The sequence below is a fragment of the Petromyzon marinus genome, chromosome 4, assembly GCF_048934315.1.
Source record: "Petromyzon marinus isolate PM22_M1 ecotype Great Lakes invasive population chromosome 4, UKy_Petmar_22M1.pri1.0, whole genome shotgun sequence".
NCBI classification, from domain to species: Eukaryota; Metazoa; Chordata; class Hyperoartia; order Petromyzontiformes; family Petromyzontidae; genus Petromyzon; species Petromyzon marinus.
In genome coordinates this window covers 22,653,037-22,879,081 of record NC_133670.1, presented here as the reverse complement: position 1 = coordinate 22,879,081, position 226,045 = coordinate 22,653,037, and the positions used below count along the sequence as shown (strand labels likewise).

At 46.2% G+C, this 226,045-nt stretch overlaps 2 protein-coding genes across 12 annotated transcripts; one reads left to right on the top strand and one right to left on the bottom strand.

Annotated features, from left to right (window-relative positions):
• Nucleotides 1-16,084: 16,084 nt before the first annotated feature.
• Nucleotides 16,085-157,510, top strand: LOC116938011 (tensin-3-like). Of its 7 annotated transcripts, none has more exons than XM_032945227.2 (34): nucleotides 16,085-16,371; nucleotides 19,283-19,362; nucleotides 43,269-43,401; nucleotides 48,095-48,135; nucleotides 69,153-69,191; nucleotides 80,503-80,544; nucleotides 84,216-84,271; nucleotides 85,681-85,846; nucleotides 87,073-87,123; nucleotides 89,007-89,129; nucleotides 90,728-90,792; nucleotides 93,617-93,700; nucleotides 95,151-95,254; nucleotides 98,450-98,510; nucleotides 100,205-100,286; nucleotides 102,078-102,201; nucleotides 108,404-108,469; nucleotides 110,648-110,749; nucleotides 123,138-123,715; nucleotides 125,000-126,257; nucleotides 136,372-136,589; nucleotides 137,284-137,362; nucleotides 138,166-138,258; nucleotides 139,962-140,000; nucleotides 141,198-142,802; nucleotides 143,919-144,017; nucleotides 145,236-145,364; nucleotides 145,515-145,607; nucleotides 146,939-147,016; nucleotides 147,425-147,481; nucleotides 148,046-148,214; nucleotides 152,120-152,188; nucleotides 154,457-154,489; nucleotides 155,100-157,510. In XM_032945227.2, exons 6-34 carry the CDS (start codon nucleotides 80,527-80,529, stop codon nucleotides 155,239-155,241), a joined length of 5,841 nt encoding a protein of 1,946 aa, XP_032801118.1. In that variant the 5' UTR covers nucleotides 16,085-16,371; nucleotides 19,283-19,362; nucleotides 43,269-43,401; nucleotides 48,095-48,135; nucleotides 69,153-69,191; nucleotides 80,503-80,526; the 3' UTR covers nucleotides 155,242-157,510. The 7 variants fall into 7 exon arrangements, with proteins under 7 accessions (XP_032801118.1, XP_032801113.1, XP_032801125.1 ...); XM_032945222.2 differs by having other exon boundaries at nucleotides 19,283-19,379; XM_032945234.2 differs by lacking the exon at nucleotides 48,095-48,135 and having other exon boundaries at nucleotides 19,283-19,379.
• Nucleotides 157,511-173,892: 16,382 nt separating this feature from the next.
• Nucleotides 173,893-214,610, bottom strand: LOC116938083 (SH3 and cysteine-rich domain-containing protein-like). 5 transcript variants are annotated; one of them, XM_032945268.2, is made up of 12 exons: nucleotides 213,720-214,610; nucleotides 202,263-202,683; nucleotides 198,875-198,981; nucleotides 197,097-197,178; nucleotides 194,711-194,776; nucleotides 191,082-191,203; nucleotides 189,275-189,449; nucleotides 188,412-188,482; nucleotides 186,220-186,323; nucleotides 184,425-184,476; nucleotides 183,127-183,264; nucleotides 173,893-181,632 (listed from the first exon to the last, which is right to left on the bottom strand). In XM_032945268.2, the coding sequence occupies exons 1-12, from the start codon at nucleotides 213,903-213,905 to the stop codon at nucleotides 181,531-181,533; spliced, it is 1,626 nt and encodes a 541-aa protein (XP_032801159.2). In that variant the 5' UTR covers nucleotides 213,906-214,610; the 3' UTR covers nucleotides 173,893-181,530. The 5 variants fall into 5 exon arrangements, with proteins under 5 accessions (XP_032801159.2, XP_032801168.2, XP_032801151.2 ...); XM_032945277.2 differs by having other exon boundaries at nucleotides 194,711-194,779; nucleotides 198,875-198,975; XM_032945260.2 differs by having other exon boundaries at nucleotides 194,711-194,779; nucleotides 213,720-214,609.
• Between the last annotated feature and the right edge of the window lie 11,435 nt (nucleotides 214,611-226,045).

Sequence of the window (226,045 nt, the reverse complement as noted above, 5' to 3'; positions counted from 1 at the left end):
GACTGAGTAATAAGACATCACGGTCAACACTAAAAAAGCCCAGTGTATATGAAGTCCTTCGGTTAAGAGGGACATCGGTTAACGGGGTTTTTTTGCGGTTAACGTTTCGCCACTCATAGGGGTTTTGACGAACGGGAATGTTTACGTTTTTGCACGCGGAGCGCCAATTTCGGCCAATCCGAGCGCTCGCATGTGGGCTGAGCGTGCCTCAGCCAATCAGCGATGCCCATTTATGAGCGTTTAGACCTCGACTGGCTTCGTTAACAACGTGTTTTGAAAGTTTCGGGAGTGGAAACAGCTCTCTTGCAGACGCAGTGATTTTTACTTGTTTTTCAACGTTGAAATTCGATAATCGGTTATTTCGGTTAACAGTGGTTTTTGTGGAACGGATTAAAAACGTTAACCGAGGGACGACTGGATTGTGACTGACACATACACCGACAATTACACTGTGTGCTTTCACACAAAAATACATTTGGATACATTTGCACGATGTTTATTCCTTGAAGCCCTTATTTGATTGGCAATTTTATATCCGTCTACGAAAATAAGTTGGCAATCGTAACACGCTGTTTCAGCGTATATTAAACCAGTGGAATGTGGAGGCTGTAAAACAACGAGGCAGGCTGAGGATAAGCTCTCTGAGGCTTGGTTTGTGATGGGATTGTTAATCTCAGTCACTATTCTCTCCGCTAATCAATACGACACTAGAATGATTAACTTGTGCTGGTGATCAGAGCACAGTCTGTTATTTTAGTAAATACTAACCAGCTGCAGCAGCTGTACACTTTGGGTGCTCCAAGTAATACGTGAACTGAATATTCAAATGCTACAGAATCTGTTACTGCTGCTCCGTTGTCTGGAATTCCCTTCCACTGACCAGCTGCACTGCTGAGACGCTTCCCCTGTTCAAGTCCAATCTCAAGACTCGGCATGACTTGTCAGTCCCTACGAAGCATCTTCATTTGCACTCCTTCCCTACCTCTGCGCCCATCAAACACTCTCATAAATGTCACACGGTGAGGAAGGTTCCAGCATTTCACAATTTCAAATAGGGCCTTACATAAAATAAAACCATTAAATGTACTTTTTTCTGGTAAAATTCAATGAAACACCAATTTCCGGGGTCTCCAGGTGAAGGTGGGGGGGGGGGTGTAATTTCCCCCATCGCCCCCCACTTTGGATCTGCTTCTGAGCATTCCACACCTCTTTCCCTGCTAAAATGAAAATCTTAAAAAAGGTCCTCTTATTGATATTCAGTAGACGCACGTTCCCACCAATTTATACATCTTGAGATAGTTCACTTAGAAAGGTAATAAATCCATATTGTGTACAAAGTAAATTACCTTTATATTACCATTGCGCTGCAGTATTATTTTGGTAATTTCATCATAAGATTTGGTTTGTGTACACATAATAGGGATTTAAATGCTAGGCATATTATTGTGTTGGCCTTTTGGCCTTGAATAAATAAGAAAATATCTGCCCATTTTAACACAGTAATGCAATTTGTAACGCCGCACAATATTTCACTGACATGATTGAGCGTGACTCTGAGGGGCAGAGCTAAGCTCAGTGTCACTTGAAATCCAGGCGAACGAGGCGGGGCCTTTCAGTGTCTCTTAATAGTCAGCGTGGATTGATTGCTGCGAACGTGCAGCAGCTGGATGATGATGATGGGCTTCCAGATGTTGGGGGCCGCCATGGAGAAACGTCGTCCAGCAGTGATGGCCTCGGTCCACATTAGAGAGATTGTGAGTCACACTGTGGGATATCTACTATGATCTGTTGTGCAGGGTGACAGGAGCGAAGAAAGGTACGTTAGTTGAACAAAAGTAGATGCATGCTGGCAGGTGATCTTGGTTGGAGATATGGATAGAGGAGCCAACGATAAACATGCTAGAACGGAGCGTGGACATGGTACAATGTCCATGCTCAGTGAGCTTAATAAAAAAAAAGTGAGCAGGTAATTTTGTTCCAAAAACGGGTCCTGGTTCTTTAATGATGTCGACAATTGTAACCATCTAGTTAAGTAATTTTCCACGTTGTCATTCTGCATATGAAGAATATTTAACTTTTTCAAGTGTGAAATATGGAATTCCCTTTCTCTGAAAAATGGTTTGATTCCTGGTATGATTGTCTTCTATGACGCCTTCAGTCATTCTTTTGTTTACTTCTCCGATTTATTTTCCAAATCTTGTCCTTAACATTTTTAAACGAGATGTGTTCAGAAGAAATATTAGAATTGAGAGATATTAAAGAGTTGTATTGAATTAAAAGTACGTTACAACACCACAAGCCCACATTCACTAGGCCCACGCCTCTCCTGGCTCCCACCCTCACGTGTTGTGGCTATGGAGCCTACAAGCTGACCAAACAGTTATTCCACTCTGACTTATTAAATGATTAAGCACATTTTCATTGAATTTTAAAGCCACTGAGGTTGATTTTAATATAGTTGGGTTTATTGATACTAGAGGCTCTATAGAATGAGCCAGCAGGTAGGATTTGGCCTATCCATGGGCCATAGTTTGTACAGCCCTGTTTATATACATATTTCGCAAATGACTCAACTGGGATTATCCACAGCAATTATCGCCCTTTTTTGGCAGACTTATGTCCCAGGTTACGCTTGCAAGTGCGACATTGCTGGTCTCGAGTTATCACCTGGTCTAAATGTGACACCGCGTCGTATTTAGCAAGTTTGAGCGTAAGCAGTCGCACAAACTTGATCATAATGCTGCCCTCTGGCGGTAATCTTTTATCTCCACTCGGGGACAATAACAAAAGTAAAGGTGCACACCCGTCACAGAACAAAGTGGTCCAGATGTCGCGTGACCCCAACCATGTTTTGTCCCTTTGCTTATAAATTTCTGTTTTCACACTCATTGGTATACAACAAAAAATGTATACTCTTTGGTTCTTTCGGTAAAGTCACGTAGGTATAAAATGAAATAAATCACGACGTTTCGGGCCATGCTTTCCCACCTGATGACGGATGCTTATGTTGCGCCCGAAATGTGATTTATTTTATTTTCTACCTACGTGACTTTACCGAAAGAATCAAAGAGTATGGATTCCTGCAGTCACGAAAGCTTCAAATCAATATTGAAAAAAAATGAAGTTTTGAGATAATTAAATGAAGGTCACAAGACATCTGGGACCACCCTGTATTGAAATTGCTTATTCAAGCCACTGTTCTCGGAAAGGGCCTTGACCCCTATGTATGGTGTGAAATAAGTTCAACATACATCCGTGTTATAAGAATAGGTGTTTCCCTTTTTCTGGCAACAAAACAGTTGTGTTAAGATGTTAAAACACCAAACTGAAACCTTTTACAAGGAATCATGTCTGTATGAACCACATATACTTGTGGTGAAAATACAAACAAAAAACATGCTCTGACAGTACATGCATTGTCTTTGAAACTGATTGGTCCACACCAGAGACAGCTTTCTTTAGAGCCTAGCCTCAAAACAGTGATAGACCAGAGGACGCCAAAAGGCGAACAGTACAAAGACAATGCCACTATCAGGGCATTCATAGCTCGGGGTGAGCAGCTACATCATGGGACCTCCTTTGCCAGTGTCAAGTATGTGTGGTTAATGCAGACATGATTCCTTGAAAAAGGTTTCAGTTTGGTGTTTTAACATCTTAACACCTGTTTTGTTGCCAGATAAAAGGGGAAACCTATTATTATATGTTGACACTGGCAAAGGAGGTCCCATGATAGATACGTGTTGCTATGTGTACTTCCAATTGAGTCATTTGTGGATTTTTTTGGTTTTGGGACGTATGGCCAACACCAATCTACTGTACATAGTTTTTTTAGCTATGGGAGGAAACCAATATGCCTGGAAGCAAGCCACGCAGAAGAGGTGAACATACCAATTCAAGACAGGAAAAATATTGGTTCGATAACTAAGTTAGGCATCGATTCCAATTTCTGAATCGAACCCATATTTTTCTTGCTGTCAGGTGAAAGGATCACCACTAACTTATTGTTGTCACTAGGAGGACTATATAATATTGTAGTAAAAATACTAATGTCAATTTAAGAGTGGATGACCAGTGATGCACTACCTTTCTTGATGCTGTAAATGGCTTTTAGGTCCTGCATTATGAACAATACATAACCGTGGTATGTTTTCTATACTGTATAGAAACGTGACATTTTATGACTTAAAACTTTTGTGACTGCAGGAATTCATATTCTTTGGTTCTTTCGGTAAAGTCACGTAGATAGAAAAAATAAAATAAAATTCTAGATTTAAAGCTTTCGTGACTGCAAGGATCCATACACTTTGGTTCTATTGGGTAAAGTCACGTAGGTAAAAAATAAAATAACAAAAATCACGACGTTTCGGCCACAACACAAGCGGCCACGACGTTTCGATCGCAACACAAGCGGTCGTCATCAGGAAAAGGGGGTTTGCCTCTCAAGGCAAGCTGTTTATAAAGGTTTAATATGGGCGTGTGCCTGAGCGTAAAAAAACGGCGACCCAGAAGCCGGGCAATTATACACTCTGGTGGCGGTGGAGGTTGCTGCTAGAGGTGCTGGTAGTAGTGGGCAGTGATGGTCCTGGAAGTGGGCTTCCACCAATTAATTGGTGGCCCACTACATGCTGCTGGGTCACCGTTTTTTAACACTTAGGCTACACCCATTTTAAACCTTCATAAACAGCTTGCCTTGAGAGGCTAACCCCCGTTTTCCTGATGGCGACCGCTTGTGTTCCGATCGAAACGTCGTGGTTGTAAAATATTTTATTTAATTATTTTTCCTATCTACGTGACTTTACCGTGTAAAGTGTGTAGACGTGAATGGGTTTGTGAGGCTCGGGATGTATTTATGGGGTTGTGTGTTTGTTGCAACATTTGCCACTTTTTGGATGTGCATATGTGTGGGGAAGTGTGCAAGCTTATGGTGGTGGCTTTGGGCACTTTTTCTTGTAAAAAAAGGTCTAAGTGATTTCGGTAAAGTCACGTAGAAGGGAAATAATAAAGTAATACAAATAAAACATATTTTTTCTTATTTTATTATTTCCCTTCTACGTGACTTTACCGAAAGACGATGAATCCCTGCAGTCACGAAAGCTTTAAGTATAAATCTAAGTGATTTATTTCTAAAATGAGTCTCAACGCGATGCTCATCTCCACTTTACAGCCCGAATCTAGTGGTGGATATTCCACATTCCTATGGCAGGGGCGAGTTAATGCATTTATAAACCACTCTCTCATTGCCACTCAACATCCCTGTTTTTGATTTATGAATTTGACTATGAACAGTCATATGCATTTACACTCAGGAATGCAATTTATGATTGCCCATGGTGTAGCTTTAAAATTGAATTTTTCTCAAAATTAATTTAAGCTTCGTATTAGTTTCACAGCAAGCCCAGCCACAAGCTCAGTTTGCCAATATAACAGTTGCATACAAAATATTTCAACTCCCTTTGTTTTTTGGACGTGACTATCCGCCGGCAAGTCTTTTGAAAGTCACCGTCCGTCCTTCCCCGCTAGCCAGCCAGCCAGCCAGCAAAACTTAAAAAAAAATCATATATAGAGCCCTGTCTCTCTCCACCTTTCTCTTACCTTTTCTGTACCGTAATATCCCAATACGTCACCATGTCTAGCTATGTCTCTCTCTTCCTCTGTCCCCTCTTCAGCGTGAGGCACAAACCCGGCTCAGCGCTCTGGGACACGGGCGACGTCATCACGCAGACCGACGCGGCGATGTCACTGTCGCGCACTTCGTTTGCGAGTCAACCAGGTATCCGGGCAGGAAGCCAGCCAGCAAAACTTTCTTCTAATAAGGCTTGGGCAGGGCATGTTCGGAGAAGGGAGTTTGACCGACGGTCAAGAATAATATTGGAGTGGCAGGCAGGGAGTGCTGTGCATCCGAGGGTACATGCACCAAGCAGACGGAGCAATGGCTCATGATGACGACGATGTCCCACACATTACATGATGATTGTGATTTGAAATGTCGACCATGCGCATATTGGTTCAGTGGCAAGTGTGCTAATGCACTGGACCCTTCCAGCCCTCTGTATAGCTTATCTTCGGCTCCAAATCAAGGCCCCATGAACTATGCTATTCTTGGGCCATTCTTATAATTGCAGCAATATACATAATGCAATGCGTCATAAACCAGCCAAACTCCATTTGCGTATCTCACATGTTATGAAACAAACTGTTCACTTTAACCCTTGGACTATAAAGATATATTTTAGTACGTTTAACAGGTTTCTGTGTATCCCTAACTGTAACATCAGCGTACACTGAAATCTTACCTATATCTCATGCACTGCCATCTATTCTCTTAGCATCATTTCATAGGAAGTTATGCCATTAGCTCTATGATAATGTCCACTTCTTGATATTGCTAACAATCTAGAGGGAATTTGGCCTGCTCTTCCAAGCTAGCCCTGACATCTTTGGATAAGTAGAGGGGCACGATGATACACAACACTTCACTGAAATGTAAACACATCGGGCCAAGCGGTACAGTATTACAGAGGCATCTGCTTATAATCACTGGCGTCGCAACAACGCAACAAATTGCGTACAAGGTTAAAACCAAAACAAACTCATTTTTGTTGGTCCACCAAAATGTTAATAAAAACTGGAGAGCCTGTACTGTTATTGTATTACCTCACTTGAAACTCTATCCACGATGTAATCAAATTGCCACTCCGCCTGTTCGATCGAGTCACCTCAAAATCCCAACGGTTGCAAAACCACCGCCACCGCCCAAACCCGAACATCGCCCTTGGCCCATCATCCTCGGCCACGTTCCCTCGCTGCCCACCAATCCCTCCACTGGCTTCCCGCCATCGCCAGCAGGGTCAGCCACGAGATGGCCCGGGCCTCTGCCCCATTGCGCCTCTCTTCGCTCCCGCCGCCCTGCGCTGCATTAGTAGCAGCAGCAGCAGCAGTAGCAGCCCAACTCACAAACTCCTTCTCTACACCAAGTGCCACGGACCATCACTGCCAGGTGTCGTTTCTCCGGGGCAACCGCGGACCGTCTGGACGCCCATCATCATCATCATCATCCCACTGATGCACGTTCGCAGCGTTCGATCTACACCAACTGTGAAGAGACACTTAAATGCCCCCACGTCTTTCCCCTGGCTTTCGAGTGACACTGAGCTTGGCTCAACGCCTCCGAGTCACTGCCATTTTCGCCTGTGAAATATTGTGCGCATTTCAAATTGCATTGTTATTAAATAAAGATGCCACTTTATTGTACAGGTCAAATCTACGGAACACACTACGGCATTTTATACATTGTCAGGGACGTATGAATGTTGAACTTCTTTCGCACCGTACGTAGCCAAGTTTGGTAATCGGAGGTGCGGGGATGAGTTTCGAGTAAAAAGAAAACCTTTAGGGATATTTCTGTATGTATAACAATGTACATGTCTTAACATGCGTGATGAAGTACAGTCAAACAGCCTTGACAACCCGCATGGCTTTCTTCTCTCGTATGGAAATGGACACATTGATAAGGGGCCGTCCATGAATGACGTCACGCGATTTTGGATAATTTTTGAGCCCCCCCCCCGCCCCATCGTCACACGGCGTCACAAAAAGTCAGACCCCCCCCCCCCTCAAATATGACGTCACAAAGCTCTGCCCCCCCCCAAAAAAATAAAACATACTTCAAATCGCCGCTGCACTCTGATGTTGTAGGAGAAAACATTTATTAAAAAGTCTATTTAATAAAGTAGAACGTGTTGTCTATATTTATTAAAAGTTGCGCATTTTGATGTGACGTCACATTTCTCAACCCCCCCCCCTCGTCACACATCGTCACAAATGTCTGCCCCCCCCCAAGTGCGTGACGTCATTTATGGACGGCCCCTAACGGTAGATCGATTTTAGATATTTAGTTAAGAATGATCTTTTGTCATCCCACAGGGCAGTGAATATAATGGTCAGCAGTTGACGATGTGTTCCATTGTTTGAAGTTCACCACAGCTGCGATGCCGGATTATGTTTTGATCGCCCCTTGCGCATAAGATATCCACGTTAGCCATGATCTTCAACTAGGCTCGTGTTTTTGTTGGCATCTACCCTGCCCCAATGATGCCGCCGCTTTTCCTCCGGAGTGACGTCCGATTCCAGAAGGGCCTCTGCTATTGTCCGTGATTTTAGCCTCGTGGGTGGCGCCGTGTTTTGTGACGGTTTTTTTTGTACTCTTGGGCACGGGGATTAAAGGAGTAGAAAGTAAATGTCAGAGGCAATGAAATTTTGGGTGCCTCAGTGTGTGCTCATCCACTACCATTCCAGGTCCTGACTGCAGAGGGCGATGGTGGCCCATGTCAGCAGCCTCGCCAGATTCACGGTTGCCACGCCTCGCCGTAGCTTACGAACGAGTGAGATGGTATCACGACCTACCCAGATCCCAGTGTTTGGGATTGAGACGTCAGCTTTATGAAATCAATATTTGATATATTTCCGGTTGTTCGAATAACTTCAAAGTTGGGAATCTGTTACCTTCTGAACAGGCATATATATTGTGCCACCTCTAATATGGTCAAATGTGCAGCATTCCTAAGAGGTTATATAACACAAGGTTTAGGGGCCTGCTATGACTCTGCTTTGGGTCTCCAACTCTGCTTGCCAGAATGATCATGAGGACAGGACTGGACGAATACATTGTGACACGATTTAAAGCTTTCGTGACTGCAGGGATTCATATTCTTGGTTCTTTCGGCAAAGTCACGTAGAAGGGAAATAATAAAATAACCAAAAATATTGTGACACGAATTACTCAGCAGCAACCACGATCTATCCACTGCTGGATAAGTCTTCGCCATCAACAATCCACGTGGCTCCTGCACATGAGCTGATGTCATCGCTTCATCGCCACAGTGGTCACCGTCTTGGGCGTGTTCCCTCTTCTTTTGGTTGTCACGCCATCGTCCGTCCTGACCATCAGCCAAAAATCCCGTCCAGCGATAAGTACTGCCCAAGCCGATTCACCAGAGTAGAGAATGTCCCTTACTGCCATTCGATATCTGATTCACGTGTTCCCACTGTCCGTCTCTCAGTTTAACTCCAAACATGTCTCTTCCCGTGCTTTGTTGTGCACTTTTCAGCTGTATTCTTTGTCAGTGACCATAGTTCTGATGCGTCTGTCAAAGCAGGAAAGCTTTCAATGGATTGAATTTGTAATTTTAAAAAACCCATAGATGTTGCTTTCTATATAGTTAATGCACACAAGTAAAGTTTTCCCCGAGCAAAGCAGTGAAGCGTGGAATATTCATCAAAGGGCATTTATTTTAGTTGTATTTTTCTCACTTTTCCAGCGGAGCAAATTACCATGGCAACCCATGGACACAACGGTCTTGTCACCACGGATGACACCCAGCCAATTCGCTCACCACTTCCCACGCAAGTCATCCCGAGGAGATGCTTTGACTGGCGTGAGAACGGTCAGCAAACGCTGGGCAGGCCGAAATGAATGTGCGCAAATAACTCCCACCGCGTTCCTGATAACACTCACCACATATTAATTCGAGTAAAGCCAAGGTATGAAGGAAGCAATTGGCTGAGCAAAGGTCCCATATCTGGGTTAAAGGAACATTTTTAAGTCCTTGTGTATATATGTACGTGCGCTTGTTTGTGTTGCTAAGGCTGCAAAAAGAGTTACCTATCAACCTATCAAGTGATGTAATGCATAAATGGTTAGGTTCGCAGTTAAATTAAACTAAAACAAATTGCAGACGTTTTAGATTTGTATGTTTTAGGAGGAACTGAATTTTAATAGGTGAAGAAAAATAGTAATGCCTCTCTGAATGTAACTGTAATTGTGGCTGTTTTGTATTTATTTGGTGTGGATATTAAAACAATCGAAAACTCTTATTCTACGTTATTAAATATTTAATTATCAAAATGGGAACACTGTACCAAACTGTGCAAACAGTCCACAAATTAATCAATGCGCCCGAGTCTTAACATCGTGCTAGCCATTGGCTGCTGCTTATCGAGGTACATTATAGCATGGCAATTAGTACAATTAACAACTCTAATGCATCTACTTCTGAACAAACCATGCCCCCACACAGCCATTGCTGACAGTTCTCTCTGATTAGCATGCGTAATTTGTGTTCAAATGGCTTCTAGGAGATGTCATTATGGTGACTGTCCATAACCTCAATTAGCCTTACTGGGTTGCAATGAGTGCTTATTAAGCTAGGCCTTAATTACAAGTTATCCCAAGGGCCTCAATGTGGTCCTTTAAGAGTGCAGTACATGTATCAAACAACACCGTGGCATGAACAAGTAAAATAAGTTGAAGTCGAGAAGTTCTCACAGAGATAAGTTACGGCTCACTTCGTTTGTGCACGTGTGTTACAACCAAAAAACTTGACAAAAAGGCACAACGGCCGGTACATTCGCCACAGCAACAGCTCTGAACTCTGACCCACAACTCTATGGCTGCCCTTGGCTGTGTACCGAAGGTGGCTTATCCAACCTGGTGGTGTCAGGCCATGTGCCTTGTTACCACGCCTAGCCAGTAACACATACATGCGCACGTACACACGCGTTCTCGTGGACTAAAGTCCAACTGTATTAATAACCTGCAATGGTTAGACTGTGCCGGTGAGTACAGCTATGTGCTAGCAGTCATCCTTGTAAAGTCAAGTAAATAAATAAGTCCACAAGTACCGTAGTTATTAGGCACTGCCCTCATGCATGCCTCATGAATGCCTCGCCTCTGCAGGGACTTCGGTCGGCCATGCTTTTCTTTTCTATCTGACACAGGGCAGAGTCCGCTGGCATTGGCATGCGGCGTGGGCTGCTACTCGTTCCATATTTATCCTTCCTCATGGGGGCAGTGATATAGCCCAGCAGCAGCAGCGCATTCGCCACTTGTTGCAGAGATCCACGGTTCGAATCCAGAGGTCAACCTGGTTATTACTGCTGGTGTGTAATAACCGTAATAAAACCCGGCGCCTGCTTTACAGTGGACGTTAAAGATCTTGTGGTGTCATTCGCAAGAGAGCATGCGTGCGTGTGTGTGTGTGCTGGCGTGCGGTAGTGTAGCGGTTAGCTCGCTGCGGTACGTGCCCGGCGACCCGAGTTCGATTCCCGCTCATGGCCAACACCGGCGACAGTCACGGTCAACCGGTTGTGGGCCTCCCCTAGGTCGACTCAGCCTCAAATGAGTACCTGGTGTGGTGTGTAAACATCACCACTGGGGAGACAAAGGCGGCTCGGGTGTGGTCATGGTCACCCACCCCCTCGTGTGCCGTGGCGGCCTTCATAGGCGCTCGCTAACAGCACTTGCCTCAACGTTTAGTTCAGGCTATGTGGGGGATCTTTGTCTGTTTTTGTGCTGCCATTATGTCGTATCTGCAAATTACTTAAATTCCTTGGAATATACATCACAATCATCGCAGGACCCTCCTGACAAAGATTCATGAGACTCGGTGAGTCCTGAATAAACAAGCATAATAAATCAATAAATATGCTGCCAACTTTAGATTCTAATCTTACGTGCAACTAATAATCATGAATAAATGTATACGAATAATTTACCCATGCATTGTGTTATAGTGAATATATATTCACATTGTGTGTTGGTTTTTAAGTTAATGGTGAAATGTAAAGCTTAGGCATCCAATGTGTTGCGTGTAATGTTGCGAAAAAAAAAAAAACCCACCAACTCTGGATTTTATTCATATTTCCAAACTGGTATCTGTCTTTGGGGAGTGGCGGAACAGCGGTTAGCACACTGCGCTTCAAACCCTGCGACGTTAGTTTGATTGACTGTTCGCGCTGGTGGCGAGGGATATCTGAACTCGTCCAGGGCCCTGCCTTTAACGCGAATTGGCATCGGGGAGGTCTTCATCAAGCAGTGGATTTACAAAGAGCTAAACACATTTAATTACAGTATATCTCATTGAGTTGGGCCAAATTTCACAAAGTTATCACTGTGAAGACGGTGCAGTGGTCGTACCAAAGTGGTGGATGTGCATTTTTGAGACAATCCGTCGGAGAGATGCAATGGTAGAAGGGTGTTGAAGCACACTGCAGTATCACTTGGTCGATCTGAGTACGACTCCAAACCCCCTTCACCATTCTGCACTGGCGAGCCTGGTTAAGTGTGGCAAAACAACCTCCACAACGGATATTGTATGGGTAGGCCTTCATCCAACGGTGGAATGCCACGAACTGTAAATTATTATGCTTATCATCTGTACCTCCTGAGGGCAGATACATTTCTCAGGCTATATATGGCCATCTTGAAAATGCTTTTTGGCTCAGGGAAACCCCATGTCTTGTTATTCCACTTTAAACCAGATGCCTCGGTTTGGCCTCTCCGAGTTAGCCTCAGGCAAGTGTCTCTTTAAACTCACGATTTCTTAAGACAAAGAAGGGCCCGCACATATAGCAGACTCTTGTTGAGAATATAGTCCTGTTTTCTTGGTGTATCGTTATAAAATGCATTACCAACATCAGGTGTAGCTCATTCATCGTACATTAAGGCGTAATTTACAACAAGTACCGCTTTCATCATTTGTTACACCCAAATGTAAGCCACAAATAAAGCACAGAGACGACTTTGCCTGTTTAAACAGGGGTCGGCTATTGGTTACTGTTTAACTTAGAAAGGGCGACCTGAATAATAAAGACTCACGTGGCCAGGATTTGACAAAATCCGTGTTTTTCTGGAACACAGCGAAGACATTATGCGGAACAGATATGCATAATTGGTTGCTTTTGGGTTAGATCATGTTGGTGCAATGTCAATGTGAGCTATAACCTTCCCATCACCCGACAAGGCCAAATAAATCAAGTCACGTGGGCAAATGTGCCAGTGATTGTGTTATTCAGCAAACCGGTTACATTGAAAAGCGAGCAACATGTTGACGATTTGATTATGACGTTTCGATGGAGATTACAACCAGCATCATCAGGTGTGAGCAAGAGCTCAACTCTCGAGTGAATGCGCTTCCTCATCTGGGTCCTTAAGATTTAAGATTGGCATGGGAATAAAAAACAGTTCACTACTCTTGGAAACTATGTGTAGTTGAAGCTGACTAGTATTTGGATGGGTATGCCAGGCACGCTGTAGACTGTGAGGTAACCATAAGGGCAGAGCTTTGAGTGTTTCCCCCGCGTACGTATGGGATAACTTCGGATAGTCTGGCTTCCTCCCACATGCCAAACACTCATTAGTGGCATTGGCTAAACAGCCTGATGTAGGATCTTCCAAAAGTAGTCTTGAGTCTTGTGCGCTCCTAAGTAAATAAAGAGCAAGTATCTAACATAAAAAGAAAGAACTGTACATGCGAAACATTTTCAGCTGACATTTGTTCTGGCTCAGATTATCAATGCAAACATTTTTTTTTGCCGTTAGTGAGGACAACAGTCAGGCCACCCATGGCTCCCAATCAAGGCCACGGACAGAGGTAAACAGGCAGCATAGTCAACGTGCGTGCACGCTCTCTGTGTGTGTGTGTGCACAAGCGTGTAATTTATGCCTGTGTTTGGGGGTGGTTGCATGTGTATGCAAGTTCTGTGCACCTGTGTAATGTACATGCCTAAACACTTATTATCACATGCAACGTGTGTTTGTGCCATGCGACACTTTCTGCGCATAATATGAATCAGCAATGTATTTGCGTATTTGTATTGTAAAACCTAATTGCATCTCCTGCAATAGAACAATGTCCTTTTCCCAGAGACTAGTTCAGAGCCATTTCTTAGGCATATGTGTGGTTGTGTAATGTTTTGACCTGCCCTTCCTGGACATCTGTGAAAAAGAGCTTTGTAGCTCATTTGATTCCTCCAAACATCCACCCAGAACCTGCACACGAGCTGATCTCATCGCACCGTCTCTGTAGTAGAAGCCCTCTCGGGTCACCCTCCGTCCTTGGGCTGTCGCTCAGTCGCTCATCTCGCCCATCGGCCGTCATCTCCTCGAGCAGCGCGTCCTGCCAAAGCCAAATTTTTCTAAAAAGTATCAAATGTGTCTTTAACATGCGCATTGTCTCTAATCCACGTGTTCTTCCGGCTGTTTCTCAGTGTATTCCCACCATGCAGCTCTCCACGCTTCTTTGCACACTTTGGAGCTGTTCTGCCATATTATTCGTCAGTGTCCACGTTTCTGTCCAAGCAGGTATTATACACTGATTGAAAACACCTTCCTCTACACACACCTTGGTATGTTTTTTTCATTCTTTTCGCCTTTACAAAATGTGTCCAACCTGCCTCTTCCTGTTTCTTTAATCATTTTGATCTTGGTCCACTTTTCTATAACCGGCATTGGTATACATTTTACTTCTGTGTTTTCCAGTTTGTTTTCCTTTGGCACATATTTCTGATTCGTTTCGCGAAGCTGTTGTCAGTGATTTTTTATTTGCTCATTCATCCCGAGTAGAAACTCGCAGCCCTTTTTTCGTTACGTTTCTTCGAACACATTTGTTGTATTCTTAGTTCTTTCGGTAAAGTCACGTAGAAGGGAACCAATAAAATAATAAATATATAACAATAAAATTCTCACGACGTTTCGACTGCAACACAAGCAATCATCATCCGGTGTGAAAACCACGGCAAGAAAATTTGAAAAAGTGGCGGTTATTTTTTTTCACATTTTCTTGTTGTGGTTTTCACACCTGGCGAAGATTGCTTGTGTTGCAGTCAAAACGTTGTGAGAATTGGATTGTTTTATATATTTTTTATTATTTAATTGTTTCCCTTCTACGTGACTTTACCGAAAGAACCAAGAATATGATTCCCTGCAGTCACGAAAGTTTTAAATCAAAACATTTGTTGTAGTTCATTTCTCATAGGATATTATAATGACTGTGCAATCAGCAAATCTGAGACTGTTAAAGCGTTCTCGCTTTTAATTTTTCTCTTTTTTTTGTGTGGCCAAATCGTGTTTCATTAAACATCTTCGAACGTCACCGTGAATGTTTCCAAAAGTGTGTGATAGTGCCTTGTGTCTACGGGACCTTTTTGCCAGTATCAAAATGATGAAAAATAAGAATAAGTTTTACCCTTTCTGGCAATCAAACAGGTGTGAAGATTAAAAATTTGATTTAAAGCTTTCGCGACTGCAGGGATTCATATTCTTGGTTCTTTCGGTAAAGTCACGTAGAAGGGAAACACCAAATAGATACATTTTGCAAGGCATCAAATCTGCATTAACCACACATGCTTGTGGCAAACCATGCAAACAAACATGCTGTGATAATTTATGTATTGTCCAGGACAAATCTATTCTAATTTTTCAACAGTGCCTTGTCTGATTCCCCTTTCACAGTAATGTGGCTGGTTCATTATATATTAAAACAAAATCTAAATATATTTTTTATTCAGGCCTTGATTTGTGAGAACCTCGTAACGGAGTTAATTTCTACCGAGTCAAATCGGCTTTCGTAGCCTAGAAAGGGTAGTCAAAATGGTATTTGAAATTCATTGGTATTTTTTCTTTCTTGAATATGACTTATGGAATGTGCAGGTCTCTAGTTGAGAAACCTTTCGTAAAGTTTTCGCTTGCTTACCCGCGTGATTGGTTGGTCTCTCAAGCTGTTGTGATTCTGTTTCTAGTGACATTCGTGAACAGTTTATAAGTGTGCGATAAGAGGATAATGCGTCTGCAGTTCAAGTCAGTTGTATCGCCCCCTTTGTTTTCTGAATAGAAGAATGATTGAGGTGCCATTCCGTTCTTGTGGTTTCTCCCCCTCTGTGCGAAGGAAGCGCTGCATTTGTATTTTCACTCAAATTCACGCTTTGTTTCTACGGCTACAACATCTCTGGACGTTACCATTCAACGCACGTCGTTTGTTGTGCTGGAGTACAAATCCACACGTGGTTTCGCGGTTATTTTCTGACGTTGCGTTTATTGTCACTTTGGTTTGTGTGTGTGTGTGTACGGCCTGCAGGTGCATTTGCGTTGGGATGTTGCGCAGTCAATGCAGCGATAGGGGAGAAAAGGAGGGGGGGGGGGGTAGGTCACTGGGCGGGAGTGGGAGCCTATGTGGGAGGGGGAAGGTGTAGGGTGGCCGCCTGACCTCAGCGAGTGAGTGTGTGTGTGCAGAGGGAGGGGGTGTGTCCCATTGATCACGTATGCGCTCGGCGGTGCGTGTACGTGAGTGTGAGCGATGCCACGTTGGTCGGGGTTCACACTCGGCAGGTGCGCTCGCTCAGTGAAAGTATTTGCGTTGGGACGTATGCAGGTGTGCCTGTGTAGCCCTCTGTGTACGCGTACGCACCGTACACCTCGAGTGGACACAGAGCAGAGGGTTTAAAAAGAGAGAGAGATAGCCGTAGAGAAAGCTTTGCAACGGAGCTACCCAAGCGCTGGATTACCTTTCGACCAAAGTGCTCACGTGTCTGCCAAAGGTAAGGCTTTGTTGACTCAATGCTTTGTCCACATTCACAGACATTCACAGAGAAACCTCACACATTTACCCACATATACGCTTCCGCATACACGAATTCCCAGACAAATTGTGAAATATGTGGACATATGTGCGTGTGGCCACCTTCACGTATATTGCTTTTGTGAATGGCATCTGGAAAATGTGGCCCATGATGTTATTGGTGACCGCTGTGCTAGGCAGCGCCATGTGTCTTAAGGATCCCATTATGCGCTCGTGCAGCGCAAAACTATTCCATGCTGACGACACTCAAAGAGCCCCATCCATTCCTTGCCTTTGCTGTTGTGAGATAAACACACAAAGTTATGATTCCATGCGTAAATGTTGTCTAACTTATTTGTATAATTTACCACTGTTCTAATTTACATTGCTCGTAATATCATTACATGCCATCGTCACATCTTAGACTGGTTAATAGTTTATCCATTTATATTTCTGACTTTCTTCACTTTTCAGAAAACGTTTGAATAACCTTGGCAAGAGCACGTCTGGCTCCCATTCTGATATGTATACATCGATACTTTCATTGTGCAGTCTTAGTGTAGCTGTTCCCTATATTGTGTAAGGTCTTTTTTTACGTGATCTAGCCTTTGGCTTGTGAGCGCTTGGATAAATGCATCAATTCCCGTTGCAACGCGGCGCTCAAGGTAAATCCTCAATGTGCAAAACAAGTCATGTGCAAGAAAAAAAATTCAACAATCGAGGATGCTGGTGGCTTGGGTAGGTCTTCATCCAGCACTGGATAAATCATGGCTGCTGATGGTGTTTGCGTCAGCAGTGCATATTTGGCTACTTCCATTGTTGTTCACGTCGGTGAACAAGCACGTTCTTTACTGCTTGACAAAATTATGCTGCTGTTCTGTCTCCTCCGGACAAGTGTGGCGTTTCACCCAAACGCGCTATTGACTCCCTGACAACCTGTTAAAGTCCAGGCCCTGCCTGTGGTCGTCTCTATCCATCCATCTTTTCTGTGCGACGTCGTGATATTCCGGTGGATGTATAACGCTAATACAAATCCCATTTGTATTGTATTTCACAGTTCCATTTTAAATAACAAAACAGTCAGCAGCGGTGCTCAAACTCATTAGTTAGCACATACGGCGATGCTCCAGCAAAGTGCTGGTGCGTTGGCATGCCGCTGTGTGAACACGCAGGCAAGCTCACGCGTCATGTGATGTTTGCTGGAACACTAAAGTAGTTCATGTGTGGCGTCATAAAACTCCTTTCATGTCACCGGAGGATGGTGGCTACGCACGCCTGTAAATTGGTGGCTACGCACGCCTGTAACCCAGCACTGTTGAAGCAAGGGTTGGTGGACCACACGCATATTGTGACGACAAAAAAAAATCCCTTCCTGTGGCCGTCGCTGAGGTGCCATACCCTGGCTCGTCAGGAGAAGGCAGTACAGCAAGCGGACTAATCGCCATCTGTTTCCATCTCTCCGGGGATAGAGCGTTGCCCCCTCGCCTACGTCGGTTTTCCCCGGGTGCTTCGGCCTCCTCCCACTTGTATGAACACTCATTGAATTGGCTAACATCTTAAAATAAAGGGCCCAATGCAGGACCCCTCCTGAAAATGTAGTTCTGGATTTTAGTGCTGGATTTTAACGACCAATTATTTGTTTTTATCTCATGTTTTCTCCTATTAACGTTTAATTCGCAATGCATTGGTCAGTTGCCAAAATGATGCCAATGACATCACTGCAGTGTAAACCATTTCACTGACAGCAGAACAATTCCAGCTAACAGGAAAAAATTATGAGACTAAACGGTCAGGCTGCCCTCTTCCAATATTTACGTGTTCACTTGACTCCGGCTTGCACAAAATTGGTGTCGTTGTGGTCAATGTCTTGCCTATGGATTAAAAAATTTGTACCCTCTTTTATATACACGAAAAGCTGCCATAAACATCTCCACCACAATCTTCATCGAGACTTCTTCATAGCGGAAAAAGACACCGTGAATGATAATTATCGCGGTGAGCGTGTGTTTTTGTAACCTCTCGTAAAGCCCATGGTAGGGCAAGTCCCTTAAGTTTAATGTAGGGAATTACATATATATTTCATAGATATATTATTATAATAAAAAAGGCACTACTCTAGTTTGTAACTGTTGATCACTCCAGTGCTGGATGAAGGCCGAATCACACCATGTCGGCTCGGTATGTCCAATGCAGTAAATCGTCATATATAAATACCGTAAAGCTAAACATATACAACCCTCTATTTTATTTTAAAATAAATGCTGTAAACACACTGGACTGTGTACAGCATCGGACTGTTGCGTTTCGCGAGTGCTACATTTCTTATTGAATTACGAGTGGAAACGTTGCCCTGGTGAATAGTTCACCACCACAAAGGCAATGTGCTTTTTGGCTGCAGTCGTGGCCTTATTCGCTTGAACCGTGACCATCAGTGCACAATTTTACATTTGTCAGAAAGACCTTGAGCTCTGGCAGGACTAAGTTGACGTATCACTTGACGTTGGTGAATGGCGGGAGTGGAACTTGAGTTGTCAGGTTCGTAGCGCCGGACACAAACGGCAGTGCCATCGCCGCAACGCCGAAGTTGTAAACAAAAGCTGAGGTTTATTACTGAAACGAATATGTTTAATTTCGAGAGGAGGACAGGCGAAAAGGAGCTCATAAACAGAGCCCTTACAACAAGGGGAGATAAGAGCCCTTTACAATCATCCGAGATTACAAATATTTTGGGGTGGTCAAGCGTGTGGAACGGTGAAATTCCTTGAGCCGCACATTATGAATCTTTTATTTGAGTTTAATCCGTTGGGTTTTTAAAGCATGTGCCACATAACCAATGTTGTGCTCTCATGCTGTGGCGTGTGTGTGCCGTGTCCTATTTCCAACATGTGCAGGGATCGGATCTAAAGTGCCCTGTTGTTGAAGTGGCTGAACGTCCGGATATGACCAGTACACCTCGGTCCTGAAGCCCTAGGTGAGCTTTGCCTTTGGGTAAGTTTTTTTGCACGTGACTCCGACTAATGGTGCAGCTTTTACACTTTGAAACTGCACTTTGAAACTTGCCCTTTAAGGTGTGACCCATGTGGTGCTGAGATCAGGAGTTGTGCAGGTTCACATTGAGTGGATGTTTTTTTTTTTAAACCAGACAGTCGCAAGGAAGCAGATTTGCAAACTTTGACAGAAGGGATCGGCATTAGGTAGGGTTTCCTGAAAATTCAGCACCATGTTACTGTTCAAATGTTTATATTAATATGTGTACCCAAGTTTAATTAGCAAACGTGTACGTGACGAGATAATACATATTCATAAGTTATCGAGGATATTTAAGTGTTTTTGGACTTCAATAGCGATTAAGAAGTTATGTTGCTTCAATGCTCATTTCAAAAGAAGCCCCTATCGTAATTTTTATTTACCCATTTGAGAATCCCTTGATAAATTAAGATTGCACTGGAGTAGCGGTAGTCATGTATGAAACATGGTTATGGCAAAAACAAACAAATATATGTCTTTGCTAAATGATCGTAAGAGGAACGGTAATCTATAGAACTCACGTCTGACAAATACGCATCAGCTACAATGTTGACCATTCTCATGGCAGTGATCTGACTGTGCCAGAATTTGCATTCGCTTTCGACTGACGTTATTATTGTCTTGGACCAGTCTTGACATTGCATTCACAGTAAATCATTTGGAAGTGTAGTATTCACATCTTGGGGCTTGACATCCCTTTCGCCTTGCTTTTGGAGTGTGTGTGTGTGTTCGTGGCTGTAAAAGGTGCACTGCGCTCCAAACCCAGCGACCCGAGTTCGATTCCCGCTCACGGCCACCAACACCAGTGACTATTATCTGAATCGGTCCTGGGCCTCCCCTAGGTCGACTCAGCCTCAAATGAGTATCTGGTGCGGTGTGTACAAACATCGCCACTCGGGAGACAAAGGCGGCCGGGAGTTGTTGCTGGCCACCCCACCCCCTCGTGTGCCGTGCCGTCCTTCGTAGATTTCTGCTCGCTAACAGCACGTGCCCCAAAAGTTTGTAAAGGCTGTACGGGGGATCTTTGTCTTTGTAAAAAGTCCCAGGGGGCTTCAGCTGAATTCCACTTTTCACTACCAGTCCCATTCCATACAATGTTAATTGAGCTCACGTGTGTGTATGTGGCCGAAGTCAATGAAGATTACGTGTAGACAAAAGTACACGTAAAAAAATACTCCCCGGGTTCTCTGTATCAACAAGCCACGGAGGGGATATGTCTGGTTGACGCACCGCCACGTACACTTTAGTGACGCGAGTTGGATTCCTGGCCGGAGTTGACGTCACTGGTGAGTGGTTTCTGAACTGAGTTTTGGGAACCCCCCCCCCATTCACCGACCCGCATTGACCAACAAAGGTGACCAACATCGCGTGGGAGAGGCCTTCATCGAGCAGTGACAGAGTGCTGAGAATTAACAAGCCATAGACAAGTCTTCATTATTATTTTGATGACCTACAAAGTAGCTTCTTCCCAGGTCTCTCGTCAGCCGGGTCACTTCTCACTGCTCCGCACAGTAATTCTGTAACACAGTCCACGACTATAATTCACTTGTCACCTGTAAATCTTGTTTCTGACAATCTGCCCACGGGAATGCATGACCTATGCAAGCAGTGTAAATGTGTTTTTTTAAAGAAAGTAAAAAGTGAGTCTAAAACTAGAATCAATGACTTCAAGCCGCTCGAACACAAGTTAGGGTACACTGTATTTCTAAAAGTGTTGTATTTTGTTTTGTTCCACAACGGAGATCTGAGGTTATAAACGACCTCTATAACAACAACAACTGAGCTGGCGGCTGTAATGGCTACAGATTAACCGAGGGTGGAGCCGATGCAAAGGCCAGCTCTTGGCCCACGACCCCCAGCCCTCAGCCCGCCGAGTCAGTTCCATCCCCCCCCGCCCCCCACCACCTCAATAACCCCTTGGGATCAGATTCAGGGGCAGACCCTTCACCCTGACCCCCAGTGTCATGGAGGTAGGCCCTAAACATCCCCCGAGAAGAAAGGGAACGCAAGTTACAGGGGGTGCTGCCCCCGTTCGTTCCTCCCTTTGTGTGCTTAATTCTGGATTCCGCACTTGCAATTCAGCGGGCGACTGTTGGATTTGATTTCCCTTGCGCCTCAAAGTGCCGCCTACGGGGCTTGACAAAAGCAAAGTTGCTCTTCCTTTTTTGAGCATTGTTTTGTTTTTGTTTGTAACTTCGTTTGTTCGGCGCGAGTGTGACCACGCGTAAGCGTTCATGTGTCGCCACTTACTCCAAACTCGCACGTGATACGGAAGAGTCCATCGCTCGTGTGCTACGGGGCAGTGGCGCGCGACGTGCATTTTTTGCTTCCCGGAAAATCAGTTCCCCGTGTCCTGACAGATGCAAACCACAGTTCATGAATCTAAAGCTGCGCTTAGTACGAAACAACATTGCTTAAAACAACATGTCGGGAGATAGAGCATGCCGAGTGTATCCCAGTGGCCGATGTGCCATTCTGGTTGTGAGTAGACACTCTGAGCTAGATTTCATCGACACTTTGGATGCAATTCGAGGCTGGCTCTAAATGAGCCGCGGTGATTTCTCCACCATGTAATCGTGAGTGTCCTGTGTTTGTGCCGTCTGCACTCGACGTGTTGAGTGGGATCAACTGCACGGAGCTTCATCTGCTCCTCCCTCATTTGGAATGCCCTTGAAGAGCCAGTGCCGATACAAATGGGCCTTTTAAAAAAACGTATTTTTTTTACAATGTCATTTTTTATTCACAAATAAAATAGGGCGGAATGTTGGTCCATTGTTTCAGTAACTGTGCATATGTGTAGAATCCTCTACGACTCTCAAAACCGAGCTCTAAAAGTTCGCGATTGTCTCATTTCATGAATCCATTTCTGCCTTCTCCTGATCTTCAAATGATCTTTTTTGAGATCAATGTTTTTGCTTCATCAGATATTTATAAAGGGCTCCATCCTCTTGCACACATCGCAGCTGTCACATACTCATCTCAACTCCCCAGAACATAGTTACAAACTTTACTTGTGCATCTCGTCTTCACAGAACCCATTACTAATAGTCTTGAAACACCAGTGAACCATTATTGATGTACGTACATACGTATGCATGTTGCACTTCTTTTGCACCGTTACGCAGCCAACCGTGCTGGTCGGAGGTGCCGGGGGGGGGAGAGAGTTCTGGTCTTGAAGGTACAGTCACAACGTGGGTGTATTATTTGTCCCAGATGCCATTGCTTGATTTTTTTGCAATGTACACCCTCCCCCATTTTATATCCTTCTATCACAATGTCCTGCTTCTCTTGAGACTGCTGTTGGCTCGTACGAAACCCACTCTGCCGTTATGGACAGCACTTCAGTTGTTCAGGGCAGCACTTTAATGCATTTATTTTATTTATTTTTCTCTAAAATTACTTTATAACCCAACTCGGAGTGTGTGTGTGTTGTTATCGCAGCTGATGATTTCGTGAGGAGGGCGAGTGCAGGGTCGATACTGGGGCCAGGCTACATTGGTGGGCTTGGCGTCTATGGATGGGAGGTGAAGAGGGTCTGGGTGGAATGAGGGTTTGTGGGAGAGTGGAGGATATAGTGTGGGGTGGGAGCAGGATTGTCTAGGGGTGCACACGAGGCTGAGAAAGAGGGATTAGAGCAGTGGTTCTTAACCTGGGGTGCAGCGTGCATCCCCTGGGGGTACGCGATGCCCTTTCTGGGGGTGCGAGACTCGTCCATATATTTTTAGAATGCTAATAATCGAACTAAAAATTGACCACGGGCACTAAAGTACAAGTTACTTTGTTTCATCATACCTGTGTATTTATTAAGATACGTTTTTTTACGATTGAGAACCAAGGCGGTGCAAGGCTGTAGTAAAGGTTAGGAACCACTGGATTAAAGGCAGGGGTGGGCCCTCTCGAGTTTGTCATTTCAGATGCCCAACCCTCCCTCGATGTGGCCCAGGTATTGGCACGGAGAGACTTTATAAGTTGAGCTATTGGAGTGATGTCGCAGTTCGCGTCGACATGCAGCTATCAAAATGAAGCTCTGCCCACTTCACTTAGTGGCTCGCAATATCTCCCAGAATGCATCCTGCACCCCACAGAGTATGCTACACAAAATCACACTGAGCACATGCCACACAACAGAGAGCACGCGTCACACCACAGAGAGCACGGGTCGCACCATACCGATCACGCATCATACCACAAGCAGGCATCACATCAGAACACACATCACACTGAGCATATGCCACACAACACAGAGCACGTGTCACACCACACAGAGGACACATCACACCAGAGCACACATCACACCACACTAAACATATGTCACAGTACAGAGTGCACACACCACTGCACAGAACAGATAGCACCACATTGAAGATGCGCTGCACATTATAGAACACTCAAACCATACAATTACACCACACCACACAGATCATAGTTGACAACACACTGCAATTCTAAAAGCTGAATTGGCACTGAGAAACTCTTTGCTCGCTAAGATGTTTCTGGCTGCATTCTCTGGCAAATGTAGCATTTACAAAAGTTATGACTGATGGCATTAATGTGTCCAGCAGCAAAAATGCATTATTGAGCACAGAGGGAAATGTAAAGATGATATTTCTGGCAATGGCCATTCTTCAGACAAGTTTGCTCGCCAGTGATGAAGGGCAGACGGCAAACACGTTTGTACTAGATCTTCCCAATGTACACTTTCGTGGTAGAATTTACAAATGAGATGAATATATGATTAAGCATGCGAGTTAAATCAGCAGGACAGTGTGGGATGTGAACAGACTGCAAAAGCGTGGAGGAATTGACAAAAAGAAGGAGAGTGGGAGGGAATGAGCGAGTGAGAGGGAGATTGAGAAGCAGAAGGAGTGAGATCGTGCAGCAGAAGGAGTGAGATTGTGCAGCATAGGGAGTGAGATTGTGCAGCAGAGGGAGTGAGATTGTGCAGCAGAAGGAGTGAGATTGTGCAGCAGAGGGAGTGAGATTGTGCAGCAGAGGGAGTGAGATTGTGCAGCAGAGGGAGTGAGATTGTGCAGCAGAGGGAGTGAGAATGTGCAGTAGAGTGGAACTTGCAACAAAGGGAGTGAGATTGTGCAGCAGAGGGAGTGAGATTGTGCAGCAGAAGGAGTGAGATTGTGCAGCAGAGGGAGTGAGATTGTGCAGCAGAGGGAGTGAGATTGTGCAGCAGAGGGAGTGAGATGGTGCAGCAGAGGGAGTGAGAATGTGCAGTAGAGTGGAACTTGCAACAAAGGGAGTGAGATGTGCAGCAGAGGGAGTGAGATGGTGCAGCAGAGGGAATGAGATTGTGCAGCAGAGTGAGATTGTGCAGCAGAGGGAGTGAGAAATGTGCAGCAGAGTGGAACTTGCAATTGAGGGAGTGAGATTGTGCAGCAGAGGCAGTGAGATTGTAAAGCAGGAGTGAGATGGTGCAGCAGAGGGAGTGAGATGGTGCAACAGAGGGAGGGAGATGGTGCAGCAGAGGGAGATGGTGCACCAGAGTGAGATCGTGCAGCAGAAGGAGTGAGATGGTGCAACTGAGGGAGTGAGATTGTGCAGCAGAGTGAGATGGTGCAGCAGAGGGAGTAAGATTGTGCAGCAGAGGCAGTGAGATTGTATAGCAGAAGGAGTGAGATGGTGCAGCAGAGGGAGTGAGATTGTGCAGCAGAGGGAGGGCGATTGTGCAGCAGAGGGAGTGAGAGGCAGGAAGCAGATCGTGAGAGACAATGAGGGGAGAGTGAGTGTCCAAAGTGGAGAGTGTGGAATTTAAGTTTGGGATGGAGAGAGTGAGGAGAGAGAGTAAATATTTTCCACTCTAAATAAAGTTAATGTTGAGTTGTTTTCAATATTTTTTCTCTCCCGAGTTTTGGTTTTAAGTAAAAGCTCCAGTAAGGTAAGCACACTGGAATGTTGAAGGAGGGTGGTTGGGTGTATGAAGTTGAAGATTCAGAGTGGCCCGCTGTGCTTTACCTTATTTGGTGAGTTGAAGGCTTCGTAAAGGCAGTGGTGTGCATGGCTTACTGTTATGCAACCACCGACTTTGCAAGAAATGAAAGCGTATCTCTATTAATTAAATAATAGCATACGACGTTTCGATTGCAACACAAGCAATCGTCATCAAGTACTAATGAAAACGAAAACAAACCCAGTAAACTTAGAAATATAATGCAATACAACACAGAGAGTCGGCCAACATAACAGTTCAACACTCTACCTGGTTGATTACGTTCTTCCAAAGATTGCTAAATTTGAGAGAGAGAGAGAAAACACAGACATGGAAACACATAGACATACACATACGCAGAGAGAGATAACACAGACACACAGAGAGAGAGACACACACATAGGCACACATTTTTTATTTCTACGTGACTTTACCGAAACAACCAAAGAGTAATTCCTGCAGTCACGAAAGCTCCAAATCAAGTTGGTGTCTCTATGACTGTCTTCCGCACTCGAAAATAATTCTCCACGCAGAACACTGGATTAATGTGCACCGTGTCATCCACGACACCAGGGTGTGGGATCTGAAGATCAAATAATAATTCTATTCATTTGATCTTCTCTTTGAAACCCAGTTCCGTCATATGTGGCCAACTTCTCGACCTTAAATATGCTTTGTACCCCAATAGAATCAATAGAATTAATTAAAAAAAGTTTTATTACACTTTTCACTGGACTGCTCAAATGTGTAGAAGAAGGAACGCGAATACGTTAAGCCATGAATAGTGAATAGGCAAGAATGACTTGATGAAAAAAATACTTAAGAGAATGTCAAATTTAGCATGGAAGATGCCTCTTGATAATCTGTAGACTAGAAAGGATGGATGGCTTTAATCAGTGAACAGCATATTGCTAAAGTTACGTGAACTATTGTAGCCACAAACTCGATTCAGCGAGAAAGGGAGCAGGGTAGAATTATATATTTTTCTGTCACACTGTATAATGCCTTATACAAACATTGAAGGCTTGCGATCCAGAGGTCGCCGGTTCGATTCGATCTCCCGCCTCTGTCCACGCAGGAATATTACATTGGTTCACCGCAGTAAGTTGATCAGTAGGTCTCACGTTGCATGGTAGAGCGTGGGAAACTCCCACCTCTTGAGCGAGCAGGCCAAACAGCCTCTTGGTGCGGTGTTTCTCGAACTTGTTTGGCCCGTGGACGACTCACTCAGCCGATGCAAACGTTTACACCCAGCCCCTCACCCCTGGAGACAAAAAATAACCCCCCATTAACTTCTAATTAGATTCGAAGCTTTCGTGACTGCAGGAATTAATCTTTGGTTCTATCGGTAAAGTCACGTAGAAAATCAAATCAAATAATGCTAGAATACGACGTTTCGGTTGCAACACAAGCAACCATCATCAGGTAAGAATGAATGATAAAACACAGAAACGGAAACAGAATATTTAAGGCCTCGGCACAGATTCGTTGTCCATCTGTTTGTCTTGGTGTGTGTCTCGCTCTGTGTGTCTTTGTGTGTCTCTCTCTGCATGTGTGCCTGCCTATGCTGTTCCCGTGTCTGTGTTTTATCATTCATTCTGACCTTACGATGGTTGCTTGTGTTGCAACCGAAACGTCGTATTTATATTACTATTTGGTTTTATTTTCTACGTCACTTTACCGAAAGAACCCAAATACCCATTCACTTCTCTCTCCGAATACCAGTTGATGGCATTTGGATCGGGGTAGTTTACCCAACTTCATTTTATAAATTAAACGTGATGAGTAAAATATTCATCAATATCCGAAACAGCGCCACTGTTGTCCGGCGGACCAAACTGCATTTGCATCGCAGCCCCGCGAACCAACCTGGACGGGCGTCCCGGACGACCCCGGCGGTTACCGGGGACCACACGCTGAGAACCACTGCAGGCGAAGGGGCAGGCCCTTCCAGCGGCAGCGGCACGAGCAAGCGATTGCCAGTGCTGCACCTTCACTCGGTCATTCCCCGTGGGAGTCTTTAATCGGCAACGGGTTCGGAATGCGTTTGGTGGCGGGAAACCTCCAGGCGAGGGCCAGGTGCGAGTGACGCTACCGAAGTCGTTTCGCCTGCTCACACACACACACACTCCCTCTGGCCCTCGTGGCTCTCGACAGCAAACGTTACGGCGTGTGAACGATGAGCGTGGCAGTCACACGGAACGCGCAGCGACCCGGCCCCCGCGGCTGGGGCACGCGGACACCGCGCCGTCGCGATCGGAGCTGTCGCCGCGTCGGTACGCAACGTCAAGGGGTGCCTCCCCACAATTTGTTCGTTCCAAAGTAGCTTTGTGCGACAATAATTTTACATCTTCTTTGGTTCTTTCGGTAAAGTCACGTAGAATGAGAATAAAATAATAAATTGATAAAATAAAATAACAATAATATTCTCACGACGTTTCGGCCACAACACAAGCGGCCTTCATCAGGTGAAGGGAGCGAGACTGTCTGGTAGGACAGCGCTGGAGTGAGAGAGCCACGTTCAGATCACGGCTTTTAAGCTGTGTGAGAGGAACAAAGAGCCTTGACGAAGGAATTAGCATAAAATTTAGCATTGAAAAGGCTGAATGATTAGCTTGTGACTGGTCACAGAAATAGCTATGTTAAAAGTTAAAGCATACACATCCGCAGAGGCACCCATTGTTAAAAGCAATTAGCATAGAATTTAGCATTGAAATAGCTAAATTAAGGCATTCGCTTGTAACTGCTACAGAAATAGTTACGTTGAAGTCAGAGCATACACATTCACCGAGGCACTTAGTACAAATCAAAACAGGAGAATTTAGCATTGAAATAACTAGGCGAATTTAGCATTGAAATAACTGGGTGATTTGCTGGTGACTGGTCACAGAAATGACTACACATCTGAGCTATTCACAGTACTATATAGTGAATCAATAAAAACTAAAATATAAATTACCTTCATGTTATCAATAAACTCTATATTCTCCAATCAGCTAAGAGTTTATTGATAACATGAAGGTAATTTATATTTTAGTTTTTATTGATTCACTATATAGTACTGTGAATAGCTCAGATGTGTAGTCATTTCTGTGACCAGTCACCAGCAAATCACCCAGTTATTTCAATGCTAAATTCGCCTAGTTATTTCAATGCTAAATTCTCCTGTTTTGATTTGTACTAAGTGCCTCGGTGAATGTGTATGCTCTGACTTCAACGTAACTATTTCTGTAGCAGTTACAAGCGAATGCCTTAATTTAGCTATTTCAATGCTAAATTCTATGCTAATTGCTTTTAACAATGGGTGCCTCTGCGGATGTGTATGCTTTAACTTTTAACATAGCTATTTCTGTGACCAGTCACAAGCTAATCATTCAGCCTTTTCAATGCTAAATTTTATGCTAATTCCTTCGTCAAGGCTCTTTGTTCCTCTCACACAGCTTAAAAGCCGTGATCTGAACGTGGCTCTCTCACTCCAGCGCTGTCCTACCAGACAGTCTCGCTCCCTTCACCTGATGAAGGCCGCTTGTGTTGTGGCCGAAACGTCGTGAGAATATTATTGTTATTTTATTTTATCAATTTATTATTTTATTCTCATTCTACGTGACTTTACCGAAAGAACCAAAGAAGATGAATCATTGCAGTCACGAAAGCTTTAAATCGAAAAATAATTTTACAATTTACACACGTGTGTTACACGAGCAGGTGGTGTTTCAGAATTTTCCAGCATTTTCTGTTTAACGATGCCTTGTTTTGATTTAAAGCTTTCGTGACTGCAGTAATTCATATTCTTAGTTTTTTCGGTAAAGTCACGTTGAAGGGAAACAACAAAATAATTAAATATATATAAAACAATAAAAATAAAAAAATAAATTTTACGTATATATTTAATTATTTTGTTGTTTCCCTTCAACGTGACTTTACCGAAAAAACTAAGAGGATGCCTTGTTTGTTTTGTGGTGGTATGATCATTTAACAAAAAAAATATTTTTTTAAATGTATGTTATCTAAGGAAGTGGGTGGTGTATGACCTCCGCTGTGTTCCATCTTGGCAAAGTAGTTGGCTGCATTCTGTGATTTTTTTGTTGTTGTTGCACTCGGGCTGTGCTCGGCACACCGTCCTTGAGGTGAACTGAAATGAAATGGACTCCCTTACAATCTCAGCGACTTCATCTGGGAAATGACAGAAGCTGAAATGAAGCAACACTGAAACTGAAGACTAAGCCCCAGTGAAAACCGGAAGTTGCGTCACCTCTTTTTTTAATGCAATCTCGTGTCATTGTTGGCCACTGTTATTTTGGAGTGTGTGTCATCTATTCAAACATTTGCCCTCCCAGGTTGTTACAGGGTGACATGGTGCACGAAACACGGTGGTTTTATGTATTGGCGCGCATGCAGGCACACAGACACAGGTGTATGCACAGGTGCAAGCACAGGTGCGTTTGGCATGCTGGCGCCGTTGTTGCGTGAGAGTGGATTGAATGATGCACTGTTTCTTCAGCTCATGATGCGTGCAACAAAGTGTGTGTAAATGAATCAACATTTTTTAAATATATATTTGACATGTCATTTGTCTCAGCTCATCATCTCTCCAGGGTTGATAACATTAGTACCCATTCTTGGAAAAGTGAACGTTGTTTCTCCTGATAGATGGACTCACCTCTGCCATCGAAACATGGAATTTCCACCACTGGCTCAGGGCAGTAAACGAGATACATTCACTGCCTCACCGATCATTTGAACGGGAAATAACATTGACTTTGGCTATGTCATGTGTGATATGTTAATGTCACCCCTATAGCCACCACAGGTGCTCTCACCACTGTTAAAGAAGAGACGTGATTCTGTATGTAAATCGGTCACCCTGAATCAAGAAAACTCAACATCACTTTGCCTCTACTGTGTAAGGGTGCAGGCAATATCCAGTGCTTTGAGCGGTTGACCAATCACATTGAGGAAAGTTTGTAAGTAACTGCTGTTGTGCCGCATGATTTACAGATGGATACCCTCCATGGGCTTTGTGTGACACTTCCACATCTTCTGCTATGACTTTAAATTCCTCGCTGCCTTTCCGTTTTGCTTCATTCCACATGGCACAAATTGAAGTACTGCAGTATGCTAAATTGCACACGCCACAAGCATTCTGTTGTGACTTTTCGTTAAAATTAACGGTATATTGTGAACGTCTATTCACGATGAAGCATACGCGTGGCATTCTGTCTTACTAGAAGTGCAACAATTAATCCCACGTGGTGATTCAAGACATTGTCATTAATGCAGGGGTCACATTTCTATGCAAGAGGTGATTATTTTGTTGTGACATTACAGTACATGGCAGCACCTCGTCTGGCTGTAGTGGTGATGTAAACCCATTGCGTGCATTTCATATGAATCGAAAAGCATGTTGCTTCGTACACATGTAATTCGATGCACATATTGCAAGCTTAAGAATGTATCCTGTTTAAGGTGGCTGAATTGGCACAAAGACTAGACTTTCGAGCTGGCACCGTTCAGATACTAGGTTTTAATTCCTGGTAGCCTCCTGTGATTAAACTGCATTCTCAAGTATGGTGAGTTGATGGTCGTTGCCTGGTTACCAACGACTTTACAACAACAAAAACACATCATATTAAATGTCGTTCTGCGCTTGAAATGAATACATTTAATCTGTGAGAACAAAACAATATTCAGCTCGTCTTGCAACAGACATTACACTCTCGTATTGCCAATGGGAACGTGCTGGCCCCCGGTGTGCAGAACAGAGGTCACTTGCAGAGATCTCATAAGTAGTTCTTTGACATCTGCTTCTGTGGGATGTTCTAAAACAAGGGATTGTGCTCTGCTCTCTGTTAAAATGCCCGAATGGATGCTTTGAACCATGGCACGACGCCGATAACACGTCGGAATAACTTCGGGGAAAAGACCACAAAGTTGTCCCTCCAATCCGTGTTATATTTAAGGGTGCGTGCGATACCTGGTGAGTTTGTTTTATATGTTGTATAGCATGAACTAACACACATTTAGATGCTGCAATGAACAGTGATGGGTAACAAACGGTAATTTATGTTAACAAAAAAAAGTGGGTAAAATACGATTAATATACGAGGACAATGCTTTATACAATCTGAAGATATGTAAATGTCATTACAAAATGCACATTTGTCAAGTAACATAACGAGCAATTGAGACTTATTGAAAGAAGGCTTCATGAAATCAGTAATGTGCAATCACGCAGATGTAGGTAATTATCCAAATTATTTTATTCTCAGAGCCATTTCCACTTCTTGTCATGTGTCAGCTTTGTTGCCTGATTTTGCATCCGAGTGGGAGCCACTTTCACAAATGAGGCACTCCAACCTCAATGCTCACATCCCAGTCGGCCGCTTCTTTAAATGAATGAACGAATGCCGTTGATGGTTGTGTTTCTCACAGCATTTTTCCGAACTCTTAGAAATGCCACTGGGGCTGCGAATGCCTTTGTGTGCTGACACTCCAGTGCCGCATCAAGAATGTGGCATTTTGAAGGTATTGGTGCCTTCCTCGGCCACCCCGCTACGAGTCACTTTGTGAGGAGCTCCTTTAATAGCAAAAGCAGAGAAAGGGGGCTTCCTTCACAGGCCATGACTGAGAAGAGCTCTCGGAGAGATGTGTGCCCTCGGTATTTCTGTACAAGCCGTACCCTTCTGCTGCATATCTAACCTCCATGTGATTGTAGGTGACTGTGTTGGACAGGATGTCCGTAAAGCCATAGTCTGTTATGAAAGAATCATAGTTTTACAACAGTTACAACCGCGTGGTTAAATACTCGGATTATGTGAAATTTTTAGTGCATGCCATGAAACTAAACATTTGAGTGACCTTCAACAGACTAATTTAAATTAACAGTTCAGAGCAATTCACAACACGTACATGTGATATGCTTGTAATTACCTGATACTTATAAATCTCGATCCGATGTGTGTTGCCAACGGCATGGCAGAAAATGTGGAGGCTAAGAGGGATGAGGCTCACACAATAAAACATTCTTACGAACATATTACCAAGTACTGCAACGATAATGTTGAACATTCTTGCTGCATCGTTGCTTTTGGCCAATTGAGGAGGAATTAAGTGGAGGTGAATAAAGGCCCTGGCAGTCAGTGTTCCTTACAACCATATCGACCACATTTTTTTTTTAAATAGCATATCGGCATTGCTGGATTGAGAATCCTCTGTATAGTATAGGCCTGAAGAGGCACTGGAGAGACGAATTGAGATGGAGAAATAGGTGGAGTGAAGGGCGAAAAGGAAGCGATGGGGATGTGTGGAGAGAAAGTCTGAGGAGTGAGAGTGATGGTGACAGGGTGGCTTTTAAGGCGGTTGATGCACGATGATTACAGACACGGGCTCTAGTGGGTGTACTTTAGACATGCGCTCAATCTCGGTTGTTTGCTGCCATTTGTGGCTTCTTGAGTTCAAATCCCGGTCAGGGTCAACTTTGCCCATAATCCTTCTTTGGTTTGAGCAAAATTAGACTTTTCTGCTGGGTCGGAAGTAAATAGTGGGTGTCTAATGGTTTAAACGGGTCCCTGCCGTAATAATATGGAATTATATTTAAAAAATAGAGATGACTATTGTTCATGAGTGCTCAAAAATAATCTTGGGGGAAAAAAGGCGGTCCTATGTCCAGCAAAGGCTTAAAATCGAGAGTACATGAATGAAGCAAAATGCACCAAAATAATCAAAAATCCACAGAGATATACCATGACTACGATTCACCGAACATACATGTATGTATTTACATTAGACATGTCAGCAGACATACCAGCTACACGGAGATAACTGAAAAGCAGCCACGACAAGAAGTCCACAATCACATGCTAAATAAGAAGCAACCATTTTGCTCGGCTTTATATTTTTTGTTACCATTGCATAAAACGATTTCAAAATGAAAACATTAAATTATGATTCACTTGCCTCGTGAAGAACATTCTTGACAGGGCATTTAAAAAGGTATTCAACCTTGTATGGATAATAGGTCTTATGAATCGAATTCAGGAGTTGTTTTGTGGCTTCATGCTTCTCATTGAAGAATGTTATATTTTTTTTTACAAACAAGCAAATTAATGTTAGTGGTCAGTATTTTGTTAAATGCAGTGTGAAGTGAGCGTTATTGTGCCTCTTTAGTACGCCATGATCAAAACAACACCCCTGATCTACATATATACTGTACGAACTTGCATACCTATTCAATTGTTCAGCGTATGTTACATATTACATGCAGTATTTAAAATAGGCCAGTATACGATATGGACATATTCCGTGTCCGGCACTTCCCACAACACCAAACATGTGTACCGGGCACTTCTCAAAATGTTTCCTGTTCCTACTCAACGATGTTTCTTCAGCGAGAAATCGGCTGTTAACATGGGCTACAGGACAAAAATATGTCGCACTCATAAATACTGCTTGTATGTATGTACATGTACTCAGCAGAGCTATTTCACGCACGACTCGTACGCCCATTCCACAGAACATGACAAAAAAAAAGATACATTTTCATCTGTTCTTCCAATACGACTGACAAAAATAAGGCATTATGTTGTTCAACTTGGGGCAATAAGATATCACGGGGAGTGATGGTTGGAGGGTGGGGGGGGAGTCGAGGGGGGCGGGGGGAACTTGGAAGCTGCTGCGGAATCCCACACACCCGGGGCTTCTTATTGGACTCATAACTTCTTTACAACCGGACGCTTATTATGGCACGTCGTCATAACGCCGGTAAACAATCCTTGCAAAATAAAAACATATTTGCAGCAAAGTAAACTCTTTATATGACCGTGCACAGAGCTATTGCGCTTGCAGCAGCACGGGGAGTGGCGTGTGTTACTCCACGTGCCAAGACGAGATGTCTGTGTGTGTGCATGTGCGCGCGTGTGTTGGTATGTGTGTGAACATCCTACATGCAAATTATCTGCTTTGGAAATGTCTCCACTCTGAGGTCCCACCGTTAGAATTAAAAAAAAACAATATCCCACCCGTGAGAAGCGGGCAAAGTGTTAGGGGCAAAATGTGACAGTTCACATTGGTGTTTATAATTAACCAGACGGTTGATCAAAATGCTGCTCCTTAACAAAGGGCATCACGAGAAGGACAGCCATTGATAATTGGCAGGGCTCCCCTAATGAATGGGTAACTTGAGGGCTGCCTTATGCATTGTCGGGACCAGCCCATTGCTCCTATCCCCCACCTCGTGTTTTGCTCCCCCCCCCACCCAAACCTTTCCCCTCTCTCATCCTCCTCTTTCTCCAACTCCCCCCTCCTCTGTCTCCATCGGTCCCCGTCTCCCCACCTTCCCACACATGTGGGATGAGTGGTACAGCCCCACAGGGCTCCCAGTGGCCACTTGTTTGGTGGGCTGTGAGTGGCACCCCTCTAAATGTGGCCCATTGGTATCGGCTGCTCTGGCGGGAGTTTGGGGGGTGAAGAGAGAGATATACAGAGAGAGAGATGATGCCATCCGTTCGGGATGAACATGTGTGATGGGAAGTGCAATGTGCTGTGGTCTGTCATAGTGTAGAGCGCTGTGGTCTGTACTCAAGTTAGTGGTTTCAGCCCTGCATGGTGCAGTGTGGAACGAATGGTGTTGCTGCTATCTTGGCATGGTGTTGAATCTGGCTTGGGACTGCTGCTGCTGCTGACAACGCAGCGTTTTTAGTGTGGTGCAACTGTGTGTGGCGTCGCGCGTCGTGCTGTGCAACGTCACTTTTCGAGTCGTCTGGCGTGTTCCTCGATTGGGTCGTGCCGTTACCGCGGCGTGGAGGCGGTGGGTGACTGAGAGTGTCGCAGCTCGCTCCGTCCTATCCTCCACCGTGCTCGCGCCTCGTGGCCTGCCTCCTCGCCGGGATGCCCTCCGTCTCTGTGCGCCTGCCGTGCCGGCGTAGAGGCCGCCGCGTCTCCTGGGTGTGCGTCTCCTGCAGGCTCGTGGTAAGCTCCCCCAGGATAGCGTAGCCAGTCTCGTTAGGTAGGACTCGCATGGGGGGGGGGGTGTACACAAGTGCACGGTCAATATCTTGACTCGCCGGGCGACGGCGGGGGAAGCATTGGGCGCGTGCCACATCCAGCACGAGTCAGACACCCACGATGATCACGACGTCAAATTTGCGGGCCGGCTGATCGTTCAGCGGCTGCGAACACGGAGCCGCAGAAAGTGATTCTTTGTGTTTGTCACACGCATTTCGCTCGCTCGGCAAATTGTGTTTTCACTGCAATGCTAATGCTGAGCAGTTTTGTCGTACTGTGTATAGGAAGGGCATGTTCTGTTTTTTTTTCTTCTTCTTCTATATTCTGGTGGTGATAGAGTGCGTCATCCTGCTGTCATTGAACTTACAACTGCTTTACAAGTGTAACGATGCTGGTGTTTTATTCCGCATTCTTTACGATTTGTTACCAATCGCTCCTGGTTGATATATTTATTTTAACGCAATGACAACATGTGCATCACGTACATTAAAAAAAAACATCTCACGTGTAATTGTCGTTCCCCTTACAATGGCTCAGGTCTCACTTGAAAACACATTTTGCATATCTGTTGGAAAATGACGATGTCAAGTTAAAACATAATTATTATTATTATTATTGTACACAGCAACGGTCTTTATTTAGCCAAGAGAGAATCCCAAGACTATTTTTCACTAGGGCTCAATTGGGGAATTGTGCTGTCCAACTTCACAACCAGGACCCTTAGTTTTACCATCAGCAGATGCGATTTCTAAACATGGGATACAATCTCAATATCTCCTTTACAAGGCCCTAAATAAAACGGCTGATTGATCGGTTGACCGCCGCATTCATCTCGTTCGGCGTTGGTCGCGAAGCGTGCGTCGTTGGAATTCAGCTGAGACCAAGTTTGTGTTGATGTGCCACATGTTTGTGAATGAATGCCGTGGCACTGGATGGAGCGGGTCTTGGTGGACAATCGTCAAGTTCCTGTACAGACCCTAGGCGCCTTCATGCCTCTTGTTTAACTTTGACATCAGCCATTTGCTTCGAACAAAGCTGCTGAGCTTAATCGTATGCCATTTACTAATATTGCTTTGCAATTTCTGCTGTCCTGTGATATGCTGTTGTGTTGCATGTGCTGTTCTATTTATATATTTAGTGTTGCTCAGGTGTTCGTTTTTATGGATTTGCTTTAGTTTGTTAAAAGTTGCATTGCACGTGTGTCTTGTGCTGTGCGGCCGCTGTGTTGTGCTTTATCACAGTCAATGTAATTGTGTTTGCACCGTCTTTTGTTGGAGTCTATTAGAGCGCATTGCATTTCTCTGACATTGTATGTTGTCAATTTGTGTCGTATTACTTTCCCTTGAACTGTGTTGCGTTTTATTGCCTTGCCTTTTATCTCCCCGGGTAGTTGTGCTGCACCCATCAACAATCGTGGGGTTGGGTTTCTCTCTTGGGGGGACCGTGCAATCTCTCTCTGCATCCCAGAATAACATTTGTATACGTGCGCGTGTGTTTGCGCACGTGTACGCGCTTGGGCACTCACTGACCCCAGTCTGCATTGCCCCGGTGTGTGTGTGTGCCGTACGTGAGTGTGCACACGCGCATGCGTGCGTGCGTGCACACCACCACATCAAGTGCACACGGAATGTCGATGTCAGCCGCGTGGTAGCGAGTGGAGAGGAGGGTGGAGCAATCTTCATGCGCAATGCATCTTCCGTCGCGAACTTAAGCCAACCACGGGCACCGTTCGTTGCCTCTGATTGTTGTTCATTCAAACGGAACCCTGTGAGCGCAGAAACCCGCGTGGTTCACTTGCAAACGCAAGGAGCGCGACTCGCTCGCTCGCTCAGCTGACCGCTAGGATGTAAAGTCACGTGGAGAGGACACGCTGCAACTCTCAAACGTCCTCTGGCGCGTGTGCTAAACCATCAATACGTTATCCTCTGTACGTTGTATGTTGAGCACAACAACCAGTGCCCCACAACCCACCTGCCCGCACTCTCGAAATACACATTTTTGGTTTCACTCGCCGATTCGGACGCTTGCCCACCTCTGCAGGCTCCGCGAGTTTGGCCGTCGTGTTCAAGCCTCGCCCATTGCAGCGGGTTAACAAAAATGTGTCCAATTAAGGCCTTAGAATGGAATCTTCTGGGCTTTTCTCTTTGGCGTGTGTACGTGTGTGCAATGTGCTCGGCCAATCCAACTTTGAGCCATTATGCAGAGTCACAGAGCAAGAGACTGTGTGACTTGCACGGGGGGGTCTATGATCCTCGGCTCGCACTCGGTGCCTTGATATCTGCAGTCTTCGTTCCGCATGCCCTCATTCGTGTGGGGACGATGTCCCTTCGCATGCATCCGTGTGACATCTGTGATTGTATTAACACCCTCACGCGATGTCTGTTATCCTCGTGCCACGCTAATGCGAGGTCTATAACCTTTTGCTTCACACTGACTCATGCGGCATATTTGGTACTCGTTTCGCATTCGTGTGTGATCTATGATCATTGTGCAAAGCTCAGCTTATGCGTGGCTCGACATGACTCGTTTCTGACTCTTTCGCATATATCTACGACATGTGGTCTGAGACCCCCTTGCGTGACGCGAATAACCTCTTGTCCCACGCTGTCACACGATGTGCCTTTCTCCGTGGAAAGATCTGGGACGCTGTTCGCATGAAAGACGCTATATAAAGCGGAAGTATGTATTATTATTATCAGTGTGTATTATTATTATTATCAGTGTGGGCCAATGATCCCAGGAGGCACGTGCGCGACTCCGCGCACTCCGCATGTAGATTCATGTGGAGCGACTGACCTCGGTTGGGGTTCACTGGACGGGCGATGGCCCTTTTGAAGGCGATCCAGAACTTTGGGCTGCTTCTTTTTGTGTTTGTTTGGGGGCGTGGGGGCGCCACTGGGCCCATGCTTCATGTCAGAATGTAACTTCGGCTTGTTCATCCGTAGCCGCTCGATCTGTGATAAAGGAAACAAACACAAATAATTGCAGCTGTCTTTGCTTCATTTTACAATTGGGAATGGCAAATGCAAACGCTGAGTTGTGTATTTATCCATTAAAACACGAATGTACTCACAACACCTTGTTTATAAGCTACACTATACTGTACTAAATACACTTATTGTAAGCACCTGGAAATACCCATACCTAAATATGCATGCTCAAGCTATTGTAATGTTACCACACTTACTAGGTACACGTACATCTTTACACTGATATTTATATACGAGATATGTCGCAAATATATTCATCAGTTAATATTAATTTTGAGACTAATGGTACTTGTATCAAATAGTGTTTGCGATAATATATTGTTTATATTTAGTGTCAATTATATATTTATGTTGAATTGAGATCGTTGAACTGAACAAAAAACTGTAAATATGAGACAAATGAATGAGACAATACAAATGCGATATTAAAATGACATTTGCTGGGAGTTGGAGAGTGGTGGTGCAGTGGTTAGCGCACTGCACTATGAACCCCACGATCTTGAGTTGAATTCCCAATGTTAAATTGAGGCTCAAGTCATTGGTGAGTGACATCCCGACTATTCGTGGAGCTTTTATTCACCAACCCTAACTGACCAGCGTGGTGAAGTATGGTCAAACAACCCCCACAGCGGACATGGCACAGAATGGCCTTTGCTCAGCAGCGGATGACAAATTGATGTAATACTTATAATTACAGCCACCATAATCAGCATCGCGATCCATGGGCAGATAGCCCGTAGGTGTCCACTGCACATGCCGTCATTTGTTTACACTTCTCTCTTGTGCCAGTGTGATCAAGTAGTGCACATCTTTCTGGCACCAATATTACAGGACAACCCAAATAAATAAATGTATAGCCATGAAGGCACAAAAAATCCAGTATGTATATTGTTTTGGTTTTTCGGTAAAGCCAAGCAGATATAAAAATTAAGAATAATAAAAATAATATCACGACGTTTCTATCGCAGCACCAGCAATCATCATCAGGTGAAAATATAGCGGGGGAGCTGCTGAGGCAAGAAAAAATATATGGTGGGAGCGCTGCTAAGGCAGGGAGTGATACAAACCAAATGGATTCATATTTTGAGGCCATGGATATTTTACTTGATGTTTGGCTATTTCCAATTTGAACGTTTATATATTGCTCGAGAAATTGGTTTATGAGTATTTCTCTTCAACTACCGCTGAGCTCGAACAATAATAATTGGCACGTTAAAATTCTCGTACACGTGACTGTTAAAATAGTTTGACTGTGTCGGGTGGAGGAGAGTTTGATGACACACATTTGGTCGGATAATGACATGGCCTCACCCACAAATCTATTTGGAATCAAACTCCCTCATTTCCCTTCACACCAACCCTTGCATGCTACTTACAACGACAAAGCTCCCCCCGTAGTCTGGACAAGTTGTTGGGACAAGTGCTGTTAGCGAGCACCTATGAAGGCCAGCACAGCACACGAAGGGGTGGGTGGCCAGCAACACGCCCGGCCGCCTTTGTCTCCCCAGTGGCGATGTTCACACACTGCACCAGGAACTCACTTAAAGCTGAGTTGACCTACACACACAACCGCACACACATGCTCCAGCCCCAGGCCCATCCGTCAGGCTGTGGTGTGTAATCAGTAATTGCCACTGCGCTTACCATGATCCTATCAATTGCTGTCAGGCAGGGCTAATCTCAGCTCATGTGGGTCTGATGGCCTAACTCTGCCTTCAGGGAGGCATGGGTAGGTGACTTCAAAGTGTTTCGCTGTGCTTTTTAAAGCGTTGGAATTTAATTAAGAGATTTCACGTTCGGGGTGTCAGCTTATTGTCCGAGTACACAGCTCAAAGCCTCAGCACCAGAGAGCCAAGCGTTGACGAATTCGTTTGCTGTTACAAGACAATAAAAGACAGGGTGGTGGGACGTAGCCCTTTGTGGATGAAATTATATAAAATAAAAACCTGTCTAGTTCAACGATTGCCCAAAAGTTCCGTTTAATTTTCTCATGTAGAAAAGGTATGCTGCCGTGATATACCGTATTGGTTTGCACGCTGGACTTGCAATCCAGAGGTTGCTGGTTCAACCTCTTGGCAAGGCAGTTGGAGACAATGGAGCAGGTATCTAAAATCCCCAAGCCTCCATCCACCCAGCAGTATAAATAGGTGTCCCACAGTTAGTCAATCGGTAAGCCGTTTGAGGTAGCGCGATGTGAAGTCCCTCAGCTGGTATGGAGGAGGTCGTGGGCTCGATCCTGACCCTGATGCATGTATATTTGGAGTTTGCATGTTCTCTTCCCGTGGTCGTGTGGATTTTTCTCTGTGTCCTTACGGATTTTCTCTCCACATTTAGAATCAACATGCGTTATTTGAGTATTTGGCTGCTATAAATTTACACGTGACAAGCCACTTCGTTGAGCTATCATTTGTGGTCAGGTCGTTTCTGAAAAAAAGCTATATAGCTCAGCTAGACCTTAACTGGTAAAATAAATAATAATTTAACAGTTAATTTCTTCAAACATATATAGCTAGCGTGGAAGAGTAGGCCAAATGCCTCCTATAGCGGCTCTCTAGAGCTCGTCGCAGTGGAGGCCCTTCCGCCAGCAGTCGCATGAGCAAGTGATTGCAGGGTTGCACCTTTTTAAAATAAATGTTGGAATATATTTTTTGACGTAAAGAAGGGAATTAACTGTTTATTTACGCATGCAGCACAAGGGTCTTGGTGACTTGATTGTTTCCAAGTGTTCTTTCAACTTTTTTCCAGGTTTTTTGTTGTTGTAAAAACACCTAAGTGGTGGGAGAGAAGACATTGCATAATGTTTAAACATTACAAACAAACAATGCTGGATAGGATCTCCATTATCCTCTTCCCCATGGGGAATGACCGCCTCCTGGATATGGTTCAAGAAAACTTGGCCAGGAAAAGAATGGAATCATGGAGAGCTTGATGCAAACAATGGGAAGGCATAGAGGCGGAAGACATGCTTGTGATCAGGGAACGTTTATGTATCAAGTGGTGGGGAGACTGGAACAAAAATAATGCTTTTTTTATCACGTCAAAGTGTATATGTTTTCAACTAGGCAGATACAGACGGTGGGTTCTAGTCACACGCGCAATTGGCCTGTTTCAAAGCAGGATTTAACCACGAATCAGTGATCTGTAATTTTTAATGACACTCAATAGATTAATTACAGATCAAAGCAGAATTTAACCACAAATCAGTGATCTGTAATTTTTTATTACACTCAATAGATTATTTCACCAGTAATCTGGTTTATGATAATAAAAAAAACTATGTCCTACTCGTTTGGAATGAATCGGCATTTGTTTTGTATATTTGTGAACCTACATTGCTCGGATTTATATTTTGTTTCATGATGACTGGAGGTCCTCTGGCCTTGCACTGGGTCTGTTGTGCACTGATAGCTGATGTACTGCAGCTGACAGTCAATTGATAACAACAGTCATGGGGTGAACTCTGCAGTGCTTACATGTGTGGATTAGCTGTGGTTGTGTGAGCTGAGCAGTGCGGGTAAGTATACTGTGACAGTACATGTGATTCAAGATGTTGGCGTAAATGTGCGTTTATATGTACGCGATCTAAACCAAACACCTTTATTTTGGATCTCGCATTATATATTTGCGTGGGTCATAGTCCAACAAACCCCAACCAGATATTTCACCTGTCGCCACCAGAGGTGGCATGACTTTAGTGGTTCTGATTTATTTATGTAGCCAACGACAGTAACTTACGTGATAACCATTTGAAATGAGTGGGTTACCAAATCGTCTACTCGTATTAGCCATATACATTTCTGCTGTGGCCCATGGACTATTAGTGAAGTTGTGTGTTCCAATAAACTTAAAGTAGGTGTTAGAAAATGTTTCTCAGGAAATATGAGTAAAATACTTAAAGCATCACCCTTTTATAACCTACCAACCTCTCTCGTATTTTAATGGCCTCAATTGCCACCTCCCAATTTCACCCACCAGAAACTTGTTTTACTATAATTTATTGACGTCTCTCATCATCTACAAGCCTTGGCCACCAACTATCAACCCTACCAACTACCGAGTGTCACCACCACCCACCTGTCTGTCTGACCAACCACTTCCTATCCTCATAATTAACCTACCATACGCAGAGTCACCCCGCGTGAGATAACTGCCACCTACAAAGCCCACACCACGAGCCACCAATCCTCCATCCTCAATCACAGCCGATCGCCCATGCCACTGCCCGCCAACTTAAATCCAAATTGTAAAGAGTATCAAAATTTCACATTCATTCCATACCAACTATCAGACCAACGTGATATATGAACCAAAATATAATATATTTGGGGGGGGGGAGAGGGGAGGAGTGTTTTTTTTTCTGGTAGGAACGAAGTTGTAAACTGAGTGTACCAGCCTGCAATAGATGAATGTGTCCGTCCGTCCGTCCCCTTTCAATACTTTAACGAAGTGAAATCTCGTGCTGTTGGGTGTAAAATCAGCAATAGACAGCGCAGAGACTTGTCCTACCAGCCCACCCTGCAGGGACCTGTTCACTATTTTTGGGCTCCACTCATTTGAGATGTCCACGTTATAAGCCACTTCGTTGAGCTATCTAAAAACGAGCTATATAGATCAGCGGGCTTTAATCTGCTTATAATAAAAAAAAAACAGTACAAATATTTCACACATTGTGCACTGAGTTCGATTCCTTCCAAATCAGCGCTGAGGGATATCTGAACCAGTCCTACCTAGTTCAGCTTCCCACTTCGCAACTCGTACTGACCACCGTGGCAAAGTATGGTCAAACAACCCCTGACCAACACAGCACAGGGGTGGGTGAGGGGGAAGGCTTTGGATTGACAAAGGGGTGAATTAATTATCATTCCTATATTATTTCATAAAGTGATTGTCGTTGTATGTGTGTGTGTGTGTGCCACACAGCCAGAAGAGACAGAGGAGGACCTCAGCTCACAGGGGCTGCTCAGCGAGCAGGCGACCCGCACGCGCCCGCACACGACAGATCGGTGCCGCGTGTGCTCCAGACCCCTGCACAAGCCAGGCAGTTGCTGCCCAGGTGGGATGCATATGGCTGACACGCACACATGCACGCAACGTGCTCACTTAACAAACAGCATCACACCACTGGGTCACAGTGATGTGGCCACAGTGCTCGTGCCAGGCTACGTGCACTTTGAGACGCCCTTGAAAGTGGCGAAGGTTCGCTGGCCGGTGACAGGACAGACCCAGATGGTATGGGTTGACTGGCTGAGATGACTGAGTGATGCACGACCCGTGATCCCTACTGTTCCAACACATTAACTAATACACCATGAAGTTGTATACTCACAAGTGCATGCCCCCTACATGCTTGGCACACACAGCACAAATCGCTTGCGCGTGAAGGAAAGAAAATAAGGAACTCGGAACAGCTGCTCGTGTAAGGACATAGCAGTCACACTGCGATTTCGGATTTAAAATTAGCATACATTCGTTATGTCACACACGCATGAACTCCACCCTGACCTAGCCCTCTCTAACCAGAACGACGAGATTAAAAGGAGCTCCCCACTTATTGTCATCTTTTCCTTTTAGCCGTCTTTTCTCGGTTCCCATGCACGGCGAATGCGTACACATTAATTACGCCTCCCAAAAGCTTACGAGCCCCTGAGCAAAAATCCTGCGCACATGCTGATACGGCCGTAGTGTGTGTGTGCGTGCGCTCGCATGTAGCCCCGCACGTGCGTTGGTTCCGAGCCAGCCGAACGACGAGGGATCAAAGGTGGCTCATGGTGAGGCTGCAGACACCGGGCAACTTTGATGCACAACGCGAGCGTTTAACGCTCCGCACGTTTGGTGCACAGGATCGTGTGCACGTAGTGGTGCACACTCACTCCAGCTTACGAAGAAAGCGCGCCTGCTCGTGTTACACACTTGCACGAATGGGCGTGCGCACGTACATGCGAGGTCTAAAACAATCCACGCTCACTCATCGATGGATGACACCAGTGATACTATAAATACATTCTGAATGGATTTACAGAATTTTTTTGAAAAATACTGAACCCCACATACTGCCGCCACTCTATGGCCCCACAACTTTGTCAATTCTCCCTTCTTAAACCCATTTTTAAATCCCCCAGGCCCCCCCCCACCCCACACCCCCACTACCTCATCCCACAATCACCGCCACCACCACTCCAGCCTCACCCGTGTCCTTTTGTGCATTGCCACAATGCTCGGAGTAAAGAGTGGCAGTGTGAGGTTGGCGGGGTGTGTGTGTGTGGGGGGCATGTGGGCCCCCCCCCCCCACCGTTCCCCGAGCTGTCACTCTCCGCCTTTGTGTCGTGATGCATTGAGGGACCCGCCGTTGCCCCAGCTCCTCCGCGACCCGCTCGTGTGACTGTCCGCACACGCGCCCGCCCGCCCGCTCGCTCGCCCGCCCGCCCGCCCATGAAGACGTGGCATGCCACCATCTCCATCTGTCGCTGCAGCGGCGCTCGCAGGAGACGCTGCGTTCGCTCAGTTAGGGGGGAGGGGAGGGTTGCCTTGCCCGTGGGACACGAGTCGGTGAGTTAGTGCCACGGCCGTGCTACTGGCACAGGCGTCATCGCGCGGCTGATTAACGGCGCAGTGGCAAAAATTCGGGCACGCTCCAGATTGGGATTCTGGGGTTGCGATTCGTATTCCGAGATAAGGCTACACGTGAGCTTATTTATCTGGCCAACCCACACTGTCCATCGTGGATAATGATGGTCAAAAAAACCCTCATGACCGCCACGTCGTGAGAACGCCTCTGTCCAGCGATGGATTCAGAAAGCGCAATTTTTTTTTTATTGGTTGAAGTTGTATGCCACATACTTGAGATTTGTTGATGGTGGTGACCGATGCACACTCCTTTACACAGATGAGCACTGGTGATCGATGAACTCCCATGCTGTTTCCAGAGTGCCACTTCGTGCCAGGATGTCACTCTTTTGCACGGTCGCACCAGCAGTCTGAGCACTTTACAAGTCACTGACGGCATTTGCACATATTAAGCCACAGATAATTTGAATGACCGTATGATTTTATGTTTCATCATCATCATCATTGTCACGATCCATGGGCAGAGAGTCTGTAGGTGTCTACTGCACATATCGTCAGTTGTTTCCACTTCCCTCTGTATTGTATGCTCAAGTAGTGCGCGCATCTTTCTGGCACCAATCTGTCATGTCGTCGAGCCATTCTCTGCGAGGTCTTCTTCCTCTCTTTCCGGTTCCTTACATTTTTCCGAACAACACACTTTGAATTTTCCTGTTGATGTCCCATCCTTACACGTGTGTCCAAATAGTGCCAGTTTCCATCTCATGGCTGCCTGCATCAGGTCTTCTTCTGTTCTATGTTTAGGCTAATAATAATAATCGTGATAAATTGAGTGAATATATATCATGTTATATAACGACTGTACTTCGGAGACACATGCACAAATACTCACGATGCAACTCGTAGAAATAATAAATATATATAGGAAAATAAATACTGTGAAGACATTATACTACAAACACAAAGTTTAAAAAATATATATACGCACACATTTTAATAACCCTTACGAAACATTGTCAGGGTTACGTTCTTTTATACGTGTGCTTGACAGAAAATAAATAACAAACTCTGGCATGGTTAGCATCGCTCTGTTCACCAAACGGCGCGGTGCGCATTGGTTTACAATTGATATTAAATTGCAGCAAAAAATGTGTGCGCACTGATAAACACATTAAAAAATTAACACGACGTGTTTTACATTCGCTAAATACATTAACAGGAAGAGTGCGTGAAGACGAATACAATTCAACGTAGAAGTTAGTGAATATCGATTTAAGCGGCGTGAGTATGCAGTATGTTATAAATCCTGAGCGTTTATAATTGCACGGAACTTTAAGGGCCAATACAGCTAACCACACGTCCTCCACCGAGCTTGCACCATGGCAACGCCACGTAGTACGTGGCAATGCCTTTAGTTTTTCATGGCGATTATCAATGATTGAGTGATTATGAAATGTAAATGACTAAACGCAAACAACTTCCTGGCAACCTATACAGCAAGCGTAATCAAAAATGTGTAGCAATGGCGGCATTCCAGAGCTTCCAAAGTGCGCGCCACCCACGTGGTATTCACTTTGGGCACAGTGCGAGAGTATGGATTAGCACAGGCTGGGATGGTATGCATCATTTGTAGTGATGCAAACATTGTAGCGGGTTTGTAGTGATGCGCACACTGCTAATGATGATAGATATCTGTGTAGTGCAATTGGAAATGATAATTCCTGTTCATGCTAACATGAAAACGTGATTTAAAAACAAAAACACACGAATTTCCACCCCTTAGCCTCAATGACTGTCTATGTAAGTTGTGTTTGCAATCACCTATTTAGGGCTGGAACAACACACAAAAGTGGCACTGCGTGACACACATCAAATCCCCTTTGTCTCCCCAATGTGGATGATGACACCACACTCGGTACTCACTTGAGATCGCGCCGCCCTAGGGAATGCGCTCAGTCCCGGTTCAGAGTATTATCGCACGCTCCCGCTCGCTTTTCTCTCGAATGGCATTTGAAACTCGGCGGAGGAATTTGTAACGTATCTGTTAAGTTTGGAAAACCGTTCTACGGAAGAAGACGACAACCCTCTTGTGGTGCTCTCTGTTGCACATTAAAACACAACGAATGTCATCTTGTCGGTGACCAAATGCCCTTCATGCAACACTCAATCGTGTACATTTCATTGCAATTGTACGTGGACAGTGAGGAGTGAGAGCGATACAACTATCTTGGATTGAGTCAAATCAGAGCCAACATGTCAAGTGGACATTGAAGAGACTGAGTATTGAACCTTGAGGACAACCGAGATTTGTTACCGTATTTGTGCACTGCTTTATTTGGTCAACGCTACTTTCAAACTAGTCCACCGCCTTACTAAGACCACAAGCCCGATACTCTAGGAGGCTGGGATGTGATAGTCAACTGTCAAACACTTGATACATCAATAAATAAAGACAAAATCTTGGATCAGAGTGGCAGCAATCTCTCAGCCACCATTCGCTACGAAGCGGCGCTGACGTGATCACTGCGCTTGTGCCAGGCTAGGTGCATTTCGAGGCCACGTGAAATGACGGATGGCTCGCTGACAGGAGGTCACGGGAGAGATCCACGTACGCGCACGCACACGCGCGAGCAAATAAGCACATGCACTGCAAGCGAATAAGGCCATGACTATGAAGACACATGGTATGGCTCCCAAGAACACACACTGCTGCTAGGCAGTGGGGAAACAGTGGAGAAACGAGAGAGTTGATTTGTGCATTGTTGTGAACATAATATATGTTGGGGCATTGGTTATAGTGGTGCTGTTACGTGTGTATGATGATAATTTTTGTGTGTGAGTAGTTGTCACTTGACATGCTCACATGCAGCCCTCCGCATTCATGGCCAAATATGGCACATACAGTAATGCACATGTGATGCGATTGCACTTGAAAATGTTTGGCACGTACACAAACACCACATGAATGCATAGGTAAGTTAAGCTTCATGTGGAGTGCTCTGCTCGATTTTGCTTCTTAATTGTGTGAGGTGTGTTATCAAGTAGCAAATTATAATGATGATGATAATAATAATGACTTAACGCTAGAATGTTATGACATTCACAATTCCTGCACAACAACATAACCGTGTCACTTATCCTCGGTAACTGTGTAAACCATTAACATTATCTCCTCCATATTTCAGTTTGCAAGTATGCCGGCCACACGAAGGCAAGCCGTCCTCAAGTAAGGGGGCGTGGGAGCGGGCAAGGGTTCAAGGGGGTCAGATCACGGGTGCTGAGGTGGAAAGATGAGGACCCAATAATTGACCATCTCAGTGGGTAATTGATTACCTGATAAAAAAAAATCCCTTTGGGACTATGGGCACAGATGCTTCCTAATCTGTAGGGCTGGCTGACCAGCTGGTAATTACCTTCACATATGCCTGCAAATACAAGGGAACTCTTTCTTTTGAGCCCAAAAGGGACTCGCACAACGTTCGCGACGGCCTCTCACGGCCTCTCACGGCACCACTGAGGGAGTGGTGGAGGTAGCGAGGGGCACACGAAGCAACTATTGTCTCCCCCCTCCTGCCCCCCCCCCCCCACCATTGTTGGTGTTCGCTGACACTGCACCTCGCAAGGCCGATCTGACCTGGGGAAGTGCCATTTGATATGCGGAGGTGGGGGGGGGGGACCTCACCGATTGTGCCAAATCTTTAGACGTCCAGTCGAGAGACGACAGAGCAGCGCAGGAGCGCTCGCTTGGTCAATTCCCGCGGCTGAAATCAAAGTCGCGACAAGTGACAGCAGAATGAAGGAGGCTGTCAGTGGGCGGAGAGGGCCTGCAACTGGGGTGAGGAGCAGCAGTGATGGGGCATAATGAGTGCACCATTGTGCGGGTTTCGTGAGCTGTGCACCCTCATGGGCCACTTCGGTCTTGCACCGCGTGAGCGCTCATGCGTGCACCCGTGCGTTGCTGTACGTGTCGTGCCTCGGTGTGTGTGTATATGTGGGTTTGTGGGGGAGTGATGGTGCGAGTGATTAGCTCACTTGCGCGATGAGCCCGACGACCCGAGTTTGATTTCTGGCCACGCGAGTGGCATCACCAGTGACTCTGGGCCTCTCCTAGGGCGATTTAAACGCGTGTGGAAACGCCAGCACCGAGTGTGGAAACGTCAGCAAAGGTGGCCGGAAAATATTTGCTTTCACACTTGCTGCTTGTGCACAAGTCTGTCCTTGTTAGGTGGTCACGAATGCCACTTTCCCAAACAGCCCATTCTATGTTCATCGTAAAGGTTTTTGGGTGAGATCGCGTGATTAATTATTAATGTGTCGTGAAACCACCTCCACCCGACATAGCCAATTCGTAAGTTTTATAACTAATTGACACCTTTTGTTCACGTGGCAAAACTTATTAATTGGCGGTTTCTGGGGGAGGTGGGTTAACGATTCATTTCTATTTCAGAATTCGAATCTTTATAGAGACTGGAGGAATCCGATAAGTTATTTTTGCACAGATACCCAGTCGTTACGCGATCTAGCCCAAAATCCTTTATTACGAATAATATTTGTCACGGAAGCCTACGTGTTAAAGTCTATTCAAGGCTATATACTGGTACTCTGTGGTGTCCTGTGTGTGCACATGAATGAGTCGATAGGCTCATGCATGCACGTTTGTGGTTGTGCTCGTGCATGTATTACCAGTCTTCAGCCAGGAGAGGGATCCCGCGTCTCAAGATGGTCAATTGAGGCACAAAAAAATGTAAATATACAGGGTGATCCTTTTATAGATACCCAACGGATTATAATCACCCCGATTACTTTCGTCTCAAAAGGTGATTAGATACTGTATTGCGAAAGCGATGACTTCAGTATATTCGAGACGAGAGTGTTAAACGATTTAACAGGTGTGTTGAGATCGGTTGGACACATGGAGAGGCTTGCAAGTAAAATATTGTTTTCCCGATAATGTAGTCCCAAATATTTTAGTGGGGTATCGATAAATGGATCACTGTGTATTACACAAGTACTGCTGAAATATGTGTGTGAGTATTTTGTTAGTTGATTTGTTCATGCATTTAATCCCTCATGCACATTTTAATCGTATCCCTCGTGTGTGTATACAACATCAAACATTCTGGATGTAGTATGTTGAACTTCTTTAGCACCGTACGTAGCCAATCCTGCTAATATATCCAATGTTATATTTATAAAAGTATTACATCTACAATTATTTGCCATAGAACATAAGAATGTTATATTAGCACTCACAAGGTTGAATGCACCTGTGCATCTTGTAAAAGCAAGTAAAACATTCCATGGTTTACCCGGGTAAGGGACCGCCCATAAATGACGTCACGCACCTTGGGGGGGGGGGGGGTCAGACATTTGTGACGATGTGTGACGAGGGGGGGGGGGTTGAGAAATGTGACGTCACATCAAAATGCGCAACTTTAAATAAATATAGACAACACGTTCCACTTAATAAAATTGACTTTTTAATAAATGTTTTCTCCTACAACATCAGAGTGCAGCGCCACGTAAAATACGCACTACAATGACAATAGTTTAAAGCGATTTGAAGCATGTTTTATATATATTTTTTTTGGGGGGGCAGAGCTTTGTGACGTCATATTTGAGGGGGGGGGGGGGTCTGACTTTTTGTGACGCCGTGTGACGAGGGAGGGGGGGTCAAAAATCGTCCAAAATCGCGTGACGTCATTTATGGACGGCCCCTAAGGGGAAGAATGAACATGACCAGCAGCAACAATTAACATTTATGTAGCATCTACATTTTATTCCAGATGCTTGTTAAATATGAACAAAACATCAATAAATATTGATTTATCTAGCGGCGTACTTTGATGACACAGAATGCAAGCAACTGGAGCTGAAGAGGCAATTCTGAAGGAGCAAAAAATAATATATCAAAACAAATTTTTTTAAATGCCACGAGTTCTCTGCTATTTTAAGCGCGTGGCAATCACAAGGCCGTGTGCAGAATATGTAAAGGAACGGTGGTGTCAACTTGAGATGGAAAGCATCCTGGAATCCCCGTTATTTTCCGTTGGTGAAGACACCTGGCACATATTTGAATTAACATATGCTGAGAGTTTCATGTGACCTTAGTGGGTGACATTGGGCAATGAACGTCTACTCAGTGGCAAGCACGCTGAAGCGACGAGGCAGTGTAGCTGTCAAGTCAAAGAGGCCGACCATCAAAAGTTAGGTTGATGATATCTTCATATCACTTTTCACAATGGTTTTGTTATTTAAGTTTTTTTTGTTCTTCATTTAAAACAAATATTTGTTAAGTGGGTCTATGAAGTTTTCATGAGTACATCTTGGACATATTTGATTTTGCCACTGCAATTATCAATTGAAAAAAAAATATTCAAGTTCTGCAAAAAATGGCTTTAAATTGTCTTCAAGAAGACCTCCATGTAGTTGTAACTAATAGCAGGGATGCACTCACTTGTGTCTTTCCAGTTGTGTCCCTCAAACAATGACTTTTATTTGCTCGATGAACTTGTTGTACATGTGTAGTGTAGTAGAACGACACTACTGTATTGGCTCGGTATGGGGGCTGTAGGCGGGTGTCACGGGGGTGTCGTGTCGGGCCGTGACACTCTGCGTGAACCCAACAGGACACGTGACCGGATAAATGGGGGCCAGGGGCCCCAGGGGGGTCACGTGGTTGGGGTTTGGGCCTTCCCGAAGGATCGGGAAGGGGGGCGTGGCCTGGGGCGGAGCCGGCCACGCCGGAGTGGTTATAAGCGGGGCGTGAACGGAGAGCTGGGCTGGTCAGTACTGTTCTGCTGGGTCAACTCTGGGATGAAGCGCTCTGCTCTCCGCTAGTGGACCAGGCAGCGTGTTGGGCTGTCCTGGTCCAGTGATGTAGTAACCCACGTGTGTTAGCTAAGTTAGGAACGGTAGCTACCACCTTAAGTCGTTATGTGAAGTGTTACCTGTTGTGTTGGCTAACAAACAGTGTTGCCTCCAGAGTCCAGTGTGCGCCTGAATTTAACCCACTACACATGGTAAAGTCACGTCGATAGGATGACGACCACTTGTGTTGCGATCGAAACGTCGTGATATTATGAATCACTTTATGTTTATTTTTTTAATTATTATTACTATTCTTTTTTTCTATCTACGTGACTTTAGCGAAAGAACCATACACTATTTAATTCCTGCAGTCACGAAAGTTTTAAGTCACAATTTGTTGTACATGTCATTAGTTTTACGAATATTCACTGTAGCCCAACTTTGCAACCTTCTTTGTGAAGTGATCCAGATGTTTCCTGTAGGTCATTTTCAAGTACAATGACATTCGGAAAGACTTTGCCATCATCATAAAACGAAATAATCTAAAATAAATAAAGATGATAATGCTTTTGTATGAATGCATTTTAATCCTAGTATCTGCCTGCCAAAAACCTTCAATGTTTTTGCTTCTTCAGCATGTCGCTTCTTTATTTTTTTTAGATCACCACACATTGTGCAATTGACGAACACGATAAGTCACAGTTCTCTAACCTGCCCTGTCTGCCTTCTTTTGAAGAAGGGTCATTGTCCTGAAATGTGAACTCATTGCAAAACTTTCATTTCTGAGGCACCGTTTGTTAATGGCTGTGAGATATATTTTCAACGAGACGATTGCGCAACCGCATAACGACAACAGCACGTTAGCACGTTGTGAGCAAGTGGCCGCGAGGCACTCCCGTGATGCCGTGGCTTCTGTGAGGAGCCCCCGAGCACAGCTTGTTATTGCCTCATTAGCTCCTTGGGGGGGCTGGAGCAAGGGGCGGGCCTTGGAACTGACTTGGCTTGTCCTTTTCATTAAGCGTCCATTCATTAAAGTGCTGCCTGCACACGTATGCCCTCGCGTCCCTGCCTTCTGCTGTATCAGTGGGGAAAGTTGGACGTCGGGGATGGGAGCGGAGAATCACAGCTTCACGTCTCCTCGGTATTTACTTTCACAAGTGGCTGGAATATGGGACTTGGGGGAGGGGTTGGCGGGGAGAGAGGTGAGGATCATCGGCTCAGACCGGGGGGCGGGGGGGGAATGGCAAACGGGTGATGGTTTACATTGATGCACAACAAGAGCTCACAAATCCCAATTAAATGGAACCATTTGAGAGCCCATTATGATAGACCATCTAGATTGCAAAGATCATGAGGAACAAGTCTATCGTAAAGACAAAAGGTCTCATTACATTATAATAAATCATAAACTACAATCTGCATAGTTCTACATTTTTGACAGAGCATTTCCAAAAGTTGCAGCAAATTTTAAGTGAATGTTATGTGACTTTAAACAAATGACTTGGAAATTAGGTTGACTGTACCTGCCAACTCTGATGTATACATACATATAAACTTTTACTTCATATAGGTTAGTTTCATGCCATCGTGGCCATTAGTTTCTTGCATGAGGCACATACTGAAATGTGCTATAAATGTGGTATGGCGTGGATCTGTTAAAATCTCGTAGGAACTCTAGTTGAAACTGCGTAAAAATAGGTGTCTGATCTAAATGTGCTTTTTTTCTGAGTAGCTGACCCTTTACCTCACCTGTTTGCTTCCTCACGGATTCTTTCATCTTACTGCAACTTCACTGAGTCGAGCTGCACCAGCTTTTCGCAAGTGGAATCGCCCGAATTCTTATCACCCTTGCGACACTTGGCATTCAACTCATTTTGCCCATTGCGTATATATTTATTTTCAATTGAAATGTGCAAGGGACCTGGGTCATGTATGAATGCCTTGCATAGTTTACAAGCTGACAAGTGTGCGTGCCTCCTCGGAGTGGCAGTGTTTACAGCTTTTAAGGAGCCAGGCTCAGCTGCAGGGACCCTTGGGTTATAGTCACTTAGTCTGTCCCGCAGGACCAATTAAACCAGATTGTTTTGCTTTCCACCTTCAATCTCACCCTCCCTATTTAACATTTCAATTTCGCTACAGCATGCACTGGCACATACGTGGTGCTACCTTTTTTAGAGGATGCAGGCTTCAGAACATATCATGGAGGGCCTTTTGTTACCACCACAATACATCACCTCTGCTTTTCCCCCCAAAAAACCCCATGGCAGCCTTGTCTTTCAGCACACTGTTCGGTGAGGCCTGTCATCATGGAATCTGAATTTACTCATGCTCCCAGACAACCTGATTGCCTCTGTACAACCCAATAAATTAAGATAAATTGCTTTATATATTCTTCCGGCTCTTTAATTCAATTTTCATTATACAATACATGGTCAGGTCAGAATCGAATGCCATGCTAATATTTTTTTGCAAAGAAGACTCGGAAAGCAATGTCGTGAAGGAAAATAAATTGTGTACATTTTTACCACGTTTAATAGTGGGTTGCTTTAGAATTCGTGACTTAATTCTCTGGCACCAGTATGTAATGGCCTAATTTGATTAATGGTGTCACGGCGTCTTGAATTTCCACATCAGGAATTTGCTGGCGTAATACCTCGTACCGTTATTGGGTGAGTTGAACTGTCTACACCATGTGAATTAGCTCAGAGGCAAGCAGAGCGATCCACAAAGCCAGACTCTTTGGCAAAAATGAACAGTGAGCGAGATCATGGAGAAACTAAAACTATTTTGCGTGGCGTCTGTCCATGTGGTGACATTTTTCGCGTTATCAGTTGCAAAGCTGCAATTATATGAACTATGTTATGAATAATAGACTAAACATGAGCGAAATTGCAAAATGTACAAGCGAAACATTCAAATGCTGCCAAGTGAACTGAAGAAAATGTTTCATCATGTAAACATATGCATCATTGCTCCAAATGTACGTGAGCTGAAGAAGCCAAACTGGGCCCTTTATCCCTCATGTTTACTTGAGCACCTCAAGTGCTCCCTCATTCTCTCTTCCTCAATTCGCCCCCCCCCCCAACCACGAATACATGATGAGGTCGCGCTCATTACACACAAAGTGCTTGCCACAATGAACCACCACAACACCTCGCTGATCTCGTCAAGGAGCACAAACCATCACGCGAATTCTGGTCATCCTCGCAGCAGCGGCGGCCTTTGGCTGCTGGCCATCGAACAAAAACACATCGCGCACTTTCAGATGCGCTTTTGCGGCCATCTGGAACGCTCTACCTTCCGATAATAGGAAATCACTGCAGGAGCTATGCACTGTTAAATCTAAATTGAAAACTCATTTCTTAAAAATTGCTCTTTGTGTTTAGTTTGTTGTCCTTCCTCCGCACCTCTGATGAGCACGGCTGGGTACGTATGGTGAGAAAAAAGTTCAACGTACAACCAACAATTTGAAAATCCATGCCAACCCTCCAACCCATCTCTCCCTCAACAACCATACCTTCACCGACCATCCTCCCTGTTTTTAACGAGAGCCCAGCAACCCACACTCCGCCCTCTGTGCAGGGAATGCAGGGCAGCTGGTCTGACCGCTGGCCCATGTAGCGTAACCCCTGTTCCTCTCTCCACTGGTCTCCCTTTATAGCCGTGCCACTTATTGAGAAACTGTACATCATTTTCTGCTCTTTGTAATTATATTGCCTTCCCTTTCCCCATGCTGCCGCCTCGGTCTTCTAGCTGGGGGGAGCTCAGGACCGGTGTAGGTGATTTGACGTGGAGACGAATCGATGCGATTTCGGGCAGCACTGAGTGTGAGGGACTGGGGAGCAACTGCTGTTATCCTCACAGCGCCTTGCAGCATGCATGACCATCGGCGTGTAAAACTCGTGGCTGTGTGCATGTGGGGTATTAATGCGTGAATTGTGTTCGATGCTTTGTCGTGGCCATAGTGACTTTGTTATAATCGACAAATGAATTTAGAAAAGTCATCACCATCATTAACACTTTTCTTAAAACATAGAAACATCCATGAGGCCAATGTTACTTACAATGGCCTTCATTTAGAGCAGATATATTGACTGACTTACGGTTGGTGTGTGCATGCCTATATTTTTTTTTTAACAAACCACTGCATCATTATTCCCTTACTCAAGCACACGCTCAATAATAAAGATGATGAGGGTGGTGAGTTTGCTATGCTTGTGTGTGTGCTCCACTGCTACTGCACCCCCTGCGTGTGTGGCACGTTTGAATTTGTTTTAAAACATGTTCGATAAATACATAAAATCATCATTAACAATAATTTCATCACATAATTAAACGAAAAAATCCAAAGAATATAATTAAACGATTTATACGTACAGTTCGTTCATTAAGAGAATGGTTACTTTGTTTTGTTTTAGTCAAGCAATTAGTTTGGCATAGTCGACTTGGAGAATTGTTACAGTCAGTGGCCTGTAGCCCACATCACACGGCATTTCGAGCTCTTGTCCTAACCGGTGCATTACCACGAATGGCAGTTGCCATGTCTTACACGTGTTCTATTTTCTCAGTTGCGGACATCATTAACGGCGCGAGAAAATTAATATTCAAGTTGTTTTTTGTTGTTGTCCTTCGTTCATGTACAGTTCAGAGGGAAATTAAAAAAATAGATGTCATTTGCGTGCAAGACAATCGATCCAGGCACCAGCGAAACGTCGTACTCAATTTGTAAATGTTTTGGGGTTACTCTCCAACACACTGGTGTGCTGAAGTAATAACTAATTGGCACGTCTTGTTTTGCGTGAGAAACATTACTCATTGGCCGTGTCTGGTGGTGGTGGGATAACGAGACATGTATATGTATGCGATATAACCCAACAAAACAACTTTACTATGGATATTGGTCGCGAAAGCCTACGTGTTAAACCGATCCAGGCAGCCTGAGCTTATGGGTCCAGAGTTGTCCTCTGCCAGGTAGTATTTCTCTGCTGTCAGCAAGAGGATTTCCGGTGGCGGCAAAATGCGTAAACGTAAACACAGCTACATATATCGTTTCGCGCACGCAACCTTATGTGGGTTAGGGAGTGCGGTTTCTGTTCAAAGGGCCCTTTGTGTTCTCCTGACCCAGGTCACCCGCCCTGCCTGTGCCCTCTCTGTCTACTTAGCGCTGCGGTACATTAACACAACCGGCCCCAGGGAGTGGTGTTCACTTTGATTTCATTGGCGGTACTGGATGCTCGGCGGGACACTTCAGATGCTCGCCCACCGGTTTTCACATTGACACTCGACCGTGATTGCAATGGCCTGCACATCATCGTGCGCACAACGTGACACGCAGGTCGTTACGCCACTGCTCTTGCGTAATTTCCATTCGCAATCTCGCGTGCGATTCCTACGCTATGGTCCCGATTTCATGTGCATTCCCACGCATAATCCGCAAACTCGGTCTGACGGACAATTGCAAGTTCTCACGGGCAATGCCACGTGTAGTTTGATGAGAAATCCCACACCTAATTCCATTCACAGTCGTCAATTCCACTCACACCATCCTATGTACAATTTCGCGCAAAAACTTCACGTCTCATAATATACTAAAATACAGCCCTTTGTCATTCCACTACTGGACGAAGCCCTTTCCACGTTGGTCACGGGAGCTATTTGTACATACTTCACCATGCCGGTCCATGCGCGTGGTGAAGAGGGAGCAGGCCCAGGACCGATTCAGATATCACGGCGTCACTAGGGATCAAATTCACTACTGTGCCACCACTCGACATCATAATAAACTTAAAACTTAACTTTTTAAAATTTTACTAGGTAAGGGTCACTGACCTATATAGCTCTTTTTCAGAATCGACTTGGCCACAAATGATAACTCAACGAAGTGGCTTATCACGTGGACATGTATAGCAGCCAAATACCCTGAAACGCATGTTTGTAATTGTGGAGGAAAAAGCCGGAGGACCCAGTGAAAATTCCATGCCACGAAACTCCAAATATACACTCGTCAGGGTCAGGATCGAACCCACAACCTCTTTCATACCAGGCAAACTCCTTAACGTCACGCCACCGTGGTGCCCGTAATCCCATGTACAGTCCAATATACAAATCTACGCACGAATCCCACACCAAGTCCCATACACGACTCCACGCGTAATCTCAAATACAATCCTATAGTTGATGCCACGCACAATTCCGCATGTAATCCCCCATTCAATCCCATGTGCAATCTCGTGCACAAATTCACATACAACCCCGAACACAGTCCCATGCCCAATTCACCCACTATAATCTGCAAACCCTTGGTTAAGTGCCGACTTCCCCCTTGGGATGCCGGGTTCCTTTGCAAGTCACCCTGTGGTCAGAATCCGGAATACTTTTCCTTGTTTTGTACACACACACACCTACCACCGTGGGGATGCAGCCTTCACATTCCTGTGGCATTCTGCCACGTGGCGCCACCAGGGACCCTGTGGTAAAAGAGGATTTTTTTCACGTTTTGCCCATTACAACGTTTACAAAAAAATTTTTTGTAAGTCTGGAGAAATTATACACAAACAAGGGCTCTTTTGTTCCATGTCCCGGCACCACCAAAGGCAGCGCGCATGGGAAGAGGGGGTGGAAGTGTTATGCTTGTGCGTGTGTTTCAGTTCCTATGTGCATGCGTCTATTAACTTAATGGTGTGGATGTAAGCGTACGTGCCCGTGTTTGTGTGTGGAGGGGTATGTGGGGAGTGGTGATGCAGCTGTTAGGGCGCCGTGCTACGAATCCAGTCACTCGAGTTCGATTCCCGCTTGCGGCCAAAAACAACGGTGACGATAATCTGATCCGGTACTGGCCGACCCTGGGTCGACTCAGCCTCAAATGGGTTCCTCGTGTGATGTGTAAACATCGCCACCAGACAGACATAGGCAGCCGGGTATGGTCCTTGCCACCTACCTTCATAGGTGCTCGTTGACAGCACTTTCCACAGCAGTCTGTTGAGGCTAGACGGAGAATATCTGCCTTCGTTGTGTGTTTTCCTACACTCGTATATGAACACTGCAGTGCAGCGGCGAGTGTACGCCACTGCACTACCATGAACACCCTTAATGCAGTCCTCCACTAACGTTTGATTTAGCTTAAATTTAATCAACGATGCAGAGGTGTAGTCGGGGAGTTGGGGGGGCGGGTAGAGATAGCCTGGTACAAGTGACAGGACCGCCTTCTGTGCTGTCCTGGCTACAATAGGGAATGGTACCTGCCCTACCAGTACAAATAACTACACGGAGGGATCGTTTTGTCTTTTGTGAATGCATTACTAAGTATGGTGTACATAAGTCATCCACGTGTAATTTGCACATGCATTTGTCCATGAGGCTGTTCGCTCTTGCGCGTCCCCATATGTATGCATCTGTTCATGTACACACGTACAAATTAACGTTACCGCTGTATGTGTGTGTGAGGAGTAGTTGGCACAGTAGGAGGTACAGCTGGTGCATCTACCAGTCATCTCAGCCAGACAACGCATGGAATCTGGGTCTGCCCCCTGACCTCTTGTCAGCGAACCTTCGACACTTCACGTGGCCTCAAAGTGCACCTGGCCTGGCACAGGCGATGTGCTGACGTCACCGTCACTGGATGGCGAATTGCGGGAATTGGTGTTGGTTAGTAGTGGCACAATGGTTCATGGACTGTGCTATGAACCCTGTGATTCAATTACGACTTCCGACCATCGCTAGATATCAGTGGCGAGTGATATTGGAACCTGTCCAAGGGCTCCCATTGATTGGCTCGGCATTAAATGAGTAGCTGGTGTTGTGCATAAACATCAGCACTGGGGAGACAAACGCAGAAGGGCATGGTGCTTGTCACATCACCCAGTGGTGTGTCATATCAGCTGTGAGAGATGTTCGCTATCAGCAATTGCCCCAACAATCTATCTTGTCTTCACGTGTATATGTGCATGCTGTGTGTGTGTGTGCTTGTATTCGCCCACGTGTGTTTGTGTCTAAATGTCTACCACCTGCTGTGCCAGACATTTGGTATCAAGGGACCCCACAGTCCATTCTTCCCCTCTTTTTCTCAAAATCCCTGTCCAAACAGCACAGGTGCAGACACCAATTCCAGAGTGAGTGCTAAATTCCCCGTGTTTATTGTGCTTCTGCCTAAATTTAAACTAAAATGTCAACAAAATGTTTTTTTGTGCCAAAAGTAGCTCATTCTTTTGCAGAGTTTATGTTGGCATTTTACTGCTCAGATAGACACGTGGTCGCAAAAGCAGCTGTGGCTTTAGTGAAACGGGGCGGTATATAATGACGTCTCTATGAATTCAGAATGCAATATATTAGTGAAGGAGATGGGACATGTAGAGAATGAGGCAGATAGGATCAGAGAGAGAGAGAGAGACAGCCTGTCAAACGTGATGGTAGTTGGAAATGTTGTAACATATACAATGGGTGAAGTAGACACCAGGGATGTAGAGTTTATTGAAACACATGGTAAAGACAGGTTAAAATTATAAAACGTTGGTAATAATCATTGTACTTCGCATTGTGTTTATAGTGGTATCAATTCCCGGATAAGGCGTCTGTGTGTACCTGAATCCTGTGTTCAATAAAATACTTTTGGGGAAAAAAAGATATACAATGGGAGGCCAGGAGAGTGGCTGTTGTCCTTCCCCCGCATCTTCGATGAGCATGGTTGGCTACGTACGGTGTGAAATAAGTTCAACATACATACTAAAGAGAAATACAATAAACAGAAGGGAATGAGAAATGTAACTAATAAAAAGACTACATTAGAGATATACTACGAATGGTACAAAGAGAATCAGTGAGAGCAACATGGCACCAGCGGTGGTTTGGGGGAGAGAAAGGGTCTGTATAGGGGAAGGTAAGGAAGCAGATTAAAATGACAAAAGCGAGGTGGGGATCAGAGATGGAAGTGGGAGAAATTATTGAGATGGGAGAGCAGAGCTAAGGATGTGGAGGCAAGGGGGTGAGACGGGTGACGACAGAAACAGACATTTATAAAGAAAATAATTTTCAACATCTGTTAACGACTCATCAAAGAAAATCCTTAACGGTATAAACAGCAGACTCCAGTATGTGCGGGTGAATGTATGTGTGCGCACGCGCGCGTGTGCATGTGTTTATCTGTCAGTGTTTATCTGTGTGTGGGTGTGCCATATTAGCTTATGAGAGCCCTTTGAAACAAAACAGATCCCAGGTCTGGTAATGGATCACGCAGGTCCACGTGGTGACGCACAGGCCCAGTGGGGGTCACTCCTTGGCACTCCCTTCTGATATCCATCATGAGCACAACTCCTATATCTCCGTTAGGGTCAATGGCTTTGAGTGGCTCGTACAGCGAGACACACCTCACTGCCAGCCACGCATGACACAACCCACTATTGACTTTAGCACATGTAGAGTGGCACTGTCAATGTATAGTGATACAGCAGTATCCGCTGATAAATCCATGCCTAAAATCTAGCGGTTTGGAGGCAGGGGTTAGGAGTGCGGCAAATAGACGTATGGATCTGTCTGTGCGGACCTTTGTTTTACCCTGTATATGTTTGGTTATTCTCCAGGTGTTAAAATTTTGCAAAATTACCATTAAAAAGGAATTGACTAAACATCCCAATGCAGGACCATTCGAGAGAAAAAAATCCTGAGATTGAATGAGGCTTTCCTGGATAAATGAAATTAAAATTTCAGTCACAAGTACAATTTTGTTCATGATAAATATTAGCAGACTTGAGATGAACAACTCTGGAATGTAATAATTTCATTTTAGTTATATTACAGCAATAGAGACTCAATTACACAGCTACAAAATTGTTGCAAATAATAAGGGGAAACACTTTGCAACAGTAATAGTGATTTTGATTTAGAGCTTTCGTGACTGCAGGGATTCCTATTCATATACCGAAAGAACCAAGAATAGTAATAGTGATGTGTTTTTTTAGGCAAAGTCAGGTTCGAGGGAAACTTAACACGTGTTTTTTTTTCATAGCCAATATTATGATTCAAACTTGTTTTTTGGGTTAGGCCATGTATTGTAATGTTACATGGCCATGTAATGTAATGTTACATAGCGTAACCCATCATAAAATCAACAATGAATGAGGGAAGTTTGTTGTAAAACAGAACTTTAAAAGCATGGACAGACTCACATTAATTTGCATCAGTTATGGTTCTGAGGGAGCGGTGCTGCATTGCGTTATGAACCTTGGCGACCTTATTTCCATTCCCGGCCATGGCTTATGTGTACTGACCAGCGTGGTGAAGTATGGTCAAACAATCCCCATGACTGACACGGTGTGGGCAGGCCTTCATCCAACAGTCGATTGACAATAGGCTGTAAATTATTACATTTATTATGCTTCTATAAATACATCCGTAACAAAATCCACTTCAATAATAACTTAATTTAATACTTAATAGGGCGTCTCACTTTAGGCTCGTGCAAACAATGTTTGTTTAGGATCCTAAGTGCAAAACTTTGAACCCAGTCTGGATGGTGGTCCTCTGGATAAACCTGTCCCCGACATAGCAACATGGAATGTACACCTTCGGGCAGAGCTACCAATGAAGATATGAGTCCTGTTACTTTAATAATATCACTTGCCCATTTCCACAATTCGTAGGACGTTCAGTCTGCCATATGGTGCTTTGTGTATCATTTTTGTGGCTTTCGCCCTCCTTGTTATTTCTCCCTTGATGGGTTCCTCCTCTTCGGCTGCCAGAAAGAATGTTATTTCATGCGTCCATTCTAGGAACACCTCAATGGAGCGCCCTCATGATGGTGGTTGTGTTTTGGGAGATTTTTAAGAAGCTGGGAGGGCCGGGTGACTCTGATGGCCATGAGGTTGTTTTTTTACTATCGAGAAAGATGTGTGTGTCTACGGGTAAAATATTTATAAAGCATGGCAAGGTGGGGGTGGACATCCAGGGAAAAACTAAAAAAAAGTTGGAGCTCATTGTGAGACCGAGATTCAGCATTTCAAGCAAAGCCACACTGGTGGTGGTGGTGGCGTCAGACCGAACTTGCAGACAGGAAGTGGGAGGCCCTCTGCACGCAGCCACACCCCACCCCCAGCCAGCCAGCCACCCACCCACCCACACTCAGGCTCGAGGGGAGAGGGGTAGGAGGGGTGGGTGGCTCGTGGTTTATTTGGTCAATCATTATACCGCGGGGGCTTAGACGAGGAGAAGGGAGAGCAAGAGACAGACGGGCGGGCGGGCAGACGGGCAAAGAGCATGCGTCTGCAGGTGTGTGCATATGTGTGAGTGCGCGCGTGGGTGAGAGGTATGGTGAAGTCTCAGTAGTAGATTGTCGCACCAGAGCACTTTGTTCACCCGTTGACGTTTGCATTTTGTGTGAGAAAATGTGTATACGGGTGAGCAAGTATGTAGGTACGTATGACTCTTTACGTGTGCATCGATGTGCGTATGTGCATGCGTGTACGTGTGACTTATTCTTATAAGTGCAAGTTAACGGGGTTCTGCGTGTGTACGTATTCGTGAGCACGTGCAAGCGAATTTTTTTTCTCAACAGCGACCATGTGTCATACATTCACAGGAATGTGCGCGCGCGCGTGTGTGTGCGCGCGCGCGCGCTCAATCTACGCGTTCAAATTCATGTTCTTGAATTAAAAATAAATCTGGGTGCTGGAGCATTGTGTGTGATCGCGAGTCGCTATGCTGATATCCCACAGAGGCAACGCGTGCCAAATTGGGGCTGGCGTGATTGTAACAAAAAATGTTTTTTGTTGTTGCCGTAATGAGACGACGGCTCGATTTGCTACCCACCCCACCACCCACTGCGCTTGGGCCATAGCTGGCCACAGATTATGTCATTAAAATCCCTCTTGATTCAAATATACCCTCGTTTCACTCTTAAGTTTATCCGTGCATTTCTACGCGCTTTTATTTGTCATCATCCCGGTACATCTAGTCATAGTTCCCCCGTCTGTATAAAATGTGTAACCCTCTGGCCGCATGAATCAGATACCGTTTCTCGACATTGTACATAGATCCATAGAAGCTTTGATATTTTCAAATAGTATCGAAGTAAAACTAAATTACACATGAGGAATCTTAAACGCTGACATTTGCCAACTAACAAACTTAATAACACAACCTCATCGGTGCTCAAATACTTAAGCATGCACACTTACTCTCACCCTAATAAACACCCAGCAACCTATGTTCACATAACCATGGCACTAGTGCCAGGATAGGTGCGCATTGAGACCATGCATAAATATATATGCACACACTCACACAACCTTGACCACATTCAATGCATACACAAGCTAAGACGATGCGTCGATTAATCGATCAATATAAACAAAAAATTAAGTTAACAATAAATACATTGGATGGCTTGTGAGAATCAATGGCTTTTGGTTCACCTATGTTGGACGATGTGTTCACTGGAAGCCTTATTGTCGTCTGCTACGTTTTACAAGGTATCGATGTTAAAATTGAATTTCCACCCCTGAATCGTGACAATGTGTTGAACCGACGGGGGTGTGTAAGTAGTTTTATACCTATCATGGCATAAAATTCTGAACAAAGACAACAATTCCCCGTATAGCATTTAAAAGACTGTTCGGGCAAGTGCTGTTAGCAAGCACCTATTAAGGCCAGCACAGCACATGAGGGGGTGGGTCGCCAGCACAACACCCGGCCGCCTTTGTCTCCCCAATGCGAATGTTTGCACACTGTACCAGCTACTAATTTAGGGCCGAGTCGACCTAGGGTTGCCCCAGGACCGGTTCAGATATTCATCACTGATGTTGGCTGTAAGCGGGAATCAAACTTGGGATTCGTAGAGCAGGGTGAAAATCACGACACTTTTGCTCTCTACACAACTCCTCGACCATACGAAACAAACGCACACACACACGCACAAAACAATTGTCCCCCATATCAATTATTTCCACTTTACCCCATCCCCATCATGTACCTCCCTTTCCCTCCCAAACTCCATGGACACCTACCTCACTTGCACTCCCTGGCACTCTCGCTCTTCCGCACGCCGGCTGCCGCTTACACTCGCTCACTCTCTCTCTCTCGCCTCGCGCACATTTACGCCTTCCGAATGTTCGTGAGCACCCGTTTCGCTCTCCCTCGCAGACGCTCCAGCGTGGGATGAGTGCTGTGCCCCACTCTCCCGACGCGTGACACGCTGCAGCTGGGCAGGCACAACCCTGGAGACGGCCGGCACTCGGCTGTGTTTTTTCTTCTTCTTCCCACTTTCACGACGCCTTAATGCGTCGCCGTTCCGACGATGGGGATCCGTGGCCACGTGAGAGGGGAGCACTTGAACCTGGCCAATCTATAGAACTCTGCTGGGAACTTGCGCAGTTTCCACAGGGATACGCGATGCTCTGCCTAGTCGCTGGGAACTGTGAAAAAGAGGTGCCCTCTGATTTCGTGGGGGGTATTTACAGTTACACACTTGGTCAGATATACAATGCGCAATGATAGTAACTAGCGCGTTTGGTCTTTGTGCCATTCTCATAGCTAAATGCTATCGCGAAGGCACGATGTTTCACAGACGGTTATGGTCTGCCAGTAGGGGGTGATGTTGCTAAGTAATTTTACCCAATTGGATAATCAGGTAATTTTCGGGTAACCTTGCAATTTTGACAAATTTGGACCGTGACGCCAAGTAACAACACATAACCAAATATTTTGTCAAACGACGTCATGGGATCTTGAATGTCCACTGTGAAGCAGAAGCTGGCAAGGTTTTGTTGTTGTTGCTTAATGCACCCAAACCGTGTAAAGCAGGTGACGCAGACGCACGGCCACTCGGGCACCTCAACAAGCACATCCACCCAGTGGCGGCGGTCCCTGCACGAGCGTCTGACTTGCGCGTGGTGGCAGATGCGGCATGGAATTAATTACGCTTTGTCTAAACAGTTCAGAGATTAATAGCGACCATAGCGGTCGTTACCAATGGGACCTCCACAGCAACATTGTGACTGCCTGCAGAACATTTCCTTTCTGAGCCCAAGTGTTTGTTTCGCAACCGTCCGTGTATTGAGGCTATCTCGCCAGGGACGCCATACAGGGACAACATCATAACAATTGCTCCATCTTTGGAGGTAAACGCTTGCTCAAAGTCCATCATCTTTACAGCCACTGTTTTCGGGAATTCTAAACATTTCCCCCATCATTTGTCTCGGGGGTAAATATCATGTCTTTTCAAATCCCTTCAAAATCTACGCCATTATATTTTCATCAATAGAATCCCCTGGCAGTGCTGAAATGTCCAATTAAACTCTTGGTTGCATTGCTAATTTTACGGAAAATTAATGACAGCCCTTTGTCATTCATCGCTGGATGAAAGCCATGCAATGCATTGTCGGTTATGGGGTTGTTTGACAGCACTTCACCGTGATGGTCAGTGCGGGTTGGTGAAGCGGTGGCCCAGAACTGTTTCAGATCTCACTCGCCACTGATGTTAATCATGGCTGGGGAATTAACTCAGGTCACTGGGTTCACAGCATATACAAAAATAATGGAAACACTTTAGTTGATAATGACTCAAAGCTATATATCCAGCCCAAAGGTTGTGAGTTCATACACTTTCCTGGTACGGGTGTTGACTAATTCCATGATTACGCCAGCATACAAATAACACGAGGCACAATTTTTGAGAAGTATACTGTTTGTTCTTTTGAGACGCTGGTTGCTATAATATAAATGGGTAATTTACACTACGAGCTCAGGACCTCAAACAAAGATTAATGCAGGACAATGCTCATTTGAGTAAGGGGACACGTTTGCATTTTGATAATTTAATAGATGAACTGATCTCATGCATTAGAGTCCTTATTCGTTACACGGTGTTCTGAATCCTGATGATGTAGCTACACAGTTACCCCCCCCCCCCCCCCCCCCGATGTACGAGCTTTCTCCAGATACTCTGCTTTAATCCCACATGCAAAAATGTTCAAGCACGATTAGGCCAAACATATTATTGAGTGTGACTTCACTTTAACAAAGAACATAAGACCAGTTACAAACGAGAGAGGGCCATTCAGTCCGTTAGCTCGTTTGGTTGTCATCAGCAGATCAATTCTAAAATCTCATCAAGGTGTATCTTGGATCTGTGAGCAGCCTTTTCCAGACTCCCACCACACTTTGCATCGTAAACAAATCAATCACCTACCCTAGCCTCGGTTGTGAACTTTCCTGCATGCAGGTTTCCAACCATGGCCTCTAGTTCTCTTCTCTGTGTTGAGCTTAAAGTAGTCATCTGGATAACCTTATTATTTATGATTTTGTTGACATGCAATAAGTCCCCACGTAATCTTATCTGTACAAGACTATGATGACACACAGGTGTTTAAGAAGTTTACAATGCAATTTGGATTTACAAAGCGTCTAGTTGCAACCACATCGTACAGTGGTATGCCTATGGGGGGTACACGTGCATCTTGGGAGCAGGTAAAAGCATTTATTGGGGTGTTTTCTTTTCTATCTAATTCTATATAAATTATGCCACCAATGGCAGTTACATTTCAGCTCTAAGCTACCAGGAACTCCTAACGGATTAGCAGAGCAGTCCAGTTATGATAGAACCATCATTTGATACGCGCGTTAATTCATCATTATTTGGGCTCTGTTGTTTTCCCTTCAGACTGCAGTTTGTAAACATGCAGACGAATGTGTGTTTTATTATGTATTCATATATACATCCTCAGATATGGTTATCACCAAATTCAGTACTATGAGCAAATTTAAAGATGGCATATTTGTTGTGACTATCACATCAGTGGCTATAATAACACTGTCTTACGACAAGTCAAAGGTAAAAGTGATTTCCTGCTCAAATGAGCATTGAGGCAATGCTTATCTATTGAAACCACTAAACCAGTGGTGGAAATCCACATGCCTTTGGCTGGGGCAAGTATGTCCATAGGACGAATACTGCTGAATTACCCACTAAATGGTACTTATTGTATCACCACCAGAGGAAATGGTGGGGTGAGTCAACTGCAAACCAGGAATTGAACTAACGTGGGTATCAGAAATATTGGCTTAATACTCCTGCTTGGATCTTTGTCCTTTAACAACCCACTCAGATGTGTTTTCAGTAGCATTCTTAAATGGGGCCTCGTGATCGTTGACAATCAGAGATGGTGTTAATTGCGCCTCACATGACCACGGCCCCTTTTGAAATGCCCTCGCCTCGTATCTACGCCCGTCACTCAGACTCACGTTAGCCAGACCCCCCGCTTCTCTGTATTGTTCCGGGCGGCCCTAGAGCTCAGGGGCAATGGATGCTCTGTAAGATGCGCTTCTCTGCTCCGGGCCAGAGTTCAATCAACATCCCAGCATGGCAGCATGGCACTACCGGACACCGTGCAGCGGGAGGTGCCATCGCCGTCTCTCAGACGATACATTTAACCAAGGCCCCATCTGCCCTGAAGACACAGCAGACCCCATGGTGCTCTTCATTAAAGATCGCTGGACCTGAACCTTGGGTTCCCAGATACAATCCTGGTATCGCTGAAGAGTATCTCTCAGGTGGAAACAACTATATTCTGTATGATAATACGTCTACCACAAACAAATAATAAAAACATGTGTTTAAGTAATTATATTCTTCTTCCATGGGAGCAGGACAGCCATGTTTATGAGATCTGTGCATCAACGCGGCTAAATACGGTGTACGAATCGGGAAAATTACTGAATTTCTATGAATATCACGTCTATATATCGGAGGCATTGCTCGAGCCTCGTGTTAGCGGCTGTACTGGTCACTAATCAATGAATCACTTCCTTGCTTGAGAGCCACCTGAGAACCTGTTGAGATGAGACAACCTCTCATTTTGTAAGAAGGTCCTCAGTGTGCACACATTATAGGAGCATCGCAGAAACCTAGCAAGGGCAGTCAGCAGGTTGTAATTCTAGCCTCCGATTAAATTTTTATACACTTAAAAAACACACAAATGTTATAAAAGTGTGAAAGATTGGAGCTTTTTGACTCTCCTTGTTTATTTATCCTCACACACTTATGACCTCCGACTGCAGCTGTTTGTTTAGGTCTCCCCTTTGAGTACACAACATTTATACACGCATGTGCACACGCAGTATGCCGTATATAAACCTGAGACCATCCCTGTTGGCCTGCTTCTAAGAATCCCATGCGTACCCCCTGAGGTTTGTGCAATTCATAAACGCAAACTGGCAGTTCGTGAACGTTGCAAAATGTTAAACACAACAGCACATGTTTATAGTGAGGATTGAGGAAGCCATATTCCGTTACTCGCATGCCTCTGCTCACATGCTATGTGTTTGCCCGCTTTATTTTTGCCAGTGGTAGAATTTTGTTTTTCTCGGGGAAAAAACCTACGTGATATAATTTCCTGTTTGTGCCACCCAAACTCCAAGCAGTTGATGCCCTGGCTTTGTCACTCACAGGGGCAGATTGCTGTGGAGCCTCCTGTGAGCTGTACCCAGGTAAGGAGCTTTATTCCTTGTTCATTTACACACTTTTATGATACGTAAAAAATAATAATGGTTCAGCCCTTAATTTATTTGTTCACATGCTACTGCTTGCAGTTTGGTCTTCACAAGGGGGAGCTTCAGAGAGCCATTCTGGAGGGTTTATTAAAATGTTAGCCTTTTCTTCTACACAGGCCAGATGTCTTAAAAGAGGTGGAAACACCCACACTTTACTCCACCGTGTGTAAGCTGCCGATGATCTAACCGTGGTTTACGATTTATACTGCTGGAATGGACAGAGGTAGGGGGATTAAGAAACATGCCCATTTCAACGGCTGTACCGGGGGATCGGATCGGCAACTTATGGGTTGCTGTATATTGATTTGTCCGATGATATATTCATGATATATTCATTAAGCTCTATGGAGAGGTGGTGCAGCAGTTTTTAACATTCTTTAAAAAATGTAATAAGTGAAGGGTGATGGGGCATCGAACCGCAATACCCTGGCTTGCCAGCAGAATGCAGTACAGAAAGTGTGGACTGATATCATCTGTCCCTTCTGTTTGGGATAGCATGTTGCCCCCTCGCATATGCGGGTTTTCTCTAGGTGCTCCGGTTTCCTCCCACATGTACAAACACTCGCGAATTGGCTGAAAACATCTGAATATATAGAGAACTGCAGACCAATTATTGGTGCCTGCTCCCTGCCTGGCAACCTTGCAGCTTATTGTGATTGTGAGATGCAATTTGCATGAACGCCGATGCGATATAAAATGAATCATTATATTACTGGGCGGCAAGTGGCAAGGATTATGCATAAACCTGTACTGGGCTCCCTCACAAACTCACAGTGATGAACATGGTGAATGAAGTATGGTGAAATTATATTTAAGACAGACATGGAATGGGGAGGGCTTGATCCAGCTGAGTGAATTGACAAAGTGTTTAACTTTAAAATAAATAAATGTATTGGGCACGTTAAACATATTTAATGTTATTTTCTTTTGAAACCAGATGTTTTAAATTTGCTCGTAAAAATAATTCACCACAATGATTAAGACAGAAAGAATAATTCTTTTGCAAATGTGTGTTGCAATGTGTTGACAAACTAGGCACGGAGAATCAGTAAAGTTACTAGCACTATAGACATCCATCGGTGAAACTCTACAGACATTGGGTAGAGGTCATCTGTAAAATGGCTCATGGTGCACACGAGACAGAAATCATAAAAAATAACAGATAGTAGAATTCGGATCATCACCAATGGCCTGTGCGGGATTTTCCTCTGACGTTTTCCATGAGTCACAGGATGCATTTTCTATTGGAGCTCTGGATGAACGTGCCTGTGGTTCCATTTTCCAGTCGCAATGGATTTGCCAGAAAAATCGACCTGGAATAAAGTGGCTTGGACGATCCAGGTTGAACAAAGTCGGCCAAAGGCAAACTGGCTGGAACAGAAGAACGTCTCCGACAAATTGACCCAGGCAAACAGGCCGCAATCCTCGGTAGCTGGAAAACATCCGAGCACGTTCAAAGTAGTTATTTATGCCCGAGATGGAAAATTCGATAAGAGCCGTTACACGTACGGTAATTCATCTACGGACTAGACACAGACACACACGAGACATACCACGCACATACGCGCGCGTGCGCACTTTCAACGGGAATAAAAGTTAATGCCGTAAATTACGTTTTTTGAGAAGGGATGAAGTACCATTAAGACCGTGTGACTCGTGTGTCGCCTTGTGCTGTGAATCTCGGGCTCTGGCAGGACCGTGCCATAATCTGCGCCCTTGTCATTAAACTCCGAATGGCCTCTCGAGAGCGACCGTAAATTCTTCAACGAGTTTCAATTGTAAATGGCTGACGTTATACTATTTTCACACGGCCGCGTTGTTAGCGCGGCGCTGCAAGCAGCCCAATTTGGTGGCGTCACGTCGGCCTCTCGTTACGAGCGAGGTCCGTCCGCGCTCCCCGTTCCATTTGGCCGCTCAGTGCCCATAAAAGGCCGCCTTTTAGGTCGACTGTTTCGTTTTTTTCCTTTCCCCCCCCCCCTTCACTTTCCCCACCACCCCCCCTCCCCGCTATCCCCCGTAAACGATCACTTTTCAAATATTTTTTTGCAACATGCACGCCTTTGCCAGCGCAGTGCGTGCGTGCTCGCGTGGGGCGGTTTGTTTAGCAAATGAGCCGTGCGTGTGAGAGAGTGAATATCGACCACGTGAAGGCCACAAATGGGTGGCGTTGGAGCTGGGGCGAATTTTGATGGGGGGCTCAGGGTGTAGGGAGTGTTGGAGGGGGGGGTAAAGAGGCGTATTCCTCGTGAGGCTGAAACAACACTTCGAGCTGCATGAAGCCGCCAGTCCCTTCCTGTTTGGCTCACGTCTGCCTTCTCCACTCCGGTTCCGTACATAGAACTTATGCCACAACACAAGGCTCAGGAGCTCATGAGGGAAAAGCAGGGAGCCTTTCGGATGAGAGATGACGGCATGTCGGGAGTGTATGTGTATGTAAGCAGATGTACGTATGCACTACGAACCCGGCAACCTGAGTTCGATTCCTGCTCACAGCCACCACCAACACCAGTGATAGTGACTTATCCGAACCGGTCATAAACCTCCCCTAGGTAGACTCAGCCCCAAATAAGTACCTGGTGCAGTGTGTAAACATCGTCACTGGGGAGACAAAGGCGGTCAGGCGTGGTGTTGGCCACTCATCCCATTGTGTGCCGTGCCGGCCTTCGTAGGTGCTCGCTAACAGCACTTGCCGCAATAGTCTGTCGAGGCTATAAGGGGGATATTTGTCTTTGTATTTAATCATATGCTTTATGTATGTGCATACATTGAATGTATCTGTGTAGGGGTTAGGGCGCGGGAGAAGCAGTGCATTGCGCCACTAATCTGGCAATCTGGGTTTGATTCCCAGGCATGGATAATATCAATAGCAGTGGTATCTAAAACTGTCCTAGACCTCCCCAAGATTGGCTCAACTATAAATAACGACCTGGTGTTGTGTTGTATAAATCAGCACAGGGGAGACAAAGGTGGCAATACTTGGTTCTGGCCACACCACCTCCTCTTGCACTATATAGGCCTTAATATGTGTTCACTAACAACACTTGACCCAGAAGTTTATAGGGCTGTATGGTGGAGTTTTTGTATGTTTGTGATTATACTCTTACACATATGTACGTATGTGTTTTAGATTTGTGTGTTTTTTCTACTCTTCTAGCGTATGGCAAGTATGTGTAAATTATACGTCCAGGTTTAGCTATCTGTAGTTTGTTTCTGATTTTGTCCACTGGGTCATCATCTTTATTGTTTTCCGCTTGTGGAAAAGGCGTGCGCAGCAAGCGACCTCGGTCGCCGCCCCAAAGCGGCCGATGGAGCCGCCGCAGTTTTTCTTGGGCACGAGCGAAGCCATGCGGAGCGGCGGTGGGGACCCCTCGACGAGGTCCCAGATTAGTTTGTGGCATCTCAGACGAGTTTTAGAGCAGCTCTTGGTGTCACTTGGTTTAGATGTCGCGGCATCCCCGCCGGAGGTCTGCTGGCAATAATGTTGGCCAGAAATGGGTGGCCACTCAGTGGGAGCGCGTTTTATTGTGCCCATTATTGTCTGAAGGACGCCGTTGATCTGGACGTCCAATTTATTCGTGTGGGCGCATGATCCCCAACTTGACATACGGATACTTAGCACTGGGGTACACGAGGGCAAGGGTGGCCGTACGTAGAGTTTTGTTGACGGCTGATAGATGCCATGCAGAGATCCCACTGGAGTCAAGATGCTACACTGTGCTCTGGGAGTATATCTATCGAAAAGCCTGATCATACAAACGTAAGATATATATTCACTCAGAGTGTAGGTGTCCACTCTTCCGTTGTTTTGGTTTATCAGATGCAGCTGATCCTTCATCGGCAATATGTGCACTGTTCACAAGGAAAACTGAGCTCATTCAAAATAGATCCGAGCAGCTCATTGTTAAAAATTGTATCCAGACGACACTGGACAACAACTAATTTCCGTAATACTATTCATATTTATCCTATGGAAATTCTTCTCTGCTAAACGACAACAGCTATTGCATTTGATTTATTAGGTCGTCAGTGGGACAGTGACATTCATGAACGCATAGTTGAATTTCTCATGGTCAACAATTGGAACGCAACCAAATATCATACTGTAGAAATCATTCTCCTTACCCAGCAAAGCCTCACCGAGTCCCAGGACTCTTTGATCGGAGGGTCCCGCATTTGTATGCTTAGCCAATACCCATACAGACTGTTTAGCATGTGGGAGGAAACCAGAGAACCCAGAGAAACCCACACATATAAGAGGGTAACACTCAAAGCTCTGCGCAGATATATTTAAGCATCCTTTGATGTACTGACCACCATTGCAGCCCAATTCTCCAACCCCTGATAATCCTAGACAGTCTCCATCCTGGTGACAACTGCGCTCAGCCCTGCCTAGCTCGCAGGATCTGAAGTTGTGAGTGGCTGGACACAGAAATACAGAGGGGTAACTTGCACGGGGTTATTCCTGAGGATGTTGCTATGTTTATGGACAGCGAGTGGTAAATACTAGGGGTGCAGATAGACCCACAGCACGTGGATTGGAATGTGAATGGATCAAGATCATATCATATTCTTATCAGTTGATCAGCTTACAGGATTGTGAAGTACACTTTAAAACGAGCTTAACAGCCAGCAACTACCGCCTAAGCGTAGGTGGTGAGACGCCCCCTGTTGAATTTCTAGGGCTCTGGTTTGATAATTATTAAGTCGGAATACATTTTTCACGCATTTTTTTGCAGTATATATTTTTTTAAATCCATCCTCATGTGCTGTAATGAATATCATCACATTTTAACTTCCTGTATTCTCGTTTTGAAGCCTGAATATATTTTTTTGTCCGTAATGATGTTTGCCATATTTGCAAACAAAACGTCATCTTGTTTACTGCTACATTTTTGCTTGTGAGAATTACCCTCCAATTTGCCGGTGAGATGAAAAACAACAACAATAATAATCGGAGAAGAATGAATACGCATGTGCACCATGTGATGGTTTAATTTGTTTGGCCACGTCGAGATGGTGGAGAGTTTCAGGACACATATTTGGTCAAAACATGACGTTTCCTAACCCAAACATCAGTATTAAATCATAATGAATATGTAACGATATTAAATATGAAAATAAATGTCAAAACACGTAAACAATATAATACGTTCATATGCATCAATTACGAAATGTAAAAAAAAATGTTTTACAGCTGAAGAAAAACTTACAGCGCATTCTCCATGAGGAGAATTGAAATGGGGGCCTTGTGTTTCAGCAGGGAGTGAGGGTGCCTTACCCCCCCACGTGATAGTGATGCTGGCCATAAGGGGCTACCTTTAAGTATTTGCTATTCCACAGTAACAGAATTATGACATGAGACACAGATCTTGACAAAATATATTGTTAGACTTTCCTAATTTCTAAATGTTGTTAGTGTTTAATGTGCCCATATTGTTCTTATTGTAGTTGCATAACAGTGAATATGCTCAAATATTAATTGTACAATCAGATTTTGCTGCCAAGTGGTTAAATTTTAATGAACTCTTGAGTGGATGTTGATTGGCTCAGGATGGAATATGTGTTGTGAACAGACCAAACCCAAAGCATGCATGCCCTTAGTAAACACCTAGAGATGGAATGTTGGAGGCAGGGGCACCAGTGTTTGAAAACCTTGTGGCTTGGCATTCATCATTCAAGCCACCAAGGCTAACACACTAAGGGCAGTGATCCCAGTTTCAATCACTTTCTCATTCCTCATCATAGTGTTACTTGACTATGACTACAATCATGGTTCCTTCGAAAATGCGTAATCGTTATATTAACCAGACCTGAAATTAAAATGAAATGAAGACGATTAAGCCAAAACTGAACATTCTGATACTAAATCTTATATTTTTTCGTGCAATATCAAATGGCTGATAAATCTAAACACTGTGAATCTAAACATGGTCTGTACCACGTGATGCATTTCACTAAGGTAGGATTTGTTTCTGTAGCCAGAAGTTGTCTCTGGGAGCAGGTTTTAGATGCAGGATGGATTTCAACCTTGCCAATGATTGATTTAATTAAATTATATTTAACAATTTTTTTGTATCAAACTGACAAGCTGTGAAATAAATATTACTATAAGCTGAAACATTAAACGATTACAAGACTGCAAAAAGAAACCAAAATTACAAGTGAAACTGACACATAATTTAAAACAAATAAATTTTCCCTACAGAAATAAAAAGCACAGTTAGAAAACTAGCAGTAAACATTATGGTCTCTCAAGCCATGGACATAAGAGATCCATCGCATTATGCCCTAAGCCATGCACGCTGCATGCCAGCCACGTGGCCATGGTTCGCTCTGGAAAAATGGACCAATTATTGCTATATTAGTCCAGTACGGACACTGCAAGGCCATCTGTCATACGAGACACACGGAGCGCAACTGAGCTACCCTGTATCAAGAAAGGAAGAAAGAAAAAAAAGATGAAAAGCTCTCCACTGTGTATTCCCTTAACAGCCGAACATCTGCCAGTGGGTCTTACTGGCCCAGAGGTGGTCGGTCTGGGAGGGTAGCATGAGAGGAGTGGGGTGACTCTGAATTCCCTACCAAACATGGAGCCCTTTGCACTTCAACACCAAACCGTTCCTCCACAGCCCCTTTAGATTTGACTCAAGAGACACCAGCCCCTCGAGGCCCTAGTGGATCCATAGTCAAGCCCGCATCAACTTGAACAAATCTCTCTTTAAGCTCCTTGCTGTTTTTTGTTTAGTGAAAACAGCTTTTCCCGTGCCATAGTTACATAGCTGCATATCTCAAATATGTTTCCATTTTGATGCTAGATTTTCACTTTGCTTTCACGCCCTTCCCAGCCCTATGACATCGAGTGACAAAGAGTTTACTTCCTAGAGTCGCCTTCAGAATGTTTTAACAAGTAACCTGAGCTTGAACACAAATAAACATGATATTATTGCAGAATTGACCTGAAATGCTCTGCGTCAGATCCTTTCCCCCCAACACATGTTATCTACTAAGATGTTATTTAATTTGAGTCACCATGGTAATGCATATTTGCAGAGGCACGTGATGCTATACAGGCTCTTGCTGCTGGGGCAGAATTTAGCATTTCAGCTGTGCTTCCTGGAAAAATGTTTAAAAATTGTATTTAGAGTCGATGACAAAATGCGAAAAACACGAGTGCGGTGATGTGGTTCACCTAACAAGAGCCGTCCACGCTACACAGGTTTGTCCTTAGGAGAAACAGTTTTTTATTCGTCCCTGGTCCCTGGAAGATGCATTTTATTTTAAGAGAAAGTGGTCCTTCAGAATGTTGAGAGTGGGTTGGATGAGGGATTTTTGTAAATCAAAGCAGTATTATTATTTATGTATTATACCGGCTGCCTTTGTCTCCCTCGTGGTATTGTTTATGCACTGCACCAGGTACTCATTTAAGGCTGAGGTTGAGGGGAGGACCAGGACAGGCTTAGATAATTGTCACTGGTGTTGTCCGTGAGCGGGAATCAAAATAGGGTCACTGGGTTTGTAGCGGAGCGCGCTAACCGCGGCACTTACCGCTCCCCACACAACAAAGATCCCCCGTATAGCCTTAAAAGACTGTAGGCGCAAATGCTGCTGTTAGCGAGCACCTATGAAGGATGGTACGGCACACGAGGGGGTGGGTGGCCAGAACCATGCCTGGCTGCCTTTGTCTTCCAAGTGGTGATGTTTATGCACCACCCACCAGGTACTCATACAAATGTTGTGCACAGCCACACGAATATCTCCACATTTAATCGAACCTATAAAAGAGGTGTAAGTGCAGTTAGGGAGCCCTTGATGAAAACCGGCACAGCAAATGAGTGTCTCACAACTGGCCACTTTCATCTCCTCCTTTGTGAATATTCACACCGTGCGGCTATTCTCAGAAGCCCTGCACAGATATAGATGCCACTTGCCGCTGGCGAACATGGCAGAAAATCAAACCTAGATTCAGATGCTCAGAGGGCAAGTTAAATGCGGTTCATGAGCACCGATTTAGGCCAGAACTGTTCACAAGGGTGCGGCGTGACCAGCATCTGCCTTTGTCTCGCCACTACTCACGTCGACACATCGCACAAGGTACTCATTTAAGACCGAGTCAATATAGGGTAGGCCCATGACAGGTTTAGATATCACTAGTGGAGGGGAGGCCACACACACACGGACAAAAAAACATAATGTCCACAAAGACACGTGCAATAATAGCACAAGGCCCCTCCCTGCTACACTGCGTGTGGGGTGTGGTGAGTTATAACTGAACCTAATGCATTCAGATGTATGTGCACACACGTTTAACTGATTACTGGAAATGCCACCTTATAATAGGTCACACGGCTCACGTTTTTTTTTTCACCACCATAAAGTTGGTGCCTGCGTTGTCAACAGGGATGTTTGCTTTTCTATTCTTTCTCTTTGATTTATTATTTCGTTCCTATTTGTAAAAAAACATTTTAGTCGCACGAGCTGTTACTCCCAAAATTTAAGGGACAGCCTGTTTTATCACGTGTCCAACGGACAACTCGTATATTACATCAAGAGTTTGTTTTTGCTGCATTCATTGAAATGTCCACAAATGTTTGAAAGCACCTGTGACATCTGAGCAGCCCACAGAAGAAATTCCCCACACGAAGCATCTACGAGTAAGCAAACTAGCCCTCTCAAGTGTTGTGAGGTTGTACTGCGAGTTACTTGATGTGATGTCCAATGTTTCCCTCCGCTGGCTGGCAATATCTTCAGTCAACCAGATAAAAAAAAGATTGCCCATCAATTCCTGAAGAAGCACGTGGAGCGGAACGACTAACATCCTGTCGAACAACAACGTGCGGTAGAACTCCGGCTGCAATGTCGGAGAGCTGTACAGCAAAACCGTGAATACCGACTCAGAAGTAAAATCATGATTTACCACCACGTGAGAGCACATTGGTTATTTTTTTGTATTCAAGGGAAGTCTTGAGTTCCAAGAGTAATAGTGTACAGAATAGAAAGTACAATTATTGTAATAAAACTTAATTCGAAAAAAATTTCTTTACATTCTAAGCAATATCAGTTAAACATTTACAGTGGAACACATTTTTTTTTAACCAAAATCTATACTGACAATTAAGATGCACACTGAATGAGAGTAGAACGTCATGATTGAAACTATTTACTTTCAGGTTGTTCAAGCAATGAATCTAGTGCATCATAAAAAAAAACAGATTGAGATGGGTTAGCCATTAAATGTAAAGAGATGCAATAATTGTTCCAGTTTCGTGGAGTGTAAAAGGTGCAGGAACATTCTCCAAATCTAGTATTGGCGCAAGACGTGGGACGCTTGGGATGTGTTTTACGTAATCAGGGATTCAATGCATGGCCTGTGTAAGTAAATCTGATAAAACGTTATGATAATATCTTCGTAAATGCTTTCAAGGCAAACCTTGACCAGTGTGAAACGTAAAGGTTCAGCCCTGCAATTGCTTGCTCACACCGCTGCTTGGCATAAGGGCCTCCGCTGAAAGGGTGTCTTAAGAGAGCTCACGAGAGCTCCTGCCGATGATCAACGCTTCCACGCTGACCAGACGGCTTGGAAGATGTGACTCATTCATTCGAGCCCTTCCGTATTGATGGCGGATGCATTAAGAGGTCGCATTGATGGACAGAGTGGCTCCCGTTTATAATAAAAGCACAAGGCTGAATGGAAGACTGCGTCTAGACTCTTTTAAAGCCGTGATGCGTGTGGATTTATAAATCACGTGACCAGAATCAATAAACGTGCATGAAGGTGGATGCGACAAGCTGGTAGCACGTGGATAACGAGACACGATTTATTTCACTTGAATATAACCTTCATGATTCTTCAGGTACACCTTGTAGAGTTTTGATGAAATGATATGTTCAAGGCACATCTTGGTGTTTTTTTTCCTCCTATTCCTGTTACTGGGCCTCATACCTTGTCATTACGTTCAGGTCCTCAATGCAGACAAAAACTGAAATCGTCTTGAAGTTACTGAGCTGCTCCCAGTCTCATGTTCATGGTGTTGTCACAGCCAGTGACCCTATCTTACCTGCCCTGCCGAAGGTGCTTTTTAGTCATAGTACCGAGGTCATGTTGTTTCATTACACTTATTTCCATGCCTTCAAAACCGGAGGCATGACGGTGAGAGAGAGAGAGAGAAAAAAAAACCCCACCGAACATAAAACCTGTGAGAATTGAAACCCTGCATTGTTCAACATTTCTCGTCGCGATCAACTCATTTGCACGGATTTCGCCGTGCACCAACGCACGGCGGTGTTTTTTTTTGCGCGAGGGCATGCACGGCACGCTTTGTGGGAATGCAACTCGAGTCTGCCAATCACGGGGAATGAATCCACAACAAAATGTCACGTGTTGCTCGCTGCTGGCTCGTCGCCCGGGGATGTGTCACATCTGAGAGCCGCTTTACGGATCATTAGCAGCAGATCGCACTAAACACCGTAGGGTCCAGGACAGATTCCCTCATTGCAGCAACTGCAATGAGCCAGGGCACTCCTGCTTCGCCAAGCATGTGCCCTTGCTGATTACAGGAATGCCACGAGGCCGCGTTTGTTGATGGACGCGCGCCGACAGCTCGATGCAGGAGCTGACCGTGGTGGTTCACAGGCGTGCATTTGATACTGGAGCCACGTGCGGGGTCGCTCACGCTTGATGTGAGAAGGAACGCGCGATGTGCCAGCGTTGACGTATAAATGACCGTTATATCTCCATCGGTATTGTTTATGGGGCTTTTGTTGTTGTTGTTGTTGCTGCTGTTTTATGGTGTTGAGTATTCTCAAGATGTATTTTTTATTCGTATAAATCGGGTCTTTTGTCAGATTCTCCTGGAAATCGTACCTCTACATAGACCAAAAGATGATGCATCTGAACAATTATATATCATTCTATTTCAAATATATATATATATTTTTGAAAAAATTGCTTGATTGAGTCATTTACATTTTGTTACGTTTTTATATTTTGCGAGATGCAGTCTCGTATTAACCCTTGCATACACCACTCCCAATACACGTGAGATGTGTACGACGCTAAAGCACTCGCTCGGTTATATTGTGTATCGTGGGTCTCAATGGGTTTATATCATCTTCTGCTTTGATAATGGATACGGACTGTATTTTAAATTTGAAATATATATTCTCTCCTACTTGTCCCATATTCTGTACCCCCCCCCCCACACCCTGCCCCCCCCCCCCCTCTCCGTTTGTCCATCTCACCCAAAACCAGCCGAGCAGTGCCAAGCTGCCTCTGATGCAGGCAGAGAGGACGGTAAGCATTGACAGGTTTCTCTTGGGTATGCAGAGAACGTTCGCACATTCGGAACTGGCATGCACGAGGCAAGAAACAGCAATATCCCCGCTATGTCGATGTTCCACTCCCACACCGCTGTCACGGCTCCGCATGATGGTTTGCAGCACCGTTCGGAGGCTAATTCCTCGTCTCGGCCATAACCCCCCAGTAAGGCCGTCCCCGCGCAAAACCACGGCAGTAAAGTAGAGTGCCGTTCAGTGAAATGAAAGGCAAGCCTTTAAAGAACAGAGGACATTTTCCAATTTGGACAGATTTACTGCGGTCCCCATTCTTTCCCTGAAGTAACACCTTTCATCTGTGCGTAAGTATCCTGCCAATGGGTCCAGCGAGCTCCAAGTGAGTCTGGATGTGCACGGACAACGTCCAGCTCTTGTCTCCCTGTAATGTTTGTTGAGATGTTTTTCCGACTGAACACATTTTTTTTTATTCCGCACATATGTAATGGGCGACGTTCAAACATCTTGTTTTGCGGGAAAGTCCACGCATCCCAAATAGCCGAACAAGGTATTTAGTATAAAATTAGGCAAGGGAGCCGAACAATGTGTTTTTGATGCACTGCATGTATTGGGCCTATTCTGCCCTTGAACTCAACCGTGGTTCAGAGCCAAAGGCAACTTGACACTTGAGCCTTCCTTCTGCTTCTAACCCTCCCTCATTATCTCCTGCCCTTCTCCTCTGGCCTCTTTCGCTTTAATAGCTCGTTATATTTATTCCGGTCTATTTAAAAGCGGGAAGGAACTCGATGAGGCAACAGTGGCGCCTAGAAAAAGTGTAAGCCGGGCACATTCAAAATCGACCGAATCGCGCGGCGCGAATTTCACGCCGGACACAAAACGCCGCAAAGGAAAACAACAAAGCTTACGGGTAAAATGGTGGCTATAAAACTTTTCCTGCCCTGTTCCGGTCTGCTCGCCCTGGGGCCGTGTCTGTCAGTTGACCCCAGGAGAGGAACTGTATCAGGGACCCAAGTTGACTCAAGAATTTGTGGAATTTGAGAAAAAAAGCCTTCCAACTGACCATGCATTTTGTCTAAACCACTCCATTCCCAGACTCTCCTGCGCTTAAAAAAAAAATGTCTGTCCCCCTGCTGATTTATCCGTTGGACCTTTAAAATCCCCTGATTAATGCCATTCGGCTGCTTTTGAATTCATGCCACTGGGATCTCTAACACTTTGTCTATGCTCTTCCTTGCAATGTGCCTTATAAAATACGTGAATGCACGCTCATGCACAGTCTTAAATTATACCGCTATTCTTTTTTAAGGAAGTGTCGCATTATGTGATTATTAGGCATGATTAGTGAATATTCAGAGGAGACCGGGACAACCATTTTTTACAGTATTTGATGTTGAATTTCATGCCCAGGTATTTCAGCTGCACATCTACTGCTGCCTTTGCAATCTCCCTGTGGCCAATTGCACAAGACTGTTTGTGAATTTCACATAGCTCTCGTTGCGTTTGAGCGACACACGTTAGGGGGATCTCTGCTTACTATGTATCATAGAACCACTCTCTGTACGTTTCAAATTGTTTTGCGTATACCATAGCCTAAATGTTAATACATATAGACAGACCTCATGAATCAGAGATATAAACTGTCGTGCAACTGCAGTGTAAAAATGTTAGCATTAACGTACGTATACTGCTCTGGATTATCTTCTGTCAAAGTGTTCTCATGCACAAATGGGCACCAGCCAATACTCATTTCCATTGTGGTCTTGTTCGAGTGTTGAAAAGCCCGCATACCTACGGCTGTGTTTAGTTTATCAAAGTTCAATGTTGATTTTTCATTCGTGTTGCTCGCCATGTCGTGCTAATTTTAACTTAGCATGGAGAATGATTGGCTGAGCCGAGCGTTACCGAAATGTGAATCAGTGACTGTGATTTGTAGTCTGTTGCTCTATAAAGTGAACTATCCTGACCTGATCTTAATGGGCAAGCAATTAAGATAGCGTGTTTTGGAACTCCACTGGTTTGTTTTACAAAAATATATTAACGACCAACACGCCACTAACATAACACTTAATCACCCTTGAAGAAATATGCAGCAAAAGAAAGCACAAAGCTGGTAACGCTTGCTCAGTAACACAAAGTGAGGGTTGCATTTTTTAGATTAATCATGAACAGTTCTTGGAAGTTGACCGCTGGATTAACTAAGCCTCCTGCCTCTTCCACTGTAAACATAGCGTGTACAAATGCCCCTACTCATGGACCAAAGGTTACATGAATTGGCATTTGCATGTTTTAGAATTCTCTGTTTTTAACGCAGCCATAAATGTGCTGCAGTGAACCCTTAGCCTGAATGGGTAACTGCTAACGATCTCAACAAGAGTGCTAAGTATTACTATGCTAAATTAATTATTAAACCATGGATTTCCTGAGCAATATTGGCAAATAAGAGCAAGCACACACACATAAAAAATGAAGATATCAACAACATGAATGTAAAAAATATATAAACATATGTTTTGTCATTCAGATAACATCTTGCCTTGGTGGCGAGATGTTACATGCCTCGCCTGGTATGCAGGAGGTCGTGGGTTCGATCCCGACCCTGATGCCTGTATAATTGTAGTTTGCATGTGCTCCCCGTGGTTGCGTGGATTTTTTTTCCGGTCCTCCGGTTTTTCCCTCCATATTTAGAATCAACACACGCTTAGAGTAGTTGGCTGCTCTAAATTTCCACGTGATAAGCCACTTCGTTGAGCTATGATTTGTGGCCAGGTCGCTTCTGAAAAAGAGCTATATAGCTCAGTGGGCCTTAGCTGCTAAAATAAAATATAGTTTAGTTTAAAAAGTAAATCATAATAAATCGTTTATTCCTACATGAGGTTTTTCACACAGGACTTATCTGAAAACATCCTCCAGGCGGTGTCCCACATCCCCACACTGTTACGAGAGTGTTTGTTTTCCTAACAAAGCAATATATGTAATTCTCACAGCTTGAATTAAGTTCAAATTTAGTATGATGGATTTTTTTTTGCGTGCAATTATTGGTTGCCAGTCTGAACCCAGTTTGATCACGGTTGACTGCCTGTATTTGAACCCAGCATCTCAGCCATGCCAGCTCAGTGCTCTGATCTCTGAGCCACCTGGCCATTAATTCTTAAATAACCCTGAATCGTGACACTTGATTTAATAATTAATTGGTAGAGTGGATTGATACATGCCTAGCTGACAAGCCCCAGTGGTACTGAATCTCATCTCACTGTTAAGCACGCTGAAGGTCATCCTGACTTTGTCACTCTGTCGCTAGTTTCGTCATCCGTTGTCATCAATGCTCGTGACTGACGCATCTTTCAAAAGTGCCATTTGTTTTCATTCATAGCGGTTATGATGTCCCAGCTACTCACGTTCTCCCTAAACCACGTGTTTCTTCTATTGTATTTTTAAGCTATTCCGAGTGCGCAAATGTGTTGTTTAGCTTTTCAATTTAATAGGGATGATATTGTAGGAAATCCACAGTGGGAAGGAGGGACACGTATCAGCATTGTGGAATTTTCTACCAGTGGATCGCACTATCTCACGCTCGTTCAAGCAAATGGTCAATATGGCTCGACTTTGACTCAGGCAGCATTTTGTCAAATTGTAAAAGTGTGACGGCTGTGTTGTTTTTTTTTTTAAATTCAGACTCCCCAGGCTTCATCGAGCGCCGGGGCCTACGAGCTGGTGAATCTGTCCAAGACGTGAGTGAGGCCACCCACTCCCCACTGCCACTCTCTCCCCACACTGCGTCTCCACCTCCCCTCTTCCTGTTTTCTCAGTAAACTGCACGTCCGTTAACATTTAAGGCACGTTAATTGCAGAGTAGTAGTAAGCTTGCAGTGTACAGCCTACGCTGTGGGTGAGTGGGGCCTGTTGGCTCGTACTGCACAAGCCCCCGCCAAAGGGGAGGCATCGTTTAGAAAGAAGCTCGTTTGTTCAAATGCTTTAAACACGGCCTCAAAGTCTGGTAAAGGCCTCCCTCGGGGTCAGCTTAGGGCATAGAATCAGCCCTCATTGAGAATTTTACAGGTTGGCTTGGCCTCAAATGAGCTAAAATAGTGTCTGTTCGCTCGTTTATATATTGCTCACATTGCCTGCTGTATGGCCTTTGCCTGCAAAAAAAATGACAAGAATGACAACCATCCCTGGGTTCTCACATTCCTCAACATGCACTGCATACGCTCATAGTTTCCAGTTAATTAATACTATGCAGTGTAAATTTAGCATGTGCCAAAGATACGTATACAAATGCCATGTGCAGTGACTCAAATCATCAATGAATGCCAACTAAAAAGTGAGGCAGTGACATTCCTCTGGGTGGGCTGGACAGCAAGGAAGTTGCTGACCTATTCATGAGAAATTTGAGTTTTATCCGATTAAATTAGTTTTTTTTCTTGGGATGATCTCTCACATGCAAGGTACAACAATATTCAAAAGGAACTTTTCTTGTGGAAGTTCCCAAATTGTGCCCTGGTGACTGAGGAGTTTAATGATGCAGGGACTCAAACCTGAAATATTCTTTCTTAAACTCACGATGCACTCATAACATTGCATGTGTTAGAATTTATATTTTAGATTCATGTATGTTGTATGTAATAGGTTCACATTACAGCTACAAGTGATGCTACCATTCACGGAAACGTAAACAATTAAATAATAGATGGTTGAAACTTTAACCGAATTGTGGTGACCCTGAGTTGCGACAATGCATCAAATCACCAGGGAAGGTGAATCGTCTTATCCCTACGATTGACACTGATGGAGATTTCCTTTGGCTGAGAATATAGATGTAATGTGTGACCGATCAAACCCTCCCACGTCGGATAACGATTCCGTGTGCTTTCTTTTTTACACCAATCAGCCCAAACGGGAGCTCTTTCAGATGCGCTTCTACAGCCGTCTGGAACATTCTTCCGATATTATAAAGCAACTGGAGCTATGCACTTCTAAATCTAGATTGAAATCGAATTTATCTAAAACTGCTTTTTATGCTTATTTTTTTTGTCCTTCCCCCGCACCTCCGATAAGCACGGTTGGCTTCGTGTGGTGTGAAATGAGTTCAACAACATACATACATATATAACATAGACTCCATACGCACGTCCTGCAGGGCGCGCGTGGCCGAGATGGAGGCCCCCTTCGAGTTCGACCTGACGTACATCACGGAGCGCATCATCGCCACCACGCTTCCGCCCGGCATCGCAGAGCACGCGCACCAGAGCAGCCTCCGCGACATCGCCGGCATGCTCACCTCCAAGCACGCCGACAAATACCTGGTGGGTTGGTCGTACAAATCACAAAGGTCCCCCGTATGGCTTGAACAGACTCAGACTGTTGGGGCAAGTGCAGTTCGCGAGCACATGTGAAGGCTTGGCACGGCGCACGAGGGGTTCGGTGGCCAGCACCATACCCGGCCGCCTTTGTCTCCCCAGTGGTGACGTTTACACACCGCACCAGGTACTCATTTGAGGCTGAGTCGACCTAGAAGAGGCCCATGACCGGTTCAGATAATTGTCGCTGGTGTTGGCCGTGTGCGGGAATCGAACTCGGGTCACCGGGCTCGTAGCGCAGCGTGCGAATCGCGACACTGCCGCATGCTCACACGCGCTCACGAGAATTGAAACGCGACCAAAGACAACACCGTTACGTGTGCCGCATCTCAGACGTTAGGCAAGGTTAGAGTGTGGGCGGTGCTCGCATCGGTGACTACTGCGCACAAAACAGGTGTTGTAGGCTGTTGAAGGCCTTATCCAGCAGTGGATTTGACAGAAATGGATTGACAGTAGGTCCGCACATGTGCACATGTACATCCTCTGGATCGCTCCAGCAGGAAGCAAAGCACTCACTAACGGAAGGACTTAAACATCCCAATGCAGGACCTTCTTGATAAAGTGTCCTGAGGTTCATTGAGGCATTCCTGAAGGATTGTCGTTTTTGGCATGAATCAACTTGCATTCAACGGGCACAGCCCCGCACACTTACACAGAGATGCCTGTAATCCCAAAGATTGGTGGATAATGCACTGATGGAGCCTGCACGATACACCACCCAGCAGGGCAATAGATGTCTCTAGGAAGCAGTCTAACAAGGTTGGTTTCTCATGAAGGCGATGTGTTTGGATATTTGTGTTATGCTAGTTACTGCAATTTCCTCCCACATGCACGAGTAATCAAAATGTATTGAGACTTAATGTGTTTTTCCCTGTTGAACAAATAAATTATTGGTATATGGGGGATACTGTAAAAGTCCGTGGTCCACATTCCATAGGTTTGGTGCGCCCACATATAAATGCCACATTCATTCTGCACAAGCAGCGAGTGTTCACTGGTGTAAATCCACAAACAATGCTAAAGCATGCGGTATATTTGTATATGCGTACAAATTCTTGGACGTGTTTTTGTGCCAGTTCTTTTTTTTTACATGTATCTGAATTATTTTATGAAATTTTAATGCATGGAAAAGCGTATCCAGTATGTTAATTGTGCTTGTCTTGCATTTGCAGATCATTAACCTTTCCGGAAGGCGGAATGAGATGCTGCAACTCAACCCACAGGTGTGTTCAGGTGGTCACGCGCTCACAAGCGCACACTACTCATTGTATGCGTATGCTGTAAATAACATGTGCCAACAAAATACGAAGGAAAAGAAAAGCAACATTGATGCGCATACGACTAAACACAAAGATGGCTCATTTAGTCTCACAGACTCTTGGGGAAAGTGCTGTTAGCAAGCCCCTGGCTAAGACTGGCATGGCACAAAGGATCTGTGAGACCAACACCATGATTATTACTACTGGTGTATTCACCGTAAAAAATTTACCCGCCATCTGCTTCACAGTGGACGTTAAAGATCCAGTGTCGTCATTCACACGAGTAAGCAATCGTGGTCAGGGTGTCATTGTCTAAATAAAATAAAATACCTACATATTTCTAAATTGGGATTGTACACATCATTCATTAGTCCCTACTGCGAACACTTTGCAGAACCCTCCTGACAAAGATTCATGAGACTGCTGGGTAACCAAGTGGTGATAATAAAAATAATAAAAGCTTTGCCTCCACAGTGCTGACGTGTACGCACCACACCAGGTTAAGTTAATCTACAGGAGACTCTGAAGTAGGGATAGGTTGAGATGCTACTTTTCGCCGATGTCGTACATGGCCATGAAACAAATCGAGGTCGCCTGGGATTGTAGCGTATTGTGCAAATCTACGTGGCACCCTCATAACCACACACAAAAAAGCATACAATTAGTCGCATGCATACACTCTCACCAAATTCATTAACATACATTGCTACAAATATAATTGTTCACATCTAGGACCTAACCTCAATATATCTTAATTATGCTTAAATGCCATGAGGCAAAGGGGAGATGCATCTTTACCCCATTTGAGACACTGATGGGAAACAGCCTTGGAATGTGACATTCCAGGACCTTTCCCGGTGTGTTTTCCATTGCCCTCCATACCCATCCACAGTCGCGTTTAGCTGTGGGGATTACCAGAAGACTTATTTCAGCAGTTCACGTTAACCTATTATTTTGATAGCGTTTGTGACAAAGCAATGGAACGGTACACATGTACAGAGACAAATATCCACCAAATAGCCTCTTGGGCAAGTGCAGTTAGCGAACGCCTCTGAAGGCCGCCACGGCACACGAGGGGTTCGGTGGCCATCACAATGCTTGGCCGCGTTTGGTCTCCCTGGCGCTGATGTTTACACGCCACACGAGCTACTTATTTGAGGCTGCGTCGTATTGAGGGGATGGTCCAGCACCGGTTCAGATATTCACCACTGTTATTGGTCATGAGCGGGAATCGAACGCGGGTCACCGGGTTTGTAGTGCGGTGCACTAACCACCGTGCCATTGCTTCCCACACACATTTTTAACACACACACACAACCTTATTGATGCGCCATCATCATCACCACATGATATGAATACAAAAGCCTCACTCGAGGACAAGGTGGTTAGGGTACCACTGTAAAAAAAAAAGCTGCGGGGCAAAGGTAAACATGCATTGCACCACACGTGTTACCTTGACAAGCAAAAACAACCAATCAATCATGTTGTGCCAAATGAGGTGCGAGTGAGAGAAATAAAAATTAGTTGAAAATAAATGTTTCCAATGTCGTCGATGAATTGCTCTGTACAAATGGGGAAACCACAGTGAGTGGATAACTACCAACTCTTTTCAAGGCAACTGGTGAGTGTAGAAGAGTAGCCCACCAAAGATAATCTCGAGTGGATCTCCAGAGACCCTTCCACCAGCAGTGGCATGAGCAAGTAATTGCAGGGCTGCACCGTTGCCTTCAGCTATTCGGTACCATTGAGATGATATGCTTGCTTCGACGAGTGGTTTACTTTTGATGTAAAAGCTGCCTGGGGCTGTGCATGTTTTCTGGGGAGTAACGATGTGGCGTGGCGTGCAGGTGTTGGATTTTGGCTGGCCATCGCGCCACGCGCCTCACCTGGACACGCTGTGTAGCATCTGCAAGGCCATCGACTCCTGGCTCAACTCACACCCCCTGCATGTCGCTGTGCTTCACTGTGCGGTCAGCAGGGCAAAGGGTCTATAGGGTTCAGGGGTGACTCACAATTCAATATTCACAAAGGGGCGTTTTCAGGTGTGCAGTGGCTGTGTGAGCAAGCCTGGTCAACGGTCAGTATTGCATCTGTGATAGTCCATAAAAGCCACAATCGGTTCGGGACCTGTATAACTATTTCACCAAAGACAGGATTGGTATCAAGACCTCTATGTAAACCAATCAAAGGCATGGTTACCAGGAACTGTGATATCAATGTATCAGCACACACAGTACTGCTTCAGCAAATTGTATTATTAAGAAAAAATCGAGATGTAAAGAGTGGAAATTAAAATTCGAAAGAAATATATCGGTATTTTGGCCAACTGGCCTAAAAACATAGTTTTTGTTACTTTTCGTTATACACAAGACATAAATAATAATAACGACATACACGTGTGCAAATTGTTTATGTAGAGTGCTTCTGAAAAAAATGGAAAAAGGAAATTGCAGAATGTTAGAACATTGCTGCGTAAACAAACAGGAACACGGAAATAATTACCGCCCAATGCTGATGGAGGCATCAGCCTTCCAGCACTCGTGGTTCCATAATGACTCAAAAAATCCCACTCGTCAGGATTTGCAAGCCTAGAAGGGGCTCGCGTTGGCGTTAAGAGCACAGGGTCACTTAGGGTGTTGTTACTTCAGGCCTATGGATTTGGTTTTTATTTTTACACTTTCAAATTTACAAGAAGCCCAGTTTAGTGGTGAAATTCACTGAGCCAGAAATGCTTGGCAGCACACATCTTCAAGTTGCCAGCTCTCCAAGGTCTGGGCTGATTATGTGCTAATTAATGGAAATTATATCATCTTATTCAATCATATAACTCCTTGGACATATCTAAAGTAGTTACCTTGAAGCAATAGGCCTCATTCAAAACGCGAATGTTTCACAAATTGAAATGTTCACAAATTGAAATGTTTAACAATGTAATTTTGACATGTACCGGTTTTTTTTGCACCTTGCGTGTTTTCGATGACGAATATGCAGACTTGGAGTGGAAAGTGAGCCTCTTAGTAAATCATAGAAGCACAAAAGCTGATAAACTTCTGTTATGTCAGTTTTACAGCGATCGTGCATCCGTGGAGCACTGTAGTGTGTCTGGAAGTCAGAACTCAGGATGGCAGCATCACTGACAAATGCCATTCTGGTGCTGCCACCTTCACATTATAAAAAAAAACACAACCCTAACCTGGCACATCTGCCAACCAGTGCTCTTTTCCATGGGTCACCGTGACCATTTTGATGCCCTCTGAGTTATGACCCTTGAGCCACGTACCATTTACCAGCCCCAGGTTTTTTTCCGAAGCTGTAGCGAATTTGCTGGTAATTCTCTCTCTCGGGCACATGTTAGCAATCGTCTCCAGAGCATGTGTTATTGTCCCTTACACACGTTTTCTCTCTCTGGGGTTTGACACTGAAAAATCGGATAATGCAAGGACGTTGTGTAAATCAGATGTGGAATGTGTGTGGCATACATGTGCAGTACATGTTAGGTATGTTGGGCTCCTCTGTTGTCTCTGGCCGCTGTTTCTAAATTGTTCCTTTTCTTTTTGCTCCTCTTCAGGGTAACAGCGGGAGTGCCGGTGTTGTTATCGCTGCCTTTATGCACTACAGTGCCATCTGTGCCAGGTGTGTGCACTGACATATTGTGTGTTCATCGCCACATTGTGTCTGCCTGCATGTATGTATGTATGCAAGAGACGGTTTGTGTGCGTTAACAAATGTTTGATATCAGAAATGTTTAAAATACACGATTAAATGTGCTTCTGAACTCTTCAGAAACACAAAGGATTCGTTTTCTTCTGTTTATTTAGCGCTTAAATATTACGGCATTGTAAAGTGCATTTTAAATCATAAACTAGGAAAGCATGAAGTCACTTGGGGGGAAAAAATGTATGAAAGATAGAAGATATTTTTTTTAACAAGTAACACTGAGGCATAAAAGATCACCGAGTCAAGGCCATCCCAGACCCAGGGATAAACAATGGCCCACGCCCACGAGGGTACACACAGCCACTGAGAATCCCAGAATCAGCAGAGTGCAAGGGAAAAACGATGGGACGAAATGGCCACCATTCTGACACCATCCAATCGCCACCACCGATCCCCACTCACCACCAAACCGCACCACCTTTGGCAAGGCAGTGACAAGGCCCCGTGAGAGATGATATAACACTGTAATACCATAGATGCAAGGCCCCAGGAGAGACCTCAAGCCACAAATGTTGGAGCAGAAAGGCCCAGAAATGCAGCAAGGCTAAGTGAGTGCCCAAGCATTGTTAGTTACCTCTCAGAATGAGACACGACGGAGGAGGTAAGGTCGGAGAGGCCAGGAGTGGGCCAAGAGGTTGAACAGCCAAGCCGGCCCAAAACATAGGTACAAATAACAACAGTAAAATAATAAAACTAGCTTTTAAAAGGTCTCAGACCTGCTTCTTCCAGCTAGTTTCAGTTGAAAGGGATTTTTTTTTACCATGTCACCTTTGTGATAAGGTAGACAGATAATGGTGGCCAATAATTGTGAGCAAAGAGCATATAACATGAGAGGTCAAGCCTTTGTAGACACTTCTTAGAATTGGTTCCTGACAATTTACAAAGCAACAACATTTAACAAAATTACCGTCACTCTTAGACCCTCCCCACAACCTCTGACCAACCTCTCAGAACCTACTGAGTGTCAAGCAGAACGCAATTAGAAAACATGAACACTCACCAGAGCAAATGTCAGATCCACTCGTGTTTTGTTAAATGCCGCAATGTACAGTGAGGGAAAACACGTCCTTATATCAGTTTAACACGTAGGCTTTCGCGACCAATATTATTCATAATAAAGGTTTTTGGGTTAGATCGCGTTATTTATAAATGTGTCGTAACCCTCCACCACCCGACACGGCCAATCAGCAAAAAATGTGTCACGTTTACAAAGGACAAATAGTTCACTACTTTAGCCCACCGGTGTGTTGAAGAGTGAATCAACATCATTTAAAATTTGAGTACGACGTTTCGCTGGTAATGACATCCAGCATCATCGGGCAATTCGCCAGAATGGTAAAGCCCTCACTTGCTCCCGGTCTTAAATAGAGCAGCAGGGTGACGTCATCATTTAACGTATCAGGGGCAGCGATTCATGGGTGACCAAGAGATGTTATCTCAATTTCAACAAGTCTATACATTTAACCAGATTTTAAAGAAGCTTATACATTTATGACGTTTTACTCTTGAAAATCAATGGCTAGGTATTTTATTATATTATTGTTATTCTTTGAAAGTACTGTATTAATTTTAATTGTGCAGCTTAGTCTATCTTGCAGTACTGACGTATTTCCAGGTGACTAGTTTGAATCATATCAGTGATCAACACCTCCATACACAACCTTATCGGTTGACATACATGTTTCATGTTATCCCGGCAATTCTATATCTTTCTTTTATATATTATATATATGAAAAAAATCACTGCGTTCATTTAATATTTTGTCCAAATTTTAACTGCCTCAATAATGACAACGGGTGCCTGATTAGGGTCCACCACTTCTTTGTCTCATACTTCATTGGCTCTTCGTGTGACAGTCACCGCATCGCGCGGCGCTTTCAGGTGCGCTTCTGCGGCCGTCTGGAACGCTCTTCCTTCCGATTGAAAACGTAATTTCTTTAGAACTGCGTTTTGTGTTAAGTTTGTTGTCCTTCCACCCGCACCTCCGATTAGCGCGAACGAAGTTCAACATACATACATATATATGATGCTGTTTGCTCATAATGGTTGGACACAACTATCCGAATATAAATCAGTGAAACAACGAATGACATTCCCTTTACTCTTTCACAAAGGTGGATGGGTCAATAGTCGCACCCACCAAAACTCGTCTGGGGCGAAAATGTTATTTCTCCGAAGTACCCAGAAGTAAATGTTTGTCACACTCATTTGCTTCACCCCGTTGTGTCTGTGTAGCTAGCTCCTAATAATATCTCAGCAATTCGACACTGGCCGCACACGTGTATTGGAACGCGAGTGCATGCCACACAGTGCATGCTATGACTATGAATGATGTGTACATGTCAATGGATGTGTGCGCGTGTAGGGATTGCATTTTATGCAAGTATGTAGTATGTAGGTTTGTGTATGTGCAAGTGTATATTTAAAAATAACCATGATCACGTGTGTATGTGTGTATAAGCGTTCGTTTATAGGGAGTTCATGGCTAACACTGGTTACAGTTATCTGAAACGGTCCTGGGCCTCCCCTGGATCGACTCAGCCGCAAATGAGTACCTGGTGCGATGTGTAAACATCATCACAAGGGAGACAAAGGCGGCTAGGTGTGGTACTGGCCACCCACCGCCTCGTGTGCCGTGATGGCCTTCATAGGTGCTCGCTAACAACACTTGCCCCAACAGTCTGTGAAGGCTATAAGGGGTCATCTTTGTCTTTGTTTTCGTGTGTGCGTGTGCCACAGTGCGGATCAGGCTCTGGACAGATTTGCCATGAAGAGGTTTTACGTGGAAAAGTTTGCGTCACTCACCCAACCCTCACAGCAACGGTAAAGCACACGGCCGATGATTGACAACAGTCAGCACATAGCATACGGGCACGTAGCATGCACTTTACAAAATGTAAATGTCAAAACTACGTGCTGAATGAATAGAGATTACTGTATTTGACACATCATTCTGATGGTCTCCGGGTTTTCAAACACCATCTTTTGGAGATTTAAAATAGGAATTTAATCGCGAGTACTTCACCAGGAACATTTTAAATACATGAAATAACACGGCAACATTTCAACGTTCCATGATATGAAGTGATCTGCTGTCAATATCACCACTGAGCCTTTAAGCCACCGCAAGTTATAACCGCAGAGGAACTGTGACAATGAAATGTTGTGCTGCCCACTGCATGGTTTTATAAGACAAGGTCAGCGTCAGGTGACTGGGGTCACTTCGGGGCCACATAAAAAGCTTTAAGAGGTCATTTGGGGTCACTTTGAAGGCGTTCCGTGTAGGAGCTGCCCCTCTACTGGAATGTGCATCCAGGGGTAGATCGAGTCCAGCTGCAGGGATGAGCACATAAATCTGTATTCACGCTGATATATTCACATGAAATAAGGATATCTGTTCACTTTATTTATTGAGGCAAAGGGGGACAGCAAGATACGACATTTGAGTTTTACCAGCAATCATGGTATTTTCTTTATTTAAGACAATTTTTTTACATTGCCGCACCCCTGGCAAACTTTATTTTTTTTTCTTCTGTAGAAAAACCGAATCTTATCTCTGTGATCAAACATTGTAATTTTATGGCACTGGAATCCCTAATAAAAGGCAAAGAGTCGAATAAACTTTCACAAATATGCACTTTGTAAAGTAGCATCGGTGTAGGCTGAATGTGACACCCTGGGATTTCTACACTGTGCAGGCTTCAAATGTGGCCTTGTGGTGGTGAACATCCCTTGTGACAGGGCCGTGAATTCAATTCGCACGAACAAAGTCCGCTTGTTCCCATTATTGTGACGATTCATCTCACCAAACTTCATTCAGAAACAATGAATGGAAGTGAATCAGGGTACACTGCTTAGAACGCACACATTTCATATTTTCCTGATTAGCTCTAGGGATGTAGTGGCGCAGAGCCTGACATTGTCAAATGCAGGCTTGTAGACGATGAAGGGTAGACTACATCAGGGTGCCGTTAATTCTGCTGCAATTAATGTAAATTTTCACTCACATTTGTGAGAATGAGCGATTACACATTATAACTATTTCTACTGATAATTTAACAGCTGCTGTCATTTTGGGTTTCATTAACCACACACTGTGTAATACAGTACATTTAAAATATTGCAACATAACTAAAGACTTTAAAACACACATAGCCGAAACCCACATTTTGACACTATAGCTTTCAGCCTAATATGAGTTCCTTGCTATGTGGTGCTCATTAAAGGCCCCTTGGCACTCTTTGCAATTAACGCTGTTGTCGCTGCTGTGTAGGTACGTGTATTATTTCAACGGCCTACTGTCAGGTTCCATCAAGATGAACAGTGCCCCTGTGTACCTCTCCCACATCCTCCTTCATGGTGCATGGGGTCCCCCAGGTCTGGAACACACGCACACACGTGCACACATCCACGCATCTGCACACACACACACACGTGCACGCGCGCACGCACACACTCCACAACCACATGTGCAGGCACACATGCGCGGACATTCACACGTGCACATAAACGCGCATACATATCTACGCACACATGCACGCACATGCGTACATATTAGTATTTAGTACACACAGTCATGTGTGCCCCCATGCATACGCATGTCGCACAGAGAAGTAATCATTTGCTATATCTCATATCATGTCTACAGTGTCACATGCAAAGTGGAGCACATATTTACCTGCGAATGTAATTACACGCATGAGTATACAAGTACACATGTATACACACAGCTTTACCAACAACTCTCAACAGCCAAGTTTCTCTCCTCATGCGTGCACTTCTTTTGAAGCGTGAGGCTGGCCTCACGCTTATGAGCATTGCAACAAATGTGGCAAAAATTGTGTGCAGTACTATTGGTGCGCCCTAAAAATACATAACTTCATTTAAAAATAAAACACCCAGCAGACTTACCGTGAGGGTGCAGTGAGCGCTGCAGTGGGCATCTGCTGTAGAAACTCGTGACGCTCAAGCGAAGACGCAATTGGTGTGTTCGACCTCGCCCAGCTTGTATTGGAAACATGCGTCCACTGCTTCACGATCATCGCCACTTGTCTGGGTCAGCTGTGCTGCACTGTGAGGTGGGCGTTGTTGCCCACCGGAATTGTCTCGGCTTTTATTCTTTTGGAGAGAAGCTAAGAGTGACCGATTCACGAGTTCATACATTCCATCGTTTTGTGGTGCCGGTATCGCAACCGCGTAGAGATCTGGAGTGCTGCTTGGGTGTTCGCCTTTCTAGGCCAACGTGGCTTGATTGTCATTCGTGTGTTACATCTATCGGTTCAGCACATTTATAATGCTCATCATCATTCGGTGATCTATCTAGTCATAGTGATCAATCTACTGGTTGATTGAGCATCCCCAAGTCTTTGCCATCTCCGATGGGCCTGTGATAGAATAGTCCGTCGAGCAACTGCGCTTAAGGTGATTTCACTCTTTCTTCTCAATGGATGGTCTCTGAGACTTGTTTATTCAGATGGCTGCAGTTCCTTATTTCGTCTCGACCACGAGCAATCATCTCTTATACTTATAAAAACGTGTCCTGCCCAAGCCCACTTACTTTCCTTAAGAATCTCAGTATCATGGCCTTAATTTGAATATGTTCTCCTGGCCATGATTTGAAATCACTTGTTTTGCTTTCTGTGGCTGAACTTAAAAAGAAAACAATGTGCACCTCTCCATTTTTTTGTTTGTTAACATTTCAGATTTTGTTCTATTTTCTTTGTGCATATCGATGTTTCGGATCCATGTGTAATCATAGGGAATAATCGCTGATTTGAATGGTATTCCTTTGGTTATGTTGGTACGTGAGAATAAAAATGATTGAGTAAAGAGCTGGACGAGAGCAGATTGCAGTGCTTTTGGAAAGCTGAACTTGAGAATGAACGTGGATTTGTAAATGGCTTCTCATATAGGCAATGATGATGCAATGGAAATTAAGTTTAATACCAGCCTTACGGTGCACCAACTGAATACCATCAAATATTGGCCTCACAACGGAACGTGCAGGTGCTCCAGTTGCAGTTTTTGGTTGCCACAATTTAAAAGCACCTCACTCCAATAAAATGCTCATTGAAATGGGGCAGCTCATGTAACGCACATCCACTTCAATGAAGGGCCTTAAGTGGATGATGTTTATGTAATGCACAGTATTTCAATGAATCTCCGAGCAGTGTTACAATGCCATATATCCTTTCGGCACACTTCAATATTTAGACTGCATTAATTATTCACATGCTTAAATTCAAATAGTTTTTTGTTGTTGTAAATGCAGCATTTATTTTGGGTCACCACCCGTGGTTTTAGGTCTTACATCAACCCTCCTCTTTGTTAACAACATGGACTTACAGACAACAGCCTTCTCTGGATGTGGTACTTAAGACCCCGATGGCAAAGGCTTTTCCTAGCATCTTGTACTAGTTATAAACTCATCATCGCCAGCGATGGAAACGTAAGGCTGTTCTGCCAAAGGTCTTTGGCCAACTGGGCCCTATACTTTGAAAACCTGTGATTGTTTATAAGCCCAGATTGGATACTCGGTCGGTAAAATAAGTGTGCACAAGGAAGGGATGTGCGAGTACTACAAAGAACAAGCCCTTTTATTAATTCCCTGCAATAATAAATAAAAAAATCCGTTTATCTTGGGGAGGGTGTTGGTGCGTGGTCCGTGTGTGCGTGTTCCAGTGAATGGCAATCTAATTTTCCTCCAGTGAGTAATTGGCTGGAAAAAATGTACCAATCGCTGGGTATATGCCATGTGTTGATTAGAAAAATCAGTTTTTCATGGCAGAAAATTCGTGGAATGCAGGTTTTGGAGATTCAATATTGTTTCTTAATTTATGTTTATATTAATAATAGTATATTACATTTAAATGCTTATTAAAATACAAATGAGTGGCACGCTGTGTCTACGTCATTTAGTGTGGTGCCCACTGTGAAAGAAACTTGAATTATATTATTAAAGTAAACCATGACGTTGCCAACTATGAAGCAATACATTTTGATAAAAAAAGGTTATTTAGTGGACCACATTTTAAAACGAAAAGAAATAAATCCTGAGTTAAAGTAAATTAAAAGTTTAAAGTAAGAAAAGTCACAAAAACACATCATAATGTGGGTAAAGAGAAATAAGAACAACATCACGAAAACAAACTTGCCGTAATTAAAACTACGTGGAAATAGGAGATGTGTGATGTAATGCGATTTGATGAATTGCCATGATTCGGGCTCACGTTTTCGAATGAATAAACCTTCCTTGTTTTTTTTTGTGTTGGGGCAAATATAGCTCCCGCCAGTGGTTGCAGGGGTCAGGTGAACCCATGACATGCAACGAATCGAAAACAATCAGTTCATACACGAACGACACAATGCACGTATCGTGAGCATAAGAATCAATTCTAGTCAATGAATCGGTGCCATATTGCGTGCCTGGCATGCACCATGGGACATATGCCGCATGCTGCATGCCTAATTGGATTTGTAATGTGGAAAATGCCATGTGCTGTGTATACGCATTGTTAACAGGTTTCTTCTGTTTTGTGCTGCACGCACTGCCCGTGCGTGTGCGGTGTGCAGGTGGGCGCGTTTTCCTGCGCGTGTACCAGGGGCTGCACCTGTACTACACCTCACCTGTGTAGTGAGTACCTTCATGCGAACCCACACAGACAGACAGCCACAGACAGCCAGCCACAGACAGCCAGCCACAGACAGACAGCCATGAACAGCCAAGCACAAACAGCCAGGCACAGACAGCCAGCCACAGACAGACAGCCACAGACAGCCAGCCACAGACAGCCAGCCACAGACAGCCACAGACAGCCAGGCACAGACAGACAGCCACAGACAGCCAGCCACAGACAGCCAGGCAAAGGCAGCCAGCCACAGACAGCCACAGACAGCCAGGCACAGCCAGCCACAGACAGCCAGCCACAGACAGCCAGCTACAGACAGCCAGCCACAGACAGCCACAGACAGCCAGGCACAGACAGCCATAGACAGCCAGGCACAGACAGCCAGCCACAGACAGACAGCCACAGACAGACAGCCACAGACAGCCACAGACAGATAGCCACAGACAGCCAGCCACAGACAGCCAGCCACAGACAGCCAGGCATAGGACAGACAGCCACAGACAGCCAGCCACAGACAGCCAGCCACAGACAGCCAAGCACAGACAGCCACAGACAGCCAGCCACAGACAGCCAGCCATAGACAGCCACAGACAGACAGCCACAGACAGCCACAGACAGCCAGCCACAGACAGCCAGGCACAGACAGCCAAGCACAGACAGCCAGCCACAGACAGCCAGCCACAGACAGCCAGGCACAGACAACCACAGACAGACAGCCACAGACAGCCACAGACAGCCAGCCACAGACAGCCACAGACAGCCAGCCACAGACAGACAGCCAGGTACAGACAGCCAGGCACAGACAGCCACAGACAGCCAGCCACAGACAGCCACAGACAGCCACAGACAGCCAGCCACAGACAGACAGCCAGGTACAGCCAGCCACAGACAGCCAGCCACAGACAGCCACAGACAGCCAGGCACAGACAGACAGCCACAGACAGCCAGCCACAGACAGCCAGGCAAAGACAGCCAGCCACAGACAGCCACAGACAGACAGCCACAGACAGCCAGGCAAAGACAGCCAGCCACAGACAGCCAGCCACAGACAGCCAGCCACAGACAGCCAGGCAAAGACATAGATAGCCACACACAGGTGACGGCTGAGCACTAATCACCAACGATGCGGCACATAAAGCTCCTACTTATTCTGTCTTTCAGTTTCAATCATATGAGTGCACGTTGAGATATCTCTAAATAAGGTATACTTGAGCGGCAATCTAAACATTTATTATTAGCAATATTAATTTGTACACGAGTTCAAAGTATTGCATTAGATTTGGAAAACAAAACCACAACGAATGACTGTGGAATATTCTTAAAAAGTGTCACTGGGCCTCGAGTGTCTACTTTACAATAGATGACAAACTGTTAACATTCCACTCCTTACCAATTACTACGTGGCCTGGGAGAATCACTCGACATCGTGCCGACTACGTCAACAATCTGCAGCTTGCCTCAGCAAGACATCCTTCAACTGCCAGTGCCGACGAGGAGCCACACATCTTCAGCGTACGAGCGGAGGGACGGAATGTCACCGCCATGTGCTGTGCGTCTCGCCTATGCCTTGACGTGCGCTCTCCTCACTCTAACCACCTTCGCCCCCACTCCTTCTCTCCCCCCACCCTCTCCCTGCACAACGCCCCCCCCCCTCTGTCTTACCCATCCGTGCATCCTCCCTTACCCCTGGCGTCGTCAGCACGGTCCGCGCGGAGGTGCGTGACGGAGCCCCGCTGTGCGTGAACCTCTCCCCGGGAGTGGTGCTCAAGGGCGACATCCTGGTGCGTGCGTCTCACGCTCACTGCCGTCGCCTCTCCCGTAGTAGTGTGCTGACTGCGGTCGTCCAGGGCAGACCCATGCAGCACGTATACGACGCAGCGTCCAGATCCACGTAAACAAAAAAAAAACGAAGGAGACATCACAGCGAAAGAAGAAGTAGGCTGTTGTCGGTCCTGGGAAGAGGCAAATCTGGCAGCAGTGCTGGGGCCGGGATCAGCCCAGCCCCCGGCAAACAACTCTAGTGAAGTCCTAATGAATCAAACTGCGGATCGATATAATAATGCCTCACTCAATTAAATGTTTTCTCACTTTATTACTTTTATATATGAAGGATTATTCCACTGGGTGGTGCTGCAGCAGTAAGCTTCGCTCACAACTGGAAGGTCGTGAGCTGGAGTATCGGACGCTGCCCGTTATCACTATCAGGTTGAGAACAACAAAAATGAGCACCACTTTGTGGGGAGTTGATAGTATGGCTGCCCTATAAGAAAGACTGGGCCTTGCCATAGCATCGTGGAGTTTCCGCTACTTTCTCAGAGCGACCAAAAATATTAGCACTGCCCCATCTTTATTTGAGCAGCGGGTCCACTGCCTTCTGTTTTGTTTTACAGTGGGAATTATTATCTGGCCTCGCTACAATAACCAACCCACACTGACCAGCGTGGTGAAGTATGGTCTAACAAGCCTCATAACTGCCATGGAGTCAGGAGGCCGTCAGCCAGAAGTAGTTTGACATTTGGCAGTAAATTGTTATTTCTACATTCATGAAAGGTTGAAAAATCTCTACAAGCACGTTCTCATACTCCTCAGAGATATTAAATTTGACAGCATAAGACACACATTCTGATCATACCTCACCCCCTACCCGATATTCATCAGCTTGCTAACAGGTAGGAACTCACCCTTTAATAAAATACATCGTTGGCGAGTGTTATATATTCTTGATTCTTGCAGCTTTGGTGACTACTGTGACACTAGCTAATAGGCCACATTTAGAGGACCGACAATAACTAATTACGTGTGATGTGATGTTCCGGTTACAGTTATGTACGTTATTAAATAAAATAAGCACGTGGCCTCATACGTGACTTGAGTGCCCTTCCTTATAAACACCCAGCCCTGACACTGCCCGCAAGTCCACTCCGGCTCATGTGAGTTATTCTGGTTGTAAAAAAAAACCCCAACACAAATCTGCTCCTGTTCAATCCAATCCATCAAGGTAGCCGTGACTTCTTACAGATCACCTGCAGTGGGAAACTGTTATCGTAAACAGTTGGAGATTGAGGTTGTAGAGTTATTGCATGGTAAGTCAAAAGTTAAAGTGGTTTCCTGCTCAACTGAGCAAAGTACAGCACTCCATATCTTGTATGCAGCCCTGAACCAGCGGTGGAAATTCACGTGCATTATGATGCCGATATAAGTAGTGATTCCATTAATCTCTTGCATGGCTGAATTTGACTCATCTTGAGATAATTAATGGGCCCTGACCTCTGGTTAGAGTACGCTTGTTTTGCAAGCTGACCCCTGCCCTCCTATGCCACGGATACATCTTTACTTTTTTAGGCTCGTTGAGGATATGAAAAGGAGTGATTGAGTGAGTGAGTATGCGAGTGTGGGTTGGGTGGGTGTACAGATGTAACAGGTGAGTGAGTGGGTGGGTAAACAAGCAATTGAGTGCGCGAGTGAACTATTGAATGGGTGAGCAAGTGAATGAGTGAGCGAATCAGCAAATGAGTGAGTGGGTGGGTCTGTGGGTGAGTGAGCAAGTGAGTGAGTGCTCACTTCTGCTGTAGGTGAAATGTTACCGGAGCTCGGAGGACGGTCGGGAGGTGGTATTCCGCGTGCAGTTCCACACGTGCACGCTGCAGGGCAACCGCCTGAAATTCACAAAACACGACCTGGACGAAGCCTGTGCTGGTGAGTACTGCTCACCCCACACTCACCGCACTCACTACACTCATCACACCAAGGCCGTAGCCATGGAGTCAACATTGGGCGGGACCAAATCTCCCAGGGGGCTCGGGGGTCCCCCCCCCCCCAGAAAAAAATCTGAATTTGAAAATTCATTTCCTGCCGAAAATATTAAAAAATTCACTAACACATAGGATGGACTTTTTATTTATTTTTAACAATAATGTCTAATAGTGCTTTGCATTACATTGCTCTGTTTTTTTCTTTTTTACATTTTCTTGTTTCATTGTATGTAATGGCAGAGATTAGGGATTAAGAAAGTACAACCATAACCACAATCATAGAAACAGAAATCTATTTTATAGAAATATATTGGGGGGACATTTTGAGCATATTTATATATTATAATTACGGCCTTGCATCGCACAGCGCTCACATCATGCACAGCGAACGCACGTCTAGCTCCCGTTGTACACGCAGGACACAACATGCATAACACAAAAGAGTCGCGCACACACACCACACCACACACACACACACACCACACCCACACACACCACACCACACACACACACCACACCCACACACACACCATACCCACACACACCACACACACACACACCACACACACACCACACCCACACACACCACACACACACACCACACACACACACCACACACACACACCACACCCACACACCACACCACACCCGTTACACTCTGAACAGCACATGTGTGTACAATGCTCTTAAGCATGCACACAACACAACCATCAATATCTATCTCCATTTGAGTCAGTGTCCTTCAACTTATCCAGGAGGGAGGTTGTTGAAATGCTTTATCTATTTTCAAGGTAAAAATTGGTTAACTTCAGTTAAATAAGGACAGTAAAATAAAAGTGTTTGCAAATAAGAGCTCACATTTTGTGTATGATACCAACAACACCCAGTAGCGTACTTTGTGAATGAAGACCGCAAAGGGTCTTTAACATCTACTCTTCAGACAGCCTGGACATTTATGATTTCCCCTAAGAAAAAAAAATCACCGTACAGCTTGTAGGGACTGGGCTGTTGACTGTGCTCACCACACTCACCATCACACGCGCGGCACATTCTGCAGTGAGCGGCGAATACACGCTAGTTTTTCACTACGGTGGATTCTACCTCGTTCTTCTCTCTTCTTTTTTTGAAAGCGGAATTTATTTCACCTCTTGTGGGAACCACAAACCGCCCACGGACATTCTTGTGCGCTCTTTCTCCCAATCCAAGTGCTCTTCGACAATCTCTATATCGCAGGCAGACAGCCACTCTGCACGCTTCACAACAGCTGCCCCTCTTCTCCCAGGCTATGCCAGACTCTAGCTTTATCTCAACCACCCTGAATCAATTTTTCTCTCAACATGTGAATTATTAAGGTCCTCCACATCCCCCTTGTAATGCGACCCTCTCTCTCCGTTATCTTCCTCTTGTCCATTTAAGCCTCACAGTTTTTGTCCCCAGGACATTTTCAATGCGTGATCTTTATCTGCCCACTTTTCTAAGTGATTTTAAAAGCATAAACTTTGCAGCTCTTGCTGTTAATGCTCTGCTATTGCTGTTACAAATAGAAATAATACTGGCGCTGTGTCTACCGCCAATGCATTTAATAATGGTCGGAGTAATTTTACACACTATTCTAAATAGACACTGGCAGATTAAAGTTGCATGAGGTTAGTTCAGATGGCTAAAATTACCATTATCTATATTAAAATGTGTTGGGAATAAAACTATAATAATTATTTTATTTCACATAGTTGAAGTTTATTTTATTTTCATCACTGATGATCCCATTTATCCAGTTTGCTAGCTACAACAAACCAAAGATTAAAAAAAAACATCAAAATTGCAGAGGAGTACAGACTCCTGAAGGATATTTCACAACTATTAAACGAGGTACTTAACTACATTCTTTGTGTCTTTCGGTAAAGTCACGTAGATAGGTTCAAAGAAAATAACAAAAAACTACGACGTTTTGATTGCAACGCAAGAGTTCGTCATCAGGAATTAAAAAAGAGTTTCCTGCAGCCACGAAAGCTTTAAGTCGTAAATGAAACGCACTGTGAATTAAGATATATAGAGCCTTCCTATAGGGCAAAGTGCATAAAATATTTGTTTCTGCTGTAACTATGTATGTTCCCTTATGGCTCATACCCAGACGGGCAAATACTTAAGCCATAGAAAGCCATTTTAATATTAGCCTGATGCGTCATGATCATAAATCACATAGCTTTTAAAATCCAGAGATTTAATCGTGGCCTTTTTTCCCCTTATCCTTCACATTCTTGCTAATAACGCTGCAGGATTTAATGTATAACATAAAATCTTATTTGTAAAAAAAACCCCAGGGTTAAACCGTAAACCAACACCAGCACAGATCCCACTGAAAACAAGCCAGAGTGAGGCGTAAACATTAGCCCGTGACTCACGAGGGCTTTAAATTCCCGACAGTGCAGGATGTTATGTCCCGCTCACCGCAACCCAGCCACTAGCTTCGTCATGCTGGCATCCTGACTTTTCATGAGTGAGGGGGAAAAAAAGATCATCAAATTTGAGAAGGAAACCCGGGGCGAAGCGTAGACCAGACCTCGGCGAGTGCTACAGACACCAACTCCCCCGCACACCCACCGTATACGAGCGAAAGTTGTGGTGAGCAGCGTGACCCCCCGCTGTCTGTCTGGGGCATCACAGAGAGAAAAAAAAACCCAAGGCTGGATTAACTAACAGGTAGTTCATTTAAAAAAAACAATCTTTAACTTAAGTATTTTTGCTGAAGCAGCATCACATTATTTAACTGTGCTGTGTGGTTTTGATAACTGATCAAAGGTGAATTGAGGCCTCACGATTAGTACCTCTTGGATCTGTGAAACCACCCCCTTTATCCTTATACAGACCGCTACAAGCTGAGCGCCAGCTCATGGTTCCTCAACATTGGTGGCAATGCACTCCTTTGTGCATTACATTCGTATATGTTGCGTTAAGACCAGTTTTTTTTAAAGGATAACTTATTCGCTAAATAAAAAAATGGACCCTACACCTCCTTCCCTTATCGTTCCCTCCACGTGTAATTTTTAAAATGTTTGTTTTGCACATTAACATTAAATTTGAACAAGCTTATCATCATGCATCAGCCATGATCTATCTACTGCTGGATGAAGGCCTTCCCCAAGCTGTCACCATGACTCGCAAACATTCCACATAGCTCGGGCACAACAGCTGATCTAACGTTTCCCCTTTGTGGTGTACATCCTCTGGGTGTGTTCCCTGCTTTGGCTGCCAGTATGTTATTAGTCACGACCCCTGGCCATCATCATCCCTCATAGTTACGTGCCCTGCCCAACGTCTCTGTGCCTAACAGTCAACGTGATGTCTCTAATTTGTGTATGTTCTCTGATCCACGTGTTCCTCTTTACGTTCCTCAATTCCAGGCACAAACCCCTTCACGCTTGTTCTGTATTATGTGTCGTTACATTCTCTGCCAACATGCCACGTTTCTGATTCATATGACAATGCAGAGAACACGTTACCCATTTACAGCTTATTTCTTCAGGTGCATATCTTTCTTTTTGTTGTCAATCTCAGTGATTCGTCAAACCTCCTCTCACCCACTTCTTTATTTACTCACCTTGCTCGCAGCTCGCCTTCAGTAACTGCCTTAGGTATACACACTTCGATGTGCTAAGCCGGTTGTGTTCCTCCCAACAGATATCTTAAATTGGTTAGCAACCTTGTTACTAAACATGATCACACTTGGTTACAAATAAAAGGAATGCATCCATTCTGCTCACTCAGACGTCTTACGTGACGGCTCGCTGTTTATCCCCGCTGAGACAATACACTTTCCCACCAGTAACTACATCTTTTAAAATGGGATTTGCCCCCATGGGGCCTCTTGTCGACAGGGGGTGGCTCTTTGTCTCCGCTCTGACAGCCCATCAGAAGTGACAGGGACAGATGCTATTTACGTCCGCAATTTTTCCTCCCCCCCCCCACCCCCCCGCTTGTACTTATTGGCAACGCCTCTGCTGCTGCTGCTTCTGTAACGTCCACTGCGTAAACAGCTGATTGCACAGTCCAAACACTGCATAGCCCTTGAGTTGGAATGCCAGGAGATGAAGGAGCGCTACATTCCTAGCCGAGCGAGCGCTACGAGTAAACAGCACCTCACCGCCACTTTTAGCCGCAGCCTGATACGCGCACGCTTCCTAGTGTGAGTACGCTGCATCGACGATGGATGTGCGAATTACGCTCGCGCGCGCACATTCGTACGCATGTGTTTACCTTACGGGTGGTGCAAAGTGGAGGGGGTGGAGCGGTGGCGCAGTGGTTAGTGCACTGCTCCGTTGAACCCAGCGACGTAGGTTTGATTTCCTGGCCAACATCGGCAGAGAGTGGTATCAGGTCCTGCACCCCCTCCCCACTCACCACCTTCAGCAGCCCGCACGGACCGGCGTGGTCCGGTGTGGTCAGACAACATCCGTGACTGACGCGGCATGGGACGGGCCAACATTCGGTAGTGGATTGACAAAGAGCTGTACATCACAGTAGTTGTTGTTGTTTATTCGTTGCATGTTACATGTGCAGTGTGCTGCTCATCACGTTATACCATATGTTAAAGCGTATGTTCATTTTTGTAAATGTTTAAATTATACAGTAGATGTATAATTACTTAATTTGCGTTTTGATTAGTCAAGCATATTGTTATGCTTGGACTAGGGAATGTATTTTTGTGCAAATGTACTTAATTTAAATATTTTCCTTTAAATAATTCATGTTTCAGTGTTTTTATTTTCCTCTCTCAACTCGCGATTTTTTTTTTAGTCACAGTTGGATCTGCCAACAAATTTTCTCCACGGCCAATCAATCAATTCTACTTATTTTAAGTCGGAATGTTTTATAGTGTTATAATTTTGTATATTAATTATACAGTAAACCCTTGTTAATTCTGCTCTGGCCTAGTCGAATTATCCAATATTCCGAATTATGTACCATCGTACTCCCGAGTGCCTCCTGACCCAATGAAAAACACTTCCAAATTTGTTTTCCAAAATTTATTTTCCAAACAAAGTTTCACTTACCATCAGTAACCAGCACTGCAGGCAAAGAAGGAGGATGTGGTAGGCTCCATGTGGTAAGTGACAGAGTAGGTCGTGGAAAGGGCTTGATGCACTTAATGTACTGTATGTTCACTTTATCACTAAATTATAACTTCAACACCCAATTACACTAACTTAAACTTCCCATTTTTTTCACTTAACAATTCATGTTTACTTCAAGACAACATTATTTGACACTTTTACACCACATTACACGCTGCCAGGCGACACACAGCTGATGTGGCACTTCACTGCTGCACGAACGCTGACCGCGTGCACCGCCATCAGACTGAAGTGTTGTTTTTGGTCGTGGCGTGCGACGTCGCTTCACGCGCATGCCGACCATTCGGTACGGCAATTCGGCTCATGGCCAATTACTAACATGCTGTATGTATGCCGAAAGCGCACCCGTGCCGAATGATCCCCAATTACGAATGATCCAATGCGGAAATAACGAGGTTTTACTGTTTGTGAAAAGCAGACGGAGTACAATTAAAATGTATGAAATGCATATGCTCACTAAAGTCTTCATCTTTAGAGCTCTGTACAACCAGATGCCCTGCCCATCACATGTTTTTCTTTCTAACTCCACATGTTGTTGTGCACTCATTATACCCCGGTTGAAGTCCTTTGTGGTGTCTTATAAATTACACTGTGGGTCTGTTTATGGTTAACGTTTCTGGGGGGTTTTAGAACATTGTTCACTCATCAGAATGTGTGGTATGGAGACATTATGGACGTTATAAGTGGATGAGACAGACGAAACACCTCGAATATCTTTTACGTGAAACGTGGTGTCGAACTTACTTGTGTTCATGAAGTAAACAACAAGGATAGTGAAGGAGATGAACGAAAAAGCAGCCCAAGGTCATGACCTCGCCAAGCATCATGGGGCTTTGCTTGCCTCATGATGCCTCGCTTCCCTATGATGCTTGGTGAGGTTCTTACCTTGCGCTGGTCTGAGCGACGAATTGTCTTGGCGCCTCCAGATGTGCTTGCATGGGAGGCACCATATAAATAATAAATTATGTTGATGATGATATATTTATTGTTCTGTGTTTGTATGTGGCACCTCAGATCCTGGCTTCCCAGACTCTGGCCAGGTCGAGTTGCTCTTTTCCCCTGGCCCAATCCATGATGTTGGTAAGGAAGCAACATTCACACACACACACGCGCACACATGCAAAGACAAAGCTCTCCCATATAACCTGAACAGACTGTTGGGGCAAGTGCTGTTAGCGAGCACCTATGAAGGCTGGCACGGCACACGAGGGGGTGGATGGCCAACACCACACCCAGTCGTGATGTTTATAACACCACACCCAGTCGTGATGTTTACACACCACACCAGGTACTCATTTAAGACTGATTCGACCAAAGGGAGGCCCATGACCGGTTCAGATAATGGTCACTGGTGTTGACCGTGAGCTACACTACTGCTCTCCACGCATGCAAACACACACATACACATGAAGATAACGATCATCTCCTAGCTTCATTGCACTGTTGAGGCAAGTGCTGTTTTGGGCAACTATTAAAGTGAGCTGCGTTATGGCGGTTAGTGCTCTGAGATGCAATCCCCACCACCCAGACTTGAGTACAATCAGTCCACATCAGTAATAAAAATTATCTCGATGTACCTGGTGTGCCTCTACCCTGAGTCAAAAAATTAACCGGTGGTGTAGTATATCATGAAATGAATTCGCAAATTCATGTCATGACATACAAAGTGCTGGACAAAGCTCACACTATGTGCTGGGCTGCTCATAATCATCATCATCATCATCATCCACATTCAATCCACTGCTGGATGAAGGACCTCAAAAGCAGCTTTTATCTCTCATGCTCCTACGATTTAATAATCCACCCTGCAGCTGCACATGAGCTGAATCGGTTCATGTTCATTTTAGCGGCACACGAATGGACAGTACATTTGTAATTCAACACGAAATATTACTGACGACATGACAGCATCTGTGCCCACCCTGGTGCACAGTACGGTTCCATGAAATGGAAACTGTCAATTCACAGGAAATCACGTGACACATTCGAACAGATTGGGTCGAGAAATATAAATGGCTGGAATTCAAATCGACCGTGCCCATTTCTGCAGACACTTGCTGCGTTTGAGTCACGCTCACTGCTGTGAGCGTCACCCCTCCACCTCGCGCTAATTCTGGAGGGCGGCTGCCGCCAGCTGCCCAAACAGTGTCACTCTCACGAGCCTCCTCCACAGATGTGAACCCTGATAGCCGCCGGTGGCAAGTCCCGCGATGGCACACACACGCACACGTCCCTAAAGGGGCATCAGTGCCCACTTGCAATAGATTCAGAATCAACCGGAGTTGCGGGCAAATTACACATGCGGTACTTTCAGTTGTTCAGCAAAAAAATTCTATGGTCACTGCACGCGCAATGATGGCACACAAGCGCACATAACAAAGACTCAACACATTCATCAGCAAACATCACACTGCTCTGAAGTTAAATAAATATTTAATATTTCAGACAATGCCCCTGCTAAAGGGCCATTGCCCAAAACGTCACATATTGTAAATGTTGTGGGTTTACTCTCCAACACACCAGTGTGCTGAAGTGGTAACTAATCGGCACGTTTTGTTTACGTGACAAACCTTACTGATTGGCTGTGTCGGGTGGTGCTGGGTTAACAACACGTTTATATTTAGGCGATCTAACCCAAAATACATTTTATTGTGAATAACATTGGTCGCGAAAGCCAACGTGTTAAACTGATGTCACCTATTATATATTTTTCCTGTTTATGGCATTACTATTAACAGATGCGTTGAGTTTAGTTGTAAGATGCTTCGCAGTAATCACACAGGTTTAGAGTGATGTTCATGTTACCAGGTTTATGAATGGATTAACCCCAATTTAGTATATCCTTACAATCAAGTTATGGTCACTAGCTTAGTGATTTAAATTTCAAGACATCAAAATTACTCTGCCTGCAGATTTCAAGTAGAGACTTTTGCCAACAAAGTGTCCTAGGATGTTCGTTAGGATTAGATTGCATCAAGACACTCGGATCTATTTTTTTATTAAACCGAAACCTTTGAAATGAGCTCTGATTTGTAAAAAAAAAGAAAAATCAGCCCATAATCATCGCAAAATCTAACATTAAAATCTTGACATAATGTATATCAGCAGAATATAACAAGTGGCGAATGGTGCTGATGTGTGCATCTGTAGGGTGTGGCTGTTAAGTGTATGCGTGCATGTGTGTGTGTGCCAGCGTTTCCACGTGTAAACTCACATGTGGCCATGTGCACTGATGATGCATCCCACACTCGTGCTCAGGGAAAGGAGATGTACCCCCGGGCATTACGGTGGACTGCAGTTCCAGTGACCCGATCCTCCGCTGGGTCTCATACGGGGACCTTCATGCTCAGCTCACTAATGGTGAGCACACTCACATCCACTCGCACCTTATAGCTTACAGCGTGCACACACTCTCAGTTTACCAGCTCGGTGGCGCCAGGAACACCACCGTTCTGCATGCATACGCACGTTTATAAACCCATGCATTGTTCGCTCAAGGCGGTAGACGCACAACCGGTTCATTGTTCGCAAAGCGCGCGCATGCAGCTAACCGCCGAAATCCATACTTACAAATCAATCAGTCGATCGATGGGCCCTTATTCAGATCCACGTGAGGTTTTAGTTTTTTTCTTGCCAATCAGACAATCAAGTGTCCTTTGCAAGGCGGTCCAGGAGTAGTGGACGCGAGCACAGGTCCACACGTGCGTGCACGCGCTGTCACGCGTGGACACCTCGAAGCGCGCGCGCGTGCTTGCTGGGCACGCGTGCGCCCGGGGCACGCACGCAGGCACGCACATACACATGGCGCTTGACTCCCGTGCTGTTTGCTGGGTGTGTTTTCCATTGCCATGGTAGCCATCTCCACCCACCCGCGCCCGGGTATCGGCCTCTGAGAAGGCGGATCCACGCCGACGAGACAACACTTTGACTTTCAGACTCACTGTGAACGCTATTGCCGCTATATCCACTTTGGTCGGTGTTGCGGGCTGTAACCGCTAGTGCCATCATAACCGCCGTGATGTCGACACGGATACCGTATGTTGTTCTCAACGAGGTTTTGTCATTGTTAAGGGCGGCAGTCCATTAAAGCGCACAGCTGAGATGTGAAACTCCTGGTCCCTCTTATCTTCCTTACATATCGCTTTCATCTCCACCTTTGGTCCCCATTCATCTCCTTCTCCCCCAAGACACAAAAAGCTTCATAACAACGACTGAAATGGTTCCACCATTGTCAATGAATCTAGGACTCTCTCAGTTTGTGGCATCCTCACGAATGTGCTGAATCTTCTTTTGACAACCCGGAGAGTGACCACGAAGTGATTAAATGAGAACAAGAGGCAATAGTTGTCAGATATTTTTTTAAAATCATAGAGCTTAACAAGCTCATTCACGAGGTTCCCCGTTGATAAATAAGGAGGAAGAATTTCGAAACTAAATTTATCTGAATGTTGACAAACATACCGTGTGCTGGAACAGTATTACTGCCACTCTTCAGCAGCCACTGTTGATGACATGTAAAGCAACTTACATGCTGGTTTGATGTTAGCATCGTGGTTATTACCGTCTCGAATTGGACGGAATTTATCACACGTAGCTTGTTGAATTTCAACTTATTCGCAGCATCCATTATGCATTCGTTTGACTAAATGTATATGTGTGTACGCTTCACAATGATTTCGAGCAGAGCGTGGTTTTGTACTTTCGTATGTCAAACTTCTTTCGCACCGTTCGAAGCGAACCGTGCTAATCAGAGGTTGCGGGACGTGACACTTTTTTTATCCACCCCGTTGGGAAGCTTAAACAAAATATATCCCACGAGGACCTTCAAGCAATGGCACTGGGGCCTTGCCAGATGTTTGGCTATGGCAACCAGAGCAGCCAATATAATACACCCAGTCTCTGCATGCATGCATTCTCTGGCCATTATTTCAAAGTCGATGAAGACCACAGGACTTAAGTGGACACCGATTGTAATATAATGCCGAGTTTTCCTCCTCTGATTGCTATGTACCCCAGGGTACCCTCAATTTAAATTGCTCGAGATGGCCGTGCCTTTAATGTAATGAGCTGTTTAATTAACTAAAAGCATGTTTGCAGTTACAGTAGGGTATGTATCGAACATAGTAATTGGAAATAAATATCTATATGCTGTAGTGGAACGCTTTAAAGCCATGTTTTTAACGTTATAACGTCCATTATGTCACGTGCTTCACTGTTCTTCGATTTATCCAATTGGCAGTAATGCTATTGTCAGAAAATCATGCTAGAAGATGTATGCTGGGCAGTGAGATGTCTGATGCAGCTGCATATTTATCACCTATGAAATCTGGTGCATATATAAGAGCCCCATCCCTCCCAGAAGATCATGCCCCCTCCACCTCAACCAATGTGGGTGCCTCGACACTGAGCAGCTTCGGCAGAAAGTGAGCGTGGTGTTTTTTGGCGAGGCTGGGCTGGGCTGGGCTGCGCTGGGCCCCAGATGCTCGCGGGGGAGGGACGTGAGTGAGTGCCTCCAGATGTTTGCAGGGCTGGCCAAGCTGGTGAGCAGGGGTGGGGCGGTCTGGCCAAGCAGGGCAACAGTAGTGGCCTGCAGTGAGATGCCCCTGGGTCCCCCGCTATGGAACGTGTTAACATTGTTTAGAGTGGTGGGGTTGGGACAGGAGGAGATTTATGTTATCACCGTTATTGTTTGTAAAGTTATTTGTGTGTGCGCGTGTGTGTGAGCACTGTGCGTGTGCAGTGTGTGTGTGTGCGCGCTATATTTGTGAGCGGCATCTGGTGGCGATTAAGTGTGTGTGTGAAGGGTAATGTTTCTGTGTGTATGCTCATGCGCTTCTCTTGGGTGTTTATATGTACTGTGCTGTATTATGTGCCATGTTTTATAATGTGTACATTATATGTACAAATGTATATGGAATGTACACCGTGTCTGTATTGGATTATTATTATTGTTCCGCTGTCCATTGGGAGTATCACGTCTTCGTTTGCGCATAAGGTCATTTATGTAAATCTAACACAGGTCCGTGCGTCTCGCCATTACGTTCTTTGACCTTGCATCTCCTTATCGTGCCATAAACTCATTTGTCTCATTGTTCTGTCATAAAGCTGTGGTATGCTGTGTCCCGCATGACACTCCCTTGCTGTGCATTCTGTTCATCCATCTCCGGCACGTCATGTGCCTCCCGGGGCCTTGTGTCTCTCTCTGCCATGAGGTGTACTGCCCCCTCCAATGTTACACGTGTGTGTGTGTCTGTAATCTTAGCGGACCGAGGGGTTTAAGTCCACGGTGTGGAGGAGGTTATTTTGGCTTTGGGTGTGGAGGAGCTCTCGGGGACACGGGGCTGTGTGGAAGTGGCTCATGGTGGTGAATGTTTTCTATGGAGATGAGGAGGGGAGGCAGCAGTGAGGATGATGTCAGTGGAATCTTCCAGTGAAGGAGTAGTTTCAGCGGTGGGGGAAGTTTGGTGGGGGGGGTGGGGGTTGCATCTGGGACCTGTGCCATGGGCTACATCTGGTAACTGACACACACAAAGACAAAGATCCCCGTACAGCCTTTTAACCGACTTTTGGGGCAAGCGATCTTAGTGAGGACCTATGAAAGCCGGAACGGTACACAAGGGGTGGGTGGTCCAGCACCACGCCCGACCGCCTTTGTCTATCCAATAGTGATGCTTTACACACCACGCCAGGTACTCATTTGAAGCTGAGTCGATCTAGGTGAGGCCCTGGACCGGTTAAGATAATCGCCACTTGTGTTGGCCGTGAGCGGGAATCGAACTTGGGTCGCCATTTTCATAGGGCATCACGCTAACCGTTGCGCCACTGCTCCTCACGTGACACACGAATAAGAAATATTTAATAATAATAATAACAGAGTTTTTTCCCATTTTTTTCTGGCAACAAAACTGAAACCTTTTTACAAGGATTCATGTCTGCATTAACCACAATACCTGCAGTCAAAATGCAAACAAAAAACATACTATGATAATATATGACGCCAAAAGGCCTTTTGGCGTCATCTGGTCGAGCACCAATTAGGTCGAGGCTCAAAAGAAAGCCGTCCCTTGGTGTGGACCAATCAGTTTCAAGGACAATGCATATATTATCATAGTATGGTTTTTGTTTGCATTTTGACTGCAGGTATTGTGGTTAATGCAGACATGAATACTTGTAAAAAAAGGTTTCAGTTTTGTTACTAGAAAAAAGGGGAAAAACCCTATTATTATATTTTGGTACTGTAAAAGGACGTCTAATGATACAGAAATCTTTATTTATAGTGGAGGAATCCGATGAGCTATAAAGCTCTTTTTCACAGATGTCCATCACCCACGTACATTCGGCACCACAAGTACTGCCATCCCAAGCGTGTGCAAAAAATATTACCAGTCTCAAAACAGTTTCCACATATGCTCATGCATATATCTCTATGGGAAGGCAACCATGACAAAATCCATACACACGTGCAGAACTACACACACACACAAGTACAGCAACGTACAACCAGACATACCTACATGAATATGTAGGACCAAATAAAATCGCATTCACTGACATGCAGAAACAAGCAGTTATGTGTGCACACACAGATGTATAAACACACTTGTGTATTTAGGAAAATAGACATGTACATTCACACACAACCAACCAACCCACACACACACACACAGGGGAGCAAACACACACCCACACATCCCGGCTTCCACGCCCCCCAGGCCCCATGCGTGTCGTTGTTTGAGAGCGGGGGTGGTGAGGAGGAGGTGGGTTCAGGGAGTTGGCCTCAGTTTCTTTCCTCAGCAGCTTCACTTCCAGTGCTGGTGGTGTGTTGAAGGGTTGAGAGGGACGGAGGTACAGAAAAACAATATATACATACAGAGATAGAGAGAGAGGGGGTGGGGGCCGACAGGGGAGCAGGAGAAATAGGGACTGACGAAAAGAGTGACACGACACGAGAGAGAGAGAGATCACGATTATGGGCAACAGAGGGAAAGAAGCCTAAGGTAAGTGGAAACGTGTCCGAACGTACTGATGTTGTTTACTTGCAAAATCACTCTTGCGTTAGTTATACCCAAAAGGCGGTGACTGATTTGTAAGTGAAAAAAAAAAACGTCACCCTGTTTTGAGAGTGTCACTTTATGGGTTCGTGAAACGGAATCACGTGCGTACATGTTGTTTAAAAAAAAATCTTGAAGAAATATAAACAATATACAGCAGAGATTTTTTTTTTGTTTTTGTCTTAAAGAACACAACAAGCAGGGATTTCCCAAATGAATGCTCGCGAGGTGACAGCCTTCCCACGCATTCCTGGGCAGCGTGATGACTCTGTGTGTGTGTCACTGTGTGTGGCACACGGTCTGCACATGTGGAATGCGCAGCCTCTTGTGTGCTTACCTGCAGCTTGTACAGACGAAGTCCCCCCCTCACACGCTCGTGTGAGGGGCGTTTGAAGTCTGCACGGCGTGTGCACTCCTGCTTGTAGTGGAGGTGCACCATCTATATGTACATGAATTATGCTTCAGCGAGGGTGACGAATTTTTTTTTTTGAGAAAATGTTACATAAACGATAAAAAAACGGTGCACTTTAGGTACCGACTAGCACAGCGAACACATCAGCTGATGGATACAACTAACGATTTTCTATTCTTGCGTATGATGGCAATATGTTCAGGAGCTAAATTCCAATGCTGGGGTTCTGCCAGCCACGACGAGAGGGCTTCAGGGGAGCTTGTGTACTTTTGCTGTTCCGCTTCCGATGAAGAAGCGCAAATTACAGCGGTTTACTATGTGGCCCATAGTTTGGGTTGCATGGCGACAATCGCACTCCTGTGGCTGGTCTTAGACGTGACTTTGTGGGTCTCTGTGTATCTCCATGAGTCTCTGTGTATGTCTGTTGAACTTCTTTCGCACCGTGCGTAGCCAGCCGTGCTAATCGGAGGTGCGGTGGAACAACAAATCCGTAATAGAGGTTTCTCGGTTAGATCGCGTAAATATAAATGTGTCATTAAATCCGCCGCCACCCGACACGGCCGATTAGTAAGGTGTGCTGAACTAGTAACGAATCGGCATGTTTTGTTCACGTGACAAAACTTGCTAATTGGCTGTGTGCGGGTGGCGGCGGGTTTGACGACACACTTATAGTCACGTTATTTAACCGAAAAACCTCGACTGTGGATAACATTGGTCGAGAAAGTCTCGTACATGTTCACAAGGATAACACATTGAACACAAAAAGCGGTTCTTTGTGTGTCTCTATGAGTTTACGGTCCATAGTTTGGGGTGAGCATAGCCACAGTCGCACTGCCGCGGCTCGTCTTTAATATTCCATTCATGAAGGAGGTGTGCGCGTCCAGCCCTTTTTTTATGGTAGTTTTTGTTTTTATTTCTGATGCGGTTGATGGTCACACCGCCATTGCCTTTGAAGATGTTGCCCGGTCGCGGGTGAGCTTCGTGTCAATGTCTCTCTCCCCCAATGCTGCCAACTTTCTAATGGAAAATTTCGTTGGGCCAAAAAGCTGAGCTATAGTTGTCCTCAAGCAGATCACGTGCTATGTGCGATAAAATATTCATTTTCCATACTCTTTGGTTCTATTCTTTGGTTCTATTCGTGACTTTACCGAATAGAACCAAAGAGTATTGATCCTTGCAGTCACGAAAGCTTCAAATCTAGAATTCCTTTTCCACTTTCGTTGCTATTAAATAAATGCTACCGTATAAAGAACAATACAAAATAAATTCAAGGCTAAGCTAAATATGGTGTATGAGATTGTAGCAGAAAAGAGTTCATGCAGCAGAGAGCTTTGAAGAGAATGTAAAGAAACGTTTATATAAAGTGAGCATTATTCCTTCAGGGAAAAATTTGGCAATAAACAAAACTTGGAATATGATACCAACAATTTCCCAAAATGTTTCTTTTTCTCAGCTTTAGACTAATTTATGATGATTGTGGTGAAGCATTTTCTGTACCACTGCCAACATGCAGTTTTGCCTGAAACACGTACAGTATTTGTGTGCCTTTACAGATTGCAAGTATTTGTTTTAATGCATGTTTTTTTGACGAGTATTTATATACAATATGTCTCATATATCTATGTATATACATGTGTACGTGGATGAAGAGTAACCACTACGTGTTAGCAAATAGTTTCAGAGCGGTACAATCCCAGCAACCTGTGTTGGACTCCTGATGATGGATTATACGAGGTGGTTTCTCACTGTGTCACGGACCTCCCTTTAGGTAAACTGATCTTTAAATGAGCAAATGTCAGGGTGTTACAATCGGGGCTGGAAAGACGTTGCGTGAGGCTGGCTATCGTGACGCTGACCACACCACCCCTTCATGTGGCTGCGGTGTCCTTAATTAGCTTCCCACCAAGCAACATTCGCTCCTACGGTTCGGTGTGGCGAGACAGAAGCCATCTTCCTCGCAGTTACGGTGTGCGTGCTGGTTGGAATACGGCACATACATTGTGACGAGTTTTGGAGGCTCCCAGTACTCTGGGTGGGTAGTCCACAGCCAGTAGAGCCATGCCCTCCTGGTTGTGTGAGTGGAATGTGCGACGGTTCCCTAGGGCTAGCTTTGTTGGTGCCTTTTATTGCACGCATACCTCCAAGGGGCATTGGAGGTCATGTACACATGCTAGCATAAAGCCCCCCCTAATGGTTTATTTTTAGTGCCCGTGAAGATGTGTTTGTTAACGGATAACAATAGCGTGTAATGAACTGTTAATGCCCAGTAATTAAGTGCTGACGTTGAGTGCGACGAAACATCAGAAGCGGCAAGTGCATTCACGAACGGCAAGATACAGTTCTGTCCATCTTCACACGGGGTTTTGGTTTTTTTGACCTTTAAGAAAAAAAGCACCCCCTTTGAGTGACACGCCTCCTTTTTTTTCGAATGGCCTTCCCAGCTCAGTAAAGGTATGGCTACAACTGTGTTTAGCATTAAGTCATCTTTACAGAGCTTATTGACAGCTGAACTTTCCCCCTTTTTCCAACTCGCCTTGCATGTGCCTTTCCAAACAATGTATTTTTTTTTTTACAACAGATGAACGATTGTTAACAGTGTGTTATTTGGAAACTGGTCATATTACCCGGTAATAACTAGGCTTTCAAGACACTCGCAGTAAAAGTATAAAAGGAATTCCACAGGTGAGCAGGAAAGGTAAAGCTGACCACACGCGTTAATTAAAGGGAAAGGGCTTATAGAGCAGCAGTTGCTGCTGTAGTATAGAACACCAACTCGGTTATTCAAAGTCTATCTTGAGGCCAAAAGGCTTACCATGACAGCAAGCAGGTATAGATTTATAAAAAAAAAAATTGGCCTGTGACTGTGTACGTGGCTTGTATGTGTGCTTTGTGCACACGTGTTTGCGATTCTGTGTGTGGACATGTGTTTGTGTGGGGAGCGATCGTGCGACGGTTAAGGGCACCGCAGAAGTGCGTGAGTGGAGCCGGATTTGAATTCCTCACCATGCACCAGCGTGAGTGGCAATTGAAATCTGTAGCTGTCCTGAGCTTCCCCTCGACAAACTCTCAGTCCTACATTACTAACTGTGTGCGTTGTGGTCAGTAGCATGGTATGGGAGAGAGACGAGGTGGAAATGCATGGCCGTTGGCACCACAATCTCCAAATGTGTCGTCCCAACTTTAATATTATCGTTCACTTAAAGGGGTCGTTCAAGCACTATCAACACATTTCATCACGTATGCTCTTACATAGCTCTTGCAGAGCATACGTGATGGAGTTTTCACCCTTTTTCCGTGTTTAAAATGTTGAATAAATCCCGATACCCCAAGCATTTTATACTGTAAAATGTGGATCTTTGTGTGTGTGTCTATGTACATTTGACACCAGTTTCAATTGTTTTCTCGTAACACGTCAGAATTCTTTGTCCTCGCCGAGGCAAAGAACTCGCACTGCAGGTGTCAAGACGCTTCCCTTTGATCAAAGCGTAGTTGTACCAGACTGGAAGAGATCTTAAAGGTCGAAACAGGAGTTCCTCATTGCTGTTATGACCCAAACACATTTTCGGTGTGTGTGTACATGTGTGTACATGTCGGTGAGTGTGCGGAGAGACTTGCCCCGACTAGATTAAGGGTTAAATTAAGGTGCGAGGGTGTGAATGACCTGATATAAAGAGCACTGCAAGGGAAGGATCAGTTAGGGATTCCAGGAGGGAGGAGCACGTGTTGACAGGAGGGGAGGCAACGGAGTGTGTGGGTGGTTTGTAACTGCCCGCTACAAATGCCACATTTTTCCACGGGGCTTGAGCATAACACCTGCACATGTGCTAAAGGTACGGGCTCATTGCTGGTGGTGGACCGCGCCTGCAGGATTTCTCAGCTCAGGTGACTCCCATCTCTTCGCTGTCGCTTTTCACTCCCCACACTGCCAGCAGAGCTATTTTTCCTTGTCTCGGTTTATTCTATTATTGTGGTTTTCGATTTAAAGCTTTCGTGACTGCAAGGATTCATCTTCTTTGGTTCTTTCGGTAAAGTCACGTAGAATGAGAATAAAATAATAAATTAATAAAATAACACAATAAAATTCTCATTGAAGCTCTGTCGTCCCAACAGGTCTGTTCCTTTCACCTGAAGAAGGCCACTTGTGTTGTGGCCGAAACGTCGTGAGAATTTTATTGTGTTATTTTATTTCATTAATTTATTATTTTATTCTCATTCTACGTGACTTTACCGAAAGAACCAAAGAAGATATTATTGTGCTTGTTTAGCCAGGATAGTCGTACTGAGTCGCATTGCTATTTTTAAAGAGGGTCCTGCCAAAGTGTTTACATTCAAGGGGCTATGATTGTGATGTATATTCCGATGGAGTAATTTGCTGGTAATTTTAACATTTTCTAACTTTTGGACCATTACGCTGACACACATCGACTTTGAAGTAGAGGGCTCATATTTTAATGGTTAACGCACCCACAGTAATAATCAGGGCGGCAGCTGGATTTGAATCGTGAACCTCTGCAATGAGCAGCGATCGCGTTCCTCCTGCCAGGCCTTCTAATCGCCGGCAGTTGTCGATGTGTAGTGCCGTTTCTTTGCTTCCTTCCATTATTGCTCTTAGCTTATGTTTAAAAAAAAACTCTCTGAAAATAATCCATCCCTATAACGCCTTATCTGACTGAGCTTTCTCCAGTTACCTGTTGAAGTTGTGTACGCTGATCCACGATCACCTAGGGAGGTTACCGCAATGGTGTCTTTTTTATATTTCAATTACTGCACGGTACCTTTTGTTGAGCCACCGTGTTTGTATAGAGTGCCTACATGCGACACAGTTGTAATACGCATTGGGTTTTTTTGTTTATGGGCATCGGTTTAATTCAAGGCAAAGATGCACACAATTGATAGCTATGCTTTTGACATGGCATGTCAGTCTATGGCACTGCATTACTGAGAACCAGACAGTCGGCCAGATGGAAGATAGACATCCAAGACACTGTGTACCGTTCCTACAGAGCATTCCTGAGGCAGCAGTCATTACAACCAGCGGCGATGTTTACGTGAACGCTCCTTAACTGGGGAATTACCACCCTCCTAGACGGAATAAAACATTCAGTCGGCGTCGTGGGGGTTTGATGGGGGTGGAGGGTCTTTAAATGAGTTTCCTGCCCAGATCCGGCTCCGAGCCACGGCGGAGTGAGGCTCAATGACCCCCCTCCCGCTTTCTTGACGAGTAACATTTTTCTGCATTCGTAACGGGAGCTGTGCTGCTTGGCTATAACGTACAGTGCTGGTATTGTGGATCAAAACAAAGTGACCGTTAATAGGGCTTCAATTGGCGGGGTTTTTTTTACAAATTGCTCTTCCTATTTTTTTTTGCTCGTTAAAAATGCACGTTTGCCAAATTACATTTAATTGTCGTTATATACAAACTGTGTATGGGCTCGTTGTTGAAAGCTTTGTGTGTTGTTTGTACAACACACAAAGCGTTGCGCGACAAACCCGGCCACCCGAGTTCGATTCCATTCGCGCACACGGTCAACGCCAGTTTACAATTATCTGAACTGACCCCGGGCCTCCCCTAGGTCGACTCAGCCTTTAAATGATTACCCGGTGCAGTGAGAGCAGTCTTGTTCAGTCTGTATGGAAGATTGCTGCGTGTATGCACGACACTGCACCTCGGGGTTGTGAGAGCGCAGCTTGTGCAGGCTTGCTGTGTCTGTGTGCACACGTGCGTGTGTGCACTCGTCCTGGGATGTGTGTGTGCGTGTCCGGGGTTAGACTGTGTGTGTGTGGGGGGGGCCTTGCTATGGGGAGTGGAACGAGAGGCAGGTTGAAGTGCACGAGGGGGTAGGGTGGGGTGTGGTGCGTTCCTACATGTACATGGGGGTGGGGGCCCGGGTGTGGTGGCTCGACTCTTATTTATATATTTACACATTCACTTTGGAAGTGCATGGGGGGAGCCTCGGGGCGGCTGAACCCACGCACTTCCTGGCCCCAATTCCCCAGACGAGCGCCGTCACTTGTTTAGGAATTAAGAAGCCAGGAATCCCAACAGAGGACACTCATTAATTTACACCGCACGCAAAGCACGGCACGCACGCTCACTCGCTCGCTCACACACACGAGTCTCTTGGCCGACACACACACACAAAGGTCGCAAGGATTAGCGGACAAGCTCCCGCGGGGTGGCTTTTATTTGGCGAGTAACCAGGTGAAGTGTTTCTGCTCCGCGGTGGTGAAAGTGGCAGTGAATTGTTTGCTGTCGGTAAGTTTGGCTCTTATGTTACGCTTGATATTAATCGTGCGGAGAAACAAGAGTGTTGTCGGTGCTGTGGGCATTAATGATGGGGACGATCGTCATGATGATGGTGATGAGGATGTGATGATATTGAGAACGTCGAGGTTGGAATCTTTACGCTGATGTCAACGGTGTGTTGTGAAGACAATTTCGATGATAATATTAATAGAGCAAGATAACTTTGATTATGACGATGGTGAAAATTGTTGATTTAAGATGATGCAGGTGGGGATTGTTGATGCCGAAGGCAAGTGTTGATTAACGTTTCGGCAAGAACCGTTTTTAGCCAAATACAGTAGAACAGGACAAAATGAAATTATTTGCTTGTGGTGAAACCGTACACCGAAAGCTGATCCTTATTGCATTTTAGCTGAACATTCGTCCGACCGTGAGCCTGCGCCAAATTACCTTTGTGCTGAACAAAATACAGTGCTCAGCTCACAAGTATTCCGATGCCCCCCATTGTGTTTCATGCAATCGGCCACTAACGGACGCGGCTAAATGGATGACTATAAAAGATCAGTGGCTTGTGCGACGAGACTTTGGGTGAGCCGGCAATGTATTTATTTGCTTGCTTTGATTACATTCCTTTTCATGCGACTCGTATGAAACAAATTGCTGCATACGCATTACGATGATTTTTTATTGCACAATTGTAAAAACAAAGGTGACGTGTTATGAGCAGAAAATTCAATCACGTACACTTCACTCGCGTAAAGTCATAGTTCGCAATTCACGGAAGGATAATGCTTACTCAAGTAGTTATTGGCCTATCACAAGATTACAATGGTCTGCCTGATATCTATATATGTAAAAGTTGGTTGGATAGGTCACACCAGCATGGACTGTGCAGTAAATGAAAATAATGTATACGTGTTTGTGCAAGTTCTGTGAGAAATGTAAGAATGTTATAATTGATGTGAACTATAATTACTCCTGTTTGTCTTCTCCCTTCTCCGCCACCCTCCCACCTCTGTCCCTGCTCCTCCCATGCAGACCCATCATGCAAACAGGGAGAGAGATTCCCTGGGGGTGAGGTATCCCCAGAGCTCTCCCTCTTCACTCACTCAGCCCCTACAGCCACAACTCATCCCACTCTCTCCGTTAGCAGCGACTCTGGCCACTCCACCGCCTCTGTACGCACGGCTAATGAACCCTACTCGCAGCTGCCACAAGCACAGCCACAACAGCACCAACTCCTACAACAACAGCAGCAGCAGCAGCGGCAGCAACAACAACAGCAGCAGCAGCAACATCAGCAGCAGCAACAGCCACAGGCGCAGTCAACGTCGCCCTCCGAGTTCACGGCCACGGGCAGGAGCGGCGAGCCTGGGCCGCCCGTGCCGTCCGTGCCGTCGGGCCCGTCGGCGAGCGAGCAGCGGGACCTGGAGGAGCTGCTGAGGGGCTTCAGCCTGGACGGGGGCGACCTGTGCCACCCGGGCGAGCCTCACCGGGGCGGCCCCAGGACAGCGGGGACGCAGCTGCACGCCATGCGCGGCCTGCAGCAGAACGGGGGTCATGCAGGCGGGGTCGCCGTGAGCATTCCCGTGGGAGGAGAAGCCCGGCACCACAAGGTGAGTCGCCTGGGTGGATTTGATAGGGCTGTGCAGCCAGCCACCTGACCAACATGTCAGTTTAACACGTAGGCTTTCGCGACCAATATTATCCATAATAGAGGGGTTTTTTTTTGGGTTAGGTGTCGTTAAATCCACTGTCACCTGACATAGCCAATTAGTAAGGTTTGTCACTTAAACAAAATATGCCAATTTTTTTCTTCCTCGTTCAGCACACCTGTGTGTTGGAGAGTAAACCCACAACATTTCCAATTCCGAGTACGACGTTTCACCGGTAATTACAACTAGCCTCATCACTATTATGACCAACATGTATGTATGTTGAACTTCTTACGCGACGTACGTAGCCAACCGTGCTAATCGGAGGTGCGGGGGGGGCAAGGAGAACAAACAACACAAAAAACAGTTCTTAAGAAATGGCTTTGCAATGTATATGATTTAAAAGTGCCATCGCTCCAGTGGTTTTCTAATATCGGAAATAAGAGCATTCCAGACAGCCGCAGAAGCGCATGTGAAAGCACGTAATGCGGTGACCACCGTCTTTGTTCAAGCCAATGGGTGCTCCTGCTTGATTGAGCAAGGTGGCTGTACTCATCTCAGCTGGCACCCTTGAGTCATTTCTGGAGGTTTGACGATGATTTATCTGTTGGATTATATATTTTTTTTTATTATACCGTTGTGCAGCAGTGACTAAAGGCTGACTGACTCGGTGTTTTAGCCTCAGGTACAGCGCACATCTGATTTTTGTAAATGTATGCTGATGTTCCAGTTTAATAACAGCGAGCATTAGGAGACTAAGTGACTAATCGCTGAAAATGCAGAGCCCTAAGGGAGGTATGAGCATATGGTGTGGTGTCATCGATTTGTTGTTCTCGTTTTGTTACAAATGCATAGATACATAAACTAGTGTTAATTCAAAGTATGCATCACGCCAATCGCACAATTGCAATAAACCTGGGGGGAAAAGTGAAAAACTTTAACCAAAACTGTGTATTAAGCATAATTTTAGTATCAAATTAAACAAAACATTGTAAATAATAACGTCATCATCTCCCCATGTTCATTGGCATATAAAGAAACACTGAAGTTTGACTATAATTATTATCCTCCACATTATTTTCAACTGATTGCATTTCCATTATCATTAATTTGCGATTCATTGAGGTTGATTCCAAGACTGAGACGGTCGTTCTCTGTTACATTGTTATCATCATTATTATTATCCTTGATCGGCTCATTGGGCTTCCTTGTGTTGACTGACTGCCCATCTCCCCCCTCACCCAGGTTCTGGTCCAGGTGCACACCGAGCGCCGAGCCGGTGCCGGCAGTGGCGGCGGCTTGAACGATCGAGAGACGGACATTCTGGACGACGAGCTGCTCCCCCCGCACGACTTGCGCAGCGTGGACAGCCTGGGCACGCTCTCCTCGCTGGAGGGTGGCACGCTGAGCCCTTCGGGGGCCGGGGCCGGCGGGGAAGGGCTGGGTGGCGACAGTGGGCCCGCGGCCGGGCGCTACGGCTTCCTGCAGGAGCCGCACAAGGTGAGCCAGTGCTCGCTGCTGTCGGACAGCACCGGCTACAACACGGTGGAAGAGCCGCAGCAAGACACGCCGTGCCCCACGCACAGCTGGGTGCAGCAGCAGAGCATGTACGCCAACGCCGGCGCCAATGCCAACGCCGGGCTCGGCGGCTCGGCCGGCGTGGACGAGTACGGGTTGACGTACCGCTCGCGGACTCCGCTCGTCGCCACCGCCGCGTGTTCGGCGCCGGCGCAGCAGAACATCATCTACTCCGAGCCCAGCGGGGACTCGGGCGCCCTGGCGGTGCCGCACACACCGGCCCGTGGCTCCAGCAGCCGCCACGCCGTGCAGCGCGGCGTGGGCTCCTGGAGCTCGCACGGCGGCGCGGGACAGCTCGCCGCCGCGCTTCGCGGGGGCGACTCCCCCGTGCCGCCGCTGTCCTCCCTCAGAATAGAGGGACGGCAGAACGACCACGGCCCACGGGAAGGCCCGAGCAGCGGCGCCGACGGGCCCCAGCTGTCCCCGTCCCAGCAGGACTTGGAGCTGTCGCTCGAGACGCTCAATCAGCTGATCCTGGACCTGGACCCCACCTTCACGCCCGTGCCCACGTGCACCCCCTTGTCCACGCTGCGGCGTCAGACTCCCACCCCGCTCGGTTCACGGGCGACCGAAGCGGGGTGCCACCCGGAGCACGTGCGGCTGCAGTGGCCTGCCCCGGGTTCGGAGGATGAGCCGGACTTTGGGAATGGTGGCCGGGACTTTGGGAATGCCAGAAATGCCTCCTCGACAGGTGGCAGCTATAAGTCACCGGCGTCCGTAACCGGCAGCGCGGGCACGAGCGTGGGAGTGGGCATGCCGGGATTCTCCGAGCCGCCAACAAGGGAGGCGGGTGGGCGAGCGAAGCACGGAGAGACGGGCAGCGTTGGGTCGGCCACTTTTCCGGGGCACGGTGCCGGACCGACGGAGCGGAGCTGGGCTCAGCAAGGGGGTCCTCACTGGGAACAGACGGGGATCGCGCAGCAAGGTCGGTCTGGTGCACACCCGACGCAAACGTGCACACGCGTTGCGTGCTGCCACCCTCCTACACGCAGGTCACACACACCGAAGGGTTCACGTAACAAAGGGCAGCGCTCGCAGGCAGGCATACACGCACGTATATTTACACTTAACGCTCACGACTCAAAACAAACACGCATATGCACACGCATAGAAACGTGCTCGCGTATGCAGACATCCACGTGTGTTTGGCTCAGAAAGGCTACCATGGACACTCTTGTTTTGACTTGTCGGTGTTTGTCAGCATGCTGAAGTTGGGCTTTCGCGAAAGGACAGTTTGAGGGAAGCATCAACAATGTGTCATTTCTGCAGAATCGGGAAGAGAAAGCCATGGGGCTTTGTGCAAATCGAAAACAATACTGCTCACGCCGACTGGCGCACACACACAGGAGCATATGCACGGCACACAGTAATACGGTGTTACATAAGAGCCAATTCAACAAAGACAAGCCACTTTATATGTGGAATTAGTCTTAAGTAAACTTGCTGCCATAATAAATGCTATACTAATCTCAACTTCGCACGGGTAAATGTTTAGTAGTGAGAGTCACTGCCTCTGCTAACAATTCTTATATAGACCAGGCTGGCCCTCAAAGGGTGTGTGAATTGTAAAGGAGGCGTTAAGTTTGGTCGGTTGTTAAAGCAGGCTGCTGCTGTTCAAAAGCCATGATTAGAGAATGTGTCGGCTAATTCTTACAAGGATTAGTACGGTTTTTTTGTGCCTCTTTGCATCGTAAATAATGTCTATAGAGACAGAGGTGGGTTTGAGTAGAGACTGTGGTGTCCCCGTTATTTTTGTTGGCCTATTTGGTCAATTGATGCTGGCTGCGGTTTAGGGGCAGTCGCATAGAGGCTTAGCTTCATAACGCATGGGAGCATCAATATTTACAAACAACGGGGAACATTCCCTACTATACACGGTAAGTGGCAGTCTTAATGAAGGCATTTTGGTTTGCCGCTGTGAGTTAAAAAAACAACAATGCTTCTACAAAGTGTATTCTCTCTGCCGACTTAGTGATAGTTTTGCATTCCAGGTTCTACCACCACAGAGCAGGCATCTGTACTGCATATAACACAAGTGGTTATTCAATGTCTTTAAATAAATTATGATGGTGATTATTATTTCATTTATTATTTTCTTAATGTCCCTGAAATTGGCTTTTTCAACTATTTTCTTTACACTGCTTAACCCAGGAAATCCTCGCTGAATCTCAAGACTCCTTTTCAGGAGGGTCCTGCCAAGTCTTTTATTTTTTATCTTTTCTTTTTTCAGTAATCCCAATGCTGCACTTAATTTGCAGCATTGGGACATTTCACCAATTACCAGTTACGTAAAGTATTTCTTAGCTATTGGAGGCGACCTGGAGAACCTGGAGGAAACGCGTTTAGATCAGGGGACGAAAACAGAGACTCCAAACAGAACGGTGCCCGAGTCAGGAATGTCTTGTTGTGATGCACAAGTGTTACCACTGTGCCCACCCAGCCACGCAAAGGGCAACACATCTACACGTCGCTGTGTTGAGCTAAACATGTTATAAACAACATTGCAGATTAAGGATCACGAAGTTACACGAACACAATCCTACTCCCCTCCAACAAAAACAAACATCAAACATTCACAAAGTTGCCACGATGACTCTCCATGGCTTGTGCTTTTAGTGAGCACAAGTTAGGTCCCGCAAAGAAACACCAAGGGGGTTTGTGTGGCCCAGGTCCGTGACCGACCGCCTTTACCTCCCAGTTGCTGTTACACACCAGGTACTCATTTAAGGCTGAGTCATCCAGGTGAAGGCTTAGAGCAGGTTCTGATACCACTCCCAAGAATCGGAAGTGAAGTCCTTGGGTTCCTCGCGCGGTGCGCGGGATCACTGCACCACCACCACGTGATCATCTCCCGTGCGCGCGTGCGCACACACACATCTGCACAGAGGGCAATAAGTAGGGGCAAAAGAACAATGAGTGACAGGTGTCAGGAAGGACCACACACGTTGGGTGTTTGAGAGGCATGGCCATCAAGCTCCGTGAGTGAGTGTGTGGGAGGGAGCGGGTTCATGCAGCTGTGCCGAGGCTCCGACCACACGGCCATTTATAGAGACAACGAAAGGCTTATTTGGTAGCAGCGTGCATGTGCGTACATACATGCACGTGTGTATACAGTACGTGTGTGAATGCTAACATGTTTGTGTGTGCGTGTGTGCTTTACCACGCAATGGATAGAATACCTGGATTTTACACCCTACGCTTAAGTGTTAACTTTAAATCCATTTAAGCATCGGTAAGAATACATGCCACTTTGAACAACTGCGTAAGCACGTGTGCTGCTGGATATGTGTGTATGGACGCAGGTTTGTTTTTGTAGCCCTGTGTGTACATGTTTGTGCCTCCCATGGGTCAGTTAATTCAGTTATTTCAGTTTTCAGTTAATTTATTTTGGTATAGCCCTGTGAGCCATTCGGCTCTTGAATCGGGTGCAACCACAACAAACAAAAAAACAAAAACACGAACAAGAAAAATATCTTAAAGTGATTATGTGACTGTGCAAACAGAAAATCCATGAAAAAAACAGCAAAAATATTTCTGAAAAAAGCACCGTACACCCACGCTGTGTGCAAAAAAATCCGAGTGGGATGCAAGTCAAACAACAACAACAACAACCACAAGAAAACTTAGATTAAGGCCATCAGTCTAACAGAGCCTGAAATGAGGACCTGGTCTCATGCATTAACATTGGCATTGGAAAGCTAAAGGTGGTCGAGCAGGGTGCTGCCAACACACACCCCCTTCATGGGCTTCCTCAGCCTTAATAGGTGCTCGCTAACGTCTTTTTTTTGTTCCCCTACAGCCTAAAAGGCGAAACTGGGGATTTTTGTTGTGTTTGTGGGTGCACATGTGTATGTGTGGAAGCCTTTGTATGAATGAAACGCGGACGTGCGTGGGCACGAGCGCGGACGTGCGCGCGTGTTCTCCCGCGCACTTTTTCACAGTGGTGGTGGTGGTGGGGGGGGGGGCGTGCTACGTGTGCATGTACGCACAAGGCACGACTCTGCGGCGGAGCCGACTCCGGTCATAATTAAAAGGCTGCGGCAAAGAGCATCCGTGGGCCGAGAGCGCGAGCCCAACGCTCTCAGAAGCAGCACCGCCGCTCGGCGCAGAGGGGGGCCCTCCCGGCTGGTCGACAGCTCAACCCCGGCACAGATTTATTCTGGGTGCCGCTGTTCTATTTCCCCCCCCCCCCCCCCCACTAAATTTGGCCACTTTTATCAGACAAGCCCCCTCCGACTCCGGGTCAGATCCATTTACAAGGCCGGGTGTCGCGGTGCGGAGCACGGCGAGCGCGCGGCCCCCAACGCGAGCGAGCGAGAGCAGCGATTGAAGCGGCTGCCAGGCACAACCCCCCCCCCCCCCCCACCTCCGCGCGGTTAACCGGGGAGCCTCGGCACTCCGCGAGGGCTTGGCGACTCTCCCGCGATGTCCGAGCTGGTGCCCGCAAGAGGTAATCGCGGCCCACGTGGCCATCCCCCCCGATGGCGCCGCTCGCGGTCGTCGGCGTCGGGGTGCACCGACGCGTAACGGCGGGGGCGGCTTTCGCGAGTGTCGCGGGCAGCGGTGGCGGCGGTGGCGGCGGCGATTGTCGTATAAGTCGTTCGAAGTCGCGGTGTTCATGGTGACTGTTAACACTGCAGTACGGTGCACGTCTTAGATGTCTCCTTGGCTTAGCAATTGTGGCGAGAGGCATTTGTACTGGGAATTTTAAGTAGACAGTGCCGTGGAATTAGCGGTTTGGAAACAGTTACTTAAGCAAGTTGGCACGGAAGTGCCGCTATTTTATCAATATAAAGGGTTAAATCTTTTTTTTTTTTTGAATGGGTACAGAAGGATACCCCCTCAGGTATTTTTTTTATCACAATCAGAACCAGTAAAATATAATTACGTGAAATTTTCTTTTTCGAAATTAATTTAAAATCCACGAGTAAGATGATTAACACTTGTTTTACATGAGCGTAGCAATATCTTGTATATGTTTAATCTGTAATTCGGTGACTGTCACAGAGATCCCTTGTTTAAGGGTCCCTTAAATATCTAAAATGTTTGTTTTATATCACAAGGCTGATGCGACGTTAATTTGCTCAGTTTTTTTCCTCCATCGAATGTCATATTGTCCTCTTTCTGAATGGGTCTGCTGTGCAGAAGTTTGTTTTTAGCCGTTGTGAAAATGAAAGTTGTCGTGCATGAACCCTAAACTCAGGCGGTCACCTTGACAAAGAGGGCACAGGTCATGAGATGCATTGCTATACTATCATCAGCGTCATTCCACTTGTTTACCCACGAGGGCCTCACTGGAGTCTCGACTCTTTTTCAGGAGGGTCCTACAAGTGTTCATTATTGGGGGGGTGGGGGGGGGCGGTGGCGCCGGTTGCTACGCACAATCCCAATCGAGTAATTTTGGGGGTAAAATTTCACACATGGCACATTCGGGCCACGAAGCCGTCACCCAATGGCCCGCTCTTGCCAACGTCACCACGGAATCTTTAGTGTCCACTGTGAAGCAGAGGCAGCGTATTTTAAAAGTTAATGAACTCGCAGTAATGTCGAGGGTGGCTGCTAAAGTCGAACCGTGAACTTCTGCGACAAGCGGCGAACACGCTGCCGCTGGGCCAGGTGACCAGCCTAAATATTTACACCTGGATGAAGAATCCTCCTATAAAGGTTTTGACGTACAATTGTACAATGTTACTATAACAACTTACTCAAGCACTCGGGCACAACTGCTACTACTGCATACCCAAGGTTTACTGACACAGCTACATTGTAACTACAGAATACGATCGATACTTACACACGCGCGCGTGGCTACAATGCTACTTATATAAGCCTTATGGACACAAAGCCATGATGTTGACAAAGCTATGTAGACATCTGTGGTTAGTTGTAAAAACACTTGCATACCAACTTCGGAAAACAAGGGACATTTTCACTTAATTTGTTTTTTCAACCAAAGACTTTCTGCTGCAGTACATATGGGTCTCAATACGTCTTATTCAATACATTACAGCTCAGTGCGATGCATAATGGCACTTACGCTTTTACTAAAGATGTGTTTTTACCAGATGTGTGGCAATTCAAAATGCAACGTTATTAATGTTCTGGACGTCTTGTTAAGACCGGGTCATCTACTCATTTCCAGGCCAGCGGAATCCTCAATCAGGACCAAGGCTTTCTGGCTCCAAGGCCAGAAGGCTGTGTATGAGCCTGGCTTGGGTTAATCATTGTCCCTCGCGTATTAGAGAGCACGAGCGTGGTTATTCAAAATTAGCCGATGCTGAGATTGCAGCGCACTAGTTTTAACTTCGGTGTCCATGAGGATTGTTCCTACTTCCACAGCATCAACATTCTAGGAGTCCTCGTGCCATGATGAGTAATGACAGCCACTCATCTCCATGGGCAGTCCAAAGTGTGATAGGAAACCATGTTACTGTAGAGAGGACTTGTCCCGCCTGAAGACAACTCCTGTTGACTTCTCACCAAGATATACGTCCTCCCAAGTGGGTACTCATTTGAGTGACCTCAGGGATGATGGTGACAGTGCTGAGTCACATGCAAATTGGTATTTGAGCCTTGTGATGATAGCCGTGTACTAGACACCTTTTGGTATGTGATGTCGAAAACCTTCTTGTGAAACAACCTTCAGAGCCATCCTGACGCGCCACAAGGAAACTTCCTTCTGCACAACTCGCACGCGAGCTCTCTACACAGTGCGGGCACAGTTGACAGCGCACAGCTACGATGAACACTGGCTCCATTGAGGAGGCCCGGGGGTCAAGCCGTCAATTGTTTCGCTTGTTGTTTAGTAACCAACGGAAATTCCTTGGTGAAGTCATCGCGACGTCCCCGCGAAAGAGACTGTACCGGGCCTGGCCTCGCGACCTTAGGCCCGCTGAGCGGTTGAACCTAGCGTGTGACTCCATCCGCAACCCCTCCCGTCATCCACTGCCCACTCACGCCACACCTGAACGCCACTGACCCCTGCTAATCGCAATGACCTGTGCTCAGGGGTAAAAAGTAACCACAAACGTTGAAGCTGTCGACGTCCATCACTCGTGCGTCCGTCATGTCCATGTGTACAGGTACAGTCCGTTGCCAATCCAATGCTGGGTGCGGGCCTCCCCACACCCTGCAGGTAGCATGGCAACATAGAAGTACAGTGCAACAATGGACGTTGCTGCACTTCCCTCTGCTGCCAACCACTTGTCCCCCTTGAACCGATTACAAAGTCTCGGCTATGGTGGTCACCCTTGCAATCACTATCCAGGACCATACCTGCTTAGCTTCCCAGATCTGACAAGATCAGTCACATTCCTGGTCATTGGCAGGAACAAAATGGGTGCACAATCCGGTCTCTGCAACACAACCAACTTTGACTGACGCACCTGTCAGCCCTCACTCCTTTGATGCCTGTTGAACCCACTAGGCTCCGCTGAAGCCCTGACTCCTGGGGCTAGCATGGGCCCACGGTCCATAGGTCACGGCCCCTTAAACAATCCCCGTCAGCGTCCATCAAAGAGGGCATACCCTCGGATGACTCCACCGCTAATGGTAGTCGATCAACTCCCCCCCTCCCCAATGGTTCAGCAAGCCTCCTTAACAACCAGGAGCGTATCCTTTTGCTCTGGGACCGTGAGTCTCGCGTGCCAGCTTGGACGCTGGGATGGCGTCACGCGCCTTGTCTGTGACTCGTACGACAGCCGTAATGCAAAGGTTTAATGTCATGGAAAGTATAGTTTTTTTAAAAGTATGTTACCTGGATAAGCTCTTGATATGGAACATCTCAATTAGGAGGGTGTCCAGGGTAGGCCAGCTCAGCTCATGAGAAATTTAGCAGATAAGCCACACTCTGAGCAGCTACTCAGCCCATTTCGCATGTGTCGCTGTGTTGTCCGCTGCTACTCGCAATAAGGGCAGACGGTTTTGTTTTCAGTGGGGCAGAAAGGGCCTTTTGTGCCGTAGTGTTTATGCCAAGCAGTTGGGGGGGGGGGGGGGGTGTAAGGACTGACTGTAATATTTTCCGCTGTGGCTGACACCAGCATTGGATCACTGGAAATAATTATTATATTATATATTTTACAGGGAAATATTGCCAAAAAAGCTACTGAAGGCATCGTAGAGTATGGATGTGGGTGGCCGTGCATGCTAATTGGATTAAACTGTTCGCGATAACGTGTCGGTGTCGTGCATTGGAGCCTTGGAGGGTTCAATGGGAGTTAATGAGCATGTGCACGCACAAAACCGTGATTACCCAGTAAGTGCGATGGAGGATGCAAAATATATCTCCAAAAGCAGCATGCAGAGTTAGTCAGCCAGCCAGTGGGAGGCAAAGGCACGTAATATAATAATCATGAAAACAATAACTCACCACCCTGCTTCATTAACTATGTATATTAGGAGAAAACAAGTGTTCGTAGGAGAAGACGACTAACGTTTCATGCCTTTGCTTGTTACAAGTATGCTAAAGGATTGGAAGCTTTCGTGACTGCAGGAATCCATGCTCTTTGGTAAAGTCACGGAGGTAGAAAATTAATAGATCAATACGTGCTGTGTTTGTTTCACCTGAAGACGGTCGCTTGTGTTGCGATCGAAACGTCGTGATCTATTAATTTTCTATCTACGTGACTTTGCCGAAAGAACCAAAGAGTATGCTGAAGGAGTTAACTCAATCGTTTATTTCAATTGGATTTACAGCATTTGGCCAGCCGGCCATATTTACAGGCTGGCAGGCACTGGCGAACAACGAATCAAGCCAATTGAAGAAAACAACTCACTCCAATTAAAGTGTGAGAGCGTGAGAGCGAGCGGGTGCCCCAGGAAGAAAAAAAGTATAATGACGTGGTGCGTTCGTGAGTAAAAGCACTACTTTGTGAGCTCTCGGTTGCGTGGGTGAACGAGTGAGTGCACAGCTCTGCAATTGAGCGAGTACATGGTTCAAGCGTGCAATTGAGGAAGTGAACGGATATAAAGTTTACAATGAAGTCAATGAACCAGTGAGTAAGTCCATGATTAAGTAACAAAATAAACAATACATTTCATCAGCCACACAGCCTTTTGGTGAGTGCATAAATTCAGCAGTATTGGTTCAACACAAGCAAACTCTGTCAGCCTCACTTGAACCAAACTGCCACGTGTTTATAGTGAAGGACATAATTAAGCCATCAAGTAAGTCAGTTACCGAGTACTGGGAAGTCAATTTGTGAGTACTTGAATAACTCTACCAGAGAGTTAATTAGTCAAGGAGTGAGTCTACATTTGAACGAGTAATTGGGTGTGTAAAGTCCTTGACCGAGTGAATGAATCACCGAGTGAAGGTGCGGGTGGCTGAGGAGCGAGCGAGACGGCGAGTGAATGAACAGATTTCGTTCCACACATGGGCTGTTGAAGAGTCCAACATTGGGGCTACTGCCGGCATTCCCTGCACGACAAACGCTGCCTGTGTGCTTGGCCAGAGAGAAGGGAAGGTCGGCGGGAGAGGATTCGGACACGCAGGCAGCAGTGCCGTGCAACAGCGGGAGACACGAGCGATGCTAATAACGGGCTCCTCTTTACGAGCCTCCCAAAATTCACAGGATACCGAGCCGTGTTTGGTGTGAGTGGGGTGGGGGGGGGGTGTCCATCGCACCCCCCCCCCAACCGACACCAACTACCTCCCTCTCTCCCCCACAACTGCGAGATGCTTCTCTGATCGTAGAATTGGGGGGCGCGGCGGGGGGGGGGCACAACGAGGGTGGCATTGACACCCAGCTCACACGCGCACCCCATTTCATGCGCGCAGTGGGGGAAGTGGTGCAATTAAGAGAGTGGCATTAAAGCCTTCTCTGCCCTCCCGCTTCTACCACTTCTGCGTGCGCATCTTGAGACCACCTAGAACGTGCATTTTAATTGACCAATAGTGCTCAGCGGGCGGGATGTTAAGTGGAAGTTTTTTACGCCGCTTTCTCACTAAACCCAGTTGTGCATGTTACACGGCACATTGATTAACACGGAGCACATTGATTTGCCAGCTGCTGTTCGAGACTGTGGTCGTTAGTGATGCAAATAATGAAGCTTCAAGTTACAAACTCCCAAGTCTATAAAAATGTCACGTTTCATGCAACGCTTACCTGAAAGCAACAATGAGTCTATGGTGACTAAATGTTCTTGCCTATTTGATGCATCACATTGAAGTGCATCCGTACTCATCCTCCAGCGAGTATAGGGAAAGCGTGTGTCTCTTTTGGCTGTATGAATTGAACGGCTCAACCGAAGCGTCGAAATGCACGTTCGTGTGCCTTGGATGCACGTGTACGTGAGTCTTGAATAAGTGACACACGCACACTTTACGTGTGACACGCTCTAGCATGCTCGTTGCATGGTGCCCATTTAAAAAAAAAAAAAAAACTTTACTGCGCCCCTCGCCGGGGGCAGAGAATATAGATCAGAGCAAGGTCGCCTTTGGCACTTGTGCTATTAGGTTCACTTGTGCCGATGCTATATACGTGACTTGGTTGTGCTATTGCAGTGGCACGTACCCGTGTGTGTGTGTCCTTGGTGTGATATGACGGTGGTTAGTGCACGGCACAACAAATCTCGGGAACCTTGGTTATATTTGGATGACAGCCCACCACTTTGGTCAACTCGGCTGAAAATTAGCGTCTGGTGTGTCAGCGCCAACCTTAGGGGATCGGGTGTGATGTGGGTAAGAGCACCTCATCAGGGCGTTATTTGTTCGTGTGTTTCTCCGTGCCTGCTGTAGGGTAGCGGTTAGCGCTACGCTGCGCTACGAACCTGGTGACCCAGGTTGGATTCTCGCCCACGGCCAACACCAGTGACGATTATCTGAACCAGTCCTGGGCCTCCCCTAGGTCGACTCAGCCTCAAATGAGTACCGTGGTGCGTTGTCTAAAAACATCACCACTGGGGAGGCAAAGGCAGTCGGGCGTGGTGCTGGCCACCCACCCCCTCGTGTACCGTGCCGGCCTTCATAGTTTTTTTTTTATGCTATATGGGGGATCTTTATCTTTGTTTGTGTACGTTCACGCGTTTGGTGCGTTCAGGCATCTCAACCATGGAGGCAAGGGGCCGGCCTATGCACAGACGCAACCTCAGCAACGGTCGCTATGACAACCAGGATGGCGAGCAAGGTGCCGATGGCCTCAATGGCAGCGCCGGCGAACAGAGCACCTATCGGGCCACCGTGCGGTCACCAGTCCGAGCCATCTCGCCAGAGGTGCGCAACATCATCGCCGCCAATCCTGGAGGCCGTCCGCGAGAGGTGAGGAAGGGAGAGCGGGATCGTGGCAAGCCCACCTTTGAGAGGGAGACCGCATTACAGCTATAGAGGGGGTATCAGCGTCCACCTCTAGAGCAGCACTATTGGTGAACTTTACAGGGTTGCCATAGACTGTCTTGTTTAGGTTTCCATTGCGCACCTCTGGATGGTTACAATAGTCCACCTCCAGAGGACGACTACAGAACAATCCACCTCTTAGGGGGTCATAATCATCCTCCAGAGGTGGAATATTGTAATTATTTTAGAGTGTCCACCAATATAAGGGACACCACTGATCAGTCACAGTGATTCCACAGTCCACTTTTATTGAAGTGGTTTCACAATCTCGAGGATCACCATAATCCACCACTTTAGGGTCACAACAGCACATCGTTAGGGTCGTATAGTTCACCCAATGGTGGATATCACCAGCCACCTCCAGTGGAACATCAAAGTCTGCCAGCAATACGCCGTGAGTCCAGCTATAGAGAGACATCTGAGTCCATCAACCACAGGGATATCATAGTACACTTTCGCCGCACCAAACCGTGGGCGTGCCAGCTCAGTGCGGTGTGCCCACATAAACCAATCACACATCGCACGCGATGCAGTGGACGGCCAAGCTGGGAAGCCGCACTGACTTTGGTGCTTCTATGTGCACGCGTGCGCGTGCTTGTGCGTTTGACACAACAAACAGAGGCACATGCACAGTTACAAGGAGGCATTCGAGGAGATGGACCAAGACCCGGGCAGTCCACCTCCCCGTTCACCAGAAGGTATGACCCCCGGCGACTTGTGGTCCTTGTTCGTTGTCTACAGATACTCCTGCGTTTGGCCAAGGTTTCCTACCTGTGGGTCTCTGCTCTGAGCCACTGGACTCAGATGGGACATTCGCAAGACCTCCTTTGATTCAGATACACTGTACACGTGTGGAAAGTGACTCTCGCCTGTGCGTATGGGTCTCTCCTTACCTGTCTGCACATTCAAGTTGATGGTACACCCTGAAAACCTAGCTGTTTACCCCACAAGCCACCTTACGCAGTATTTAAGCCCACCGAATTGAGACGTGATCTTTGTTAGTATAGCCTGACTACACATGTATATATTTCAGCCCATGCAAACAGGTATTTCTGGCAGCTGTCCTGAGTAAGAGACATGAACAACCGTGGCATGTGGACGATGCCCATGAGCAATTTGTGTCCTGGCCTTGGCACGTTCGTTGGGGTGCGGAGGGTGACAGAAGTGGCCGCGTGTGCGCCTGTGTTACAGGGGAGCGGTGGTGCAGCGGTTAGCGCTACGCTGCGCTACGAACTCGGCGGCGCGAGTTCGATTCCCGCTTACGGCCAACACACGGTGACGATTATCTGAATCGGTCCTGGGCATCCCCTAGGTCGACTCAGCCTCAAATGAGTACCTGGTGCGGTGTGTAATCATCGCCACTGGGGAGGCAAAGGCGGCCGGGTGTGGTGCTGGCCACCCACCCCCTCGTGCGCCGTGTTGGCCTTCATAGGTGTTCGCGAACAGCACTTGCCCCAGCAGTCTGTTAAGGCTATATGGGGGATCTTTGTCTTTCTTACAGCGCGTTCCCCGATTGGCCTGGCTGAGACGCCGCTCTCTGCCCTCAAGCTCAAGCCCCACAAGCCCATGGAGATCCACGTCTCATCGGCGCAGGGTAAGGCCACCGTGGTCTCGACAATTTGACTGAGCTACACACAGCTCTCCGATTTGTTTTCGGGTTTTACCGCGTGTTGTTCGGCACGATGTCCAGCGTCGCAACGCAGAGGCTGCAGCGGAGAGCCATACAGCACAACCACAAAACACCTAGACATGCCAAGCACACCAAGCACACTTGCAGCGCTTGCTAAACGCAATACTTCCACACCTTCCACTCCACATAAAACACACCTCACAAAGCTCATCCCACTCACAATGCACAATCGATTATCGTGGTTGGCTATGTATGGCGCGAAATAATTTCAATGTACATACCAATCATGGACACTGCATAGCGTAAAGTTTATTGACCACGTGCACTAGGAATAAACTTATGATGCGCACTTTAAACGGTGCATCATTGTTATTATTATCCACGGTCGTGACAGATGTCTCAAAGCACTTGGGAGTTTTCAGGCCTTGGAAGAGAACCTTGGCGTTGTAGAAGAAAGAGCAAGAGCAGTTGAAATCACCATCGAGAACACTACTCGTTTTTCTGTTTCAACAATTTGCCACGGGCAGTGAAAGGGCGTGGCAGAGGCTGGGAGTTGGAGAAGAGTCGATTGATAGGTCGCCCACTTGGTTGATTCTAGTTCCGTGTGAACCCAGCCGGAGGCCACATTAATTTCAGTCCTACCCATCGTGGCGGATGTACCACCGCCACTGTTACAAACAAAATACCAAAGCTGTGGCAAGATGTTAACTGCCTCGCCTGGTTTACAGTAGGTCGTGGGTTCGATCCGAACCCTGGCACCTGTATATTTTGTGTTTGCATGTTCTACCCGTGGTCGCGTGGCTATTTCTCCGGGTCCTCTGGTTTGTCCCTCCACATTTATCATCAATATGCGCTTAAGAGTATTTTTTTAATGCTCGAAATTTCCACATGATAAGCCACTTCATTGAGCTATCGTGTTTTGGCCAGGACCCTTCTGTAAAAGAGCGATACAACTCAGTGGGCCTTACCTGGTAAAATAAAAAAAATAGTTTTCAAATAAGGACAACTTAACGGCCAAGAACGCAAGGCACGTGTGGTCATGCCTGAAGCATTTGTTTATTCAAACTAGAAAAACAGACGCAGACCATTTCACTGCCTGCCGGGATGTGTTGAACAAACAAAAACCCCACCAAAGAGAAGCGGGATCGTTGTAAAACGTTCTCGCGTATTGAATGGAAGAAAAAAACGCACGCACACTCGCCTGAGGTTTTGCCTTTCACAGGTAGTGGCCATCGGTCGACCTGTGTGTTATTTATTTTCTGAAACAATATAAAACGTCGTGTATCCAGAACACGTGAATTAAATATTCGTACACTCTAAATCGCTTAATCATACCATAAAACCACACTTTGCCCGAGCATATGCCTTGCTCACCGCTGCCTTAGCCGAGTGATGGTTGATCTGGCCGTAACGTCCAAACAAAGCATCCCAAGCAACAGCAACGGCAGCGAAGCATGGTGAAGTTGTGATAACCGCACGTGGGCTATTACGGTGCTGCACGGGGTTTTTGTCGTTGGTGCGGTGTGTTACAAATGCATCCCATGGCTGTAACTTGCATGCCCCTCTGCCTCCGTCCCTCCGTGCGGCCCAATCCCCGGTCTGCTTGCTTGTCCCCTTATCCCCCCACCACCCTCCGTGCCTGCTTCATTTCGGCGCTCATCCCACAGACGTGCCTGACAGCGCCATTCCCAGGTCCAGCCTCCCCGGTGAGTGGACCTCACCGCCATGATCATCACAGTCGCTCGCTTAGTCACTCATTCTCCAAACCTCATCGTGATGGTCATACCCATTCGCGACTGCCACCGTTATCATCATCATCATCATCGTCATCACCTCTATAGCTACTACCATTATTAATTGTCATGCTTACCGAACACAAACAATCACAACCACTGTCATTCTTATGGAGATCACAAGTCAATGATTCACAGTGATTTCCTGCTCAAATGAGCATTAGGGCAGTCCTGAGCCAGTGGTGAATATTCCACATATCAATCCTGAAGGGATGATGGTGCTAAGGCAACTTCCAAATAAGATTTGAACTTTCAGCTTCCGATTGCGATGCATTCTACCCCTGAACCACCTGGCCAGATTATATGTTGATGCAATCAACATTATCGTCTGTGAAGTTGCTATCAATGTAACCTTTCTAAACGCTATCACCCCATGTAACCCTCACTGTCACCATCGGTATTATGATATTGACAGCTGTTGTAAAAAAAAAACATTACTGCTCTCATTCCCATAATAATTAACAACATCATCAAAATCATTGTCATCTTACGCTTCTGTAATTGTACTGCTGCCGTTCATCCCGCGTCTCATTTCGGCGATGCTGAATGGGTCCCTTGCGGGTCGTTATTTGAAGAGAACATTTTAAACGAGAGGAATTTTCCTAATGCGGTAAGAGCGTGCGGTGGCAAAGCTTAAGATTATCGGCAGGCTCGCCTAGGCCTCGATGGAAAGAGGGGGGGAGAAACCCCCACCCTGCCCCTGGCTCACCCAAACAAGAAAACACCACATTCCTTTACAATATTAAAGCGGTATTATTTCATTAAATGACAGCGCAGTGCAGACCGCCGTGTCCCTGGCGCCACGAACCCAGTTGGCAGCCTCGCAGCTCAGTCGTCAGGGTCGGCACGCAGGAGGCAGGGCAGTACACAGGAGGCAGGGCAGTACACAGGGGGCAGGGCAGTACACAGGGGGCAGGGCAGTACACAAGAGGCAGGGCAGTACACAGGAGGCAGGCTTTGTGGTTGGCGTGCATCAACTTTCTGGTGTGCATGCAGTGTCCACGGCTGATTGTGCGGTGGCATGGTCACGTGGGCCTTCTGAATGATCGGGTGTGCAGCATGAGCGTGAAATCAACGCGTGTTCCTCCCGCTCTCGCCGCACGCTTTCAGAGCCGTGGAGCTACGTGGAGACCGTGGCTCGGAACGCCGAGGCCGACGCCGCCAACGCGGGCCAGCGCACCTCCCCTTACCACTCCTCGCACGCCGAGCCCTACGCCGCGGCCGCCTGCGGCGAGCCTCGCCCAGACCCCGCCGCCTCCTGGTCGTCTCAGAGACGAGGCCCCGCGGCCGGCGCCACGCCTCGTGACAACGGCACGAATGTTCAGTATCCCGATGGCCCCATCGGTCTCCTCGCCATCTCTGGCGCGCAGCAAGCGGGCGCCTACAGCGGGTACGGGGGCGTGCAGGACTCGCGGGCCAGGTCAGAGCAGGCGCGGCAGCACGGACCGTACGCCGGCCAACCGCCGCACGACCGGCACCGCGACGCTACGGTGACGCTGGCCCGTCAGCCGTCGCCATGGGAGGAGACGTCTGGTTTTTCGGATCCACGCGGCACCCCGTACTTAGATGCCGGCTTCGGTGCATACAGGGGTAACCAGGCAGGAGTACGTTACAACGGTACGGAAGACCCGGCCGCCGGCAAACAAGGAAAGCCCGAGCTGTACGCTTACGGGCCCAATCATGGAGCACAGCAGGGAGTGGCGTCCTTGCAGCCGGCTGGCATCAGGACGGCCACGCCAGTGGACTTTCAGCATGCAGCCCCGCAGAGCATCCCGTTCAGTGGCATGGAGGACAGAGCTGTCCCAGCTCAGAAGCAGCTCGGCCGGGCGGTCGAAGGTCAGGCTTCATACGAAGACGCGATGCGCACGGATGCCATGAGGCTGCACCCTCACCCAGTCATCTCTGGCGTGGCCCACTATGGCCGGAAAAGTGATGATGGAGGCCACGGTGGCTCATCGCTCAGCTACGGAGGCCAAGGGCCTGGGTCCTCGAATATGTACGGAGTTCAGGCGGCCTCAGCTAATCCAGGCATCCTGCGGAGACTCCCAGGGTCGGAGAGCCCGGCGCTGTCGCACCAGAGCACGGGTGAGACTCCCGGGTTTGGTGACAGCGTCAGAGCTCTGGGCCCTGTGCCGCCAAGCCCCAGGCTGGTGGCTCGTGGCGTCCACACGTCCACGCCGCACGACGACTACCGGCGGCAGCACGCTCCGCTTTCGGGCCGGGAGAGCGGTGGCAGCGGACGCTCGTCGGTGAACAGCGCGCTGAGCTACGGCGCGGCGACGCCGTGCGCGTCGCAGAGTCTGACCTACGAAGCTGCAACGACGCCGCCGGCCAGCACCTACAGCCTCAACTACAGCACCTTTTCCACCACCTCGTACAGCCCATCGGGCGAGCAGCAGCCGTTCGGGATGTTGGGCGCGGCGGCCGCGGCTCACGCAACCCAAACCAGGTTGCCCCGAGGCTCCAACGATGAGGGGCGGCCCGGGGAGACGTCCCCACCGCGCGGCTTCCCCGGTTGGGACGAGGGAGGTTCCCCAGAGGGACGCGGCGGCAGCGGCAGCGGCGGTCGGAGTGCGATGCGGCTATCGCCCGGCAACGTGAACGGGAAGTTGTCGACGTCGCCGCTGTCCAGCGGCCTCTCGAGCCCCGGGGGTTCGAGCACGCACAGCGCCGCTGCCTTCCCGCACTCGCTTCCCGATCGGAGCCCCCCACACGGTGGGAATCGCACGGCTAGTGCGCTAACACGCACACGCGCTCGCGCTCACTCGGCACAAACACACGCTCACACTCCACGTTGTATACGTGCTCACGCGGCACATATGTTCGCGCTCACATGGCACACACACACACACAGCACATGAGCTCACACTCGTCACATTGCCCTGCAGTAGAGGACGCGGAGCTTGACGACATTGCTCTCAACAGGTTTATTTTTTTGTTAGTGCCATAGCTCAATATTGCACGACCAGTTATATTTATTAGTAACATTGGCACCATCCTTATCATCAGCCGTGTACCTAGCATCTTCAGCACCAAAGTTCTACCATCCTCAGCATAATTATCCTCACCAAATCCAGTATCGGCCGTCTGTAGTCGAATATAAAGTGCGCAATGTGTGTGCGTGTTCACGTGGGAGTCCGCACGCTGAACCAGAGTTAAATTTCCTGCCATTCACACACCAGTGGTAGCTTCTGTCTCAATCTGGCTTAAGGCCTCTTCCCCGTGTGAGAAAAAAAAGAGATATCTTGCTATGGCACTGGCCCCCGCTGCATGGTCGGTTGTTGTTATTGATGACCAAATACGTTCTTAAGTCAATAAGGTCCGGTGGTCCAGCAATGTAACTTGCGCTTTTCTCAAGGTTGCTCCATGGCCTCAATATATTTAGCCTTCGTGACCATTATTAATAGCTGTTTGATAACATAATTTGTCTTAATAGTCTATGTACACTTATAGTGGGACCTTTGTGTGTGTGTGTTAGTGTTGGCTTGAGTGTGTGTGTGTGTTAATGGGGAACGGTAGTGTAGCAATTAACGCGCTGTGCTACGAACCCGGCGAGCCGAGTTCGATTCCCGCTCATGGTTAACACCAGTGACGATTATCTGAAGCAGTCCTGGGCCTCCCCTAGGTCGACTCAGCTCTAAATTAGCATCTGGTGCAGTGTGTAAAAATCAGCATTGGGGAGACAGAGTCAGCCAGGATGTGGTGCTGGCCGACCGTCCCCTCATGTGCTGTGCTGGGCTTCTTAATAGTTGCTCGCTAACAGCACCTACCCCAACAGTCTGTTAAAGGCTATATGGGGGATCTTTGTCTCTGTATGTGTGTACTCACTAGGTTCCCCAGTCAGCCAAGATGGGACTTTGGAGTCACCTGTGAACTTTGTGCAAGACACATCCAAGTACTGGTACAAGCCCGACATCTCCAGAGATCAGGGTAAGATAATCTCTTATCCCACAGTCCTGAAATTGTTGCTCCGATCAAACAAATCTGTAATTGGTTATTGTTGGCATTAGCCAAGCTCACTTAACGGAAGCGGGGGGACTCCACGTGTATGGTTTCCAGAGGCACACTTTCGCAGTCGTGAGCATTGGTGACCATAGTATGCTGATGATTCCTAATTAGTACGAAACAAGTCCACAGTTGTCTATGACTGTATCACTGCTACTGTCAGTTGGTCACATTTGCTCAAATGTATTTTAATGGTGACTGAAGACAATAAGACCACAATGCACTTCGTCAGGAAATGCTGATGGTTTTAACATATCCACAAAGGCAGTACTGCTTTTTACACATAATTGTGGATTGTCTGAAACTCACTCCTAACTGCATATACATATACAGACACAAACACACACACAAAGATGACCTCACACCAGGGGGCGATTTTAATCAGTGAAGAGGCTCCAGCGGGCCGTTGTAAATTGAGACTGCAGCCTTTTATAGCATGTTGTTACAAAAGCGTGTGTGACATTTTCCATTGTCCGGATTTACGCAATGAGCTAATGAGTATTTTTATGAGTCTGTAAGCTAAGTTGCGTATATGTGTATATCTATTCCTGAATGTGTCTTGTTTGTATGTATGTGTGGGGAGCGGTTGTGTAGTGGTTAGCGTGCTGCGTTACAAACCCAGTGACCCGACTTCGATTCCCGCTCACGGCCAACACCAGTGACGAATATCTGAAGCGGTCCTGGGCCTCCCCTAGGTCGACTCAGCCTCAAATGGGTACCTGGTGCGGTGTGTAAACATCACCACTCGGGAGACAAAGGCAGCCGGGCACGGTTCTAACCACCCACCTCCTCATGTGTTGGCCTTAATAGGTGCTCGCTAACAGCACTTGCCCCAGCAGTCTGTTGAGGCTATACGAGTGATCTTTGTATGTATGGACATACACATATTTGTTGCGTCTGTTGTGTCTGCACATACAGACACCATAGATTTAAATGATGTGCTGTTTGCATTTCTATATGTACCTTTAATGTAACCAATTTACACTCAAATGTAAGCATTGTGGCAGTTACTGCAATGTCTGCATTCGTGGACAATCTTTGCCTTTTGCTCAATCACGGCTGCTCGCATACAGCTTCTGGAAATGTATGGGAATGTTTGTATGTGCGTGCGTGGGTCTGTGTTTCTGTCTCCTTATCTCACAGCGATCACCATGCTGAAGGGTCGGGACCCAGGAGCATTCGTCATCCGTGACAGCAGTTCCTTCCGTGGGGCCTACGGGCTCGCTTTGAAGGTGGCCACCCCACCAGGCCCCTCGCTGGACAGCAAGAAAGGCATGGCGTACACACACACACACACGCATGCACGCGCACGCACGTACCCCCACACACAAAGAGAAATGAAGAATTTCCATGCCAGCCCACATGGCACCGTGCCTGTTGGTGCCATCCCCGGTAACCCGTCTCTGACCCCTTCACCCCCAGGTGACCCTGCGTCGGAGTTGGTCCGCCACTTTCTCATCGAGTCGACCCCCAAGGGTGTGCGGCTTAAGGGCTGCTCCAACGAGCCGGTGTTTGGTGAGTGTGTGTGATAAGCTGTGGTGACAGTGATGGTGTAATTGTGGTGGTGTTGATGTGATGATAATGATGATAAGGGCCTTGGTTATTTGGAATTCATCACCAAGATGACTGTGCCTAAATAGTACGAAAGCTGAAAATCACATGGCCTCATGAGGATTACCAAATACTGTTTCAAAATCATTTGTTATTGATTGCGAGATAATAATGGAAAGGTTGACAGTAATGATTGAAGAGCTCTTTAAATGTTTAATCGATAAACATATATGATCGCTGATTGGTAAGAAATCATCAGGATGAACTGTCCGTTATAGATCAGGCAATTGCTATTCTAGGAAAGGAACAAGTGTCAGGGGTTTTACAACACTAATTACAATGCATTCCTACGATGGTATGCCTATGTGTGTGAACCTTCTTGTTTCATGTAAAAATCAAGTCAATACACGTTGTGCACAAGAGACCTGCAATGCAAATGTATGCATAGATGGTGGTGGGGCAGTGACTGGGCATTTGAAAGGTCCTATTAATCCTGTTTACCCAGGAAAGCATAACTGAGTTTCATGATTCTTTTTTTGTGAGGGTCCTGCCATGATTGATGTGTATAATCCATGATTGATGTGTATAATCCCAATTGAGTAATATGCAGGTACTTAAAAAAATAACAATTGGCAAATTTGGACCATGACACCAGCACACAATGGCCAACTCTTGTAAATGACATCATGGGATCCTTAACTTCACTCCGTGAAAGCAGAAGGCACGTATTTTGAAAGTTAATACACTCGCAGTCCCAACCAGGGCGGCCGCTGGATTCCAACTGTAATGCAGTGCATCCCACGTGACATTTCACATGTGTGATGCACTGCAACTTTCTCCATTAAAGAGGTTGTGTAATGTGTTATTACCTCTTCTTTGCCATCGTGTTTCTCCTGTCCAACCTATATAATAGTCTATATAAACATGTATAATAGTCTATATAACCTATGTAATAGTCTATATACACATGTATAATAGTCTATATAACCTATATAATAGTCTATATAATAGTCTTTTCCCAATATTCTGCACAGGCCACCGCTTCTGGTGTTGGCATTGCCAAACCTTGAGTGCATATTATTACATAGTAAGCATCGATACATTATCAATGTTTACCGCACCTCCGATTAGCATGGTTGGCTACGGACGGTGCGAAAGATGTTATAGGTACATGCGAACTGTGGCCCTCTGCAACAAGCAGCGACCGCCCGCCCCTCTCCCCCGTTATGCATCGATGTTTGTGCGGTTGCATGTAAACACGCGTGTCGTCTGTGTGACTCTGTGCGTGAATGCAGGTAGCCTGTCTGCCCTCGTCTATCAGCACTCAATCACGCCCCTCGCCCTCCCGTGCAAGCTGCTCGTCCCAGAGCATGGTAACAGCCTCTCATTTCCAAACCTCCTCCTTCTGTGTCCTCCCTCAGCCCCCACAGCCCTATCTCCAAATATTCCTCCTCGTCAGCCCATCCGGCACCACATCACCTCCTCTCCCTCTTAACGTTATCGTGTTTTTACGTCTTGCATTCTTTGCTTTAATTTGGCATGTACACATCTTAAATTATGCTCATTTGAAGGAAGAGTTAGAGTGCCATATCTTGTTGGAATGGGAAAAATAACAAGACAAACTGAGAGCTCTTTATATGTTCATACTTGGCTAACAGGGCACATAAGATATTTTTCCACGATTTGGAGCTGGATTACGTCCCATTTCCATATTAGCGTTGGTGTAATGGCAAACTCAGCATGGTTTAACAGGATGCATACTATGTGCCGTCTGTGTATAGATCCTCTGGACACCTCTTCAGTGAATTCTGCCTCAGAACTCCTCAAGCAGGGTGCAGGTACAGCACACCCACCTCATCACACCTCCAAAGACGAAGACAAAGATAACCCATATAGCCTTTAACAAACCGTTGGGGCAAGTGCTATTATCGAGCAACTCTTAAGGCCATCATGGCGCATGAGCGGTGGCAAGATGTTAACTTCCTCGTCTGGTATGCAGGAGTTCATGGGTTTGATCCCGATCCTGACACCTGCATATTTAGAGTTTGCACTTCTCTCTCCCCGTGGTCGCTTGGATTTTTCTCCGAGTTCTCTGCTTTTTCCCTCCACATTTAGAAACGTGCATTTATAGTATTTGGCTGCTATAAATTTCCACGTGACAAGCCACTTCATCGAGCTGTCATTTGTGGTCAGGTCGCTTCTGAAAAATAGCTACGTAGCTCAGTGGGCTTTACCTGGTAAAACAATCAAAAGTTACTAGTTTTAGTTTTAATATAACAGGCGACGATTCGAGCAATGGCCCTTTAAAGCACAAAGCTCATTCGTGCTAGCTGCCACATCGTCCATCTCAGCCGTGACATACCAGTGATACACCTGTGTGGTGACCGCCCTCCTTCCTGCAGCCTGTAACGTGCTCTTCCTGGGCTCCGTGGAGATGGAGTCGCTCACGGGGCCTCAGGCGATTGGCAAGGCGACCGCTGAGATCCTGGACATGAAGCCACGGCCCGTGGCAACGACCGTGCACTTCAAGGTGTCGGCACAGGGCATCACGCTCACCGACAACCAGCGCAGGTGCGAAGCATTCGGCGGGGCTGGGGGGGGGCACATGGAGGGCCACGCGGGGATCGTGAGAAGTGCGGAATATGTTGTACGGACTGTAATATGACGATCACTTGCGGTGGATGCAGTACACACACTCTGTGTCTCTTGATCACACACTCTGTGTCTCTTGATCACACACACACTGTGTCTCTTGATCACACACACTCTGTGTTTCTTGAACACACACTCTGTGTCTCTTGATCACACACTCTGTGTCTCTTGATCACACACTCTGTGTCTCTTGATCACACACACACTGTGTCTCTTGATCACACACTCTGTGTCTCTTGATCACACACTCTGTGTCTCTTGATCACACACTCTGTGTCTCTTGATCACACACTCTGTGTCTCTTGATCACACACTCTGTGTCTCTTGATCACACACACACTGTGTCTCTTGATCACACACACTCTGTGTTTCTTGATCACACACTCTGTGTCTCTTGATCACACACTCTGTGTCTCTTGATCACACACTCTGTGTCTCTTGATCACACACACACTGTGTCTCTTGATCACACACTCTGTGTCTCTTGATCACACACTCTGTGTCTCTTGATCACACACTCTGTGTCTCTTGATCACACACTCTGTGTCTCTTGATCACACACACACTGTGTCTCTTGATCACACACACACTGTGTCTCTTGATCACACACTCTGTGTCTCTTGATCACACACTCTGTGTCTCTTGATCACACACTCTGTGTCTCTTGGTCACACACTCTGTGTCTCTTGATCACACACACACACACACACTGTGTCTCTTGATCACACACACACACTGTGTCTCTTGATCACACACACACTGTGTCTCTTGATCACACACACACACACTCTGTGTCTCTTGATCACACACACTGTGTCTCTTGATCACACACACACACTGTGTCTCTTGATCACACACACTGTGTCTCTTGATCACACACACACACTGTGTCTCTTGATCACACACACACTGTGTCTCTTGATCACACACACACACTGTGTCTCTTGATCACACACACACTGTGTCTCTTGATCACACACACACACTGTGTCTCTTGATCACACACACTCTGTGTCTCTTGATCACACACACACACACTGTGTCTCTTGATCACACACACACTGTGTCTCTTGGTCACACACTCTGTGTCTCTTGATCACACACTCTGTGTCTCTTGATCACACACACACTGTGTCTCTTGATCACACACACTCTGTGTTTCTTGATCACACACTCTGTGTCTCTTGATCACACATTCTGCGTCTCTTGATCACACACTCTGTGTCTCTTGATCACACACACACTGTGTCTCTTGATCACACACTCTGTGTCTCTTGATCACACACACACTGTGTCTCTTGATCACACACACTCTGTGTCTCTTGATCACACACACACTGTGTCTCTTGATCACACACTCTGTGTCTCTTGATCACACACTCTGTGTCTCTTGATCACACACTCTGTGTCTCTTGATCACACACTCTGTGTCTCTTGGTCACACACTCTGTGTCTCTTGATCACACACACACACTGTGTCTCTTGATCACACACACTGTGTCTCTTGATCACACACACACACACTGTGTCTCTTGATCACACACACACTGTGTCTCTTGATCACACACACACACACTCTGTGTCTCTTGATCACACACACTGTGTCTCTTGATCACACACACACACACTGTGTCTCTTGATCACACACACTGTGTCTCTTGATCACACACACACACTGTGTCTCTTGATCACACACACACTGTGTCTCTTGATCACACACACACACTGTGTCTCTTGATCACACACACACTGTGTCTCTTGGTCACACACTCTGTGTCTCTTGATCACACACACACTGTGTCTCTTGATCACACACACTGTGTCTCTTGGTCACACTCTGTGTCTCTTGATCACACACACACTGTGTCTCTTGGTCACACACTGTGTCTCTTGATCACACAGACTGTGTCTCTTGACACACTCTGTGTCTGTTGGTCACACACTCTGTGTCTCTTGATCACACACACACACACACTGTGTCTCTTGATCACACACACTGTGTCTCTTGATCACACACACACACACTGTGTCTCTTGATCACACACACACTGTGTCTCTTGGTCACACACTCTGTGTCTCTTGATCACACACACTGTGGCTCTTGATCACACACACTGTGTCTCTTGATCACACACTCTGTGTCTCTTGATCACACACTCTGTGTCTCTTGGTCACACACTCTGTGTCTCTTGATCACACACACTCTGTGTCTCTTGATCACACACTCTGTGTCTCTTGGTCACACACTCTGTGTCTCTTGATCACACACTCTGTGTCTCTTGGTCACACACTCTGTGTCTCTTGATCACACACTCTGTGTCTCTTGATCACACACACTCTGTGTCTCTTGATCACACACTCTGTGTCTCTTGGTCACACACTCTGTGTCTCTTGATCACACACACTGTGTCTCTTGGTCACACACACACACACTGTGTCTCTTGATCACACACACTGTGTCTCTTGGTCACACACACACTGTGTCTCTTGATCACACACTCTGTGTCTCTTGATCACACACACTGTGTCTCTTGGTCACACACACACTGTGTCTCTTGATCACACACACTGTGTCTCTTGATCACACACACTGTGTCTCTTGGTCACACACACTGTGTCTCTTGATCACACACACACTGTGTCTCTTGATCACACACTCTGTGTCTCTTGGTCACACACTCTGTGTTTCTTGATCACACACACACTGTGTCTCTTGATCACACACACTGTGTCTCTTGGTCACACACTCTGTGTCTCTTGGTCACACACACTGTGTCTCTTGGTCACACACACTGTGTCTCTTGATCACACACACTCTGTGTCTCTTGGTCACACCCTGTCTCTTAGTCACATGCCGAGAGGCACAGAGAGACATTCGGTGTGTCTTGGTGTGTCGCCAACGTCCCACGTGGGAAATCTCGTGAATGAGGACTCTGAGACTCAGGGAGGCTTTCCTGCATAAATGGAATTACGGCAGGGTTATGCTGTTGCACATGGAAAACGCACTTGCTGTGTCGGATGCCATGCTGGTGTATGTGTTACACTGGCACACAACTGCAATTTGAGATTGAAAAAGTACCATGATATATCACTGTCGATTTATAGAGGATGTATAGAGGAATACATCTCACGAATAATGTACACAAATAGGAGGGATGTTAACTGGGTGGTATGTCAGGAAATGATTCGGTGAGGAGGTCATAACAAATACTACAAAAGAGACCGAGTTGTAGATCAGGTTCAGCATCACGAGATAGTCATGGGTATATGGCTTGAGGATATAAGGGTGATGTAAGTAAAAGCAACTTTTTAGCCAGATTCATAACTTGATGAAAATGTTCAAACCAATCACCTTGAAAATTTGCGTCATCGTTGCCAGTCGAGACACTGGCTCAATTTTACAAAAACAAAAAGATAAGTAAAACATATACCAACATGTGAATCTGTTTCCTGTGTAGGGTGTGCATTGGGTCACCTATTTACGTGTGTTGGGTCACAGCTGCCTATACGGATAACGTGACTTTTGGCTCGCTATCGAACATAGACGGTCACTGCATCGCACACTTTCATATGCGCTTCTGTGGCCGTCTGGAATGCTCTTCCTTCCGATATTAGGAATCCACTGGGAGCTATGCACTTTTAAATCACCTAGATTGAGCACTCATTTATTTAGAACTGCTTTTGTGTTTAATTTGTTGTCCTTCCCCCCCTGCACTTCCGATTGCCACAGTTGGCTACATAACGGTGTGAAAGAAGTTCAACGTACGTATATACATACAATGTGAAAACGCCATCTCACGCCGCATTCTGCCTCCAATACACAGGCTGTTCTTCAGGCGTCACTATCCAGTCTCGACAGTCACGTTCTGCAACGTGGATCCAGAAACGAGGACGTGAGTCACACGCGGTTGCTATCGACGAGTGGCGGGCGGTCAGCGCCGAGGACCACTCGGGACATCGCACACACAAAAGCGTAGCGCACTTCAGCAGACGAACAACAGCAGTCGTGCCTTATGCAGGGGCAGGTCGGTCGGGATGTTCTCCTGATTGATTAATCTTTTTACTAAGCCCAAAACAATCGAAAACTTTTTGTTTCAGATGAATTGGTAAAGGTCAATATATCACGATACGTAAATGATCTGAAATACACCAAATTTATCAGAAATCGTTCTTTAAAATACATAAATCATAATTATTTATAATTTGAAATGCATCCCTTCCCGGACGGATCCTGAAGACAGGCCCCATTGGTCCAGGCACTCTTTTATAAGTCGACTTACAGCTCGCTCCACGGCTTCTCCTGAAACTTCGAGCAGCTCGTGGGAAATGAAAGCCATGTTATGGAACGGAACTCACAGGTCGATGGAAAAAATGAAAGAGATAAAAAGAATAACACATCGATGTCTATTTAAAGCCTGCCGAAAGCGTGTCGAGATAAAATCTGATATTTTTCAAGAGAGATCCGGGTAAGGAAAAACTAGACAGTCATTTCCTTTATTAGTGCAAGGCCCCGATTGGATCAAATGTTTTTTTGTAAGAGGCCTGGGAAACTCGAGATTCAAAAGGAGCCCTGTTGTGTTTTTTCGTCATTTAGTTGCGGGTAATTTTTAAAAAGATATGTGGTCTACAGCGGAGCACACAATTGTCTGCCTATAAGAATGCAATGTTATGAGGCTCTGCGTAGGCATCTGTCACCAAATGTGATTACAAAGTGAGCCACTTAACCCGTGAACACAAGGGCGTGTAACCCCCACTTTAAAGGGAATACTGTGCTTCTTGTAAAGTTAAACAAAGGTAGATCCATGCAATGAAATTAGTTTATAAACTCTTTTACTGGATTTGTTTTGCAGAATACTCTTTTTGCCATTGCTTATCACCATTGTAGCCTGTGAAAGCAGACTGTTCAGAGAGTTTCCGTTGGTCTTTAGAACAAATGCTGTATATTTGGCGCAGATAAATATTTATATATCCGTCACAAACTTTATTTATACGGAGATATAAATGCATTCATAACCATGAGAAGAGGTTTTCCACTTTTTTTCTGGCAACAAAACAGCTGTGTTAAGATGTTGAAACACCAAACTGAAACCTTTTACAAGGGATCATGTCTGCATTAACCACAATACTTGTGGTCAGAATGCAAACAAAACACGTACTCTGATAATATATATGTATTGTCATTGAAACTGATTGGTCCACACCAGAGACAGCTTTCTTTAGAAAGAAAGTTGTCTCTGGTGTGGACCAACAGCTTTCTTTAGAAAGAAAGCTGAAACTGATTGGTCCACACCAGAGACAACTTTCTTTCAATGACAATGCATATATATTATCAGAGTATGTTTTTTTTGGCATTCTGACCACAAGTATTGTGGTTAATGCAGACATGATTCCTTGTAAAAGGTTTCAGTTTGGTGTTTTAACATCTTAACACAGCTGTTTTGTTGCCAGATAAAAGGGGAAAACCTCGATTCTCATATTTTGGTACTGGCAAAGGAGGTCCCATGATGTATTTATAACCAATTAAACCCTAATAAGCTACATTTGACAAATTCCATCCAATTACACTTAGTGATGAAGCTACTGAAAAAGACAATGCATTAACCATGGCTTTTGATGCCAGTTGCAGCTGTTAAAGAGATTAAAAATTGCCTTATGCAAGTCATTTGTTCTACAAAAGAAAACTAAGTGATTGTAAAAATTAGCACTGACGTTCTACTCTTTGCACATCAATCATCACCCCCTACTATTGGCAGGCTAATGCCTCGGGTCACTTGCAACTGAGACTATCCTGGTCTCTTGGACTCTCACCTGGTTAAACGAAATAAACCTAACAACTATTTTCGATGTATTCCTGAGTAACTCGAAGTCACCGCTTAAGCCTGTCGTTATTTGAAAACTGAGGCAGCTGTGTAGCAGAACGTCAAGAGGCTCCCGTGCAGACTTTAGAGGCGATTGCACTCCAAGGGAAGTCAGGCGTTGATATTCGTCCAGTTCTCTCCACCACTCTTCGTGATTAACAATACTGATGTGCAGCACCCCCCCCCCACTCTCCCGAGGCACAAAACAAAAATAATGCATGCACAGGCCTCACCAGTGGCACATTTAAGGGCGCAACACCGCTCGTCCAATAATCCTATTTGTCTGTCCGGTTTTGTTGATAGGTGGGTGCAGGCGGAGGGCACTCCGGGATCTCGGTGAGTGGAAATGGAGCGGTTTGTAATTAAACGGGGAGCAGTGATATTGCAAGCGCAATGCACACTTGTGACCTCCGATTTACCTGTACTGTACGGATACGTCGTTTTACCACATTTATATCGGTATGCGCTGCACCAAAGTGCACGCATGTTTAAACATGCCCGCGTATGTGTGGATGTATTTATGTTCGCATATGTGGGGAGTTGTGGATCAGCAATCGGCACATGTCACCTACAGTCCCATCGTACGTGGTTCAATTCCTGAGCGTGTGCAACGTCAGCCGCTCATGTGCCTTCGTAGGTGTTTGCAAACATCACTTGCCCATGACTATCTAAGTGGCTCAATGGTGGATCTTTGTCTTCATATCCGTGTGTGTGTGTGTTGTGTGTGTTGTGTGTGCGTGTGTTGTGTTGTGTGTGTTGCGTGTGTTGTGTGTGTTGTGTGTGTTGTGTGTGTTGCGTGTGTTGTGTGTGTGCGTGTGTTGTGTGTGTGTTGTGTGTGTTGTGTGTGCGTGTGTTGTGTGTGTGTGTGTTGTGTGTGTTGTGTGTGTGCGTGTGTTGTGTGTGTGTGTGTTGTGTGTGCGTGTGTTGTGTGTGCGTCAACCCCCAGGGTGTTTGGCTTTGTGGCCCGCAAGCCCGGCTCGTCCACCGACAATCTTTGCCACCTCTTCGCCGAGCTCGACCCCGAGCAGCCGGCCGCCGCGATTGTCAACTTCGTCTCGAAAGTGTTGCTCACCTCCCAAAAGCGCTAAGGGCGCCTCCTCCTCCCACGTCCTCCATCCCTCCCTCCCTCCCTCCACCCCCACCTCCTACCTATTCCCACCCGCGCCCTCCAGCATGGAATGTGCACGTGCTAACTACTCCTGCATAATAACCTTGCTTATTAAGTGTATTCGAGTTTACTAGTCTGCTTACTTGTATCCAACACATGAAGGCATAGCGTATGCAGGATATTACACATCTGCTGTAAACTAGGGCCTCGCATATGGGCACGTACACTTAGTACGCATACACGCACCTAGATGCTCGTTCCGGGCAGAGGTGCGTTACGCTATGCAGCGCGCACGCACGCACGCACGCGCGCCCTTGTACTCATGCAAACACGTTCGGCCATGTGCACTCAGGTATATGTGCTGACCTGCGGATACATGTACACAGCGCACACCGGCAGAGGGTGTTCACACACCAAGCACATTCAAAAGTGGGTCACGCACAAAGTCGAGTAACCTGAGAAACTCCATTTTGCGCCCGCATACCTCGTGGTTACGCCACACATTTGACCGTATTATCGATGTTTTATTGTAATTGTTATTACTAATGCGCGCTAAGAAGCCGAGATTTCCAAAACTGCCATATAGCCGTATAACCGCACTCAACGTTGTCAGTGCTCTGTTCTGGTACAGTCTCAATATTTTTTTTAACGTTCTCGTGAAAACACGAACCTACCAGGAACACCCAGTGCTCTCTCTCTCTCTCTCCACGGGAAATCATGCCAAAAATGCCTTACGTGCCACACATCGTGTCTGGTGGAAGGACGAATTAATGCTGTAGATATGGCGGGTTTGCCGGAAACATGGAAAGCATATGTAATTGGCGATAGGTGCACCGAGTACGTTTTGTGTAATATCGGACTGTGGCAGGCATGTGCGTCGTGTGGGAGCTAAGGTATGTGTGTGACACAGGATAATGTGCGTGTAGTGATGAGCTGAGAGGCTGTTTGATTGATGTTGGGATAAGGTGTGCGTATGTGATGTTGGAATAGCACGTCTGTGTGTGTGCGTGTGTGCACTGTGATTTTGGACTACGGTGGGGTTCACTGGGTTTCTCCAGTTGTCAGGTCACCCATGTGTGTCTTTTGTAGTGAACTGGGAAAGATTTTACATTGGATTGTGAAGGTTTTCGAACAAAGAGAAGGGGGATAAGATGTGATGGTTTATTAGTGCTGATGCAGAGAGCCATAGATTTTAAAGATAGCGCGGTTTACTCACATCGAATGCCAGACTTTCAAGATTTAAAGCCAGAGTTTGAGACAACCAGGTAGTATTAAGGTATAAAGCCAGTACAAGTTGGGTCTTGGTTGCGGTGTGTCTCTCCGCATGGTGTGTCACTAAGAGCACGGCTCCGGAACACAGTGAGAGTCTCAATATAGCTTCTTCTTGTTTTATTATCATGTGGTAGGATTTAGCGATTGTAGCTCATACCTTTTGAAAGTGGACATTGGGCAAGCATACTGCATGTTAGGACACCACCGCGAGATCTCTCCAAACTCCCTATGGGCCCAACGCCTATATTCACAAGCCATGCAAAAATGATGTTATAATAATGCAATGCTTAATGCGTGTACCCGGTTTGGGATAGAAAGGGGAGATTCTTCCACGGTGATTGGCTTTGGTTGAACTCTACTTGGAAGCACGAGGAACAAGTCCATTTGGATGAGAGTCAGTGGTAGACAACACCCTGTCCTCTGTATCCAGCGTTTCTCCCTGGCATCCATGGAGGCATCGTGCCACACCGGATGGCCACGAATCTTTGTTCCCACAGAGGCAGTAAGCTGCCGCCCATTGTGCAATTCCAAATATCAAATTAAACAACTGTGTCCTGAATCACTTTTTTTTACCAATGAAATAGCCTCATATTATGTAATTTCTGATTATTATTTTAACTAATACCCCTTCTGCTTTTGTTAAACAAAAATGTAAGCCAAGGGTTGTATGCAATCACGTGTAATCTGAAGTGCCTGATTTAATTCAACTAAGCATTTTTTTTATTGTTATGATAAGAAAACAGTGCCCGTGTTAATTAACTTCGATGAGCCATTCGATCGTTCACTCAACATTCAACAGGTTGCGTAGACTTGAAGGCCCGGGAAGGGCTAGCTGCTTTACCGCTGCGCGCTCACGTTACTGTATATGTATCATCCATGTATGTATCTGCATATTACATAATTTTAATCCTGCACCATTACTGAACCCATGTACAAATATACGTAATGTACTTTCATAAAGACATCAATACCTTCTATACAGCTGTGTCCGTTGTTTAATGAGCCTGGTGTCTCCCCTTATCTCCGGGATGAACCTGGAAAATAACTCGCAAAGCCCATGTGCACGTTTGATCACTGGAAAGTAGTTTCACTCTAGTTTTGAAATTAAATATTTATCTCAAACCATTTTAACATTTGTAAAATGTTAAGTCATGTAATTTTAATGGAGGAGAGATTAATGGACCGATAGAAAATGTTATAACGTCCTATCAGAACACTCAAGTTCAGATATTTTACCTTTCCCATAAAAGCTCACCATTTGGGGTGCAATGAGAAATTATTTAATATATTCATTTTGTAAACTACTTTAGTATGTATGACAATCTGTAAGATCCTCAATGTTCACGGATAAACCATTGAATAACCTTTTAACTCAAAATACTGTGATGAAATAATATGCAATGGGACCACGGGAAATGCACATATATCAGATCATGTGTTCATAACACCTACAGATGTATCAGTGTGATTGCAATATCCTCAAAGAAGACATTCAGTTGAAATATGTTCTAATTCACAGTCCACAGAAATCCCCTTGTGTAGATCGTAAATGTTTGAACACGTGTGTGTTTTGCCAATTCTGTGTTGGAGAGGGTGCCAAAACTATGACATTTACTGAAATTATTTTAGAGGCCACAATATGAAGATGTCTGTGGGTTTGTATAGTGACGAGGGGCACAGTGGAAAATTGTGCGGTGAAGCAGTGGTCAGCTCGCTGTGTTACGAACCCAGCAATCCGAGTTCAATTACCGGCCACAGCTAACACGAGCAGCAGGTGATGCATCAGAACTGCTTCTGGACCCTCCTTTTCACCAATTCACGCTGACCGGCACGGTGAAGTATAATCAAAACAACATCCATGAAAAGAAAATGTGAGGGAGGCCTTCGTCCAAAAGTGGATCAACAAATTGTGTAATATATACACGAAAATAGATTTTGAGATTGAACAGTGGAAAGTTCAGATGCTCATGTGAAGGTGCAATGGCTTTGTAATGATGGGCTTTATCTTAGGACCGTCAATTATTTGAAGTGATTGACCTTTGGTAAAACAAAAACATTGGGAGAACATTGTCAAGGCCGTTTCTCTGCATGAATGGTCAACGGAAGAAGCAAAATGTAATATTGCATGTGTTTTCACGGTGATGAAACATAGCTCATGTGTTTATGTGCAAAAATAAATGATGGCCAGTTTGATCAAGTGAGGAAAGGACTTGATAATCTGGGAGCCTGGGGTTATAGGCAGTTTGATCCAGCGAGGTAACGACTTGGTATCTGGGAGCCTGGGGTTATAGGAAGTTTGATCCAGCGAGGTAACGACTTGGTAATCTGGGAGCCTGGGGTTATAGGCAGTTTGATCCAGCGAGGTAACGACTTGGTATCTGGGAGCCTGGGGTTATAGGCAGTTTGATCCAGCGAGGTAACGACTTGGTATCTGGGAGCCTGGGGTTATAGGAAGTTTGATCCAGCGAGGTAACGGCTTGGTAATCTGGGAGCCTGGGGTTATAGGAAGTTTGATCCAGTGAGGTAACGACTTGGTAATCTGGGAGCCTGGCGGATGCGGTGGACACATTTTCTGAATGCTTTGGGCCAGCAGCCATGTTCCCATCTCAGAATAAGTAAGAAAATACTCAATAACATGAGACATCAACTTAATTTCCTGATATGATGTATATTTTTTACGACTACATTTGTTTAGCCACGAGAGTTATTGAGACAGCAACGTTTTCACTTGAGGCAATATTATTTGTAATCTCAATTGCGTAATTTTCAGGTACTTTTTCACCATTGGAATTTTTGGGCAATATCATTTATATCGGGGGTTTATTTTTGCTATGGAAGGAGTCTGGAGAAAACTCATGCAGATCAGTTGGGAGAATATGCAAACTTTACAGATAAAGCTGCTTGAGTCAGGAATGGAACCCAGGACCTTCTTGCTGTGTCGTCCAAAGTGTTACCACTGCCCTACCGTGCACCTCTCGAACCATTTAGATAAATTATTCTACTTACGTAGAATGTTACCTTCATTAACACTTATTTATCATTATAAGAGCACCTATGTGAACTCTAGATAGCTTGTACAACACCGCACTACCCATGACTGTCTTGAAGTACGGTATATTGTTTAACAGTTAATGTTGAATGGAAAATGCAATTTATTTATTTCTAAGTTTAATTTAAGCGTAACAGAACTACCCGATACCCGCAGAAGTGTATCCTGTTTTTTTCCATTGTTCTCTTTTGCTCCATTGTTTTGGAATTACAGGGTATAAAAAAAAAATATCAACATAACTTTAAGGGAACTCATAATGCTTGTGCGATATTCGTCAGTTTGAAAAGTACTTTAATTATTGAAGAAATCTTTACTATGGCACGAACAAGAACATTAAACACGGATACAAAATTGTGTTTTCATGACTCCCCATGTTGTCCACACCATCTACAACAGCCTGCTTCTACAAGGTTAGAAATATGAAGAAAAATCGTACAATATTTCACATTTTAGCTTCATGTCTGACAATTCTGAGGGAAAGAAATATGAATTGTTACACGTCCTGTATTAATTTCCAACTGTCAATATTAATCTACGCTGTGGGATTCGGCGATTTGAGATGTCTGGCATGGATGCTGCTTCACGCATCATCCACTCGGGCGGTCACTGTGACGTGCAAGCTTTGGCCAGAAGGTTGCCCTTGCAAAGATTACTCAGGAAGGTTTGAGGTTTTAAAGAATTAGAACGGAAACTAAAAATAGCATGAGGTATCCACAGCCATAAACACGGCGCACATCGAACTGGCCCGGCTCCAGCTCTGTACGGGAAGGGAGGCGGGGAGGCTTGTAGAACAATTGCCTGGGGGAGCCACCATAACAGTGACAATCACCATTAAGCAGTGAGCCCCTGGGCTAAAATGACATTTGGTGGTGCAGGGCCCACCCCAGCAACTCTTTACACCGACCCTGTGCGCTTCTGCAGCCGTCTGGAACGCTCTTCCTTCCGATATTGAGAAGCCACCGGGAGCTATGGTACTTTTAAATCATCGTCATCTAGATTGAAAACTCTTTTCTTCAGGACTGCTTGTTGTGTTTTAGTTGCCCTTGCCCTGCACCTTCGATTAGCACGGTTGGCTACGTACGGTGCGAAAGAAGTTCAACATACATACTCTCAGACTAAACATTTGTATGCTTTGATTTAAAGCTTTCGTGACTGCAGGGATTCATATTCTTGGTTCTTTCGGTAAAGTCACGTAGATGATTGCTTGTGTTGCAGTCGAAACGTCGCGAGAATTGTATTGTTTTATATTTTTATTATTTTATTGTTTCCCTTCTACGTGACTTTACCGAAAGAACCAAGAATATATATGTATGCTTTATCAAAGCATGGCTTCAGTCAGCGGAGACAATGCCGCTTGCGTCATGTTTTGTCTAGAATCAATTCCAGACACGGTCCACGTGAGGCAATTTGATGTTGAATTAAACAATCACTTGCCAGGGCCACTTCTTTATGACCCTTGGGCTACACCCATTTCAAACCTTTTTAAAACAGTCAGCCTCAGCAGCAGACAATGCTTTCCCACCTGATGACGGGCGCTTGTGTTGCGCCCGAAACGTCGTGATTTATTTTTATTTTATACCTACGTGACTTTACCGAAAGAACCAAAGAGTAATAATAATGTTTTTTTTTCTTCGACGTCTCACCATTATGACAAATTATTAATACAGTATATACAACTATTGAGGATAAAAAAGTGAACGCGAGTTAAACACAAAGAGCCAGTTGCATAAAACATTCCTTAGGTGGATTTTTTTGTATATGCAGAGCAGTGCAAACTTGAGGGAAATGTTCAATTACAGTGTTTTATTCTGTATATAAAAATACCCTAATGCTACACACGTGTATAAACAGGTTACCCTATTTCTAAGTAGATTTACAAAACGATGGTGAAATTCTTGCCTTTTGATGTATTGCATTGAAAGCGTATTTAATTTAAAATATAACATTTATGTCATGGCTTGAAATATGTATTTTCATGTCTTGAACAAAATCTATGATTACAAACTTCAGGCTGTGAGTTACTAATCCATATTACTCTACCCCTGCATCAATCACGTTTTATAAGACGCCATTCAATACAGTCCTTGGAAGCTAAATAATTTGTGCCATGGGTGTTTGACTACTTTGGAGTAAATTAGGTACATCGGATAAATCCCACATTAAGTGCTAACATTTTGACAATGGAATGAATTATTGAAGCCCTATGTGCCATGAATTGCCTCATTAATTAGAGCACGTGTTTGTCCGGGAGTGGCGCATTGGTTTTACCAAAGAATTCCCAGCAATTACTTGCAGCCTTGTAAAATCGATCATGAATATCTTTGGCCTCTTATACCATAAAGTAAAGGACAGTCAATTGTGTAAATGCTGCGGTAAAGGACATTAACTCAACAACTATCTTTACATACTCTTTGGTTATTTCGCAAAAGTCACGTAGGTAGAAGAAAAATTTATAATAGATTACGACGTTTCGATCGCCACACAAGCAACCGTCTTCAGGTGAGAGAGCTCTCTCTCACCTGAAGAGCTCTCTCTCACCTGAAGACGGTTGCTTGTGTGGCGATCGAAACGTCGTAATCTATTATTAATTTTTCTTCTACCTACGTGACTTTTGCGAAATAACCAAAGAGTATGGATTCCTGCAGTCACGAAAGCTTCAAATCAAGATTGAACTATCTTTACGATAACAATAACTATGTTCGTCAAGTCCCAAAATCGTAACGATGGAACTCTCCCTAGAGCATAACCCCAAACAGGCTCACTCTCGCTCAGACACATCGCTGCTTCGACATGCAACAATCTCCGTGACACAACCCAGTTTATGTAAATCTCCAATTAAACACACACTTTTATAACATTTTCAACTGTTACAGTGGAAGCACTTGCTGTATGAACCGGCAATGCGCGGGGTGTAATCATGTACGTATATATTTATGTATGTGCTTGCCTGGGTGTGATATTGGAAAAATGCCTAATGCGTAAGTTATTGATTTAACGTATATAAATGGCATTACGCGTTTGTTATGTATGTGGCAACTGACACCCTGGTTCACCCATGTCCACTAAACTAAAACATTTACTATATTTTAATGTTACCAGGTCAGGCCCACTGAGCTCTATAGCTCTTCTTTCAGAAGCGACCTGGCAACAAATGATAGCTCAACGAAAGTGACTTATCAGGTGGAAATGTATAGCAGCCAAATACTCTTAAGCGCGTGTTTCTAAATGTGGATGGAAAAATTGGAGAACCCAGACAAAAAATCCACACGACCACAGGGAGAATATGCAAACTCCCAATATGCAGGCGTCAGGGTCGGGGATCGAACCCACGACCTCCTGCTTATCCAGACGATGGGGTTAACATCTCCTAGCCACCGCGGCGCCAAAACAGGATTTTCTATCTCAAAAGATTTTCCAGGTGGAATAAATCAATTAATTTTGTTTACAGCATGAGGCACTTTGAGCCATGGCAATGTAGCGCCTCCCAATGGCCATATGTGAAGTCACACCTTAACAGTTAATGCAAGCGATTTCACAATTTCTGACACCCAGCACAATTGTATTGTGAGTTCTTATGAATGATTTGCCACTGGATCCCCACACCTCAGCTCCACTGCTTCACCTGTGGGTCCCATTTTCTTCACGTGTCAATTTTCATAAATCTTTAACACTTTGATATCTGCCTTTATTTTGGAACCATCCCATTTTGAATTTGCATTCATAGCTGTGTGCCTTGAGGCATATTCACTGCACAAGATGCTTTGAAATACCAATGTCCCTAAAGCCTCGAAGTCATTTTCATTATGCATACAAATAATGTAGGCTATATCTATCAGAAACCCATTGGCAAAAGCCATATACATATAGATTGGCCTTAGTGTAGTTGGGTTTGGGGTAGAATTTTACAAAAAGCAACTACACGAGAAGTCTTCTTATCCCTTCTCCGATTACCCGTGACTCCTACTATCCGCGGGAACACTGGGACAAATGGAAATTCTTATTATATAGCCGGGCGGTGGTAGCCATGCACGTGGCTTGCAATGCAGCACTGTGGAGGCGATGGTTGGTAGATTGCACAAGGTGCCATGCCCTGTCTAGCGAGAAGAAAGCAGTACAGCAAGTGGACTAATCGCCATCTGTGCCCATCTGCACGGGGATAGAGTGTTGCCCCTCACATGCGTGGGCTTTCTCCAGGTTCTTCGGTTTCCTCCCACTTCTATAAAAAAAAACACATTGATTGGCTGAAAACGTCTTGAAATGAAAAGCCAATGCAGGATCCTCCTGAAAAAGTGTATGACTCAGTGTGGTTTTTCCTGGATCAATAAGTGAAAAATAATTGTTACAAATTATTAAATATTATCCTCGACCCTATTTTTTTCATTATTCGCAAATTTACCCAAAGTTTATAGTGGAGTGGCTTGCTCACACAAAGATCCACCATATAGTCTTAACAGACTGTTGGCGCAAGTGCTGTTAGCGAGCACCTATGAAGGCCGGAACGGCACATGAGGGGGTGGGTGGCCAACACCACGCCCGGCCGCCTTTGTCTCCCTCATGGCGATGTTTACACATCGCACCAAGTAGTATTTTGAGGCTGAGTCGACCTAGGGGAGGCCCAGGACCGGTTCAGATAATCGTCACTGGTGTTGGCCGTCAGTGGAAATCGATATCGGGTCACCGGGTTCATACAGTGAGGAAAAAAGTATTTGATCCCCTGCTGATTTTGTACGTTTGCCCACTGACAAAGAAATGATCAGTCTATCATTTTAATGGTAGGTTTATTTGAACAGTGAGAGACAGAATAAGAACAATATAATCCAGAAAAACGCATGTCAACATTTTTATAAATTGATTTGCATTTTAATGAGTGAAATAAGTATTTGACCCCTCTGCAAAACATGACTTAGTATTTGGTGGCAAAACCCTTGTTGGCAATTACAGAGGTTAGACGTTTATTATAGTTGGCCACCAGGTTTGCACACATCTCAGGAGGGATTTTGTCCCACTTCTCTTTGCAGATTTTCTCCAAGTCATTAAGGTTTCGAGGCTGACGTTTGGCAACTCGAACCTTCAGCTCCCTCCACAGATTTTCTATGGGATTAAGGTCTGGAAACTGGCTAGGCCACTCCAGGACCTTAATGTGCTTTTTCTTGAGCCACTCCTTTGTTGCCTTGGCCGTGTGTTTTGGGTCATTGTCATGCTGGAATACCCATCCACGACCCATTTTCAATGCCCTGGCTGGAGGTTCTCACCCAAGATTTGACGGTACATGGCCCCGTCCATCGTCCCTTTGATGCGGTGAAGTTGTCCTGTTCCCTTAGCAGAAAAACACCCCCAAAGCATAATGTTTCCACCTCCATGTTTGACGTTGGGGATGGTGTTCTTGGGGTCATAGGCAGCATTCCTCCTCCTCCAAACACGGCGAGTTGAGTTGATGCCAAAGAGCTCCATTTTGGTCTCATCTGACCACAACACTTTCACCCAGTTGCCCTCTGAATCATTCAGATGTTCATTGGAAAACTTCAGACGGGCATGTATATGTGCTTTCTTGAGCAGGGGGACCTTGCGGGCGCTGCAGGATTTCAGTCCTTCACAGCGTAGTGTGTTACCAATTGTTTTCCTGGTGACTATGGTCCCAGCTGCCTTGAGATCATTGACAAGATCCTCCCGTGTAGTTCTGGGCTGATTCCTCACCGTTCTCATGATCATTGCAACTCCACGAGGTGCGATCTTGTATGGAGCCCCAGGCCGAGGGAGATTGACAGTTCTTTTGTGTTTCTTCCATTTGCGAATAATCGCACCAACTATTGTCACCTTCTCACCAAGCTGCTTGGCAATGGTCTTGTAGCCCATTCCAGCCTTGTGTAGGTCTACAATCTTGTCTCTGACATCCTTGGAGAGCTCTTTGGTCTTGGCCATGGTGGAGAGTTTGGAATCTGATTGATTGATTGCTTCTGTGGACAGGTGTCTTTTATACAGGTAACAAGCTGAGATTAGGAGCACTCCCTTTAAAAGTGTGTTCCTAATCTCAGCTCGTTACCTGTATAAAGGACACTTGGGAGCCAGACATTTTTCTGATTGAGAGGGGGTCAAATACTTCTTTCCCTCATTAAAATGAAAATCAATTTATAACATTTTTGACATGCATATTTCTGGATTTTTTTTGTTGTTATTCTGTCTCTCACTGTTCGAATAAACCTATCATTAAAATTATAGACTGATCATTTCTTTGTCAGTGGGCAAACGTACAAAATCAGCAGGGGATCAAATACTTTTTTCCCTCACTGTAGCACATCACGATAACCACTACACTTCCGCACCCCACCCACACACTCATTTACGCACACAAAGACAAATGTCCCTGTATTGCTCTTAGCAAGCACCTATGAAGGCCAACCGCACATGGGCAGGTGGGTGGCCAACACCACACCTCGTCGCCTTGTCCCTTCAGTGCGGCTGTTTACACACCGCCCCAGTTAGTGATTTAAGGCTGAGTTTACCTAGGGGAGGCCCAGGACTGGTTCACATATTCGCCAGTGATATTGGTTGATTCATGCACACTCACAGACACATGTACTCACATCCATTTACAAATACACCAAGACAAAGACCCCCCCCCCCCCCCCCCCCGTGTTGCCTCTTAATAAACTGGACAAGCGTTGTCAGCGAGGCGGATCGTTGAGAGAGATGGCGTAGCCAGCACCACGGCCAACCACCTTTCTCTCCCTCGTCAGAATAATGAAGGTAAGGGTTCAACAGGTAATAACGTGCATCTGCACACGAAGCTACCTCAGCTTAAAAAAAAACCCAACATTGATCTCACTGGAAAGGTTGACCCTGCTCTACGTAAGACAAAGAGCGTGCACGCTCCTCCAGTACAAATGTGCGGCAGTTCATTTTGCCTGATATCCCAGGGGTCCTTTTAACATGAGCGAGTCAACAAGCCATACAGGATTCTGTTTAGGGGCGCCTAAATGTCCTCTGTTGAAGACTAATGAACGAATGTGTTCCAAAGTCTGCCTGTAAGGGTTCAGCAACATTAAACCTGTTTTTGTCATACCACGTAGACAGTGGTGTACGAGGCACCAATCAACAGATACTGAACGCATTTGTCATTGAATTGTAAAGGGAAATATAAGAAATAGGCGATGTTTATGGCGATGGCGCTTCTTTATTGTCTGAAATGTCACCTATTATATGAACGTATTTTTTGTTGTCCTTGGAAGGAGGTATTGTTGACAATTGTGTTTAGTCCTTATATGTACTTATTAATTCTGTAGGCCTACATGACTGTCAGCATCATTTTGTGGGCCTGCTTTTTCATGATGTGGGAATCAATAGCTATTTCTGTATGGTCATACAATAGGATATATAACAAATAAATAAATGGATTGATTAAAAATAATCACAGCTTTCTTTGAGTCGCTGAAAAAAGAGAATTATTTTTACATTTTAGTCGACAGATTTTGCTCCTGAAAAAAATAAGGAGCAAATGTATACCTTCAACCGAACGATAAAAACCAGTCGTGAATGATATATACGTATATCAAAATGCCACTGAAAACATCCTAATACCCAGTACTGTAGGAGTGGAAGATGAAAGAATTCCATTGATCCACATTTATAATACATTTTCAAATGAGACTTGAACAAGGGATGTAGATCAGTCGATTGAATGGACCTTGTAAATTCAATTCTATAAAACGTAAATCTGAATGCAACTGCATTATAACAATTGTACCACAAATTTATGACAAACTACACTCAATTAAAACACTTAAAATCTAGAATAAAATCTAGAATTACACTCAATTAAACTCATAACACGTTTTCTGATCGCTATAATCAGGATTAATTTCTGTTATTTTTTGCAAATTAACAGTAGAAAATTTTACGTTTTTACATAATGGATCAGTTTGAAGAAAGGCCTTTCAAATATGACAAAAGTAAATTTGAGCAGCTAAAGAAATGTGGCAGATACCTTTCACAAACGGTGCCCTCATCGGCTCAGCTGGCTCAGTGACACTTTTAAGGAAGAGTTTTTTTTCTTCCAATGCAGTTTCATTATGGTTACGAGTGTAAATCCGAGTGCTCTCCCGTACAAAAAAAATCACCACAAAAATTTGCTTCAAGGTCACACGGCAATTAAACCCTTGTCGTGGCCCGCAGACAGTAAGGTCACTTCCAAACACTGGAGACTCAAATGCTCCTGGTGAAAATAATCCATTACCATGGACTACGGCTTCAAGCCCTCAACTTCACAGACCCTAGACACGCAGGCATTGCTTTGTAAACATGGCAATATTATTAACAAACAATGAGATACGAGTCCGGAGACAGGATCTAAGGTTATAGAATGCAATTAAGGTCATATCGACCTCGCACTCTGGTTATATTTCAAGAGGCAAGGTATGAACGAGATGGGACAAGCATTATAAAATAGACAAAGGTCTACTGGCTCTTCTTGTTTTACGTCAAAGTGAGATAATGAAATTGGTATTTAGTGACGTAAATCTTCTTGGAGAATGCAATTGTGAGATACCTATTTTTGCAGTGACGCCTATTGCATTCATTTCCATTTGGTTCGGAAAAGATTGCGAGGATCAATCATTTCATAGTCCACAGCACACTCTGTACATGTGAAGCATCATGTAGTCATGTACAGTATGTATGTATGACCGTCTATTCAGTTAAATTAATACATTTGTATCAGACATGTAGGTGGCAGAGACACCACAGGAATGTACCAAAAAAACAGCCGAAGTGCACCACCTACAACACGACAAGCCGACAATATTTACAAACAACCCTACACCTCTTTTTTTACATGGTTTTGGCATTTTACACGTTTCATTTTAATCTTCAAGCAATCGTCGGTAAAACGTTGAACTCGCAAAAAGCGAATTATAAGCAAAACACAACGCAGTTGTCAATAACACTGTGCACTTAAAGGAGAGAAAAATATATGATAGATGACGTTTCTGGCTGTAACTTTTCTTCATAGCACACAGATGAAGGGCCCTTTGCTAAAATCGAACGTTCATCGTTAATTATGCGTGTAGATTTCTTCAGCTAAATGTTGCCAAAGACTGAAGCACTCCTCATTGCTAAATGGTCCACTCTCAATGAAGACTCCAGATTGAGCATCCGCCTTTTAAACTCTTACTAACATCACACTGGGAAGAGTGTGTGCAAAACCTTGGAGCTGTCACTGATCCTGAGCGATCATTCTCTCCATAAATATCTCAACAACGTGGGGAGATAATCACGAAGTCGTAAGGTAATGACAGCATCATATAATGATTTAGTTGCTGCTTAGACCCTCGTCTATGCCTTCATGACAACCCGACTCAACTATTCGTAGCACTACGGCCTTCCCAGATCCCTCATTCTCCCATCTCCAGATGCACCAAAAAATATGGCTGCTGGATTCATCACCCACACATCACCTCAATTCCCTGATCCATTCATTAAGCCTAAAATAATCTCTGGTCAATTGCAAGGTCGCACTCATTGTCTTAAAGAACCTCCGTGGATTGCTCCCTGCCCACCTCTCCCCTCTCACTTCACTCTCCTCCACACACTCTCTGTCAAATACCCCAGTAAACTTTCGCTCAACGGGAGGCTGCTAATTCTCCTCTGCCGTCCCCGTATTCTTGAACTTCATTTTCCCCAGACATTCGTGTCATCAACTCCCTTGCCCCTGTTCTCGTCCAGACACTAAAAAACACCATTACTTTTTCCTCTGCTTACGACGGACAAAAAAACGTCTCTCTGCAAAATAAACATGCCCACTCTGCGTGTGTACGACCACTTGAGATGCATTCGCATTTAGACCCGATATAAATCCAAATTGTATTGTATTCCCACGTGGGGGGCGAGGGTTCCAGTGTTCACCTAGGACATCCAATATTGACTTCCCACCAAGCAAATATGCACTGCGCTAGTAGTTGTGATTCATCGCAGATTAATGGGCAACCCAAATATGAGCTCAATTCCACAAAGTCAATGTGTTGTCCGTTAATATCATGCGCACGTTTACTTTCATTGGATGACACATTGACCGCCGTGTATCTGGGGACCACCATCTGGTCCCATCCGGACCTGGGGTGGGGGTGGGGGGGTAAGCCGGACTGGGACAGAGAAGAGAGACCGGAATAGCCACCCACCTGTGTGACAAGGGCGGGGGGGGGGCGCAAGCAATGCTTGAGGTATAAACTGCCAGCGCAAGGTCGAGAGGCCAAAGACTCGAGAGAGAGAGAGAGAGCGAGAGAGAGAGAAGGGGCGCGCAAAAGTGGTGCGCGCAGGTCCACGGTTGCAATCAGCTCAATATCCATCGCATCCAATCTCTCACGTGAGCAGAGCCCCCGCCGGACTCGGCACAACTCGGCGCGTGCAAGATCCGCAGCTCGTCTGGAGCATCATCAGCAGCGGCCCAACGCATCGTTCAAAGAGACGCTGAACAGCAGCCGAGCTTGGTCACATTTCTATGCGAGCGTCGGTTTGGCATATTTTTTGCACACATACACGCGCACGCACCAAAAATCGTATGCTTTGACCCATCATTAATAAGAGCAGGCGTGAAGTGTTTGGCGATAATGCACTGTTTTGTTAACGCGTTGATGGGCGTTAGCGTGTTGTTTTGTTAGTAAGTTGTTTGCATATTCATAGTGCGAGTTGTTTGTTCGAGTGTTTGTGTTATTTGTATGGATGTTGTGTCGTTGGCGTGCCGCGTGTTAGCGTGTTGTTAGTTTGTTTGTGTGTCAGTGTGTTGCTTGTTGGGTGGGGGTTAGTGTAGTCGCTACCGAGCTGCGCTACGATCCCGGCCACTGTTCCTGTGTTTGTTTTAGTATTGTTTTGTAGTGCCCTATAACCCAAAACAAGAAAGTGTGTTAGACCAGAGGGCGCCTCTGGTCGAACACCGTTTGAGACTAGGCTCGAAAGAAAGCTGTCTCTGGTGTGGACCAATCAGTTTGAAAGACAATGCCACATATATTATCAGAGTATGTTTTTTTGTTTGCATTCTGACCACAAGTATTGCGGTTAATGCAGACATGATTCCTTGTAAAATGTTTCAGTTTGGTGTTTTAACATCTCAACGCCTGTTTTGTTGCCAGAAAAAAAAGGGGAACCCCTATTCTCAAGAAAGTGTGATCTTGGGTAATCTGTTGATTATTCAATTTCACATGGGCCCCCTCAGAGGCGCGCGGTACCCACAAGCACGAGGAAGGGAGTGGTTCCACCATGGTGTATCGTTCGCTCCAGCCACCAACAGCCACTCACGATGCTGAGAGGGGCACATTGGCATTGAGGCCCCCAGTCTGCGCTGCCCGCTAATGAGCTCGCATTTACCATTCCATGCACACACGTGTAGGGAATTAGTCAATCCCAGTGTTTTATATCATAGCGCCCCAGATGGGGGGGGGGGTACCTTGCCCTTTTCGAGATGAAATCCCTGTGGGCATAAGCAGGCACCTTTTCCCCAACGAAGGAAACCGATGCCAAATAGCAATTAGTGCTCCCTGCGAGGACAATGAAGGACAGACTGGGCGAGAGCCTCCAAAAGCTCACTCGACGGATAACAACAACAACCGCCATTCGCCACTAAGTGGCGGTGACGTCACCACGACGCTTGTGCCAGGACATGTGCACCTTGAGGCCACGTGGAGTGTCGAACGCCCGCTGGCAGGAGGTCACGGGGCAGACCCAGGTGCCACGGGTCGACTGACTGAGATGACTGGCTGATGCATCACCTGTGCCCCCTACTGTGCCAACCTTCTGTGCTTTAGCCACCCGGCGCTCCGCTCGTTGTTGTGAGCGTCGCTCCTCCGCCCTACAACTGCCCAGTAGCGTCCTTCACGAGCCTCCTCCACAGAGGCCGATCTTGACACCGCTGGTACCAGTCATCGGCAAGTCCACTCAGCTCCACGTCCTCCTGTACCACATCACTCCATCTCTTCTTTAGCCCGTGCCGCGCTCGTTTAGCCCCCTCGATCCGGCCGAACAAAAGCTGTTTCGGCATGCGGTGGCTGGGCATGCGGGCTACCTGACCCAGCCATCGCAGCCTTGCCCGCCGGAGGAGCTCACCGATGGGACCTTGCCCAGATCTTTCAAGGATTTGTGAGCTCCTCACACTATCCAGTCTGGTTAAACCCAGGATGGATCGTAGAAAGGCCAGCCTAAATCTATGTAACCGGCGAAGATGTTCCATTAGGGGGGTCCACGTTTCGCAAGCGTAGAGAAGGGAGGGAATGACCGTGGCCGAGAAGACCTGAAGCTTAGTGCGGAGCGACAGACCAGGTAGCTTCCACACAGCGTTACGCAACCGATGAAAAGATATTGCCGCTCGACTGATTCGGAGTGAGACCTCTGCTGTTAAACTGGAGCCGGTCATAAGTACGACGGACACACACATACAAAGACAAAGATCCCCCATATAGCCTTAACAGACTGTAGGGGCAAGTGCTGTTAGCGAGCACCTATGAAGGCCAGAACGGTACACGAGGGGGTGGGTGGCCAGCACCACGCCCGACCGCCTTTGTCTCCCTAGTGGCAATGTTTACACACCGCACCAGGTACTCATTTGAGGCTGAATCGACCTAGGGGAGGCCTGGGACCGGTTCAGATAATCGTCACTGGTGTTGGCCGTGAGCGGGAATCGAACCCGGGTCGCCAGGTTCATAGCGCAGCGCGCTAACCGCTACACTACCGCTCCCCACACACATACACACACACATACACACACATACACACGCACACACACGCACACACACACGCACACACGCACACACACACGCACACACACGCGCACACACACGCGCACACACACACGCGCACACACACCCGCACACACACACGCACACACACACACGCACACACACGCACACACACGCACGCGCGCACGTGCATGAACATTGCACGTGGAGTTATTGGAGGGGGCTTGATACGTCACCTCTGGTTCACGATCAGAAGTCGTAAGTGGCAATAAAAGACATTGTTACTGAAAAGCCTAGCAGGGACGCGTGCCCTGCCAGGGTTCCGCAAATGAGACGGTGACCCCCACTGATGCAATACACATAAGCATCCTTAACCTGCACCCGGAGTCATTGTGAACCCCTGTGATAACCTACACTCGACAGGATTTTCAGATTGCTCAAACTCCTTTCACAAGCTGGCCACTTTAGAGTTAGCATTTACAGGTCGGCGTGCGCGGTTCAGACCCATTTCAAATCAAACGACTCGCTGCAGAGATTGCGATAGCACGTACGGTTGAATGGTCGTGTTTGGTAGAAGTGGCTGACTTTGTGGAGATGAAATGAGTAAATCGTAGAGTTTGCTCAGCGATGGGCAAGGAATTGGTACTGGGTGGAGGGATGCAGAGTGGAAGAAGGTGTGCGTTCAGACGGCTGGGCACCAACACTGGTCGTTACATTAATGAACTACGGGAAGGCAGAGGAAGCTCTAAACCCAATAATGTATGATCATTTGCAAGGGGAGCTATAAAAATTATTTTCAAAAATTATTAGGGGTTAACTTTTCTGGTCGCACCTCTTACATTATTACGTGTAACACTAATGGAGTCTGACCTGGATCTGGTATTGTGTAGAGGCCCTGTTGCTCTTTTAGTTTGCTCTGGCCAGAAACGAGGCTTGGGTTGGGAGAGGGCAATTTGGGGGGCAATTATGTGGGGTATGAATTTTAAGGATGATCGTTGGTGTCGTGTAGTGAATTGTTTTGAAATTACGTCCGAGGGTTGTTGCTACATTGGAAATAATATTATGTCAAGGATAATATTGTGTGTATTAAGAAAAAAATCAGATATTTCCATCATGCAAGATGATGACTACAATCGGGGCTTCACTCACGGCAATTCCCCCAACAGCCTTTGCAGCCTAAATAGATGTTAGTCCAACTGTTGCACAGCATTACATAAACTGTGCATGTATGCACACACACACACACAGAGCCCCCGTATAGCCTTAACAGACTGTTGGGGCAAGGGCTGTTCGCGAGCACCTATGAAGGCCGGTACGGCACATGAGGTGGTGGTTGGCCAGCACCACACCCGACCGCCTTTGTCTCTCGAGTGGTGATGTTTACACACCGTACCGGGTACTCATTTGAGGCTGAGGCGACCTGGGGGAGGCCCAAGATCAGTTTAAATAATCGTCACTGGTATTGGCCATGAGCGGGAATCGAACTCAGGTCGTCGGGTTCGTAGAGCAGCGTGCTAACTGCAGCACTACCGCTCCCCATTGTGTATGTGTGCATTAATACATAATACAAACATACGTACAACACATAGAAACACACATTCATTACCAAGTTTATTTTTTTGTGTTCCTTTTCTGTTTCAGTTCACTGCAACATCACACGCATCGACAATTCAGTTCCAGATAATTGCAAGATACATGTAAGGTCCCTAGAATCGTTAACCTTCCCACGTTCTCCGCTGCTCTTTATCACAGTAATCCATTGTAGCGTTTGCATAGGAGCAAGGCGGCTGGATGGACCAGGTTAAACTCCACATGGATTTAAGAAGCGACATCAATTCCTCACCACGGCCTTCCGACAGATTCGTTTTAAAATTTCCTTTTAGCAATGAAACATTAACTGTAAACCAGCTGTAAACTACAGTGGTAGTTCTCATGGCTTCTGGACCCCCCCTCCCCTCTTCCAGTGGGGGCCACTGATGTTCAAATGAATGGCGGATGCCTCTGAGGTACGACAACCATGCGTGTCACACAGTGCTAAAGCATAGCTACCGGGAAGTCCCGTGGCCCCGGGTTGTCTCAAAGCTAACCGCAGAGACGACTGGTATCACTGCCTGTGAAGTTCAACGGTGCAAGTGTCCTCTTCATGAAATTAGCCCAGTGAAAACGGGCAATGTGGCCCTGTGTTATTCAAAGCCACTTTCCAACTTAATTTAAATTTCATTTATCCTGACAATTCCATTCTATATGAATGGAGGAGTCAAGATGAATAAATAAAAATATTGAATGGATTTAGATGATAGGGCCTGAAGTCGATCATATTTGTGCAATGCGACTGAGTTTTAGACCAATAGATGATTAGAGAACAAAAACTCACGACACTCATCATTACCACTGCCTTACAATTAATTGTTATTTGACAGGGCTAATGTTGATGATGGTGAGATTTTTTCAACCTGGGCGTTTTCAGCACTGCCAATGCACTGCCTTAATGTCTTATTTTATTTTTTAACACATCATACAACCACGTTGTAAGCGCATTCGGTTTTCAATATCCCCACGGGGCCGCTGTGGTGTCGCGTTATTTGCTGCGCATTCGTAAATTGCAAAGTGTTGTAGCCGAACGCATATTTCACATCCTCGCGTAATGTCGCGACCTTCTCTGTGACCCATGCGCACACTTTGCCACATTTATCGCCGACGGTGTGAACAACACGACACCAAAACGCGGAGGCGGTGGCGGCAGCAGAACGGTAATGGGTGGGGGTGGTGGCGGCAGGAGACCAGTGTTCTAGATTTTTACGTAACAACTCGCGGTGCGAAATACACAATTATTAAACGGAGCACTCCCAAAGCTTGTCCTGAACACTTGGCTTGAGAAGTGAAAAAGTTAGACTATGTGTCTCTACCAGAAAAAAGGAGACAACCTCCCACCACTGTGCTCCCCCCCCCCCTTCCCCAACTCAGTAAATACATCGAATGAAAAGCGGAGTATTACGTGAGGATTTGGGGATGTCCGCAGTAGGCCAGAGGGCTCTGTGATCATCACACCAGCACGCGCCAGCCTTTATATTCAGGGTTCAGGGCTTAGAATTCAACATTAGGCCACTCTTCAAAGTCTACGAGAACACTGCCAAACAAACGTGCCATTTGTTATCTTGTGCAGATGTGAAAGTCACATATAATCTCATGGTCCAAATGTGGAGAGTTATCCACAATAACTGAGTTGCACTTTGCTAAATCTTTGCTGGGTATAAAAGTCCCTGTGTCTGTGCTGAACCGTGGACAGGATGGGTCAGTTCTGGACAAGACTGCTGCAAGGCAATATAATTACTGATAAGGATTATATACCGTGTGTATACATTTATATTTAAATGTGGAACGGTTCCAGATTCTGTATGAAATGCAATTACCAAGTCCATATATATAAAAAAAATCATTAAATGCCAGTACAGTGATATTACATGATTTGAAATACAAAGTGATAGGCAGAATGTCATGCCCTACCACGTGTACGTTTAAAAATACCAGTTATTCTAGATTTAAAGCTTTCGTGACTGCAAGGATCCATACTCTTTGGTTCTATTGGGTACCTACGTTACTTTACCCAATAGAACCAAAGAGTAATACCAGTTATGTTTAGATGAGAGCGGTGGTAATAATTTCTTGATATTTTTCAGTGAATGGAAGGAGAAAATGCAGGATTTGATGGGGGAGGGGTAAAGACCGGTTTTATATTTTTAATGGCTTTTTTAAAGACATTCTTTATGGATGGGTCAAAATGTGACCTCATCATCGAACAGGTCACTCACTGCCTGGCGCTGGCAAATGTATACGCTTCTCAATGCATGTGCCAGATATAGCCTTATCGGCGCATCGTGCATCGCAGCATCATGCTCCGGAGCATCACAGAAAACACATCAGAGTGCAAACATCCAAAGCTTCGTACACAAATGGTTCTCGCAGGGACAGCGTACAGGGTGTTGTTGTTCTTCAAGTGCTGGGAACATGTGAAACGGCATATATAATTCACTTGGTTGTTTTTATTATTATGAAGTTTACCTCTGCATGACCGACCTATTGACAGACGGAAATTTGCACACACACATCGTACCTTCTGCCTAGTGGGGAATAGCTCCAAACGATCACTTTTATAAAGCAGCTTCTCTAAAGAGCATTCCTCCTTTGTGTTAAAAAAAAAGTTAAATTAAAAAAAATTATTGCACAGGCAACTGTGTGCACCATCCATAGGGCAAGTTCTATTTTCGTAAGCAAAATAGCGTATTTTATTTCATGAGTTGGTAATTGTCAGAATTTTATTGATATTGATCTATTGAAGGTGATCATTGAAGTTGGCATTGATGTTTTATTGAAACATTTATTACGATTAAATTCGCAAAGCTAAGCCAATGACGCATTTCTAATTAGTCATTGGTTGTACTTATGACATTCATACTGGTTTTGTCAGTTATTAAATTACTGTTTTCATGTGTAAAATCTATTAATATCACATTTATGAAGCCATTACAAAGCTTCAACAAGACTATGTTCACAAGCAGTGTTACATTACTGGAGTTAATTTTGCCCATTTAATACCTTTGGTGTAAAGAAAAGACGCCTCCATGAACGGAATCATGCTTAACGATGACATTGCAAGTCAGATTATTTGCTCTTTGACAACTTCTAGAATCATAATCGCCAATCATTCTCCCTGCACTAGTGAATAAAAAACAATTCCATAGTAGTTCAGTGTTAAGTTTTACAATTGTAAGACATTGTCATTATCACCGTTGTTTAATATCCTATGTTTAAATTACTATCGTTATACGGAATCACAGTACGTATTATTGATTTATTAAATACACTATATATCTATCTATCTAAAAAATATGTATATTAAGTGAATGTTTCACCAAAATGGGTCTCATAATATTGTGAGACTACTTCCGTGAGAATGTAAAATTATCCACTGCTTGTTCGAAGCCACTCAGCGAACTGAGGGCTACTCAGGATCTCAATGAAGCAGCAGGGAGACACTTTGACTCCACGACTATTATTTTCCGCGTCCTGTGAGCGATGTGGCGATCCACGGCCCTGTCCTCGCTGCTTGTGCAATCAACTTGTGCGGTACACTTCCGATGCCTGAAACCATTCGGGCTCTTGACCGAAACTACTTCCAGTTGAAAGATTTCATTTTTCACCTTCAACGACTTTGTGTTTTTTTGCACTCCCCGTTTAACTTAACCATTATTTTCCAATTACCTCGCCATCCTGCCTTAACTTTCGCTTTAAACGCGAGTAAACTCCGTGTTGGCAACGCCGACTCTGTTAGCGGCTGCGATTCACCTCGCACGCGCGTCTCATTGCTTTGTTGTGACCTTTGCTCGTCCCCCGGTGACCGTGAGCTCTTCCCATGGCTGCAATTTCATCACCAGTGGGGGGTGGTTTTTTTTTGTGTCGATTGCTTTTTTTTGTTCCTTCAGGCGTCGTTCGCAGTGTGTCGCGTTCAAGCTCGGCGACTGGAGCGATCACACAAAACGCCGAAATAAACCCCCACCACCACCCCACCACCGCCACCCCCCCACGAGGTTGCCGCTGCAGAGATGCGAGAGGGCTCCCGCTGCGACACGGAACAAACAAAAAAATTATGGAAAAAAACGGCTCGCTCCGTCAGAATAAAAAATCGCAAAAATAAAAGCTCCTGAAAAAAATGGGTTTTTTGGGGGGGGGGGGCTCTTTTTGTGGCCGTTCTCTAGACATAAATAGTGCGGGACAGGCGATGCGGTTTAAGTTTACCCAGCCGGTCCTAGACAATGCACTTGAGGGAGGGGAAATAACCTCCCCCCCTACACACACACACGCGCTTGTCATCGGTGGCCGAAGATCAAAAGGTAGAGCCGAGTGAGGGCCCAGGCGAGACGGGAGAGGGCGATTTACGTCCATCAGCGGACACGCTGTCGCCCGGGAGCACAGCTAAAATGTTTTTGATGGCCACAGAAACCGATGATGGCCCTGTGACAAACGCGAGTCACGGTGGGATTTCCGGGAGCCGACGTGGCAAAGTCACGGGGAGCCTTCAAGACGGCCGTCGCTGTCGATTTGGTGGGCGGGATTCATCCCTGAAGTCTGGTTTGCACTCTTCGTGTTCAGTTTATTTTTAATCCTGTGCTCAAAGTTGCATAAACGTACGAACGCCGTCGCTATTTTCGGCAGTACGTTGGCTTCACCACAAGTGGACTTACACAGATATAAATTCTCACTCAAGTGAAACATCAAATGACAGGACGCGTGTTGGGGCTGACAGCCGTTTGCTAAAACGGTATTGGAAAGTGCCTCCCTCCTCTCTCAAATATCACACGTAAGATACATGTATGTGTGTGTGCACGCGTAACGGTGGTAGTGTATATACAGTAGTAGTGCATCTATATATGTAAAGTACTACAAAAATGCTCAGTGTAGTTCATGTACAGTATTTGGTCTAAACACGTGCCTGACGAGAAGGAGAGAAACATGAAATCCCTCTCACGTCGTGAATGCGGTCATTTCTTGAACTGCGGCTTTGTAAAAGTGCTGTTAGCGAGCAGCACCTATGAAGGCCGGCACGGCACACGAGGGGGTGGGTAGGCCAACACACCACGCCCGTCCGCCTTTGTCTCCCCGGTGGCGACGTTTACTACACATCGCACCAGGTACTCATTGGTGGCTGAGTCGACCTAGGGGAGGCCCGGGACCGGTTTAGATAATCGTCACTGGTGTTGGCCGGGTCGTCAGGTTCGTAGCGCTAACCGCTACGGCAAAAAATGCCCCGTGAACCCCATCGCCACCAACAACCACCACCACCACACCCGCGCCACCCCCACTCTAAGCCCAGCAAGCTGTGGACATTGCTATGTTCCGTTTCAACCCCCCATCCCTGCTTAGCACACTCGGGAGAGAGCTTTCCGGGAAGCGTCTGGTCCATCGCCTTACAAGTGAGGGACGATGGCGTCCCGTGCCTCCATCCCGGATAAGCGGGTGGCTTTGAAATTGGTGGCAATGAGATTCCAACTGCGGTAAGGTGAAGACAGAGGTGGAGCCCCGCATTTATTTATCTTGCGAACGCCACTGCTGACAGCCTTTCGATTGGGTTTTTGGCCTATTCTTCCACGCTGCCCATACCTCTGGGAAGAGGCTGGAGTAGCCACACTTTACCCCACCACACAACATCAAATAAATATATTTTGCAAGGAATCAAGTATACAGTAACCATACGTACTTGATACTGACAAAAAAAGGTCCTAATACAACTACTTGTCTGATGTTAACATGGGTGAGTGGCCAAGGGTACTAAAAACCACCTCTTTAACGTGCTTTAAACTAAACGATTTTCAAACTAACCATTTTATTTTACCAAGTAAGGCCCACTGAGCTATATAGCTCCTTTTCAGAAGCTATATAGCTCAACGAAGTGGCTTATCACGTTGAAATGTAAAGCAGCCAAATACTCTAAACGCATGATGTTCATTATATATGTGGAGGGAACAACCGGAAGTCCCGGATAAAGATCCACACGATCATGGAGAGAACGTGCAAACTCCAAATGTACAGGCGTCAGGGTCAGGATGGAATCCACGACCTCCTGTATATCGGGCAAGGTAATTAACATCTTGTCACAGTACTTGAGCTAGCACGAGTCCCTCACTTTAAATGTGGGGTGCCACCCATGATTACACGAGGTTTTCAGGTGCGGTCTTATTTCAAGGTCTCAGCCTGACCACCAATAACGACATTCCTAAAAAGCATTAGTATACATCGTTGTCTTCACTTCAGCCCTGGGGTTTGAGAAATAAAATGTATAAGATGGCTGATGTAAGGAGAACCCATCTTTACAGAGCAGAAATGAGGGCCATCAAATGTTCGGCGAGACTAAAAGTAACACCAGAAATAGTTCAATGTTAACATCATGCGGGGTTGTCCCTCGTTTTGACAAAGATTAAACATCCCATGTGATGTTATTCTCATTTTAAAAGCAAACATTTATACGAGGGGAACAAGATAATGCATGATTTAACTCCAAAGGGTGATGTTAGGTATAATTATTATAAATAACTTGAGGTGGAGTCATGAATGTTTACCCCCTTCCTATTCTCAAATATTTGCAAAGACACATTGTATATAAATGTATACAATTATACACACGCATCAATGCGAGCATGCACATCTAAACAGCCACTCTAGTCATTAGCCAAATGTTTGCATTTTCCTTCATTTACGGTAATTGCTTGTAAGTAACTATTTCTAATCTCCACAGAAAGGAACCTGCATTTTTTAAACCATCAAAAACACTTTCAGACAGCACGATTTAACTTTGACATTTGTAAACATGTAGTTCTTTCTACGTTTTTTTTTTTTTTACAACAGTGTATCCCGCAAACGATAACGTATGTGCATTGAATAATATATGCATTTTTATAAATGCTACATTTAAAATAATGGATTTTCTGTAAAAAAATAAATTGCTAGGTAAATAAATAAATACAATAGTAAATTAATGCACTAATCTCACAGTTGTGAGCCTGTTGTGTATTAGCTGCTGCGAGCATTTCAGACATGTGCCGCAGTGAGACTACACGGAGCTTATTTAAAAGTCTGTCAGAAATTCAATGAATAACATTTGAAGGTGGAGGGAACATCTACTGTTGAAGGGGGGCACTATTGCAAATCTGCAGTGCGCTGTGTAGAAATACACAGAGTTCCCATAAAATATGCAACGGAGCAGAGGTCAACGCTGAAGTTTCACCACCAGCTAACACTGATGATGCGCCGATGTCCAACACACACGATGCACCACCAGCTGTGCCAAGCTCCCGGACGTTTCCCCCGCTATGAATTCAGACGTGCGCTTACACTGCCAGAACACAAAAAAAAACAACAAACAGCGTCTGCTCGTTCTCCACCGGCCTGTGCAGTGACGGCTCCTCGGTGGCCACCAAGAACTTTCCACTGCAACACTATTGGCAGGTGGTGGCGAACAGCTGCTGTTCCATGGCAGGGTCTCTGAAAGCGGTAGAAGCTCTGCTGTCGGAATGGCCATCTATGCCACAGAGCCAAGCCATTTGTTTTTTCACTTACACCTGCTCGCCAACTCAAGACACTCTTCTCCAGCCTCCCGCTAAGGAACCGGCCGAGTCGGGAGAGACGCACCCCATGGAGGCATTGTCGATCATCGATTTTCACCGACTGGGCCCTGCCTCGCTCATATCTCTTCCAGGCAGTCGATGGGCACCAGGCCCTTCTTGCGGCCGCTCTGCACGCGCACCAAACCCTGCGCAGGCATGCTGGCCTTCTCCACGCAGATCTGCCGGGGCCGGGAACATTACGAGGGGGTGGGCGAGACACCGGGGGACAGCGTGAAAATGGAGAGGAGCGGGTGAGTGATGGTTGCATTAAAGATGAAAGAAAGGCAAAATTGTGCAATCGCGTGTCATGTATGAATAAGCATATAAATGAAAACTGGCACGTTATTCATCACGTGAATAAGCAGAATAAGCACAACGCAATTAAATAACTAGAGTGAAGAAGAGAGATGTGGGGGAAAACAAATGCGGACAAATCAGCCTTGTGAACGGGCATACAAAGCAACAGATGTACGTAGATATTCATTGGGAAGCTTCAGATAAGAAGAGCGAGCTCATGAAATAGCATCAGAGGGGAGCCACAAGCTTCCATTTACAATGAAACCCAGCTGCTCTGCTCATTCCACGTTTGCACCTTTTGTGCACGCTACGTAAATGCAGAGAGACCACATCCTGAGCAATGTAGCACAGTGCATTGCTTTTGGTTAAGGCGCATGTGTGTCTGTGGGCATGTTTAACCATGTATGCGTGTCAGGAGCAGCGGAACAGTGGTTTCTCGCATTATACCGCAATGTTTGTAGCCTGCGTTCATTCCTGGCCATGCAGAAATGAAACCCAGGCCCTGCCCGATTGAAACATGAACCTGGCTGTAGTCTACGCTACCTTTATTTGGCATAAAATGACCGCCCTGATATGGTGTGAGAAATCAGCACTTTGTGGATATGGGCATGGGAGGGTATGTGGGCAGATGTGTGTGGGTACTTCGGTGTGCATGTGGGCATGGGTGCGTGTAGTCGTACGTGTGAGGATATGGGTATGCAGCGGTTAGGGTCCTGTACTGTAAACCCAGAAACCTGAATTTGATTCCGAGCCATGGCCAACATCAGCAATGAATATCTGAACCAGTCCTGGGTCTTTCTGACATCGACTCAGCCTTAAGTGAGTACCTGGTGCGGAGTGTGTAACAAAAATCACCACCGGGGAGATAAAGGCAGCTGGGCATGGTGCTGGCCACACCACTCCCTCATTCTCTGCGGGCCTTAATTGGCACTTCTCAAAAGCACTTGCCCCAATAGCCGGCATGGCTTTATGGGGAATCTTTGTGCTTGTGTGCAGACACACGTGTGCACGTGTGGGCGGGCATGACATGCACATGGGCATGGATGCACACGTGCATGGGCACATGCGTGCACGAGCACGTGCGTGGATATCTTCGCAGCAGCTTTTGGCTAACTATTGAACAAAGACGGTCACTGCATCGCGCGCTTTCAGATGCGCTTCTAGGGCCATCTGGAACGCTCTTCCGATATTGTGAAGCCACTGGAGCGATGCACTTTTAAATGATCGAGATTGACAAACTCATTTCTTTAGAACTGCTTTTTGCGTTTAGCTTGTCGCCCTTCCCCCCGCACCTCCTCCGATGAGCACGGTCGGCTCCGCACGACACACGCGGAACACAGACACGAGCACCCCGCTCTGCCCGTTGCGAGCGCTACCTGCTCGAGGTTGAGCGCCAGCTGGCCGTGCTCGCGGGTGCCCGCGCACGCACGCACGCAGCGGAACACGCGCTCGCCCGGCCGCACCCGCTGCACGAAGTTGGCAGGGAAGAAGCCGACGCGGTCGTCGATCCGGCCCTGGGGTTCACAGCGACAACGCAGGGTAGAGAGGAGGGGTGGGGGGGGGGGTGTGCAGAGCGATCGGTCGAGGTGCGGCAAGAAGACGGGCGGACGATAACCGGCAGAGATGTTCACGATTGCGTCAACTGATCAAGGCAATATCGATTCTGAGGCTTGTGATGCGTGCATCGAGTCACGCGTGTAGGAATCGATGTTTTTTTTTTAATTTGTGTACACCGTGACCCCGGCAGCCACCGGTGACTGTTACATTTACCACAAATGTAAAAAAAGACTGAGGTGGCTTGGGTTGGCTCAGGGGTCTGAGCAATGAGCCATCACCGCTGAGATCCGGAATTCCGAATCCTCACATCATGCCGAAAAGACAACTTGCAAAAAAATATGGCGGAAAAGAAGAGATTCCATTCTATAACCGAATTTCCAGAAAAGACGTATTATCATTACCATTTAACGTGCGTGTATACATATATGAATATATGTAGACAAGGCTCGCTGTTGTTCAAGTGTGTTAAAATAAAAACCTGAAAATGATGAAATGTACAACTGAAACTGTGGCATTATGATAAAATAAATGATAAATAAATATGATACCACCGATGGAATTAGTTTATAATACTCAAGAACATCACGTTGTTTTATGTCTTTGTTCACAGATATACTCCATGATAAGAGTGCCTTAGATGATCTCTCTGAGCCAAAGGGATACTCAGTACATCCAATAAAAAGCAATGCAATATTTCGCAGATGTAGATCAGTCACTGTGATATTTCACGTACGAGTTTAAAATAGAGAAAAATGTCCTTTACCGACGAGAATTGATGTTTACACATCAATATGGTCATATAGTCAATACTGATACAATCCGACATGCACGCACACACGCATCACACACACATACTCCTCTGAATCTTTTTCACTGACTGCGATCAACCTTTGAGTGCTCATTTTCATAATCAAGCTTTATACAATTGTGCCTGCCTGTACGTGCCCGGCATGTGATTCCATCTACTACGTGTGCTGGTGCTAATAATAGTAGGCATGCCGCAATGCACAAATACATCGGCTGAATTAAATATTGAAAACTCGTTTCTGGTTTTGTTTTTCAGCCGCTTGCTATTATGATAAAACATTTATTGAAAATATTTTACCACAAAACTTACCTTCCACCACTCTTCGTTGGAATCGTCAACAATCGATAGGATGTCTCCGGGTCTGGAAAACAGAACACAAAGATCTCCATGTAATCAATAATAATAATAAAAATTCACATTTATTTACCCAGGAAATTCACACTTGAGTCTCAAAAGTATGTTTAAAAGGGTTCGAATACGGATTTGCAGTGGGGCCCGATGTTGCTGTGCGTTTTATCAATTGAGTAATTTGTGGAAATGCTATTTCTCATCTGGCGTGTTTATTATATTCTTTGGGTCTTTCGGTAAGGCCACGTAGAAAAGAAAAATTATAAAATTATCACGACGTTTCGATCGCAACACATTATTTTTCCTATCTACGTGGCTTTACCAAAAGACCCAAAGAATATGAATTCCTGCAGTCACGAAAGCTTTAAGTCAAGATGTTTAATATAATCAAGGGTTATACAATTATACCTGTAAGGTGCACAGCATGTGATTAATTGGCTACATCGCTGGCAATACTATGAGTACGTACGGAGGAGAAACCTTAAAGTCTGCGCTGCGGCGAGCCAATAGCGAACTCTGCCCACCTCTGCAGTGTTGTCAAGAGCAATGGACAGCACAGGCTTGACAGGTGCCCAATTACACGAGCAGCTGGAGACTGGGAGTGACCACAGACGGGGCTAGATGAACACCTCCGCACAACGCGTCATTCGTTGAGGTTTATAACGCAGAGCGCCAACCACTGCGTCACCGCTGCAATCATGAATTCGACTTGTAACGTGCGCAGCATTCACTCGCTGTTGAAGAGAGGGAAACGACTCAGCTGTGCGAGGAACCACTGAGAGCGTAGGAAGAAGGCTACGCGCTTAGCTGGCGCCAACACATGTCCAAGTTTTGCAGTCCTCAACATGTTACGGTGTTATCGGCCAACTAATGGGTATTTAAATGTGAGAGGAACCTGGAGCGCCCAGAGAAAACTCACACTCGAGGGGGCAGCATTCGATCCCCGTACATAACATCAGCCTTAATGTGCGTTCACTAACAGCATTTCCTGTGCAAACTGCAATGAATCCTTGCAGCAGATTTTAGCTGGCCATCAAACAAAGACGGTCACTGCCTCGTGCGTTTTCAGATGCGTTTCTGCGGCCGTCTGGAACGCCTTTCCTTCCGATATTAGAAAGCCGCTGGAGCTATGCACTTTCGAATCTAAATTGAAAAAAAAACATTTCTTGAGAAATTATTTTTGTGTTTAGTTTGTTGTCCTTCCCCTGCACCTCCGATTATCATGGTTGGCTACGTACGGTGCGAAATAAGTTCAACATACATACATATGAAGCAGTTATCTGATTCTGATGTTTAAAACCGTGAGTCGATAATACGGTTACCAATTTTGATTTAAAGCTTTCGTGACTGCAGGGATTCATATTCTTGGTTCTTTCGGTAAAGTCACGTAGAAGGGAAACAATAAAATAATAAAAATATAAAACAAAAAATTCTCACGACGTTTCGACTGCAACACAAGCAATCATCATCAGGTGTGAAAACCACAAGAACATTTTCTTATTGTTTTATATTTTTATTATTTTATTGTTTCCCTTCTACGTGACTTTACCGAAAGAACCAAGAATATGATGAATACGGTTACCAGTTTAGAGGTTGTCATTAATCAACCACACCACTTACCCAAAAAAACGCAACACATTCGCCAGTAACACTGCCTCAGGTGAGGTTTCAGGCAATTTACTTGCTATGAAGAAGGGCCGTTGCCCCAAAAAGTTGCCTATCATAAAACCCTGGGCGGTATTCGCGATGCACGTACTGGATGGCTAGGTCGCCGCTGTCTTGCGGCACGTACTGGGACAGTGCCACGTACTGGTACATCTGCTGAATGGACTCCATGTGCTTCAGCTGACCCCTCCGCACCTGCACGCACAACGAAGGAGACGGACACAACAACGGCAGCCCACGTCTTCCCCTGACCACAGCAAAGTAACTCTCGAGCAAAGGCGGCTCTGTTGACAGCAAAGCTGCTCTATGGCTGGAGACAACTTTGGGTCATTTCAGGCCAACTTCTTCTTTCGTACTACGAGTAAAAGCTTACAATTGGACATCTGGGATGTTGATCCACTCAGTGGCTTCCTGAGATGATGCTAAGTGGAGAAATGAAGTGCCTCCCGTAACAGACCTCAGTGGGGAGGTTAATGCGATATGTTCCGTGGTCTCAGACAATTGCTCAGCAACCTAGTGTATCTTGGGGCTGCTTTAGGTGCAAGTATCCCTGTATTTATATATTATACATAAATATAATTAAAAATATTTATTTCATAAATAATATCAGGCCATTCTCAATCCACCTTTGGATGAAGGCCTCCCCAAGCCACTGATAAGTGGCGACGGACGGAGGGAGGAAAGACTGGCTCTGATATCAATTGCCACTGACGGCCGAGAACCAACCTTGCCGCGTCCATTGCGCGGCCGTGCTAACCACCGCACCACCCCCGGCTGTATTTACCAGAGCAAGGAATTGTTAAAACGTGTATACTGCATTCCCATCATTGGGTTTTTGGAAAAGGTCAATTACTTGGCCGACACGATCAAGCTCACTGCATGTCGGAACCACCTTCATGCCGAGTGGCGACCTGGGACTTGAATTCAGCTCGGTGGCCCTGACGTGGCTCTCCGCTCCTGACAGGCACCCAGCCTCCTTTTCTGTTGTAACAGCCTTGATCTATCTCCTGTTGGATGGAGTTCTCCCAAAGCCATCACCACCCAGCATGGTGCCCCAATGCAACGATCTATTTAGCTCCTGCACACGAGCTGATTTTAGCGCTCCATCTCTGCAGTCAACGTCCCCCCCCCCCCAAACCCAGCCAGGTGCGTTCGCTCCTTTGGCTGCTATTCTGTTGTTAGGCAATTGTCCCCTCCAGTGACGTGCTCTGTCCAAGCGCACTTTTACTCACAGTCGATATGACCTCTCTCATTTGTGGTTGGCCTCGAATCTGTGTGGTCCCTCTTCCGTTCTCTCAGTCTAGTCACAAGCGTGCACTTCCACACCCTACCTTTGCACACTTCTCAGCTTTTGTTTGATTTAGTTTGTGAATGTCAGGTAATTTACACGGATTAAAAAAAAAATGGTCCGCTTTTGCAATGTCATTGTTTTTGGTAAGTAGAGTGAAAATAACCGTAAATTAGCCATGCTTGAAGTGTAATTGTCTACTAAGCACATAGAGAACGCTAACGAGCCCGTTAATATTATCACTACTCCTTTAGCGAAAAGCAAAAATATAATTAGGCACGCAATTTGTCGTACTCGCTGAAATATTTGTTGTTTATCGCATAGTGTCCTCTAAATCTCTCCTTCCTCATGTCTCAAGGGGCCTTCGTCTCGTTTATAAGCAAGGGAAATATCCCGGCCGTGTCAGCCCGAGGCGCAGTTTGACTGCCGTATTGGGGGGGGGGGGGGCAGAGGTTCGCTTTGTCCCTCACATTAGGAATCGGGGGTGCATATAATGAATGTATTTATTTTTAACCTTAATTGTACAGTGGAACCATTATTATCGACCACCCATGTTAACGATTAAATACATATAATTACTCAACGAAGGGCCGCCGTAGAGCCCAATGTGTTCACTTACCGACGATTCCCCTGTTAACGACAGGCTGATGTAGGTACAGTAATAATATTAATGAATGCTTTGATTAACCATGTATATTTTTAAATTATGTGTTTATTATATTGTTAGCATCTTTTTGTACCAATATCCATTGTTTACATGTTACAAAATACGTGTTTTGTGTGAAAAGGGTAACTCGGAACGAATTAAGCCTTCAACGTGTATTTCCTATCCTCGCTTAACGCCCAAATCACTTAACGATCGGTTCCGCGGAACCAATTGGTCATCATTACAGGCGGTTCTACTGTAACCGACTGAAAATAAATTAATGAAGGTGTCCAGTTTGGGGGGAGCATTGCCCCCCGTGCCCCCCATGATACTGCTCTGTCAGCCTTACCGGAGTCGGCTTCTTTGGCTTGTCACCAGCGCCCGTGTCCTCCGAGCCCGTCCCAGCGGGAGACATTTTCTCTGTGGGGAAAAAAGACAACAACAACAAGTTGTGACGCACTCCGTTTTTAAACAACAACAATAATGATGATGATGACGATGTCAATAATCGCAATTATAATAATAAAATAAATACGCAGCAGAGCTGCAAATGTCTTTCCATAACGAGTGTCCCCCATTAAAGGTTACCACCTTTCAGTTCATCACTCACCCAGTCCCTTTTTCCCCACATCACATTCTGCTGCACCCGGTGCTTGAGCGTCAATCAGACAAACTAGTCTAGGAGTGTTGCTCACCTATCCATCCCTGAATGTACCGTGCCCACTTTGCTAGCTCCCGCGCGCATGTGTGTGTGTGGTGCTGGCCACCCACCCCCTCGCGTACCTTTCCGGCCTTCATAGGTGCTACTCGCTAACAGCACTTGCCCCAACAGTCTGCTGAAGGCTACACGGGGGATCTTTGTCATTGTTTTGAGTATGTGGGGAGCGGCAGGGCGCTGCTTAGCGCTTTGCTGTTACAAACCCGGCGAGCGATTACCACTCATGGCCAACATAAGCAACGGGGCGGTCCCTAGGTCGACTCAGACTCAAATGAGCACCTGATAGGGTGTGTAAATATCACCACTGGGGAGACAAAGGTAGCCTGACATGGTCCTAGTCACATCACCCCTTTGTGTACCGTATTGGCCTTTGACGGTGCTGGTTAACAGCACTTGCCCCAACAGCCTGTGTACCTTATATGGGGGGGATCTTTGTTTTCGTTTGAGCATGAGTGCGAGTGACTTGGTTCCATAGCGTACACGCACACCTGTACCTGGCTGGCTGTCTGCTTTGGTGGCTGGCAGAGTCCCCGGCGGGCCCTCTAAATGAGCATCTGGATTCGTGGCCGTCTGGGTGGCTTGCTGCACAGATGGCTGGGTGCTTGGCTGGACGCCCGGCGGTCCTCCTCCCATGTCCATCTCTTCTGGCACATCCATGAGATCGGCATCCTATAGGCGACCGGGGTCACGAGATGTAACACGAAACACTCGCTCAAAACTCACGCGTGTAAAACTCAACCTCCGTCGTCACACTGATGTCACGATCACCACCATCCAACGTCATCCAATTTGTCATCCAAAAAAAAACAATTTGATCCACCGAACCTTTAACCTCCGAAGTTCTAGATTGCTGGTGTACACTGCCACCACCATCACCGCCACACATCGCTGAATCTAAACCAACACCTCCAACCCATGTGACAAATCCAGCTGGGGAAGCTCACAATGTACCCACTGTAAACTGAATTTACATTGATGGCATCATACAGCAGGCTCTTAAATAACTTCACTCGTCCGGCAGAACCCGTGAAGTCGATAAGTTTGTTTAGTTCGATGAACAATAGACGATTTAAAAAAACAAAACATCAACTTGGCTGCTGAGACGCAGGGCTGCGAGTGGAGATTTAAAAAAACAACTACATCATAGGGAAGGGGGGGGGCGTGAAAAGTGAAAGCGTGTAGAGCAAGGTTCCAGCACAAGCAGGGGAGGCTGCAGGGAGGGGATGCAGTGGTGCTACCGCGAAGAGAAGCATTGCGTTGCACACCCACAGTTGCAAGCGAACAAAATAATGCGGATCCTCGTCATGATGTGCACTCGATTGCGAGGGCAGTGGATCTCTAGCAGCCGGTAACTCCACTCATCGCGATGCGCCGGAGAGGCACACGAAATGTCTTGCACGTTGCATAACCCCCGGTGAATGGTAAACGTAAAAACCTACACCACAGTGGGTTGCAAGGACAGTTTTTTGAGAATCCCTGGTATAAAGGGTCAATAACTGACCCCACATAATCAACCTTCAAATTTCAATTTACCCCACAATGGTCTTTACTGACTTGCACCAAATAATCGTACGGCAGATGCAGCTATATCTGCAGTGCCGGGTTATGCTCGTGCGGGGCCTGTAGTATGATGATATAAAGGGGCCCTAAATACATAAATAAACACGTAAATATTAGAACACATTTTTTACTTGCATAGTAAAGTAATTGTACTTTTTCATTTGCTATACAACCAGATAATACGACAAATCGCTAACCTTAAACACCCAGTCGTTCATAAAAATTGAAGGCAGTATAGCACTACAGTAATAGAGCAAGTGTAGAATCACTGAACCGGAATTAATAGCTTGAACGCATTGAGCGCGGGGCCTTTGAAAGTGCGGGGCCCGTAGCATTTGATACTTTTGATACGAGGATAATCCGACAGCAGTGGAATATTAAGAATGGCTCACAGCGCGACCGTGGCCACCGATCTCAAACCACGGGCCACGTAGTCATGCCACTTGCCCGCTTCATTGATTCCTGGCAGCATTTCAGATATTCACCACGAGGCGACTCGACACGCTGTCCCGCTGGGCTCTACTCAACAACTTCGACATTGACATGTTTTTGTTGCGCGCTTAGTTTTGTGGTCCCCCCCCCCCCCCCGCACCTCCGATTACCGCGGTTGGCTACGCACGGTGGGAAACAAATCCAACATACGTGCGTACATATAAACGTGGGTGTTTACATTCGAAGGAAGAGGGTGAGATTTTGTTGGTTATTCTTCTTCCTCTGCTGCCGGCCGGTGGCGTTGCGTACCATGCTATTGCTGTGTCGGCACGGCCCAGGCTCACCCTCGCATCCACGCCCTTTCACGCGCTGCGCCAGCGACGTGCCGAATCGCAGAGTCTCGTAGACCGGGTCCACTTTCTTCCCGCATCCTGCGTGAATGGGGGAGGCGGGGGAGGAGGCGGGGGGGGCATCAAGGGGTGATCGGAGGTTGGGTTGGGAGAGAGAGGATCCCAGGGGCACGGGGTATACGCACACACACACACACGCAAACACGCACGTGCAACTCGTGTGTACGTGCGCCAACGTGGGGGCTGGAAGGGACCCCACACAGCACCCCCCCCCCCCAACCCCTTCCCTGGCTCTGACTGAGGATCTTGTGACTGTTTCCAATCAGAGCTGTGTGCGGGTCGACACACGTTAATGTAAATCAACTCGTTCTCATCGCGGTTTAGTGGGGTTTGTGCACCATGCCCTGCGCCGCGTGTGCCAGCCAAAAGGAGCCATGCCGTGCGAGTTCGCTGGCCAACAGCGGAGGAGGCTGCCTGCATCCACGCGCTGCCTTTGGGCAGTGGGAAGACAGAGACGGCTTTCGCGATTCCGTGGCATGTAAACTCAGCTCCCGGTGACGAGGAGACCAGTTTTAGACCACTTTTGCGTACAAAGATAGCTTTGATATCTCGTAGCAAGGAGACTTGCCTGACGGTGCCAATTATGTTTTCAGATTTTAATGAAGTGTCTTTTCTGGTGAAATGTAAGTATAACATGGGTAATGAGGCTTAATATGCATAATGTATTAGATACTCAAGTAATTTGATCTGGCACGCCAGAAGAAAGTGGTGTAATATTGTTAATTTGCGTTTCCTGATCAAACGTGTCAAGGGAATATGAACCAAACGGATATCGAAATATAGGGAGCCTTATTGCTTTGTGATTGCCTCAGGTGGCACCGTAAATCGACATTCGAAGGCAAGTGGCCTAAAAGGAGGAACTCCTTGAAACCGTGTTTAAAGCCACGCTTTGGCTCCAAGTTTCCACGGCGTTCCGGCACCGTGTGCGTGATCACCGTTCGCTGGATACGCTCTACGGAAGCGAAGGCGGATTTTCTTTTTCGAACGCAGTACGAGCTTCGCAAAGTTGTGAGGATTTATACCAAGTGGTAGGCTGGTGTTTAGCTCAGCATGCTTGTCCACTGCCGTATAAAATAGCGATGGTATCAATTCATCACATTGCAGCCCAGCTCAGTTACACTGGGGATGCTATTGAAGCAAATAGTCTGCTGTGAAAAGCAGACCAGTGTCTGTTAACGCCGCTGCCAAAGTGTTAAAATCATCAATCAGGGCTGAATTCGAAATTTTCAACAACGCATGATTGCTTTTATTCCCTGGGTAGTAAACCTCCATGGTCAGCAACGCAGGTAGTGTTCTTACCTTACATGACAAAACACGGTATTTAGCATTATTTGTGATGATGACGATGGTAATGGTGATGACGATGACGAACCCCAACAGTCTATACAAATAGAGTCGCAGCCCTCTTGTTGATGGCCATCTCATCGCCTCGCGTGTGTGTGCGTGTTACTAGCTCGAGGACATAATTGACCTCAGAGGCCACAATGTAGGATAGGCCACCGTGAGAGAGGCTGCACTGCAGGCCACCAACATCGAATCACGGGACATCTGTCTCGTCAGAGAACACCAATTGTGCTGCGTGGCATGGCAAAGGTACACATTTGACAACACAGCTACTGCTGGACTTTGGGGAGAACAAGAACAACAGTAATTGTCACGTGCGATCCTCCGTGGCCGACGGTGGCATTATGATCAGCCCCGGCGTGCAGCAAATGGAGCAGCAGACGGCATAGCTGCCTTTTCCCATGACGCAACAATGGCGTGGAGGCGCTCTCCATCACACTCCCAATTATTTTTTATGCCTATACGGAAACGGATTTAGACCACGCGTGCATATTTTGGCACCCACTTGTGGATGATTCGAGCGGCGTTGGATTCACAAGTGGTTTATTTGCATACTTTTACGCACGTGCTCACACGCGGAGAATACATTTTTTTATATATAGCAGAATATATTTTTTTAACATGTCACGATTATTACAAATCACAATTTACTTCTCAAATTCGTAGTGACATGAATTACAAATATATCCTGTGTCGTCTGGAACTCTCTGCAGACTCGAATGTTCACCATCCCAAATGGACGGAATTCAGTCCGCACCTTCGCACACATTCCGTGTGCAAGGCGAAACAGAATGTGCATGCCGTGGTACTGGTTGGTGATAATGGTGGTGATGGTGGTGATGATAGCATGCAGCATTACTTTCAACTCCTCTGTGACAATGACCTATTTCATATCTAATGTGCCCCGTTATTTGGTCGCACGCTTTACTTGAAGCAACCACTTAACAGGTAGCTCTTTAAAATACTTTCTCATGTAATCACCAGCTTTGCAGCTAAACGTAAACAATCTGAATGCTGCCACCACAACCCCCTTTGACCGACGGCTACGTGCCGTCTCTGCAAGCAGCCACAAGACCTCTCCACAAAAAAAAATAAACTAACAAAAAAGCATAGAACGCTCTCTCTCGCTCTCTGGCACACAATATTTGAACGTTTCCGCATTCGTACGACGGTGCACAAACGATATTATAACACGTGGGCATTGCGATGGTGCGTACACTCTGGAGCAGTGCGTCGGCGAAACCGAGTTTATTGTTTAACGAGGCAAGACTGGAAACAGAGCACTCGATCCCCATTGCCCTCAGCCGTGGCCGGCTGACGTTGCTGCGTGGTCGCGGACTCTGCGGTGAGAAAAGCCAGGAATTGCCTCTCAGCCACTTGCACTCCGTGTGCCTCATTGAGGAAGCACATCAGCAGGCGCGACGGCTTCTGCGCAAGACAAGGGATGGGCACCCCGCTACCGTATGTATGGGTTTGTACGAATGCCACGGGAGAGAGGTTGTATTCAAGCCTCTGAATACCGGACACCACTCTTTCAGTATCTATGGCTTGAAACTGTTTTCCAGGACACAATGAGATAACGACAAACCGTGGGTTGCAGGCAACTTGAGTGGATCAAAATGAGTTTTGGTTTCAGTGATGCCACCAAAAGCACTCGGTGTTTTGTTCTGTTAGTGCTAGCGAAAGAAAACATGGCATGGATAGCAGCGTGAACAATGCCACCTTGCAAGGTTTTATAAACTCAGAGGTGAAACTGTGCCAGCAGCTGTAGAAAAACTTTACGTTACCGTTCGTTTTTTTTTACTTCCCATTATTCCAAAATGTGTAAACACAGCACAAGACAGCACGGAGACTTAAAACGTTGCAAGCCATTGCTACACCTCAGTGGAGACCTGCAACTTGAGCTTCAAGCCAGAAAGTGGCTCCTTTGTCCCGTTGCTTAATTTACCGCGGGTCAACAAGCGGACACATACGGGGGGTGAAATAGATTTGCGAGTTTCACGCTTGGCACCACCCTTGGTCGAGTGTCCAATCAGTCGGCCAGTCACCCCCCCAAATGAGTGCCACCGGCCCGGTGGTTGTCTGATCGTTGAGGTCCGTCCCCTGCTCTTTTGAGTCACCCCAAGGTCCGCCACCACGCATGCGGTAGAGAGAGAGAGAGAGGGGAAGACGGCGCGGGTTCACCTGAGTGGCCGTCCCCACGCCTAGCCGAGCTGCAGACACAAGGTTTCTCATTTCGCTTACGGTCTTCTTCTAGAGGCAGGGTTCACATAGCGGCGTGCGCGGGAGCGAGGGGGGAAACAAGACGGCCTTTACTGCAAGCGAAAAAAAAACACGCGCGCGCAGGCCTGCACCGTGCACAGCTTTGGGCCTTCCAGTGACGCCTCATTCTCTTTGTGAAGTGCTCAAGACTCTCACGCAACGCAACGCAGGCACACATCCACGTGTGCAGTGTGCGCGTCAACACGAAGACGCTTGTGTTGACGTTCTGGGTCTCGGCACCCTGGCGTAGCTGCGCCGTAGCCCAACACACACACACAGGCGCACTAATGCAATACGTGTGATGTGTTTTGATCATTTTTCTTCCACCGCTCATCTGGAATGGGGTTGGGGAACGTGCAGAAAGGAAACACGTGAGGGTCAGGAGCACTTGGGGACAGACTTGCCAATTCCAATCGTGTCAAATGGATGCTTTCAGGGATCACTGTGGAGTACCGTTAGAGCATCTTAAATCAGGCTTGGCTTAAGGCCACCGCACGTCCTCCTGACCGGTCGTCGCCCCTTGCGCAAGCACCAGTCTCAAACAAGGAAAGGGTTTCCCTGAGGACGCGGTGTACTGCGGCACACGCCCGAGTCAAAGCCACTCCCCACTCCGCGCAGCCGATTGCACCCTCGACCACTCACGTGTGCGCGCGCTGGTCGTGACACTTCTGCAAATGAACACAGGTTCTCGCTGATAAGTGACATTGCAGCTGGGCTGATGGTTTTAAGAAATTACGGTGGGGGGAGGGGGGAGAGGGAACGCTCAGCTGAAATTGAAAAGATATCATGCAATCAGCATTCAGATTGTAGTGAATTACTCAGCATTGCCACACCAATGATCCTTGGCCCGACTTCTCAAATGCACTGCCAGTCTCTAGCCGCAAGGTTTCGCTTCTGCCAATTTTGTGTTTGTCTTTTTTCATTGTCTCTGTTTTTCTTGTTTTGGCAGCGCCAGACAAAATCTTAAAACCATGATTTAACCATTTTATGTTGTCTGAGTAAAACCTCAAATTTCATTATATATTTACCCAGAAAAGCCTCACCGAATTCTCAAGACTCTCTCTCAGGAGGGCCCTGCTAAGTTCCGCAGGTACGGGGGAGGCGATGTTGATTGCCGCGTGTTTTCTGAATTCATGACTTTGCGGGTCATTTTTCAAATTTGGCAAAGTCACTAAGCACAAATTGGGTACCGTCCTCATGCATTGACAACTGGATCAAGAGCTGTTAATCAGAGGGAAATTGCAAAGGACTCAGAGGGACTTAAGACACTTGATAATCTTTTTGCCAATAGACAGTATGCCAATATGTACGCAAACATCAAGACGGAGTAACCACCATGTTGATTTTTCGCAACAATCAATCAGATAAATACCGGCCATCAACATGGCAGCTTGTGGTATTACCTCTGTGCATACAAAATCATAACCACATCCCCGCGATGTGGCAGAATGCCACCGAGGCGAGCCATTACAGGACAGATTAATCTCCGAGTGTTCACCGTACGTTTGAAAACTGCAAAAAATCCATCTGCATCCGTAAAATGTCACTTTTTTTAAAGAGTAAACTTCGATCCTTTTCCATTAACATCGCAGTCCTGTAAACCAAAGGGACTGGATAACAAAGGCGAGGGAAAAAAACGAGTTTACAGCTCAGCATGAGAAAATCGAGGAGCAATTTAAAGCACATTCCCCTGCCCTCCCCACCCCCCCCCCCCCCCGAAAATCGTAGATCCTGAATAATCGTGAAGCAAAGCAGTTGGAAGCAGAATTACAGACCATCAGCATTTACATTCGTAGCATGTGGCTGCATGGAAATCAAATGTGGGGACTGTGTATCACAAGACTTCAAACATAAGGTTTGTGCAACAGGACGTTAAGATTGACATTGGTGTGAGCAGATATATGTGCGTGGCAGCCCCTGTGTGTTTATGTGTGTAGGGGAAAATAAAATCAATGTTGCACGGTGCTACAATCCAGTTAGGGCCATATTTGATTTCTGATCAAGTACATTTGAATCTGAGGCTAGCCTGGCCCTCTCCTAGGTTAACTCAGTATGACATACATTGAATGTCTGAATCTCAACAGTGGCTAGCGGTCAGACCATGCGTGGCCTTAATAACAGCCACTTGTACCGACCACACACAAGGCTAAACGGGGCATCCGTGTTTGTGCGCGCAGCGCGCGAATGTTTCCTCAACGGATGCTGGAAAACAAAACAACACAAGCGTAAGAAAGGATGAGGCACAGGGCTAACGGGTGGCAAAGTTGCGGGGAAAGAGCGAAAATCAAAGGGCGGAGTCTGGGCTCACCGAGCGGGATGACCTCCATGATGCAGGAGAACTGCTCGTTGATGAGCAGCGGGGAGCTGTAGTGACGGCGGAATCCCTTCGGCTGAAAGCGAACGGCCGTTCACAGAAAACACCGTTAACAGCACGAACGCACCGCGCGCTCCTCTGCCCAGTAGGAACCTCTTTCCGCTTTCCTCGGATGACATCGTGCAGGGGCTCGGCTTGGGAGGAAACCTGTGGTGGCGCATTGCTGCCCGGCAGAGCAACATAGGGTCGTTAATCTTTGAGATTCGGTATAACATTCGGATCGTTCTCTGTAGCGTCGTGCCATTAGGACGGTTCTCCGTGGCTCCGTAGCATGAACATCATCTTCTGTGGTTCTGTATCATTAGGATCGTTCCGAGGCTCGGTAGGATTGAGATAATTCTCCGTGACTGAGTCTCATTATGATATTTCTCCGTGACTTAGTATCGTTACGATCGTTCTCTTGGCTCGGTATCATTATGATGGTTCTCTTGTGGACCGGTTGTCATTGAGGATCGTTCTCTATGGCTCGGTATCATTATGATGGTTCTCTTGTGGACCGGTTGGCATTGAGGATCGTTCTCTATGGCTCGGTATCATTATGATGGTTCTCTTGTGGACCGGTTGGCATTGATGATCGTTCTCTATGGCTCGGTATCATTATGATGGTTCTCTGTGGACCGGTTGGCATTGAGGATCGTTCTCTATGGCTCGTCGCACAAGTGTGAATGGCGCTTTGACTCAATAACCTTTCTTTTCGTAGTGATCCATGCTCAAATAATGGCACACTTCACTGGCGACCATGGGGACCTTGGCAGTGGCTCTCACGGATGCCCCACAATCACCTAGAGTGCTCCAGAGATTGCACGTTTGCATTGTCCTGTGTAGCTTTCATTACAGGCAACACTGCGGAATTGGACATGGTCAATTTGGCAGCATTTGCAATTAATAAAAAAAAACACGATAATTTTTTTTCGGCAAATTAAGAGAAAATTTGCAAATAAATGATTCCGTGGAAGCAGATGGCCTTGAGGGAATGAAGCAATAAATGTGACCGATGATGTGGGCAGATGTGTAAATGTGTTCGTGGCTTTATGCGTATGCACGCTTTTCTATTTGTTACACATTTGTTATATATGCGTTGTGTTCGCTGGACTATTTATTCCTAGAGGGTATTATTGGTGCATGCACCGTCCCCTTATTGTGAATATACGCTTGTGTAAACGTGGATATGTTTGTGTATCTACTGCACAAAATCATTCATATGCTGGTATTTGTGTTCACTGCACACACGCAAAGAGTGTGTACAAATCTTAACCAGTGAGTTGGGCATGTAAACACGTGTGAACACGTGTGAACACGTGTGCTTGTATTTGTTTGTATCTGTGAATGTGGGTGCACGCTCATGCGTGTATGCTCACACTTGCACGTGACACAAGTTCAATTCCCGGCCAACCTCCCTGTCAATGACCTGAATTGGGTATTTGGCCTCTCCTAGATCGACTCGGCCTCCAAGGAGTACCTGATGCGATGTGTAAAAATCCACACTGGAGAGACAAAGACGTCCGGGCATAGTGCTCATCATACCACCCCCTCAAGTCCCCTGATGGCTTTAATAGGTGCTCGCTAACAGCACTCGTCCCAACAGTCTGTATGGCTACATCGGTATGTATGTACGTACGTAGAACTTCTTTCGCACCGTACGTAGCCAACCATGCAAATCGGAGGTGCGCGGATCTTTATCTCTGTGTACACGTGTGCGCAGACTCACTTACCATCTTGCCCATGCAGCGCTGCATCTCCACACCCCCAAGGCAGCGGTGGTGCAGGCTCAGCTTGCACGCCTTGCAGCGCAGCCCGTGCTTGCTGCTGCTCCCTGTGTCTTCGCGGGGAGGGTATGGGGGAGGACGAGGAGGAGGAGGAGATAGAGGGGGTGCACAGAGGGCATTTGGGGATGGGATGGGCGGAGAGAGAGATTCGACGCAGGGAGCAGCAGTGAGCGCATATTCAACCCCCCGCTCCCTCTCTCCATCACCGTTGCATTTCAGATTAGTATGGTCCCGTGCACAAGTGGGTCAAGCAAACAAGTCCTGGGAAGGATCGAGCGGAGAGAGTGGTGCCTGCATGCTCACATGCCCTTTTCAAGGGTGTTACTTTTTACAGCTGCGCCCTTCTTCTCGCCTCAAGATGTTAACCCAATTCCTGGCATGTCCCTCTTCATGCCTTGCATAGCCATGTCGTGCACCTCAGTTTCACCCTGCCCTGTTCAACATCGCCCTTACTTTGTCCTGCCAGCCTCTGCCAACCCTGCTATTAGCCACGCCTTGCTCCGTCAGAACCCGACTCCGCCTTGCTAGGGTTCAACACAAGCAACGTCTGGACCGGTTTTGACATTCAGTGCCTCATTAGCAGAGTCAGGCTTACTGAAACCAACGCTGGTGAAATGCCCAATGTTTCAAGGCAGAAATTACCCTTTCTCTAAGAAATGGGTTCAAGTTCGACAGAAATTGATGTAATACGTAGCACACAATAATCACAATAATCACCGAGTGTCGCTGTGGACAATATAAGTAACAGAACAAATGAGCGGATATTATTTCCCCTTCCAATATTCGTTTCTTTCCACACAACATGTTTTGATGTGTATAAAATGTTTTTATCCTGATGACCATTTTTTTATGCATATTTTGTAAAATGAGGCGTACCATATTTTGAAAACCCGTTAAAGGTGACCTTCTCCTTGTGGAAAAGATAGCTTTTGTTAAATCAGAATCTCATGATTATTTTTTTTAAGCGTGGCTAGGTATTATCAGCCATGGTTATTCCACTGTTAGATCAAGGCTTCCCAAAGCCACCGCCACCTCTCATGATCCTTTTAGTGTAAGAACCCACCTCGCACCTGGACATTTTATATCAGTCCATATGAACAGATATTATACATTCTGAACACATGAATGAAAATATGACGAAAAAATAGGTCAGTACGGAAAATGCGAAGAGTCTAGCTGGATTTTCTAGATGATAAATGGTGATTAAAAAATTACAACTTTAGTCGCTAGTTGAATTTTAAAGGTCATGGGAACAATTTTTCAAGGGTCATATCTCTTAAAGCCAGATATTGCTGCCCGTAACTGTAATTTAAACTGTAATATTGAATACTCAATTCATCTTTATCAATATTTAATACAAAAGTGTACATTTTTAAAATATATATCTGTAATGGTCACGTGTGGACCACTTGTCCAGTTGATACAGAACCCTGTTCATGTTTCGACTTAAAGCTTTCGTGACTGCAGGGATTCATCTTCTTGGTTCTTTCGGTAAAGTCGTGAGCATTTTATTACGTTTTATTTTTTATTATTTTATTTCCATTCTACGTGACTTTACCGAAAGAACCAAGAAGATGAATACCTGTTAATGTTTTTGTTTACAGCTCCTCCTCCAATTTCTTTCCCGACGTCTGTCTCAACTCCGAATACCACTGGACGGCTAATCCTTCTAGACTAGTTAAGGCCGTTGCATTATTTAACCAAAACAGTCACTTGGCGGCGCAGGAAAACACACTTCAATGCGAGCAGTCGGTCGATACGACGAGACAAATAACTTTGGCTCGTGCACGCACACACGCACACCCGTAGACACACGTGTGCATGTACACCAACACAAATCCTGTGGCTAGCCTGCCTAGACACATGCTAGTTTTGAACACCTATTACGTCTGATCCAAACTAGCAATATGGGCACTAACAAAGAATTGGTAACACAGACACCCACCAAAATAGATACCTTGTTTAAAATGTCACCTGCCGCACTGACAAGTCAAAGGCTATGTCAGCACCATGGTCAGCAGCCTTCGACTTCCCAGTGCAGATGGTGACACACCAAACCAGGCACCCTAGTATAGAGGCTGCGTAAACCTATAGACCGCAAGCAGGCACAGACAGCATCATACCAAAGTTGAGTAACCATGACTCACATTAAACAAAACAAAGGCGGTTTAACATTTTCCGAGCATGGTAGATTATGGCGAGAAGTCGTGTTAGCAAGCACCCATCATGACCTGCACAATGCACCGGATGTAGGTGCAGTTCACGCTGCCACCAGGGTGCCAAAGGTGGGGGTGTTAACTACCTCGCCTGGTATACAGGAGGTCGTAGGTTCGATCCCGACCTTGACGCCTGCTGTACATTTCGAGTTTGCATGTTCTCTCAGTAGTCGCGTGGATTTTTCTCCAGGTCCTCCAGGTTTTCCCTCCACATTTAGAATCAACATCGCGCGTTTAGAGTATTTGGCTGCTTTACATTTCCACGTGATAAGCCACTTTGTTGAGCTATGATTTGTAGCCAGGTCGCTTCTGAAAAGGAGCCATATAGCTCAATGGTAAAATAAAAAAAATAAAAGTTTATTTTAGGTACCCAACCTATGGGACACACAGGGCAGGACTAGACACTGACAGCCACCCCTGCGGGTGTGGCCATAGTGGTAGGGAGCGACCCAAGACACAGACTAAGATCCCACCAATAGCCAACTGGACTGTTGGAGGAAGTGCTGTTAGTACACAGCTACAAGGGTGACCTTTCAAGCGGCATGGGACAGACAAGAGACCCAGCCGTCTTTTGTCTCCCGAGTGGGAATGTTTAAGCATCGCACGAGGTACTTATTTGAGGCTGAGTCGACCTAGGGAATGGCCAGGACGAGTGTTGGTCACGAGCAGGAGTCGAACTCGGGTTGCCGGGGTTTGTAGCGCAGCGCGCTGACCGCTACACTGGCACTCCGCCCGCTCGCTCGAGCAAAACAAATATCCCCCTCTGTTTTCCTCCTGATGACGATCGAAACGTCGTAGTTTATTCTTTATTTTTATTAATTTGAACCTATTTACGTGACTTTACCGAAAGACCCAAAGAGTATGAATTCCTGCAGTCACGAAAGCTTTAAGTCAAGATCCCCCGTATAGCCTTAAACAGGCGTTTTGGGGGCGACGTGCTGTTGTTAGCGAGCACCACCAATGAACGCTGGGGTGGGTGGCCAAACACCACGCCTCCCCGCTGGTTCATGCGGGTACTCATTTGAGGCTGAGTCGACCAAGGGGGAGTCCCAGGAACCGACACAGATTCACCGTCACCGGCGTTGACCGTGCGCTCGCGCGGAGTCGAACTCACGCACCCACAATCATGTGGTTGCAGATGTCGCAGAAGGTGGGCTTCTTGAAGACGTGCTCCTGGAAGTCGTGCTGTCGCTCGCCGGGGAAGAGACGCAGCGGGGACGGCGGCAGATGAGCGGCGGCCACGTTGGTGGTGGCGGAGGACGAGGAGGAGGAGGAGGACGAGGAGGAGGAGAGGAGTGCCCGGGAGGCCCGCGCCTCGCCCAGGAGGCACTCGCGCGACGCCGGGGGGAGCTGCGGCGGCTGCGGCGGCGGCGGCGACGAGGGGCTACCACGGAGGGCGGCGTTCGGGATCAGGGCCGGAGTGAGGATGAGGTTGCCCTCTCCCCGCGAGTCCCGGTCGGAACGCTCGAAGACGTTGTCTGCGCTGCGGCTGCGCAGGGACTTGGTCTTGAACGACAGCGAGCGCTTCAGCCTCTGCAGCTGTGCACACGTTGGGGTTGGTGGGGGGAGGGGGGTGGTCACGAAGGTTGGGATTGGGGTTCCCCTGTTAATTTTGCGTCGTTCGAAGTGTGATCCGAAGTGTGAAGTGTGATCAGAAGTGCGAAGTTTGATCGCATTCAAATTGATGCAGGCGGGCGACTCACGCTTGTGGGGGCTTGGAATGGGCATTCATATTAGGGGTAGAGGATTGGTACAAAATACATACATCGATACATAGGTAACATCATTGTTTTGGTTCTCATTCATCAATTTATTGATATTGCTGTTCATCCCTTCGACAACATCGGTGCATCAATGTTTTGCTGTCGGTGTTGTGTTTTTCAGGGCGTATAAAAGGCAGCCCTTTAAAAAAAAAGCTCTTTGATGGAAAGAAAAAAACTGGTCCAAACATTGTTGACAGGTGCACGCATTGTAGATAGGTTTAAAGTTAATATTCTGGTAATTATACGTAAGTTGGTTTATGGTTGAGTGTTCATTCTGGAACGACAGCCTTTTGTATGTTTAAGTAGAATATTACCAAACCATTAAATTTTTCGACATATTTTGTAAAGCAAACTTCAACGATAGCAGTGAGCGACTGTATTTTTCTATAACATGATTCAGACATCCATTATTACGATATATTCTGCAAAGCAGCACAAATTTGTGTCGAGGGGTATTCCATATATTTATTTTCTATTTCATTATTATTCATTATTTTTTTTCCTCTATAACACAGATTACATTTGAATGCTTGCATTGCACTTCTTGCTAAATAGTAAATAAAAAATAGTTCAATAAATAAAACATCACACGTAAAAAACAAGTCGATGTTTTCATAAAACACGTCGTCGACTCTTCGATATGTCGATGAGTTTACTTCAATGCCCCATCCCTGGTCACGATTCACTGCCGGGAATCGTTTTAATTCCAGACCATTGAACCTTTTTGTGTTTCTGTCTCATTATAACCACCTCGTTTGTATCGTCCGATTCTTCTCCGGCTCATTTTGTACGATCTTTGTTAACTCCATCCAGCTGGATTGTATCGTCAGAGTACCGTCTGCGTCAAATTCACGTAAAGCGAACCGCCATTCTTACGCGCGCGATTCGATCGAAGAAGAATCCTGAGCCTTTAGACGTCGATTTTGTTTCTCTCGGCCGATCCCATGCGTCATCGTCTCGGCGTTAACTGCTGAGAGGGTCCCCGTGAACGAACACACGCAAAAATACTTTGCATTTTCGAGTTCAGGAAGGTCGAAATGATTATTCATATAAGAAATGTCACGTGGACAATATTAACAAGACTACCTTCATTGCTGTTTCATTGGGTCGTCTTAATGTCACCCGCCAATTTCCCCCCTGTTGACGAAGATTACCCCCCCCCCCCACTAATTGTGTATGCCTGTACGTATTAAGGGAGAAGGGAGGATATGGGTGTGCAGAGGTGGGGGGCTGTCGTTAATACTCTGGTCTCCCTGGGGGCACACATTCATTGTGCCCCCCCCACCCCCTTCAAAGACAGCGAGATAACATGAATGGAGAGTTAGTCAGCAGATATTTGGCGCAAAACAGTGTTTCCTTAAAATACGGAGCCCTTGAGTTACTTGGGATCCTACACTTTGGCTTATTCTGCTCATGCCGTGCATAACCACTGATTGCCGTGGAGACGGAGCGATGAATTCAGCTCATGCGTAGGAGCGCGATGGAATGTGGCATCGCAGGAGTGTGGGGAGAGGCCTTCATCCAGCAGTGAATAGAACACGCCTGATGATGATGATGGGAATTGACTGCGATAGTTCCAGGTTGAAGCTTGGCTTCATCACATGGATAGCATAAGATAATTGGGATGTAATTGGTAATGAACTAGACGACTCTTTTTAATAAATAGCATTGATTTTTAAATACCCCCATATTTCACTTTCATGTGCAAATCATTTTCTCGTCGTCATGGACACAGGTTATTGTGTGCACACCGCTAAACATGACATGAACTGGCAATAAATCTACTTGTACTCAGAGCCACGTTTTAATCCACAAATCCTACTCTTCCTAAAAGCACTGGACCGAAATTTACGAGCAGCAGCTCTTACTATAAAGGTCTCGGGGTCTATTTATAAGTGAAACGACAGCAAACATCTTGCCGCTTTTTGACATGACCTTGCCGTTCAAATGATTTTAAAATATTCCCTTTTTATTTTTCTAAAAGCCATGCCCAATAGTGAATGTGAAATTGCGATTTGGCATTTTTGTCGAATGCCATTTTTTGTACGTGTGTCCAATTTATTTAATGAGAGGTGATTATTTGCATCCGGACTCACGTGACGAAATGTACGAGAGGGTGGGAGAGAGAGAACCCGAAGTTGTCAATTTAACCTTCATACACTCTGAGGGCACCGAACTACATTCATGTTTGAAAGGCCTTGTCAATGCCTCTGAACACAAACGCTTAACACAGAGCATCGGGGGGGGGGGGGGGGGGGTGGGCTACGCGAGGCCGCAGACTAAAAAGGTAGCCAACCTTTAATGGGTTTGCCCGAACACCGTCTCACCGCAATTGGACATTTAGACTCAGCAAAGGCGGCAACATTCTTGGCCACCGTTGACATTGAAGATTATAGTAATGCTAATGTACACCCTCTTGGGCACTCCACCTCCCCTTCACGGAAACAGGCGAAACGCAGCTCGACACAGGAGGACTTCAGGCTGCTGGATTAATACGCAGCCGTCGGTATTTTTGGGGTTTCTTGCGCGGACACCGGGATGCAGCACAATGTTGAGCTCTGCGGGTCGTTAAAATGTGAACACTTGGCGTGATTACTCACTCGGTGGGGCAATTCAAAGGCGGAGCGGCAATTCAAGGGCGCTGCTTGGCATTGCGTGACAAATTTACCCATGGAGCAATGAGAATACTGCATTCATTCAATTTCTAAGCAGTTGAGCACTGTGACAGAAATATATATCAGTATTACAAAGAATATTTATTGTAGTGTTGCATGAAAACGTCGTCTTATATTTTGTAATGGGCCTATTTGGAACCATTTAGCTTTACAGTGGAAATGTGTCTTATATAAATATAAACACTCTCGTGCTTTGTCATCAGCACAAAAACCTCAATTTATTCCATGCATCCTATGCGTGCCGCACTGCCAGGGGCAGCTGACACAATACCCTCCTGCAAAACGGTCTTGCCGGTCTCAGACACATTCATTGAATTCACCAACAGATGCCACATTTTATTTATCGATTACATTTTAAGTGTATCGTCTTTCTTTGTCATTCCGTGTCTCGGCCAAAATGAAAGGAAGCGTCTTCTCTGCCAGTTTTGCCCCCTATTCCAGTTCATGAGCCTGATGTTGTTAAAACCAATTGATCTCTCAAGGACATGAGGGCAACTCACACCACCCAGCTGGAAAACGCTCCGGCCTGGACATGCCTGGAGATCTCCCGGTGAACTTAGTTCATGGCGATTTGATACCAGCCCGCTGGTGAGTTCTCTCTTTAGCCCCTAGGCAAATAACTTTTCATTTGCTGCCACTTTTTGCACTCTCGAAGTTCACGTTTTTTTTCAGGCTCTTGGAGATTTATATATTTTAATGGTTATCAACTAAAGGATTATTTTTTGCAATGATTTGTGCTGTGCCTAAGAACCATCCAAATTTCCAGAAATGTCTTTCGTGTCATCATGAACAAAACATCGATAAGTCTCAAAACTTTATTTCTTTGGACGTTTGGACAATTGCCTTTTTAAGTATATTTATTTGTGGAAGGGCAAACAGACTGCCGAGAGAAAGGCCATGCTTATGAGAAGACATCAAGCACACTTGCGATCGCTCCAGGCACAACCAGCTTCATGTGGGTTGTGTTGTCGCAGTGCACGTGCAATCATCGTTCTGGCCTGCAATGCTAAATGGCCAGTGATTGGTTGTATTCGATATATATTTAGTGTGCAATGTAAGTCAGTGTGAACTAAAGGCAGATTTCACCCAAGGAATGTTATGCCTCTTGGTCCCAGGACTGGCGGGTTGCTGCCAGTGGTGCCGTTTACATCAGCAGCATGATCCGCCGAGGATCACGCCGTCTCCACCCATCACAAGCAGATCAACAAAACGCTCTGGGTTGCACCTTGTGCAAGATGCTCGAGGGCATTGTGAGTCTTTCGGCTGATATCACCTGCCTATTTGAGAACCAATTCGAGGAACCCTTACGACAGTTCCTTGCGAAAGGGCAGCACAATCAATGGCAACGTGCTCCAGCTGGGCATGTCACAGTGCTATGAAGAAGGATCATTGCCCGAATCGTTGCTTGTTTGCGTTTGTTTCCTTTGAAGGCCGCGGGGTGTTTTTTTGCTCCAGCAGGACATGGTTAGACTATAACTCGAGGCTCGTGCCTTTTCATGCCCGAGGACATTGTAAAACTGTGCCATCTGCCCATCTCTCTTGGAATTGTTTAAACTGTCGCCGAGTGGCTCTGGCTGCCAGCACCATTGAGAAAATAGATTTTAACCTCATTTATAAATGTTTTGAGTTTCTCATGTATAGCTTTAATGACCGCTCCTCATCCATGCAAAACTATTTTACGAGTCATACAAGATGCATTAATGGGTGCACGTGCGATTTTCATATGCATGCTGTATACCACTGTTGCAGTAAAACTAAATGACCGTGATTAAAACATTGCTGGAATACCTGAGCATCTGTTGCATGGAAATGTGCTGCTGCTGCTGCTGTACGGATACGCGGGCAGTGGTGTTACCGTAGAGGCTGTGGGAACTGCTACTACCTGACCAATGGAAACATTGCTTCATTTAGAAGTGTTCAGTCAATCTCAACCCTATAATAAGGCTTACGTGGGTAGAGGGGGGGTGGGCAGATGATGACAATGGTTATGTGGAAACATGTGTATCTGGGGGGGGGGGGGGAAGGGTGGTAATGATAATCTGATATCTGGACATGTATTCTGGGCATCGTTCCGGCAGTCGCTGAGCCCAATTGCGAGCCATAGCTTCGAGTTGGTTTTAGGCACTCGAGCGGCAACACAGCCCTGCCAATCGCGTACGCGCGATTTCCCGTGGGTGGCTAAATTGTGGTGTGTTGTAAACCACTAAGGCGATTTTCCCCGTCGTGCGTGCTGTGGCGTTTGACGTTCGTTTGACGTTCGTCGTGGCGTTTCATTAATCTCAAATGTCGACGATTGGGGTGGGAGTTCCATGTCTGGGTGCGCGGGCAATTTGTCGGCGTGAGATACGGTGCGTCTCTTTGTCGTTCACGTACAGCTGCGTTGCTTCTTGTGTTATTATAATAAGAGACCCCCCCCCATTGTTTTAGATGGGTAGTGCTCTCGTCAACCACAGCTCTCAAACTAGCAGGATTCGTTTAACAAGCCTTTGAGACGCAGAATATTGAAATCGGTCCAGATTTTACTTGCTTAAACAAATGCTACAGGATATTGGTCTGGAAAGCTAATACGCCGATAGACTACGATAGTGTTTTTTGTTTGTATGCAGAGATAAAGAGTTCTGCTTGTATATAGTATATATATTTTAGCAGCCTGCATCTAACAATCCACAGATTTGTCCGATGCATTTGACATCATTCCACTGGCTGCATTTGGAGAATGGATAATGAGATCACTTTGTCTTTCCAGCGGCGCAGTGTATATCTACGCTCCCTGTTCTGTACATTTCAAGTTTAAAGTTTCATTTATTTGATATAGCCCTGTGAGCCATGCGGCTCTTGAGTCGGGTGCAACCGCAACAAACAAAATATGAAGAGAGAAACATCTTAAAACGACGACACGCAACAGAAACATCCTGGATAAACCAGCAGATCTTCACATCACATCCTTGACTACGCAACCCTTGGCGAACCCTAAGGGCACATTAGTTTCTTATACAACGCGAATAGCCATGGCGTGCAAAGTTTAAAACCCACCGTGTTCCGGTGGGCGGACACGGCATGCCCTCGAAGTGATTCACATTTTATTCAAATAGTTTGAAGTTGTGGCACACACAAGCAGCACGTGTACGATCTGTAGACAGCACGTGTACGGCCTGTAGACAGCACGTGTACGACCTGAAGGCAGCACGTGTACGACCTGTAGGCAGCACGTGTACGACCTGTAGACAGCACGTGTACGAGCTGTAGGCAGCACGTGTACGACCTGTAGACAGCACGTGTACGAGCTGTAGGCAGCACGTGTACGAGCTGTAGGCAGCACGTGTACGACCTGAAGGCAGCACGTGTACGGCCTGTAGACAGCACGTGTACGGCCTGTAGGCAGCACGTGTACGACCTGTAGGCAGCACGTGTATGACCTGAAGGCAGCACGTGTACGACCTGTAGACAGCACGTGTACGGCCTGTAGGCAGCACGTGTACGACCTGAAGGCAGCACGTGTACGACCTGTAGGCAGCACGTGTACGACCTGTAGACAGCACGTGTACGAGCTGTAGGCAGCACGTGTACGACCTGTAGACAGCACGTGTACGACCTGTAGGCAGCACGTGTACGACCTGAAGGCAGCACGTGTACGGCCTGTAGGCAGCACGTGTACGGCCTGCAGACAGCACGTGTACGACCTGTAGGCAGCACGTGTACGACCTGAAGGCAGCACGTGTACGGCCTGTAGGCAGCACGTGTACGGCCTGCAGACAGCACGTGTACGGCCTGTAGGCAGCACGTGTACGACCTGTAGACAGCACGTGTATGACCTGAAGGCAGCACGTGTACGACCTGTAGGCAGCACGTGCACGAGCTGTAGGCAGCACGTGCACGACTCGAGGGCGTTTCTGTAATTACAGCAACCACAGACTGCAACACCTGCTCACTGACAAATTAAGATCCTTTGTTTGCACAATCTATTTATTTTTCTATCCGTGCGTTCATGTCACTCTGTATAGACTTAAACATGGAGAGAGCAAACTCGCACCTGTACCTAACCTCGTCCGGGCGCCTCTTGTTCTCATTTTGTGAGCGGGTTTGTTTTCTTCTCTTGAATATCCGCGCGCGATTCATTCACGACCATAGAGTAGCTCGCTTGTTAGTTTGCGCAACCCCTTGAATGACCCTGTGGTCACTCCGCGCTGTCGACGGGTCTCCTTTGTCTTCGTGTTGCTGCTGCTGCTGCTGGGTTCAAGCACGGCGCAATCGCCCTTGTAACACAGCCGGGGGTAAAAAAAAAAAACCACTGGCGACACGGAACCATCCGTCTGACAATGTAAAATGGACTGAAAATGTAAGCATCGCCACGTGCCGGCACTGGTGTTAACTCGTGGGAATAAGACGAAGCTCCATTTTTAAAAAAAATGCGTTGTGAATATCATAATGGGGGGGGGGAGAGTGAATTGGATCATTCGAATTCCCCTCCGACTGCTGAGAAGAGTGTGACTCAACTGCTTTGTTCTCGCCATTTGTTTCGACTTGTCACATGTATAGGCTTTGTTACCTTACAAATCTGATTGCATTTTACTATAATCGCAAGTTACTGTAATCCCGTGCTCCACACGTTAACATATTGTGCGGGCGCATTAGGGAATAAGAGCAAATTGCGTTACAATTGTGCGCGCGCGACGGAGATTAGGGTCCGAAACAATGGAACTAAATCCTCACAGATATAAAATAATAACCATTCTGTAAAGGTCGGCGTGGAAGAGGAAACGAAACATCTCATCTCGACGCTTGCCATCGTGACGGCAAGACTGGTGAACAAATAAAGAACTTGTTTATCCCACACACACAAAACAACAACAACAACTCTGCAACATCCACGATGGGCTCGCTCTGTGCGTGTTTGATGGAGTCCGATCGACCGACGGCACGCTGCAGTCGATCTGCCTCGAGCAACTTCGTGTCCACTGATGCCCGTGCGTTGAACTTCATTCGCGACCGTGCGTAGCCAGCCGTGATAATCGGCAAGGGGGGGGCGAGTGGCACGGGGGAAGGACAATAAACTAAACGCAGCAAGCCGTTTCGACCGAAATGAGTTTTCAATCCGAGAGGTGGTATAAAAGTCCCCACAGCTCGAGAAGGGAAGAGCGGTTCCAGGCGGGCGCAGGAAGCAGCGCACCTGAAAGCGCCACGCGTTGCGGCATTGTTCACACCGCCTGCCCTGCCACTGCGTCGGCGCAGACGCACGCGGGGAGCGCGACAGGCGCCAGACGGCGAACGTCGCCCGTGTCGCCACGCCGTCTGCTTTAGCGGAGGTTGCTGAACACGAATGTCGGACGAAAGGCGTTGGGTACGCGAGCGCAGAGCGTGGGATGAGATTTGTGGGCGTTGCGCTGGTTTGTGCAGGTGTGTGCAGGTAGGGAGCGGCGGTGGAGCGGGTTAGTGCAGCTGCGCTACCCACCTGGCTAAACACAAGTTCGATTCCCGCTCACGGCCAACACCCAGTGACGATTATCCGAACCGTTCCTGGGTCGACTCTGCCTCAAATTAGTACGTGATGCGATGTGTAAGCATCGAGATTAGGGAGATAAAGGCGGACGGGCGTGATGCTGGCCACCCCAGCCTCTCGTGTGGCCTGCAGGCCTTCATAGGTGCTCGCGAACAGCACTTGCCCCAACAGTCTGTTGAGGCTACACGGGGGATCTTTGTCTTTGGTGGGTGACATGTGTGGAGCGAGATAACCGCGCGGTGGCATATTTGGGAAAACGTAAAACGGTATTTAAGGATTTGAGAACTCTGTCTTACCTATTGTTATGACAAAGTATGACAGGAAGTAGAATAATTATATTCAATATCCTGGATGTCAGGAGAGACGTGTGCAACAGCTGCTTTCGAAGTGTGTGAGAGTTGGTTCGTGGTGTGTGATTGACATTGTTCCTGGCGGTGTGTGGCTGTGTGTTATGGATGTTTTCAGGGTGTGCATATTATACGAGGCTCGTGGCCTTTTTTTGTGATCAATTGCGCATGGTGTGAATCAATCCATGGTGTGCGTCAATCCATGGTCTGCGTCATTCCATGGTGCGCGTCAATCCATGGTGTGCGTCATTCCATGGTGCGCGTCAATCCATGGTGTGCGTCAATCCATGGTGTGCGTCAATCCATGTGCGCGTCATTCCATGGTGTGCGTCATTCCATGGTGTGCGTCAATTCATGGTGTGCGTCAATCCATGGTGTGCGTCATTCCATGGTGTGCGTCAATCCATGGTTCGCGTCATTCCATGGTGTGCGTCAATCCATGGTGTGCGCCAATCCATGGTGTGCGTCAATCCATGGTGCGCGTCAATCCATGGTGTGCGTCATTCCATGGTGTGCGTCAATTCATGGTGTGCGTCAATCCATGGTGAGCGTCATTCCATGGTGTGCGTCAATCCATGGTGTGCGTCAATCCATGGAGCGCGTCAATCCATGGAGCGCGTCAATTTATGGTCTGCGTCAATCCATGGTGCGCGTCAATTTATGGTGCGCGTCATTCCATGGTGTGCGTCAATCCATGGAGCGCGTCATTCCATGGTGCGCGTCATTTCATGGTGCGTGTAAATCCATGGTGCGCGTCATTCCATGGTGCGCGTCATTCCATGGTGCGCGTCATTCCATGGTGCGTGTAAATCCATGGTGCGCGTCATTCCATGGTGCGCGTCATTCCATGGTGCCCGTCATTTCATGGTGCGCGTCAATCCATGGTGTGCGTCAATCAATGAAACAATGCTTCCTGAGGAGTGTAGTTAGTCGTGCGTATGTATGTTCGCGAGTATGTATGTATGTCAAACCAAAAACGGTGGATGATTCGGGTGTATATGTTAGACGGTTAAGGGTGTGTATACACGTATAATATGCCAGATAGAAAAATAAGGTATGCGATAGGGGAAAACCCTATTATTACATTTTGGTACTGGCAAAGGAGGTCTAATGATGGGTATAGATTAGTTCAGGGTATGTATGGGGGATAGTTAAGGGCGTGTAAGATACATTAGCAAACGTTGGGTTTTAGAGATGGTTAATGGTGTGCGGTGTGTATGAGTGAAATACTATTTCACGATGAGTAGAGGAGAGATCGTTAACGGTGCGTGTGTGTGTGAAATCAATGAGAATACGGTGTGTATGAGAGGTTGGTGATCGTGCGCGGTGTGTGTGAGTGGGAGACGTTCACGGCAAGTGTGAGAATTAGCTAACGGCGTGAGATATATTAGCACGCAGTGTGATTGAGAGATTGTTAATAGTGTGGGTGACTAGTTCACGGTATGATAGCTATCGGTGTGTATGTGTGTGGCAAGACGAGACAAGCGTTGTGATGGTACACACGTACAGCAAAGGAGGCTTTATCTCTCCTTTTTGAGCGCTACGGAAGCGGACCGCTATGAACGGAGACGCTTTGTGTCCTTCGTAAAAGACAACAGCAAGAACGCACGGCAAAACCCTCGCGTCGCTTTGCATTTCGTGTATCTCCTCTGCCAATTTGGATCCACGAGCCCACCCAGGACCGCCTCTGCGAGCCATCGATGCGCCACACGCGAATTCGTAAATTTCTCGTCGTCGGAAGCCGTTGGGCTGCCGCCGAGATGCTCCACGCGAGGGGAGTGCTAATTGGAGGCGCGTGGAATGGGCCATCAATTAGGAATAGCGCAGATCAGATCACACGGCCGAGCTGAGCGGGGATGGAGGCATGTTTACGAACAGGTGTGTATATGTGTGTGTGTGTGTGCGTGCGAGGGAATGGGGTCTTAAAAAATCGATGATTTAGAGATACACGGGAGGAGGGGGTGGGTGGGGGGGGTGTAAAACATTTCACATCCGCCGCGAAATATTCTTCCTTACGCTTGTAAATTTGGATAACGCGGAGCACGCTCATCTGCTTGCTACCTGCTCAGCATGCAAATACATAACCCTGCCCTGCCCATGGGATCATGAAACGTGAGAGCTGTGGAGAAGATGCACGCAGCAGCAGCAGCAGCGGGGGCTCCGCGTGACACAAAGAGGCATATGCAGTCGACGAGCAGTCGTGGACGCTGACGCTGCGGAGTGGTGGACGAGCGGGCGTGGTGCACGCTCACGGCCACACCAGCAGACAATGCGAACATGGAAACAACCATACCTTAGATTCGTGGTGTCCGTCCTGAGAATGTCCCATGGGCACCGGAGAAGTCACGGCATGGCCCAAATTGTGTTGGGATCCATGGGGCTGCTGCTGATGCTGCTGCTGATGATGATGTTTTTCATGATCGTGCTGTTGCTGCTGATGCCCGCTCGACTCAGCGTCCCTACTTGCAGTCCCCGCCATGAGTGACAGGTACAGGACCCCCCCCCCCACGTCGGGGGTGCAGAGACCCCGAAGAATAAGGACCACCCCCCCCTCCCGGCGACCACACACACACACACTAGGGGGCTGAAGGGATCGAGGAGGGTCGCTCACTAGGGCAGGGCAAGGAGACGGAATGAAAGCGCCTGTGCGCAACCAAAAAAAAACTTTACATCACGCAGATACACGTCCTGCAGAGTTGGACACTTGTAGCCTCTGTCCCGTCCTCGGTTAACACGAATACGAATTACACTCGCGCTGCGTACGGCTGCAAGCGTGCGTGTCGACGCAAGGGACGAACCCGTGCCACCCAATGCGCGCACATTACTCACGAAACGCCGATGTATTTTACCCAACGCGCGCGCATACGTTGCGTGCGTACGCCGAGCAACGAATTGAGACCCGGGCAGAGATTATCATTCAGTTCGAGGAGAAATCCGACGGTGCCTACAGCTCGCCTATTGTGTGGCAGCTACACGCACTCAGCAGCAGCAGAGCAAGCGAGCACGTGTTGAGACGGAGGAGGCTCGCAAGAGGCACGGAGGAGCTTATGCTGCCGATGCAGCCCACCCGGCCGCTCTTGACGCTCTCCCTTGCCCCGAGATCCCTGCGTGATTGGATGCAGCCCAGAGGCTCAACACACAGGACGGGTTGGTGTGGGTGGAGGGGATGGAGCGCGGACTATAGGACGGGCGGGATGGGATCGGGGGAAGGCGGGGGGTGAGTGGGGTGGGGGGACACGGGATGGAGTTGTGTCGTGCATTGCACGCCTGTGTCTTTGTGCGTGCGGGGAGCGGTGGGCGTAGTGGTTAGCGCACTGCGCGCTGTGAATTATTACTCGGCGGCTCGGGTTTGATTCCCGCTTACAAGCAATGTCCCGCGGCGAATATCTGAACTAGTTCTGTGGCCTCCCCTGGGTCGACTCATCCTTAAGTGAGTACCTGGTGCGGTGCGTCAACATCAGCACTGGGGAGACAAAGGCTGCCGGGCGTGGTGTTAGCCACGCACTCATCTCGAGTGCCGCGTTGACCTTCATAGGTGCTCGCTAACAACACTTATCCAAGGGTTCTGGTAAAGGCTATATGGGGGATCTTTGTCTTCGGGTGTGTGGCTCACCGGGCTGTTAGTAGAGACGAACATAGCGCCACTTAATCAGACAGTCTATAGAGCTAAATGAGCGGTCTTTATCTCTGTGTTAATGATGTATGTGTATAATAATAATAACGTGGCCATGCATGGATTGCATTTCTATTCCTGGGCATCGGCGTCACTTGCATGCTGTGGGTGAACAAGGCTATGACCTCCTCTAGGTCGACTTGGCCTAAAGCCGATCATTGTTACGACATTTCAGTACCGTCGCATGTCCCTTGGAAAGTGCGCATGTGCAAGTAGGTGCGCGTGTGTGTGTGTGTGGATGGGGAGCGGTGGGGTAGTGGTTAGCGCGCCGTGCTACGAACCTGGCCACCCGGGTTCGATTCCCGCTCACGGCCAACAACACAGTGACGATTTTCTGAACCGGTCCTGGGCCTCCCCTAGGTCGTCTCAGCCTCAAATTAGTACCTGGTGCGGTGTGGAATAAACATCGCCACTAGGGAGACAAAGGCGGCCGGGCGTGGTGTTGGCCACCCACCCCCTCGTGTGCCATGCCGGCCTTCATAGGTGCTCGCTAACAGCCACTTGCCCCAACAGTCTGTTACAGGCTACGCGGGGGATCTTTGTCTTTTTTTTGTGCGTATTTATGTATGTGGAGCGGTGGCGCAGTGGTTTGCGCTATGCACTTTGAACTCGGCTCCCCGAATTCGATTCCCCTCCAATGCTAACACCCGTGGCGAGCGGTATCGAAACCGATCCTGAGCCTCCCTCTAGGTCGACTCAGCCTTAGATGGGTTACCTGGTGCGGTGTGTAAAATTCAGCATTGTGGGTGGGGGGGGGGGGGAGACAAAAGCGGCCGGGCGTAACATCTGAACCTCGTTCGCTGTGCCGACCTTAACAGGTGCTCGATAACAAAGCTTTACCAAAGACCCAATATGCGTGCTGTGCGGGCCAGCTTTGTCTTTAGACGTCTGTGTGCGCGTGTATATGTGTCTGTGTGTGTGTACATGCCGGGGAGCGGTGGTGTAGCGTTTAGCGCGCTGCACTACGAACCTGGCGACTCGGGTTCGATTCCTGCTCACGGCCAACACCCTACAGTCTGTTAAGGCAATACGGGGGATCTTTGTCTTTATCTTTGTCTTTGTACACGCCGCTCCTGTCTACCTTTCATCGCCGTGGAGCGGCCGGGGGGGTGGCAAGGGGGTGGCAAGGGGGTGGCAGTGTGGTAATGGCATGGACGCAGAGAGAGAGAGAGAGAACCAGAGCGAGAGCGAGGAAAACGAGTGACGGGGATGGGTGGAGAGAAGATAGCGAGGGATGGAGATGGCGGAGGTGATTATCTATAGGATAGGGGGGTGGTGCTTGGGGCTGTGATACACGGAGGGTCAGGGAGTGGCGAGAAGACACGGGCCCACTGGGCCAGGTCAGTGTCGTGGCAGTGTCAGGACCAAGGCCGCTTGGAGACGAGGTTGGTATGGGCGGAGAGGGCGATGCGGGCGATGGGATTAAAGTCGGAGGAGGCGGGGGGGAGGGGGGGTCTCCCGTGATGTGGGGTTTTGTTCTATTCACGGCCCGGCCCTTGCGTGTGAAGGGCGATCGGGATTCAAGGGAGGGCGGCTTGGGAGGGAGTATCGTCAGCACACCGACACAGCACTGACGGAATGAATGCACAACGGGGGGGCACCACGCAGGGGCAGTTCTTGCCAGGAATGGGGGGGGGGGTGGGGGAATCCGCGGCAATGTTTATCGAGCGATCGATGGATTCGAAATGCTACTTCTCTGACTGACTTATACAATTGTGTCGTTATAAAAGTTGTAGTGGGACAACTACGTGGATTCTAGCGTACCCCGCGGTATTCCGTGATGGTTTACGGTCAGCTAAACATCTCAATTGTTGTATGACCTTTTGAAGGTCATCCCTGCTCCAATGAGACCACCACATGTCAATATTCAGTTTTTTCAGAATATTTCCAGATAGAGCAAACACACAAGGACCTCCCTTTTCGCCTGACCGTTGAGATAAGTGCTGTCAGTGAGCACCTATTATATGAATGCCGGCAAGATACACGCCAGAGAGAGAGAGTGTGACTAGCACCACGCTTGGCTGTCTTTGTATCCCCAGCTCTGACGTTAACACCCTTGCACCAGGCACTCGTTTAAAGCAGAGACAACCGAAGGGGAAGAGATCCAGGAGAGGATCACATCACCCTTCTCACCGATGTTCATCTGTGACTGTGAATTGAATTCTGATAATTCAAATTCAATTCGCTGGGTTCCCAGCGCACAGTGCAAAATCATTGCGCCCTTGCTCCGTACATAATGGGGCAGGGAGGAGTGCCGCTGCGTAGGGGTTTGAGGTTGTGCTGTACCGCGCGTTGTTCGGCGCGATGTATACGGCCTTTAGCTCCACGTGCCGGGGGCTTCTTCGACAACTGTCGGACACAATTCCAACCAACAAGCGACGCAAACCCCCGAAAAACACACACATCGGAGAGCAATGGGAGAGCGTGCGCGTCTCGGAATTTTGAGATGGAGAGTGGGGAGAGGTGGGCGATGAAGAGGTGATGGCGATGAGAGTTGACATCCTTTCTCTGTTTAACAAGAGTAATTAAATAGCTCTCATACCCACGATTAAAAATAGAGACAGAGGAAAAAAAAAACCCCATTTGGGCGCCACAGCACAGGTCGGTTTTGGGTGAATGCCACTGGAACTCAGGCAGGCTCAGCATCACTCGCGGCAGGCAGCTCTGCACCGGCCGGGAACCTCACGCGGCGGGGTGGGGGTGGGGGGCGCACGGGTGTTGGCAAAGGGAATATGACCACAGCAAGGGGGGACTCGTGTGCGCGTTTATTTATGGGGAGCGGTTAGCGCGCTGCGCTGCGCTACCAACCCGGCGACTCGAGGTTCGATTGCTGCTCACGGGCCAACGCCGATGACGATTATCTGAACCGGTCCTGGGCCTCCCCTAGGTCGACTCAGTCTCAAATGAGAACCTGGTGCGGTGTGTAAACGTCGCCACTGGGGAGACAAAGGCGGCCGGGCGTTGTGTTGGCTACCCATCCCCTCGTGTGCCATGCCGGCCTTCGTAGGTGCTCGCTAACAGCACTTTTCCCAATAGTCTAAGGCTATACGGAGGATCTTTGTCTTTGTATATATATAATTTATACACAATTAGAAACATCATTTGGGGATGCTGCGTTGGTAGTTCTGCACAAGCACAGATAACAAAAACAACTCAACATATCCGTCAATAACACTGCCTTCAAAGGACAATGTATAGCCGGTGGCATTTCGGGCAATGGCCGTTCCTCATAGAAGGGCCATTGCCTGAAACGTCGCCTGTTAGGAACATATTATTTTACAGTGACAGTGTTGTTGACAAATGTGTTGTGTTTTAATCCTGCTGATGCACAACTGCCGAAGCAGTAGCGTCATTGAATAATTGTTCTAAGAGTTGCTTGTTGATAAATGTACTTACCTGGGTCACATGTTTCCCCCCTCTCTAGATGTAGCGAGTGATTCAGATGGTTATTATATTCATTGTATTTATTTTTCAACTGGCGTTACATTTTTTTCATTGTTTATTCTTTCAGTTCATATTACATCTTTAATCATTATTAACACCTATTTTTCTTCAGATGGCATTTAGAAATGGAAATAAAATTGACCGAACTGAGACAAACCATAAACGTTCAAAGAATACACCTGGCATATTTAAACAAAAGTCCGAAATGCATTTCAAAAGAGAATTCATGCATGCATGCGTTAATATTAATGAAAGTATATGTTAAGATAAATAACCAAAAAAAACACGTGTGATTAATGGAAGTAAATATAATAACTCTATGCGCCACCCAGACTTTTGGGCTACCCTGTGCAACCTGGGCTATACGGTTGTGACTCTGGAGGACAAAAGGTCAACCGGCAATTGAGAGCCTGCTGCAAACCAAAAAAAGAATCCCAATAACGACAGAAATCCTGTACACGAAGACCAAAATCTAATTTTGTTAACGGCTTTTCGGAGGTGGAATATTGCATGAGTCTTTTAATAGACGCGCTGTAAAATTGGTAAACTAATGACATGCTCTGGTACCTTTATGGCAGACATACATACACACGCACACATTATACCTACATGACACTGAAGATCATTTGCTTATGCGCACACAGGTCCACTGTTTAGCTTCGAAGTTTGGTGGTGAAATGCTGTTCGCAAATACGAAAGCTGTTGTAACGTTAACGCATATCCGTAAATGACAAGAAAAAAACACCCCATCAGAACAGAAAAATGCTCCCTGTATGTGGTGGCCGTGTCGTTATGAGCGCAACACGAAGCTATGAACCCCACTGCCCGAGTTCCATGCCACCAACTCGCACTACATTGTCTTATGGTTGTTATTGCTTGACTTGCATCCCACTGGGATTTTTGCACACAGCGTTGAAATACGGTGCTTCTTCTGGAAGACTTTGCTGTTTTTTCCAGGATTTTTCTGTTGCGTGTAGTTACTTTAAGATGTTTCTTGTTCATGTTCTGTTGCGGTTGCACTAGAGTCAAGAGCCGCATGGCTCGCAGGGTTATACCTAATAAATGAAACTGAAAAAGTGCCCGGTGTGTGGTGGTGCAGTGAAAAGACGCCACAGCGTGGCGAGAGACAATTGACCGTGCACGATTCCCGTCAAATGCACACAGTGACGCACGCGCATACGGCTATATGCCCACACGTGCACAACACTGTGATAAGCGAACAACAACGGACAAGCACTCGCCACACACGGTCACAATAGACGGTCCGCGTCATCTTTGCGAGCGTATGTGCCGGCATAGTCGGCGATGCACGCATAAGCCAAAGACGAAATTCATGTTTTACGGAGTTCGTCAAACGTTCTATGGAGGAATGCGATTACAAACACTGTGGACTGTATAAAAACATTTATACTAACGCGATCTAACCCAAAAACCTTTATTAATAATATCGTTCTGAATTAATCACGTGACTTTACACCTGTTAATAGTATTTTTAACACACAACATTTAAAGGAAGCAGATATGCTGATTAATTACCCTTCCCCAACCCACACTAACTAGCCTGGCGACGTTTTTGTAGGTAAATGTTTTATATATATCTGAAAGTGATATTTGAACCGGTCCGCAAATTCCATATTCCGCGCTGGTCATATCGGTGAAATTTGGTCAAATAACCCCTATAACCTCCACGTTGCTGGATAGACCTTCATCCCGTAAGTGGTTTATCTATGGTTCATCAATATTTTAACTTCATTCTGGAAATGTAAAGGATGCAATAGATGCTTCTTGTTGCAAAGGCTGGGAAATGTTCTGTCCGTCTCGTCTCGTCCGAGAATACTTCACGTTTTGACGAAAACGACAACACCCCCAAAATGTACCGAACAAAAACCCCCTTAGCGACATCTGCACAGGTTATGGCTGGAATTGGCAACGACATGCCTTTAAAGAAAGAGTCCATTCGAATAATTAGCGTGGGCGCAGGAGAGGGAGGGGGGAGTGATCGTTGCGCCAAACGAAGTGTCGTGCGTGCGATGTCCGACGTTTCGCTACTCCACGTGCCGGGAGCTTCTGCCAGAGACGAAAGTGAGCAACTCGTGTTTTCGCTCTCCTGACAAAACACACACGAGGAAGTTATTCAGCACAGCCACCGGAAATCACGTGGCAGCTCGCTGCTGTAATATTTTCCAGCCCATCGTAATTAGATTACACACCAATGCCAAGTTTTTATCTGATTCAAAACGTAGTTACGTTTCAATTAGTAATACAGGTGAAGAAAGAGAACCGTCAAAGCCCCCTTTTGCAGTACTTAAGAGCAAAACTTTAATGATATTATTAACCACTGGTTATTTCAGATAATGCATTTATAAGGTCGCAACTTTCAGTCTTCGATATAAAAGGCACCTGCCACGTGACAATCGCCAGGCACTCCCATCTCAATTTCCTCCTCGTCCTCAAAGCGAGGGTCCCCAGGTGCTGGAGGAGACCGGACCTCGTTTGATGTCCAATTTCATGGTCCTGTGGCTTCACTGGGGCATCCACTCATGGGGGACAGGGAGCCCCATGCACCTTCCGCATCTGGGGTCGATGTGTGTGTGTGTGAACGCTTGTAGACTATTGGAGGGGGTGAAAAACCATATCTCTCATTAGACCGTAAGTGGTGCAATGCAGTGTGCTTTGTTCACTTGTTTCAAACACACCCATCGATTCGCTTCACAGATATGTTTGGGCGACTGCTGTGGTCTAGCACATATTAAGGCCGGAATGGCACACGATGGAGGTAGCGTGGGTGACAGCACGGTAAGTCGGCGGTCTGTTCGTCCTCCCCAAGTGCTGACGATTTTGGACGATGTTTTACCCCCCCCCCACCGCCCCCTCGTCACACGGCGTCACAAAAAGTCAGACCCCCCCCCCTCAAATATGACGTCACAAAGCTCTGCCCCCCTCCCCCAAAAGAACATGCTTCAAATCGCTTTAAACTATTGTCATTGTAGTGCGTATTTAATGTGCCTATGTACTCTGATGTTGTAGGAGAAAACACTTATTAAAAAGTATATTCAATTAAGCAGAACGTGTTGTCTATATTTATTTAAAGTTGCGCATTTTGATGTGACGTCACATTTCTCAACCCCCCCCCGCCCGCCTCGTCACACATCGTCACAAATGTCTGACCCCCCCCCCCCTAGGTGCGTGACGTCATTTATGGCCGGCCCCGAAGGTGAAGTAGTCGACATAGCACAGGTTTGTGTCGAGTGAGTGCAGAAGGTTACTGGGAGAGGTGTGGATTTGAGACGTTTTCTGTGCCACGTGCGAGCGTTATCTTCTCGCTTATTTGTGATGTTTTTTTCCCCCGGGTCCATCGGGCGTCCTACCACGTGCGACAACATCTCTCGCAACGAGGACATTCGCAGCCTACCTCCTGAGAAGTAGAAGCAAATGAGACTCAGTGCATTTTTCACCCCGGGTCAGCAATATACAGCGTGCTTCAAAAACATGTTAACACTTCGGAGAAATTTGCAACAACGCCACGAGAAATGTACTGCCTCCGGGGTCTCTGGAGACCACGTGGAGAAGATTCCAGGCCACGCGTTGACCACGATGGCGAACACGTGGGAGACCCTTTGACTTTTTGAAGCTATGAACATTACATTTGCCTCCAAGTTACATCGCAAGTCTCCTGAAACCCACTACATATTTGTGATCACGTTACAGTGAATCATCCGTTTCCTTTTCCATTAAAAACAAGTCACATTTAAGTGTTTCAAAAATGTTGACGCACCCTGTATATATGTAAAAAAAAACTAATTGTTCACACGCGTCGTCCACGTGTGTTGGGATGCCGCTGACTGTTCACGCAGTACTCGGTGATGTAACCCAGTGCTGCACTTTGATCGATGATGGCAATGGGCCAATTAGCTTGCACCTGGAATGATGTTTCGTTCAAAGCGTATAAATGCTATGAGAGGATTATTGAACCGGCCGCGACAATAGGAAGAGTTGTTTACGTGCTGTGCTGTGCTTTTACGTCCCCTTTGTTAAATGGAAATGCCAGCGACGGCGACATGAGAACATTAGGGGGTGGGTGGGGGGTGGGGATGGATTCGTTCGCAATAAAAAAAGCACCGAAAATAAAGACCCTTGAAACGTCTCCAAAGAAATATCCTTACAGAGCTGCATCGGTCTGACACAAAGGAAGAGGCATAGGACGTCAGCGACGCAGGTGTGAACCCAATCTAAGGCAGATTATTGCGTTATAAATGATTGCATAATGGATCCTCGCGATCCCGTAACAGTGGCACGGATTAATCGGGTGGGTATATCATAGATCTTTTTTTGAGCGCGTCAGTGAATGGCAGCAATCCACGCCAGCGCTGTGTCGGAGTGGTTGCTGGCTCACGATTAAAGCATCACGAGTGGGACATCCACCAGCTAGGTTATGGGGTGATCAGTAAGAGTCATCAAAGACAAATGGGGTTTCTGACATGCAGTATCTGTGCCGATTTCTGAGCATTATACCCATTGTGAGTCGTGCGTGGATTAACTTCACTCCCGCACTGACGTTTGCGGTGAAATATGGACAAGCAATCCCCTTGACCAATACGGCGTGGGGAGATCTTAATCCAGAAGTGGATTGACTACGGGATGATTGTTTTTTTGTTATTCCACTCCAGTTTCCCACCATCAATAAAATATTACATCTGGAGTTGTCCATTATTGAGTGTTGATAGCGTTAGACTGATCACTGCACGCCCACACACACACAATCATACAAAACGTAATGTGACTTAATTCAACGAATTCCAGATCGTTTTGGTTTGATTGCCATACACTATTCTATTTTGTCAGGCATATATGATGTTAAATTGCATATTGATGCAATTTAACATCATATTCCAGGAGCATTCCCATGATGCACGGTGCGCCACTGCTTAAGAATGTGTTTTTGTCTTATAACAAGATTGCAATAGTACACACTTGATATAGTTGTGTCCAGACGACCGAGGAGGCAAATGAATCCAGGCTGCCAGGCTCAGCTTTTCGAAATCCTCTTATTGATCCATGCTGGAGCGATCCTAATGAGCTGAATCGCCTTCCCTTGTCCACAGTAACCATGCACGTTTCAGATAAATGCTCCAATTCCTTCAGAACATAATTGTTATATATATAAACAATTGATTTGCTGGACTTAGCAGTTTCAATGTAAACCTCTGGGTAGTACAATGGAATGATTCAGGTGAAAATCCGTATATGTTTAGTAGGTTTTGACTTGAAGCTTTCGTGACTACAGGAATTCAAATTATTTGGGTCTTTCGCTAAAGTCACGTAGATAGGTGAAAAAATAATTAAAAATAAACAAAAAACCACGACGTTTCGATCGCAACACAATAAACGGTCGCTAACGCGTGGCACAGAAAACGCCAATGACGGTCGCTTGTTTTGCGATCGAAAAGTCGCAGTTTTTTGGTTATTTTTGAACCTATCTACGTGACTTTACCGAAAGACCCAAAGAATGTTTAGTAGGAATTTGTATTTCGTGGTGGTGGTGGGGATTGTTAAGCACTCGGACCACGCTACAAATCCCCCACGATCGTGCAGCGCACATCGACACTCAGCCCAGCAACGTGATGCAGATGTAGGGGTGCTATGGGGAATAAACACATGGCACGGGAAGGTGTGGTTCACCCACACCTTGGTGGCTACAACAACGTCCGCTAAGGCTCCACCCCCTGTGGGTATAAAGTGCGGGGAGCCAGGGAGCTCGGGGCAGAGTGTTGGGCCCGAGGCTGAAGCAACCAGTGAAGAAAGAAGGCCAGCCAGGTGAGACCCTGGAACTCCTGTGACCGCTGCCCTTTTCAGGGCCGGCACAGCAGGCCAGTGGTGCGGCCCCAGAGCCCCAGAGCCAGAGTCCTTCTAAGGGCCGGTCTGGTCGGCGGGGTGCCGAGATCTGTGCCTAACCAGGGCCAGATCTGATAGCCTCCCTTAGAGCCCTACCAGGAGGAACTGGAAGCCTAGAGCTTAGGCTGGAGAGCCTGGGGTGTGTTCCTGAGTTATACGTGTAAAGGGGCCGCTACCCCTTCTAGTGTAACCCTTGTTAAGGTTTAAATAAATAGTGCTGCCTCTACTCTGCCGTGTCCTGGAACCCACTACACAGGCACAAATCACGATGGTAGAACTGGAACTCCCGTGTTAAATTGGCAGAGAAAAATTGGTAAGAATCCATTTTTCCAATTCTTCGCGCACAAACATTCTTAAAAAGGCCGTTGGCCAAACTTCCCCAAAAACCCTGAACTATTCTGAAAAAAAACCCATGCGACTCATTTTGAGGGTTGCATGAATATAAAAAAACATTACTTCGTGTACAATTCTGGCCTAAATGTGTCCTCTGATATAATCATCCAAGATTGTCTTTGTCCACCCAGAAGCGGAAATAGCTTTTGCAGAAATGTTAACATCTGAACAGTGTGGAAGAGTGGAGACAACGCACAAGGAAAACGGGAGCCCCTCCACTTAAATTTTTATAAATGATTTGCTTGCAACCGTTCATCCATTCATACATATTGGTTATTGTCCATAAACGACGCATTTATAAAAATGAAAATTCTCCAGGTTTGCGAGAAACAATTTGTACCTAGGGGTTCAATCATCCAAGATTACCTTTGTCCGGCAAGGGGCAGGGGTATATTAGTTTTGTACCTAAGGGGCCTCGATACTTTTGTTAGGATGCCTCATCAGAATTGCGGTACGTACTGGAAATGAATCCCAGCAACATATTCCCAGTTTTTTTTATTAACTTCAGCTGGGTGTAATTTGGGGCTTGATCCTGAAATTTCTGGGCCGATTTCGCTTAATGAACTGGCCTCAATTGCTTAGATCAGAATTGGGCCCGAACGGAAATTAACGACCAAATATGTCAATCAAAAATATCGAAGGTGGCCGGATCATTTAATTTTAAATGTAAGATCTAACAGTTGTGTTCGTAATATTGTCATGACCTTGTACTTTTTGGGGGAATTTTACTCGAAAGTATTTCTTGCAAAGACCTGCCAACTCGTGTATCATAAAAAAAGTCAATCACACTTGTTTGTATTATCAATACGAATTGTCTGTCAACTTGATTACTTGGGAGAAATCATGCCAACTTGAATGCGATCGAGTTATTTCAAGTTGGCTGTCTATAGACACGAGGTATGTTGTAACCACGCACCCAGCCAAATTAGATTCACAGCGAGTTGAATTTATTGCAAGATTAAGAATGCTATGACATGTTGACAGCTACCAAAAAACCCAGAAGTTCACTGAAATTATTGTACAGAGGCTGCTTGTGTCCCACTGTGCATAATATCCTCAACCCCAATAATCTACCATGTTCATCTCTCAAAAAATAGGGATATATTACAAACAAACAAAAAACCCTGCCGAGCTTTCCAAAGAATTCAGGAAAGGAACCAAACCTACATTATTAAATGAATGAATACGAATGTTTAAAAACTTGTAATATTTTGGAA

Excerpts from the sequence above, each read along its gene's own strand:
- LOC116938011 (XM_032945175.2), top strand. The coding sequence starts at position 35,242 with ATGCCCTCCGTCTCTGTGCGCCTGCCGTGCCGGCGTAGAGGCCGCCGC. Across the intron at positions 140,001-141,197 it reads TCCCAGGTCCAGCCTCCCCG|AGCCGTGGAGCTACGTGGAG; the intron begins GTGAGTGGACCT and ends GCACGCTTTCAG. Across the intron at positions 142,803-143,918 it reads CGATCGGAGCCCCCCACACG|GTTCCCCAGTCAGCCAAGAT; the intron begins GTGGGAATCGCA and ends TGTACTCACTAG.
- LOC116938083 (XM_032945260.2), bottom strand. The coding sequence starts at position 213,905 with ATGGCGGGGACTGCAAGTAGGGACGCTGAGTCGAGCGGGCATCAGCAG. Across the intron at positions 186,324-188,411 it reads AGCCAAAGAAGCCGACTCCG|GTGCGGAGGGGTCAGCTGAA; the intron begins GTAAGGCTGACA and ends TTGTGCGTGCAG. Across the intron at positions 183,265-184,424 it reads CCAACGAAGAGTGGTGGAAG|GGCCGGATCGACGACCGCGT; the intron begins GTAAGTTTTGTG and ends TGTGAACCCCAG.